The sequence below is a fragment of the Lissotriton helveticus genome, chromosome 3_1, assembly GCF_964261635.1.
Source record: "Lissotriton helveticus chromosome 3_1, aLisHel1.1, whole genome shotgun sequence".
Lineage (NCBI taxonomy): Eukaryota > Metazoa > Chordata > Amphibia > Caudata > Salamandridae > Lissotriton > Lissotriton helveticus.
In genome coordinates this window covers 1,199,629,356-1,199,917,713 of record NC_136061.1, presented here as the reverse complement: position 1 = coordinate 1,199,917,713, position 288,358 = coordinate 1,199,629,356, and the positions used below count along the sequence as shown (strand labels likewise).

The following is a 288,358-nucleotide window of genomic DNA, read 5'->3' as shown; positions in this document are numbered from 1 at the left end:
CGTTTTCAATGGCACCAGGGCACAAGTCCTAAACAAGCATTTACAATGCAACGGTCTCGCCTTTGGAAAAGTAAGAGCTATTGGCATTGTAAATGACAAACTTTTTATTTATGTGTTGGTTTTGAAAACAGATAAATAAATGGCATTGTCATTTACAATCCCAATAGCTTAATCTCTCGCAAATACGAGACCTATTGCATTTGCACCCACACACACACACACACAGAGCCACAGACACAGAGCCACACACACACACAGAGCCACACACACACGCACACACAGAGCCACACACACAGAGCCACACACACAGAGCCACACACACACAGAGCCACACACACACACAGAGCCACACACACACACACACAGAGCCACACACACAGAGCCACACACAGAGCCACACACACAGAGCCACACACACACACAGAGCCACACACACACACAGAGCCACACACACACACAGAGCCACACACACACACAGAGCCACACACACACACAGAGCCACACACACACACAGAGCCCCACACAGAGCCACACACAGAGCCACACACACAGAGCCACACACACAGAGCCACACACATAGAGCCACACACACACACACACACACACAGAGCCACACACACAGAGCCACACGCACACACACACACAATCTAGGTATCCCTGTGGAATGTTCCTTAGTCCCATGATAGCATGCTGCCCTTTACGTTACTCAGTCCCATGAATGTTTGCTGTGAACACTTACGATATAAACAGGAGACCCTTTATTTTCTAGGCCAAAAACTGCTTTATTTTAGCTTTCTTAAAAATACCAATCGTCTCTTTTCAAATATCTGGCATGTGTAACGCCAGTCCCACAACTATTAGAAATGCCAATGTGCCTTCCTCGGTTTTGAAAGTCTGCAGCCGGCGGGGTTGTTGGTACCATGTAAAACTGTTCAACCGTATCCCAAGTCTGTCATCCTTTACAGTCCGCCGCATTCCTCGTAGTGTCCGCCTTCGAGCTCCCTTCTCCCAACCCCACAAGGACTATATGCTGCAGCTGGATGGAGGCTAACCCAGCCCACGTAACCAACACGTCAGCTCTGATGCGACTCTGCGTTGCGAGAAAATACCGGCGGGGCGGGGTATGCGTGCCCTCCTCAGCTCAGAGAACGACGCTTTGCTCACCAGCACAAGCCCAGAGGCTATGGGTTATTTCAGGTTGACGGGTAATAACATCTACACGCTGGCCAAGGAAACAACTGCCGGGAAGTTGTAGTGTCTCCTTTGCCGATGTACTATGAAGCAGAGCCTTCATTTGTAGCGAAAAAGTTATTAACCATTTGGCTCACTAAATACCAATGAATAGAGGATACAACGGAAGCTAACAAAGTGGGATATGCGGGGCACAGGCCTAGCTCTTAACGACAGTGACACACGCCTGAGAGAGAGAGAGGTAGGTGCAAGCTGCCTGCTTCATGTGCTCACGCTAACCGTCTTTGTGACCCAGAGATTCATCTGCCCCGCCTCCCTCCTTCTCCGACGCACCCAGACTAGGCGGTAGTCGCTACTACCTAGTTGGTCCCGTCACTGATTACGGGCAGAGCGGATGGCTGCAAAAGCAGCCCACATAACCAACACGTCAGCTCTGATGCGACTCTGCGTTGAGAGAAAATGCCGGCGGGGTGGGGTCTGCGCGCCCTCCTCAGCTCAGAGAACGACGCTTTGCTCACCAGCACAAGCCCAGAGTAGAAAGAGCACTTGTTAGGTAGGGAATACAAGCGCTCGCCATGTGTGTAAGCCCCGTCCTTTTCGGATTGAGGGGCGTGTTTTTCTTTCTCCCCTCTTCTCTATTGGCTGGAGGAGAGGAGAGAAAGAAACGAAAAAAACAGGCCCCTCAATCCGAAAAGGACGGGGCTTACAGCGAAAAGAGAACGTCACAGAGACCTCTTCTCCAATGGTTGGCCACCGTTTAGGAGGCCAGCCAATGGAGAAGAGGGGCGGGGTTTACCCTCGCTACTCTGAGACATTAAGTCTCGCTGGCGAGACTGCGCATTCGTGCAGCCTACGCCAGTCTCGACCTAAAAAAGAAGTGGGGGGACTAACCTAGTTAATCAGTATGCAAGTGGCATTGCAGTGTGTGGCATCGCAGCGTGTGACTTCATGGCACGTGACATCACAGGAACTGGCATCACAAGAAGTGATATCAGATCTTAAGCCCTCACATATATGTTTAGCAGGTGTATCATGAGTACATTGGAGCACATTTTGAGTATACTTGCTGACTTAGGCAGAAAATTCACACTTTTTTACCCTACACATATAAAACAATGTTACCTTTTGTCAGCGTTAAGCTTTCTATAGCCATAGTGCTTTAAAAGAAATAGTGATATTTAAAATATTACAACGCCTCCTCAAGGGCAATAGGTGTATATAAATGCAATTTAATTTGTGCAAATACTGGGAATGATCAACACATCTGAAGTTCTAACAGTGCATGAAAATCTCCTAAAAAGAGCTTGAACAAAGTAAAAAGCTGCCTCTCCTAAGTATGTGTGAAGTGCTAACAAGGTGCAAGCCTTTGGTTCCCCTCTGCTGCATATGCATCAGGTGTGAGGTTCCTGACTGCTGCCAGCCAGGAGATTCCAACAAAAGGAGACCTGATTACCCCTCAGACTCGGCCTTTGCTAAAGGCCAGCAAGAGTCAGAAATAAGAGATCCCTGTCCCCACCTGAACGTTGTTGTGATCGAAAGCAGACAACAACTTGCAGGCGCTGCTGAATGTGTTCCGGTGTTTGCAAATTACACCTGGATGAATTCAGCATCTTTTTTAGTGGGGCCCAACTTCTTGGCAGGGTGGAAGGCATCCACACTGTGAAAAAAGTGGGTGGAGGCCATCCACCCGCGTGGACCCCCGACTCGTGCCCTGAATGGCACACAGCATTCTCCTAACACGCAGAATGAGTGGTTTGGGCAGGGCCAGGCAGATTGTCCTAGAGACTGTATCATAATTAATTTTAAAAATCCGAATGTGGTGCAGAAGCTTCTATTTGATACTGAATATAGGTCAACAGTCACAAATTTCCCTCTAACCATTGGGTTATTTCTAGAAGCCAAGACTCTCTGCCAACCATGAGCATCTCACACCACTACTATTTCCATCTCAGCTGCCATATGCAGAACCAAATAGCATAATTGCGCCAGATACAATCCATGCTGTCTCAACAAAAACCAGACGTGGAGTGAGGACTACTACACCATACCGACTTACAGCCATTTTGCCTGTTTGGAAGGGGGCGCTTGACCTTTACCATTTGGGCAAGGTCCACAAGACAGTTCACTCATATCTTGTTCAAAATTAAGTGGGTCTCTTATCCCTCGGGGTTGTATGGCTTTGAAAGGGAAAACACTGCCCTGAGGACCAAATCCAGCAGGGCTGACCCTATATGGAATGCCACCAAACATTATACCTACAATGGAGAGGGAAATTGCCGACAGGTATACCCTGACTTGAGAGAACAGCATTTGGGCCAAAATTAGATTCTATCTACTGCCACGGTTGGCAGCAATATTAGAACATACAGCTGAAACCCCACGGGAGGCAGTAATCCCATCCCTTAATCAAACATCACACCAAGAACAGAGGTGGCACTCCGACAGATCATTCAAAAGCAAAAAAGCAGCATAGAGGGGGTTACTATAACCACAACCACAGGACCCCAGACTGATGTTATTTCTTGGAATGTGGCAGGTTTGGCACTAAAACTTGATTGCCCTGAGCGGTGTAAGTTTACTGAACAGTTAGATTTTTGCCTCTGCCAAACAGGCTAGGTTACATTATCAAAGACATTTTAACAAGTGAAAGGATAGCACACCTTTTAATGTTTCATCTGTTTTTTTGTCCATTCTTTTTAAACCACAGTTTTGTTCGGCGTGCACACTGCTTGACATGCCAAGCCCACATTGCATGTGACGAACATAGTATATCAAAATTGTGGGGCTACTTCTTAACCCCACTCCAGTGGCGACAGCCTATTTACTCTGCATTTGCATCAATTTCTTCATTTATTTATATTAATCTTCATTTTTAAACCATCCGCTTTGCTCAATATATATCCTGTTAAATAAACATCCTTCTTAATCCATCCTCAAGCAAGGAGCTGCAAATTATCGAAGTTTCTCATGCTTTGGTGGGCCAAACGAACCTCTCTCCCCAAAACACGCACTGAAGCATGGTTCTTATTTCAGCAATTTATTTCTATCCAATGCATTTCGAACCCTTACATGGGTTCTTCGTCAGGGAAAACTGTAGACAAACAATAAGACACATATTTACAATCATCTTCGTGTCATGTTAATTTCATCAGATACATTCACTTCAATACAATCTGCTTACAATATATGAATGCTTTCTATCCCCCTCATGGTCCGTTTTTCTAGTCGATTTTATTTCATTCAGATGCCCCCTCCACTTTTATCTCAATGCTTTCTGTCCATGTTTTCAAAAACCTTTTCCATTATGTGTAAGTTAAACCTGCTAAGTTCCCCGTTTCAATGGCTGTTACTCTCTCTTCCCACCACAGCGTCTTCCTCTTACTATTCTACCAGATTCCAGCTTCCCTCACTCTCTCTCTTCTCCCAGCCTTTGTGTGCTGCGTTAACTATCCTCTCTTCCCCCTCCCAATCTCCCAACTGTTTTCTCTTTACCTGCTGAAACTGCTTTCTCCCTTTGCTCTCGTGAAACTGGAACCATTTCTTTCAACTCGTGTCCTTGTTATAAAGATGAAAACTCCCCTTCCACGCTCGGTTCTAAAAACCGCCCCTTCAATCAACATTAATAATATCCACCTGGTTTTCTACCGTCTTTTTTCAACCTCTTACACCTCCCAAACTCCTCCTTGTTTACAGACTCCTACAACTCCTACATTCCTCCTTTTTGGCAACCTTAATGCCGTGTTTGTTCTTTCCACAGCCACCTCTAAATCGAACTATTTAAAAACTATTTTCAAACTAATTGACCATTACGAGGAAAAATAAACACAGTGTCAATCATATGTCCAGTGAAATCTTTTTTTGAAAAAACGTTTTCAACTTAACACTTTTGTAAAATAAACACGCTGATTGAACCAGATTTTTTTCATCTTGCTTGGTGTATTTGCCTTCTTCATTAAATAACCATCTTAGGGTGCATTGCTTTTCGCTGGGTGCTTACTCCAAGGGGCTGAAAATTGACGTTTTAACAAGTGAAAGGATAGCACACCTTTTAATGTTTCATCTGTTTTTTTGTCCATTCTTTTTAAACCACAGTTTTGATCGGCGTGCACACTGCTTGACATGCCAAGCCCACATTGCATGTGACGAACATAGTATATCAAAATATGTAAATATGTGTCTTATTGTTTGTCTACAGTTTTCCCTGACGAAGAACCCATGTAAGGGTTCAAAATGCATTGGATAGAAATAAATTGCTGAAATAAGAACCATGCTTCAGTGCGTGTTTAGGGGAGAGAGGTTCGTTTGGCACACCAAAGCATGAGAAACTTCGATAATTTGCAGCTCCTTGCTTGAGGATGGATTAAGAAGGATGTTTATTTAACAGGATAAATATTGCGCAAAGCGGATGGTTTAAAAATGAAGATTAATATAAATAAATGAGGAAATTGATGCAAATGCAGAGTAAATAGGCTGTCGCCACTGGAGTGGGGTTAAGAAGTAGCCCCACAATTTTGATATACATTATCAAAGACAGCCATATGACTCATGGGGAAGGGAAGACCCTCAGGGGGACATACAACCTGGGTAAGGACCACAGTGGAGGGGGTGTTAAGAGAGGTCAAGGTGGACTCCCCAGACTTATTGGTTGTTCGTCTTTTAACCCCTGTGGGCAAAACCTTTTATCTTTATAATATCTACTGTAAGTGTGCCGTGAATAACAACAAACCCATGGCACTGGATTACTTAGATACTCATTCAGCCTCATTGCCCTCAAGTACCAAGAAACTTGTAGGGGGTGACTTTAATTCTCAATTTCATCCCCTGAGTATAGGGTCCTCATGTCTTCTTATAGACGAGGATGAACTGTGGTCTATTCCAGCTTTGGAAACTGAGCTAATTAGGAAAGGGACAAGCACAACAATAAACATGCATGCACTGGTCTTAAACCAGGGCTGCAAGCCTGCAATGGCTGATCTACCTCTGACAGGGCAGGGTTGCACACCTTCAATCACAGCAGATCAACTAACCTAATAGATTCTTTTTTGTTGGATCTTAAATTATGGTCTGTTTGGAAGATATGATGGTTTTACGCCGACAGGACAGTGACCACAATGCCCTGTCTCTCAAGTTAAGATTAAATGTTAAAGGTTCAACCGACATCTCCAGAGAGCTGTTGGGCTGTTGGATAGAAGATGGAGAGTCTCTAGTAACAAGCGAAGGGTCAAATGGAGTAGTGTGGAGAACTCACAGAAGACCTTGTGACAGATCGATGGAGTGGTAGATGATAGGGTGGAGCGAGTGCAGTTGGTACTCCAAACAGGGGACTATGTTTCATCACTAGGGAGAATTACTGAAATTCACCAAGGGACGTTCGAAAAACAAAAAGGTTTGTTTTATATTGAGGCCAGGCAGACGATAGACTCCTGTCCTGGTACAACAAACTGCGGAGTGGCAAAACATAATTTAGTCCTAGCAATAAGCTACCAAGAAAGGGCCCTAATTAAGGCAGCATGGGGTGCCCACAAACAGGCTCTCAACAGAGCCAGGAAAGAGTGGGAACAGGGAAGGTGGGAGAGCCTCTTATCCACTGCCAAGCAAAAGGACCATTCTGCTTTAATGTCCTTTGGTTCTAGTGAGGAACAATGTACTATAGCGACAAATACTGCAGTGAGCAACTGGGTAGCACACTTCTCTGACCTGTACATACAGCTGGGTGAAACCACCATTTACTGAGCCAAATCATTGAACACAAGACTTGCAAAAAAAATACTTGGAAGCCCAGGGGAGGTAGAGGATGATATAGAAATTATGGTAGCCCTTTTTAAATATCTGTAGCGGAAATGTGTACAGTCATTAAGGGCATCTCCACTAATAAAGCACCAGGATTGAATAAAATCCTGGGGGGCCTCTTCCAGGGTGAGGTTTTAATTTGGGGAGCTTATTTTTCACCATTGTTCAATGATTTCCTGCAAGGTGAAGCTCTGCCCCCAATGTGGGCCGGGGCACAAATTGTCCCTATTTATAAAATGTGACCCAGTGAATTTCCAAATAACTACAGACCTATTTGTCTGCACAATAGCTCCCGAAAGTTATTTTCGAGCATCCTACTTGTCAGACTATAGGATAAGTTGACAGATAATAACATCCTGTCCCTGTTGCAGGTGGGGTTTAGGAAGGCCACGAGTACTTTTGATCAGGTGTTCAGACTCATTACATTATTTTGAAAACGGTCACCCTGGGAGGAGGTCACCTGTACATCATAATTATGGACAACCGCTCCGCCTTCGATCTAGTCCCTAGGTCAACTCTATGGCGGGTGTTACAGGAACTAGGGGTGCCAAAACCAAGCATATTCTAATCAATCCAGGTTGCACACCCAGGGTGAATCCGACATTTGCAGGAAAATCTTTGGAGAGAGAACAGACATTCACATATCTGGGCATCACAGTAACGGAGCAGAGTGGGTGACAGGCACACATTATGCAGCGTAGATTAAGACTAGAGCAAGTAGCATATACCACAAAAGGTACAAAGTTCCCCGGGGGAAAGATAAAATGTGTGTGTGTGGAGAAGGAGAGCAATAGCAGGGAACAGGGTGTTCCCTTGTTGGAACTAGAAGACCTCACACACCCAGTAAGCTAGATGTCATGCTTCATCATTGGTCTCCTGCTCCTTGTCAGACTGGCGCTGCAATGTCCGACGGGCGCCAAAAAGGCGCTCTTTGTTGGAGTTCTTTTGTTCCAGCCAATGGTTGAGTGCGTGTGAGGGGTAAGGTGAAAGTGTAGTCGTGAGGGAGTGGTGGTTTAAAAAAGGTGGGTCAGTTCACAAGGACCTTTATTTACGTGGCTGACTCCCTTGATTAAAAGGGTGGGAGGGGAGATAGGGACTGTAAGGGGCACAGCGGACTACCTCAACCCTCTAATTAGGTCGACATGTTTCTTGCCCAACTGGCAATTCTTCAGGACCTCAGGTGCTCAGTACTACATGGTGAAAAAACAACAAAGAAAAAGAAGGCAAAAAATACAACCTCTCTGGGTCAGTAAGGGAGCAGGCCAGAGGGTCCTGCTCTAGCGGGGTGACCTAGAAGAAATGTGTAGAAATAAGCCAGGCATTGACAATGGCGTCATCTCATCAACAATGGATCACCAAAGCTCTCCAAAATACACACACAAGACATAGGAAACACAATCAATGGGCATCTCTAAAGTATATACCCATGATCACATCTATACAATTAGACAATGTAAAAACACACAGAAATATACTAAAATAGGATGAAGATGTCACGAGGTATAGAATGCAAGGGCTAATCCTTACCCAAGGAGTGTCCCTAGTGGGCCCCGCAGTCTGTTCCCGTGGGGCTGCACAATAAGGTCCGATGCCTGTAAAAGAGAGAGACATGCGCACCGGGTGCCAGCTTAAAAATGGGAAGGGGGGAGAGAGAAAAGGAAACACAACGGTGGGAAAGCCACTCAATTGGTGGTGAATGTAAGGATGCCTGAATAATGGGTATCAAGGCATGCTCGTTGTTGTACTCGCCCCCGCTTCCAAGATCGTAGCGAGCCAAACCAAACCACCAGGATCTCCTGATTGATTAGCGTGTAGTGCAACCCATGCAATGCAGATAGGCAGACACTCAGGGCGAGCAGAGAGACTTGTCCAACATAAAACATGGCGAAAACCTTGTCGTTATCGCCCCCCTAGGGTGGTGAGGGGAGATGAGATATGTTGCCAAGCTCCCCCATACCCCCTATGACGCGTCCTACATCATCCATGGGGAGTCACATACACAAACCGTCAATCATAGGACCGGTCTTGAGTGGGCATGCCGATTACTCGAGTAGACCCTTGAAGTACGTGGTTGAATACCACCAACGAGATGCGGAGAAAGCCGGCATGCCACAACTACCCTGCACTTCACACACTGACACACTGCTTACCTCTAGTGCGTGCAGCCAGGGCTCGAAAACCTACCCACACGCGTAGCGCTCCAAAGGTAGCGCGGAACAGCTGGTGCCGGTTTCCCGATACAACCGGGGTTAAAAGTTGTCCGTACTTCCGCATCGAGGACTCTGCTAGTGGGCGTGGTCCCCGGCACTCATGTCTGCGCATGCATAGAATCGGTGTATGCGTGTCGTGGGAGGCTGCTAGTGTCAGTTGAGGAAATGCAGCAGCCATCTTAAGCAGGGGTGGTAGAAAGAACTCAAAAGCCCATATAAACGTGTGAGGGGACACTGCATCCAATGATGCTTAAAGTTGTGTTACCCCAGTGCCTCTGCGAGACGTGTACATGGGTATTGAGAGACAATGTTAACACTAATGATCATAGTTTAGTGGATAAGCCTCAAGAAGGGTGCTGGTCACGGATAGCTAGGATGAACCAACCATGACCCCAACAGGGGATAGAGGACAGAATACTGCTTGTTGTCTAACAGCGGGGTGAAGTAGTGTCTACTGAAGCAGATGGGGATTATCTGGACAGTGATGCCCAAGGGACAGAGTCATTTAGGCCCAGTGTATCTAATTGAAGGCGGTGTACCCATCGCCGTTCAATCCTGAACAGAGCTTGTTGTGTAATTGACGGGTGAGATTTGAGTACTAGCCATTTGATGCTATCCGCCTGGTGGCCATGCTGGATGTTGTGTTCATAAAGTCTTGTGTGTGTTCTAGAGCACCGAATGTTGCTCTTATGCTCCATGATCCTTAACTTAACCTGCCTCATTGTCATGACGATGTAGTTTTTTCCGCAAGGACAGGTCAGCATGTAAATACATCTGGGGCTATTGCAATTCGTGTGTTTGTTCATATGCCAGGTGAATGTATCCGACAATTTAATTTCCTTGCACTTTACTGTCTGTGGGCATAGAGCAAGTAGCAGGAGGCATTACAAAGCTGACCGTAACTCTGAGTTCCAACCAGCAAAGCTGGCACTAAAGGTCTAACGCCATCAAGCCCTGGGAAGGGCTACTTATGGTGCATAACTATGGGACCATCTAGGCGCCTTCTCCCTATAATTGGTGGAAAACCAATTCATGCGAATACCAGTGGGTGTCCCGATAAGTACGCCTTCATTGCCACTAAGACTTGATTTGGGGTTGAGACTTCTTTTGGATAAAGTTGGTCTCCATCCCATTCTCTTTTGGGGGACAATCTGGGCTACCCCAGAGCTCCATCCATACCGAGATTGATTAGAAGAAACATTTAGGCTGGTGGGATCAAGCAATATACCTTTGATTAAGTATATTAAAGTCACCATGGGGGAGAATGGGCTACCATCTCTGTGGAGTGCCCCAAGAGAGGCTAGATCAGTGTCCAAGAATAATATCAAATTAGCATTCTAGCATAAATTGAGTCGATAAAACACTTCAGAACCTTAACACAGATGCCCCAAAAATAGGTGCGAGATCGACCCCTCTGCTTCTGTACGCAGACGATGCAGTCCTAATCTTGAGAACTGCAAATGGACTCCAAAAGCTGATTGAAGTGTTTGATTCATACGTGGATCAGAGGGGCTTAAAATTAAACCTCACCAAAGTGTTTGTGATGACATGTGGTAAAGGTAGGGTCAAGAAAAAGACCCATTATGTCAGGAAACATAAGCTAACTGAAGTTAAAAGAAATTCTTACTTGGGTGTTCTATTCACATCTAATTGCAACTGGACCCCCCATCTAGACCAGACTAGAATCAAATTGATTAGAACTATAGAGGCGGTTTTTAGGTTTTGCAACAAGTTAGGCAGTAAACACATTCGGGATATGTTAAAAATACACAGTGGTTAATGTTTACCTGTAGCTACCTACGGTTCTTTAGTATGGGGTAATGCCAATTGTAATGGACTGGAAACTTGTGAAAACTACTTCCTATGCTGTATGCTGGCTGCCCCAAGATCTACGTCAAAGAATTAGATGCATTGTATGTGACTGATCTAATTCAAGTAAGAGTGCTTTGTGCTTGGCATAACATCTGGTGCAATGAAGGTTTAGAATTTACTAGGGATGTTATCACAGACTGTCTAGCTCTAGACAATACAAACAAGATACCTTGGCTAGCATATATGGACAGCCTACTAAAGAGCATTAACAGAGACTTTTCGGTAAAAAATCCACAGCCATACTACAATTTGGTAAGAATGATGTGAAGAAACTGTATTTGTGAGAGAGTAAGCCAAGTAAGAGCTGGGATTGAGGAAGGAAAAGTTAGTGTATTAAGATATGCTGCTAACAATGAGTCACTTGGCCTCCCAAACTATTTTGTGAAAGTCACAAACACGCAGGATAGATTTTAGTTGACACAAATGATCTAGGTATAGTCCATGAATTGGTTGCTTTCCCTAAACCGAACAAATGGCAAAAAATAGAACATAAATGCCCATGTACAGGAAAAGCCAACCAAACAACATTGCATTTTATGTTGTTTTGTAAGTTTTCAAAAACAGCTGGAGGAGTATCTCCCAGAGGTCTTACAATGCCTCTATCAACAGAGTATTGAGGTGTAGTCAGTGCCACACAACAAGGGACAAATTAGTCCTTCTTTGAAGACCCCTCACTCACCAACCTGGTTGGTGACATGCTTCATCATCGAGGTCCAACCTGGACAGCCGAGAGCCATCCGGGTGTGCTGCGACACCTGACTACAGAGGAGCCGGTTTTTCAGTTTTTTTATATGTACAGTGCTACTGACACCTTGGCCTATTTAGGAAGGCTGGTGGTGTCAGAAAGAGTCATGTAGTGAGTTAAAATATTGGTCTACATGTTTCAACCATGATGTAAGTATAAGGTTTTCGTCCGGACCAGTGCTAGTAGTCTGGGAGGTATACACACGCTAAGGCATACCCTGTCCTCGACTATGTGAAAATTAAAAAAACTCAAAAATTGTGGTTTGATAAAATTGAAGTTCTTCTCCGGGATTCCTAGAAAAAAACCTGTAGATACAAAATAAGGGAAATTGGGGTTGGGGCGACAGACACACAATACATAAACATTATATATATATATAGGCTGTATTTGGGGTGCACCTCATCATTCTCATGCATCCAGGTGGAGCCAATATCGTAAATGGTGAGTAGTGGCTAGGTAATTTTAATGACCTAGAGAACGCCCAAACATTCGAACTGTCAGGCAACAGGCAAAACCTGTATTTGTAATTGGTACAACCCACTAGTTTCTGTGTTATTCAAATTCATAACCCACTCCTTTGGTTCAAACGTAAGTGGGTGATATCACACAGACCGACTATATGTGGGCGTCAAGTTCCTCACAAACATGGTGAGTAAGGTATAGGTATTGGCCAAATACCATGCGTACAAATGTACAGTTTTAAAAGACTTTCGCAAAACCGATAAAGACAGTCAACCGGTGACCGACGTGCTACTGATCGTGGACACACAGAGCAAAATAAATAAAAGTGGGAAAGAAGAAACGCGCTTACTCGAAGCACGCCAACTATCGGCTTCATGGGCTTCCCGGTTGCCGTAAAGGATCTATGCTACAGCCTGAGAAAAAAGGGGGAGAAAAGGGCGGGGTGCCGGGAATAGGTTAGAAGGGTCAGCGGGAATGGAGTTGCCATCGCACTGCGAGTCCCGATGGAAGGTTTCTCCTGTGGTCACTTACTTTGTTCGCCATAAGTTGGCAGGGTATGCTCAGACGTGAGTCCCTTGCTCACTTTGCCACTGGATTCAAGCAAGCCGGGCTGAAGAAGGCTGTAATGCCAGAAACCGGTCCTCGGAAGCTTGTTTCTGGTCCAGGGAAGGCATGGCTTGGCAGTTCGGGCTGGACTGTTCCCATGAGGCACAGGGTCAGACTGATTTGCATATAGCCATGTCTGAACTGGGGTGGCAGAGTGGGCTAAAGAACGGTGATGGATTAAACCCAGATCTTTTGACTGGGTGTGAGTGTTTGATTGGTTCAGATGCTCCATCCATCACCACCCCCTTTTGTACCGCTTTTGGCCTCCATAAGTGTGGCAGGGTATGCTCAGACGTGAGTCCCTTGCTCACTTTACCACTGGATTCAAGCAAGCCGGGCTGAAGAAGGCTGTAATGCCAGAAACCAGTCCTCGGAAGCTTGTTTCCAGTCCAGGGAAGGCATGGCTGGGCAGTTCGGGCTGGACTGTTCCCATGAGGCACAGGGTCAGACTGATTTGCATATAGCCATGTCTGAACTGGGGTGGCAGAGTGGGCTAAAGAACGGTGATGGATTAAACCCAGATCTTTTGACTGGGTGTGAGTGTTTGATTGGTTCAGATGCTCCGTCCATCACCACCCCCTTTTGTACCGCTTTTGGCCGCCATAAGTGTGGCTTGGTATGCTCAGACGTGAGTCCCTTGCTCACTTTGCCACTGGATTCAAGCAAGCCGGGCTGAAGAAGGCTGTAATGCCAGAAACCGGTCCTCGGAAGATTGTTTCCGGTCCAGGGAAGGCATCGCTTGGCAGTTCGGGCTGGACTGTTCCCATGAGGCACAGGGTCAGACTGATTTGCATATAGCCATGTCTGAACTGGGGTGGCAGAGTGGGCTTAAGAACGGTGATGGATTAAACCCAGATCTTTTGACTGGGTGTGAGTGTTTGATTGGTTCAGATGCTCCGTCCATCACCACCCCCTTTTGGACCGCTTTTGGCCGCCATAAGTGTGGCAGGGTATGCTCAGACTTGAATCCCTTGCTTACTTTGTCACTGGATTCAAGCAAGCCGGGCTGAAGAAGGCTGTAATGCCAGAAACCGGTCCTCGGAAGCTTGTTTCTGGTGCAGGTAAGGCATGGCTTGGCAGTTCGGGCTGGCCTGTTCCCATGAGGCACAGGGTCAGACTGATTTGCATATAGCCATGTCTGAACTGGGGTGGCAGAGTGGGCTAAAGAACGGTGATGGATTAAACCCAGATCTTTTGACTGGGTGTGAATGTTTGATTGGTTCAGATGCTCCGTCCATCACCACCCCCTTTTGTACCACATTTGTACAGGCCTATGACGTTTGGTAAACCCCAGGCATTCAATACTGTGGTTGTTTTTTTGCATGCTTCTTTTGGTCTAGTGTTAACCACGCAGTCCTTTATGCTTCTTGCTTTCTTAAACGAGAAGAGTGGCTTGTCCCATTTTAGATTCCCTGTGTTTAGGACTGGCCAATGTTTGTTAATGGATTTAGTGACCAAATTGGATGCTACGCTGTATGTGGTAACACAGGTCAAGGGGATATTATCCTGTTTTTTTAGAACATAAATGCCCATGTGCAGGAAAGTCCAACCAAACAACATTGCATTTTATGTTGTTTTGTAAGTTTTACCAAGATATTAGAAAACTATTTTTACGGCCAATTTTTATCTTACAGAAATTATTTTTCTATAAGGATGCAACGAAATGTATATGTACCCTTGAAAATGAATTAATCTGTAGTGCTGTTGATGGGTTTATAACTCGGGCCGTACAAAGAAGGAAATCCTTAACATCTTTAGACCAATTTGTTTATGAAACTGAATGAAGGATGGCTCTGGGTATAATGCACCACATGATTAAGTGGGATTACTTAATGATGTGGCCTGATGAAGTTCTTAACCAAAGATCATTGCATATTTTTATAAATGTGAATATAATTTTTATGAATTCAACAAATATTCAAATAAAGTTTGAATTGATTGATTGATTGCATACTTGCAGCATCATGCGTCTTTAATACATTCAAATGCACAGCACGGCTCCCTGACTGATGCCTTCGTCTCAATTAAAGGCTCATTCAACAGAGAAGATTTCATGGATGAGATCGAACCCCCACAAGCGAGGCGTCTATTCCTGCTATTTTGCTACCCTGCCACTCCATTCATTTACCACTGAAATGAGTTAAATCTCCTCCCTTCGGATGAGAAGTTGTGCCCAGGTTGTGGGTCCTCCAAGAAGTCTCTAGAACATGTAATGCTATTCTGTTCAGCCTACCTAACTAGTAGGTGTCGTTAGATCCTACCTCTCTGCCGAAATTTGGAGATTAGAGAATATAAGTCTGCCCGAAGGATATTAAAAACGGACTGTCATACACAGTTGGTTTTTGCCCTCTTCTGCTACTTGTATGCTATGTGGATGACAAGGGCCTTAATGGCTAAATGTCAGGTGCAATTTTACTAATGAGCTTACACGTGGAAAAAGTGAATTTTAATGTTTTATTTATTCTGAGTTCTTATTCTCAGTCCAGAAGACAGTTTTTAATATTGATTTTAGCCACATGAACTTCTGGACCATGTATCTACTGCATTATGATTGTCAATGTTTTATCATGCTCATGTAGGTGCTTTTATGGCCTTGAGCTGAAATAAAGCGTGTACGGTGATGACTGGAATGGAGTGGAGTGGGCTGGGATGGACTGGAGTAGGGTGGATTAGAGTGGTGTGGATTGGGTTAGATTGTTGTGGAGTGGAGTGGATTGGAGTTGAGTGGATAGGATTGGGTGCAGTGGATTGGATAGGATGGATTGGGTGGCGTGGATTGGAGTGGGTGGATTGGAGTGGGGTGGATTGGATTGGGGTAGGTAAGATTGGAGTGGGGTGGGTTGGATTGGGGTGGGGTGGATGAGATGGGGTGGACTGGATTGGAGTGGGGTAGATTGGAATGGGGTGGGTGGATTGTGGTGGGGTGGACTGGTGTGGGTTGGAGTGGGGTGGACTGGATTAGAGGGAATTGGATTGGGTTGAGTGAGGTTCATTGGAGTGAAGTTGAGTGGAGTCGATTGGATTGAATTGGAGAGGGCTGGGTGGGGTGGGGTTGATTGAACTGGGGTGGGCTGGATTGGATTGGACAGGGGTGGATTGTTTGGAGTTGGGTGGATTGGATTGGGGTGGGGTGGATTGGGGTGGCTTGGATTTGCTTGGATTGGACTGAGGTGGATTGGATAGGATTGGATTTGAGTGAAGTGGGGTGGAGTTGATTGAGTGTGTGGATTGGAGTGGGGTGGGTTAAGGCGAATTCGAATGGTATGGATTAAGGTGAATTGGAGTGGGCGTTTGATTGGCATGGGGTAAATTGGATTAGCATGAGGTTGAGTCGGTGATTGGAATGGAGTGGGGTGGATTGGATTGAAGTGGGGTAGGGTAGGGTGGATTGGGGAGGGTGCATTGGATTGTTTTGGTTTGTAGTGGGATGGATTGGAGTGGAGTAGATGGATTGAGTTGTAGTGCTTTTGACTGAAGTAGGGTGGATTGGATTGGAGAGAGTGGACTGGAGTGGGGTGGGGTGGGTGGACTGTATTGGATTGTAGTTGGGTGGATTGGGGTGGCTTGGACTGAAGTAGGGTGAATTGGATTGGAGGAAGGTGGGTTGGATTGGAATGGGGTGGGTTGGAGTGGGTGGATTGGACTGGAGTGTTTTAGAATGGAGTGGGGTGCATTGGAGTATGGTGGAATGGACTGGAGTGGAAAGGATTGGAGTAGGGTGAATTGATCTCTGTGGGTTGGTTCGGATTGGAGTGGGGTGGAATGTGGTGGGATAGTTTGGAGTAGGCTTGATTGGGGTAGAGTGGGGTGGAATGGATTGGGGTGAGGTGGGTTGGGTTAGAGGGGGTAGATTAGATTGGGGTTTATTGGATTCAATCAATCAATCAAACATTTGTAGGGCGTGCTACTCACCCATGAGGGTCTCAAGGCGCTGAGAGGGGGTGGGGGGAGCTGCTACTGTTCGAATAACCAGTCTCCTGAAGGTCAGCATATCCTGGGTCTGTCGCAGGTGGATGGGGAGGGTGCTCCATGTCTTGGCGGCGAGGTGGGAGAAGGATCTGCCACCGGTGGTCATTCGGTGGATGCTTCGAACGGTGGCGAGGATGAGGTCAGCGGAGCGAAGCTGGCAGTTGGGGGTGTAGTAGGTGAGTCGCTTGTTGAGGTATACTGGTCCGGCGTCGTGCTGTGCTTTGTGAGTGTGGGTGAGGAGCTTGAAGGTGATCCTCTTGTTGACCAGGAACCAGTGCAAGTCCCTCAGGTGGGCTGTGATGTTGCTGTGGCGAGGGATGTCGAGGATGAGGCGTGCGGAGGCGTTCTGTATGTGTTGAGAGTCTCCTCTGGAGTTTGGCTGTGGTTCCCCCGTAGAGGGGGATTTGCCGTAGTCCCGCCTGCTGGTGACGAGGGAAGGGGTGACTGGTGGGGATCCATCTGTAGATCTTGCAAAGAATACAGAGGGTGTTGAAGCAGGAGGCGGAGACTGCGTTGACTTGCTGGGTCATTGACAGAGATGAGTCCAGGATGAACCCCAGGCGGAGAGGGTGAAGCCAAGGATGAATACCTCCGTCTTGTCAGAGTTCATATTCAGGTGACTGTTCTTCATCCATTCTGCGATGGCCTTCATACCTTTGGTGAGGGAGAGAATCAGCTGGGTGTCGTTGGCGTATGAGATAATGCTGAGGTTGTGTGATCGGACGATGTTGGCGAGCCGTGTCATGTTGACGTTGAAGAGGGTCGGGCTGAGGGATGATCCTTGGGGTCCGCCGCAGGTGATCTTGGTGGCTTCGGATCAGAATGGAGGGAGGCGGACTCTCTGGGTTCTGTCGGTGAGGAAGGAGGTGATCCAGTCTAGGACTTTGTTGTGGATCCCTGCGTTGTAGAGGGGTGTGCATTGGGTGTGGTGGCAGACGGTGTTGAAGGGGGCCGAGAGGTCTAGGAGGATGAGGGCCGAGGTTTTGCCATTGTCCAGCAGGGTCCTGATGTCGTCGGTGGCGGCAATGAGGGCGGTTTTGGTGCTGTGATTGCTGCGGAATACGGATTGGGACGAGTTCAAGGTGTTGTTCTCTTCGAGGAATCGGTTCAGTTGTCTGTTGACGATCTTCTCGATGACTTTAGCCAGGAACGGGAGAAGGGAGATGGGCCGGAAGTTCTTGAGGGCCTTTGGGTCTGCTTTGGGTTTCTTGAGTAGGGCGTTGATCTCTGTGTGTTTCCAGATTTCCTGGAAGGTGGGGGTCTCAAATGAGCTGTTAAAGATCTTTCGGAGTTGGGGTGTGATGATGGAGCTCGCTTTGTTGAAGATGTGGTGGGGGCCAGGGTCTGATGGTGAGCCGGAGTGGCTGGTGTTCATGGTTTTGATGGTGTCTTCGTCGATGACGTGGTTCCAGGAGATCAGGAGGCCGGCGTGACTTGGGGGTGGTGAGTCTAGGGTGTCGGCAGCTGTCGGAGGTCTGGGTGTTGAAGCTGTTGTGGATGTCTATGATCTTGCAGTGGAAGAAGGTGGCTAGAGAGTCACAGAGGTCTTGTGATGGCAGGATGTCGTTGGAGCTGGAGTTTGGGTTGGCAAGTTCCTTCATGATGTTGAAGAGCTCTTTGCTGTTGTGTGCATTGTTTTCGATGTGTTCCTTGAAGGAGGTCCATTTGGCGGTTCAAATGAGTTGATGGGGCCTGCGGCTGGTGTTCTTGAGGGCTGCATGGTTATCTGGTGTTTGCTCGTGGCGACATTTCTTTTCTACACTTCGGCAGGTGTGCTTGGATGCCTGGAGGTTAGCAGTGAACCAGATGGCCCTTCTGTCGGTGTGTCTATTTGAGGGTTTCTTGATTGGGGCAAGAGTGTTGGCGCAGTCATCGATCCATTGCCTGAGGTTGTGTGCGGCCGAGTCGGTGTGGTCTGTTGGTGGGTCTCGGGCAAGGGTGGTGATTAGCTGGTCTTCGGTGACCTTGTTCCAGCTGCGGTGGGGGATTCTTTGCTGGTGGATGTGTGTAGTGATTTTCTCGAAGGAGAAGTTAATGCAGCGGTGGTCGGTCCAATGGAGTTCGGTGATGTGGCTGAAAGTGACGTGGCTGCTGGCGGCGAAAATGGGGTCGAGTGTGTGTCCGATAAAGTGGGTGGGTGTTGTGACGAGCTGTTTGAGGATGAGGTTGGCGAGGTTGTCCAGCAGTGTGGTGGGATTGCTGTAGTCAGTGCTCTCGAGGTGGAAGTTCAGGTCTCTGAGGAGGATGTAGTCTGTGGAAGTGAGGGTGTGGGAGCTGACGACGTCTGTGATGGAGTCGCTGAATTGTGGCAGGGGTCCGGGGGGGTCTGTACATGAATGTTCCTCTGAGGGTGGTGTTGGGATCGATGTGGATCTGGAAGTGCAGGTGTTCAGCGGTGCTGAGGGTGTCTTCAGTGTTGGTCGAGATTCTGAGGGTATTTCGGTGGATGATGGCGATTCCTCCTCCCGGTCTGTTGGTGCGGTCCCTGTGGGTGATCTTGTAGCCATCCGGGATGGCTATGGCAAGGTCGGGTGCTGATGAGGTGTTCATCCAGGTCCCCATCAGGAAAGCGACGTCCGGGTAGGATGAGTCGAGCAGGTCCCAGAGTTCGACGGCGTGTCTGTGGACGGAGCGGTGGTTGAGCAGTATGCATCTGAGATGGCTGTGGCCTGTATTGGTGAGAGGGTCAGAACGTGCTAGGATACACTGTATGGCGTAGCTGCAGTTTCGGAAGGTGAAGGGTCCGTGGGTGCGCCTCGGGGTGGCCTGCAAGCAGGTGGTGTATCTGCCGGTGTTGAGTGCGTGGAGGAAGTTGGCGTCAGAGCAGCGTCTGGTGTCATGAGGCTCGCGGGGGCCAGGGGGTCTGGCACTGGGCGCAGTCCAGGCGCGGATGGGCGCAGATGTGCTTGCCTTAGGTGTGGCTTTGGCGCGCCAGCGGTGCACCCACTGCGCGCAGCTGCCATTAAGAAGGGGAGGTGGGTGGGAGGAGCAGCTGGGAGGCGGGTGGGAGTGCGAATGGGCAAGCGAGGGGGGTGGGCCGCAGGGGACGCAGCAGCAGGGGGCTACAGGGAGAGAAGGGCAGGGAGCACAATTGGAAAACAGCAGGAAAGCTGGCACAGTAGCAAAGAGGACAAAAACAGTGAGAGAAGCAGTGAGAGTGAGAAAGCGCAAAATACTGTGAGAAGAAAAAGGCAGTGAAGCAAAAAGCGAGGAGTGAAGCGAGAGCAGCCACAGGAGGCTCTAAATCACGGCAGCAGCGGGCGGAGGGGCATGGGTACAGACAGGCGGAGCTAGCTGTGCGTCATGGGGAGCAACCTACCAATTGGGGTGGATTGGGGAGTAGGGTAGATTGAGTTGTGTGTGGTGGATTGGATTGATATGCAGTGGATTGGATTGGTGTTAGGTGAGGTGAGGTGGACTGGATTGAGTTGGGTGGATTAGAATGGAGTAGGGTGGATTGGATTGGGATGGTTTGAAGTGGGATGGATTGGATTGGGGCAATGTAGAGTGGGGAGATTAGGTTCAGGTGGATTGGATTGAGGTGGATTGGTTTGGGGTGGACTGGGGGATCAGTGCAGAGTGGATTGGGGAGGCTTGGTGGAGCGGTATGGACTGAATTGGAGTGGGGTGGAGTGGGATGAATTGGAGTTGGGTAGGTTGGTCTGGGGTGGATTGAATTGGTCTGGGGTGGATTTGATTGTTCTGAGGTGGATTTCATTGGTCTGGGGTAGGTTGGATTGGTCAAGAGGAACTGTTTTCCCTTCTTTGAGTTAAGTAGAAGGATGAGTAAAGCAGTGCCATTACCGACACCTTTCATAATAAAAGTGAGGTTGGCACTTGAATATTAAATTATGATAATGCTTAAGTATAACATGTATACCTCTGTAATTTATGTGACTATCAAGACTGTACGAGATCTAAATGGAGTCCTGGAAATTGTTGTATTACAGCAGCCACCTTCTGCATGAAAACAAGTGCAGCCAGCAAGACATAACTTCCCTCAAATAGTTTCTGGCAATTTGTCCCTAGAAAAACATAACCAAATTATGGCCTAACAACACACTTTTTAGAACAATATTTTCAGCATATTGGCTAAAAAGTAAAAAAAAAGTTTAAAAAAAACAAAATATTCCAACACTTTTAATTTCTAGTATGCTATCAGGGAATATTTTCTTCTCCACAGAGGCAAAGTGTGGATGTGCCTAGTGTGGGTGTCAGAGTATGCAAACGAAAACTCAGAGTTAACTTGGTGATGAATTTAAAATATTTTCAAATCCATTCTCAACACTTTTCAGCATATGAAAGTACAAGTGTGTAAGAAATTGGGTTATTGGTTGCCTGGGGTAGGATCCCTGGTCAAGCAACAACCACAATCCTGGTCAAGGCGAAGCAAAGGCCAACCCTAATGTTATGTTATGTTATTTAAATTTATATCTAGGTGCAACAGCTACCCGAAAGGGTTTCCCGGCGCCCATTGAAAGCAACAGCAGATAGGAGAGTGGAACTTACTGATTAAAAAGCCAAGTTTTAAGGGATTTACGAAAGAGTGTGACGTTCATCTGAGTATGAAGTGACAGTGGAAGAGTGTTTCATAGAACAGGACCCAAGTAAGAAAAAGAACGGCCACCCATGCGGAATGTGACCTGTGTACAACCCTCAGGTAGCTTGGCACAGAGCAGTTAGGCTTACTCTGGAGACAATGTTTAAAGTATTTTTGCAGCACCTCAAACAGTAATAGAGTGAAAATACCACACAAAAAGGATCTCACACCTTGTTAGACAAATTGTTATTTTTATAAAAGAGCGCAAGACCAAAGCAACAAAACTCCAATCAGTAGAGCCAGAAATATTCAGGTTTACACTTTTCAGTGGAAATAGTGCCAGAAATACATAAGTGCCAACTGTGGATTACTCGTTGCCGTGGAGCGGGACAAAGTCACAAGTTCTGGCAGACCGCAATGGAGGATGGACCAGCTACAGGGACCCAGTTCAGCCCACTGAACAAAGTACCTTAAATCCTGATTTCGGATCGCTGTGAGGATCCACGTCGAAGAATTATTGTGCAGACGAGGCAATGCGTTGGTTCTGAGGTATGGTGAGACTGTGCTGCGGGGGCCTGTGTTCTCATAGAAGATTCTGGCAACAAGGGCTTGCGAGGCTAAGCCTAGCATCAAGGATGCCTCACACAGCCAAGGCGATGCTTCAGTTCTTAGGGGCTGCGGCGCAAAGTCCGTTGTCGTCGCTGAGGCTGCCGTTGATTAAGGATGCAAGGGCCTGCACCGGGGATGCATTACCCAGTAGCGGTTCTGAGCTGCAAAGGGGATGCAGCTCTTTCTGACGGGTCCAATCCACGCAACAGTTGTGATGCGTCGGTTCTGCTTGGGGTTGCAATACACAGGAGAAGAGATGCATCGGTTCTACTGGATCCACATAGGCTGGCAAAACTCATTAGAACCACTTCCAAGGATCTAAGACTAGGGTGGCACCACTTGGCATGGTAGTTTAGACTCGCAAATAGCAGAGTCGTGCTGCAGGTGCAAGGTTGTTGGAAGCCTGTTGTGTTTCTGAGGTTTCAAATGAGGAGGCCATCCAACTAGCCCTTGGAGTCACTCTGAGGTTATGGGTTCCAGAGATGCAGTTCCAGTACTTCTCACACAGGCAGAAGGGCAGCAGGTCAGGTACAGCAGGTAAACTGTGAAGCAGTCCAGCAGAGTGGCAGTCTTTTAGCAGCACAGCAATCCTTCCTGACAGACTATCTACTGGTCCAGAAGTGTACTGAAAAGTTGGTGTCTGAGGCCTAATAGTGCCTGTGCCTTTGAAGTGGGGAGAAGCTTCTAGAGGTTTCCCTTTGAAGTCCACAGGCATCCTGTCTTCCCTGTCCTGTCTCCTGACTAACTACAGGGGGGTATACAACCCCTTGTCTGGAGGTAGGACGCAGACAATTCAAGTATAAGTAGAGCTGTGCTCAGCACGGCCCATCCATCCTGTCAGGGATGGCCCTCCAGGCACACCTAAGCTCCCTATTACGTGTGGCTGTTTAGGAGGAATACATACAGCCCAACTGCCAACTACACCCGGTCATGTGACCCAGAGACAAGCTATAGGCACTAAATAGCTACGGCATGAAAATGCCAACTTTCTAAAAATTGCATTTTCAGAATTGTAATTTAAAGTCCAACTTCCTCATAAGTTAGGAATTTTCATTATAATTCCAAAGACACCAAGCATGAACTTGTTGCCTGCTCCCATTTGGAAAATATAGCTTATTAAATGTAATAAGGTAACTCCGATGTTATCCTTTGTAAGAGGTGGGCCTTGCAGTAGTGAAAAATAAATGTACAAGTTTTTCACTACCAGGACATGTAAAACTAACAAGTACGTGTCCCACTATTTAAGTACATTGTTCCCTGACCTCTGGGCTGTCCTGGCCTCCCATTGGAGCGACATATGTACTAAAAAGGAAGGTTTGGGACTCGTAAAAGGTTTAGTTGGCCAGGTCAAACTGGCATTTAAAACTGCAGCACGGGCTGCAATGGCAGGCCTGAGACATGTTTAAGGGGCTACTTAAGTGGGTGGCAATATCAGTGCTGCAGGTCTATTAGTAGGATTTAATTTACAGTCCCTGGGCACATATTATGCCATTTTCTTAGGGGCTTACAAGTAATATAAATACAATTCTACCATATTGGGAGGAGAGGGCACAAGCACGTTAGCACTGGTGGTAAAGTGCACAGCGTCCTAAATCTAACAAAAAGGCATTCAGCAAAAAATGGAGGAGTGAAAGCAAAAGGTCTGGGGATGACCTTGCACAAAGAGTCAAGTCCAATATGGCCTCCCTCCAGCCAAAAGCCAAGGTAGACTAATAAGGACCTTGATGGGTGTCTCTGCTTAATCGATAGAACATGGACAAAGTCAGTTCTGTGCCTCTCTGAACTTGTCAGTTCTGTGCCTCTCTGAACTCCACTGTATCCCTCTGCATATGCTCTCCTGAGCCACTAAACTGACCCATGGGTAACCCTTCTCCTCACCTGTGGACCTCATCCGTGAAGCACCTAACCATGACGTGCTCAGAGATGCATACCAGCAGGCAAACAGAACCACCATGGCCAACAAAGTGATGTGGTCCATTCCACACCTTGGATCAGATATCTGTCTCCAATCCAAGGAAAACTCTGCCCATAAGGACAGTAACCAACAGAGGCAACTGACAGCTGTCAGGCCCAGGCCTTTTGCCTTCCCTGGTTCTCTAACCTCTGAGGTTTCTCTGACGGGGTGGAAGCTTTAGGTGTTTTGTACCCTACTTCCACTCTAGCTCCCATCAGTTTAGGGGTGGTGTCCTTATACTGGCCACTCAGCAAAGCATCTGTACCCAGAAGTGGAACAGGGGTGAGTCCGGCTTCACCCTGCCCCTCCATCTGGGCTCCTGTTCCCTCCACTGGGTACTCACAGAAAACTGAACTGTCAAGGCACACTGAATGCAGTCTTTGGGCATCTGGCCCAAAGGATGTCCCTCCACTTAGTCACCTCCCCACCCAACTCCAGGGATACCAGGGCGATAAGGTGAAAGAAGTTCTACCCATGGGCCTGAGTTACTCTACACACCTTTCTGGCGTAATGCTCTGGAGAAACTAGCCTTTGCACTATCATGGCCTGAGCAGCCCCGGTGTCCCTCGGAGAAGTGACAATCAATCAGGAGTTTTTATAGCGTAGCTACTCACCTGTGAGGGTCTCAAGGTGGGGAGGGGTCAGTCGAAGTGCCAAGTCTTGAGGTCCTTCCTTAATTGGGTCAACAACACAAATTGCCCCAGTGGAGGGGCAGGGTGTTCCAGGTCTTGGCAGCGAGGTAGGAGAAGGATCTTCCTCAGGTTCTGGTCTTGTGGATCCGGTTCTGGTCTTGTGGATCAGAGTGAGTTGAGTGGAGCGGAAATGTCTAGCGGGAGTGTGGAATGTGAGGCAGTGGTTCAGATATTCTGGTCCTACGTCATGGAGTGCTTTGTAGGCTTGTGTGAGGAGCTTGAATTGTAGGTTCTGAGAGGAACAGGGGTAGTCTGAATCATTGTGTTTGGCCGGTAAGTAAGGATTGAATCTATTCAAGTGCCCTGTCGTGGATGCCTCTTCTAACAAAAAACAAGAGCGACTGGTATTGCGAACTGGGTATTGTCATTCAAGCAGAAACAGTTTTTATAAGTGTTAGACCTGGGATCCCTGGTTGGCTGAAGTAGGTACCTTAGGCCAAATAGGGATCCGCGTTCCAACGTCAGGGAAAGGAAGGTCACCTTCTTAGATAGCCCCACTCACCCCCTTTGTAGCTTGGCACGAGCAGCCAGGCTTATCTTCAAGGCAAATGTGTAAAGTATTCGCAACCATGCTCACAATAATCCAATGATGAAACCACAAATAGGCTTCAAACGAGTTTTACAAAACGGGTATACATTTTATGTAAAAAGATATATGATAAGACCACATGATATAAAACCAACATATGAGGTTGTGTAATATTTCTCCTGGCCGGTTGTTAGGCCATCCAACCCTTGTATGTTCTGGCGATGCCAATGAGCACCTCTAAGTATTCCCCTGTACTCCTATAACATGTCGTACAGTTCGTAATGCTAGAATCAGATAGTTTTGCAATGTAAAAATACTGTAATGCGCAACATAGCAATCAGACACTCCGCAATTAAAAGAATGCAATGCGTAACACAACAATCAGGCACTTAAGGTAAGGTAAAACAGTGCAATGCATAATACTACCACCAGATACGTCATTCTGCAATAATAAGGCAATGCGTACACACTAAGCAGGTAATTCGTTATGCAGGAATAATGCAATGCGCAATACGCTATTCAGGTAGTTGGTTATGCAGGAACAAGGCAATACGTCATACGACAATCAAGTAGTTTGTTATACAGAAATTATGCAATGTGTAATACGTCAGTCAGGTACTCCGCTCTCACAAATGGAATACTACGTAGTACACTCAGGCCCCAATCACCGGACCTTAGGCGGTATCTCTGCCTCCTCTTCTGACCTTCAGTCAGCCTCTCACAGTTGCCCCCAACACAGTATGATGTAATCCCCAAATTGCAGCTTCGCACTCTGGCCCCTTTACTGCCACTTCCTTTGGCAATACAGGCCGTGATACGAGCCGAAGCAGAGGCTCGCGCTGCCAACACGATAGAGAGGCCGAGAGCGTCTCAGTCCGAGCCCGTGCCCCACCCCAGGAGTCGGCACACGTTACCTGGGGGGGGTGCGAACCCAATCTCTTCTCCTCGTCCAGCGGCTGGGCCTCCAAGCAGCTTTGTGAAATGGCAACGGCGGCTCGGGCAGGCAACTCAGCTCCTAGTGTGTTTATCTAGGGACCTGAATCGATAAGACCTGAATCGATATTTCTATTTTATACCCTTGTCCGGTTATAAATCAATAATATCCATACAACGGCATAAAAACCCTATTCATAATTCAGTCGTAGCACATGCTGTCACATTAAGCAAGGCTACTCCTCCAGCCCCCCAGAAAGCACACCGAGTTCTCTAAACAAAACCAAGCCTCCAGCAACCTGGGAAATCCCCCTTGCCTTTGTTTTGATTTCGTCATAGAACTCCTGTAAAGCACTGTAAGAACGGCCAGTTCTTAGTGACATCTTTATTGACGTCTTATGTCCAACCCCACGTCAAACCCGGCACCTTTCAGGTATAAATATACCAACACTGCCTTAAGCAAACACACGGTGGTGATTCTGGAGCAGCTATCTACTTGCCCGAGAGCCCAGCTGATGCGAGAGCCCACGGACGCTGCCCCTCCCTTTTGACGCGCTGAGAAAGACGCTGTCTTTTCTCCTGCCGAGAAAATCCAGCTCCGGCGTTTCCAGCCTACCCTTGCGGGTGACTGGGATATCGAGTCCTGAGAGAGAGATACAAGACCTCCTGCTTTCTATTTACCCAGGTACTGAACTGACTAAAACCCTAAAGAGAATTCTTGAGTCAGATTCTTGGCAAAACAAACTTAACTTAAACTGCTACTTACTTACTCCTTCCCACGTATTAGGCTTAGGTCAGGTACACCGGGGTAGGCGTATTTAGAAGCACCAGTTGAGTACGATTAGTCAATGTATATATGTATGTATATATTTGATCTATTTTAAAGTATCATATGGCTCAGAAACCATATCAATGCTTTTACAGTATTATTTTATAATCCTCCTTTTACTGTACGCACTTTACTTTACTATGAGTATTGCAATCGTGGCAATTCATTTCTCTTGTATGAGGAAGAGGACTGCTCAATAAATTACACCTTTTATTGAAAACGCCCGTCTCTCTTTTCTCTGCAATCTGGTGAAACTAAGTACGGACATTTGACTGAGTGAAATAGCTGTCTTTTGTTTTCACACGACTCTAGAGATACACTCTTATTCAAGGAGAGCAAAGTTGTCATGTTTTATGGTTGTCAGAAGCTAATCCCTTCTTGTCTATCCAGGGAGGTTAAAATCCTCCTCGCTTATTCGAGAAAGTTTCTAGTGACCTCTGAGCTAGCTGGCAAACCTTAAGTCTAATATAGTCAGTAGACACCTAGTCGACCTCAGTCCTACGTCTATACTGCTGAATATATTATTCCAATGCGCAGAGCCTATTGGGAATATAGGAACTACACTACATCAGGACTGCCGCTACACTTATGAAGATTTCAGGCTGCCGCAAAGCACACGCACACAGCATTGCTGAGTTTCCTTCGCTCCGGGTGCACGATCACTGGGCACTCCACACACAGGTCTCAGGCTGCATGAAGATCACACACACAGCGTCGCTGAGACTCCCTTTACTCCGGTGCACACGAGAACATGGCGAATGCTCACAAAAGTCTCCTGGTGCACATCGCACCCGCGCACAGCGGCGATGAAACTCACTTGGATTCCACTGCACACAATAACAAGGCACATCCTCACGAAAGACCAACAGTGCACACGCTCCCAGCATCAATGAGACTCACTTGGATTAGGGTGCACACGATCACTGGACAATCCTCATAACAGGGTCCAGGCTGCACAAAGCACATGCACACAGTGTCGCTGACCCTTGCTTGGATTCCAAGTGACCCCAATCAACGGCCAATCTTCTTGAAGGTCTCAGTGCTGCACAAAGTACACGAACACCACATCACTGAGATTCACTTGCACACCAGGCGCCCACGATCACAGGCAGTTCTTACGAGGGTCTCAGACTGCAACAGGCACGCTCCCACAGCGCCGCTGAGACTCTACTGGAAACATTTATGTTCCTGTGTTTCCAAACAGGGAGCCTGCTCCCCTCAGACCCTTGGGGATAGTTACTTCAGGACACAGCACACAGCAAAGTCTTTCAAGCAAGGAGACACAGAACACAGCAAAGTCCCTTTAGCCTTTCCTTGGTAAAAACAGCAAACTGCAGGCCAGCCCCAGAACACACAGCAAGTGTCAGTCCTATCCTTCAGTCTCTTCTGTTGTTTCTTCCTTGGCAAAGGTCCTCTTGACCACGAAGTAGCCCCAGTCTTGTTCACACTTGATCAAGCCATTCTCCAAAGTACAGGGGCTTCAGCTCCCATACCCCTCAATGGCTTTGAAGTCTTTTTGCTTCAAAGGGGAACTGACCCCTGTTCAAACCAGCTCTGGGTGCTGCCCTGCCAGTGAAACCTTTCTTCCTTTGATTAGTGGGGGTCTGGATTGTCAATCACTCAGCAGGTGATGAGCCAATTGTTTTATAGCAGCAACCCAGGCCTCTTCACCTCTAGGGGCTTCTCCTCCCCCTACACTCCAGATGCAGGTCAGCCTGTTGCTGTCTCACCTCCTCCCCTGGGGCAAGACAAGCCCCAGATCCTATCACTTTCAAATCCAGACAGTCAATCCACAGCCAGGCAGAGACACACAGAAATGTTAGAGCACAAAACTCAGCCACTTCTAAAAGAGTGGTTTCTGAACACACAATTCGAAAACCACCTTCATAAAAAGATGTGTTATTACATTGTGAGTTCAGGCATACTAAACTTCACCTTTGCATCTTAAGCCTTTGGGAGGATAGTCTGGAAAACATATTACACAGCCTTCCTATTCTATGCTATGGGCAAGATGGCCTTTCAGCAGTGAAAAATGAAAATGGAGATTATTTCACTGTCAGGACATGACACACACCATAGTACATGTCCTACCTTTCACATGCACTACACCCTGTTCAGGGGGTACCCTAGACCTACCATAGGGGTGTCTGATGTACATAGAAAGGGAAGGGTTTAACAAACTGCGCGCAGGCCCTGCAATGGCAGGCTTGAGTTCCCTTTTTAAGGCTACTTGTGTGGGTGGTACAAAGAGTGCTGCAGGCCCAAATGTAGCAGTTGCATTACCAGCCCTGGCACACATAGTGCACTTTACTAGGGACTTTACTTAGTAAGGCAAACATACCAATCATGGACAACAAATTATTGTTACACTTTATACATGGAACACTTGCACTTTGACACTGTTTAGCAGTTTCAAAGTGTCAAAAGCATCAAAGTTGGCAACACCATGTCAGAAAAAAGGTCTAGGGGGAAAGCTAAAAGTTTTGGGACTTTAGCCAAAAAGGGCCAAGTCCTACACAGAGGAACTCATTTAATCTAATTAATAACCTTTTATGCAAGGGGTTTGATTTCTTGCGTGATTTAAACAGAAACAGTATACAATAAAAAATCAATCCAAAAATCGCTTAGGTAGTATCATTTTTGATGACTGACAAAGCATATGCTTCAGGATAAGACACTCCACAGACAACAATAATGTTGCTGTACCCACACCAGCCAAAAGTGAGTGTTATTTATTTTGCATAGACAGTATTATAAAAATAAAAAGATATATAAAAACATTTTGATGTGTATTCACACTATATACATTTTCATATTTGGGCCTGACTTTGTGACCCCAGTGAAGTGACCATAACCAAAACAGTGCAATATTTGTAGTGCTGATAAAGAAGGAAGCGATTGCATCAGTTATCCAAAAGGCTTCCCTTAAATTCCAATAACCAATCATTTCCTAGAAAACCAAAAAGTTCCTAGAAACTTTTCTAGTTTGCTGGGGCTCTCCTTTTGTAGTTGTCAACAACGTTTTGACCCTCTCGTGGTACGGGGTCTATTCAGGATGGGAATTCTGGGGACTGGAAGTAGGACATGTAATTAGTGTGATTTAAAATTAACACCTGTGGGTTGTTAGGGGAAAAGGAGGACTTGCTTACCCAAGGCACTGTGAAAGGTGCCAGATGTGGACTAGGGATCAGTCTTCCTATTGCAGTTCAGTGAAGATTCCTGGTTGTATCCAATGGCTAATTAATTCCTACCAGAAACAGGGGTAAGAGATTATTGGCTGAGAAGGGGAGGAGAGAGATGGATCTGAAGTGACAGGGATCCTATTCACTTTCACCTCATCGAGTGACAGCTCTCACCCTCAGAGATTACAAGCTTACTCTCTGAGTTTATTTCCCAGCCAAGGAAGATCATGGAATGGTCTATGATCTGGCCCTAGGGACTACCTACCCCTATAACCACATAGGTCACCATTATATAGGTGACACTAGTTAGAGGGTTTCTTTGGACAGTCAGAGTACTAGGTAAGAACAAAGCAACAGGGTTGGAAACGGGGCACCCTGGCCAACACCCACCAGAGCCTTGTCTCTATTTCTAAGAAGGGGAATGGGAACCCTTTCCTCCCCCCTTATTCCTCCTGCCTTATTCTTGGGCCTGTCTATATGTTTCCCTTCACCTCCCCCTCACTCTGATAGAGGAACCTGAACCATCCTTTTTGAGTGTCACTCCCAAGTACCTTCTTGTAGGCCATGGTGGAGAGTCAGTGGTCTGTCTCCTTAGAAAGCTCACTGGGATCAATGACCTTACTATGAATCAGGTGTTGGCGCAGATCTGGAAAACAAGGACTGAGCATGCGCTCTCTCACAATCAAACCGTACAGCCCCTGATAATCCTTCACTTTAATGCCGTTCACTCAACCATCCAGTTTCCTGCAAAAGGAATCTGCACAATCCATAGAGGACTGCAGAGGCACCTTCTGGCTGCCCCATAATTTCTGCCTGTACTTTCCAAGGGTAAGCCCATACTTTCTGGCTAGGGATTTCTTCATGGGGGGATACCTTGTCCTGTCAATATTATTAAGGACTATTATCAACTATTGTCCTCTGGGAGACATAAATCATTGAAAATCATTCACTTTCGTTCACCATACACATACAAAGTGAATGAAGTGAATGATTTTCAATGATTGATGTCTCCCAGAGGACAATAGTTGATAATAGTTCTTTTCTGAACCCTAGACCTTTGGGTTTCCAAGGGTTCCTCTTGTTGCTTTATATATTCCATTATTAAGTGCTTCCTGAGGCTAGCCCCCCCAATCCTCTTCAGGGATCCTATGCATCTGCAAAGCTACCTCATATGCTTCAAGCCACATGTCAATGTCAATGTCCTCCCTAAAATAAAGTCAGGCAACAGACTTTTGGGAACATGGACCCTCCTGTCTCCAGAGGGCACTGTAGAATTGCTGACTCCATCACTGTTGGACCCGGCCTATCTGACCTTGTGGTCCAGCTCCTTTAGACTCAGTTCATAAGCCAGCAAAATGGTTCTCTCCACCAAGGCTCTCTCATCCTTCTTTTGTTCTGTCTCCATGGGCAGTTTCTTCTACTGCATCCTGAGTTTGGCCTTCTCTAGCATGAACTCCCTTTCCGCCTTCCTGGCCACTAGCTCCTTTGGGGACGGGTCTTCGGAAGACACACTACTTTCTGCACTACTAGGGAGCTCCAAATCAGGAGTTACCTTCGGGATCAAGTTTGCGCTATATAAAACTTTATAAATAAATAAATAAATCTTTCTCAGCAGACGACTGCCTCTGAGGACTGGCATGAGGACAAGTATATAGTTTTTTGACCTGATTTAGAATTTGATGGTAATTGAAAAGTTTCTAATTTTAGGAGCAACCCATAAATATAGAGTATAATCCATGTCCCTAATTTTATCCACCATTATATATTTATGGTAGGAGAAGCTTAGTGAGTGAATTCTATTACATCTTTAGCATTTCTTCAGACATTGGAGTATTATCATTTACCACCAAACACTAAAGGAGACAAATAACCAAATTAATCATCAGTTATTGAAATCCAACTCTGTACCTTCCTCTCATAAAGAACCCAAAATATATGGTTTACCTTATGTGGATTAAATTCATTGATGGGAAAGACCATACTTATACTTTTATAAATATTTCTAATTGCTAGGCTGAAATTTGTACAATATATATTTTTTTAAATGTAATCCTCTAAAAATGTATATAATAAGAATAACAACCACATGCCAAAGTTTCTTTTTACACACTAGTGAGATCAAAAATGGGCTTTTGTGAAAGATACAGAGAAGTCTAGTTTCCATCTCTAGCAAGGATTGCTGTGTGAGCTGGAACGACTAAGCACTTTGCTTATTTAGTGCACATCAGTATACCGTAGGGTAGTGTTACCCCCTCCCTCACTGGGAGTTTAACTTAGTACGCCATTATACCTCAGCTAATGTGTGTTGAGCTTGAAAGTTTACAAATATTTTGTGGTTGCTGGATTCTCTCGTTTTTAACTATTACGTCAGCCAAAGACAAAAGAAGTTGTGGATGGACCATGGAGTAGTTCAAGAGAATAACATGAGCACCGTTAGCCCAGCCACCACATTTCGCAGGTCTCACCTTGGTACAAGGCCTTTGCTTAATGGTAGAATTGACGTGAGTGCTTGGCGCCATATTTATGAACTGATTGCAGTGCTTTTGCATCATGCAACGGGGTGCATGGGTGATGCAACCCTTAAAGGGGATTTATCAATCCACGCAATCCACTTTTTGTGGCCCTGAGTTCCTTGATAAATCTAGAGTAATGCTACACAGGGCAAATCACTGTGTTGCGTTACTCTGCCAATCCACGGGTGGTGAGTCGGTGTTCCCATGCAAACCAATGGATTTTTACGCAACCTCAGAGTTACCATAAGTGGTGGACCAGGGAATTCACCAAAACGGCTACGCATCCCCAGGGGAGGCGTAACAAGGAGAAAACTGATTATTTCCCCTATTGTGCACCAGCACTCGTAAAAAGCAGATATGTGCTGTATTGTGTAAAATACAGTGCATTCCTTCCCTTTCCCTGTCACGCAACGCAGCAAGGTGGCTTACTGCGCTGCATGACATTTTAGGGCTCGGCCTACGTCACCACTTCGTCAGAAGTGGGGCGGAGCGCCGAGCCGTATTGTTAAGGGGCTCAGAATCTTGAAGTAAAAATTCCTCAGTGCGCGAGAATTTTTCGTGGTGTTGTGTGCCATCTGCATGGTCATTGGTCCTGTGACGGCTGTGTTTTTGTAAGTGTTCACGCAATAGGCCCTAGGAATTTTTCTCTATTCACTTCCTACATTTTCCGTGCTAACACGCGCATTAGAATGCCATAAATTCCCAATTACCAGATGTCAGGGTCCGTTCGCGCATTCACGACTCTGTAGTTTTCTTGAGCTGTGTGTGCGCGCATGCTGTCTCCCCGTCCAGGAGAATGCCATAAATGTTCAATTAGCAGCTGTCAGAGGTGCCGGTAATTGAAGGCTGATGCTTGTTTTTCAATGGTGCTTTATTGCCGTCGCACGTATTTATATATTTATTAACATGCCGGTTCTTAGTAAAGTACATGTCCAAGGCTAAGAAAAGTAGGTTATTGCAGTGAACTATATCAATAATGGCAAATCCTTGTTTTTCAATGATGCTTTATTGCCGTCGCACGTATTTATATATTTATTAACATGCCGGTTCTTAGTAAAGTACTTGTCCAAGGCTAAGAATAGTAGGTTATTGCAGTGAACTATTTCAATAATGGCAAATCCTTGTTTTTCAATGCTGCTTTATTGCTGTCGCACGTATTTATATATTTATTAACATGCCGGTTCTTAGTAAAGTACATGTCCAAGGCTAAGAAAAGTAGGTTATTGCAGTGAACTATTTCAATAATGGCAAACCCTCCGTTACAGGACTTAAGGATTATTATAGTGTGAGTGCAGAGTGGTGAGTGCAGAGTAGTGAGTGCAGAGTAGTGAGTGCAGAGTAGTGAGTGCAGAGTGCAGAGTGCAGAGTAGTGAGTGCAGAGTGCAGAGTGCAGAGTGCTGAGTGCTGAGTGCTGAGTAGTGAGTGCAGAGTGCAGAGTGCAGAGTAGTGAGTGCAGAGTGAGTTTCCAGAGTGCAGAGTAGTGAGTGCAGAGTGCAGAGTATTGAGTGCAGAGTGCAGAGTAGTGAGTGCAGAGTGCAAAGTAGTGAGTGCAGAGTCGTGAGTGCAGAGTAGTGAGTGCAGAGAAGTGAGTAGTGAGAGCAGAGTGAGTGTGCAGAGTACTGAGTAGTGAGTGCAGAGTAGTGAGTGCAGAGTAGTGAGTGCAGAGTAGTGAGTAGTGAGTGCAGAGTAGTGAGTGCAGAGTAGTGAGTGCAGAGTAGTGAGTGCAGAGTGAGTGTGCAGAGTAGTGAGTAGTGAGTGCAGAGTAGTGAGTGCAGAGTAGTGAGTGCAGAGTAGTGAGTGCAGAATAGTAAGTGCAGAATAGTGAGTAGTGAGTGCAGAGTAGTGAGTGCAGAGTAGTGAGTGCAGAGTAGTGGGTAGTGAGTGCAGAGTGAATGTGCAGAGTAGTGAGTAGTGAGTGCAGAGTAGTGAGTACAGAGTAGTGAGTAGTGAGTGCAGAGTAGGGAGTGCAGAGTAGTGAGTGCAGAGTAGTGAGTGCAGAGTAGTGAGTGCAGAATAGTGAGTGCAGAGTAGTGAATAGTGAGTGCAGAGTAGTGAGTGCAGAGTAGTGAGTGCAGAGTAGTGAGTGCAGAGTAGTGAATGCAGAGTAGTGAGTAGTGAGTGCAGAGTGAGTGTGCAGAGTAGTGAGTAGTGAGTGCAGAGTAGTGAGTGCAGAGTAGTGAGTGCAGAGTAGTGAGTAGTGAGTGCAGAGTAGTAAGTGCAGAGTAGTGAGTAGTGAGTGCAGAGTAGTGAGTGCAGAGTAGTGAGTGCAGAGTAGTGAGTGCAGAATAGTGATTGCAGAGTAGTGAGTAGTGAGTGCAGAGTAGTGAGTGCAGAGTAGTGAGTGCAGAGTAGTGAGTAGTGAGTGCAGAGTGAGTGTGCAGAGTAGTGAGTAGTGAGTGCAGAGTAGTGAGTGCAGAGTAGTGAGTGCAGAGTAGTGAGTAGTGAGTGCAGAGTAGTGAGTAGTGAGTGCAGAGTAGTGAGTGCAGAGTAGTGAGTGCAGAGTAGTGAGTGCAGAGTAGTGAGTAGTGAGTGCAGAGTAGTGTGTGTGGAGTAGTGAGTAGTGAGTGCAGAGTGAGTGTGCAGAGTAGTGAGTAGTGAGTGCAGAGTAGTGAGTGCAGAGTAGTGAGTGCAGAGTAGTGAGTGCAGAATAGTAAGTGCAGAATAGTGAGTAGTGAGTGCAGAGTAGTGAGTGCAGAGTAGTGAGTGCAGAGTAGTGAGTAGTGAGTAGTGAGTGCAGAGTGAATGTGCAGAGTAGTGAGTAGTGAGTGCAGAGTAGTGAGTACAGAGTAGTGAGTAGTGAGTGCAGAGTAGGGAGTGCAGAGTAGTGAGTGCAGAGTAGTGAGTGCAGAGTAGTGAGTGCAGAATAGTGAGTGCAGAGTAGTGAATAGTGAGTGCAGAGTAGTGAGTGCAGAGTAGTGAGTGCAGAGTAGTGAGTGCAGAGTAGTGAGTGCAGAGTAGTGAATGCAGAGCAGTGAGTAGTGAGTGCAGAGTAGTGAGTGCAGAGTAGTGAGTAGTGAGTACACAGTGAGTGTGCAGAGTAGTGAGTAGTGAGTGCAGAGTAGTGAGTGCAGAGTAGTGAGTAGTGAGTGCCGGGTAGTGAGGGCAAAGTAGTGAGTGCCGAGTAGTGAGTGCAGAGTAGTGAGTGCAGAGTAGTGAGTAGTGAGTGCAGAGTAGTGAGTGCAGAGTAGTGAGTGCAGAGTAGTGAGTGCAGAGTAGTGAGTGCAGAGAAGTGAGTGCAGAGTAGTGAGTGCAGAGTAGTGAGTGCAGAGTAGTGAGTAGTGAGTGCAGAGTAGTGAGTGCAAAGTAGTGAGTGCAGAGTAGTGAGTGCAGAGTAGTGAGTGCAGAGTAGTGAGTAGTGAGTGCAGAGTAGTGAGTGCAGAGTAGTGAGTGCAGAGTAGTGAGTACAGAGTAGTGAGTGCAGAGAAGTGAGTGCAGAGTAGTGAGTGCAAAGTAGTGATTGCAGAGTAGTGAGTGCAGAGTAAAGAGTGCAGAGTAGTGAGTAGTGAGTGCAGAGTAGTGAGTGCAGAGTAGTGAGTAGTGAGTGCAGAGTGAGTGTGCAGAGTAGTGAGTAGTGAGTGCAGAGTAGTGAGTGCAGAGTAGTGAGTAGTGAGTGCAGAGTAGTGAGTGCAGAGTAGTGAGTGCAGAGTAGTGAGTGCAGAGTAGTGAGTTTAGAGTAGTGAGTGCAGAGTAGTGAGCAGTGAGTGCAGAGTAGTGAGTAGTGAGTGCAGAGTAGTGAGTAGTGAGTGCAGAGTAGTGAGTAGTGAGTGCAGAGTAGTGAGTGCAGAGTAGTGAGTGCAGAGTAGTGAGTAGTGAGTGCAGAGTGGTGAGTGCAGAGTAGTGAGTAGTGAGTGCAGAGTAGTGAGTGCAGAGTAGTGAGTAGTGAGTGCAGAGTGTGTGTGCAGAGTAGTGAGTAGTGAGTGCAGAGTAGTGAGTGCAGGGTAGTGAGTGCAGAGTAGTGAGTGCAGAGTAGTGAGTAGGGAGTGCAGAGTAGTGAGTGCAGAGTAGTGAGAGCAGAGTAGTGAGTAGTGAGTGCAGAGTGAGTGTGCAGAGTAGTGAGTAGTGAGTGCAGAGTGAGTGTGCAGAGTAGTGAGTAGTGAGTGCAGAGTAGTGAGTAGTGAGTGCAGAGTAGTGAGTAGTGAGTGCAGAGTAGTGAGTGCAGAGTAGTGAGTAGTGAGTGCAGAGTAGTGAGTAGTGAGTGCAGAGTAGTGAGTACAGAGTAGTGAGTGCAGAGGAGTGAGTGCAGAGTGAGTGTGCAGAGTGAGTATGCAGAATAATGAGTGCAGAGTGAGTTTCCAGAGTGCAGAGTAGTGAGTGCAGAGTGCAGAGTAGTGAGTGCAGAGTGCAGAGTAGTGAGTGCAGAGTAGTGAGTGCAGAGTAGTGAGTGCAGAGTAGTGAGTGCAGAGTAGTGGGTGCAGAGAAGTGAGTAGTAAGTGCAGAGGGAGTGTGCAGAGTAGTGAGTAGTGAGTGCAGAGTTGTGAGTAGTGAGTGCAGAGTAGTGAGTGCAGAGTAGTGAGTGCAGAGTAGTGAATGCAGAGTAGTGAGTGCAGAGTAGTGAGTGCAGAGAAGTGAGTGCAGAGTAGTGAGTGCAGAGCAGTGAGTGCAGAGTAGTGAGTAGTGAGTGCAGAGTAGTGAGTGCAGAGTAGTGAGTAGTGAGTGCAGAGTGAGTGTGCAGAGTAGTGAGTGCAGAGTAGTGAGTGCATAGTAGTGAAAAGTGAGTACAGAGTAGTGAGTGCAGAGTAGTGAGTGCAGAGTAGTGAGTGCAGAGTAGTGAGTAGTGAGTGCAGAGTGAGTGTGCAGAGTAGTGAGTAATGAGTGCAGAGTAGTGAGTGCAGAGTAGTGAGGGCAGAGTAGTGAGTGCCGAGTAGTGAGTGCAGAGTAGTGAGTGCAGAGTAGTGAGTAGTGAGTGCAGAGTAGTGAGTGCAGAGAAGTGAGTGCAGAGTAGTGAGTGCAGAGCAGTGAGTGCAGAGTAGTGAGTAGTGAGTGCAGAGTAGTGAGTGCAGAGTAGTGAGTGCAGAGTAGTGAGTAGTGAGTGCAGAGTAGTGAGTGCAAAGTAGTGAGTGCAGAGTAGTGAGTGCAGCGTAGTGAGTAGTGAGTGCAGAGTAGTGAGTGCAGAGTAGTGAGTGCAGAGTAGTGAGTGCAGAGTAGTGAGTGCAGAGAAGTGAGTGCAGAGTAGTGAGTGCAGAGTAGTGATTGCAGAGTAGTGAGTGCAGAGTAAAGATTGCAGAGTAGTGAGTAGTGAGTGCAGAGTAGTGAGTGCAGAGTAGTGAGTAGTGAGTGCAGAGTGAGTGTGAAGAGTAGTGAGTAGTGAGTGCAGAGTAGTGAGTGCAGAGTAGTGAGTGCAGAGTAGTGAGTAGTGAGTGCAGAGCAGTGAGTGCAGAGTAGTGAGTAGTAAGTGCAGAGTAGTAAGTGCAGAGTAGTGAGTGCAGAGTAGTGAGTGCAGAGTAGTGAGTGCAGAGTAGTGAGTTTAGAGTAGTGAGTGCAGAGTAGTGAGCAGTGAGTGCAGAGTAGTGAGTGCAGAGTAGTGAGTAGTGAGCGAAGAGTGAGTGTGCAGAGTAGTGAGACGTGAGTGCAGAGTGGCGAGTGTAGAGTAGTGAGTGCAGAGTAGTGAGTGCAGAGTAGTGAGTAGTGAGCGAAGAGTGAGTGTGCAGAGTAGTGAGTAGTGAGTGCAGAGTAGCGAGTGCAGAGTAGTGAGTGCAGAGTAGTGAGTGCAGAGTAGTGAGTAGTGAGTGCAGAGTAGTGAGTGCAGAGTGGTGAGTATAGAGTAGTGAGTAGTGAGTGCAGAGTAGTGAGTGCAGAGTAGTGAGTAGTGAGTGCAGAGTGTGTGTGCAGAGTGGTGAGTGCAGAGTAGTGAGTAGTGAGTGCAGAGTAGTGAGTGCAGAGTAGTGAGTAGTGAGTGCAGAGTGTGTGTGCAGAGTAGTGAGTAGTGAGTGCAGAGTAGTGAGTGCAGAGTGGTGAGTGCAGAGTAGTGAGTAGTGAGTGCAGAGTAGTGAGTGCAGAGTAGTGAGTGCAGAGTGGTGAGTGCAGAGTAGTGAGTAGTGAGTGCAGAGTAGTGAGTGCAGAGTAGTGAGTAGTGAGTGCAGAGTGTGTGTGCAGAGTAGTGAGTAGTGAGTGCAGAGTAGTGAGTGCAGGGTAGTGAGTGCGGAGTAGTGAGTGCAGAGTAGTGAGTTGGGAGTGCAGAGTAGTGAGTGCAGAGTAGTGAGTGCAGAGTAGTGAGTGCAGAGTATTGAGAGCAGAGTAGTGAGTAGTGAGTGCAGAGTGAGTGTGCAGAGTAGTGAGTAGTTAGTGCAGAGTGAGTGTGCAGAGTAGTGAGTAGTGAGTGCAGAGTAGTGAGTGCAGAGTAGTGAGTAGTGAGTGCAGAGTAGTGAGTAGTGAGTGCAGAGTAGTGAGTGCAGAGTAGTGAGTAGTGAGTGCAGAGTAGTGAGTAGTGAGTGCAGAGTAGTGAGTGCAGAGTAGTGTGTGCAGAGTAGTGAGTGCAGAGTGAGTGTGCAGAGTGAGTGTGCAGAGTGAGTATGCAGAATAGTGAGTGCAGAGTGAGTTTCCAGAGTGCAGAGTAGTGAGTGCAGAGTGCAGAGTAGTGAGTGCAGAGTGCAGAGTAGTGAGTGCAGAGTAGTGAGTGCAGAGTAGTGAGTGCAGAGTAGTGGGTGCGGAGAAGTGAGTAGTAAGTGCAGAGTGAGTGTGCAGAGTAGTGAGTAGTGAGTGCAGAGTAGTGAGTAGTGAGTGCAGAGTAGTGAGTGCAGAGTAGTGAGTGCAGAGTAGTGAGTGCAGAGTAGTGAATGCAGAGTAGTGAGTGCAGAGTAGTGAGTGCAGATAAGTGAGTGCAGAGTAGTGAGTGCAGAGCAGTGAGTGCAGAGTAGTGAGTAGTGAGTGCAGAGTAGTGAGTGCAGAGTAGTGAGTAGTGAGTTCAGAGTGAGTGTGCAGAGTAGTGAGTGCAGAGTAGTGAGTGCAGAGTAGTGAGTGCAGAGTAGTGAATGCAGAGTAGTGAGTGCAGAGTAGTGAGTGCAGATAAGTGAGTGCAGAGTAGTGAGTGCAGAGCAGTGAGTGCAGAGTAGTGAGTAGTGAGTGCAGAGTAGTGAGTGCAGAGTAGTGAGTAGTGAGTGCAGAGTGAGTGTGCAGAGTAGTGAGTAATGAGTGCAGAGTAGTGAGTGCAGAGTAGTGAGTAGTGAGTGCAGAGTAGTGAGTGCAGAGTAGTGAGTGCAGAGAAGTGAGTGCAGAGTAGTGAGTGCAGAGCAGTGAGTGCAGAGTAGTGAGTAGTGAGTGCAGAGTAGTGAGTGCAGAGTAGTGAGTGCAGAGTAGTGAGTAGTGAGTGCAGAGTAGTGAGTGCAAAGTAGTGAGTGCAGAGTAGTGAGTGCAGAGTAGTGAGTAGTGAGTGCAGAGTAGTGAGTGCAGAGTAGTGAGTGCAGAGTAGTGAGTGCAGAGTAGTGAGTGCAGAGAAGTGAGTGCAGAGTAGTGAGTGCAGAGTAGTGAGTGCAGAGTAGTGAGTGCAGAGTAGTGAGTTTAGAGTAGTGAGTGCAGAGTAGTGAGCAGTGAGTGCAGAGTAGTGAGTAGTGAGTGCAGAGTAGTGAGTAGTGAGTGCAGAGTAGTGAGTAGTGAGTGCAGAGTAGTGAGTGCAGAGTAGTGAGTGCAGAGTAGTGAGTAGTGAGTGCAGAGTGGTGAGTGCAGAGTAGTGAGTAGTGAGTGCAGAGTAGTGAGTGCAGAGTAGTGAGTAGTGAGTGCAGAGTGTGTGTGCAGAGTAGTGAGTAGTGAGTGCAGAGTAGTGAGTGCAGGGTAGTGAGTGCAGAGTAGTGAGTGCAGAGTAGTGAGTAGGGAGTGCAGAGTAGTGAGTGCAGAGTAGTGAGAGCAGAGTAGTGAGTAGTGAGTGCAGAGTGAGTGTGCAGAGTAGTGAGTAGTGAGTGCAGAGTGAGTGTGCAGAGTAGTGAGTAGTGAGTGCAGAGTAGTGAGTAGTGAGTGCAGAGTAGTGAGTAGTGAGTGCAGAGTAGTGAGTGCAGAGTAGTGAGTAGTGAGTGCAGAGTAGTGAGTAGTGAGTGCAGAGTAGTGAGTGCAGAGTAGTGAGTGCAGAGGAGTGAGCGCAGAGTGAGTGTGCAGAGTGAGTATGCAGAATAATGAGTGCAGAGTGAGTTTCCAGAGTGCAGAGTAGTGAGTGCAGAGTGCAGAGTAGTGAGTGCAGAGTGCAGAGTAGTGAGTGCAGAGTAGTGAGTGCAGAGTAGTGAGTGCAGAGTAGTGGGTGCAGAGAAGTGAGTAGTAAGTGCAGAGTGAGTGTGCAGAGTAGTGAGTAGTGAGTGCAGAGTTGTGAGTAGTGAGTGCAGAGTAGTGAGTGCAGAGTAGTGAGTGCAGAGTAGTGAATGCAGAGTAGTGAGTGCAGAGTAGTGAGTGCAGAGAAGTGAGTGCAGAGTAGTGAGTGCAGAGCAGTGAGTGCAGAGTAGTGAGTAGTGAGTGCAGAGTAGTGAGTGCAGAGTAGTGAGTAGTGAGTGCAGAGTGAGTGTGCAGAGTAGTGAGTGCAGAGTAGTGAGTGCATAGTAGTGAAAAGTGAGTACAGAGTAGTGAGTGCAGAGTAGTGAGTGCAGAGTAGTGAGTGCAGAGTAGTGAGTAGTGAGTGCAGAGTGAGTGTGCAGAGTAGTGAGTAATGAGTGCAGAGTAGTGAGTGCAGAGTAGTGAGGGCAGAGTAGTGAGTGCCGAGTAGTGAGTGCAGAGTAGTGAGTGCAGAGTAGTGAGTAGTGAGTGCAGAGTAGTGAGTTCAGAGAAGTGAGTGCAGAGTAGTGATTGCAGAGCAGTGAGTGCAGAGTAGTGAGTAGTGAGTGCAGAGTAGTGAGTGCAGAGTAGTGAGTGCAGAGTAGTGAGTAGTGAGTGCAGAGTAGTGAGTGCAAAGTAGTGAGTGCAGAGTAGTGAGTAGTGAGTGCAGAGTAGTGAGTGCAGAGTAGTGAGTGCAGAGTAGTGAGTAGTGAGTGCAGAGTAGTGAGTGCAAAGTAGTGAGTGCAGAGTAGTGAGTGCAGCGTAGTGAGTAGTGAGTGCAGAGTAGTGAGTGCAGAGTAGTGAGTGCAGAGTAGTGAGTGCAGAGTAGTGAGTGCAGAGAAGTGAGTGCAGAGTAGTGAGTGCAGAGTAGTGATTGCAGAGTAGTGAGTGCAGAGTAAAGATTGCAGAGTAGTGAGTAGTGAGTGCAGAGTAGTGAGTGCAGAGTAGTGAGTAGTGAGTGCAGAGTGAGTGTGCAGAGTAGTGAGTAGTGAGTGCAGAGTAGTGAGTGCAGAGTAGTGAGTGCAGAGTAGTGAGTAGTGAGTGCAGAGCAGTGAGTGCAGAGTAGTGAGTAGTAAGTGCAGAGTAGTAAGTGCAGAGTAGTGAGTGCAGAGTAGTGAGTGCAGAGTAGTGAGTGCAGAGTAGTGAGTTTAGAGTAGTGAGTGCAGAGTAGTGAGCAGTGAGTGCAGAGTAGTGAGTGCAGAGTAGTGAGTAGTGAGCGAAGAGTGAGTGTGCAGAGTAGTGAGACGTGAGTGCAGAGTGGCGAGTGTAGAGTAGTGAGTGCAGAGTAGTGAGTGCAGAGTAGTGAGTAGTGAGCGAAGAGTGAGTGTGCAGAGTAGTGAGTAGTGAGTGCAGAGTAGCGAGTGCAGAGTAGTGAGTGCAGAGTAGTGAGTGCAGAGTAGTGAGTAGTGAGTGCAGAGTAGTGAGTGCAGAGTGGTGAGTATAGAGTAGTGAGTAGTGAGTGCAGAGTAGTGAGTGCAGAGTAGTGAGTAGTGAGTGCAGAGTGTGTGTGCAGAGTGGTGAGTGCAGAGGAGTGAGCGCAGAGTGAGTGTGCAGAGTGAGTATGCAGAATAATGAGTGCAGAGTGAGTTTCCAGAGTGCAGAGTAGTGAGTGCAGAGTGCAGAGTAGTGAGTGCAGAGTGCAGAGTAGTGAGTGCAGAGTAGTGAGTGCAGAGTAGTGAGTGCAGAGTAGTGGGTGCAGAGAAGTGAGTAGTAAGTGCAGAGTGAGTGTGCAGAGTAGTGAGTAGTGAGTGCAGAGTTGTGAGTAGTGAGTGCAGAGTAGTGAGTGCAGAGTAGTGAGTGCAGAGTAGTGAATGCAGAGTAGTGAGTGCAGAGTAGTGAGTGCAGAGAAGTGAGTGCAGAGTAGTGAGTGCAGAGCAGTGAGTGCAGAGTAGTGAGTAGTGAGTGCAGAGTAGTGAGTGCAGAGTAGTGAGTAGTGAGTGCAGAGTGAGTGTGCAGAGTAGTGAGTGCAGAGTAGTGAGTGCATAGTAGTGAAAAGTGAGTACAGAGTAGTGAGTGCAGAGTAGTGAGTGCAGAGTAGTGAGTGCAGAGTAGTGAGTAGTGAGTGCAGAGTGAGTGTGCAGAGTAGTGAGTAATGAGTGCAGAGTAGTGAGTGCAGAGTAGTGAGGGCAGAGTAGTGAGTGCCGAGTAGTGAGTGCAGAGTAGTGAGTGCAGAGTAGTGAGTAGTGAGTGCAGAGTAGTGAGTGCAGAGAAGTGAGTGCAGAGTAGTGATTGCAGAGCAGTGAGTGCAGAGTAGTGAGTAGTGAGTGCAGAGTAGTGAGTGCAGAGTAGTGAGTGCAGAGTAGTGAGTAGTGAGTGCAGAGTAGTGAGTGCAAAGTAGTGAGTGCAGAGTAGTGAGTAGTGAGTGCAGAGTAGTGAGTGCAGAGTAGTGAGTGCAGAGTAGTGAGTAGTGAGTGCAGAGTAGTGAGTGCAAAGTAGTGAGTGCAGAGTAGTGAGTGCAGCGTAGTGAGTAGTGAGTGCAGAGTAGTGAGTGCAGAGTAGTGAGTGCAGAGTAGTGAGTGCAGAGTAGTGAGTGCAGAGAAGTGAGTGCAGAGTAGTGAGTGCAGAGTAGTGATTGCAGAGTAGTGAGTGCAGAGTAAAGATTGCAGAGTAGTGAGTAGTGAGTGCAGAGTAGTGAGTGCAGAGTAGTGAGTAGTGAGTGCAGAGTGAGTGTGCAGAGTAGTGAGTAGTGAGTGCAGAGTAGTGAGTGCAGAGTAGTGAGTGCAGAGTAGTGAGTAGTGAGTGCAGAGCAGTGAGTGCAGAGTAGTGAGTAGTAAGTGCAGAGTAGTAAGTGCAGAGTAGTGAGTGCAGAGTAGTGAGTGCAGAGTAGTGAGTGCAGAGTAGTGAGTTTAGAGTAGTGAGTGCAGAGTAGTGAGCAGTGAGTGCAGAGTAGTGAGTGTAGAGTAGTGAGTAGTGAGCGAAGAGTGAGTGTGCAGAGTAGTGAGACGTGAGTGCAGAGTGGCGAGTGTAGAGTAGTGAGTGCAGAGTAGTGAGTGCAGAGTAGTGAGTAGTGAGCGAAGAGTGAGTGTGCAGAGTAGTGAGTAGTGAGTGCAGAGTAGCGAGTGCAGAGTAGTGAGTGCAGAGTAGTGAGTGCAGAGTAGTGAGTAGTGAGTGCAGAGTAGTGAGTGCAGAGTGGTGAGTATAGAGTAGTGAGTAGTGAGTGCAGAGTAGTGAGTGCAGAGTAGTGAGTAGTGAGTGCAGAGTGTGTGTGCAGAGTGGTGAGTGCAGAGTAGTGAGTAGTGAGTGCAGAGTAGTGAGTGCAGAGTAGTGAGTAGTGAGTGCAGAGTGTGTGTGCAGAGTAGTGAGTAGTGAGTGCAGAGTAGTGAGTGCAGAGTGGTGAGTGCAGAGTAGTGAGTAGTGAGTGCAGAGTAGTGAGTGCAGAGTAGTGAGTGCAGAGTGGTGAGTGCAGAGTAGTGAGTAGTGAGTGCAGAGTAGTGAGTGCAGAGTAGTGAGTAGTGAGTGCAGAGTGTGTGTGCAGAGTAGTGAGTAGTGAGTGCAGAGTAGTGAGTGCAGGGTAGTGAGTGCGGAGTAGTGAGTGCAGAGTAGTGAGTTGGGAGTGCAGAGTAGTGAGTGCAGAGTAGTGAGTGCAGAGTAGTGAGTGCAGAGTATTGAGAGCAGAGTAGTGAGTAGTGAGTGCAGAGTGAGTGTGCAGAGTAGTGAGTAGTTAGTGCAGAGTGAGTGTGCAGAGTAGTGAGTAGTGAGTGCAGAGTAGTGAGTGCAGAGTAGTGAGTAGTGAGTGCAGAGTAGTGAGTAGTGAGTGCAGAGTAGTGAGTGCAGAGTAGTGAGTAGTGAGTGCAGAGTAGTGAGTAGTGAGTGCAGAGTAGTGAGTGCAGAGTAGTGTGTGCAGAGTAGTGAGTGCAGAGTGAGTGTGCAGAGTGAGTATGCAGAATAGTGAGTGCAGAGTGAGTTTCCAGAGTGCAGAGTAGTGAGTGCAGAGTGCAGAGTAGTGAGTGCAGAGTGCAGAGTAGTGAGTGCAGAGTAGTGAGTGCAGAGTAGTGAGTGCAGAGTAGTGGGTGCGGAGAAGTGAGTAGTAAGTGCAGAGTGAGTGTGCAGAGTAGTGAGTAGTGAGTGCAGAGTAGTGAGTAGTGAGTGCAGAGTAGTGAGTGCAGAGTAGTGAGTGCAGAGTAGTGAGTGCAGAGTAGTGAATGCAGAGTAGTGAGTGCAGAGTAGTGAGTGCAGATAAGTGAGTGCAGAGTAGTGAGTGCAGAGCAGTGAGTGCAGAGTAGTGAGTAGTGAGTGCAGAGTAGTGAGTGCAGAGTAGTGAGTAGTGAGTGCAGAGTGAGTGTGCAGAGTAGTGAGTGCAGAGTAGTGAGTGCAGAGTAGTGAGTGCAGAGTAGTGAATGCAGAGTAGTGAGTGCAGAGTAGTGAGTGCAGATAAGTGAGTGCAGAGTAGTGAGTGCAGAGCAGTGAGTGCAGAGTAGTGAGTAGTGAGTGCAGAGTAGTGAGTGCAGAGTAGTGAGTAGTGAGTGCAGAGTGAGTGTGCAGAGTAGTGAGTGCAGAGTAGTGAGTGCATAGTAGTGAGTAGTGAGTGCAGAGTAGTGAGTGCAGAGTAGTGAGTGCAGAGTAGTGAGTAGTGAGTGCAGAGTGAGTGTGCAGAGTAGTGAGTAATGAGTGCAGAGTAGTGAGTGCAGAGTAGTGAGTAGTGAGTGCAGAGTAGTGAGTGCAGAGTAGTGAGTGCAGAGAAGTGAGTGCAGAGTAGTGAGTGCAGAGCAGTGAGTGCAGAGTAGTGAGTAGTGAGTGCAGAGTAGTGAGTGCAGAGTAGTGAGTAGTGAGTGCAGAGTAGTGAGTGCAAAGTAGTGAGTGCAGAGTAGTGAGTGCAGAGTAGTGAGTAGTGAGTGCAGAGTAGTGAGTGCAGAGTAGTGAGTGCAGAGTAGTGAGTGCAGAGTAGTGAGTGCAGAGAAGTGAGTGCAGAGTAGTGAGTGCAGAGTAGTGATTGCAGAGTAGTGAGTGCAGAGTAAAGATTGCAGAGTAGTGAGTAGTGAGTGCAGAGTAGTGAGTGCAGAGTAGTGAGTAGTGAGTGCAGAGTGAGTGTGCAGAGTAGTGAGTAGTGAGTGCAGAGTAGTGAGTGCAGAGTAGTGAGTGCAGAGTAGTGAGTAGTGAGTGCAGAGCAGTGAGTGCAGAGTAGTGAGTAGTGAGTGCAGAGTAGTAAGTGCAGAGTAGTGAGTGCAGAGTAGTGAGTGCAGAGTAGTGAGTGCAGAGTAGTGAGTTTAGAGTAGTGAGTGCAGAGTAGTGAGCAGTGAGTGCAGAGTAGTGAGTGCAGAGTAGTGAGTAGTGAGCGAAGAGTGAGTGTGCAGAGTAGTGAGACGTGAGTGCAGAGTGGCGAGTGTAGAGTAGTGAGTAGTGAGTGCAGAGTAGTGAGTGCAGAGTAGTGAGTAGTGAGCGAAGAGTGAGTGTGCAGAGTAGTGAGTAGTGAGTGCAGAGTAGCGAGTGCAGAGTAGTGAGTGCAGAGTAGTGAGTGCAGAGTAGTGAGTAGTGAGTGCAGAGTAGTGAGTGCAGAGTGGTGAGTGCAGAGTAGTGAGTAGTGAGTGCAGAGTAGTGAGTGCAGAGTAGTGAGTAGTGAGTGCCGAGTGTGTGTGCAGAGTGGTGAGTGCAGAGTAGTGAGTAGTGAGTGCAGAGTAGTGAGTGCAGAGTAGTGAGTAGTGAGTGCAGAGTGTGTGTGCAGAGTAGTGAGTAGTGAGTGCAGAGTAGTGAGTGCAGAGTGGTGAGTGCAGAGTAGTGAGTAGTGAGTGCAGAGTAGTGAGTGCAGAGTAGTGAGTGCAGAGTGGTGAGTGCAGAGTAGTGAGTAGTGAGTGCAGAGTAGTGAGTGCAGAGTAGTGAGTAGTGAGTGCAGAGTGTGTGTGCAGAGTAGTGAGTAATGAGTGCAGAGTAGTGAGTGCAGGGTAGTGAGTGCGGAGTAGTGAGTGCAGAGTAGTGAGTTGGGAGTGCAGAGTAGTGAGTGCAGAGTAGTGAGTGCAGAGTAGTGAGTGCAGAGTAGTGAGAGCAGAGTAGTGAGTAGTGAGTGCAGAGTGAGTGTGCAGAGTAGTGAGTAGTGAGTGCAGAGTGAGTGTGCAGAGTAGTGAGTGCAGAGTAGTGAGTGCAGAGTAGTGAGTAGTGAGTGCAGAGTAGTGAGTGCAGAGTAGTGAGTAGTGAGTGCAGAGTAGTGAGTAGTGAGTGCAGAGTAGTGAGTGCAGAGTAGTGTGTGCAGAGTAGTGAGTGCAGAGTGAGTGTGCAGAGTGAGTATGCAGAATAGTGAGTGCAGAGTGAGTTTCCAGAGTGCAGAGTAGAGAGTGCAGAGTAGTGAGTGCAGAGTGCAGAGTAGTGAGTGCAGAGTAGTGAGTGCAGAGTAGTGAGTGCAGAGTAGTGAGTGCAGAGTAGTGGGTGCAGAGAAGTGAGTAGTAAGTGCAGAGTGAGTGTGCAGAGTAGTGAGTAGTGAGTGCAGAGTAGTGAGTAGTGAGTGCAAAGTAGTGAGTGCAGAGTAGTGAGTGCAGAGTAGTGAGTGCAGAGTAGTGAATGCAGAGTAGTGAGTGCAGAGTAGTGAGTGCAGAGTAGTGAGTGCAGAGCAGTGAGTGCAGAGTAGTGAGTAGTGAGTGCAGAGTAGTGAGTGCAGAGTAGTGAGTAGTGAGTGCAGAGTGAGTGTGCAGAGTGGTGAGTGCAGAGTAGTGAGTGCATAGTAGTGAGTAGTGAGTGCAGAGTGAGTGTGCAGAGTGGTGAGTGCAGAGTAGTGAGTGCATAGTAGTGAGTAGTGAGTGCAGAGTAGTGAGTGCAGAGTAGTGAGTGCAGAGTAGTGAGTAGTGAGTGCAGAGTGAGTGTGCAGAGTAGTGAGTAATGAGTGCAGAGTAGTGAGTGCAGAGTAGTGAGTAGTGAGTGCAGAGTAGTGAGGGCAGAGTAGTGAGTGCCGAGTAGTGAGTGCAGAGTAGTGAGTGCAGAGTAGTGAGTAGTGAGTGCAGAGTAGTGAGTGCAGAGTAGTGAGTGCAGAGTAGTGAGTGCAGAGAAGTGAGTGCAGAGTAGTGAGTGCAGAGTAGTGAGTACAGAGTAGTGAGTAGTGAGTGCAGAGTAGTGAGTGCAGAGTAGTGAGTGCAGAGTAGTGAGTAGTGAGTGCAGAGTAGTGAGTGCAAAGTAGTGAGTGCAGAGTAGTGAGTGAAGAGTAGTGAGTAGTGAGTAGTGAGTGCAGAGTAGTGAGTGCAGAGTAGTGAGTGCAGAGTAGTGAGTGCAGAGTAGTGAGTGCAGAGAAGTGAGTGCAGAGTAGTGAGTGCAGAGTAGTGATTGCAGAGTAGTGAGTGCAGAGTAAAGATTGCAGAGTAGTGAGTAGTGAGTGCAGAGTAGTGAGTGCAGAGTAGTGAGTAGTGAGTGCAGAGTGAGTGTGCAGAGTAGTGAGTAGTGAGTGCAGAGTAGTGAGTGCAGAGTAGTGAGTGCAGAGTAGTGAGTAGTGAGTGCAGAGCAGTGAGTGCAGAGTAGTGAGTAGTGAGTGCAGAGTAGTACGTGCAGAGTAGTGAGTGCAGAGTAGTGAGTGCAGAGTAGTGAGTGCAGAGTAGTGAGTTTAGAGTAGTGAGTGCAGAGTAGTGAGCAGTGAGTGCAGAGTAGTGAGTAGTGAGTGCAGAGTAGTGAGTAGTGAGTGCAGATTAGTGAGTAGTGAGTGCAGAGTAGTGAGTGCAGAGTAGTGAGTGCAGAGTAGTGAGTGCAGAGTAGTGAGAAGTGAGTGCAGAGTGGTGAGTGCAGAGTAGTGAGTAGTGAGTGCAGAGTAGTGAGTAGTGAGTGAAGAGTGAGTGTGCAGAGTAGTGAGTGCAGAGTAGTGAGTGCAGAGTAGTGAGTGCAGAGTAGTGAGTGCAGAGTAGTGAGTAGTGAGTGCAGAGTAGTGAGTGCAGAGTAGTGAGTGCAGAGTAGTGAGTGCAGAGTAGTGAGAGCAGAGTAGTGAGTAGTGAGTGCAGAGTGAGTGAGTGCAGAGTAGTGAGTGCAGAGTAGTGGGTGCGGAGAAGTGAGTAGTAAGTGCAGAGTGAGTGTGCAGAGTAGTGAGTAGTGAGTGCAGAGTAGTGAGTAGTGAGTGCAGAGTAGTGAGTGCAGAGTAGTGAGTGCAGAGTAGTGAGTGCAGAGTAGTGAATGCAGAGTAGTGAGTGCAGAGTAGTGAGTGCAGAGTAGTGGGTGCGGAGAAGTGAGTAGTAAGTGCAGAGTGAGTGTGCAGAGTAGTGAGTAGTGAGTGCAGAGTAGTGAGTAGTGAGTGCAGAGTAGTGAGTGCAGAGTAGTGAGTGCAGAGTAGTGAGTGCAGAGTAGTGAATGCAGAGTAGTGAGTGCAGAGTAGTGAGTGCAGATAAGTGAGTGCAGAGTAGTGAGTGCAGAGCAGTGAGTGCAGAGTAGTGAGTAGTGAGTGCAGAGTAGTGAGTGCAGAGTAGTGAGTAGTGAGTGCAGAGTGAGTGTGCAGAGTAGTGAGTGCAGAGTAGTGAGTGCAGAGTAGTGAGTGCAGAGTAGTGAATGCAGAGTAGTGAGTGCAGATTAGTGAGTGCAGATAAGTGAGTGCAGAGTAGTGAGTTCAGAGCAGTGAGTGCAGAGTAGTGAGTAGTGAGTGCAGAGTAGTGAGTGCAGAGTAGTGAGTAGTGAGTGCAGAGTGAGTGTGCAGAGTAGTGAGTGCAGAGTAGTGAGTGCATAGTAGTGAGTAGTGAGTGCAGAGTAGTGAGTGCAGAGTAGTGAGTGCAGAGTAGTGAGTGCAGAGCAGTGAGTAGTGAGTGCAGAGTGAGTGTGCAGAGTAGTGAGTAATGAGTGCAGAGTAGTGAGTGCAGAGTAGTGAGTAGTGAGTGCAGAGTAGTGAGTGCAGAGTAGTGAGTGCAGAGAAGTGAGTGCAGAGTAGTGAGTGCAGAGCAGTGAGTGCAGAGTAGTGAGTAGTGAGTGCAGAGTAGTGAGTGCAGAGTAGTGAGTGCAGAGTAGTGAGTAGTGAGTGCAGAGTAGTGAGTGCAAAGTAGTGAGTGCAGAGTAGTGAGTGCAGAGTAGTGAGTAGTGAGTGCAGAGTAGTGAGTGCAGAGTAGTGAGTGCAGAGTAGTGAGTGCAGAGTAGTGAGTGCAGAGAAGTGAGTGCAGAGTAGTGAGTGCAGAGTAGTGATTGCAGAGTAGTGAGTGCAGAGTAAAGATTGCAGAGTAGTGAGTAGTGAGTGCAGAGTAGTGAGTGCAGAGTAGTGAGTAGTGAGTGCAGAGTGAGTGTGCAGAGTAGTGAGTAGTGAGTGCAGAGTAGTGAGTGCAGAGTAGTGAGTGCAGAGTAGTGAGTAGTGAGTGCAGAGCAGTGAGTGCAGAGTAGTGAGTAGTGAGTGCAGAGTAGTAAGTGCAGAGTAGTGAGTGCAGAGTAGTGAGTGCAGAGTAGTGAGTGCAGAGTAGTGAGTTTAGAGTAGTGAGTGCAGAGTAGTGAGCAGTGAGTGCAGAGTAGTGAGTGCAGAGTAGTGAGTAGTGAGCGAAGAGTGAGTGTGCAGAGTAGTGAGACATGAGTGCAGAGTGGCGAGTGTAGAGTAGTGAGTAGTGAGTGCAGAGTAGTGAGTGCAGAGTAGTGAGTAGTGAGCGAAGAGTGAGTGTGCAGAGTAGTGAGTAGTGAGTGCAGAGTAGCGAGTGCAGAGTAGTGAGTGCAGAGTAGTGAGTAGTGAGTGCAGAGTAGTGAGTGCAGAGTGGTGAGTGCAGAGTAGTGAGTAGTGAGTGCAGAGTAGTGAGTGCAGAGTAGTGAGTAGTGAGTGCAGAGTGTGTGTGCAGAGTGGTGAGTGCAGAGTAGTGAGTAGTGAGTGCAGAGTAGTGAGTGCAGAGTAGTGAGTAGTGAGTGCAGAGTGTGTGTGCAGAGTAGTGAGTAGTGAGTGCAGAGTAGTGAGTGCAGAGTGGTGAGTGCAGAGTAGTGAGTAGTGAGTGCAGAGTAGTGAGTGCAGAGTAGTGAGTGCAGAGTGGTGAGTGCAGAGTAGTGAGTAGTGAGTGCAGAGTAGTGAGTGCAGAGTAGTGAGTAGTGAGTGCAGAGTGTGTGTGCAGAGTAGTGAGTAGTGAGTGCAGAGTAGTGAGTGCAGGGTAGTGAGTGCGGAGTAGTGAGTGCAGAGTAGTGAGTTGGGAGTGCAGAGTAGTGAGTGCAGAGTAGTGAGTGCAGAGTAGTGAGTGCAGAGTAGTGAGAGCAGAGTAGTGAGTAGTGAGTGCAGAGTGAGTGTGCAGAGTAGTGAGTAGTGAGTGCAGAGTGAGTGTGCAGAGTAGTGAGTAGTGAGTGCAGAGTAGTGAGTGCAGAGTAGTGAGTAGTGAGTGCAGAGTAGTGAGTGCAGAGTAGTGAGTAGTGAGTGCAGAGTAGTGAGTAGTGAGTGCAGAGTAGTGAGTGCAGAGTAGTGTGTGCAGAGTAGTGAGTGCAGAGTGAGTGTGCAGAGTGAGTATGCAGAATAGTGAGTGCAGAGTGAGTTTCCAGAGTGCAGAGTAGAGAGTGCAGAGTAGTGAGTGCAGAGTGCAGAGTAGTGAGTGCAGAGTAGTGAGTGCAGAGTAGTGAGTGCAGAGTAGTGAGTGCAGAGTAGTGGGTGCAGAGAAGTGAGTAGTAAGTGCAGAGTGAGTGTGCAGAGTAGTGAGTAGTGAGTGCAGAGTAGTGAGTAGTGAGTGCAAAGTAGTGAGTGCAGAGTAGTGAGTGCAGAGTAGTGAGTGCAGAGTAGTGAATGCAGAGTAGTGAGTGCAGAGTAGTGAGTGCAGATAAGTGAGTGCAGAGTAGTGAGTGCAGAGCAGTGAGTGCAGAGTAGTGAGTAGTGAGTGCAGAGTAGTGAGTGCAGAGTAGTGAGTAGTGAGTGCAGAGTGAGTGTGCAGAGTGGTGAGTGCAGAGTAGTGAGTGCATAGTAGTGAGTAGTGAGTGCAGAGTGAGTGTGCAGAGTGGTGAGTGCAGAGTAGTGAGTGCATAGTAGTGAGTAGTGAGTGCAGAGTAGTGAGTGCAGAGTAGTGAGTGCAGAGTAGTGAGTAGTGAGTGCAGAGTGAGTGTGCAGAGTAGTGAGTAATGAGTGCAGAGTAGTGAGTGCAGAGTAGTGAGTAGTGAGTGCAGAGTAGTGAGGGCAGAGTAGTGAGTGCCGAGTAGTGAGTGCAGAGTAGTGAGTGCAGAGTAGTGAGTAGTGAGTGCAGAGTAGTGAGTGCAGAGTAGTGAGTGCAGAGTAGTGAGTGCAGAGAAGTGAGTGCAGAGTAGTGAGTGCAGAGTAGTGAGTACAGAGTAGTGAGTAGTGAGTGCAGAGTAGTGAGTGCAGAGTAGTGAGTGCAGAGTAGTGAGTAGTGAGTGCAGAGTAGTGAGTGCAAAGTAGTGAGTGCAGAGTAGTGAGTGAAGAGTAGTGAGTAGTGAGTAGTGAGTGCAGAGTAGTGAGTGCAGAGTAGTGAGTGCAGAGTAGTGAGTGCAGAGAAGTGAGTGCAGAGTAGTGAGTGCAGAGTAGTGATTGCAGAGTAGTGAGTGCAGAGTAAAGATTGCAGAGTAGTGAGTAGTGAGTGCAGAGTAGTGAGTGCAGAGTAGTGAGTAGTGAGTGCAGAGTGAGTGTGCAGAGTAGTGAGTAGTGAGTGCAGAGTAGTGAGTGCAGAGTAGTGAGTGCAGAGTAGTGAGTAGTGAGTGCAGAGCAGTGAGTGCAGAGTAGTGAGTAGTGAGTGCAGAGTAGTAAGTGCAGAGTAGTGAGTGCAGAGTAGTGAGTGCAGAGTAGTGAGTGCAGAGTAGTGAGTTTAGAGTAGTGAGTGCAGAGTAGTGAGCAGTGAGTGCAGAGTAGTGAGTAGTGAGTGCAGAGTAGTGAGTAGTGAGTGCAGATTAGTGAGTAGTGAGTGCAGAGTAGTGAGTGCAGAGTAGTGAGTGCAGAGTAGTGAGAAGTGAGTGCAGAGTGGTGAGTGCAGAGTAGTGAGTAGTGAGTGCAGAGTAGTGAGTAGTGAGTGAAGAGTGAGTGTGCAGAGTAGTGAGTGCAGAGTAGTGAGTGCAGAGTAGTGAGTGCAGAGTAGTGAGTGCAGAGTAGTGAGTAGTGAGTGCAGAGTAGTGAGTGCAGAGTAGTGAGTGCAGAGTAGTGAGTGCAGAGTAGTGAGAGCAGAGTAGTGAGTAGTGAGTGCAGAGTGAGTGTGCAGAGTAGTAAGTAGTGAGTGCAGAGTGAGTGTGGAGAGTAGTGAGTAGTGAGTGCAGAGTAGTGAGTAGTGAGTGCAGAGTAGTGAGTAGTGAGTGCAGAGTAGTGAGTAGTGAGTGCAGAGTAGTGAGTATTGAGTGCAGAGTAGTGAGTAGTGAGTGCAGAGTAGTGAGTGCAGAGTAGTGAGTGCAGAGTAGTGAGTGCAGAGTGAGTGTGCAGAGTGAGTGTGCAGAGTAGTGAGTGCAGAGTAGTGAGTGCAGAGTAGTGAATAGTGAGTGCAGAGTAGTGAGTAGTGAGTGCGCAGTGAGTAGTGAGTGCAGAGTGTGAGTGCAGAGTAGTGAGTGCAGAGTAGTGAGTGCAGAGTAGTAGTGCAGAGTAGTGAGTGCAGAGTAGTAGTGCACAGTAGTGAGTGCAGAGTAGTGAGTGCAGAGTAGTGAGTGCAGAGTAGTGAGTGCAGAATGAGTATGCAGAGTAGTGAGTAGTGAGTGCAAAGTAGTGAGTAGTGAGTGCAGAGTAGTGAGTGCAGAGTGAGCATGCAGAGTAGTGAGTGCAGAGTGAGTGTGCAGAGTACTGAGTGCAGAGTGAGTGTGCAGAGTAGTGAGTAGTGAGTGCAGAGTAGTGAGTAGTGAGTGCAGAGTAGTGAGTGCAGAGTAGTGAGTAGTGAGTGCAGAGTAGTGAGTATTGAGTGCAGAGTAGTGAGTAGTGAGTGCAGAGTAGTGAGTGCAGAGTAGTGAGTGCAGAGTAGTGAGTGCAGAGTGAGTGTGCAGAGTGAGTGTGCAGAGTAGTGAGTGCAGAGTAGTGAGTGCAGAGTAGTGAGTAGTGAGTGCGTAGTGAGTAGTGAGTGCAGAGTGTGAGTGCAGAGTAGTGAGTGCAGAGTAGTGAGTGCAGAGTAGTAGTGCAGAGTAGTGAGTGCAGAGTAGTAGTGCAGAGTAGTGAGTGCAGAGTAGTGAGTGCAGAGTAGTGAGTGCAGAGTAGTGAGTGCAGAGTGAGTGTGCAGAGTAGTGAGTAGTGAGTGCAAAGTAGTGAGTAGTGAGTGCAGAGTAGTGAGTGCAGAGTGAGCGTGCAGAGTAGTGAGTGCAGAGTGAGTGTGCAGAGTAGTGAGTGCAGAGTGAGTGTGCAGAGTAGTGAGTAGTGAGTGCAGAGTAGTGAGTAGTGAGTGCAGAGTAGTGAGTGCAGAGTAGTGAGTAGTGAGTGCAGAGTAGTGAGTGCAGTAGTGAGTAGTGAGTGCAGAGTAGTGAGTAGTGAGTACAGAGTAGTGAGTGCAGAGTAGTGAGTGCAGAGTAGTGAGTGCAGAGTAGTGAGTGCAGAGTAGTGAGTAGTGAGTGCAGAGTAGTGAGTAGTGAGTGCAGAGTAGTGAGTAGTGAGTGCATAGTAGTGAGTAGTGAGTGCAGAGTAGTGAGTGCAGAGTAGTGAGTGCAGAGTAGTGAGTAGTGAGTGCAGAGTAGTGAGTAGTGAGTGCAGAGTAGTGAGTAGTGAGTGCAGAGTAGTGAGTGCAGAGTAGTGAGTGGAGAGTAGTGAGTGCAGAGTAGTGAGTGCAGAGTAGTGAGTGCAGAGTGAGTGTGCAGAGTGAGTGTGCAGAGTGAGTGTGCAGAGTAGTGAGTGCAGAGTAGTGAGTGCAGAGTAGTAAGTTCAGAGTAGTGAGTAGTGAGTGCAGAGTAGTAAGTAGTGAGTGTGTAGTGAGTAGTGAGTGCAGAGTGTGAGTGCAGAGTAGTGAGTGCAAAGTAGTGAGTGCAGAGTAGTGAGCGTGCAGGGTGAGCAGTGTGTGAGCGTGCAGGGTGAACAGTGTGTGAGCGTGCAGGGTGAACAGTGTGTGAGCGTGCAGGGTGAACAGTGTGCGAGCGTTCAGGGTGAACAGTGTGCGAGCGTGCAGGGTCAACAGTGTGTGAGCGTGCAGGGTGAACAGTGTGCGAGTGTGCAGGGTGGACAATTCCAATCCAAACCACATAATTCTATTACACACCACATGCTTACACTCCATAACACATGGCTAAAAGACATTGCCATTTACAATGCCATTAGCTCTAACTCAAATAAATCCGAGACCTATTGCATTTCTGTTATAATGGCGATCCCAGGGGAGGCAGAAGATGTCTGACTGACCACCTCTAGGTCCACCCCTCCGTCTAGAAGTAGCCGAGCGTTATCGAGAGGCCTCCTGGGTGAGGGTCCTCTCCTAGGATCGTACAGCAGAGTAACCCCACCACCACAAAGGAACACCACACAAGAGGATAAGTTCTTACGCTTAATCAAGAATAAAGGTTGACGGTCTTTATTGATAGGTACAAGCAGATCGAGGGATCTGAAGAGTCTCGTAAATAAGGGACAGGGTAGCGGGACAGTCTCAGTACTGCTGAGGGAAGGGATACCCAGCGCACAGCTCTCAATCCTCGAGCCGGGGGGTTCCGTGAGGTGGAGCCGCGGCAGCGCCAGCAGGGCTTGACAGGTGGTCTTTAACGGAGAGGAGGCCGCAGCAGCGCAAGCAGGCCTCGAGGTGTTTTTGGCGAAGATGGACCGCGGCAGCGCCAGCAGGCTCCAAAGATGGTTCAGCTAAAATGGACCGCGGCAGCGCCAGCAGGCTCCAAAGATGGTTCAGCTAAGAATGACCGCGGCAGCGCCAGCAGGCTCCAAAGATGGTTTCAGGCTTCAGGGTAAAGAGTTCTTCTCGGGTCAGCCGCGACAGCGTCAGCAGGGCTCTTGACTCCAGGATACAACTGGCGTCCTACTCCAGGGCTGGCCCAGATATAGGACTGGAGTCCTTTGATGTCCGGACCCTCGCGCCTGGGGGTCAGAGGGGCCGGGCTGGTGGTGTCCAGACACCCAGCAGGGGGGTGGAGCCAGCGCCCCGGGAGGCCGGAGGGCGATCGATACCAGGCGTCCAGGCACGGCTGGAGGGCCATCGAAACTCCCCTCCTCTTGGCTCCGTTGAGTGGCCACTCTACCACCCGAGGGGACCTTGGTGCCTCGATGTCGGGGCTTCGCTGGGGCCGGGGCCGAGGCCACGTGCTCGGGACGGGATGGCCCCAAGATGGAGTCGGGCGAGGCCACGTGCTCGGGACGTGCTGGGCCCAAGCTGGAGTCGGGCCTGTAGGGGTGGTCCGGAGGGGTAGCCGGACCGGCAGTGTTGGGGCGTGCAGGGTACGCCATGTTCCAGGGGGGAGAGTCGTGGTTTGCCAGGGTGGTTGCTCTCGTCGGTAGTTTGTGTAGGGAAGCGCCAAGGGGGTGATCGAGGCTCGATGGAGGGCCGATGTCGTCCTGGGCCCGCCATGCGGGAGGGTGGGTCCAACATGCATCCCCCCCAGCTGAAGGCAGGGGAGAGTCACCCATCTTCTTGGGGGTTCTCCTCGCCGAGGCGGAAGAACCGGGACAGGCCATCAGCATTGGCGTGGTCGTTACCAGGGCGATGCTCCACAGTGAAGTCCATCCCTTGGAGGGAGATGGACCATCGTAATAGCTTCGGGTTCTCGCCCCGCATCTGCATCAGCCACCGCAGGGGCCGGTGGTCGATCTGTACCCGGAAGTGGGTGCCGAAGAGGTAGGGCCGGAGTTTCTTTAGGGCCCACACGACGGCGAAGGCTTCCCTCTCGATGGTGCTCCATTGTTGTTCTCTAGCCAGCAGGCGCCAACTGATGAAGGCCACGGGAAGGTCGATTCCCTCAGGGTTCACTTGTGATGGGACCGCCCCAATGCCGTGCTCCGAGGCGTCGGTTTGGACCACAAACTCTCGGCTGTAGTCGGGGGCCTGGAGCACCGGGGCGGTGCACATGGCAGTCTTTAGAGTCTCGAAGGCTGCTTGGCACTCGGGGGTCCAGTGCACCTTCTGTGGTAGTCTTTTGGAGGTCAGTTCTGTGAGGGGCCCCACAATGCTCCCATAGTCTTTTATGAAGCGCCGATAATATCCAGTGAGCCCCAGGAAGGCTCGGACGGCTGTCTGGGTGACCGGTGGCGCCCAGGCTTGGATTGCGTCAATCTTTGGCTGGAGGGGAGCCACCTGGCCGCTCCCTACTTGGTGCCCCAGATAGGTCACGGACCCTTGGCCTATCTGCCACTTGCTGGCTTTTATTGTCAGTCCGGCCCGTCGGAGGGCCGTCAGGACCTCCCAGAGGTGTGTCAGGTGTTCGTCCCAGTGGAGGCTGTATACCGCAATATCGTCCAGATACGCGGCACTGAACTCTTCTAGCCCCGCCAGCACTCTATTCACTAGTCTCTGGAAGGTGGCAAGGGGGTTTTTCATGCCAAAGGGCATCACTTTGAAGTGGAAGTGGCCGTCGGGGGTTGAGAAGGCAGATCGCTCTTGGGCACCAGGGGTGAGGCCGATCTGCCAATACCCGGCCGTGAGGTCGAAGGTGCTGAGATACTTGGCGGCCCCCAGGCAATCGATCAGTTCATCTGCCCGGGGAATGGGATGGGCGTCGGTCCTGGTGACGGCATTCAGCCCCCGGTAGTCGACACAGAACCGGAGCTCCGGGGGTGCGCCGGGGGCTGCGGCTTTGGGGACCAGGACAACGGGACTGGCCCAGGGACTGTTGGAGGGTTCGACTACCCCCAGGGCTAGCATCTTGGCAACTTCGGACTGAATGCAGGCCCAAACTCGGTCGGGAACTCGAAAAGCCCGGTGTCGTACAGGCGGGCTGTCCCCGGTGTCGACATCGTGGACACACCACCGGGTGACCCCGGGAGTGAGGGAAAATAGGTCTGCAAATTGCCCCAGCAGTTTCCGGCAGTCTTGGTGCTGTTCGGGGGTCAGGGTAGAGGAGAGCATGACCCCTTCGACGGAGTCGTCCTTCTCGGTGGCGCTCAGGAGGTCTGGTAGGGGCTCGGAGTCGTCTTCAGCTCCGTCATCGGTAGCTAGCAGCAGGCTCAGTTCAGTGCGGGCAAAGTGAGGCTTGAGCCGGTTGGCGTGTAGAACCCGGAGGGGGTTCCGGGGGGACTCCATGTCCACCAAGTAAGTGACGGGGCTCTTGCGCTCCACCACTTTGAAGGGCCCTGTCCATTTGTCCTGGAGGGGAAACAACGTTTACAACGCAACTTTTACAACACACTACCATTACAACGCAACTTTTACACCGCAACATCCATTACAATGCACACTTTTACAACGCAGTCATTACAACGCATGACACTACAACGCATACCACTACAACGCATACCATTACAACGCAGTCATTACAACGCATACCATTACAACGCAAAACTTACCATCCAATACTTACCCTACTGTTGCACCCCCTGGATTTAGAATAGTAATTTTAACCCCTACACTATCCAATATTTTCCCTACTGTTGCACCCCCTGGAGTTAGAATAGTAATTTTAACCCTTATACTATCCAACACTTACCTTAATTGTAATGTAATGTAATGCGTTGTAATGGTATGCGTTGTAAATGTACTATGCTTTGTAGTGGAATGCGTTGTAAAGGTATGTTTTAAGAATTCGTTGTAATGGTATGCGTTGTAAAAGTGTGCGTTGTAATGGATGTTGAGGTGTAAAAAATGCGTTGTAAAGGTATGCGTTGTAAAAGTGTGCGTTGTAACGTCATACATCCGTCCTGGAGGGCACAAGGTTCGACCGGGGACATGACCCAGACCTGCTGGCCCGGCTCGAACTTGATGGACGAGGCGTTCTGGTCATACCAGTGTTTCATCTCCTCCTGACTGGCCTCAAGGTTGGCCTCGGCAAGTTCCCGGAACTTCCGAGTCTGGTTGCGGAGGGTCAGGAGGTACCGGTAGACATCCGGTGGAGCGTCTCGGACAGCCGTCTCCCAGCCTTCTTTGACCAGGCTGAGGGGGCCTCGGACAGGATGCCCATACAACAGTTCGAAAGGGCTGAACCCCAGGGACTTCTGGGGTACCTCTCGATAGGCAAACAGGAGGCAGGGCAGCAGGACGTCCCATCGGCGTCGTAGCGGCTCTTCTAAGCCCTTGATCATCCCCTTCAGTGTTCGGTTAAACCGCTCTACAAGTCCATTTCCTTGGGGGTGATACGGGGTGGTGAACTTATATGTGACCCCGCACTGTTGCCACAGGGACCGCATATATTTAGATATAAAGTTTGTGCCCCGATCACTCATGACTTCTCGGGGGAAGCCGACTCTGGAGAAGATCCCCATGAGCGCTCGGCCCACCACGGGGGCCGTGATGGTTCGGAGGGGGATGGCTTCTGGATAGCGGGTGGCATGGTCCACCAGGACGAGGATGAAGCGGTGTCCCTGAGAGGTGCGGGGGTCCAGGGGCCCCACGATGTCTATCCCCACTCGCTCGAAGGGGGTTTTTACCACGGGAAAAGGTTGGAGCGGGGCCTTGACTTTTCCCCCGTTCTTCCCGCTGGCTTGACAGGTCGGACAGGTCCTGCAGTGGTTGCTCACATCGTTGCGCATTTTCGGCCAGTAAAAATGGGTCACCAGGCGGCTGTAGGTTTTGTCCTGCCCCAGGTGCCCGGTGAGGGGCACGTCGTGTGCCAGGTTCAAGAGGAAGTCTCTGAATAGGAGGGGGACCACCAGTACTCGGCTGGCCCCCAGTTCGGCAATCTTCTGCTCGCTGTAGAGGAGGTCGTGGTCCCAATAGATCCAGTGGGACCCCGAGGGGTCTCCGGCGGCTTGAGTGGCGGCTTGTTGTCGGATTCCCTCGAGGGAGGGACACGTTTTCTGTTCCTGCCGGAACTGTTCGCGGGTGGGGCCACCTTCTTGGCGCCATTGAGCTAGTTCTGGAAGGTGGCCGAGCTCGGAGAGGTCTTCGTGGTTGGGCCCCTGGGGCCCGGGTTCTGGGTCGGCGCCCTCGGGGACGGCGGGCGGCGGAGGTGCGGGCCACTCCGGTTCTTCAGGCGGGGGTCTTCGTTCGGGACGGAGGCCCGGGCGGTCATGGATCGAGTGGTCGCACAGACCCATTCGGGAAGTCCTAGCATCCCCAGATGCTCTCTCCGCTCGACGTGGGCCTAGGGGGAACTTTCCAGGTCGTTCCCGAGGAGGCAGTCCACAGGGGCATCATCCCGGACAGTCACTTTCAGCATGCCCGACACCCCTCCCCATTCGAAGGGGATACATGCCATCTGGCACAAGCTCTCGGAGTTGTCCGCCGACCGTACTGGGCACAGGACGTTGGGTAGGATTTGTTCGGGGGTTACCAAATGGCAGCGGACTGCCGTTACACTGGCTCCAGTGTCACGGAGAGCTTCGGCCCGGTGTCCATTAATGGTGACCCATTGGCGGTACTTCTGTGTGTTGCCGGGGATCGGGCTCGGGGGATCATGTCTCTTTCACCCAGGCATACCAAGGACATAGCGGCGGGCTCCCACTCGGCCTGCTCGGGGTCGTCGTCCTCTTCCTCGCCTCTTTCTTCACCCAGGGCGGCGGCCGCGATCTGGCGGGTTGGAGGTCCGGTGGTGCCAGGTCGTTGGTTCATCGGGCAGAGGGGGTCATTAGCATAGTGACCCGGCCGCTGGCATCTGTGGCAGGTAACGTTTAGCGGGGTCCCGGTCGGGCTGGAGGGGCCCCCCTTCGGCCCAGGGCTGGCGAAGTGGAGGTAGGGGAGGACCCCGTGGGGGCGTCCCGGCCCCTGCTCTGGCCTCCTCCGCCGCCTCGTGGTTGGTGGTGCCCCGGGGATCCCCGGCCGTAGTCTCCCATCGGGCTCCGGGGGACTCAGGTGCTCACCCACCTATCAGCCTCGACAGCGAGTTTTCGGGGCTCTGTCAGTTTGATGTCGAGGAGATGCTGCCGGAGTTCGATGAAGCAGTTGTTGGAAAGATGTTCCCATATAATAAGGTCGACCAACTGCTGGTAGGTGGTGACCTGACTGCCTTTGATCCACCCTTCGAAGGCTCTGCTATAAAAGTTTACGTATTCCACCCAGGTGGTACCGGGGATCTTTTTACAGTCTCGGAATCGCTGACGGTACATTTCGGGGGTGAGTCCGTAGCGAGTGAGGAGGGCGGTTTTCATGTGTTCGTATGAGGTCATCTCGGCATCGGGAAGCTCTAGCAGGGCGTCCCGCCCTTCGTTGACGAACTTCCCCCACAGGCCGGCGCCCCAGTCCTTAAGGGGTACTCGATGGGCGGTCATGGCTACTTCATAGGCTTTGAACCACTGTTGGATGTCGTCGTTCTTATAGTACTCTTTGACGACATCCTTGGGTATGTGCACCTTCGTGTCCACAGGAGAGGGCGAGGTCTTGCCCCCGGAGGCGCTGGCCTCGCTAGTTTCGGCCTTGATTTCTAGTGCCTTTAAGCCACGCTCATGCTCAAACGTGAGTTTCTTTACTTCGAGGTCTCTTTGTCTTCGTTTCTCCTCTAGGTCTCCTTCCAGCCGTAGTTGCTCGAGGGCTATTTTTCTTTCCGCCAGCTGCAGTTCCCCGTCCAGCCGGAGTCGGGCGAGCTCCAATTCGTGGAGCCGGTTCCTTTCTCGTTCCCGGGCGTCTTCGTGGGAGAGGCCCGTGTCTAGGTTTGCGGGTCTTTCCCCCGCTGGGGTCGCGTCGGTCTCCGGGCGTCCGTTCGGGCCCGGGTTATCTTCATTCTGGGGTGGCGTGTCTCCGGCTTCCACCCATGCTTGCAGGGCCGATTTAAAGTCTTCCTTGGTGCTTAGGCCAGTGGTAGCGATGCCCAGGTCTTTGCAGAATTGTTTCAATTCCTTATGACTGTACTCTTCCATTTTCTCTTTTCGGAATTCTGCAGTCGGTCTGGTTTCTTGAGTAGTCATGGTCGTGGTGTGTTTTTATCGGTAGCGGGTGAATCACTCTCTGTACGATCTGTGTTGGCTCGGATCGCACCGCCTGCCGCCAATGTTAGAAAGGCGATCCTGGGGGAGGCAGAAGATGTCTGACTGACCACCCCTAGGTCCACCCCTCCGTCTAGAAGTAGCCGAGCATTATCGAGAGGCCTCCTGGGTGAGGGTCCTCTCCTAGGATCGTACAGCAGAGTAACCCCACCACCAAAAAGGAACACCACACAAGAGGATAAGTTCTTAGGCTTTATCAAGAATAAAGGTTGACGGTCTTTAGTGATAGGTACAAGCAGATTGAGGGATCTGAAGAGTCTCGTAAATAAGGGACAGGGTAGCGGAACAGTCTCAGTACTGGTGAGGGAAGGGATACCCAGCGCACAGCTCTCAATCCTCGAGCCGGGGGGTTCCGTGAGGTGGAGCCGCGGCAGCGCCAGCAGGGCTCGACAGGTGGTCTTTAACGGAGAGGAGGCCGCGGCAGCGCCAGCAGGCCTCGAGGTGTTTTCGGCGAAGATGGACCGCGGCAGCGCCAGCAGGCTCCAAAGATGGTTCAGCTAAGAAGGACCGCGGCAGCGCCAGCAGGCTCCAAAGATGGTTCAGCTAAGATGGACCGCGGCAGCGCCAGCAGGCTCCAAAGATGGTTCAGCTAAGATGGACCGCGGCAGCGCCAGCAGGCTCCAAAGATGGTTCAGCTAAGATGGACCGCGGCAGCGCCAGCAGGCTCCAAAGATGGTTTCAGGCTTCAGGGTAAAGAGTTCTTCTCGGGTCATCCGCGACAGCGTCAGCAGGGCTCTTGACTCCAGGATACAACTGGCGTCCTACTCCAGGGCTGGCCCAGATATAGGACTGGAGTCCTTTGATGTCCGGACCCTCGCGCCTGGGGGTCAGAGGGGCCGGGCTGGTGGTGTCCAGACACCCAGCAGGGGGGTGGAGCCAGCGCCCCGGGAGGCCGGAGGGCGATCAATACCAGGCGTCCAGGGACGGCTGGAGGGCCATCGAAACTCCCCTCCTCTTGGCTCCATTGAGTGGCCACTCTACCACCCGGGGGGACCTTGGTGCCTCGATGTCGGGGCTTCGCTGGGGCCTGGGCCGGGGCCGAGGCCACGTGCTCGGGACGGGATGGCCCCAAGATGGAGTCGGGCGAGGCCACGTGCTCGGGACGTGCTGGTCCCAAGCTGGAGTCGGGCCTGTAGGGGTGGTCTGGAGGGGTAGCCGGACCGGCAGTGTTGGGCGTGCAGGGTACGCCATGTTCCAGGGGGGAGAGCCGTGGTTTGCCAGGGTGGTTGCTCTCGTCGGTAGTTCGTGTAGGGAAGCGCCAAGGGGGCGACCGAGGCTCGATGGAGGGCCGATGTCGTCCTGGGCCCGCCATGCGGGAGGGGTAGGACCACGCCATGAGGCCGGGTCCAACAATTTCCAATGCTTGTTTTCCAATGTATTTATCCTTGTTTCATAGAGCAACATGATCAGCAACATGAATGCACACAGGCACGAAAGCATTAATCATAGCATGCAGTACAGCAATAGTTAGCAGAAAAAGGGAGCATATAGAGCATTGATAGAGAGCGACAGTAGAAGTGTCCAGTCATGGTGGCAGTAACAGTGAGGGATCCCTAGGATTAGGGGCTAGTTAGCCAGTACATGCATACAACAGAAGGTGGGAAAGGGCACAAGGGTACATCCATAGCTGCCAATGTTTCAGATTGCTAGGTGTGACATTTCCATAATTTTAGAGTAATTATGAGTGACATTTCACCGACTATGAATGACACTTTCTCACGAGCAAAATCAAGCAAAGGAGATGAGGGAAACAAATAACTGAAATTACACCCATTAGAGCAACGTGACAGCGCCAGCAAAAGCAACATTTTCATAGCATAGCAAGTCAGTGCAACAGTAGATCTTGACTTGCACTCATCCTGCACGGTGCAACGGAGGTCTGACCTGTGTCACCTTATCACAGTAAGTAACTGCATGTGTTATAATCTGACACACTGTACGACCAGCACCCACTGACTGGCTCGTGCTGTGAGAAAAAGGAATTTACTAATTAACAAACACACTTGGATGGCAAGTGCATTGAGGCCGAATAAACCGAACCACTATATTTAGGCCTTAACAAGAAATATTTGAATATTTCCTGCCACGTAACACCGTGCAACCAGCACTGCGCGACTCACTTTCATTAACTAGGTAATGTATTCCAGGAGCTGTGTGTAGTGCTGATAGAACCGGATAAAGAGGTGCAACTGAACCCAGAGACAGTGCTGATTTGTTAAAAGTCAAGTCCAGGGCAGGCACGTGTGTGAGAGGGAGGGCGGAGAAGACGGCCTGGCAGGTTGCGACTGCAGCAAAAGGGAGTCTGGAGGGCACACAGACGCTTTCTAAATACATTTAATTTGAAGTCAACCTGCTAAACTCAAGAGGCAAAGAGGTTGCTGTGAACTGTTTACTAGGGTGAATGGACGTTCATTTCGAGCTTTGCCGCCCTCCCCTGCATCAACTTTAACCCCTTCCGCGCTGATGACGGAACCGCTCCGTCATCAGCCCGGGTATCGCTGTGCTGATGACGGAGCGGTTCCGTCATGGCCCGCTCGACGTACCTGTGCGGCGCATTCTATTGAGCGGGCGGGGCCATGACGGAACCGCTCCGTCATGAGCACAGCTCAACCGAGGCTGGTGAGGGAGCGTTCTGTCACCAGCATGGGCGCGCCGCGTGTCCCCCCACCCCCTTAGCGCTGCGGCGGAATAGCCGCCGCAGCAAAGGTGTTAACTGACGGATCCTATTCCAACAAGAAAAAAAATAAAACATTTACAGAAACAGAACCCTTCAGGGAGAGCAGTGCAACAGCAGTTTCTGCTTAAAACACCTTGCTAAAACGAAGGTACAGAGAAGACATCTACAAGCCTCGAAGATAATTAACCTGCGTTCCGCTACTTTTCTATATAGCTTAAAGTTACATAAGTATTGGAGCCTTAGGCACACACACTGCAGGCACTTAATTCTTTGCAGCGCTGCGGGAACACGCCTGCTGGTAGTCGGTGCCCACAACTCGGACTCTCCAGGGGGGTCACGCCCACAGCAACACCGGCGCTGCCATGCATGATTTAAACTACGGGCTGCTGGTGTGCTCTGGACAGGCTGAGAAACCGCTGCAGCTGAGGAACTACTCCAGCGGCCAGGTTAACTCAACTGCCGGTGTGGGTTCGTCTATGACTCTGGCATTATTACAGATGCTGGCTGGCTCAGGCCACGAGCGAGCTACCCCAGCGGGGCAATCCACCTTTGTCCGCCCTGCTGCTCGCTGCATCGTGCCGCAGCCGGCTTTCCAGGCTCGGAAATTAATTAATAAAATTCGCCTTCGGGCAACGGCATTATTAATAAGCAATACGCAATTGGCCCACACAGGAGGAATTTGGAAAGCCGTCGAAATCGCGACGTAGTTCGCAGCTGCTCGCACCGTCCCTGCACTCTCCCTCGGCCAGGTAGGCTCGTCATGATTTGCGGCCAGACAGGGCTACATTCAAACTGCCTCTCTCATACTCCCTGCTGTAATTCAACACGACGTAACGCTTCACGGCGCCAAGTCCACAAATTGTGTCACACAATCTGACGTGGGCACGGCTCTCGCGGTAGTAGCTATCGAGCACTACTCTGCAGTGGCACCACACAGGCTGACACTGTCTGCGCCGCCGTATCAATCACAAGAAGATACATTGTAGCACTGCCCTCCAGGCCTTGGCTAACTCATCTGGGAGCGCCCCAGGACTGCAGCAGCGCGCACAGGCAGGTCACAGGCAGCGCACTGCACTGACAGCTGAGACACACAGCTTATAGGTCGCACTAACAGGCAACTCAGCCACTATGCATTATGCGTGACAATGCATTTCAGTGCGGTGATGCGGAGCACCACACTGAAATGCGTTAGTGTCACGACTGATGCGTGATACTAGGCAGGACTGTACATCACATCAGTCGGCTCATCTGATTCCAAGGTAAATAGATAGTCTCTCTGTGGTTGCCATATATCTTTGGGCCTGGAGGTTAGGCGCAGTAGCTGTGCGTAGGTCTCGCTTATTTTCTCACAATGGATCATTTTTTTGCAGCCTGGCAGAATCCATGGGGCATGTACCGCAACCCCAGTGAAATGCCAGACCTCACTGCATGGCTTTATGATAAATAATCCCCTTAGCATTAGCTCCTGGTATGGAGCGAGTAGTAGCGAAGTCTGAACTTTTTGCAAGTGGTCCCTATCATTTTGCTTTACGCCAATACTTTTGAAAGTAAACTGAAGTTACACTGATAGAAAATAAATGCGCTGCATCTGCACCATGCAGGTAATCCCTGAAACACACATTTGAATTTGTACACTTAATTGGCTTTTATTGTGAGATGATGTATTCATTGTATACATTACTCATTTTGCTGCAGATTCCATCTTCTCTAGAACAGCAGATTTATTCTTGCTCCACAAAGGTAGTTCTGAGCAGTATTTCAAACCATTCATTGTGGATAGAAACTCAGACGGACAAGACAAGCGTGTAATGAATCATTAGTAGATATATGTTTGCTGACCTTCTTCAGGGTAGGGCTTTCCAATGTCTTAGTTTATGTGTTCCACTAATGTGTTGAACATTTGGAAATATGTTTCCGTTTAGCAAAAACTCAATTGAATCCATAAATAAACTCACTTAAAATGTTTCCTATCATGCACAACAGAAATGTATGTAAACTTAAAAAATTCACAGATCCTGAACCCAAGGCATTTAGTGATACACCTGTCGGACGGCTCAAGAGGAATATCAGATGGAAACAAAACGATTCTTCACTTTTGATGGACAGATTGTACTTTGATCTAAGCCTGAGTGTAAAAGACAGATTTAGAGGTTTTCGCAAAAATGGCAAGTTTCGCCAAAAAAAAATGTATTTGTCATGCCCTTAATAAAATTCAGGATTTTTTCAAAGTTAGAGTTTTCAAAAACTAGAAGAGTGGGGCAAAAATGTAAACTATTGAAGACTAAAATCTAGTTTATTCTGCTTATAGAGCCGATGTTGTACCAAACAAAACGCAGAATAAGAATCCATGATGTTTACAGAAATTTCAGTGCAGAATGTTTAACCAAATTCGGTCCATTCTGTTGGTGGGCAAAAATGCCTGTCTACAACTACTCAGAATATTAAACATGAATATGTTTATGCTATTTAGCACCAAAATACATGATTTGCATTTTATATGCAAGAAATAATTCCCTACCAGCTAATTAGTTGTAATGGGTTTTTGAGCTTCGGTATCCAGCAAACAAAATCTGCAGTTTCATTGCATCCTTCTATTTCTGTATGGTATCAATCCCCTCAGCATCCTAAGAGCTTGCTCCGAAGGTGCAAAATCCATATAAATTACTTTTACCCTGTTCAGATTAGAAACACAATCTTCTTCGAATTGTCCCAGACCCACGCCAGCCATTGGAGGTATCCAGGCAGTATCGTACCGGCTGTGCCAGGTTTTTTGAAGGGGATGCCCCTTCCTGTCTATTCTTGTAACTTTTCCGACATTGACCCTTACTCTCAAGACCACATTCTTCCCCCTCAAGCTCGAGGGATATCTCTTTGCTTTCTCAAACTGTCTGCTTACATACACCCCCTTCCCCAATGTGCCATCACTTGATCTTTTGAATCCATCTCTGATGATTGATTCAGCAGCCTCCACGGAGGTCCCATGGAACACGATGTAGAGCTTCCCATCAGAGGGCACCACAGCACTTTGCAGGGTGACATCCCCGTAGCCGTCTGAGTTTTCCTCTGCCCAGTAGTCTTCCACTGCATTCGGTAAGTGACTCATTGTGTTCACTGTGAAAGATGATCATAAAGAGATGAACTGTTAGGGCAATCCGGAAACTCCAGAGAGAACTTCCCATCAGAAATTTGCACTAAGACGATGAGTGTGACTGAAATATTGGAAGTAGAAAAAGTCAGGGGCATATTACCAACGATTAGCGATATTTATCGCTAACTAGGCTTAGCAACAAATTTTTTATCGCTAAGCATCGCCGGAAAATATCGCTGAGATAACGTGCTATTAGCAACGTTTATCTCCAAAGCGATACATTTTCCGGCGATAGCGTGAATATCGCTGAGAATACAGCGATATTCACGCATTAGCGGCAAAATGCTCTTAGCCATGTTATCCACCTCCCATTGGATAACATGGCTAAGAACTGGTCTGAGCAGGCGTTAGTTTTTTGAGCTATTCGCGCTTGCGCGAATATTTCCAACGCTACGCCTGCCTTTTTAATAGGCGATAGCGACGTCATCGACTGCTTTCAGTCGCTAACGGGTTGGGTACGCCCACTTTGCATGTCATTAGCGATAAACATCGCTGACATGCAAAGCGGGCCCCAAACCTCTCGCTATCGCCTAGAAGCTGTCGCTAACATCAGTTAGCGACAGCTTGCTAATAGGGCGATAGAATTATCGCCGTTTAGCGGCCAAAAACGGCCGCTAAATCGGCGATAATTGTCTATCGCCCCCCTTGGTAATATGCCCCTCAGTCATCTGCCCCTGTAAAGTTACTTGAATATTTGGAGCAAATGTTTAGTTTTTTATGAATACACATGCAATTCTTCTCTACCACAGTCACATGTGTTATTTTTTCCACATGCAGAGTTGTAAATTGGCTCATAGTTCTGCATGTGAAAAAGCAACACAAATGTATATTTGCACATGACTATTATTTTTTGGTTGGCTTTATCTCTGCAGGGAAGGGGAGGAAGTACTTTTGCCTGTATAGAAGCCTTTCCCCTACACACCCATTATTATTTTTTTTGTAGTAATACTTTATTCGGTTACCATGAATCATTGAAGTATGCACACATGATGCAATCACAATATATAAAATGTTACAATATTTCATAAAACATCGAAAATCCAAGGCAATTTTAAAAACATTGGCTCAACCATAAAATATGGTCTATTCCAGTACAATGCCATTCCTATGTACAATATGTGCAAAATGCAACCCTAAGTGATTTGCAAAATAGAACAACAGCAGTTTCTTCATCGATTTCATAGAAATTAAAAAGGTAAAAAATTTAAATTGTGACTTTTTAAAGAAAGTGTTTAAAAAAAATACCTGAATAGGATGTGTCTGCTCTGCACAATGCTGTCACTGCCTCCTGTAGGGAAGCTGGACCAGGGAGGAAATAACTGGTTTGCACTGAGCTCAGAGACTCTTGAAACAAAAACTGCAAAGAGAAAATGGGGTATAAATATTAGATCAACAAAATAAGTACTTTAAACCACTTCTGGAAACAAGAGGGCCCTGCCAAGAAGAAGAGCTGAAGAGCTGTGTGAGGGGTGCTGCCCTTTTATGAGAGGGAGGGTTGGCCTGCAGTTCCTGCTTCTATCTGTGGGAAGATGAAAAGGACTGACTCTTTTTGCCCTGCTGTGGTATCCTGCTTGACAAGATCTCCAAGGACTTGATGCAGAGCTTATCCCCTGTTGGAAGTCTCAGGGAAATCAAAGACTTCAAAAGATCCTTGCTGGGTCAAAAAGTAAATTGCCTGGAAGGAGAGTTTAAATGCGGGGCCGGCATTGGCCACTCCGAAGGTATGGCGGTCGTGCCGGCCCCCGATGACCATACAGGGGCGAGCCTGTCGCACACAGTGATGACGCGACAGGCGCGCCCTGCCACTAATTGGTCGTAGTCCTGGGCGTGACCCAGAAGTGATTGAAATCACGTCCGGGTCATGCATTTTTGGGCTGATGCTAGACCGGTTAGAACTGGCCTGGCTGGGATCTATCTTGGCAATAAAAGGCTGGGGCGGCGGAGTCTCCCTCTTTGCTCGCCGCTCCCTCAGCCTGCCATTAGTCACCCCAGCCTCGCTAGGAGGCTGTAATTTAATTTCCCCACCCACCATCCCCTAAAAGCAGGGTTTATGGAGGGTATTTGTTAGGAATTTTTATTTTCAGGTTGACATGGTTATGTGTATCATATGTGTGATAATTTTTCTTTCCCATTTTGTTAGGAGGTTTTTCCTTGTACAGGTAATGCTTATTGTCGTATTTTTAGTGCTATTCCTTGGTCAGGTGGTAAGATCATGATTGGTGAGCAGTAAATTTAAGGTCCTTAGAGGGCGGCGCCTTTTTTGAATGGGGTCGCCCAAGGGGGAAGGACAAGTGGTCTCTCATAGAACTCCAGGGGCAGTTACAGCCGGTTGGCTGGATGGGTGCGAGGCAGTGGGAGTTACTCTTTCCAGTAGGCTGCTTGGCCACCCCGCACGTGCACAATGGCACAAGTAAGCGGCGCATAACTGCAAGGGCCCCATTATGGAGATAAGCTACAGGGCGAATGGGGGTGACCTGAGGGGAGAAGTACCCTCATGGGGAATGGGCCCTCTGCGCATGCGCACTCCAGTTGGAGGGCAGGCATACGGGGGTGACCTGGGGGGAAGTACCCTCACCGTGAACGGGCCCCCTGCACCTGCGCACTCCTGTTGGAGGGCGGGCATCAAGAGATAAGGATCTGGCACCACTTATTGACCTTGCTGTAGGCTCAAAATAGGGATACGCAGAAAAATGAAATGTTATTATTAGGGTTATTGAATGTGGTATGTTTAGATTCGGATAGGTATACCTTTGTATTAGAGATATGTTAAGGTTAGCCATCTGACATCTGTACCTATCAACGAAGCAATGTAATGTAATGGTTTTCTGCGTATTGTGTAAATATTGTATATTAATTTTATGTTTGAAATATTTTATGTAAATAAATACGGCCGAGGGTTTACGACCCCCTAATCCAAAAATCCTCTCATGTTATTATCTTGTTATTGATAAAGGGAGGAGGCGGTTTAGGTAGTACCTGGCCATACTGTGTGAGGAATGCTGCCCCTTTGTGTGCGGGGGTAGGTTGGACTGCAGTTGCTGCTTCTATCCTGAGCAGGAGAAGGACTGGACTGTTCTTCATCTTGAAACAAGGAGGGAGCTTGTGGGGAGCACTCTTTTCAGTCAACAAGAGCAAGGTGCTTTGTTTCTGCCTTCAACATCGGATCGGAAAAGTATGAGGCATTGTTCCTAATGCGTAGACAATCTCTCCTATTCTGCCTGGAGCGTGTTGAGGGCAGCAGTGCCTGATTTCCAGTGGTGCTTGAGGAGCATTCTCTGCCCCGTTCTACAGGGCAGGTACTCCTCTTTGTGGGAGCACGGTGTTCTGCTTGGGTGCACTAGATACGACCACGCCAGCTTGCTGCGCAAAGCCAACACCAGTCTTCCCAAAGCATTACCCGATAGCAGGGAAGGGCCTGAAGCAGCTGCACCAGTGGGTGGGGCCACTCCGCCTGACAACAACACACCAGCATGGTTGTCCGGTGGCCTCAAGAGGAGATTAGCCCCCGCCCTGCTCGAAAATTGGCATCTCTGAAAGAAGGTGAGGCAGTCCTGCACTCCTGCACAGGCGGGGCTGTAATTGCAGAGAAGTTGCCTTGCTGATTTCCACCATTGTGCCCCCACTCCTCTTACCTGTGAGCACTTGCTATTGGTCAGTGCACATCATTTGGTTCCCCACTGTAATTCTCGGGTGAGAACTCAACAGAGGCCCTTCGCTTCCTGGCTTAGAAAACTGTGCACACTCCCTGAATATACTGTATTTACAGTAGTGGGCGCACAGTTGCTTCTTGCCCTACCGTCAGTGCATATTCACCCTATTTAGCATAATAAGAGCACAGGTACGCCATGCCCTACCGTTCCCTAACGCTTCAGGTGGTTGTGTTACTGAATGACTGTTACTGTTAGGCTTATGGTAATTTGTAGACTATGGGTCATTTATGGTGATTTATGTGCTTATTCCTAATCTGATGTGCGTTCTCACACCCATTTGATGATTTATGTGTTTCTCTCCCTTCCTAAATGCTGCATTTTATGCCCTGATATTAGGATTTATGATGCTTTTACCTTGCATCGAATATCATGTCAGGACCTGCATATTGTGTACAGTGATGGTGTAGGGTGTTTCCATGAAGTGTGCAACCTATAAGTATTTCCTTTATTGCACTACTGGTGATGTTATGACAATTGTCTAGTTGGCAAAGTGATTTATGATTTATGTGATTGTGGTCTATGTGTGTTACATACAAAATATGAGATATTTGGATATAATCCCATGTAGAGCCTATTTTGTGGTGTATTTATTGTGTCACTGGTGTGTGTGTGTTGCACAAACTCCTTACACATTGGCTCTGGGATGAGCCTGCCTGATTGTGCCAAGCTACCAATGGGGTGAGGAGGGTTTTTCTTAGATATGTAACTCCCTTACCCTGACTAAAGTGTTGGGTCATGCCTGGCCTAGTTACATACCATAGCCAACCAGAACCCCCATTTCTAACACTGGTAGTTAATAATAGAGGCCTCAGGGGGATCTAGGATTAGTAGAATTGGCATTTAGTGTTGTGACATTTAATAGCACCAGCCATGGGCTTCTGAGCAGAGACTTGGCCAGTAGCACTCATTCCAGTGCTCAATTTTTTAAAAAGAAGTCCTGTTGCCCTTGTCAGGAGGCTGCCTCATCTTACACCACCCATTGCCACTGCCAGCGCTGCCAATATCAGTACCAACACAACGAATAACCGCAGTACTTCTCCAAGTGTAATTAGTCACACTATTGCAGTCACCAAAGCTATAACAATGGCTTCAGAGGCACTTAGTAGTCATTTTTAAGATATATTCACTTAACGAACAACCGTTGTTGAACACATCTCTAAATCAGTCAAACAGTGCCACCATGTGGTAGACTGTCATGCATCCTGTAATTCTGGGGAAATCACTTAGGGCCAGAAGTACAATAGCGCGTATTCGCGATTTTCTTACAGCGAATTTTAGCGATTCGCTATTAGGAAATTGCAAACGGCAATGTACAACAGTGTGTTTGACACTGTTAGCAATTAGCAGTGGGTCGAAAATGGACGTGCTTCATCAAAATTTGTGAGGCAGGTCGCAATTTACGAACCCAATGTGAATTTCTACAATCACAGACATGGTGGCCTACTGGGGTAAACAAACCACCATGTCTGTGATTGGTTTTTAGTTAAAGCAATAATGTTTTTGTTGTAATGCAGTACGTTTTCCTCAAAAGAAAATGGGATGGGTTTCAAAAATAAAAAAGAAAAGCAACATTTTCATTTTTAGGTCTCGCCTATGCAGTGCTTGAGCTGCTTAGGAAAAGACCTTTAGCAATTGCTTCAGCTTTGCTGCCATAAACGTGCACACATTGCATTGCTTTGAATGCAACGAGTGCACGTTTGGCGATTCCCTTGCGGGAGCGAGCTTTAAAACCATGTGTGAATTACAAACATATGGTTCCTGCTCGCTCCCGCAAGGGAAATAGGCGCAGGCCCCCTCCTCTCTCCTCTCCCCCTGCTGCCCCCTCCTCTCCTCATCTTTTTTTCCCCCTTCAGCGCGAGGCACGCGCTTGTTTTCTTTGTTATAATGCAATGCTTAATCTTCTAAATCATCATTAGTGAGTGGCATGTGCTTGTCTTGCTGCTCTGTCATTCAACATGTACCCAAAAATGAGACTATGAATGCAAAAGTGGGACGTCTGAGTCACTGTGGAGGAAATGCCTGAAATCCCCGAGTATCACTGACTGTACACAGCTTGATTAATTTCCACTCCTCCCGCAAGTGACTTTTGCAAATGAATGAGGCGTTTGAAGGGTGGAATTCCCTTTGTATAGCACTTTGAAACAGTGCCTGCACGTATTCTTTCGGAAACCCCTGGTTTTGTTTTTGACTTGCAATACTGTGTCCCCAACCAGCCACCCACCGAGATCGTACAAATTACCTTGAGAATTCATGCAGATGCTGAGAGAATTGCGCGTGATCATGTTTTTGTTTGACCCGCTCGTTTTCATTCTGAGCTGAAGATAGAAACGATACAGGATATCTCTCTATTAAGCCACATCGTAAATTTCAAGGCGCATCTCGGAAACTCGGAAGTGGTGACTTTTCACAGGAAGGGGGTGTCTAAACATTAGACTGCTAGTAATATATCTGCATTGCTCCCAGGTCCTTTTATGTGTTTGAGCGCCCACTCACCATAGGGTTAAATCGCTGTACGCAGCTGCTTTTAGTTTGTTCCTTAAGCTGAGAGTCACTTGGGGCTCTGGACCATGCCCTTTTCTGAGTAGGTGACAGGGGACAATGGGCTGACAGTGGGATGCGGTGTCTGTTCAGCAGGAGTCGAAGATATGACCTGTACTCCGAAGGACGTGTGACTCCGTGCAGGTGATGGGACGGGGTGTGAGGGTGATGAGGGTCACTAGGAAGGCCTCACCTTGAGGAAAGGAACACTGCAACAGTTAAGCAGCCCTGGCAGGGCTTTAAGTGGGATGGAAAAGCAGGGGGTCTCTCCAAAGGGGTGTGACCAATTTAATTAGGGCATGCCGCCCGACTTGTATTTTGCTGTTTCTGTCATTGCATCCAGCCATATGATACAAATAACATCATACCTACAACAATTAAGGACTATTGGCTTTGTCAATGGTTGTTAGTTGCATAAGATAAATACGCAGCAACTATGGCTTGTATATAATATTTAAAAAGCTTCCACTTAAAGCCCTGATGACACCATGACAATGTTGCTGCTCCTGAGATTCAAAAAGAGAAGGGAAATCCAGAGAGTAAATGAGTCTCTATAAAGGATTTCCCTCCCCTACAATGCTCACCTTGCATGACGTAACTTCTCCACTAGTGAGAAGTGAACAGTGTGAGCAGTGTACGTCCCTGTGCCTGCTGTCACTGCACTCTCTACAGTGGATTTGAGCAACTGGGCCAAGTACCTAGGGCTTTAAGTGGGATGAAAAAACTGGGGGGGGGGGTCTCTCAAAGGGGCGTGGCCAATGTAATTAAGGGCATGGCTTAAAACACGTAAGCTAAAAACCTGTGCCGCCCGACTTGTATTTTGCTGTTGCTGTCATTGCATCCAGATATATGATACAAGTAATAACACATCTACAAGAAGTCAGGACTATTGGCTTTATCAATGGTTTTTAGATGCATACGATAAATAAGCAGCAACTATGGATTGTTATACATAATATTGAAAAAGCTTCTACTTAAAGCCCTGGTGAATGTTGCTGCTCCTGAGTTTCAAAAAGAGACAGGAAAAACCAGAGAGAAAATGACTCTCTTTAAAGGATTTCCCTTCCCCTACAACACTCCCTTGGCATGACGTCATGCCGTAACTTCTCCACTAGTGAGAAGTGTGAGCACGCGCACATTGATGTGTCTGCTGTCACTGCAGTCCGAAAAAAATGAACCGCCTGTGCAGGGCACATAACAGAGCCCAATAGAGACCCGTTTCGAGTCTTCCTTTAAAATTGCATTTATTATGTAATTGCATTACATACACTCTGGTATATTACTAAAATCTAAATTTTGGAAGCACCATTTTATCGTAAAACTATGTGCACATTTTGTATCAGTCTAACTTATACTGTGTGTAATGCAAGTATAAACAAGCATTGGAATAGCCAATAGGTCTCGCCTTTGGGACCTTATAAGTGTTTAGTTATCCAGCACAATATCCTTGGTGCAACAACATCAAGTGTTGCATGGCTAAACACTTATAAGGTCCCAAAGGTGAGACCTATTGGCTATGCCAATGCTTGTTTAAGAGTAGGCAGTGGTCCCTCTTAAAAATGTTGGCACACTGTTAGAAATGGGGTAGCATGGTGCAGAGCGGACGGGCCAAACTCCAGAGGACATGTGGAAAGCATCCACAAAGTACACACAGGCGACACACAAGGCACACCACAAAAAGAGACCACACCAGATTAGGTGAAAAGAATAACTTTTGTATTGGGTCAAACATGCAATAGTAATCACTGTAGTCACTATACTGTGCCAACTGACGCCAGGGCAATATGTACAAGGGGATTATTTACATGGGAGGGCCAATCGGGCCGCTGCCAGAACCATCGCAAATGACAAAGTGAAAAAAAGGTAAGCCCATCAGCTGTAGTCCTAGGGGAAACATGTTCAGCATCACTGTACAACATTAGCACCACAGTATTGTCGTGAGGCCTGACCTGGGGGCATAAACATAGTAGGCATTAACATGGAATGCAAGACCAGCAGCAGTCAGCCTTACGGGATAAACATTAGTATGAACATAATGCATTGGGCCTAAGATGAATACACCATTGCCTGACATTAATACTAGGCATTAAACACCCTATGTACCACCGTAACCTCAGCAGTGTGCAACATCATGAGCGTTTCACTATGCACCAAATCAAGGCATAAAATCAGGAGCCGGGGTCATCAACCTTAGGGAAAAAAAGTATTAGGCACATCAGTATAGTTGCATCATCATGGGGGCATGACGGCATGAAACATTACCAGGGGTGCACAAACATTAGGCAGAGTCCGCCTGCATAACCACATTAGACTGGGGCATGACCCTCAACCATCAGGGGGATACCGGTGGCCAACATCCCTTTAGGTACCAGTGGGGGCATCAGGCTCATTGTACTTGGCATAACACAGGGCCTAAAACCTTCATTAGCATGAACACCTTTAACATGGGGGCATACTGCAGCCTAAATCACATTGGTAGGGGGGCATAAACCAATAGCATTTACATCACCGCAGTCAGCTTGCATCAAACCCTACAGTCCTGGCCCCCTACAGTGCAGATGAGGTTCTGGCGCACTGCACAGTCACAAAGGGGCTTCTAAACTCATGAAGGCCCAAACACGGTGCAGCTGCCACTGTCAGATGGGGCCTGCTGTGTACTCAGCACCGGGGGCGGGCACTGGCAATATGCCCGACACCCCCCAACCACTAGCAGGCAGAGCCCCACTCACCAGGCTCTAGGGGCAGGCTCCAGACGTCAGCTCCTAAGCCCCCTCCTCTGGGGCATGGAAATACAGGATGCCCCCTACTTTACAATAATGCAGGGCCCTGGCGGCGGCGCTTTAGTATCAATGGCCCGGGTGCAATGTGTGGAAGGCGGCCCCACACGGCAAAGGGAGGAAAGGCAGCTGCCTGGCAAATCTGGTCAATTGCTGTACGGCCTCGTCCTGGCCCCGGGGGCCTCAGGCACCGATACAGTGCCTCGGCCTGCCCCCCACCTTCCAACACCCCAGAGGGAAGCCCCATTCACTGTAGATCTTGCGGAGCGGCTCTGGGTTTCTCTTGCTGTTGGCAGCAGCTCCTCAACACCCGACTTCTCAGCCTGCATGCGGGCCTCTCCCTTCCCCTTGGGAGCCCCGCAAACCACTGGCTGTTTGCCTCCACGGCCGGAGGCGGGGTAGGTTCCCGTCCTCCGAGATCGGTACGGCTCCGGGCTCCTCTGTTCCTGTCTGCCGCGGGCTCTCCTCAGCGTGTGAGAGCCCCGCCCGCGGCAGCGTCTCGCCCGACCTCACCCGACCTCTTTGATACGGGGGCCTGTGAGGCTCCAGACGGCGTCCTTCTGGGGCACGAACCGATGGGGTAGGCTCCCGCTCCAGTTCTAGAATCAGCAGACGCGCAGGCTCCCACCAGCTCATGGGAGCCCAGCCTGACTTCCGGGTCGGCTACTTGTCCTTCCGGGTCCTGAGTTAATCCTGGGTCGCGGCGGTGAATCCTTCTTTGCGGCAAAGTGCGGGGTAGGCTCCCGCCAAATTAACATAAAAACCGCGGAGTAGGCTCCCGCTGGTTTTAAGTCAGCAAAAGCGCAGCAATACACGGGGTAGGCACCTGCTCATTAAATATGCATGAAGCGGGGTAGGCACCCGCTTTTATTTAAATCAGCACGCGGGCGCAATCACGTGGGGTGGGCTCCCACAGCACTTTCAAATATTAGTTCCTCCTGGCCACCCGGCGCTGGCGAATCCCCACTCCTTCTTGGGGTGATTAAAATTAGGCGCTAGCAAGCGGCACAGGTTGGGCAGCCTCACAACATGGAACCTTGGCCCAGAGGTACACAGTCCCACACAGCACGGTACCACCCACGCTCCTCACCTCCTTCTTCTACTCGGGGAGTGTGTTACAGCACTCACCATGCGCTGGAAGGCACAGTCCATGGGGGTATAGCGCTTTCTCAGCCCAGTGCTGCAGAGGACAGACACTCCTCTTCTCCTGGCACATTTAGGTGTAGCGCTCCTTGCTTCTTCAGGGGCCAGGTAGCAGAGCAGCAGGCAGTACTGGGCAAGGTCAGCAGTCAGTGTGCACTCATCAGGACAGGGCGGTAGGTCTTAGCAACCATCCTCCTCTGTAGCATGGCACTCCTCCTGTTACAGCATCCTTTACTCCTGCAGTGGGGCTTTCACTAGCCCTGTGGACAGCAGAGGGGTTTCAGTTGGGTGGAGGGTCCAGCACACAGGCCTATGTGGCGGTATCCCCTGGCAGCACATGGTGGCACAGCCCCCCTACTTATACGCCCCTCACCCCACCTACTAGACAGGGGAAGAAGCTTCTAGAAGCATCTGGGGAAACTGGTTCTAACTGGCTCAGGGGGAGGAGTAGAGCACCCTGGGTGCCAGGCTTTCCCTCCAAAAGCTGGGATGGCTGGGAAGCAAACAACTAGACTGCTAACCCACCACAGTCAGGTGGCACCACATACAGCCATGGCATCCATTTTAAACGCAGCATGTTACCAGGTTACATTCTCATGATGGGGGAATTATAGGTGCGCACACCTTTGCATTACATTTAACATGGCATCTCACACCACACATGGCCTATACATTTCTCAACCATGGGGGAGACATCCTCAAATAGGGGGGTCAAAAAGTGAAACATTTTGGGAAAAGGGGCCAAGTCCAACACACACACATTCCCAAAGGGCAATGGTCCTTTAGGGACCCCTTCCCGTTTGTGAATGGGTTACTGTTAGACGGACCGGGAGGGTCGGCCGAGGATACGGGGAGAGGTCTCCGGGGAGAGCCGTCTCCAGTGAATCGTACAGACAAGTAACTTCCCCCCCACAGACGGACACCACACAATGATAAAGTTCAACGATACTTTATAGACAATTCTTCAAGTACGGTAGAATGGTACAAGGAGGTCTGGACTCAGGGGTCCCCTCTATTCTGGTCTCTGTTTGGGAAAAGGGTAGCGGGACAGTCTTGTTACCAAAACGATGGAAAATAGCTCTCAATCCTCGAGCTCGGTGGTGTAGATGAACGGGCCGCGGCGGAGCCAGCAGGTCCCGAGATGGATAAGGCAGACGACGGTCCGCGGCAGAGCCAGCAGGTCCCGATGAAGGTGGTGGTTACAAACGGTCCGCGGCTACGCCAGCAGGTCCCGACGATGATGAAGGATAGGGTGGTTCCCAAAGCCGCGGCAGCGCCAGCAGGCAAGACGAGGGTGCACAAGACAGAGCTACGGCAGCGCCAGTAGTCCGTCAAGGATGAGTTCTTCTTTGCGTCTCTCGACTCCAAGATACAACTCCCGTCCTGCTCTGGAGCTGCCCCAGTTATAGGGCTGGTGTGCTTTGATGTCCGGACCCTCGCACTTGGAGGTCGGGAGGTCCGGGATGAGGGGGTTCAGACACCCAGCAGGGGGGTGGAGCCAGCGTCCGGGGAGGCGATGGGCGAGCGGCACTTGGCGGGTGAGAGCCATCGACACCTCCTGCTCCCATTGACTGACCAAGTAGCCCGCTCACCTCCTGGGTGGATGTTGGTGCCGGAATGTCTGAGGCCTGGCCAGGCCCAGGGTTGAGGTCGATCGGGGGCCAGGCGGCCTCGTGGTGGAGTGTCCAAGATGGCGCCCAGGATGGGCGCGCAGGCCGGTAGTGGGTCGGCCTACGGGGTCAACAGGTTCGAGTGTAGGGGTCCCTGCGGGGACGGTGGACGTGCAATGGTGGTGTGTGGTACTTGCGTGGCTGGTTCGGGCCTGGTTGGGCCGGGGGAGAGCGGCCCTTCATGTGGCCTGTCCAACATGCGTCCCCCCCAGCTGAAGGCGGGGAGAGTTACCCGTTCTCTTGGGGACTCTTCGCGTCGAGGCGGAAGAACCGGGACAGGCCATCTGCGTTGGCGTGATCGGGCCCAGGCCGATGTTCAACTGTGAAGTCCATCCCTTGTAGGGAGATGGACCAGCGTAGTAACTTCGGGTTTTCCCCCCGCATCTGCATCAGCCACTGCAGGGGTCGGTGGTCGGTCTGTACCCGAAAGGGTGTGCCAAAAAGGTAGGGCCGGAGCTTCTTGAGGGCCCATACCACCGCGAAGGCCTCCCTCTCTATGGTGCTCCAGCGTTGTTCCCGTGGTAGGAGTCGCCGGCTGATGAAGGCCACCGGCTGGTCATGGCCTTCGGTGTTCACTTGGGACAGGACTGCCCCAATGCCATGGTCGGAGGCATCCGTCTGGACGATGAACTCCCGGCTGTAGTCGGGGGCCTGGAGCACAGGGGCGGAGCACATGGCGGCTTTCAATTGTTCAAATGCAGCTTGACACTCTGGGGTCCAGTTGACTTTCTGGGGCTGATTTTTTTGACGTGAGCTCTGTGAGGGGCCTCACGATAGTACCATAGTCTTTCACGAATCTTCGGTAATAGCCCGTGAGGCCCAGGAAGGCTCGTACCTCGGTCTGGGTAGTGGGGGGCTGCCAGGACTGGATGGCGGCAATTTTTAGCTGCAGAGGGGCCACCAGGCCGCTTCCCACCTGGTGCCCGAGGTAGGTTACAGACCCTTGCCCAATTTGACATTTGCTGGCCTTGATCGTGAGGCCAGCTTGCTGAAGGGCGTGCAGTACTGCTCGGAGGTGGTGGAGGTGCTCGGACCACTGGTTGCTGTATACAGCGATGTCGTCTAAGTAGGCGGCGCTGAATCCTTCGAGCCCCGCCAGGACCTGATTGACGAGCCGTTGGAATGTTGCTGGGGCATTCTTCATGCCGAAGGGCATGACTGTGAAATGGTAATGGCCATCGGGCGTGGAAAAGGCAGAACGTTCTTGTGCCCGGGGTGTGAGGCCGATTTGCCAGTAGCCCGCCGTCAGGTCGAAGATACTGAGGTAGCGGGCAGCTCCCATGCGGTCGATTAGTTCATCTGCCCGGGGGATGGGATGTGCGTCTGTCCTGGTGACCGCATTCAAGCCCCGGTAGTCGACGCAGAACCGGAGTTCTGGTGTGGTGCCGGGGGCAGCTGCTTTGGGGACCAGTACTACAGGGCTGGCCCAGGGGCTGTCTGAGGGCTCGATGACCCCGAGCGTGAGCATTTTGGCTACTTCCTCCTGGATGCAGGCCCGTACCCGATCTGGCACGCGGTAGGCCCGGTGGCGGATAGGGGGGCTGTCCCCCGTGTCCACATCGTGCGTACACCAGGAAGTGACCCCTGGGGTGAGGGAGAACAGGCTGGCGAATTGTGATAGGAGAACTTGGCACTCCTGGTGTTGCTCTCGGGTGAGGGCCTCTGAGAGTCGGACCCCATCTACGGAACCGTCTTTCTCCCGCGTTCGTAGGAGGTCCGGGAGGGGCTCGGAGTCCTCTTCAGCCCCATTGTCTGTGGCCATCAGGAGGCTGAGTTCTGTCCGTACAAAGTGCGGTTTCAGTCTGTTAGCGTGGAGGACCCGGAGGGGGTTCCGGGAAGATTCCAAGTCGATGAGATAGGTAGCCGGACCCTTGCGCTCGACCACCTTGAAGGGCCCTGTCCACTTGTCTTGTAGGGCGCAGGGTTCGGTGGGGGACATCACCCATACCTGTTGCCCAGGTTCAAACGCGATGGAGGAGGCATTCCGGTCATACCACTTTTTCATGTCCTCCTGACTGGCCTCTAGGTTGGCTTTTGCTAGTTCTCGGAATCGCCGGGTCTGGTTGCGGAGTGTTAGGAGGTAGCGGAACACATCTGGTGGGTTCTTTAGAGGGGGCATCTCCCAGCCTTCCTTAACTAGGCTGAGCGGCCCGCGCACGGGGTGTCCATACAGCAGTTCAAATGGGCTGAAGCCCAGGGACTTCTGGGGAACCTCTCGATATGCGAAGAGAAGGCACGGCAACAGTACATCCCACTGGCGACGGAGGGGCTCTTCCAACCCCCCGATCATCCCTTTGAGCGTGCGGTTGAACCGCTCAACGAGTCCGTTTCCTTGAGGGTGATAGGGGGTCGTGAACCGGTAGGTAACCCCGCACTGTTGCCAGAGAGATTTCATGTATTTCGAAATAAAGTTCGTGCCTCTGTCACTGACGACCTCCCGGGGGAAGCCCACCCGGGAGAAGATCCCCATCAGAGCCCGGCCGACTACCGGGGCTGTCACAGTCCGCAGGGGAACAGCCTCCGGGTAGCGGGTGGCGTGGTCCACTAGCACCAGGATGAATCGATGGCCTTGTTTTGTGCGCGGGTCCAGGGGCCCTACGATATCGATTCCGACCCTCTCGAACGGGGTGGTGACCACGGGAAAAGGTTGCAGGGGGGCTTTCAGTTTGCGGCCGCTCTTCCCACTGGCTTGGCACGTGGGGCAAGATCGGCAATGCTGGTGTACATTGTCCCTCATTTTGGGCCAGAAGAAGTGGGTCACCAGGCGGCTATAGGTTTTGTCTTGACCCAAGTGTCCTGCCAGGGGGACATCGTGGGCCAGGTTTAGCAGAAAGTCTCTAAAACGGAGGGGTACCACTAGGACTCGGCTGGCCCCCAGCTCCGCGATCCTTTGCTCACTGTACAGCAGATCATTGTCCCAGTAGACCCAGTGAGTTCCGGAGGTATCCCCTGCGCTTTGGGCTAGCGCTTGCTGGCGGAGTCCCTCGAGGGACGGACAGGTCCTTTGTTCTTGGCGAAATTGTTCTTGCGTGGGCCCCCCCTCTTGAGGCCACTGGTCGAGGTTAGCGAGGTCTGGAGGTTGAGCTGGTTCGGGGGGGACGTCACGGTCGGTGGTTTCGGCGGGGGCGACCGGAGGCGGTGGCGCCGGCCATTCGAGTTCCTCTGGGCGGGTGTTGGCACGGCGGTCATGGACCGGGTGGTGACGCACGCCCAGTCCGGGACGCCCAGCATCCCCAGGTGCTCTTTTCGTTCGACTGCTGCCCATGGAGAGCTTTCCAGGTCATTACCCAGGAGGCAGTCTACGGGGGCATCATCTCGGACCGTCACCTTCAACATGCCGGAGACCCCTCCCCATTCGAAGGGGACGCAGGCCATCCGACACAGACTTTCTGAGTTATCGGCTGAACGTACAGGGCAGAGAATGTTTGGTAAGTATTGTTCGGGGGTCACCAGGTGACAGCGGACGGCTGTTACACTGGCCCCAGTGTCACGAAGGGCTTCCGCCCGGCGTCCATTGATGCCCACCCATTGGCTGTACTTCTGGGTATTAGCGGGTAGGGGGACCCGCGGGACCATGTCTCTCCCCCCTAGGCAGGCGAGAGCCATGGCGGCTGGCTCCCATTCTTGGTGTTCCTGTTCATATTCTTCTTGTTCCTCTGAGATCCGTTCCTCCCCCAGAGCAGCAGCGGCTACTTGGCGGGGTCTTGGGCTCTGGTACTGGGGGCAGTTTGGGTCGTTTGCATAGTGTCCGACTCGTTGACATCGATGGCAGGTAACATTGGCTCGAGGTCCCGGTCGCGCTGGGGTGCTGCCCCGGTTGGACGGGGGGGTGGGGCTGATAGTGGGGGTGACCGGAGCGTTGCTTCTTCCGCGTCCTTGGCCTCCACCTCCTCGGGGACGGTGCTGACCATTGTTGTTCCGGTTCTGTTCGGAGGACCCATTTCGACTCACTCTGGTGATCTCCCACCGGTCAGCTTCGGCTGCGAGCTGCCGGGGATCCGTTAACTTGCTGTCGAGGAGGTGCTGGCGAAGTTCAATGAAGCAATTGTTCGACAGATGCTCCCATACCATAAGATTGAACAGTTGTTCGTAGGTTGTGACCTTGCTTCCTTTGATCCAGCCCTCGAAGGCTCGGCTAAAGTAATTGACATAGTCCACCCAAGTTGTACCTGGGATGCGGGTGCAGTCTCGGAACCTCTGACGGTACATCTCGGGTGTGAGGCCATAGCGGGTGAGGAGTGCCGCTTTCATATGGTCATAGGAGGTCATCTGCTGGTCCGGGAGTTGCAGCAGGGCGTCGCGGCCCTCATTGAGGAATCTCCCCCACAGACCGGCCCCCCAATCGCTTCTATCGATCCGGTGTGCAGTCATAGCGATTTCATAGGCCTTAAACCATTGCTGGATGTCGTCCTCCCGGAAGTATTCTCGAACGACATCCTTGGGGATGTGTACCTTCTTCTCTGTTGCCCCTGGAGTGTGGGGTTGCTCGGGCACCCCTGTTTCTTTATTCTGTTTGCGTAGGTCGATTTCAGCTAATTTCCGTTCATGTTCATATGCCAGTTTCTTTTCCTCGAGCTCCCTTTGTCTCTGTTTCTCCTCTCTTTCTTCTCGGAGACGCAGGTGCTCTAAGTTGATTTTCTGTTCGGCCAACTTTAGTTCAACGTCCATTTTGAGCCGGGCCATTTCCAGTTCGTGTAGTCGGGTTCTTTCTCGTTCCTGGATCTCGCCTGGCGAGAGACCCGTTCTTCGCTCTTCAGGGGCCATGGGGGTTTGTGCTGTGATGTCTTGATCGGGGGTTCCGGCAGCCCCGGTTTCTGCCCAAGATTCCAGGGCCTGCTTAAAGTCATCTTTGGTATTTAGTCCGGTGGTAGCGATACCTAATTCGATACAGAACTGTTTAAGTTCACGATGGCTGTACTCGCCCAATTTCTCCATCTGGAATTTCTCCGTTGATCCGCTTTCTTTAGTTGACATCGTGATTCGCCGTGGGGTGAGCTACTCTCTGTACGGTTTATGCGGTGATTCGGATCCCGTCGCTGGCCACCAATGTTAGACGGACCGGGAGGGTCGGCCGAGGATACGGGGAGAGGTCTCCGGGGAGAGCCGTCTCCAGTGAATCGTACAGACAAGTAACTTCCCCCCCACAGACGGACACCACACAATGATAAAGTTCAACGATACTTTATAGACAATTCTTCAAGTACGGTAGAATGGTACAAGGAGGTCTGGACTCAGGGGTCCCCTCTATTCTGGTCTCTGTTTGGGAAAAGGGTAGCGGGACAGTCTTGTTACCAAAACGATGGAAAATAGCTCTCAATCCTCGAGCTCGGTGGTGTAGATGAACGGGCCGCGGCGGAGCCAGCAGGTCCTGAGATGGATAAGGCAGACGACGGTCCGCGGCAGAGCCAGCAGGTCCCGATGAAGGTGGTGGTTACAAACGGTCCGCGGCTACGCCAGCAGGTCCCGACGATGATGAAGGATAGGGTGGTTCCCAAAGCCGCGGCAGCGCCAGCAGGCAAGACGAGGGTGCACAAGACAGAGCTACGGCAGCGCCAGTAGTCCGTCAAGGATGAGTTCTTCTTTGCGTCTCTCGACTCCAAGATACAACTCCCGTCCTGCTCTGGAGCTGCCCCAGTTATAGGGCTGGTGTGCTTTGATGTCCGGACCCTCGCACTTGGAGGTCGGGAGGTCCGGGATGAGGGGGTTCAGACACCCAGCAGGGGGGTGGAGCCAGCGTCCGGGGAGGCGATGGGCGAGCGGCACTTGGCGGGTGAGAGCCATCGACACCTCCTGCTCCCATTGACTGACCAAGTAGCCCGCTCACCTCCTGGGTGGATGTTGGTGCCGGAATGTCTGAGGCCTGGCCAGGCCCAGGGTTGAGGTCGATCGGGGGCCAGGCGGCCTCGTGGTGGAGTGTCCAAGATGGCGCCCAGGATGGGCGCGCAGGCCGGTAGTGGGTCGGCCTACGGGGTCAACAGGTTCGAGTGTAGGGGTCCCTGCGGGGACGGTGGACGTGCAATGGTGGTGTGTGGTACTTGCGTGGCTGGTTCGGGCCTGGTTGGGCCGGGGGAGAGCGGCCCTTCATGTGGCCTGTCCAACAGTTACCATCAGCTTGAAGTTGGTGGCAACTGCAAATGTTTTGAGACCGCATTACCAGTCACAAAAGACTCATGAATGCCAGTGCTCTTCGGTATTAGGAAGGGATGCCCTAAACATGCCCCTCCCTAATGCCGAATCGCAAAAGCAAAATGTGATTCGGTAACAAATTACCAAGTCACATTTTTCCTTCTGTACATGGCAAAATGTGTTTTACTGGTTGCCAATAGTCAGATGGCACGTTTGCGACCGGTAAAATGCTTCGTAAATCTGGCCCCTAATCTTCCCATACCTAACAATATGAATGTGTCCGTTTGTAACGCAACTGGTGCTCATGTAAAGTGTTCAGATACCTTCAGGTCGAGTCGGCGGTATATAAAACTCCACCCTCAAAAAAATGATAGACTCATGACATCACAAATTTAGCACTGGGGCAAGATAAATGACAATAGAGACATACAGAAAAGAGGCATGGGCACGAGGTTGAAATGAGAGCGAATGGTAGGTGTGATAAATGAAAAACGACGCACAGAAAAGCGTGAAGGGAAGGAGGGTGTCAGCGGTTGCATTCACAAGAAGGGAATGTGAAAGAGGTAGAAACAATGATCAGGGAGTCAACAGAGACCTGTAGATACAAAGTTGTCCCTCAGGCAGTTCAATGCAGGCACTGCAAGGGCGGCGGAAAGGTGCACCCCAACAGCCAATATAGCCCTCTCAGACAGAAATACTTTTTTGGGCTGAGGCTAGCGTTCCAAACTATGGGGCATATGTACAAAGAGTTAACGCAGCTGTAGCATCAATTGTTTGCCGTTACGGTGGCTTTTTTGTACTCGTCATATTTACAAGTTGCCGCTAACCGCAGTAAGCAGCAGTTTTCGGGCGTAAATGTCCTTTGTGTTCGGCGCGGACCAGTGGGTGACGGACACAGACGAGCTTGCTTTTGGCGCACCAGTGATACGCCTGTTGCGCATGGCCGCACAGCCGGCGCCATTAAAGTAGTGCTGTGGGGGGACTGGACAGCTGCGAGGTGGGAAACGTGGGAAAGGACACTGGAGGGGGCGGGACACGGGAGAGAAGCGGGGGTTGTAAATTTATATTTTTTAAATTCTGACATTGAGGCCGGGTACCGCGTCTTCTGTGCTCCTACTCTCCTGAGTCTGCTTCCAGGAACAGGAAGCAGGCAGCAAGGCTCCATCCACAAAGGCAATAACAATGCTGCAATGTGGCGTTGTGATTGTTCTTGAGCGCCGTGACAAGGCGTTCAGCCAGTGGCTGGAGGGGTGGGCATGTACTCCGTGCAGGATGTAATGCAGATTGCATTGCAAACAGGGAAGTGCGCATGACTGCTTTGGGCAGCACCACCCATCCTCCCGCCCACAAAGCAAACATAGCATGAGTACATCAGAAAGTTATCTTCATGTTATGTTTCTTCTTCTTGCATTGCTTGAAAGCAGTGGGGCAAAGCTCTTCCGCCATAGCGGATGAGTCCCCACTGGGGGGGGTGTCACACACAGGTGCTAGGCCAGGGCCCGACTCGACACCTGGGCCTCCTCCGCTACGTGTCCCACCTTCTCCCCACTAGGACATTGACACTGTAGTGCAAACCGCTGCACTCTCTCCAAATCTGTCACTCAGCCAGCCGGAGCCTCAGACAGGCGGGATTACATAAGCCTGGGTACAGCAGTCGCCGCCAAGTCCTCTGGGGAACCTCCCGATGCAGGTGATGCAACCTGGCCCCCTTAGGCATGAAGTTGCAATGCTCCTGCTACACAAGTTTGACGCAGCTCACGAGTCTCATTATCCACAGCACCCGGCCAGCGCAACATCCTCCGGCCTGTGATGCAGAGAGGTACAGCCCACCATTGGTATTCTCCACCGTGTACCCCGGTGTAGTGGTGGCGGGTGATATGTGATGCAGACCTCCCAATGTTGGTGTGGAGGAGCGCCTCTACCGTTCACAGCTCCAAGGTGCATCAGGCAGTCTTCTTACACAGGTCAGCAACGTGTCTCCATGCGACCTGGCAGTCTTCACCACCAGGTAAGGGCGATTGCCGACGCCTCAATGTCTCCCGCCATGGTCCAGCAACTCCACAGCACCTCTGCATCCCACACAGGGTCCAAGATGCAGGCACAGCAAGGCCTGTTGGCCCCGGGACTTTCCGCGCTTTCAAGGTTTTAGATGCCATGGTGTTGCAAGGAGTGCGCAATGCATCACTGGTTTTGCCCAGCGATGCGCCACTTTTCATGATTGTAGCCCTGAATTTCCTCTTGCCCTGGGACTCTGGCTGGACATCCTGGCTGCTAGAGAGCTTGGAGGGGGGTTGCTGATTTGTGCTGCACGTGGCCCTGGCCGCTCCATTCTGCATTCCATTGGTTTTGTATCCTATTTTTTATTGGAGGTGGATTTAACAGCTATATTTGCATTTAGAGGCAAAAAAAGTCAGGTTGGGCTGACTAACATGAGTTTTTTTGCTGCTAATGGGCCTTTCATCAGTTTTCGCCTGTTCACATCAGAATTCGTATCGCCTTCATGCAAGTGTTAGCGGCAGTTTTCACTGCAGCTACCTGAAACTATCGGCATGTAGCGACATGTTGAAAATACATCGCTAACAGGGTGATAGATTATGGTGATAGGCTGTGTTAAGAAAACTGCGGCTAACTCGCGTCAGTTTTAGTTAGCGGCAGTTCTTGTACATATACCCCTATATTTGAAATGAATTCCATCCATTTTCAAGTATACCATTTCTGAAGCATTAATGATGTGGAAACAGGCATACTTCAGGTGCTGCAGGCTAGCACACAAGACTTTAAGCCTTCAGTATACTGAAACCAGCTTTTTATATCCACAGAGAAATTTGATGTGAACCCCAGCAGAGTCAGACAAATATGTAGAGTGACTGTGGATTTTTTTATTTGAAGAAATATTTACTTATGTATCTTGCTCCAGCCTTCTCGTACATCTTCATCTTTCTTCTCGCCCTGTTGCATATGTCCAATAAACTCTGGAGGTCTCTTTTCTGTCTCAGTGTTTGTGATAACCTTAACCCCACACAATTTTCAATTTAAGAAAGAGAGGGCCCAGTCAGCACTGTACTACTTTCTCCAATCACAGCAGCAAGAGCTGAAAAGTGTCTGATTCTCCTTTCACTCTTTTGAAGGACAAAATACACTTGTGTATGCTCCAAAAAGGAGCGAATTGCTGTTTGGAGTTTTTTAACCTAAACATACACAATGGCTGTGCCCAACATAGGAGCAAGACGCTGATTGGATTATTTCTTATACATTCAGTCAACAAGAGTACACCTGAAATAAACCAAGGAGGAACATGGAGTAATTGCAATGATGAAAAACTGCAGTTCTTCAGGGATATACATTAATAGGAATAAAAACTATATGCAATTAATGTAACAATTCATCTGCTATAACGATTGTTAGACTGTGATGCAATGTTTAGGCTTTTGCTTTAGTTATCAGACTTAATTAGAGAAAGGTGACAGGGGCTCACTGCTCAAAGATGTTCCAGGCAGTATTATATACAATGAATGAATCTGAGTTTAGAGAGGAGGTATTATTTGACGCACTCAGCATTCAGGATTACCAATAATTTTAAGTATTTATCATGACGTTTTTTTTAAACTGTGTTTGTTGACCCCCAACTTACAATACAAACACAGCAATATAGGTACATGGAATAGATAATAGCAGATATCATACCATCCTGCATTCTCATGTTTTGCAATTAAAATGGTACACAGCAAGTGTGGGTGGGCAGAAGATGCGGGATAGGAAATGCCCCACAATACACATATGGAAAGTGCAAGACAGACACTGGGATTTGGGTTGATTTTTGGGATCTGGGTTGCAGGGATATTTGGGGCTGGGGGTCCTCCAGCACCTAAGGAAACCTACTAATTCCAGACATTTGACTGGAAACTACGCACGCAAGGAAATTGTGTTTTGTTTGGCGTGTGTGAATACCATCATTTTTTCTTATCTAGAATGCCCTACAAATTTCAAACATTGGTTCAAAAAACAGAATTCCACCACATTTCCATTATAGAAATCTCTCTCATTTGTGGGGAACAACAGAAACTCCACCACCCAGTTTACACAATCTTAATGATAAAATCAGTACATCTCCTGTGTTGGTGAGCTTATCGTAAAGAACAGAAACAGGCCAACCCTGTAACTTTGAGAGATCAGTTTTCTGTCAATGTGGCCTTCACATGCACAAAGTGTTGGCTTGTTCTAGTGTATTGTTGTAGAGTGGGGTGGGTTGGATTGGAGTGGAGTGACGTGGGGTGGATTGGATTGGGTGGGGTGAATTGGATTGGAGAGGAGTGGATTCAACTGGGGTGGGGTGGATTGGATTGGATTGGGCTGGGTGGACTAGATTGAATTGGGGTGGGTGTATGGCTTGTAGTGGGTGGATTGGATTGGATTGGAGTGATTGAACTGAGGTGAGTGGTTTGGATTGGAATGGGGTGAAGTTATAAGAAGTGGAGTGGGCTGGCATGGGGAGAATTGTGGTGTATTGGACTGGACTAGAGTGGATTGGATTGAGTTGGATTGGATTGGAGGGAAGTGAATTGGATTGAAGGGGAAGGGAGGAGATTGGATTGGAGGAGATGGGATTGGATTGGGTGGGGTAGGGATTGCATTGGTGTGGATTGGATTGGAGTGGGGTGGATTGGATTGGAGTGGGATAGATTCAGTGGGGTCGGGTGGTTTGAATTGGAGTGGAATGAATTGACCTGGAGTGGGGTGGATTGGATTGGGGTGGGGTGGAATCAGATTGGAGTGGGGCGGATTGGGTTGGGTTGGATTGGGGTGGGATGGATTTGAGTCTGTGCATTGGACTGAGGTTGGGTGGATGGGATAGATTGGATGTCTCACTAGGGAGTGGATTGATTGGAGTGGGGTGGATTGGAGTGGGGTGGTTTGGATTGGGGTGGGGTGGATTAAATGGGGTGGATTGGAGTGGGAAGGTCTGGATTAGAATGGGGTGGGTGGATTGGGGTGGGGTCGATTGGATAGGGTGGATTGAATTGAAGTGGGGTTGACTGAACTGGGGTGGGGTGGACTGGATTGGACAGGAGTGAGTGGATTTTTTGGAGTGGGGTGGATTGGAGTGGGGTGGATTGGATTGGGGTGTGGTAGACTAGGGTGGGCTGGAGTGGCGTGGATTAGACAGAGGTGGATTGGACTGGATTGGATTAGATTGCAGTGAAGTGGGGTGGGTGGAGTTGATTGGAGTGGGGTTGATTGAATTGGAGTGGGGTGGGTTAAGGTGGATTGGAGTGGTGTGGATTAAGGTGAATTGGAGAGGGCAGTTGGGTTGTTGTGGGATGGATTGGATTATTGTGTGGTGGAGTGGGTGATTGGATTACGGTGGGGTGAATTGGATTGAAGTGGGGTAGGGTATTGTGAATTGATATTTTGTCGTTTGGAGTGGGATGGATTGGAGTGGAGTGGAATGGGTGGATTGGGTTGTGGTGTATTCAACTGAAGTAGGGTGGATTGGATTTAAGTATGGTGGAATGAATTGGATTGGAATGACTGGAGTGGGGTGGAGTGTATTGGATTGGAGTGGATTGGATTGGGGTGACCTGGACTGTAGTGGGGTGAATTGAATTGGAGTAGGGTGGGCTGGATTGGAATGGGGATTGGAGTGGGAGGATTGGAGTTGAGTGGATTAAAGTGGAGTGGGGTGGATTGGATTGGAGTGGGTGCATTGGAGTATGGTGGATTGGACTAGAGTGGGAAGGCTCAAAGTGGGGGGATTGTTTTTTGTGGGGGGAATGGTTTGGAATAGGGTGAAGCAGGGTAGAGTGGGGTGGATTGGATTGGGGTGAGGTGTGGTGGATTGGTTTGGAGGGGGTAAATTGGATCGGGGTATATTGGATTGTAGTGGATTGGGAAGTGCCATTGATTGGATTGGCGTGGGGTAGATTTGATTGGTGTGGGGTGAATTGGATTGAGTTGGATGGATTAGAATGGAGAAGGGTGGATTGAAGTGGGTGGAATAGGGTGGAGCGACTTGGAGTACATTGAGGTAGTGGAGTGGATTGGATTGGAGTAGAGTGGGGTGGACTGGATTGGATTAGAGGGGGTTGGATTGGAGCAGAGTGGGATGGATTTGAGCTGGGTAGAGTAGGGTGGTATGGAGTGGGTTCGAGTGGGGTGGTTTGTAATAGAGTGAGGTGGATTGAAGTAGAGTGGGGTGGATGTGGGTGGATTGGAGTGGACTGGAGTGGATTTTAGTGGAGTGTGGTGTGGTGAGTGGAGTGCAGTGGGGTGGATCGGAGTGGGGTGAATTGAATTAGGGTGGAGTGATTTGACCTGGGGTGGGGTGGATTGGGGTGGAATTGGATTGAGGTGGGGGTATTGGGTTGATTTGCGGTGGGATGGATAGGATGGGAGTGGGGAGGGTTGGATTGGGGTGGGGTGGAATAAATGGGGTGGATTTGATTGGAGTGGGGTGGACTGGACTGGAGCAGGGTGGACTGAAATTGGATGGGCAGATTAAGGTGGGGTGGACTGGAGTGGAGTGGGGTAGATTGGGTGGGGTGGGTGAGTTAGATGGGGTAGATTGGATTGAAGTGGGGTTGATTGAATTGGGATGGGGTGGGTTGGATTGGACTGGAGTGGGTGGATTTTTTGGAGTGGGGGATTGAATTGGATTGGGGTGGGGTGGATTGAGGTGGGCTGGAGTGGCGCTGTTTGGACAGAAGTGGATTGGACTGGATTGCACTGGATTAGATTGGAGTGAAGTGGGGTGGAGTTGATTGGAGTGGGGTTGATTGAATTGGAGTGGGTGGAAGAAATTGGAGTGACCGGACTGGGGCAGACTGTATTGGATTGGAGTGGGGTGGATTGGGGGGGCTTGGACTGTGTGGTGAAATGGATTAGAATGGGGCCGATTTGATTGGAATGAAGGGGGGTGGAATAAATGGGGTGGATTTGTTTGGGGTAGGGTGGACTGGACTGGAGTGGGGTGGATTGAAATGGGGTGGGCTGGAGAGGGGAGTGGGGTGGGGTGGGGCATATTGGAGTATGGTGGATTGGGAGGGGTGGATTGGATACAGTGGATTGGATTGAATTGGGGTTGATTGAACTGGGATGGGGAGGGTTGGATTGGACTGGAGTGGGTGGATCTTCTGGAGTGGGGTTGATTAGACCGGGGTGGATTGGATTGGGGTGGATTGAGGTGGGGTGGGGTGGATTGAGGTGGGCTGGATTGGACTGAGGTGGATTGGATTGAAGTGGATTGGACTGGAATAGATTGGAGTGAAGTGGGGTGGGGTGGGGTGGAGTTGATTGGAGTGGGGTGAAGTTGATTGGAGTGGGGTTATTGGATTGGAGTGGTAGGGATTAAGGTGAATTGGAGTGGGGTTGGATTTGCATGGGGTGGATTGGATTAGCATGAGGGGGAGCAGGTGATTGGATTTGTGTGGGGTGGATTGGATTGAAGTGGGGTAGGGTAGGGTGGATTGGGGTGGGTGGATTGAATTGTGGTTTGGAGTTGGATGGATAGGAGTAGAGTGGGTGGATTGAGTTGTGGTGAATTTGACTGGAGTAGGGTGGATTGGATTTAAGTGTGGTGAAATAGATTGGAGTGGAAGGGCTGGAGTGGGGTGGACCGTGTTGGATTGGAGTGGGGTGGATTAGGTTGGCTTGGACTGTAGTGGGGAGAATTGGATTGGAATAGGGTGGGTTGGATTGGAATGGAATGGGGTGGATTGGAGTGGAGTTGATTGCATTGGAGTATGTTGGATTGAACTGAAGTGGGACAGATTGTTTTTGTGGGGTGGAATGGATTGGAGTGGGGAAGAATGTGGTGGAATAGTTTGAAGTAGAGTGAATTGTGGTAGAGTGGGGTGGATTGGGTTGGGGTGAGGTGAGGTGGATTGGTATGGAGGGGCTAGATTGGATTGGGGTATATTGGATTGGAGTCAATTGGGGAGTAGCGTTGATTGGGTTGTGTGTGGTGGATTGGATTGGATTGAGTTGGGTGGATTAGAATGAGTAGGGTGGATTGAAGTGGGATGGATTGCATTGGGGCAGATTGGAGTGGGAAGATTATAATGGAGTGTATTGGTTTGGTTTGAGGTGGATTGGATTGAAGTGGATTGGGACTGATTTGAGGTGGGGTGGAGTGGGATGAATTGGAATGGGGTGGATTGGTATGGGGCAGATTGAATTGGTCTTGGGTGGATTGAAATGTTCTGCTGTGGATTTCATTAGTCTGGGGTAGGTTGGATTGGTCTGGTGTGGATTGGATTGTGGTGGATTGGTGTGGGGTGGACTGAGATCGATTGGAGTGCAGCAGAATGGATGGGGTGGATTGGTGTGGGGTAGATTGGAGTTGGTCAGATTGGATTGGTGTGGTCGGGTTTGGGTAGGATCGATTGGATTGGGGTAAGTGATTTGAATTGAATTAGAGTGGCATGGAGTGTAGGGTGGATTGGATTAGTCTTAGGTATATTGAATTGGTCTGGGGTGGATTGGGGTGGGGCTGATGAGATTGGTGTGGATTTGATTGAGTGTGGTGGAATGGTTTGGGGGTGATTGGTCTGGGGTGAGGTGGAGAGCAGTGGGTGTACTGCACTGGGGTGTACTGCTCGATTATATGTTTCAGCATCATTTCAAAATTACATATAAGAAAGAAACAATGTCTCTTTCCAATATTTAATACAAGATTATTGTCATCTTTTGAGTACAGCGCCCAGGACCAAAAACAAAACAAAACAGGAGTACAAAGTGAGAAAAGAAGATTTAGCAAAATAAAAAAAAGTTATCTATAGAAAATAACACTTAGCAATTTTGTTTGTCCTGCTTTGTACATTTTCACCAGTCACAAGCCTTCTGTTTGCAGTGCACTGGACGAGAAACAGAACAAAATAGTAACACAATTACGTTGGGTTCAGTAGATGGACACTAATAAAGTTGAATTAATCAGTACTCCACAGAATGGAATGGAAAGGATGCTTGACCTGCAGTGATGAATTACGAGGCTGTAAAGAAGAATGCCACATAAGCCTAAAACTTGTTAGCAACGGGCGGGCTCCAAGCCCTTTTTTAGGTCGAGACTAGCGTAGGCTGCGCGCATGCGCAGTCTCGCTTCGAGACTTCATGTCTCAGAGGTAGCGAGGGTAAACCCCGCCCCTCTTCTCCATTGGCTGGCTGCCTAAACGGCGGCCTGCCATTGGAGAAGAGGGTTCTGTGACGTAATTTTTGGTAGCTAAGCCCCGTCCGTTTCAGATTGAGGGGCGTGTTTTTTTTGTTTCTTTCTCTCCTCGAAAAACACGCCCCCCAGTCTGCCAAGGACGGGGCTTAGCTTCCAAAAATGATGTCGCATCCTATCCCCCCACCCCTCTTCTCACCTCTTAACTGGATTGTGCAGCGACTCGGCTTGTTCAATTTCTCACCCGCTTTCTCCCATTCAATGTCACTTCCCGCCACGCTTCACTTTCACTCCTTCCTCTCTCAGGTTGTCCTCTCCACGCTCCATCCTCGCTCGCGCCGCCCCTCCCCTTCAGCGCAAACATGCCAGCCACGCAGCGCGAGGCAGGATGCGTCCATTGTGTGATCCGAGCTTGCGCTGGAAGCAGGCAAGAGGCAGCCCTGGAAATAAAAGAGGGTAGACTCGGACCAGGAGAGATTGGAAAATTCTAGACTCCACCGGCCCGGCTAGTTTTTTTTGTGTGTGTCCACTCCGACCCTATTAGTTTGCACAGCATCTTAGTTTTTAATTTGTCAGTAGAAACTCAGCGGACATTAATTGAGCAAGCACGCTAGAAAACTGGTGTATAATAGTATCCCGAGCCGGGTGTGAATGGAAGATTTGGCGCTGGTACTGTGCGATTCTGTCGCGTCGGTCCTCTTACTAACCATTGTTGGTCCAGCGTGGCACTCATACCGCTAAATAATGGTACATGCTTGCTTTTCTGCCCCCCCTGTCCCCTCATTGTGCTTGCTTTTCTGCCCACGTTCCCTTGTTGTGCTTGCTTTTCTGCCCCCGTTCCCTCGTTGTGCTTGCTTTTCTGCCCCCGTTCCCTCGTTGTGCGTGCTTTTCTGCCCCTGTTCCCTCGTTGTGCGTGCTTTTCTGCCCCCCCTGTTCCCTCGTTGTGCGTGCTTTTCTGCCCCCGTTCCCTCATTGTGCGTGCTTTTCTACCCCCCCGCTCCCTCATGGTGCGTGCTTTTCTGCCCACCGTTCCCTCGTTGTGCTGGCTTTTCTGCCCCCCTTTCCCTCGTTGTGCGTGCTTTTCTGCCCCCCCGCTCCCTCATGGTGCGTGCTTTTCTGCCCACCGTTCCCTCGTTGTGCTGGCTTTTCTGCCCCCCTTTCCCTCGTTGTGCTTGCTTTTCTGCCCCCCCCATTTCCCTCTTTGTGCATGCCTTTCTGCCCCCGTTCCCTCGTTGTGCGTGCTTTTATGCCCCCGTTCCCTCGTTGTGCTTGCTTTTATACCCCCCATTCCCTCGTTGAGTGTGCTTTCCTACCCGCCCCTTCCCTCGTTGTGCTTGCTTTTCTGCCCCCCTGTTCCCTCGTTGTGCTTGCTTTTCTGCCCCCCCCGTTCCATCGTTGTGATCGGTTTTTCTGGCCTCTGTTCCCTGTGTGTGGCTCAGTGTGTGTGTGTGTGTGTCTCTGTGTGTGTGTGACTCTGTGTGTGTGTGTGTGTGAGTGGCTCTGTGTGTGTGTGTTTGGCTGTGTGTGTGTGTGGCTCTGTGTGTGTGGGTGTGGGGCTGTGTGTGTGTGGGGGGGCTCTCTCTGTGTGTGGGGGGCTTTGTGTGTGTGGGGGGCTCTCTGTGTGTGGGGGGGGCTCTCTGTGTGTGTGTGGGGCTCTGTGTGTGTGGGGGGTTCTGTGTGTGTGGGGGGGCTCTGTGTGTGTGTGTGTATGTGTGTGTGGCTCTGTGTGTGTGTGGTGTGTGTGGCTCTGTGTGTGTGTGGGGGGCCCTGTGTGTGTGGGGGGCTCTGTGTGTGTGGGGGGCTCTGTGTGTGTAGGGGGCTCTGTGTGTGGGGGGCTGTGTATGTGGGGGACTCTGTGTGTGTGTGGGGGGCTCTGTGTGTATGGTGGTCTCTGTGTGTGTGGGGGCTCTGTGTGTGTAGGGGCGCTCTGTGTGTGTTTGTGTGTGGCTCTGTGTGTGTGACTGTGTGTGCGAGTCTGTGTGTGTGTGTGTGTGTGGGTGCAAATGCAATAGGTCTCGCATTTGCGAGAGATTAAGCTATTGACATTGTAAATGACAATGACATTTATTTATCTGTTTTCAAAACCAACACATAAAAAATGTTGTCATTTACAATGCCAGTAGCTCTAACGTTGACAATAGTGTCTCGCAAGTGATACACATGCTCTAGCTCATGCTATCACAGGCTCACCCTAAAAAGGTTCCCTGTGCCCCATTCTCCTTTCAAGCTAAACATTTCAAGAGGAGGGGTTTTCCTTCTTTAACACCTTCAATGCTTTAGCAATTCCCCCCTGGTGCTGAACTCTGCAGTTCCCCATTGAGCATGACGAGCTCAGTTCGTCATGAGCACACGAGCAGTGTACTGCATGACGAGCTGAGCTCGTCATGAGCATGGAAGGGGTTAAGTAAAGTAGAAGGATGAGTAAAACAGTGCCTTTACAGAAACCGTTCATAATAAAAGTGAGGTTGGCACTTGAACATTAGATAATGATAATGCTTCAGTGTAACGTGTACACCTCTGTAATTTATTGGACTATCAAGACTGTACGAGATCTAAATGGAGTCCCGGACATTGTTGAATTACAACAGCCACCTTCTGATGAAATAAGTGCAGCCAGAAAGACGTAACCTCCCTCAAATAGTTTCTGGCAATTAGCCGCTAGAAAAGCTTTAAAAAATGACGACCAAACGATTCACTTTATAGAACAATATTTTCAGCATATTGGCTAAAAAGTTGAAAAAAGTTAAAAACCTTATAAAATATTCCAACACTTTAATTTTTGGTACACCATCAAGGAGTATTTTTTTCTCCACAGAGATAAAGCGTGGATATTCCCAGTGCAAAACTGTGTGCAACTCTCCCAGAGCTGATTTGAGGCCTTAGTGTGTAAGCATCCTTCAGCCCTTGTAGCCCTGAAAGCAGTAGACAGTCCCAACAAATCTGTCCCAACTAGGCCAACACAACCACTGGAAATGTACGTGTCTGCGTCATGCATTGAAAAAAGCTGAACTCCCTCCATCGTCTGCATTATTTACACAATATGCATGAAGTCTGAAACAGCTGTGAATGAATCTGATACATGGATGTACAGTCTCCTCACTCAGGCATAGTGTGCACAGTAAGAGGTTTGCACATTAACTTACACGAGTGTGGGTATCAAATGGACACTCAAACTTAACTTGGTGATGAATTTAAAACATTTGCTAAGCCATTCTCAAACTTTTTCAGGATATGAAAGTACAAGTGTGTAAGAAATTGGGTTACTAGTTGGGTGGGGTGGGATCCCTGGTCAAGCATCAACCACTATCCTTGTCAGGGTGAGGCACAAGCCAATCCTAATGTAACCAGTGCTCAACCCTCTGGTAGCTTGGCACAGAGCAGTCAGGCTTAATCTGGAGGCATTGTGCAAAGTATTTGTGCACCACTTCAAACATTAATAGATTGAAAATACCACACAAAAAGGATCCCACACATTATTAGACATATTAAGTTATTTTTAATAAGAAGAACAAGACCAAGCGACAAAACTCCAATTAGTAGAACCAGAGATATTCTGGTTTAAACTTTTCAGTGGAAATAGCGCCAAAAATGAAAAAGTGCCAACTGTGGATTGCTGGTTGCTCCGGAGCGGGACAAAGTCACAAGTTCAGGCTGACCACAATGGAGGACGGGTCTGCCACAGGGTCCCTTTTTGGCACGCTGAACAAAGTACCTTGAATCCTGGTTTACAGATCGCTGATAGGATCCACGCAGAAGAGGTATTTTGCAGCTAATGCAATGCATTGGTTCAGAGTTACGTTGAGGCTGTGATGAGAGGGCCAATGTTCTCATAAAAGATCCCATCAACGAGGGCTTGCGAGGTGAAGTACAGCGTCAAGGATGCGTCGCACAGTCAAGGCAATCCGTCAGTTCTGAGGGGCTGCATCACAGAGTCTGTTTTCATCATTGAGGCCTCCGTTGATGAGAGATGCAAGGGCCTAAACCGGGGATGCATTACACAGTGGCGGTTCTGGGCTGCAAAGAGGATGCAGGTCTTCGTGACGGGTCCAAACCATGCAGCAGCAGTGATGTGTCGGTTCTCCTCTGGGTTGCACTGCACAGAGATGTATCGGTTCCACTAGATTCACAGAGGCTGGCAAAACACCTTAGATCCACTTCCACGGATCTAGAACTGGGGTGACACCACTTGGCATGGCAGGGTAGACTCACAGATGGGAGTGTACAGCTGTGGGTGCAAGGTTATTGGACGTCTATTGTGTCTCTGAGGTTTTGGATGAGGAGATCATCCATCTAGCCCTTGGAGTCACTCTGGGGTTCTGAGATTCAGAGATGCAGGTCCAGACCTTCTCACACAGGCAAGAGGGCAGCAGGTCAGCACAGAAGGAAAGAAGTCATTCAGAGCGGCAGCCCAGAAGAGTAGCAGTCCTTTTCGCAGCACAGCAATCTACTGGTCCAGACTATCCACTGGTCCAGAGGAGTACTGACGAGTTGGTGTCTGAGGCCTAATAGTTAAACCCAGTTGTGCTTTGAATTGGGGGGGGAAATTGTTTGAGTTTTCCTCTTTGACATCCATAATTATCCAGTCTTCCCTGTCCCTGGCTCCTGACTAACTACAGGGAGGTACACAGCCCTTTGTCTGGAGGTAGAACATAGCCACTTCAAGTGTAAGTAGGGTTTTGCCCAGCTCGTTCCCGCATCCTGCAAGTAATGGTCCATCCAGGAACAGCTAAGCTCCGTACTGCATGCGGCTGTCTAGGAGGAATACATAAAGCTCAACTGCCAACTACACCCAGTCATGTGACCCTGGGACAGGCTATAAGCACTAATTGGCTACGGCAGGAAAATGCCTAGTTTCTAAAGTGGCATTTTCAAAATTGTAATTTAAAATCCACCTTCCTTATAAGTTAGGATTTTTCATTACAATTCCAAAGACACCAAACATGAACTCATTTCCTGCTCCCATTTGGAGATTACAGCTTATTAAATGTAATAAGGTAACTACAATGTTATCCTTTGGGAGAGATGGGCCTTGCAGTATTGAAAAAAACAATTTACGAGTTTTTCACTACCAGGACGTAAAACTAAAAAGTACATGTCCCACAATTTAAGTACATTGTACCCTGCCCTCTGGGCTGTCCAGGGCCTCCCATAGGGGTGACATATGTACTGAATAAAGAAGGTTTGGGCCTGGTAAAAGGTTTAGTTGGCCAGGTCGAAATGGCAGTTTAAAACTGCAATACAGGCTGCAATTGCAGGCCTGATACATGTTTAAAGGCTACTTAAGTGGGTGGCACAATAAGTGCTGCAGGCTCATTAGTAGTATTTAATTTAAGGGTCCAGTCCCTGGGCACATGTTATGCTACTTTATTAGGGGTTTACAAGTAACCTAAATATACCAACTGTAAAATCTAACAAAAAGGCATTCAGCAAAAATGGAGGAGTGAAGGCAAAAAGTCTGGGGAGGATCTTGCACAAAGTGCCAAGTCCAACACAACCCCCTCCAGACAAAAGCCAGGGTAGACTAATCAGTACGTTGATGGGCTTCTCTGCTTAAGCAATAGAACATGGACGAAGGCCCTGTTACGCAAGGGCACTTGTCAGTTTTATGTCTCTCTGAACTCATTTGTATCCCTCTGTCTACGCTCTCCTGAGCCCATGAACTGACCAATGGGAAATCCTTCTCCTCACCTGTGGACCCCACCTGTGAAGCACCTAACCATAAAGTGCTCAGAGATGGCTACCAGTAGGCAGACAGTACCACCATGACTAACAAAGTGATGTGGCTCATTCCACCCCTTGGATTAGACATCTGTCTCCAACCCAAGGAAAGTTCTGCCCATAATGACAGTAACCAATAGAGGCCACTGATAGCTGTCAAGCCGAGGCCCTTTGCTTTCCCAGGTTCTCTTTCCTCTGAGGTTTCTCAGCGGGGAGGGGGGTAGACCCAAGTGTTTTGTACCTTACTGCCACTCTAGCTCCCACCAGCTTTGGGGTGGTATCCTGAAGCTGACCACTTAGCACAGGTTCTGTACCCTGAAGCTGAACAGGGGACAGGGGTGAGTCCTACCTCACCCTGCCCCTCCATCTGGGCTCCTGTACCCTCCACTGGGGAGTGGTACCCCCAGAAAACGGAACTGTCTGTGTACCCTGTGTGGCCACCCCTCCCAGTTCTCCTGACACTGGAGGCAACTTATTCCCCAGAATACAGTCTATGGGCATCTGGGCCTTACAATGTCCCCCCCTCTGGGTCAACTCCTCATCCAACTACAGGGATACCAGGGCCAAAAGGTGGAAGAAGTTCTGCCCATGGGCCTGAGTTACACTACACACCTTGCCTGTGTACTGCTCTGGAGAAACTAGCCTTTCAACTATCATGGCGTGGCTAGCCCCAGTGTCCATTGGACCAGTGGCAGGGGTCCCATTCACTTTCACCTGGTGAAAGCAACGACTCTCCCCCTCTGGGATTACAAGCTTACCCTCTGAGGTTATCTTCCAGCTAAGGAAGATCATGGCATGGTGTATGATCTGCCCTGGGGTCTACTTACCCCTATGGCCACATTCGTCACCCCTACAGAGGTCATACCAATGGATCATTTCTTTGGATAGACGGAGTCCTAGCTGAGAACAAAGAAACTGGGTTGGAAATGGGGAGCCCAGGACAACACCCACTGGAGCCTCCTCTCTATTTCCCAGAAGGGGCATGGGAACCCTTACCTCCACCCTTACTCTTGGGCTTGTAATGTGTCTCCCTTCACCTCCCCCTCACTCTTATAGGAGAACCTGAACCATCATTCTTGGGGTCACTCCCAAGTACCTTCTTGTGGGCCATGGTGCTGAGCCAGTGGTTTGCCTCCTTAGCAAGCTTCTTGGGATCACTGACCCTACTAACTATCAGGTGTTGCTGCAGATCTGGAAAACAGGGACTGAGCATGCGCTCTCTCACAATCAAGTTGGACAGCCCCTGATAATCCTTCACTGTATTGCTGTGCACCCAACCATCCAGTGACTTGCAAACGGAATCAACACAATCCCCAGAGGACTAGTGGGACAGCTTCTGGCTTCCCCATTACCTCTGCCCGTACTTCTCAAAGTTAAGGCCATACTTTCTGCTAGGGATTCCTTCATGGCGGGGATACCTCATCCTATCTCTGTTATCTAGGGCCAGTAAGGCATCCCTACAATCACAAGGGATATGCTTCCAGGCACTAGCCCCCCAGTCCTCCTCAGGAATCTTATGCATCTGCAAAGTTACTTCATATGCTTAAAGCTGCTACTCATTGTCATCACCCACAATAAAATCAGGCACCAGACTTTTGGGGAAATGGACCTGCCTGCCTCCTGAGGGCATTATAGAATTGCTGCCACCATCGCTGCTTGACCCTGCCTGCCTAGCCTTGTGGTCCAGCTCATTTAGACTCAGTTCATGAGCCAGACTTTTTTTCTCTCCAACAAGGATCTCTCAGCCTTCTTTTGTTCTGTTTCCATGGCCAGTTTCTTCTACTTCATCCTGAGTTTGGCCATCTCCACCTTGAACTCCTGTTCCCCCTTCCTTGGGGAGACACACTGCCTTCTGCTCTGGTAGGGAACTCCAACTCAGGACATACATCATCTCTCTCAGCAGACTGCTGCCTCTGAGGACTAGCATTCAGATCCTGGTCTCTTTGTGTGAATGTAGCGCATTGGGCTTGGTAGAAAACGAGGCAGTATCTATGAGTACTGCACAAGTAACATGACTACATTTGTCCTTCACTGGGAACCAAACACCCAATTGTAGCGTCTGACTCTCAGAGGGTAGCATTGCAGAGCAGTCTGAGGCTTACTCAAGGGAGGTGGTGTGGGCTAGCAATCGCCATTACATGTGCGCAGCAATAACACTCAATTGATTGTCCAGTCTGTACTTTGCTTTATAAAAGTAAGAGTACATGTATTAAATACACACACACTACTCAATACTATGCACCAATTTACAAATATATAACCTGGAGCGAGATCCCTGCGCACTGGCATCATCCCAGTGGCGACCCACCCCATTACCTCAACAAGCTTTTAAAATAGGCACACCTGCCCTGGTGACACACAACCCTGACTGAGCATTTCCTACTGACCATGAACTATACACCTCTACATCTGAAGAGGCTTAGTTTTCGGCGGGGCCCGGGTGGGCTCCTGGCATTCCGCATGGGCACATTCACGGGGAGCACGCAGCGCTTCTTGACTTTCATCTTTGCGGGGGCACAACAGCACTCCTCGCCTTCAGCAGGGCCCGGTGTTGGGATCTTCACGGGGAGCATGACGGCGCTCCCCGTCTTAGCTTCTGTTGGGGGCAGCCCCTGGGACCTGACCCACCCCGGGGGCACATTCAAGACTGGCGGCGGAGCCCCACGCGCTTCGTCGTCGGTCTTCTTGGAGGTCAAAGGTCGCCTACCTTCTGGGGGCCATTTCTCAACCCCCAGGGTACCGATCTGCACCATGTTTGCCTCCTCTTGCTCCTGGTGGTGCTCCCCAGCCACTAGGAGCACTCTCCTTCCCCCCCTGGGTCTCACTGAGGGTGGATTCAGCAGGGCCTGCACCAGCTTTTCGCCTGGCTCTCCTCCTGGGCCTCTCTTCTCCCTGTGGAGAGGCCCCTACCTCTGGGCACTGGTCCTGGTCTCTTCTCCTGACACTGTTCAGGATCCTGGGAACGTCAGGGGATTCCTCCTTCCAACTGCCCATTGCGCCAGGCTCCAGCACCAGTCTTCCTCAGCAGAGAGAGCATGTCTTCCTGTGCAAAAATGTTTTAAAGTTTGGGGAGGGGGCTGGCAGGAAGTCTCTGTTTGTCCTATCAAGCAGTGACACATCACTTCACTGCCCCTGCTCCCTCCACCCTGCCCAAGCCTCTGGGTTGGTTCAAGATGGTGTCGTCCAGGGGTCTCCTGCCACATGGGCTCTGAAAGCCCCTTCCCCCGTGCTGCCTTTTCCTTTGTTTAGCCTGGTGCCTGGCACCCGGTGACAGCTGCTGATGGATGGGCCTGTTGCTCCACCCATCTTCTCTTCTTTAGAGAGGAGGCCTTTGCTCTTGGAAGGAAGGTCATTAATCCAGCCTGCTGGGGTCAGCCCCCACCCAGGCACTGGCTATGGGCTGACTCAGAGAAATATGACATTTCTGGATGACCCAAAAGCAGTACAAATATGACTTTGGACTCTGCAGAATACTTCTTCTCACACAAGTTACAGTGGACTTTAGTGAGTGTCTGGAATTGGTAGGCCTTAGGAAAGTGAAACTAGCACATGGGCTCCACATCCCCATAGGAGAATAATGAAGTGAAACCAATAAAACCCACTGAATTTCCCTGGCATCTTTCTTCCCACTGTATAAAGCCTATTCCATATGAACAACAGTGCCCCTGCACAAACACAAAACCATATAGTAACAATTTTCGTGTACGATTGTAACACACAAAAATGACATATAGTGCATCAATCTAAACAGGTCGTGTAGATACGTGATTCAATGAAAAGTTCGTCTATTTCGACGGGTAAGTCAGTCAATAGTCTGTATTGGGGGTGTCCATTTTCTGTTTATTGTTCCAATTCAACAAAAGCCAACACGTGTTTCATCGCAAGGAACAAATGCGAATCTTCAGGGCTATATGAAAAATACAAAGTCTGTTGAAACTCCACATGTTTCGGTTATACTTTTCTTAAAAAGACCGGGTGACTCTCGGTGTCACCATGGTGGACAAAGGCATGCGCAAAAGGTGGTAAAGTGACTTAACGTGTGTGTGGGAAAAAGTCATAGCTAGGGTGACATAAGTGGCATGGTGCTGTGTCTGGTGGCAAAAAAAATTCTGTATAGAACAAAGTGACTGATGTGACTTGTAGTACGTCGCTTTGCAAACATCCTGGCCGGTTGTGCAAGTGAAGTGATTAGACAAAGTGGGGTGTGGTATAGAGAGAACGGAGTCCCAAGATTTACTCATGAGTGACATACGTGACCATTGTTTAACACTGCTTGCGATATGACAATGAAATCTCATTACAGTAGGCTATTACTTGGTGCGCATGGGGTATGGTATCCAAGATTGTTAATCTTCTACATTGCGTACTTAGAGTAGTTTTAATTCTGTGAGGATGGACTACCGTATAGAAAAACCAGACATACCTGGAAACAGGCTTTATAGACCTGGTATGCTGGTAAGGAGTGGAAACAAGCAAGGGCGCGAAGAGACCGGTCAGGGCTTGAACTGTGTAGATCATCAGTGTACGGATGTAAACAGCGGGGAGACAAATGGAAGAGAAACAGAGGAAACAATATAAAGTAAAATTATGGAATGCTTGTCTGTATTGTAAGACAAGGAAAAACTAGGGAAAAAAACTCTTACTGGGCGTCTGATTGGAACTATGAAAAGAAGGAGGGTAGAGTCTATTGAAAAGAAATTAAATCAGAAAATTGTGAGGCTTTGGATTGGTGCCATACTTGATTAGGTAAATTCAAGAACTACTGTTCACCCACAAAAATTATCAATACGATGAACTCTAAGGGAGCCAATTGTGATCACAGGCCACTAATTTCGTAAGGGGGCGTTTTATAAGACATGTTTGGACCATTGAAAAAGTACGATGTTAATGATGTTATAAAACTCGGAACTCACCCGGCCAGCCAATTATATTGTCTATTTGGCTAAAAAGTAGGGGAGGTGACTGCCTCGGTAACGGCAAGAGACCTCGTATGGCGTTTATTAGGACTGCAGTATCCGATGTGTGGATAAACACATCTGTAAAGAAAGCAAGATTTGCACCTGATTTATCGAGTTCCGCTTAAGATAAACGGCAATACCACACGGTAAGGCAACACGCATGGTGGTGAAAGTAATCCTACCTTAGTTTGCTGCAGGTCACGTGGAAACCGGGAGGAGCGGGGTAAATGTGGTTACAGGGCGGGTGGGCTCTCAAACCACAATGTGCCTTGTCTTTAGGAAAAATTAATTAAAAAGTCGGGTAAGATGCTCTCCATGATATGGAGAGACCGCAGCCCATAAATATACGAACGTTGGTAATACGGGGGACCCAACAGTTAACGGTCTTGAGGCGCTTACCTGGCGGACGTGTTTCTCCCTCTACGTGTTTCCCGGCGCCGTGTTTCGTGAACGGACACGTGACCGGAAGTGGGGCTCCTTTAAATAGTAGTTGTTTGTCGGTGAATTACAGCGACTAGAACGTCGCCATAGTAATATAATGTCAATATGCATGGCCAAAAAGAGAAGAGTTACTACCCGGAGTTCCAGGGTGGAATGAAAAAATAAATAAAATATGACTCTAAAAAATCATGTAAATATCTGACTAACGCGCATGTACCCCGCGCGGTAATTAGAAGTTGAAAAACATGTTTTTTCACATGTGAGAGAAAGGTATAATTTCTCTTATTACCCTGCTAGTTTTAGTGCAACCAGCGTTATGGCGTTTGACGTGTTGTCAACCAGATTATTTGTACAGTGTCACTCCCCTAGGGGAGGTGATGTGTACAATTGCTGAGAGGCCCAGACTCGGACCTCATTCCAAACCATCCGGCTTGTGATAATATAATACAACTGTTGGACAGAACACCCAGCAAGGTGAATCAATGCCAAGACACGTGTGTGTGTCCTCATGCTGGCATGAATTGAAGATACATGCCAATATTGCCAGAGCGTCCCAGCTACGGGACGTGAGCAAGATACTTGGCATGTTCCTACCCGGGTAGGGGTCAGGTCCTATATAAGGATAGGTTGTGATTGGCGCTCAATTCCATCCCATCGAGGATCAGGAATTGGTTCTGACTACGCAATTGTAGTACGATGGAGCAACCGGTTGCTCCAATAAATAGGTCAATATACATACAGGTTCTGAACGCAAAATGAGAACGACAACAACGTCTAAGTGAGATACAGTGGGAAAAAAACAACACAATGAATATGCACATTACGGTTACTAGAAGTGGAGAGAGGAAATGCAGCGGCATGGATACAGTTGGAGACATGTAGTTAATATTTTAATCGCCCAGGAAAAATTGTAGTTCGGGGTCATAATTTAAACCACATTCAATACTCCGAAGGCGCATAATCCAAGTTGCTTCCTTGCGTCTTAGGAGCAGTTCACGATTACCACCTCTCACATGGATGGGTACGGTTTCTATTCCATAGAAAGAAACCTGAAAATCGTCTACGTTGGGTTGACACTTTGCCACATGGAGAGCCACAGGGTATTTAGGATCATGTTTCAAGATTGCCCTCATATGTTCTGAGATTCTTTCTTTAAGCGCTCGTATTGTGCTCCCAACGTATTTCTTACCACACTGACATTCAATGATGTAGATAACATATTTGGTGGTGCAATTTATGTTGGTTCTGATCTCATATAATTCTCCAGAGGGGCCCGTGTAGTGTTTGGTCTTGTGCTTGGCCCATTTGCACATCGGGCATAACCCACACTTGAAAAAACCATTACCTCGTTGGGTAAGCCATGTAGGATGTCTATCTACTTGTGGCACTGTGGGGCTGAGTCTGTTCCTCAGTGTCCTCCCTTTACGAAATGTGATTTGAGGGGTGGTCGGGATTACTTCCTTTAATGTCGAATCATCTCTTAGCAACTTCCAGTGCTTGGTTAGGCTGGTTCTGATTAAGTTGTGTAGATCATTATATTCGGTGATCATTCTTACTGTGTTCTCTTTCTTCTGCTGCGGGTCTTTGGGTTTCAACGTTTCCTCTCTCTTTATTTTGTTTAGTTTAGATTTCGCTTTTGACAAAATTGCTTTTGGGTAACCACGTTTGGTGAATCTCTGATTCATGTCCTTAATTGTTTTATCTAGTTCATCTTCATCGCTACAGTTCCGTCTAGCACGAAGAAACTCGCCAAAGGGTATAGATCTGATCTGGTGTAAGGGATGAAAACTGTCTGCTCTTAGGATTGCATTACATGATGTGGGTTTCCTGTACAGTTTGCTCTGTAGGGTGTTGTTGATTACATAAAATTCTAAGTCTAGAAATTCAATGTGTGAACTACTTTGTTTCATAGTGAAGCTAATTTCCCAAAGATTATTGTTCAAAAAGTCAAAAAAGCTTTGTAGTAGAGCATCCGTTCCGGTCCATAGTAAGATACAGTCGTCTATGTAGCGACCCCAGAACAGAATGGAATCTGTGAATTGACTACTGGATGTACCCCAAAGATGGTCTGCTTCAAATGCTCCCATAAAGAGATTAGCGAAGGAGGGCGAGAATTTAGACCCCATGGCTACTCCACGTTTTTGTTGGTACCATTTCTTCTGGAACATAAAGAAGTTATTCTCCAAGATCAAACTCATCATTGAGATAAGCATTTGAGTGTGCGACCAGAGAGAAGCGGGCCGTTTGGACAGCACTTTAGTGATTTCTTCGGAACTCGATAAATCAGGTGCAAATCTTGCTTTCTTTACAGATGTGTTTATCCACACATCGGATACTGCAGTCCTAATAAACGCCATACGAGGTCTCTTGCCGTTACCGAGGCAGTCACCTCCCCTACTTTTTAGCCAAATAGACAATATAATTGGCTGGCCGGGTGAGTTCCGAGTTTTATAACATCATTAACATCGTACTTTTTCAATGGTCCAAACATGTCTTATAAAACGCCCCCTTACGAAATTAGTGGCCTGTGATCACAATTGGCTCCCTTAGAGTTCATCGTATTGATAATTTTTGTGGGTGAACAGTAGTTCTTGAATTTACCTAATCAAGTATGGCACCAATCCAAAGCCTCACAATTTTCTGATTTAATTTCTTTTCAATAGACTCTACCCTCCTTCTTTTCATAGTTCCAATCAGACGCCCAGTAAGAGTTTTTTTCCCTAGTTTTTCCTTGTCTTACAATACAGACAAGCATTCCATAATTTTACTTTATATTGTTTCCTCTGTTTCTCTTCCATTTGTCTCCCCGCTGTTTACATCCGTACACTGATGATCTACACAGTTCAAGCCCTGACCGGTCTCTTCGCGCCCTTGCTTGTGTCCACTCCATACCAGGTCTATAAAGCCTGTTTCCAGGTATGTCTGGTTTTTCTATACGGTAGTCCATCCTCACAGAATTAAAACTACTCTAAGTACGCAATGTAGAAGATTAACAATCTTGGATACCATACCCCATGCGCACCAAGTAATAGCCTACTGTAATGAGATTTCATTGTCATATCGCAAGCAGTGTTAAACAACGGTCACGTATGTCACTCATGAGTAAATCTTGGGACTCCGTTCTCTCTATACCACACCCCACTTTGTCTAATCACTTCACTTGCACAACCGGCCAGGATGTTTGCAAAGCGACGTACTACAAGTCACATCAGTCACTTTGTTCTATACAGAATTTTTTTTGCCACCAGACACAGCACCATGCCACTTATGTCACCCTAGCTATGACTTTTTCCCACACACACGTTAAGTCACTTTACCACCTTTTGCGCATGCCTTTGTCCACCATGGTGACACCGAGAGTCACCCGGTCTTTTTAAGAAAAGTATAACCGAAACATGTGGAGTTTCAACAGACTTTGTATTTTTCATATAGCCCTGAAGATTCGCATTTGTTCCTTGCGATGAAACACGTGTTGGCTTTTGTTGAATTGGAACAATAAACAGAAAATGGACACCCCCAATACAGACTATTGACTGACTTACCCGTCGAAATAGACGAACTTTTCATTGAATCACGTATCTACACGACCTGTTTAGATTGATGCACTATATGTCATTTTTGTGTGTTACAATCGTACACGAAAATTGTTACTATATGGTTTTGTGTTTGTGCAGGGGCACTGTTGTTCATATGCATTGCTGACCAGGTTCCTGGTCATCCTGAGTGGTTGTGAGGTATTACCACTCGCCCTATTGCCTACACTATTTTGTACTAGTGCCTGTCATTACTCAGCGGTTTACTAGTTGTGCGCCCAGAACATCTGGTATTTCTAAAAGACCTCAGTAGGTGCTTACAGTCTAAAGCCTATTCCATGTCACCAACCAATTCTTCATAAGTCCTGCCACACCATTCACTTTGTGGATGCTCCTGGGCTGCGCACGCTAGGAATCTCCCCTGCGCAGCCCGTACACATATGCACACGCATGTACACATGTGTAAGCATGTAACCAGCCCAGTGCCCCTTACTCCAGGTGTAGTGCAGCGGCCTAGTCAAGCTAAGGGGACACCAGTAAAATCCACATGCAGTCTCTTTCATTATGAGTTTACTGTGGGTGAGTCCCAATTTATGAGGCTCTCCCACAGTAAAAGCTCAACAAATAGGTGCTCAAAAAGTGAAAAATCCGGGCGGCTCGGAGTATCAGAACCACCTTCTAACAGGGCTGTACTATGTCAGCACTAGAAGACAAGTATATAGATTTTTGACCTCATTTAGAATTTGATGGTAATTGAAATGTTTTTTAATTTCAGGTTCAAACCATAAATATGGAGTAGAATCCATCTCCCTAATTTTATCCACCATAATATCCTTACTGTAGGAGGTGTTTAGCAGGTGAATTCACTTACATCTTTAGCTTTTCTCCAGATATTGGAGGATTATCACTAACCTCCAAACACTAAAGTAGACAAATAGCCTAGTAAATCATCAGTTACTTGAAATCCCTCTCCGTCCCTCCTCGCACAAAGAACCCACAATACGTGGTTTACCTTATGTGGATTAAATCCATTGATGGGAAAGACCTTACTTATACCTATAAAAATACATCTAATTGCTAGGCTGAAACTTGTACAATATGGTCTTGCCACATGCCAGGGTTTTTTTACTCAACAGTAAGATCACAAAATGGGCATTTGTGAAAGATACAGAGAAGACTAGTTTTCATCTCAGGGGAGGATTGCTGTGTCAGCTGGAAAGACTAAGCACTTTGCTTATTTAGTGCAGATTAGTATACCGTAGGTATGAAAGCACCAATCATTGCATGTGGTACAGGAACAGCTAGCAGAAAAAAGAGAGCATATGAAACATTGATAGCACATGACAATAGAAGAGTCCAGGCATGGTGGCAGTAACATTGAGGGATCTGTAGGGGCCATGAGCTCGGTGAGCCAGTACATGCATACAACAGAAGGTGGGAAAGGGCACAACGGTACATCACATCAGTCAGCTCATCTGATTCCAAGGTAAGTAGATATTGTCACTGTGGTTGCCATATATCTTTGGGCTTGGAAGGTTAGAAACTGTCGCTATGCGTAGGTCTGACTTATATTGTCACAATAGATCATGCTTTACAGCCAGGAAGAATCAGTGGGGTGTGTAATGCTGCCCCGGTGAAGTGCCAGACCTTACTGTGTGACTTTTTGATAAATATGCCCTATAGCGTTGACTGATGGTATGCAGCGAGTAGTTGCAAAGTCAGACCATTTTGCAAGCGGTCCCTATCATTTTGCTTTATGCAAACACTTTGAAAAGTAAACTGGAGACACCCTGATGGAAATTAAAATGGCCTACATCTGCACCATGCAAGTAATCCATAAAACACATTTGAATTTGTACTTTTTTTTTAAGTTCAAAAGAATTTTATTTGATAGTAATAAAATGAGAAAATCAGGTGTCAAAACAGAATACAATGGGATACAAATTTAAAGACTTTTAAGCAATAAAAAAGAAATCTGGGTGCAAATTGATAAATGAAGAAGAGATACAGGAAAAATACATGAACATAAAATATGGCAATCATAAAAACGGTGAGAAAATTTGAGAAAATAATACATTGAAGGAGAAATGGAATGCATCGGGCGATTAAGGGGGCTTAGGAACCTCTTGTTGTGGAGGTAGAGGATGAAACAAACGCTTACTGCAAGAGTCCAAATAAAGCGTTACTGGAGTCCATAAGTCCATGCGCTTGACAGCCAAACATGCCGGGAAAACATGAGTGGTATCGAGTCTGTGGTTATGACACACATTAAACCACCATGCTTTGAAAGAAATCTTGGAAAAATCCTTCCAGTTAACTGTTAATTGTTGGAAAGCAGCAGCAAGTAAAAGGTCAACAATTTGGGGTTTCAAGTCAACATCATCCCAGCAAGGGGAAAGGCTACCCATAAAAATATGTGTGTGGGAAAACGGGATAGAAGTGTGGAATATCACATTAATTTGAGCCCAAACCTGCAACCAAAAACTGCGAACGCAAGTACATAAAAATAACATGTGGAGTAAATCAGCTTGTGGAGATGAGCAAGACCAGCATGCGTGAGGAGTATTAGGAAAGCGTTTGTGCAGGTCAGAAGGTGTGAAGAGGAGTCTGTTATAAATAAAAAATAAAGTCTGAGTGAGTGTTGCAGCCCTTGAAGATTTGCGGAGTTTGGTCCAGATTTTGTCCCAGAAGGGAACTGACCAAGAGACAGACAAATCATGCTCCCAGGACTCCTCGATTTTGGATTTAGGTCTTGGAGTCTTGCTGGCATGAAGGTATTTATAAATAGCGGTAGCTCTTGGTGCAGTGCGTAAGAAGAAGTGGAGTGAGGAGGTGAGAGTGGAAGGGGAGAAGAAGGGTTGGGTTGGGTGAGGAGATCGTATTTCAGTAAAACCGTGTCTTTAAGGGATTGATATTGACGCGCAGAGGAGGCGGGCAAGTCATAAAGGATGCGAAGTTCATGAAAGGATAAGAAAGAGGAGTTAGAAAAAAGTTGGGAAATCCACTGCAGACCTCGAGTATGCCAAGATTTCCAGAAAAAGGGTCTGTCCCGGATGAGTAGGGAAGTGTTATGCCATATGGGGGAGGATAGGAAATCAGCAATAGTGGTGGGGGGTGAATGAGAGGAAGAGAGGAGTATTTTTGTGGTAAACTTATGAATCGGAGTAGAAACAGATGTGGGTTTGCGAGAGAAGGAAAGGTATTCGGAAAAAGAGAAGGGAGATAGAAGCAGGCGTTCGAGCTTGGCCCATAATGGACATGGGGTATCAGAATCCTGGAGCCAAAAAGAGGCTTGTCTCAATTGGAACGCCTTGTGATAGGCTGGGAAATCAGGGAAGTTAACCCCACCCTCTGATTTAGGGCGAATTAAGCGTGCCAAGGACATTCGTGGTTTCTTTTTGTTCCAGAGAAAGGAGACTATAATGGAGTTAATCTGTTTAAAGAATTTGGATGGGATGGGGACCGGAATATTAGAGAGCGTGTATAAGACAATGGGAGATAGGATCATTTTTATAGTGTCTAGGCGGCCCCACCAGGAGAGGTAAAGAGGATGCCATTTGGACGTGAGATCTGTCAACTTTTGAATACATTTGGACATGCACAGGGAAACGGTATCCGGGATGGTGGGGGCAACATGCATTCCGAGGTACTTGATGTGGGAAGGTTTCCATGTGAAGTTGGAGGCGGCAAAATCTGGTTTAAATGTAAATTTGGTTAAAGGGAGGATCTCGCATTTATCATTATTAAGTTTATAACCAGAGATTTGGGAGTAAGCATGACCTTCGGTAAGAAAAGCAGGAATGGAGAGAGAGGGGTTGGAGACAAATAACAGAATGTCATCCGCATAGGCCGCTAATTTGATGTGGGAATCTGATAATTGGTAACCCTGAATGGAGGGGTTTTGACGAAGCTTGGAGAGGAAAGGTTCCAAAGCCAAGTTAAAAAGAAAGGGGGATAGGGGACATCCTTGACGAACGCCTCTTTTTAAATCAAAAAATGAAGAAATTTGACCATTGGCGCAAACCGCTGCGCGTGGGTTAGAGTAAAGCAGTGAAATTAAGGAGGTGAAAAGAGGACCAAAACCGAACCATTGGAGGGTATGAAACAAGTAAGTCCACTCAACCCTATCGAACGCTTTTTCAGCGTCCAAAGCAATGGCCGCAAGAGGATGAGGTAAGGGGCGGGATTTGGAGAGAATGTCAAATAGGAGTCTGGTGTTGTCAGTGATAAATCGGCCTTTGACAAAGCCGGACTGTTCTTCACCCAATAAGTCTGGGAGGAGAAGGTCGAGTCGTACTGCAAGAGATTTTGCAAAAATTTTGTAATCGATATTGACCAGGGAAATCGGCCTGTAATTTTTGCAATATTGAGGATCCTTCCCCTCCTTGGGTATGAGGCAGATATGGGCGTCTGAGAAGGAACCCGAGGAAGAACCCAAGGAGAGGAAAGTGCCGATAAGAGAGTGGAGCCTGGGTATAAGAAGCTTTGAAAAGTGGAGAAAAAATTCAACTGTGAAGCCGTCAGGCCCAGGAGCTTTGTCTTTTTGGAGTGTTTGAAGTGCTTTAAGTAATTCTTGTTGGGATATATCGTGTTCTAAGTGAGAAAGGTCAAGTGGAAAGTGTGATGGTTTTTGTATAGTGGAAAAAAATGCGTCCAGTGAGTGGGAAGATGGGTGAGTTTCAGAAGAATATAAGGTCTCATAAAAAGTGGAGAATGTAGTGAGAATGTCTGCGTCTGTGTGTTTAAGGTTCAAGTCAGTATCGTAGATAGATTCAATGTTTAGTTTGTTGTGTTTCACTTTCAGATAATTAGCCAGGATTTTGCCAGCTTTGTTTTTGCCCCCATAAAACTTGGCACTAGACTTCAATAAATACAATGATGCATCATCTGTAGATTTTTTGTTAAATTTCATCTTAGCGTTGATAAGGGCGGTTAGGGTTTGCTGTGAGCGGGAGGTGAAATAAGAATGCTCCAATTTCTTAATATCTAGAAGGATGGTTCTAGTAGCTTCTCGAGCAGCTCTACGTTTTTTAGCAACAAAGCCAATGATAAAGTCCCTCGCTGCCGCTTTAAAAGCATCCCAAATAGTATGCTTGGGAACAGGAGAGTTATCATTTAGGGCAAAGAATTCATGGGAGAAGGAGGTGAAAGCGGTAGTAAATTTGGGGTCCAGGAGAAGAGAATTGTTGAAACGCCAGCGTCGAGGGCCTGTTAATTTGGGCAAAAGGTCCAATTGAACTAATGTAGGGGCATGGTCAGAAAGTAAGATTGGACCTATTTCTGCGTGAGAGAGAGTCTGGGCAATGTTGTGGGTAACAAAAATATAATCGATTCGAGATTGGGAATGATGACATGGGGAGTAGAAGGTAAATTCTTGGAGACTTGGATTACAGAGACGCCAAGCATCAGTGAGTTTATGTTGGGAAATGGTTTGGGAGAAGAGTTTGTGAGGTTTATTAGGAGTGAAATGTGCTTTGGAGTGTCTGTCTAAAAAGGGATCTAAGGGCTGATTGCAGTCTCCCGCTAAAATGAAATTATCATCAATGAATCTGGTGACGTGCTGGGAAAATGAGTGCCAAAAAGTGGGATCGCCAGTGGTAGGGGCATAAACATTTAGAAGAGAAATTGGAACATTCTTAATAGAGAGTTTAACGTAAGTCCATCGGCCTTCAGTATCCGATTCTTGAGCAATCATAGAAGGAGAGAGAGCTTTGTGACATAAAATAGCAACTCCATTGCGTTTGCCATCCCCAGGAGAAAAATAAACATCACCCACCCAGCTTCTTTTCAACTTAACAGATTCTTCAGCTGACAAATGGGTTTCTTGCAAAAAAGCAATGTCCACATTTAAACGCGAAAGATGAGACAAAATTCGTTGTCGTTTGATAGGCGAGTTGATACCCTTAACATTCCAGGTGACTATTTTAAGAGACATTTCATATCAAGAAAGAGGGAAGAAAAAGAAGAAAAGCAGAAGAAGGTAAGAAAAGTCGGAAGGGACCCAGATGAGTAAGAAAAGCATAAAAAGCCAAGAAGAATAAGGGAGTCGGTGAAAATCAGCACAGTATAATAAAGAATGAAAGGATGAGTAAGAAATAAAAAGAGTGAAGGAAAGGAATGTAGAAGCGAGTTGTGTAGTGACAAGGATAAGGTAGTCCAAGAAGTAGTTAGAATGATAGGCGGAGGGCAGTAAGAGAAGAGTATTCGAAAACCAAGAGAGATAGACACCTGTGAAACATAAAAAATCGGAGAACATAGAAGTGAAAAAGATACAAGGAGGGAGGCGAGGAACAGGGAAGATAGGGAAAACATACTTACGGAGGGTAAAGATGGGAGGGTTGAACGCCAGGGGAGGGGTACGCGAGAAGATGAATGAGGGGGGAGCACCATGCAGAGGAGGCAAGCGTCCAGTGCAAACGAACCAACAGGTCGGGGGAATGACGCCATATATATCATAAAACCTGCAAGGAAAAAGGAGAAAAAACAATAATGAATGAGACAAAGGAGAGAAGGGGAGAATACAACAATAAAGAGTGACAAAAAGGTACGTAAGTATACGGCGATGAACTGTATTAACTAACGAACAAGGATAAAGGAAAGCAATGTGAGAGGAAGAGCAAGAGAACATTAGAACAAAAGCTGCCGAAAAACGTGGCAGAGACAAACAAGAATACATTCAACAAGGCACGACAAGCATGCAGAATGAATGAAACTTCAATGCTTCATCACGCCGGAATCATGGCGGAAAGGCTGACGAGGAGCTGGAGAAGTCCATGCCGGAGGCTTGAGTTGCATTCAAAAAGCTCCGTAGGCGAATAGGATCTTCATATGTCGTAGTTTTGTTGTTGTAGGTTACTCTGAAGAGGCAGGGATGGAAAAGACCGTATCTGGCTCCAATGGCACGAAGTTCTGGTCGCATGTCCAAAAAGGCCTTGCGGCGAGTGGCTGTAGCTTTTGCGTAATCCTGCGCAAAGAAAAGATTGGAACCAGACCATTGTAAGCGAGATGAGGCACGAGCTGCTGAAATAACTTTGAGGAGGTCAGTATATTCTAAGAAGTACATGATGACACCCCTTGGTCGTGAAGAAGGAGAGGAAGTAGAAGGAAGGCGACCCAACCGGTGTGCACGCTGGATGTTAAGCGTGGTGTCCTCAGGTAAATGGAGAAGTTTGGGTAGAAACGATTTGAAGAAGGCGATGGGGTCATTCCCCTCAGAATTTTCCGCCAGGCCGTAAAGGCGGAGATTGTTGCGCCTATTACGATTCTCCAACTCCTCAACCTGCTTTTGAAGAGACGAAACTTGAGATTGCATGTGTGTTACTGTGGAGGATGACTCTTGTAAAGCGGTTAAGGAATGTTCTACTGTGGTTACTCTGGCATCCATCTGAGACCAATTGTCAGTTAGAACCTGCAATTTAGAATTAGTTTCCTCCATGAAGGGTCTGAGGGCTCGAATTTCTTCCAATAACAGCTCCATGGAAACAGCCGATGTGGACCCCGTTGGCGATGGAGGATCCTGTTTGAGGCGTTTTGACGTGACCTTCCCTGGAGGTTGGATGGGCCGCTCCGTGTTGGACTGCGACACTTGAGTGAGAAACTCCTGGGAGGCCTCGAGGTGCGCCAACGCTGAGAAGACTTTAGAGTTTTTAATGAAGCCACGTCGTGGAGGCTTGGGGGTACGAGAGAGTGCCTTTTTTTCCATAAGGATGAAGAGCAATATTATCCAGTACAAGACCAGAGGCAATGAAGAAGACGCTTAAAGGCTTCAAAATGAAAAACTGCGTAGGATGCAGGTATGCCCTGAGGTGAGGAGAGTAGGTGAAGCAGCGACCAATTCTTTAATTGAAGGGTTAAGAGAATGATGCCGAGAGCTGAGAGCCACCCTGGTGATGAGATATAAAGAGATGGCACTTTGTGGAACAAAGGAAGTCCGTCAAGGAGAAAACATCATGAGTGCAAGGGGAGCAATTGAAGGAAAGCGAAGAAAAACCTTGCTCAAAGTTGCCTCAAATAGTAAATACTGTTAGAAGTACGGGCAGGAGACAAAGCAGCGCATATGGGCATAAAATGAACGTTGTCTGAATGCACCTGCAGAATATTTGAGGAGATAGAAGTCCATGCACTCAAAATGGCCGCCCATGCAACACAGAAGCGAGTTAAACGCAGTAAAGTTCGTTAATAGGCAGCATATGGCATACGTTTGTAGTGAGGAAGTGCAGGAAATACCTCATTTGGAAGATATATCCTTGTGCAGGGCTCCGTGGCAGAGTCGCAATGTTCAGAAGCGTGGGCGCCGCAGTCCGCGCTGAGAGGAAGGAAAAAAAAAAAAATGGCGGGCGCGACTTTTACTCAGCCGCGTCCGCCGCAAAAACACCAAAAACGGGCATTCCGGCGCTCGAAAGGGTTCCCAAACGGCAGCTCTCCGTCCGCTTCAGTTTCCAGTCATGGGGAAGCCGTCTTGCAAGTGCAGGTAAGATGTCAAAAGTGGCGAAAACCCCAAGCGACCGGGAGCGCTCACATCTGCGCTTCCGACCTCGCCGGGCGCCAAGCCACGCCCCCCTGAATTTGTACTTTTAATCGACTTTTATTGTGAGATAATCTTTTCAATGTATACATGAATAATTTTGCTGCAGATACAATCTTCTCTAGAACAACAGATACATTTTTGGTCCTTGAAGAAAGTTCAGTGCAGTACGCTAAATCAGTCATTGAGGATAGAAACTCAGGGACGGACAAGACAAGGAACTAATGGATCGTTGATAAATATATGTTTGCTGGCCTTCTTCAGGGTAGGTCTTTCCAATGCCTTAGTTTATGTGTTCTGCTAATGTGTTAAACATTTGGAAATATATTTCTGTTTAGCAAAAAACACAAGGGAAGTCATAAATGACCTCACTTAATATCTTTCCCATCATGCGAAATGTATGTAAACTTAAAAAGTTCACAGATCCTAAACCAAAGGCATTTTATGATACTCCTGTCAGACGGCTCAGAAGGAATATCAGATGGCAATAACCAGATTCTTAACTTTGTGTGGACATAGAGGTATTTGCAAAAATGGAAAGTTTCGACAGAAGGGAAATGTATTTGTCATGCCTTTTATAAAATTTGGGAGTTTTCCAAAATTGGAGTTTTCAAAAACTAGAAGAATTGGGCAAAAATGTAAAATATTAAAGTCTAAAATCCAGTTTATACTGCAAATAGTGCAGATGCCTTACAAAACAAAATGGGGAAGCAGAATCCATGGTAGTTGCAGAAATTTCAGTGCAGAATGTTTAACCAAATTCTTCCCATTCTGTTGGTCGGCATAAATGCCAGTCTACACCTACTCAGAATATTAAACATGAATATGTTAATGCTATTTATCAACAAAAGACATAATTTGCATTTTAGATGCAAGAAATAATTCACTGCCAGCTAATTGGATGTAATGGGTTTTTAAACTTCGGTATCCAAAAAACAAAATCTGCAATATTATCGCATCCTTCTATTTCTGTATGGTATCAATCCCTTCAGCCTCCTTAGGATTTCCTCAGAAGATGCATAATCTACATCAATAACTTTGATTCTGTTCGGATTAGAAACACAATCTTCTTCCAAATATCCAAGACCCACGCCAGCCATTGGAGGTATCCATGCAGTATCGTACTGGCTATGCCAGGTTTTTTGAAGGGGATGCCCCTTCCTGTCTATTCTTGTAACTTTTCCGACATTGACCCTTACTCTCAAGACCACATTCTGCCCCCTCAAGCTCGAGGGATAACTCTTTGCTTTCTCAAACTGTCTGCTTACATACACCCCCTTCCCCAATGTGCCATCACTTGATCTTTTGAATCCATCTCTGATGATTGATTCAGCAGCCTCCACGGAGGTCCCATGGAACATCACGTAGAGCTTCCCGTCAGAGGGCACCACAGCACTTTGCAGGGTGACATCCACGTAGCCGTCTGAGTTTTCCTCTGCCCAGTAGTCTTCCACTGCATTCGGTAAGTAACTCATTGTGCTCACTGTGAAAGATGATCATAAAGAGATAAACTGTTAGGACAATCTGCAAACTCCAGAGGGAACTTTCCATCAGAAATGTGCACAAATGACAAAAAACCATGAGTGACTGAAAAATTGGAATTAGAAAAAAGTCAGATATCTGCCCCTGTAAAGTTACTTGTATATTTGGAGCAAATTGAGGATTTTTAAATGAGTACAAATACAATTCTTCTCAACCACAGTTAGGTGTGTATATTTTTCCATATGCAAAATTGTAACTGGGCTCATTATAATACGTATGAAAATGGAACACAAATGTACATTTGCCCGATGACTGTTTTTGCTTTGTTTGCTTCTTCATGGGGTGCGGGGAGTAATATTCCCTGTAGAGAAGTCTTTTCCCTACACACCCATTCATTTTGAGAGTTTCTTTTCTTATTGGCATCTTAAACACACATTTATTCTGTCCTTTAACAGGAGTACATTTGCAATCTGTTTCAGGGTAGAAAATTATCTGCATTTTTTTGTGAAGATTGTCAAACCTACAAAACAACTTATTGTAAGTGAACACATCCAGAAATGTCCACAAACCCTCCTACAGAAGTGGATCCGTTGAAAAGGAAGTAAAATGTTCAGTTTAGTGACTGGTAAGGCTTGGGAGGAAGGGTGGAGATGTCATCTGTTTTAGGATGAATGAGAAAGCTATGCATGAAGATGTGAGGCGGTGGTTTTTATCCTCATCACAGGAATTTAAAAGCTAGTTGGATAGAGTACTCAAAATTGGCTCTTACTCTCACAGTCTGTGCTATCGAGGAACAGGCATTGGCAGGGCTGGTAATAATCAACATACACTGGCAAAGCCAATAGGTCTGTGTTTAATGTACTAATGCATGCAATGTAAGCACAGGAAGGCCACACACATTTTGCAAATGAGAGTCAGTTGAACTTAACTAAACTGCGCTTTTGTTTCTATGTGAAATAAAAATTACATGGCAAGGGATCCCTCATATATTCCTTACTTCAACAAATAATTCACCATCTTGTGGTAAGGCACTAATGATGGAGCAAGGATTCACGAAAACTGAACTTGCTCTGAATCAATTCCTCATTAATAAGTACTAATCTCTAGATGTAGACAAGAAGTGAAAATTATCATGCACATGACATTCACATATGGGGAAGAGAGCTGTTTGCTTGCTTAAATAACAAAGAATAATTTGCAGCGCGATCAAATCCCGCTTTAAACCAAAAATGCTTCTGCGCGTGTGCGCAAACCAGAACCTACGTAAATAACCATGTGATTAACTCGTTTGAGAGGGAAACTGTCACGCATGCGCAATAATTACTAACCTTAGGTCCTGAGGCACTGCGTGCCTAGCATATGCTTGCCTGAACTTAAAAGAAGATGTTGCTGCTAATGCTTTTGTTTAAAGAAAGAGAATTTAACATGGGATAGAGTAGGAGTGGGTGGTGAACAGTGATAATCACATATTCGAGAAATTAACATCTGTTTATTTTTTTTTTAAATATATTTTTATTGCAGACAGTAGAAAAGTTACATGTTCCACATTCTACATTTCCAAACTTGGCGGCTGTACCGCACTCCTCTCCCAGGATCTCATCACACAGCATGTATGCCCACATCCCGGAGGCTGGGCGGCGATAACTATGAGGAATGGAAAATCCTATAGCAGTATATAATCGCAGCCGTCCAGTAGGAAAATCATGAGTCCGCTTTTCTTTTTCTGAACAACCCCTACCAAAGAAGCCCAAATCCCCTCCCCCCCAACATCCCCACCCCTTGAGCAACCACATGATACGATTATGAGCAACTGGGAAAATTAACATCTGTTTATGATTCTTTTATTAATAGTGTACATTTGGGTCGGTATACCTTGACCATGAAAGAAAATGGTGCTGGAAGATAGACTGTATTGCGCATGTCCGGAAAGAGACGGAATGTGACCTAGTGCCCGGAAACTTGAACAAGTGCCAAAGAGCAAGGACAGAGTATGAGAATGTGTGATATTTGTCAACGGAGCTTGAATAAAATGGTATTTCATTAGTTACGAAATGTGTATGGGAAAGAAAGACATTGATGAGCTAAAAGGGAAGGGTTTACCAAACAAAAGAGTCTTAATAAATTGGCTGTGTCAGCATAGTATGATGTGAACTCCTCTGGTCTCAACCAATCATATTTTATATTTACCGAGATTTGCAACTTTTGAGGGTGGGACATGAAGAAGTAAGAGTATAACTAGAGTGACTTAAGTTGAAAGGGTGTGACGTCGATGCTGAGTGAGGTGTGGGCGAGAGCTGCTTCTGCAAAGAAGAACAGACTGGGAAGATTCATTCCTGAAAGACAGCCTGATTAGATTGAAGATTGTGGAAGAATATTGAGGAGGGAAAGAGAGAGTACGAGAGGGTTGAGCTCTGGTGCGTCGGGGTTCTAGAGAAGTTTTAGTAAGTATTATCCTATCCTGATCTGGTCCTAGAGTCTTTGTCTCCTTATTTTTAATCAGGAGACCTCCTCCAGTCCTTTGGCAAGAGGATTGGGTTTCCCGTTTCACCAGTTGGTAATTATTATTCTGTCTTATATTTGCATATGCTTTGCAAATGTGTGCGTTATTATGCCTTTTGTCTCTTTATCTATCCACTTCTTATGCATTGAATTGTTGAATGTGTCTGTGAATCGAATGTATTTGATAGATCAAAATTTTCTCTACCATGAAAGCCGATGGAACTTGCACTGTGAATCGGTACAAATGAGCGTTCATTTTGACAGAGTTATTAGATAAAATGTAATGAATATTATCTAGAGTCTGTGATTATTTTATTGCAAATTGTAATTTATCATTATTTAATTTGTTAATATCACCATCAACTACCATCAACTACTCGAAGGTTGATCTGTGAAGATTAGTTAGGAATTGACTAATCCAGATCAAAGTGAATATAAAACTTGACCCCCAGCAGGACAGCCAGGAAACTTGAATGTGTATATGGGCCCAATTTGAATTTATTGTTGACTCTGAAGTGTTAATCCATGGAGCCACACTTATCATATAGACATTTTAAGTAATAATACAAAGAGAAAAACCCTTGAGGAAAGATATCAATCTATTACAGGGACTATCAAGTCACACAATGATCCAATATGGAGGTTAAAAGGTCATCTTTATTTGAAAATGTTCTTCATATTCCTTAAATGGTTATACCCAAGCATGATTTAACCCTTTGATGTATTCAACGCGTTTCATTCATTAAACACTTTTTCAAGTCTTATTATTTTTTGCTTAGCTGTGTTGCAGGCACAGCGGAGGGAGGATCCTGGACTTGGTGTTTGCAACTAACTGCTTTTGAAAGGAGAACATTATGTGCCAGTAATATTGCATGAATGTTACTTTTTTTCCTGTTAACAAAGCAAAACAATGAACAAATAGGCCCTGAAGAAGTTCTTAATGAAGGAAATGCGTCAGACACAACAAAGGGTTAAATCATGTTTGGATAGAACGATTTAAGAAACATGGAAATTGTGAAAGAAATATGACCTTTTAACCTCCATATTGGATAATTGTGTAACTTCATAGTTCATGTAATAGGTTTATAGTTTTACCTAAGGGTTTTTAGGTTTCGACCTGGCGATCTGCGCAAGCAGTTCGCGCAGGTGAAATCTTTTGTTTACCATATTGGCTATCGGAACGTCCCCCACCTCCCATTAGCTAGCTCCATAAATGGAGGCTAGCCATTGGGAGCCGGATCTGTCCGTCAAGGCCGGACCAGATTCGGGGGCGTTCCCGCGATTTTTTCCCTCTCCGCCTCTGCGATGTCGTCATCGCGGCGGTGGGCGGAGTTTCGTTTTTTTTCCTTCTGTGTTTGTTTTGGTCATTCAATGCGAGGAAGCCCAGGTGAGTGCTTGTTTTTTAGTGGTGGAGCACGTGAATTCAGTGTAAGTGTACGTTGGTTAAAAATACATGATGAAGACACAGGCCACGATCTGGCTGTTCATCAAGTGCATGGGCGCTAAAAGTAGTTTTTGCCCCTTTATTTGTAGTGAGGACTCCGCAGTGGTTTGTCTGATGTGAAATTGCTCGGCTGATCCCCTTTGTTGCAGCATGCATAACTTCATTCTTTCAGTTCGACTTAACAGTCCGTTTTAATAATGTCCTTAAAACTGCGGGTGTCCAGTACCCAAACGGCCTAAATAGACTCGTATGGGCTAAGCATCTCGTGCCCCTCGTGAGACACTTGTAAAACTGCTCATAAGATTTGCAACAGGGAGTTTTTTCATGGTTTGGCATTTTTCGTAATGCATTACAGTTGAATTTATATAGCGCTTCATATCCTAACCGCACTGCAAAGCGCTGAAGAGCATCAGAGGCCATAAAGTACGTGCTGCAAAGGTGATTAACAGCAAATGGGTAGGGAGTGCAGAGTGGATAGGGAGTGCAGAGTGGATAGGGAGTGCAGGGTGGATAGGGAGTGCAGGGTGGATAGGGAGTGCAGGGTGGATAGGGAGTGCAGAGTGGATAGGGAGTGAAGAGTGGATAGGGAGTGGAGAGTGCATAGGGAGTGGAGAGTGCATAGGGAGTGGAGAGTGCATAGGGAGTGGAGAGTGCATAGGGAGTGGAGAGTGCATAGGGAGTGGAGAGTGCATAGGGAGTGCATAGAGAGTGCATAGGGAGTGCAGAGTGCATGGAGAGTGCATAGGGAGTGCAGAGTGCATAGAGAGTGCATAGGGAGTGCAGAGTGCATGGAGAGTGCAGAGTGGAGAGTGCATAGGGAGTGGAGAGTGCATAGGGAGTGGAGAGTGCATAGGGAGTGGAGAGTGCATAGGGAGTGGAGAATGCATAGGGAGTGGAGAGTGCAGAGTGCATAGGGAGTGGAGAGTGCATAGGCAGTGGAGAGTGCAGAGTGCATAGGGAGTGGAGAGTGCATAGGGAGTGGAGAGTGCAGAGTGCATAGGGAGTGGAGAGTGCATAGGGAGTGGAGAGTGCAGAGTGCATAGGGAGTGGAGAGTGCAGAGTGCATAGGGAGTGGAGAGTGCAGAGTGCATAGGGAGTGGAGAGTGCATAGGGAGTGGAGAGTGCATAGGGAGTGGAGCGTGCATAGGGAGTGGAGAGTGCATAGGGACTGCAGAGTGGAGAGTGCATAGGGAGTGGAGAGTGGAGAGTGCATAGGGAGTGGAGAGTGCAGAGTGCATAGGGAGTGGAGAGTGCATAGGGAGTGGAGAGTGCAGAGTGCATAGGGAGTGGAGAGTGGATAGGGAGTGAAGAGTGGAGAGTGCATAGGGAGTGGAGAGTGCATAGGGAGTGGAGAGTGCATAGGGACTGCAGAGTGGAGAGTGCATAGGGAGTGGAGAGTGGAGAGTGCATAGGGAGTGGAGAGTGCATAGGGAGTGGAGAGTGCAGAGTGCATAGGGAGTGGAGAGTGCAGAGTGCATAGGGAGTGAAGAGTGCATAGGGAGTGAAGAGTGCATAGGGAGTGAAGAGTGCATAGGGAGTGAAGAGTGCATAGGGAGTGAAGAGTGCATAGGGAGTGCAGAGTGCATAGGGAGTGGAGAGTGCAGAGTGCATAGGGAGTGGAGAGTGCAGAGTGCATAGGGAGTGGAGAGTGCAGAGTGCATAGGGAGTGGAGAGTGCATAGGGAGTGAAGAGTGCATAGGGAGTGAAGAGTGCATAGGGAGTGAAGAGTGCATAGGGAGTGAAGAGTGCATAGGGAGTGAAGAGTGCATAGGGAGTGCAGAGTGCATAGGGAGTGGAGAGTGCAGAGTGCATAGGGAGTGGAGAGTGCAGAGTGCATAGGGAGTGGAGAGTGCAGAGTGCATAGGGAGTGGAGAGTGCATAGGGAGTGGAGAGTGCATAGGGAGTGGAGAGTGCATAGGGAGTGGAGAGTGCATAGGGAGTGGAGAGTGCATAGGGAGTGGAGAGTGCAGAGTGCATAGGGAGTGGAGAGTGCATAGGGAGTGGAGAGTGCATAGGGAGTGGAGAGTGCATAGGGAGTGGAGAGTGCAGAGTGCATAGGGAGTGGAGAGTGCATAGGGAGTGGAGAGTGCATAGGGAGTGGAGAGTGCAGAGTGCATAGTGAGTGGAGAGTGCATAGGGAGTGGAGAGTGCAGAGTGCATAGGGAGTGGAGAGTGCAGAGTGCATAGGGAGTGGAGAGTGGAGGGTGCATAGGGAGTGGAGAGTGCATAGGGAGTGGAGAGTGCATAGGGAGTGGAGAGTGCATAGGGAGTGGAGAGTGCATAGGGAGTGGAGAGTGGAGAGTGCATAGGGAGTGGAGAGTGCATAGGGAGTGGAGAGTGAATAGGGAGTGGAGAGTGGAGAGTGCATAGGGAGTGGAGAGTGCATAGGGAGTGGAGAGTGCATAGGGAGTGGAGAGTGCATAGGGAGTGGAGAGTGCATAGGGAGCGGAGAGTGCATAAGGAGTGGAGAGTGCAGAGTGCATAGGGAGTGAAGAGTGCAGAGTGCATAGGGAGTGAAGAGTGCATAGGGAGTGAAGAGTGCATAGGGAGTGAAGAGTGCATAGGGAGTGAAGAGTGCATAGGGAGTGAAGAGTGCATAGGGAGTGGAGAGTGCATAGGGAGTGGAGAGTGCATAGGGAGTGGAGAGTGCATGGGGAGTGGAGAGTGCATAGGGAGTGCATAGGGAGTGGAGAGTGCATAGGGAGTGGAGAGTGCATAGGGAGTGGAGAGTGCATAGGGAGTGGGGAGTGCATAGGGAGTGGGGAGTGCATAGGGAGTGGGGAGTGCATAGTGAGTGGGGAGTGCATAGGGAGTGGAGAGTGCATAGGGAGTGGAGAGTGCAGAGTGCATAGGGAGTGGAGAGTGCATAGGGAGTGGAGAGTGCAGAGTGCATAGGGAGTGGAGAGTGGAGAGTGGAGAGTGCATAGGGAGTGGAGAGTGCATAGGGAGTGGAGAGTGCATAGGGAGTGGAGAGTGCATAGGGAGTGGAGAGTGCAGAGTGCATAGGGAGTGGAGAGTGCATAGGGAGTGGAGAGTGCATAGGGAGTGGAGAGTGCATAGGGAGTGGAGAGTGCATAGGGAGTGGAGAGTGCAGAGTGCATAGGGAGTGGAGAGTGCATAGGGAGTGGAGAGTGCAGAGTGAATAGGGAGTGGAGAGTGCAGAGTGCATAGGGAGTGGAGAGTGGAGAGTGCATAGGGAGTGGAGAGTGCATAGGGAGTGGAGAGTGCATAGGGAGTGGAGAGTGGAGAGTGCATAGGGAGTGGAGAGTGCATAGGGAGTGGAGAGTGCATAGGGAGTGGAGAGTGCATAGGGAGTGGAGAGTGCATAGGGAGTGGAGAGTGCAGAGTGCATAGGGAGTGAAGAGTGCAGAGTGCATAGGGAGTGAAGAGTGCAGAGTGCATAGGGAGTGAAGAGTGCATAGGGAGTGAAGAGTGCATAGGGAGTGAAGAGTGCATAGGGAGTGAAGAGTGCATAGGGAGTGAAGAGTGCATAGAGAGTGAAGAGTGCATAGGGAGTGCAGAGTGCATAGGGAGTGGAGAGTGCATAGGGAGTGGGAGTGCATAGGGAGTGGAGAGTGCATAGGGAGTGGAGAGTGCATAGGGAGTGGAGAGTGCATGGGGAGTGGAGAGTGCATAGGGAGTGCATAGGGAGTGGAGAGTGCATAGGGAGTGGAGAGTGCATAGGGAGTGGGGAGTGCAAAGGGAGTGGGGAGTGCATAGGGAGTGGGGAGTGCATAGGGAGTGGAGAGTGCATAGGGAGTGGAGAGTGCAGAGTGCATAGGGAGTGGAGAGTGCAGAGTGCATAGGGAGTAGAGAGTGCAGAGTGCATAGGGAGTGGAGAGTGGAGAGTGCATAGGGAGTGGAGAGTGCATAGGGAGTGGAGAGTGCATAGGGAGTGGAGAGTGCATAGGGAGTGGAGAGTGCAGAGTGCATAGGGACTGGAAAGTGCATAGGGAGTGGAGAGTGCATAGGGAGTGGAGAGTGCTTAGGGAGTGGAGAGTGCATAGGGAGTGGAGAGTGCATAGGGAGTGGAGAGTGCATAGGGAGTGGAGAGTGCATAGGGAGTGGAGAGTGCATAGGGAGTGGATAGTGCAGAGTGCATAGGGAGTGGAGAGTGCATAGGGAGTGGAGAGTGCAGAGTGCATAGGGAGTGGAGAGTGCAGAGTGCATAGGGAGTGGAGAGTGGAGAGTGCATAGGGAGTGGAGAGTGCATAGGGAGTGGAGAGTGCATAGGGAGTGGAGAGTGCATAGGGAGTGGAGAGTGCAGAGTGCATAGGGAGTGGAGAGTGCATAGGGAGTGGAGAGTGCATAGGGAGTGGAGAGTGCATAGGGAGTGGAGAGTGCATAGGGAGTGGAGAGTGCATAGGGAGTGGAGAGTGGAGAGTGGAGAGTGCATAGGGAGTGGAGAGTGCATAGGGAGTGGAGAGTGCATAGGGAGTGGAGAGTGCATAGGGAGTGGAGAGTGCAGAGTGCATAGGGAGTGGAGAGTGCATAGGGAGTGGAGAGTGCATAGGGAGTGGAGAGTGCATAGGGAGTGGAGAGTGCATAGGGAGTGGAGAGTGCAGAGTGCATAGGGAGTGGAGAGTGCATAGGGAGTGGAGAGTGCAGAGTGAATAGGGAGTGGAGAGTGCAGAGTGCATAGGGAGTGGAGAGTGGAGAGTGCATAGGGAGTGGAGAGTGCATAGGGAGTGGAGAGTGCATAGGGAGTGGAGAGTGGAGAGTGCATAGGGAGTGGAGAGTGCATAGGGAGTGGAGAGTGCATAGGGAGTGGAGAGTGCATAGGGAGTGGAGAGTGCATAGGGAGTGGAGAGTGCAGAGTGCATAGGGAGTGAAGAGTGCAGAGTGCATAGGGAATGAAGAGTGCAGAGTGCATAGGGAGTGAAGAGTGCATAGGGAGTGAAGAGTGCATAGGGAGTGAAGAGTGCATAGGGAGTGAAGAGTGCATAGGGAGTGAAGAGTGCATAGAGAGTGAAGAGTGCATAGGGAGTGCAGAGTGCATAGGGAGTGGAGAGTGCATAGGGAGTGGGAGTGCATAGGGAGTGGAGAGTGCATAGGGAGTGGAGAGTGCATAGGGAGTGGAGAGTGCATGGGGAGTGGAGAGTGCATAGGGAGTGCATAGGGAGTGGAGAGTGCATAGGGAGTGGAGAGTGCATAGGGAGTGGGGAGTGCAAAGGGAGTGGGGAGTGCATAGGGAGTGGGGAGTGCATAGGGAGTGGAGAGTGCATAGGGAGTGGAGAGTGCAGAGTGCATAGGGAGTGGAGAGTGCAGAGTGCATAGGGAGTAGAGAGTGCAGAGTGCATAGGGAGTGGAGAGTGGAGAGTGCATAGGGAGTGGAGAGTGCATAGGGAGTGGAGAGTGCATAGGGAGTGGAGAGTGCATAGGGAGTGGAGAGTGCAGAGTGCATAGGGACTGGAAAGTGCATAGGGAGTGGAGAGTGCATAGGGAGTGGAGAGTGCTTAGGGAGTGGAGAGTGCATAGGGAGTGGAGAGTGCATAGGGAGTGGAGAGTGCATAGGGAGTGGAGAGTGCATAGGGAGTGGAGAGTGCATAGGGAGTGGATAGTGCAGAGTGCATAGGGAGTGGAGAGTGCATAGGGAGTGGAGAGTGCAGAGTGCATAGGGAGTGGAGAGTGCAGAGTGCATAGGGAGTGGAGAGTGGAGAGTGCATAGGGAGTGGAGAGTGCATAGGGAGTGGAGAGTGCATAGGGAGTGGAGAGTGCATAGGGAGTGGAGAGTGCAGAGTGCATAGGGAGTGGAGAGTGCATAGGGAGTGGAGAGTGCATAGGGAGTGGAGAGTGCATAGGGAGTGGAGAGTGCATAGGGAGTGGAGAGTGCATAGGGAGTGGAGAGTGCAGAGTGCATAGGGAGTGGAGAGTGCAGAGTGCATAGGGAGTGGAGAGTGCAGAGTGCATAGGGAGTGGAGAGTGCAGAGTGCATAGGGAGTGGAGAGTGGAGAGTGCATAGGGAGTGGAGAGTGCAGAGTGCATAGGGAGTGGAGAGTGCATAGGGAGTGGAGAGTGCATAGGGAGTGGAGAGTGTATAGGGAGTGGAGAGTGCATAGGGAGTGGAGAGTGCAGAGTGCATAGGGAGTGGAGAGTGCAGAGTGCATAGGGAGTGGAGAGTGCAGAGTGCATAGGGAGTGGAGAGTGCATAGGGAGTGGAGAGTGCATAGGGAGTGGAGAGTGCATAGGGAGTGGAGAGTGCATAGGGAGTGGAGAGTGCAGAGTGCATAGGGAGTGAAGAGTGCAGAGTGCATAGGGAGTGAAGAGTGCATAGGGAGTGAAGAGTGCATAGGGAGTGAAGAGTGCATAGGGAGTGAAGAGTGCATAGGGAGTGAAGAGTGCATAGGGAGTGAAGAGTGCATAGGGAGTGAAGAGTGCATAGGGAGTGGAGAGTGCATAGGGAGTGGAGAGTGCATAGGGAGTGGAGAGTGCATAGGGAGTGGAGAGTGCATAGGGAGTGGAGAGTGCATAGGGAGTGGAGAGTGCATAGGGAGTGGAGAGTGCATGGGGAGTGGAGAGTGCATAGAGAGTGCATAGGGAGTGCATAGGGAGTGGAGAGTGCATAGGGAGTGGAGAGTGCATAGGGAGTGGGGAGTGCATAGGGAGTGGGGAGTGCATAGGGAGTGGGGAGTGCATAGGGAGTGGAGAGTGCATAGGGAGTGGAGAGTGCAGAGTGCATAGGGAGTGGAGAGTGCAGAGTGCATAGGGAGTGGAGAGTGCATAGGGAGTGGAGAGTGCATAGGGAGTGGAGTGTGCATGGGGAGTGGAGAGTGCATAGGGAGTGCATAGGGAGTGGAGAGTGCATAGGGAGTGGAGAGTGGAGAGTGCATAGGGAGTGGAGAGTGCATAGGGAGTGCAGAGTGCATAGGGAGTGCAGAGTGGAGAGTGCATAGGGAGTGGAGAGTGGAGAGTGCATAGGGAGTGAAGAGTGCAGAGTGCATAGGGAGTGAAGAGTGCATAGGGAGTGAAGAGTGCATAGGGAGTGAAGAGTGCATAGGGAGTGAAGAGTGCATAGGGAGTGAAGAGTGCATAGGGAGTGAAGAGTGCATAGGGAGTGGAGAGTGCATAGTGAGTGGAGAGTGCAGAGTGCATAGGGAGTGAAGAGTGCAGAGTGCATAGGGAGTGAAGAGTGCATAGGGAGTGAAGAGTGCGTAGGGAGTGAAGAGTGCATAGGGAGTGAAGAGTGCATAGGGAGTGAAGAGTGCATAGGGAGTGAAGAGTGCATAGGGAGTGGAGAGTGCATAGGGAGTGGAGAGTGCATAGGGAGTGGAGAGTGCATAGGGAGTGGAGAGTGCATGGGGAGTGGAGAGTGCATAGGGAGTGCATAGGGAGTGGAGAGTGCATAGGGAGTGGAGAGTGCATAGGGAGTGGGGAGTGCATAGGGAGTGGGGAGTGCATAGTGAGTGGGGAGTGCATAGGGAGTGGAGAGTGCATAGGGAGTGGAGAGTGCAGAGTGCATAGGGAGGGGAGAGTGCAGAGTGCATAGGGAGTGGAGAGTGCAGAGTGCATAGGGAGTGGAGAGTGGAGAGTGGAGAGTGCATAGGGAGTGGAGAGTGCATAGGGAGTGGAGAGTGCATAGGGAGTGGAGAGTGCATAGGGAGTGGAGAGTGCAGAGTGCATAGGGAGTGGAGAGTGCATAGGGAGTGGAGAGTGCATAGGGAGTGGAGAGTGCATAGGGAGTGGAGAGTGCATAGGGAGTCGAGAGTGCAGAGTGCATAGGGAGTGGAGAGTGCATAGGGAGTGGAGAGTGCAGAGTGCATAGGGAGTGGAGAGTGCAGAGTGCATAGGGAGTGGAGAGTGGAGAGTGCATAGGGAGTGGAGAGTGCATAGGGAGTGGAGAGTGCATAGGGAGTGGAGAGTGGAGAGTGCATAGGGAGTGGAGAGTGCATAGGGAGTGGAGAGTGCATAGGGAGTGGAGAGTGCATAGGGAGTGGAGAGTGCATAGGGAGTGGAGAGTGCATAGGGAGTGGAGAGTGCAGAATGCATAGGGAGTGAAGAGTGCAGAGTGCATAGGGAGTGAAGAGTGCAGAGTGCATAGGGAGTGAAGAGTGCATAGGGAGTGAAGAGTGCATAGGGAGTGAAGAGTGCATAGGGAGTGAAGAGTGCATAGGGAGTGAAGAGTGCATAGAGAGTGAAGAGTGCATAGGGAGTGCAGAGTGCATAGGGAGTGGAGAGTGCATAGGGAGTGGGAGTGCATAGGGAGTGGAGAGTGCATAGGGAGTGGAGAGTGCATAGGGAGTGGAGAGTGCATGGGGAGTGGAGAGTGCATAGGGAGTGCATAGGGAGTGGAGAGTGCATAGGGAGTGGAGAGTGCATAGGGAGTGGGGAGTGCATAGGGAGTGGGGAGTGCATAGGGAGTGGAGAGTGCATAGGGAGTGGAGAGTGCATAGGGAGTGGAGAGTGCATAGGGAGTGGAGAGTGCATAGGGAGTGGAGAGTGCATAGGGAGTGGAGAGTGCATAGGGAGTGGAGAGTGCAGAGGGAGTGGAGAGTGCAGAGTGCATAGGGAGTGGAGAGTGGAGAGTGGAGAGTGCATAGGGAGTGGAGAGTGCATAGGGAGTGGAGAGTGCATAGGGAGTGGAGAGTGCATAGGGAGTGGAGAGTGCAGAGTGCATAGGGAGTGGAGAGTGCATAGGGAGTGGAGAGTGCATAGGGAGTGGAGAGTGCAGAGTGCATAGGGAGTTGAGAGTGCATAGGGAGTGGAGAGTGCAGAGTGCATAGGGAGTGGAGAGTGCAGAGTGCATAGGGAGTGGAGAGTGGAGAGTGCATAGGGAGTGGAGAGTGCATAGGGAGTGGAGAGTGCATAGGAAGTGGAGAGTGGAGAGTGCATAGGGAGTGGAGAGTGCATAGGGAGTGGAGAGTGCATAGGGAGTGGAGAGTGCATAGGGAGTGGAGAGTGCATAGGGAGTGGAGAGTGCATAGGCAGTGGAGAGTGCATAGGGAGTGGAGAGTGCAGAGTGCATAGGGAGTGAAGAGTGCAGAGTGCATAGGGAGTGAAGAGTGCAGAGTGCATAGGGAGTGAAGAGTGCATAGGGAGTGAAGAGTGCATAGGGAGTGAAGAGTGCATAGGGAGTGAAGAGTGCATAGGGAGTGGAGAGTGCATAGGGAGTGGAGAGTGCATAGGGAGTGGAGAGTGCATAGGCAGTGGAGAGTGCATAGGGAGTGGAGAGTGCAGAGTGCATAGGGAGTGAAGAGTGCAGAGTGCATAGGGAGTGAAGAGTGCAGAGTGCATAGGGAGTGAAGAGTGCATAGGGAGTGAAGAGTGCATAGGGAGTGAAGAGTGCATAGGGAGTGAAGAGTGCATAGGGAGTGAAGAGTGCATAGGGAGTGAAGAGTGCATAGAGAGTGAAGAGTGCATAGGGAGTGCAGAGTGCATAGGGAGTGGAGAGTGCATAGGGAGTGGGAGTGCATAGGGAGTGGAGAGTGCATAGGGAGTGGAGAGTGCATAGGGAGTGGAGAGTGCATGGGGAGTGGAGAGTGCATAGGGAGTGCATAGGGAGTGGAGAGTGCATAGGGAGTGGAGAGTGCATAGGGAGTGGGGAGTGCATAGGGAGTAGGGAGTGCATAGGGAGTGGGGAGTGCATAGGGAGTGGAGAGTGCATAGGGAGTGGAGAGTGCAGAGTGCATAGGGAGTGGAGAGTGCAGAGTGCATAGGGAGTAGAGAGTGCAGAGTGCATAGGGAGTGGAGAGTGGAGAGTGCATAGGGAGTGGAGAGTGCATAGGGAGTGGAGAGTGCATAGGGAGTGGAGAGTGCAGAGTGCATAGGGAGTGGAGAGTGCATAGGGAGTGGAGAGTGCATAGGGAGTGGAGAGTGCTTAGGGAGTGGAGAGTGCATAGGGAGTGGAGAGTGCATAGGGAGTGGAGAGTGCATAGGGAGTGGATAGTGCAGAGTGCATAGGGAGTGGAGAGTGCATAGGGAGTGGAGAGTGCAGAGTGCATAGGGAGTGGAGAGTGCAGAGTGCATAGGGAGTGGAGAGTGGAGAGTGCATAGGGAGTGGAGAGTGCATAGGGAGTGGAGAGTGCATAGGGAGTGGAGAGTGCATAGGGAGTGGAGAGTGCAGAGTGCATAGGGAGTGGAGAGTGCATAGGGAGTGGAGAGTGCATAGGGAGTGGAGAGTGCATAGGGAGTGGAGAGTGCATAGGGAGTGGAGAGTGCAGAGTGCATAGGGAGTGGAGAGTGCAGAGTGCATAGGGAGTGGAGAGTGCAGAGTGCATAGGGAGTGGAGAGTGCAGAGTGCATAGGGAGTGGAGAGTGGAGAGTGCATAGGGAGTGGAGAGTGCAGAGTGCATAGGGAGTGGAGAGTGCATAGGGAGTGGAGAGTGCATAGGGAGTGGAGAGTGCAGAGTGCATAGGGAGTGGAGAGTGCAGAGTGCATAGGGAGTGGAGAGTGCAGAGTGCATAGGGAGTGGAGAGTGCATAGGGAGTGGAGAGTGCATAGGGAGTGGAGAGTGCATAGGGAGTGGAGAGTGCATAGGGAGTGGAGAGTGCATAGGGAGTGGAGAGTGCAGAGTGCATAGGGAGTGGAGAGTGCAGAGTGCATAGGGAGTGAAGAGTGCAGAGTGCATAGGGAGTGAAGAGTGCATAGGGAGTGAAGAGTGCATAGGGAGTGAAGAGTGCATAGGGAGTGACGAGTGCATAGGGAGTGAAGAGTGCATAGGGAGTGAAGAGTGCATAGGGAGTGAAGAGTGCATAGGGAGTGGAGAGTGCATAGGGAGTGGAGAGTGCATAGGGAGTGGAGAGTGCATGGGGAGTGGAGAGTGCATGGGGAGTGGAGAGTGCATAGAGAGTGCATAGGGAGTGCATAGGGAGTGGAGAGTGCATAGGGAGTGGAGAGTGCATAGGGAGTGGGGAGTGCATAGGGAGTGGGGAGTGCATAGGGAGTGGGGAGTGCATAGGGAGTGGAGAGTGCAGAGTGCATAGGGAGTGGAGAGTGCAGAGTGCATAGGGAGTGGAGAGTGCATAGGGAGTGGAGAGTGCATAGGGAGTGGAGAGTGCATGGGGAGTGGAGAGTGCATAGGGAGTGCATAGGGAGTGGAGAGTGCATAGGGAGTGGAGAGTGCATAGGGAGTGGAGAGTGCATAGGGAGTGCAGAGTGCATAGGGAGTGCAGAGTGGAGAGTGCATAGGGAGTGGAGAGTGGAGAGTGCATAGGGAGTGGAGAGTGCATAGGGAGTGCAGAGAGAGTGGAGAGGGAGTGGAGAGTGGAGAGTGCATAGGGAGTGGAGAGTGCATAGGGAGTGCAGAGAGAGTGGAGAGGGAGTGGAGAGTGGAGAGTGCATAGGGAGTGGAGAGTGCATAGGGAGTGGAGAGTGCATAGGTGTTGGACAGGCCGCATGGTCGGGCTGCCCCCCCTCCCCGCAGTAGGACCTGGACCCTGGCTCTCCCTGCATCCCCAGCCAGAGTCCCTAAACGACCACCCGAAGTACCCTGCAATCCCGGGGGACGCATGTTGGACAGGCCGCATGGTCGGGCTGCCCCCCCTCCCCGCAGTAGGACCTGGACCCTGGCTCTCCCTGCATCCCCAGCCAGAGTCCCTAAACGACCACCCGAAGTACCCTGCAATCCCTCCACTACAAGACACCAGCCCCGGACCCAGCTGGCCCGGGTCACCATCCACACCCCGACATCGAACCGGCCGCCATCTTGGGGCACTGCAGCACGAGGCCGCGTGGCCTCAACTCGACCCTAACCCTGGGCCCGGCCGGCCCCGACATCGGGGCACCAACCTCCCCCCAGGAGGCAGAGCGACCACTTGGCAAATCAATGGGAGAAGGAATCGTCAACGGCTCCCCTCCGCCAGGTGTCGATCACCCCCGGCCGCCCTGGGCGCTGGCTCCACCCCCCTGCTGGGTGTCTGGACTCCCTCATCCCGGACCTCCCGGCCCCCAGGCGCGAGGGTCCGGACATCAAAGGGGACCAGACCTATAACTGGGGCAGTGCCAGACCAGGAAGGCAGTTGTATCCTGGAGTCGAGAGACCCGAGAAGAACTCATCCGTAACTGGCCTGCTGGCGCTGCCGCGGCCCTCTGCCTCGTGAACCCATCTTGGCCTGCTGGCGCTGCCGCGGCCCTCTGCCTCGTGAAACCATCGTCTTGGCCTGCTGGCGCTGCCGCGGCCCTCTGCCTCGTGAAACCATCGTCTTGGCCTGCTGGCGCTGCCGCGGCCCTCTGCCTAGTGAAACCATCTTGGCCTGCTGGCGCTGCCGCGGCCCTCTGCCTCGTGAAACCATCGACTTGGCCTGCTGGCGCTGCCGCGGCCCTCTGCCTTGTGAGACTACCATCTTGGCCTGCTGGCGCTGCCGCGGCCCGATCCACAGACCCTCCAGCTCGAGGATTGTGAGCTCGCCCCTTACCACTACCTGTACCGATCCGGTACCAAGACTGTCCCGCTACCCCCTTTCCCTACAGAGACTAGAAGTGAGAGGACCCCCGGGTCCGAGATATCCTGTATCGCTGATATCCTTGCCTTAGAACCTTATATAAAGCATTGAACTCGACTTGGTGTGGTGCCTGTTTGTGGGGAGGGAGGTAACTTGTCTGTACGATCACCGGAGACGGTCCCCCTCGGGGATCTCTCCCTCAGTATCCGGCCGACCCTCAGGGTCCCCGTCTAACAATAGGGAGTGGAGAGTGCCTAGGGAGTGGAGAGTGCCTAGGGAGTGGAGAGTGCCTAGGGAGTGGAGAGTGCCTAGGGAGTGGAGAGTGCATAGGGAGTGGAGAGTGCATAGGGAGTATAGGGAGTGGAGAGTGCCTAGGGAGTGGAGAGTGCCTAGGGAGTGGAGAGTGCCTAGGGAGTGGAGAGTGCATAGGGAGTGGAGAGTGCATAGGGAGTGGAGAGTGCATAGGGAGTGGAGAGTGCATAGGGAGTGGAGAGTGCATAGGGAGTGGAGAGTGCAGAGTGCATAGGGAGTGGAGAGTGCATAGGGAGTGGAGAGTGCAGAGTGCATAGGGAGTGGAGAGTGCAGAGTGCATAGGGAGTGGAGAGTGCATAGGGAGTGGAGAGTGCATAGGGAGTGGAGAGTGCATAGGGAGTGGAGAGTGCATAGGGAGTGGAGAGTGCATAGGGAGTGGAGAGTGCAGAGTGCATAGGGAGTGGAGAGTGCATAGGGAGTGGAGAGTGCATAGGGAGTGGAGAGTGCATAGGGAGTGGAGAGTGCATAGGGAGTGGAGAGTGCATAGGGAGTGGAGAGTGCAGAGTGCATAGGGAGTGGAGAGTGCAGAGTGCATAGGGAGTGGAGAGTGCAGAGTGCATAGGGAGTGGAGAGTGCATAGGGAGTGGAGAGTGCATAGGTAGTGGAGAGTGCATAGGGAGTGGAGAGTGCATAGGGAGTGGAGAGTGCAGAGTGCATAGGGAGTGAAGAGTGCAGAGTGCATAGGGAGTGAAGAGTGCATAGGGAGTGAAGAGTGCATAGGGAGTGAAGAGTGCATAGGGAGTGAAGAGTGCATAGGGAGTGAAGAGTGCATAGGGAGTGAAGAGTGCATAGGGAGTGAAGAGTGCATAGAGAGTGAAGAGTGCATAGGGAGTGCAGAGTGCATAGGGAGTGGAGAGTGCATAGGGAGTGGAGAGTGCATAGGGAGTGGAGAGTGCATAGGGAGTGGAGAGTGCATGGGGAGTGGAAAGTGCATAGGGAGTGGAGAGTGGAGAGTGCATAGGGAGTGGAGAGTGCATAGGGAGTGCAGAGTGCATAGGGAGTGCAGAGTGGAGAGTGCATAGGGTGTGGAGAGTGGAGAGTGCATAGGGAGTGGAGAGTGCATAGGGAGTGCAGAGAGAGTGGAGAGGGAGTGGAGAGTGCATAGGGAGTGGAGAGTGCATAGGGAGTGTAGAGTGGAGAGTGCATAGGGAGTGCAGAGTGGAGAGTGCATAGGGAGTGGAGAGTGCAGAGTGGAGAGTGCATAGGGAGTGCAGAGTGGAGAGTGCATAGGGAGTGGAGAGTGCATAGGGAGTGCAGAGTGGAGAGTGCATAGGGAGTGGAGAGTGCATAGGGAGTGCAGAGTGAAGAGTGCATAGGGAGTGGAGAGTGCATAGGGAGTGGAGAGTGCATAGGGAGTGGGGAGTGCATAGGGAGTGGGGAGTGCATAGGGAGTGGGGAGTGCATAGGGAGTGGAGAGTGCAGAGTGCATAGGGAGTGGAGAGTGCAGAGTGCATAGGGAGTGGAGAGTGCATAGGGAGTGGAGAGTGCATAGGGAGTGGAGAGTGCATGGGGAGTGGAGAGTGCATAGGGAGTGCATAGGGAGTGGAGAGTGCATAGGGAGTGGAGAGTGGAGAGTGCATAGGGAGTGGAGAGTGCATAGGGAGTGCAGAGTGCATAGGGAGTGCAGAGTGGAGAGTGCATAGGGAGTGGAGAGTGGAGAGTGCATAGGGAGTGGAGAGTGCATAGGGAGTGCAGAGAGAGTGGAGAGGGAGTGGAGAGTGGAGAGTGCATAGGGAGTGGAGAGTGCATAGGGAGTGCAGAGAGAGTGGAGAGGGAGTGGAGAGTGGAGAGTGCATAGGGAGTGGAGAGTGCATAGGGAGTGGAGAGTGCATAGGGAGTGGAGAGTGCCTAGGGAGTGGAGAGTGCCTAGGGAGTGGAGAGTGCCTAGGGAGTGGAGAGTGCCTAGGGAGTGGAGAGTGCATAGGGAGTGGAGAGTGCATAGGGAGTATAGGGAGTGGAGAGTGCCTAGGGAGTGGAGAGTGCCTAGGGAGTGGAGAGTGCCTAGGGAGTGGAGAGTGCATAGGGAGTGGAGAGTGCATAGGGAGTGGAGAGTGCATAGGGAGTGGAGAGTGCAGAGTGCATAGGGAGTGGAGAGTGCATAGGGAGTGGAGAGTGCAGAGTGCATAGGGAGTGGAGAGTGCAGAGTGCATAGGGAGTGGAGAGTGGAGAGTGCATAGGGAGTGGAGAGTGCATAGGGAGTGGAGAGTGCATAGGGAGTGGAGAGTGCATAGGGAGTGGAGAGTGCATAGGGAGTGGAGAGTGCAGAGTGCATAGGGAGTGGAGAGTGCATAGGGAGTGGAGAGTGCATAGGGAGTGGAGAGTGCATAGGGAGTGGAGAGTGCATAGGGAGTGGAGAGTGCATAGGGAGTGGAGAGTGCATAGGGAGTGGAGAGTGCATAGGGAGTGGAGAGTGCAGAGTGCATAGGGAGTGGAGAGTGCAGAGTGCATAGGGAGTGGAGAGTGCAGAGTGCATAGGGAGTGGAGAGTGCATAGGGAGTGGAGAGTGCATAGGTAGTCGAGAGTGCATAGGGAGTGGAGAGTGCATAGGGAGTGGAGAGTGCAGAGTGCATAGGGAGTGAAGAGTGCAGAGTGCATAGGGAGTGAAGAGTGCATAGGGAGTGAAGAGTGCATAGGGAGTGAAGAGTGCATAGGGAGTGAAGAGTGCATAGGGAGTGAAGAGTGCATAGGGAGTGAAGAGTGCATAGGGAGTGAAGAGTGCATAGAGAGTGAAGAGTGCATAGGGAGTGCAGAGTGCATAGGGAGTGGAGAGTGCATAGGGAGTGGAGAGTGCATAGGGAGTGGAGAGTGCATAGGGAGTGGAGAGTGCATGGGGAGTGGAGAGTGCATAGGGAGTGGAGAGTGGAGAGTGCATAGGGAGTGGAGAGTGCATAGGGAGTGCAGAGTGCATAGGGAGTGCAGAGTGGAGAGTGCATAGGGAGTGGAGAGTAAAGAGTGCATAGGGAGTGGAGAGTGCATAGGGAGTGGAGAGTGCATAGGGAGTGCAGAGAGAGTGGAGAGGGAGTGGAGAGTGCATAGGGAGTGGAGAGTGCATAGGGAGTGGAGAGTGCATAGGGAGTGCAGAGTGGAGAGTGCATAGGGAGTGCAGAGTGGAGAGTGCATAGGGAGTGGAGAGTGCATAGGGAGTGCAGAGTGGAGAGTGCATAGGGAGTGGAGAGTGCATAGGGAGTGCAGAGTGGAGAGTGCATAGGGAGTGGAGAGTGCATAGGGAGTGCAGAGTGGAGAGTGCATAGGGAGTGGAGAGTGCATAGGGAGTGGAGAGTGGAGAGTGCATAGGGAGTGCAGAGTGGAGAGTGCATAGGGAGTGGAGAGTGGAGAGTGCATAGGGAGTGGAGAGTGCATAGGGAGTGGAGAGTGCATAGGGAGTGGAGAGTGCATAGGGAGTGGAGAGTGCATAGGGAGTGGAGAGTGGAGAGTGCATAGGGAGTGGAGAGTGGAGAGTGCATAGGGAGTGGAGAGTGGAGAGTGCATAGGGAGTGGAGAGTGGAGAGTGCATAGGGAGTGCAGAGTGCATAGGGAGTGCAGAGTGGAGAGTGCATAGGGAGTAGAGAGTGGAGAGTGCATAGGGAGTGGAGAGTGGAGAGTGCATAGGGAGTAGAGAGTGGAGAGTGCATAGGGAGTGGAGAGTGCATAGGGAGTGGAGAGTGCATAGGGAGTGCAGAGAGAGTGGAGAGGGAGTGGAGAGTGGAGAGTGCATAGGGAGTGGAGAGTGCATAGGGAGTGGAGAGTGCATAGGGAGTGCAGAGAGAGTGGAGAGGGAGTGGAGAGTGCATAGGGAGTGGAGAGTGCATAGGGAGTGGAGAGTGCATAGGGAGTGGAGAGTGCCTAGGGAGTGGGGAGTGCCTAGGGAGTGGAGAGTGCCTAGGGAGTGGAGAGTGCCTAGGGAGTGGAGAGTGCCTAGGGAGTGGAGAGTGCCTAGGGAGTGGAGAGTGCCTAGGGAGTGGAGAGTGCATAGGGAGTGGAGAGTGCATAGGGAGTGGAGAGTGCATAGGGAGTGCAGAGTGGAGAGTGCATAGGGAGTGGAGAGTGGAGAGTGCGTAGGGAGTGGAGAGTGGAGAGTGCGTAGGGAGTGGAGAGTGCGTGGAGAGTGCGTAGGGAGTGGAGAGTGGAGAGTGCGTAGGGAGTGGAGAGTGGAGAGTGCGTAGGGAGTGGAGAGTGGAGAGTGCGTAGGGAGTGGAGAGTGCGTAGGGAGTGGAGAGTGCGTAGGGAGTGGAGAGTGCATAGGGAGTGGATAGTGCATACGGAGTGGAGAGTGGAGAGTGCTTAGGGAGTGGAGAGTGCATAGGGAATGGAGAGTGCATCCTCTCTTCTATGGACACTTGTACTTCTTCTACTTCTCCACCAGCACAGTGTGTGTTTCCACTCGCCCGTGGCACTGGAGACTGAAGCACATCCTTCTTAGGGTCTTGCTGGTCATTATGGACACTCTTTCCAGTTCTGTACTTTTATGTGATCACACTATGCATCATGGGGGGTGTAGTGTTGCTTTGATTCCATTAGAACACAGCTGAAAACAATGATTTGTAGATAAAAACTCTAGTCCCACTAAATCTTGGAAGTGCTTATTCACACACACACATGCATGCACGCACATATGCAAACACACTCTCTCTCCCTCAACAGGTGCACTACCTCCTCACAAGCACGGACACATGTTTGTAAAACAGGTTCTTTAACCCACCATGCCATCCCATAATGCAGTTCGGTTGGCTAGCACACCGTGACTGACTGAAGATGCGCACTAGGATGGCGCCGGCACTTGACAGCCAGGCACAGAGAGGCGCGTGATTGACAATGGGCGACAAGACGAGCGTGACTGAGAGCAGACGCCAACTGAAATGTCCAACCCTTAAAAAGGAAAGATTTAATGACGGTATTTTTTGTGGAACTGGTGGCGAGCTTCCTGTTTCAAGATGAGTGAGTGGACCATGTCCAAAAAGACTGACACTCCAGTAGGGTAGTGTAGTGCTTTCAGCAAGCGTTGCCTTAATGTGCCACCCCAGCACGATTTAACCCCCTCAGCTGTCAATTGGGCATCTGTCACGTGACACCTGCAGACCAGACTCTGAATTTCTTCAGTGAAATCCAGTAGGGTACAATAGGTCTTACATTTGCAAGAGATTAAGCTGTTGGCAATGTAAATGACAATGCCATTTATTTATCTGTTTTCAAAACCAACACATAAAATAAAAATATTGTCATTTACAATGCCAATAGCTCTAACTTTGGCAAAGGCGAAACCGTTGCATTGTAAATGCTTGTTCCCGTTGCTTGGACTTTTGTTCCACACTTTGCCTGGACATCTAATTTAGGGTGTTGAGCATACATTAGAATTCCTACCTTCCTTTCAATAACATAGACAACTTAAGAGCTATATTGAAGACTCTCGTGTCAATGGATCTTCATTTGAGATAGAAACCAAACAAAGAATGTATTGAAGACGAGGAAGCCTTCCATGTCGACAGTCTTTTGTTTCCAAGCAAAACTTAATTTCACAGCCCCAGTGGGTCAAATGAGGAGTCATTAGGAAGGAAGGGAATGCAGGGGTCACGAGAAGAGACACAAAGAAAAGAGAATATAGCAGAGGAAGGGACAAGAGGGTGTTACGGGCAGGAGAAAAAAAGAACAAGACACATGAGAAGATGGGTTCTAGGATAGAAACAGGGGTGTAAGCATGGGAAATAGGAGCACAGAGGAGAAAGAGCAAGGGGCAAGAGGTGGGAATAGCAGGGGGATTTAAGCAAGAGAAATGAATATCGAGACATGAAGAACCAGCATTTGCAATGCAATAGGTCTTGCATTACTTAAAGTTAGAGATCTTGGCGTTAGAAAACGTAACAGAAAATGACCTTTTCTTTTTAAGCGAAGCTTGGTTTCATTAAAGGGAAGGGTGCTGCAATAAAAAAAGTTTACTTAATTTAAATATAATTACAGACATAGTGGTCTGATGACCCTAGTAGGCTACCTTCCAGGGGTGGCTGCTTTTCAGGGGCTGCAGGGCATCACCCTGCCACCTGTGAGTCCAATCGCCTACTTCAAAATGTAATTATTACACCTGTAATTATTTAAATTAGCAGTGTTCAAGCAAACACAATGTTCATCTTTTCATGAACTCTGCAGTGTGTTGATCAGCTCTCTCTGCATCTCCACCGAGCTCCGATGACAGGAGAAGGAGGAGAGGTTAAGGGGGATGAGCGACAATCCAGCTAAAGGGTGTTGTTTAACAGCACAGCACTCTGTACATGGATGTCTGAATTGCACATGTGAGGGGCGTAGTTCAACTACGATCCGCTAACACAGGCACAATCCTTTTTTATTTAGCAAATATACTGAGCTTGCCCCAGGCATCACAATATATCTGCTAAAAAGGAGCTCTCAGGGCACACATTGGTGCATCCCTGAGGCCGAAGAGGAGTCAATCAGAGCAGCAGGGGCATGATCTCCCAGCTTCTGAAAGGAGTGTGCTTCCACTCCTAACAAGAAGCAGGGAGAGGGGTTGAGGTGGGTCTTCCTCTGAAACCTGGCACTGCTGCTCTGTCTCGCTCCTCGTTAGGAATCATGGCCTGCTGGTTCCTATGTCCAACACTGGATTCCTGCTCTGCTGATGCTATGGAACCTTTGAGTTGCCAGGAAAGGAAGAAAGGTAACTAAAACAGTGAGTGATGTTTCTCTATGTATGTGTGAGTGCAAGTGTGTTAGTGGGTGACTGAGATAGAAAGAGATCGAGTATGAGTGTGGTTTGTTTAGTTTAATGAGTTTGAGAGTGTCAATGGGAATGAAAGAAGGAGAATCAATGAGTGAGTGAGAGTCAGTATAAATAAGGGAAAGAGAGTGACTGAGTAAAGAAGTGAGTGAGTTAGAAGTAGTGAGTGAAAGAAAGATTGTGAGAGGGAGTGGAAGTGAGTCAGGGGTGCCTCTATGAATAGTGCAACGGGTGCAGTTACACCAGGGCACAGAGGTCCTGGTGCACCTGACACTGCTGCACTATTAAAGCAGAACTCCTGTACTCCAGGAATTCAAATAAGAGCCCCTGTGCACCAGTAGTTAAGGGTGAAGGTAAGTGATTGTGAAAGTGTGAGTGTGTGTAAGAGTGCTTGTCAGTGAGGAACAGTCAGTGTGTGTGAATGGGTAAATTTGCATTTAAGGGCCGCCAAGGCAAATTTTGAAAACAATGAGGTGAATCTGTGGCAAGTATTATGCCACACCACTTTCAGGGATGACCAGCCGCCACTGCCATCTTCCCAGTGATGACATCCAATTGTAGTGATCGTAATTTGCAACCTGCCTCATGAATTTTGATGTGGTAATTCGGATTGTGACCTACTGCGATTTAGAATGTTGTGAACCAACCTATTTGTATATAGGTTGGTTCTCAAAATAAATTTTTTTGTTCGCAAAAAGTAATTACACATTTTTTTGCAACTACATTTTGTGAATGGAAATTTCATACATCAGGCTGCAAATAGAAGTACAAACAACAAAAAGAATAAAAGAGAAAGTGTTGATAAAAGATTCCACATTGGAAGAGGCCATACAAATTGTGAGGGGATTGGAACACACAGCAGTGTGGCTTAAGGAAATTGATTCACTTAAGGAAATTGTACAGAGGATAATATAGGAAGAAAGGGTAGTAGGAAAAGGAGTATAGGAGGTGAAGCAATATTGGTAAGATAGATTTAACCACATGCGCGCGGCGGGTTTCCCGCTGCGCGCTGAAGTTTTTAAAACCCCGCAGTTCATGACGAGCTCAGCTCGTCATGAGCGCAGGACAGGTAAACCTCATGACGAGCTGAGCTCGTCATGAGCACAGAAGGGGTTAACAAAGAACTGTTGTGAAATTGAGGGTCACACCCGGAAAAATTTACTTAGCCCCATGGGCATTTTGCTATTGCACCAGTTTCGGAGAAACAGAAAACAGACATGGGCAGTTCATTCTCCCCTGTAATGAGTTAGGCTTATCTAGAGATAGGATTCAGACAATCATCCCAGAGAAGCTCTTATCTGCAGAGGTTATCTGTAGTTGCATGGACCCTCACCCTGATCCCTGAAAGCCGTAGACACACAACAGTTGGTATTCATAATGACAGCATATTTGTTATGTATAATCAGCACACAAACCTTGTGCATCAGAATGATGAAAATGATTGTTATCTCAGTAGCTGAGACAAGATTCATTTTAATAAACAAGATGAATTTTAGGAAAACCCCAAAGCATCTTATATTGCACATCCCTACTATCTGTAACAAGTGGTCCAATCTCTACCTAACATTTATATCTATATCATCAGCCTTCTAATTATGGAACTGGCATAATAATTAGCACCTTCCCTCACTACTTTATGCCAAGCCATATATTACCCCAGCATATGTCTAAGAATGTCTCAGGCCTGCAATCAGATATCATCTATCCAGCATTCTCTCCAAGTAAGAAGCATTCATGTCTGCCACTGCCAAATTCCTAGGTCTCCTTATGTCTTTCTCCCGAATGATTCTGTATGGAGAGGGAAGGGATAGTCTCTGTGCAGACCCTTGCCCCTGCATTACTGTGGAACATTGCCTAGTTTATAGACATATACTAAAGGTATGCAATTCTATCAAATCACGGATCTTTCCACATTAGCTCCATGCTAGCCAGATTACCTTGCAATGTTGCTTGCTATACGTAGATCTCAGAATAGAAGTTTTCCTGTTTGGTGCACTTCCCTTACCTTTGTTAGCGCAACAACTGTCAGTCTGTTAAGTTTATGGCGATCTTGCACACTCTGTTGGCTATTATCAGAATAAATATTCATTTTCTAGGCCACAGCTTTCCAACCTTTTCATGTTGGTGACACACCTTTTAGACAATCTTCATCTTGTGACACGGTAATGCGAGCGAGCAAGGTCGAACTACCTAAGGGGAGCTCGGGGGGCTTCTCCCCCCGAGAATTTTTTTTAAAAATAGTAGGCAAATGCTGCATTTTCAAGCAAATTTGAGAAAGCAGGTAGGTTAATAAAGCAATTGTGAATCTGTTCTAACAAAGACAGTGACTGGCAAAACTGGGTGTAAGCAAGGTTAGGTTTCGGCCTGAAACAAGAATATAATCATGCACACATTGACACATGCCCCAGTGATTTACGGCACAAAAACAAAATCGCTACCTCAGTTCAGACCCAGCTATATGACAATGAATATACACTGGAAGAGTAAGCAGTAAACACAGAGCTGGAATCTCAACCAATTTTGAAAGTCATAAATATAAACAAGTTCAAGTTAACTCTAGCCTCATTAACGTGGCGCAGCTGCTATGTGTGTGTGTGTGCATGTTCAAGTTAACTCTCGCCTCATTAACGCGGCACCAAGCACCAGCGTACACGTGCACATCTCATTCATTACATGCAAGCACGTCTTCACAAGCGCGTACACCCGTGCAAATCGCCAAAAGCCCTGCTCGTGCCCATCTCCTGTCCCACTTCCGGGGCCAGCCCACAACAATAAGCCTCGCTGACGACAGCGCTTCGCGCTGCGTACGCCAGGCTCGACCTAAAAAAGTGAGGGGGAGGTTGAAATGAGCGGGAGTGATGGGTGAGACAAAGAAAAGTGAACACGGGGAAAAGAGGGAAGGGGGACGTAAGCAGGTGAGGAAACAAAAAGGCAAAGTGGAAGAGGAAGGAACGAGGATCAGGGAGCCAACACAGAGACCTGTAGATATAAAGTAGTTCCTCCGGCAGTCCAATGCAGGCCCTCCAACAGAGGCGGAGAGGTACACCATAACAGCCAATAGAGTCCGCAGAGACAGATAGTCTTCTCTGGGCTGAGGCGAGGCTTCCATCCTATGTTTGAAATGAATGCCATCCAGCGAGGCTTCCATCCTATGTTTGAAATGAATGCCATCCATTTTCAACAGTTCCATTTCTGAAGCATTAACCCCTTGTATGCTCATGACGAGCTCAGCTCGTCATGAGACCCACCCAGGGGGGAAGCACTGGTGCTCCCTTGTGGGTGTTCGATCTTAACAATTGTTACGGGGAAGGCAAAGGAAGACCTTCCCCTGCCCCCCCCCCTCCTCCGCATCATCAATGACGTCAGCGCGTCATCGATACCATTTGCTTCCTACGCGTCGGTGAATAAAGGTTAGTTTTGGGGCTGGGGAGGGGGGATTAGAACGAAAGAGGCATCGGGGCAAAGGAAAGGGTTTTCCTTTCCCTCGATGCCTCTTTCGTGCAATCCTGCTGCACGATTGTGCGATCGTGAAGCAGGAATGCCCACTAGACGCCAGGGATATATTTTTTTATCTGGCAAGTGTTTGCTGTTTGGGGGAGCGGCCCCTTGGGCAAGGGTCGCTCCCCATTTTGGGGGCATACTAAATCGTTTTGTCTTTCCCCCTGGGGGGGGGCAAGGGTCACTCCCATGAGGGCCATGTTAGGAAGCCCACATTGTTAGATTTTGTCTTGGGGAGCGACCCCTTAGGCAAGGGTCGCTCCCCTTTTGGGGGCATTATAAATCGCTTTGTCTGCCCCCCTGGGGGGAGCAGAATTTTATATATTTTTAAAGAAATTGGCCCTATGGGTCCATGTGCTTGGGAGTGGCCTCTTAGGCAAGGGTCACTCCAATGGGGGCCATTTTATGAAGCACACAATGTTAGATTTAGTCTTGGTGAGCGACCCCTTAGGCTAGGGTCGCTTCCCTTTTGGGGGCATTATAAATCGCTTTGTCTGTCCCCGGGGGGGGGGGGGGGAGGGGGGCGGACTTTTATGTATTTGAAAGTAATCGGCCCACTGGGCCAATGTGCTGGGTGGGGAGTGGCCCCTTGGGCAAGGGTCACTCCCATGGGGGGCCATTTTAGGAAGCCCACGATGTTTGATTCAGTCTTGGGGAGCGACCCCTTAGGCAAGGGTCACTCCCCTTTTGGGGGCCTATATTTTTTCTTTGTTTGCCACAAACGATCTGATGTGAAACGCAGGCGATTCTATAATATTTAACACACGGCGTTCCTCCTTTATTGCCCGATAATGAGGTCAAGTCAAATGAAACCTCCATGGGTTGTATACACGCCTAAGTGACGCCCGCCTCAAATTCTTTCTGACAACAAATAGCCGAGCTACACCTTGGCTCCTGAACATGCGGACAGGAAGCGGATCACCTTTGTGACTGATCATGAAAATCCGTGTTTGCGTTCACTTGGGGAGCACTTGTTTAATGTATCCTGAGCAACTCACATCTTCCCTTCCTACACCCCTCCCTCTTACGTCCGTCAATTTCTGTCTTCCCTCCAATGTACCTTTCCACTCACACCCACGACCACTTCACAGCAGTGGATCAATGGTAAATGCCAGATCACTGCCAGATCACTGAAATTATATCGACCACATAAATATCGAGATACAATAATATCGATGATAAAATATCGAGGGACAAAATATCGACTGGCTATCTTCAAACAGGTAAGTACTAAAATATCGACTCAAAAATATCGAGTTACAAAAATATAGACTGTCAAAATATCTTTTTTTTTAAATGTCTTTAAATTAAGTTAAAACTAATATAATAATAAATATATTTATTATTAACTTAGTTAAAATTATTAAATAAATGTAATATAAATAAATAATTAATGTAAATTAAAAAAAATATAAAAAAATAATACATATATATATATATATATATATATAAAAACATATTATTAAATAAACATATATAATATTTTTACCGTAGCATAGCAAAATGGTTAAAATTTATTGTAACAACTCTAGTGAGTTCAACAGTAGCAAAAGCGTTGGATAGCGTAGGGGTAAAATTTACTATTCCCACTCCAGTGGGTGCAACAGTAGGGAAAGCGTTGGATAGGGTAGGGGTAAAAATTACTATTCCCACTCCAGTGGGTGCAACAGTAGGGAAAGCGCTGGATAGCGTAGGGGTTAAAATTACTATTCCCACTCCAGTGGGTGCAACAGTAGGGAAAGCGCTGGATAGCGTAGGGGTTAAAATTACTATTCCCACTCCAGTGGGTGCAACAGTAGGGAAAGCGCTGGATAGCGTAGGGGTTAAAATTACTATTCCCACTCCAGTGGGTGCAACAGTAGGGAAAGCGCTGGATAGCGTAGGGGTTAAAATTACTATTCCCACTCCAGTGGGTGCAACAGTAGGGAAAGCGCTGGATAGCGTAGGGGTTAAAATTACTATTCCCACTCCAGTGGGTGCAACAGTAGGGAAAGCGCTGGATAGCGTAGGGGTAAAAATTACTATTCCCACTCCAGTGGGTGCAACAGTAGGGAAAGCGTTGGATAGCTTAGGGGTTAAAATTACTATTCCCACTCCAGTGGGTGCAACAGTAGGGAAAGCGTTGGATAGCGTAGGGGTAAAAATTACTATTCCCACTCCAAAGAGTGCAACAGTAGGGAAAGCGCTGGATAGCGTAGGGGTTAAAATTACTATTCCCACTCCAGTGGGTGCAACAGTAGGGAAAGCGTTGGATAGCGTAGGGGTAAAAATTACTATTCCCACTCCAAAGAGTGCAACAGTAGGGAAAGTGCTGGCTAGCGCAGAGTTAAAATTACTATTCCCACTCCAGTGGGTGCCACAGTAGGGAAAGCGCTGGATAGCGTAGGGGTTAAAATTACTATTCCCACTCCAGTGGGTGCAACAGTAGGGAAAGCGTTGGATAGCGTAGAGGTAAAAATTACTATTCCCACTCCAGTGAGTGCAACAGTAGAAAAAGTAAAAACTTCATAAATAAATATAATTAATAGAAATATTATTACCAAGTACATTTAATTTCCTATACCAATTACTTTTATTTACCAATTAAAATTTAATTAATGGACAATTATTAATTAATTAACAATTATTATTAATTTACATAATTAATTAATTATAATTAAATTACTTCCCACCCTATTCCCCTAGAAACCCACAACCCACTACAGAAAATAATTTACTAAAAATTAATTATTTATCAATTAATCAATTATTATTAATTACCAATTATATTTTAATTAATTACCAATTAATTATTATTAAAAAATTATTAATAATTTACATAATTAATTAATTATAATTAAATTACTTCCCACCCTATTCCCCTATAAACCCACAACCCGCTACAGAAAATAATTTACTAAAAATTAATTATTTATCAATTAATCAATTATTAATTACCAATTGTATTTTAATTAATTACCAATTAATAATTAATTAACAATTCTTATTAATTTACATAATTAATTAATTTTATTTAAATTACTTCCCACCCTATTCCCCTATAAACCCGCAACCCGCTACAGAAAATAATTTACTAAAAATTAATTATTTATCAATTAATCAATTATTATTAATTACCAATTATATTTTAATTAATTACCAATTAATAATTAATTAACAATTATTATTAATTTACATAATTAATTTATTATATTTAAATTACTTCCCACCCTATTCCTCTATAAACCCACAACCCGCTACAGATTTATATTACACAATTATTACAAATTATTAAAAACGTACCTTATTTTCGATTTTTTTTTGTCTATATTCTATCTAGTCGATATTATGTCTAGTCTATATTTTTGATTAGATATTTTGGCTATTAATATCGATATAACTCGATATTTTTGTAGTCTATATTATGTCTGGTCGATATTTTGTCTAGTCTATATTTTTAACTCGATATTATGTCCAGTCGATATTTTGGAATCGATATTATCTCTGTTTACCGTAAATGCCAACACGGCGATGCAACAAACGGGGCAAAGGGACCCAAAATGACATGTCCTGCCCTAAATGGTAGGGGCCTCATTTATGAGAAATGATGCATCGCTGCGTGAAAGCAGCAATGCGTCACTTCTCAGTGCGCACTCCTTGCGACATGATTGATGCGTCATATTTACAGTATGACGCATCATGTCCCAAGGAGTTACAGATACGTCAGTATGTCAGACGTATCTGTAAGCGTAAAAGTCACGCATTGCTGGAATGTGTCACAAAATTGACGCAACTCCAGCAATGCGTCCTTTCACATGGGGAAAGCCCCATGTGAAAGGGCTTGCGTCAGTCTTACGCCTGCTGTGAGGCAGGCGCAAGATTTTGACGCAGCAGCGTCCTAAAAGTGACGCAGTGAAATCTCATAGATTTCACTGCGTCATTATTACGAGGCTTTTTGCGGGGGAACGCCCCCTCTGCATACATTATACCTGACGCAGGTATAATGTAGCGCAGGGGTTTACAAAGTGACGCATCTGCTTAGATTTTTTATTTTATTTATTTATTTTGAAAGTTTTATATAGCGCGAACAAGATCTTTGCAGATATCAGAGCGCTTTACAGGTACAAGGGGGTGATAGAGTAGTAGAATGTAATAGTTGAGGTAGTTAGGTACAAGGTGCATAGTTACATAGGTAGGTCAAAATACAAGAGGTAGGTCACAGGTGAGGTACAAGGTGCATAGTCAAACAGTTGCGCCAATAGTATAAAAGTACAAAAATAAGGAGCATATACTTGTTTAAGCGTGCTTAAAATGCTTTTGGAGATAGCATAAAGGCATAGTTGAGGTAGGTGTGTGCAGGGTGTATAGTCACACAGGTGCATCAGTAGTACAAGAGTAGGGATGGTTGAGGTGGTGTAGGTAGAGTGTGCAAAGTCAGACAGGTGCGTCAACAATATAAAAATATACAAAGAGGGAACGTATACAATCAAATAAGTCGATAATACAAGTAATACAAATAGACCAAGGGGTCAGGCAGGTAGTACAGAGCGGATTCATGAGAAATACAGAATAATAGATCATGTGTATTTAGCCATGAGGATCGCTTTTACTTCTTTCTTAAAAAGTTTGTTGGAGGAGATGAGCCTGGTTTCAGGAGGGAGTGAGTTCCAGATCCTGGGTGCCATTCCTGAAAAGGAGCGTTTATAGGTTTTTTCCTTCCGAAATCTTCGAGGCTTCAGCAGAAGATTGTTTGTGCTTCTAGTAGTTCTAGAGCCACCAGAAATTGTCAGCTTTTGAGTGAGGTAGGCGGGTGAGTTCATGTGTACAGCCTTGTGCGTCATGCAGGCGATTTTCAGATGTATTCTGGCTTCAAAAGGTAGCCAGTTCAGGGATTTAAAGTCAGGGGAAATATGCGAGTGTTTTTTTGAGCCAGTGATGAGTCTCGCTGCAGCGTTAAGGGACGCTCTTAGGGGTGCCGTTGTAGTTAGGGGGAGCCCGCAGAGGGCGGTGCTACCGTATTCTATGTGCGGGATGACTATAGATTGTACTGCAGTTTGGAAGTCTTTGGCTGGAAGGAAGGGTTTAAGTTTTCTCAAGGTATTGATTTGGAAGTTCGCTCCTTTGGTTGCCTTGCTGATGTGCTGCTGCATGTTGAGATTGGCGTCAAGTGTTATGCCTAAAGATTTTGCTGAGTCTACTATGGTAGGTTGTACATTTAGAGCCGTTAAGTGCTTAAGCCATGTTTGAGCCGTAGAGATTTTTTCGGGAGGTGAGATCAGGAGGAACTCAGTCATCAGCGCATTGAGTTTGAGGTGATTCTCGGCAAGCCAGGATTGGGTGTTTCTGATCGTGATGTTCAGAAGCATGATGTCCTTGGGAGATTGTATTTTGAGATAAAGTTGGGTGTCGTCGGCATACATGTGAAAGTGAACATTGGATGTTTGTAGCAAAGTAGTGAGAGGTTCCATAACTAGGTTGAACAGTGTTGGGGAGAGGGAGGATCCTTGAGGGACGCCTAGCGATACAGGTACCGGAGAGGACATCAGGTTGTTGCTTTTGAATCTTTGTGAGCGGTTGTGTAGAAAGGAGGTGAACCACTTGAGAACAGTCCCAGATATGCCCATTCTTATGTTTAATAGTTCGAGTAGGTTCTCATGTTTAACTGTGTCGAATGCTGAGGAGAGATTAAGAAGGATGAGGAGGCAGGTATTGTTTTGGTCTAGGATTTGGAGGGCGTCGTCAACTATGTGAGTCATGGCAGTTTCGGTACTGTGCCCTGCTCGGAAGCCTGATTGATGAGCGTTGAGGAGATCAAACTTATCTATGTGTTTAGTCAGTTGTAGCTGTACGCATTTTTCCAACAGTTTAGCGAGAGTGGGAATATTTGTAATAGGGCGGTAATTGTTTAGATCAGTGGGGTCTGCTGTTGGTTTTTTCAGTAGCGGTGTGACTTGTCCGACTTTGAGGGCGTTAGGGATGGATCCTTGTTGAAGAGAGCTATTGATAATCTTAGTCCGGAGTGGGAGGAGCAAAGGGGTAAAGTCTTTTACAGCGTTAGCAGGAAGGGGGTCAGTGAGGTGATTGGATGGTTTCAGAGTGCTGAGCAATCTGCCAATTTCTTCTTCGGAGTAGGTGCCAAAGAATGACCATGTAGCATTGTTCTTTGGTTCAGACGCTGCTGTGTGTTGGGGGTTGGAGTAAAGGATTGCGAAATTGAGGAGATCGCTTCTTATGTTGTCGGTTTTTTGGTTAAAGAAAGCAGAGAAGTCTTCACAAGAAGGTGTAACGTCCAAGGTGCTGAGTGTCTGGGGTTGTTCTTTGGATTGTGTTCTGATTAGCTCAAACAATTTTCTTGGGCGTTTTTTTGCTTGGGCGAGCTGGAGGCTGAAGAAATCTCTTTTTTAGCGTTTTATTTTCCTGAAGTAGGCGTTTCTCTGTTTCTTCAGGGTTTTTAGGTGCAGTGCAGAGGGGGCTGACCTCCAGGTGCGCTCTGCCATTCGCATGGCCCGTCTATCATCATTGAGGCTCCCGTCATACCATAGGTTGGAGATCTTGGACGAAACTCTTTTCAGTTGCATGGGTGCAGCCTCATTGATTATTGTGGACATAGCATTGAGATAGTGGTCAGTCAGGAGTTGAACGTCCGTAGCGCCGGAAGGGGGAAGTAGGAGATTGCAGCTGTTAGGCGGTAAGGAGTTTGGGTTGAGTTTCTTCATGTCTCTTTTCCAAACTTTGGGCTTAGAGGGTTGAACTGGGTTAAATTTAATTTTTTCATTGATAAGGAAGGAGACAATATGATGATCTGACCAGTCGCAAGGTTGAATTGACTCAAGTTGAATAGCGTCCTCTTTGGAGATGATAAGGTCGAGGATAGAACCTTTCTCATGGGTCGGGCTATTGCATATTTGGGTGAGATCAAGGGCGTTGAGGAAGCTTTTGAGGCTATTTACCACTGTGTCACTGCTGTCATTCCAATGGAGATTGTAGTCGCCAAGGAAAATTTGGGTGTTTTGCCGTCCTGAGTTGGTTGAGATTGTGTCCATGAGTTGTTGGAAGAAGGAGAGCTTGTCCCCAGGTGGGTGGTATATGATGTGTAGTGAACATACCGGTTTGCTTTCGCTGATGACATCAAGGCAGAGGTATTCACAGGAAGTAAGAGAGGGGGCGGACGCTTTAATAACTGAGAGGTTGCTTCTGTAGATACAGGCAATTCCACCGCCTGTCTTTTTGGTCCTGTCAAGTCTAATGATACAGTAGTTGGGTGGGACTAGGATATCCATGATAGGTGTAGACGAATCAGATAACCATGTTTCAGTCAGAATGGTTAGATCCGGTTCCAGAGAAATGATGAGATCGGCGACCTCCGCGGAATGTCTTTGGGCCGATCTGCAATTGAGAAGTATGCATTTGAGGCTAGGGGTGCAGAGGGTGGAGGAAGGTTCTATAGTAAGATGCGTCACTTTGTAAATAGTGCGCAACAGGAGGCATGTTTTACGCCGCCGATGCATCACAAAGAGTGACGCATCGGAAGCGCAAAACTGACGCAAGGCCTCATAAATGAGGCCCTAGGTGCCGAGCCGTAACACGCAGGAGTTGGGAGTCAACTGATGCTTGCACGCCGGGCTGGTTTTCTTTGCAGAATGTATCACGCTGATTTTGTAAATTATCGGCCTCTAAAACCATTGCAACAGAGACACCTAGTGGCCAGTCAAATTGTGCAGCATCCAAATGTAAATGATGGCACAATAATGTAAATGGTGTTGGGTTATTATTACAAATAGCTTGTGTCCGTGACCAGTTGAGTTGGTGGGATATGAAAAAGATTTGCTGGAGAAAATTTCGAAAAAGAGGGCCCTCCAGTCGCGCTTGTTTCTTATGTTGCCCCTCACTGTGTCTTACCAGTCACACAGCTTCCATCATATAGATACAGTTTAAGCTACTAATGATACAATTCAGTTGTTAACTATGCAGATGGCAACAGCCTGCACCAGTTTGACCTTATTGTTGGGTGGCTTTGTTTGAAATGTGCCTTTGGATGTATATCTCTACTTGCAAAGGTAGAATTTGACCCTCGTGAGGGTGACAAGTCTAGTCTGTTGCTTGCAAAAGAGTAACTCTCCACGCAGGAGTAATGCTGTGTCTTTTTATTGAGTCTCAACAGCCTTTAATACAGTATTGATTTTTTTTACCACGTAGGAGCGGCTTGTCTCCGCATTAATTATTCCTTAAAGTAGTCAGCTAGTGCTGAGGCACTGTGATGTCATATATAGCAGGTTGGTGCAGAGGAAAGGATATTGTGAACTACTTGGGATTTGGCGTCTGGAGGGATGGGGTCTGAAGTTACTTGCTGCTGCTTTTACCTAACTTCAGAAGAAGGGGTGGGGGCCAGGATCCGCATACTGTGCAGGTTGGACAGGTAACCCTGATAGAAGCCTTTGAATAAATGGCCTCTGATGTCACCTACTTTTCGAGGTACTCGGGTCCTCCCTCCTGCTTGTGCTGAAAGATGGTTACGTTTCTGAAGACCTCAGATATGCTTCGGTGAATTGACCCCCCTTTCTCAGTACGAGTGTCCGGGATGAGAGGGGCAGTGTAAGTATTTCAAATTTCAGTTAAACCGGTTGGATTCCACCAGTTGTGCAGTAGTAGGTAAGTTATTTCCTTGCTTGTTTTAGTTTTTTTAGGGCCCGCGTATTTGACGCTTTTCATCCTTCCAACAACTGTGTGAGCGTGATCAAGAAGAAAGTCAGTTCCTGTCCCAATATGCCAGTGACATGTATTTCTGGTCTTAATCAGTGGTCGAAGTGGGAAAAAAAAGTAGGGGAACTGTGGGTGGAGAATCAGGGGGCGGAAATAACCAAAGATTGAATCAGTGGGCGGGGTCAGGCGTGTGGCTAGAAATAGCAAAACATACCAATTTTTAGTACGTTTAGCATTTCACTGACCAGTTACAGCTTATGACGTTATTTCATTAAAACAATGGATAAACATGTTTATTTGAGGTTTAATTCAGGAAAAAGCAAACACTCATAGGGAATACAGGTTTATGTAAAGCGTGTGAAATATAAGCAGGAACAACATGTTACCTTAATGCTTTTACTCTTGTTGATCAGAAATCCATGATTATTTTTTGTCTCAAACATTGAGGTCATGAATACAGGGCTCCTCCTGTACACATGTGTTAAGCAGGGCTCAGAAGAGAAAGGGACTCTTCAGGAGAATCTAGACTCACGGAAACCCACAAAGGCTCCTTCATATTCATGTCAGCCAGCTAGCTGCTCAATCATAATGTAGCAAAAAGAACAACGGGCGGACAGAATGCAGAACAATATCATACATTCACCCAGGTACAGAGATCTAGGCATAAATCCATTGTTTCTTTGCTCACCATGCCATTCCAGTTTGGAGCCAGCCATATGCAAATCAGCCTTGATCCTGCACCCAATGGGAACAGTCCAGCCCGAACTGCCAGGCCAGGTCCTCCCTGGACTGGAAACAAGCATCCTAGGACCGGTTTCGGGCTTTCAGCCTTCATCAGCCAGGATAGCTTGATTCCAGTGGCATGGAGAGCACAGGACTCATGTCTGAGCATACCTGTCCCATTCGGGGTGACAAATGCAAAAAGAACAATTGATGGACAGAATGCAGAACAATGTCACACATTCACCCCAGTACGGAGATCTAGGCCTAAATCCATTGTTTTTTGGCTCACCATGCAATTCCAGTTTGGACCCAGCCATATGCAAATCAGTCTTGATCCTGCACCCAATGTGAACAGTCCAGCCCAAACTGCCAGGCCATATATATTCAAGTGTCCTTTCATTCGGGAAGTGAACATAAAGCAGTACCCACTGAACTATGCACCTAACATATTGCTCTTTGATATGCATGGTACATGTTCTTGCAGCAGGCATATTACCCCTCTGCACTACCTTAGATGAGTAAAACAGCCACTAGACAAAACATGCTCCCATCTCTCTCCAGCAGGTACATTGATCACCAAAGTTATCTTGGCACTCGTATTGTTAACCGAAACCTGCTGAATATACAAAGAACTTTGCAGTGTTTTTAAAACTCCTGCACTTGTACAAAACCGGTCCCCCCCAAACTAAACTGGCCCCCTGCCCTTCCAGTCGCCCTGGGAAATGCCTGCTCCTGCCCTTTCACTGCTCCTGCTCATGCTCGATCAACACTCCTGCTTCGTCAATCCCCCTGCCCCATCCCCTCTCCTGGCCCGTCACTTCTCCTCGCCCGTCACTTCTCCTGCCCTGTTCACTGCTCCTGCCCCATTCACTGCTCCTGCCCCATTCACTGCTCCTGACCCGTTCACTTCTCCTGCCCCGTTCACTGCTCTTGTCCCGTTCACTGCTCCTGCACCGTTCACCGCTCCTGCCCGGTTACCACTCCTGCTCATGCCTAATCACCGCTCCTGCCCCATTACTTCTACTGCTTCGTCACCTCTCCTGCCCAGTCACCTCTCCTGCCCCATCATCTCTTCTGCCTGTCACTTCTCCTGCCCCGTCACTTCTCTTGCCCCGTCACTTCTCCTACCCGGTCACCTCTCCTGCCCAGTTACCTCTCCTGCCCAGTCACCTCTCCTGCCCAGTCACCTCTCCTTTCCTGTGGCCTCTCTTGCCCCGTCACTGCTCTTGGCCCGTCACTTTTCCTGCCTCGTCACATTTCCTACCCCGTCACTTTTCCTGCCCCGTCACCGCTCCTGCCCGTTCACCGCTCCTGCTGTTCACTGCTCCTTCCCATTCACTGCTCCTGTCCATTCACTGCTCCTGTCCAGTCAGTGCTCCTGCTCGATCAACACTCCTGCTTCGTCAATTCCCCTGCCCCCTGCCTTCTCCTGCCCCATTCACTGCTCCTGCCCCGTTCACTGCTCCTGCCCCGTTCACTGCTCCTGCCCCATTCACTGCTCCTGCCCCATTCACTGCTCCTGCCCCTTTCACTGCTCCTGCCCCTTTCACTGCTCCTGCCCCGTTCACTGCTCCTGCCCGGTTACCACTCCTGCTCATGCCTAATCACCCCTCCTGCCCCAATACTTTTACTGCTTCTCACTTCTCCTGCCCCGTCACCTCTCCTGCCCATTACCTCCCCTGCCCCATCACATCTCCTGTTCCGTCATCTCTCCTGCCCCATCACCTCTCCTGCCCCGTCACCTCTCCTGCCCCGTCACTTCTCCTGCCCCATCACTTCTCCTGCCCGTCACTTCTCCTGCCTGTTACTTCTCCTGCCCGGTCACCTCTCCTGCCCTAGTACCTCTCCTTTCCTGTCGTCTCTTCTGTCCAGTCACTTCTCCTACCCAGTTCACTCTGTGTACAACATTGCCAAATTGAATAAGGGGTCAAGTTCCCCAAAGCACTCTGTTTGGGGAAAGCTCCTCTGTAATCACCAACTCCGATCTCACTGACACTTGATATGCTAAAGGCAGAGGGTGGGCGCATTGTCATTCGAAAGGAGATAATCGACCTCAATCGGAATGACAATGGGCCTGCCCTCAGTCTGTGCGAACTCAGGGAGGGGCTGCTGCAGCCTCTGGAATGCAACAGAGAAGTGCGAGCAGCCCCTGGAAGCTGAATGAAAAAAGTTATCGTTTTAAGTAGGACTATTCTTGGCGTCCCGGGATGCTTTTTTTGAAAGTAAGAAGTAGGGGAACAGACTGAAATTATTTTTAGAAGTAGGGGCACGCCGTGCCCTTCCGTCCCCGCCCACTTCTACCACTGGTTTGCATGAGTCCCATGAAGGCACAACTAATATTGATAGCATGCTATGAAACAATCTTTGATAGCATCCCTTCTTACATAGGCTTTGCTAATGACCACATAAGCGCCAAAATCTTTCCAGAAATAAGACTGTCTGAGAAGCTGTATGGGCTTACCTAATTGCTCGTATTTTTCCAGCCCTGCCCTTAGCCGGGCTGGGTCTCGGCTCTTATGTAGAGTTTTCTGCGAGAAGATAGTAGGCAGAAAGCTCAACTTTAGGAGTGTGTTGCAGATGCTCTTGATGGTATGCCTGTCGCGCCCCACCCTTGAGAGTTGTGCAAATGCAACTTGGATATTTTTTCAAATATTTTTTTTCCTGGAAAAATTAACCATTAACCACTAACTGCACTTTTCTCCCCTGAGGCGGAAGCCGGGGGTTCTCCTGCTATCTCTGTGTCTGTTCTCTGAATCTACAATTGCCGGTAAATAATTGTTTTAAAACTTGTAAATATTTTAAAACGCAATTTTTAGCTTACCTGCATTTCAGGCTCTCGCGTGTGAGATTACTTCACACCGGGGCTTGCATACTTGATTGATGGTCACGGCGCAGCCGAGTAAGGTGCTGACGCCGTGACTCTGACACTACAGCCGCCATTTTTCTGGTAGGAGAGGGTTGCGGTCCAGCTGCTGGACGCCTCCTGCCCTCCCAGATTATTTAAGGAAGCCACTGGATATCGCGCTCACTAACTGCACTTTTCTCCCCTGAGGCGGAAGCCGGGGGTTCTCCTGCTATCTCTGTGTCTGTTCTCTGAATCTACGATTGCCGGTAAATAATTGTTTTAAAACTTGTAAATATTTTAAAACGCAATTTTTAGCTTACCTGCATTTCAGGTTCTCGCGTGTGAGATTACTTCACACCGGGGCTTGCATACTTGATTGATGGTCATGGCGCAGCCGAGTAAGGTGCTGACGCCGTGACTCTGACACTACAGCCGCCATTTTTCTGGTAGGAGAGGGTTGCGGTCCAGCTGCTGGACGCCTCCTGCCCTCCCAGATTATTTAAGGAAGCCACTGGATATCGCGCTCACTAACTGCACTTTTCTCCCCTGAGGCGTAAGCCGGGGGTTCTCCTGCTATCTCTGTGTCTGTTCTCTGAATCTACGATTGCCGGTAAATAATTGTTTTAAAACTTGTAAATATTTTAAAACGCAATTTTTAGCTTACCTGCATTTCAGGCTCTCGCGTGTGAGATTACTTCACACCGGGGCTTGCATACTTGATTGATGGTCACGGCGCAGCCGAGTAAGGTGCTGACGCCGTGACTCTGACACTACAGCCGCCATTTTTCTGGTAGGAGAGGGTTGCAGTCCAGCTGCTGGACGCCTCCCGCCCTCCCAGATTATTTAAGGAAGCCACTGGATATCGCGCTCACTAACTGCACTTTTCTCCCCTGAGGCGGAAGCCGGGGGTTCTCCTGCTATCGCTGTGTCTGTTCTTTGAATCTACGATTGCCGGTAAATAATTGTTTTAAAACTTGTAAATATTTTAAAACGCAATTTTTAGCTTACCTGCATTTCAGGCTCTCACGTGTGAGATTACTTCACACCGGGGCTTGCATACTTGATTGATGGTCACGGCGCAGCCGAGTAAGGTGCTGACGCTGTGACTCTGACACTACAGCCGCCATTTTTCTGGTAGGAGAGGGTTGCGGTCCAGCTGCTGGACGCCTCCCGCCCTCCTCCACCCTGCATAAAGGAGCAAGCCCGTCTGCGCCGGAACCGGGCCGAGGGCCACAACCCCTGGTCCTCACGTTACAGATTGCCATCTCACCTACTCATCCCTAAAGATGACTGATCTTCGCCCTCCGCCTGCAGACAAATGCAACAAGTTTAACTTGGGTTCTAACATAGACATTCCCTTTCTGGAATGTATGCACTGTCTGACCACCATACCTTTAGAAAACAACTCCACTCAGTGTGCTAATCAGAAACACCCCAAAAAACCATATTAGCGCTTACTAATGTCCGGTCTTTGGGAAAGCATCGACAAGAAATATCAGACCTAGTCATAGACAGGAATATTGATATTATGTTTTTGACTGAAACATGGATGGATAAGTCGTCCGATCCAGATCTTGTGATTGCGGTCCCAAGTGGATTTAGAATCAATAGACACGACAGACAGGGTAAAAGAGGAGGTGGGATAGCTATAATTGCTCGAGATATGTATAGCATCCGGACATCACCAATACCCTCGACCACCTGTGAAGCAATGCAATTCGATATTCATCTCTCCCCTACGTATAATTTTAGGGGACTTCTAATATATAGACGGCCAGGAGTACGCTCCGGATTCCTCACTGAAGTCGGCACTATTTTGGAATCTTTAGCAATTGAGAAGTCACTTACAGTACTTGGAGATTTCAACTTCCATTTAGATAGAAATGATGATAATGACACACTATCTCTTCTAGCTGAGATGGAAATCCTGGGGCTCTCTCAATTAGTAGACCGGCCAACTCATGACGCAGGACATACGTTGGACGGAATTTTCTCTAATTTGGAAGACCTCCAACTAATTGGTCTGATCATCACGTAGTTCTCGGCGCACTTACAACTCATGAGGCCTCTAGCTCTAGGATTCCCCCTCCGAGGCGCGAGTCATTTAAGGCCTGGAAAGACATTGATATTCCTAATCTCAAAATATTACTTGACATCACTAAACCCACTCTGTCTAAGGACACGGATATGTCCATTAAACAATTCCAGGACTGGTTAGATCATGCTACTAACGGACTGGTACCGATCAAAATGATAACCAGAAATAGGAAGACCCCCTCGGCCCCTTGGTTTTCTGTGGAACTTAGGAAGCAGAAACAACTCTGCAGAAATAGGGAAAGGTATTGGAGAAAAAATTATGATGAGGAAAGTAAAAAAACTTATAAAGAGCAGTTAACTCAGTACAAATCCATGATTACAGAAGCCAAAAAAAAGTATTTTAGCGAGCAAATAGAAAGGGCAAAAAACTCCAACAAGAAACTATACGATATAACCAAGCAGCTAGTTGGAAGTGCTTCTGATCTTAATCCCCCTCCTTCACAAAGTTTTTGTGATTCTCTAGCATTATTTTTCTTCACAAAAGTGAATGATATTTATTCAGCCTTTTCCTCTAACGCTAATTATACTACTAACGCCATACACGCTGTCCCCTCTAGCAGTGTATTCTCTCAGTTTGTAGATATCTCAGAGATCCAAGCTAGAGATATCATAAGCACTATTAAATCGGGATCATCTTTGGATCCATGTCCTCTGAAAACTCTTGTCCCGATTATGGACTCGCTGATCCCTGTTATTACACAAATCTGTAACCTCATGTTCAGCACAGGAATCTATCCGAGTTCACTGAAAAAAAACCTCCTGAAGCCCCTTTTGAAAAAACCAGGCTTAGATAAAACAGAGTTGAAAAATTACAGACCTATTGCCAATCTGCCATTTTTGGCCAAGGTTGTGGAAAAGGCAATGAACATCCAATTAGCAGCTTATATCGAGGAACACCACTTACTCGATGAGACCCAATATGGGTTCCGTAAGTTTCACGGAACAGAAACTGCTCTGATCAAGGCGGTGGATGACATAAGAGTCATCCGAGACCAAGGAGGCTCAGTACTATTGGTGCTCTTATGTATATGTATGTATGTATGTATGTGTATGTATGTATATGGATCTCTCTGCAGCCTTCAACACGGTCGACCATCAGATTTTGGTCGACCGTGTCGAAAAAATGGGTATTTTGGGGACAGCCAAGAAACTACTGGCTTCTTTCTTGAACAAAAGATCGCAGGCTGTAACGTTGGGACCGTTCCAATCGGCCAATTTGTCGTTGCCGTGTGGGGGTACCTCAAGGTTCATCTCTTAGTCCGACACTATTTAACATCTATGTGTCGGACCTAGCAAAAACCATCAAAGCCCATGGGATGAACCTTACCTCATACGCAGACGATACACAGCTGGTTCTAGCCATCAAAAATGATGGAGACAAAGTGGCAGAGAGTTTTAAAACAGGTATGCTGGCAATCGGACAGTGGATGTCTGCAAACTGTTTAAAACTTAACTCCGAAAAAACGGAGGTGGTAACCTTCGGACACCTATCTCCTAGTTGGTCCCCCGTTTGGTGGCCAACATCTTTTGGTACCCTGCCGAAACCAACTTCCAAGGTGAGAAACCTAGGTGTGATCTTTGATAACGACCTTAATTTTGTAGCCCATGCCAATCAAACTGCTGCAACAGCTCTTTAAAGATTGCGATTGGTGAAAAAAATCCTACCTTTTCCTCCGAAGAGTGCAGGTAAGACCTTGATAAGTTCCCTAGTTTTATCTGCATTGGACTATTGCAAAGGCTTGTTTGTCAATGCTCAGGTTAGGGTCATCAAAAAAATGCAGACGGTACAGAATGCGGCGGACAGACTTCTCTCGGGAACTCCTAGGTATAAACCCATAGCTGATACCATTAGAAGCTATCATTGGCTCACCATTGGAAACCGCATTAAATTTAAGACCTTATGCATAGTCTATAAATCACTGCATCAACAAGCACCTCAATTTCTGACAGACCAGTTAATTCCATACCGCCCCTCGAGACCACTCTGCTCCGCCAATCTTAACGAATTGGTCGAGCCTTGTACAAAGCTGGTCACTTGGAGAGATCGCCGTTTTTTGGTTGCCGCCCCAAAATTATGGAATACTCTCCCCCAGTCTATCAGGACTACCCCCACTCTCATGTCATTCCGGAAAAAACTGAAAACCTGGCTGTTTAATCAGTAATCGCCAGAACCTCAGCCATGGAGAATTCTGCAGTAGTACTAGCGCCGAGACGCCCACGGGCAATTGTTTGCGCTTTATTAAATGTCAAAAATAAAATAAAATAATAAATAAATTATGAAATATACATAAAGCCTTAGGCAGTGATGAGGTGGGCTTGGATGGAAAAATAGGCAAAACATACTACAAGGTTTAAAGCCAGGTTCTTATAAAGACTTCCAATAGATCTCCAAAATCACCCTTCTGCACCCCCACGCTAGCACTCCATTTTTATATTCACTTTGGATTACTGCTTCAACTAGGATGGCTCTTTTATAAAGCAGAGAAAATGCAGATTGTTACTGATGCCATAGTTTCTAAAGAAATCGCTATGTAAAGTAATCAACATGAAGAGGGTCAATGACCCAAAGCGGCACCTTGGTTAATCAATGATCCTTGCGTTACCAGCCCCATGTGCAGCATGTGAGGTGATGACCAAACTGAGGCATTCAAAATAATCTTTGTAAATAAAATGTGTTCAAAACAAATATTTATGTAAAGCGCCCACTATAATTTGTGCTGGTCTGGCTGGAATGATCTTCTCTGGGCAGACATTTCCCCATTGTGGTCCTGCTCCATTTGCCTGCAGCCACTGAAATAGTAAACCTAGCATTTTATTAGAATAGAGAGGGAAGTTTCCCTTCCTGATACCTGTTCACTCAAGTGGTACTTCTCACACTGCTCCCCAAAAGTTTCATTAGGCATATTTACTTTCAGTGTTACTTTGCCCTGAGGAGCACAAAAGAGTCACCAGTGACCAATCCAATTTAATGTTTAATTCTCTGTCCCAAACTATTTCAGTGCAGATGCCATCCAGCTGTATTTTATGGTCTCTAAATATTATGCTGCCTTTCTCATTGAAAAATACCGGTAGTGGAGCGGCAAGGAGTTTGTACTTGAATACAATTTTGTGCAAAACCGGTTGTATTTTTGTTTAACAATGCAATTCAGACTCTGCTTGCTTTAGTAATCATTTATTTTTGTTTTTTACACAGCTCGAATACATTTGAAATTATTTCTTTTGGTACTCCTTGCTTAAAGGTTATATATTAGAGGGGAGAATACGAACCTAAACTGATAAAAAATGGTTCTTTTGTTTGGGGAAATCTCCTCTGTAATTGCCAACTCCGATCTCACTGACACTTGATATGCTAAAGGCAGAGGGCGGGCGCATTGTCATTCGAAAGGGGTTAATCTGCCTCAATCGGAATGACAATGGGCCTGCCCTCAGTCTGTGCGAGCTCAGGGAGGGGCTGCTGCAGCCTCTGGAGTTCACAGAGAAGTGCGAGCAGCCCCTGAAAGCTGAAAGAAAAAAGTTATTGTTTTAAGTAGGACTATTGTTGCCATCCCGGGACGCTTTTTTAAAAAGTAAGAAGTAGGGGAACGGACTGAAATAATTTTTAGAAGTACGGGCACGCCGTGCCCTTCAGTCCCCGCCCACTTCTACCACTGGTCTTAATATGTCTCTCAATGCGCCGATTTCATAAGATTCCCTTTATTAATCAGCCTATTTACCCCCTCTCTCCCTCCGCCAGTGTATTCTCTGACCTAGTTTCAGTGTGCTCCTGTCCAAGTATTAGTGTATTCAGTGTCACTGTGAGTGTTGTGTATCCCTGGCTGAATGTGTTGCCTGTACACACATTCCTCTACAACCAGGGCCTCTGGAATTACGCCACAGATCTGACTAAAATATGCAACAAAAACAGCAAATCGAGCGCGTAATGCAGCACATTTTGTGATGGTATTACTTCATTATTTTGTTATTTGTTCTCAGGTTAACACTGTTTGGGCAAATGTTTTACCTCATCAGTTTCCGTTTAACACCCAAATAAAGCAACACATGTCGCCGCTTTTTGTTGTTGTTGCTTTATTTATGCTTTTATTGCAGAGAACCGAGTCAGCAACATATGAAATAATAAAATTTATCGTAGATCAATGCAACATAGACAAATACTAGATTTGTTTAGCATACCCATTAGAGGCTTCCCTGCCCCCATGTTGCTGCATTTTTAGTAACTTTTGATTTGCTTGATCTAGAGACTTTTTTTGACAAAATCTGCAGATTATTTATGCAGAATATCATGGGCTGTGTGCTAAATTAATAATTTATGCGGAAAACGCACTGAGCACCAAAATCACATTATTTCAGTGGCCCTGTCTATAACCCATATTGGGGCTGGCATGTGGCCAATCAAGTTTTGGAGAAAGGTTTATGCATATCATCTTCATTTATTAAACTGTTGTTATACAAAAACGAAACTTATAAAATTTCATATATTCTGTTTCTAATAGAGCCTGGTATAATTAGGAGTGTTTGTACTACAAAATGCATTAGGCTGTGAAGCACACACCAGCATTTTATGAACAAGCATTTGCAATGTAATTGGTCTCGCATTTGCAAGAGTATAAGCTATTGCCATTGTAAATGACAATGCTTTTAATTTATCTATTTTCAAAACCAACACATAGATTAAAGGTTTGTCATTTACAATGCCAATAGCTCAAACTTTTGCAAATGCAAGACCTATTGCATTGCAAATGCTTGTTTAGGTTTGCAAGGGTTTCTGGGTAACAGAACTTGGGGGAGGCAGTCAAGTCACCCCATCCTAGTTTGCCCTGGCTGTCTAATTTTCAAAAATGTATAGGTTTGCTAGGTTTCCCTAGGTGCCGGCATAGGTAGGGTTAAAAAACTACAGCTAGGCACTTTGCAAAAAAAGGGTCATTTTTCACTGTGAAATTGAGGTGTGACCATGTTGCGTTTTGCACCGTTTCCTGTCGCAGGCACTAGGCCGACCCACACAAGTGAGGTACCATTTTTCTCGGAAGACTTTGGGGAACGCGGGGTGAGTGGAAATTCATGGATCCACATAGATTCCAGAACTTTACACCACAGAAATGTGGGGAAAATGTGTTTTTTTGTCAATTTATTAGGTTTGCAAGGGATTCTGGGTAATAGAACCTGGTGGGAGGCAGTCAAGTCACCCGATCCTGGATTCCCCAGAGTGTCTACTTTTCAAAAATGTATAATTTTGCTGGGTTTCTCTAGGTGCCGGCAGAGCTAGGGTTCAAAAACGACAGCCAAGCACTTTGCCAAAAAAGGGTCATTTTTCACTGCAAAATTGAAGTGTGACCATGTTGCGTTTTGTGCCGTTTCCTGTCGCAGGCACTAGGGAAACCCACACAATTGAGGTACCATTTTTCTCGTAAGACTTTGGGGAACGTGGGGTGGGTGGAAATTTCTGGATCCACACAGATTCCAGAACTTTCCACCACAGAAATGTGGGGAAAATGTGTTTTTTTTGGACAATTCTTTAGGTTTACAAGGGATTCTGGGTTCCAGAACCTGGTTGGAGGCAGTCAAGTCACCCCATCTTGGATTCCCCTGGGTATCTAGTTTTCAAAAATGTATAGGTTTGCTATGTTTCCCTAGGTGCCAGCAGAGCTAGGGTTCAAAAACTACAGCTAGGCACTTTGCCAAAAAAGGGTAATTTTTGACAGCGAAATTGAGGTGTGACCACGTTGCGTTTTGCGCCGATTTCCTGTCCCGGGCACTAGGCCGACCCACACAAGTGAGGTATCGTTTTTCTCATAAGCCTTTGGGAATCGCAGGGTGGGTAGCAATGTGTGGATCCACGCAGATTCCAAAACTTTCCACCACAGAAATGTGGGGAAAATGTGGCTTTTTTGACACTTTTTTAGGTTTGCAAGAGATTCTGGGTAACAGAACCTAGTGGGAGGCAGTCTTGTCATACTATCCTGGATTCCCCTGGGTGTCTAGTTTTTAAAAATGTATAGGTTTGCTAGGTTTCCCTAGGTGCTAGAAGAGCTAGGGTTATAAAATGACAGCTACACACTTCGCAAAAAAGGGGTACATTTTCATTGTGAAAATGTGGTTTGTTCACGTTGGGTTTTGAGCCCTTTCCGGTCATGAACACTATGTCTACCCACACAAGTGAGGTACCATTTTTATCGGGAGACTTAGGGTAATTCAGATTTGTAAAGCAACTGTTATCACCTATTGATGCATTTCCGCCTTCCAAATGAAAGACAGTGTGTAAAAAAAAAGTCATTTTGAAAAATGACCAATAATTCTCATGCTAGTATGAGTGTTCCCAATTTTTAAAATGTGCAAATATGTACTGTTTCTCTCTATAATTTGTACCCATTTCAGAAATACATAGGTGTCTTTCAAACCTACAAGTCCTATATATCCCCACAACCAGGAAGGTCCAGCAGATGTAACGGTATGTTGCTTTCAAAGAGCTGTCATAATTACAAGAAGTTACAGGTAAAAACGTTGACACAAAAGGCTGTTTTTTTCAACTAATTTAAAATGTTTCCAATATTTAACTGTTAGTTTCTATAAATAAACCTTGATAGATCTACACAAATGACCCCTTGATGAATTCAGAATATTGTCTACTTTTATAAAATGTATAGCTTTCCAGGATCCATTATTGCTTTTACACTCATTTTTACCATTAACTGGAAGGAGGTTTAAAGCACAAAAAATAGCAAAAATAGGCTATGTCCCAGAAAAATGCCAAAACTGTGTAAAAAATGTTGATTTTCCGACAAAAGTCTGTCATTCCCATAAAGCTGGGGAAATGGTGATTTCAGCCCCTTTTATGATAACATTTGCAGGGAAAAACGCAGACGCTTTTATTTGTAGCCCGTTTTCCCCATTGTTCCGAAAAAAACAAAATTTTGCTGCATATTGGCTAATTTCTGGGACCCCTCCAAGGGAATCCACAAACCCTGGGTACCTTTAGAATCCCCATGATATTGGAAGAAAAGGACGCAAAATTGTTGTGGATACCTTATGTGGTCAAAAAGTTACAGGGGCCTAAGCGTGCATTACCCCAAATAGCCAAAAAAAGGCTTAGCACAGGGGGGGAAAGGCCTAGCAGCAAAGGGGTTAATGATGTGGTACCAGGCATACTTGAGGTGCACCCAGCTAGCGCACAGACCTTTAGGCTTCAGAATACTGAAACCGATGTGTAGCGTGACTGTACACGTGTTTTTATTTGAAGAAATATTTACTAATGTATCTTGCCCCAGCCTACTCGTGCGTATTCATCTTTCTTCTTGCCCTGTTGCATCTGTCAGCTGATGGTGGGTTCCAATAACCTCTGGAGTTCTCTTTTCTGTCTCAGTGTTTGTGACAACCTTAACCCCAAATAATCTTCAATTTAAGAAAGAGAGGGCACACTAAGTACTATATTGCTTTGTCCATTCACAGCCGCAAGAGCTAAAAAGTGTCTGATTCTCCTTATCATGATAAATTAGTGTTCCCAACAAAGGAGCCAGGAGCTGATTGGATTTTTTCTCATGCATTCAGTCAAACAAGAGTAACCATGAGACAAATCGAGAATGAACCCAGAGTAATTGAAATAATAAAAAACAGTGGTTCTCCAGGGATATACATTAATAGGAATTAAAATGTGATGCAATTAATGTAACAATTCATCTGATATAACAGTTGTTAAAATATAATGTAATTTTTAGGCATTTGTTATAGTTATCAGACTAAAGTGCGGAAAGGTGACAGGGACTCAGTGCTCAAAGGTGATTCACGCAGTATCAGTGGCAGACGGTGACCCTCAATGCTGGAGGGGCATGGGGGGACCAAGAGACAAACCCTGTGAGGGGCTAAGAGATAATTAAAAAAATTAAAACATACTCTCCTTTCTTAATTCTTCTGGGGTCAGCATGACATCAGGAACCTCAATGATACTCGGGCAACTGCCTTCTTCAAATCCTGAGCTGCTCTCATGCTGCAGATGAGAAGCATGAGAGCAGCACCGGCATTGGCTGGAGTGGGCTTCCTTGACGCTACAGCAGGCACAGGAAGCCTGTGCCTGTTCTCCAATGAGCTGTCTAAGACAGCTAGGAGGAGAGGTTTACACTGCGCATGTCAGCCTGACCGTCACAAGACAGAGGGTCAAAGTGTCTTGTGCAATGTAAACTGGTGGAGTGAGTACCACCACCCTGCTGCCAGAGAGCAGCAATGCCCCATCCCTAAACACTGCTCAGGATGTGAGCCGTGAAAAATAAATCTGTAATTCATTTTATTATCGTTTCATTTTTCACTTTTGCTGCACTGGCAACAGGGGGCGATGCTCCTTTGCCCTAATTGGGGGGGGGGGGGGGCACTGCGCAGTATTATATTTATTCAAATGAATCTGAGATTAGGGATAGAGTGTCATTTTAATCACTCCGCATTCTGGGTTTCCCATCATTTAAAGTATTTCTCAGGAAGTTTTTTGAAAAACTGTTTTTGTTGACCCCAACTTATAATATAAACACAAACATGCATGTCAATGCATCCTTAGAATGGTCGAAGTGTTGGTCTGTTTTTGTCCCTAGCAATAGACCCACCCACACATATATTATAACGCTTTTATCTAGTGAAGTGTGGGAAAGTTGGATGGTGTAACTTGTGTTATATGAGACGTTCTCGAGTTTCTATCACAGCAAATGTACCAGAAGCACTGCACCCAGTTAATTGCCTGGGGGCACCTAAAAAAATAACCCATATGTGTAGCATCGCCCACTCATAAAAGACCTAGTAGAACACTGATGGGGGTCAAGCCTTGGCAGAAATATGGTCCTGTGCCAGGAGAGCTAGAGAGAATTACCATGTTGAGGAGAAAGAGGTTGCTAGAACATGACAACTGTCATTTGTGTTCTCCTGGATAATCAGCTAGGCGAGCGAGGATTTGCTTGCAACAATAGATTGCTGAACAGTGCATTATAAACAGTGATTGTGCCGCAATTTAACGAACTGTGCTAATATTGCATTATTGGTTGTACAGACATAATGCCCAAAGAACACCCTCACATGCTGGATACTGCAGGAGTCCAGACCTTCAGGGCAATATTTCCTTGGTTAGTGTTCTGGGATTTATATTTATAATTTTAGAAATGCAACAACATAAAGAGCAAATTTCATAATAAAAGAAAATATTTCCAAAGGTTTCTTTATGTTTTCAGGAAGCAATAAGATATTGATGTAGGGCTTGCATCAATATTTAGCCTGGAATGTGCTGAAAAAGAATCATATAGGGCCAGATGTAGGTAGCCTAATACCGGTCGGTAACGACCGAAAATCGGTAATTTCGGCCGTTACCGACCGGTATTTGGACATTGAGATGTAGGTCGCCTAAAATATACAGAATCGGTAAAAATTCTGATTCGGAAGATTACCGATTTGGAAATATTACCGAACCGGTAAAATTACCGAATCGGAAATTTTACCGAATCGGAAAATATACCGAGTCGGTAAATGTACCGATTCGGTAAAATTTCCGATTCGGTAATTATACCGAGTCGGTAAATGTACCGAATCGGTAAAATTACCGATTCGGAAATTAAGAAATGGAAAAAACAACACCATCGAGATGTAGGTCACCCATGAATTACCGAATTTACTGAAAATTCGGTATTTAAGAATCGGTATTTAACATGGATTGAAAGCAGGTGGTAACCAGGTGCAGCCTATAAAAAAGGGCCCCAAAATGCAACACTGGAACCACTATGGCGGCTTTCTATGTAATAGCAAGACGTCTACGGCTACAGGCAGCAGGTGAGAGGGAATGGAGAAGGGAGGAGCAGGTGTACCGGCAGAGGTTAACACTCTTCCAATTGACAGAGCCAGAGATACTGCAAAGATACAGACTGCACCCCCAGACCATCATGGACCTGATCAGGGACCTGCACCCACTCCTGGACCACCAAAGACCAAGGGCCCACGCCACCCCACCCCATGTTCAGGTGCTCTGTAGCATACACCTCCTTGCTTCTGGGAGCTACCAGAGTGTTGTGGCTGCGGTAGCGGGGGTGTCCCAGAGCTGCCTGTCGCGTTTTTTCAGAAAGTTCCTGGATGCCATGATGGAAAGAATGGAGTATTACATCCACTTCCCAGACACTGATGCGGACTTGCTCAGGACCAAGACTGACTTTTACCTCATGGCAAATTTCCCACACGTGATTGGCTGCATTGATGGGACCCACATCCCCATTTGCCCCCCAGCTGCCACTGAGCACATATACAGGAACAGGAAGTCATCACACACAATTAATGTACAAGCAATCTGTGATGCCAAGTACATTACCACAGATATAGTGGCCAGGTACCCAGGAAGCACCCACGACTACTACATATTCCAAAACAGTGGGATCTATACCCGCCTGACAGCGGGTGAATTCGGGGAAGGATACCTGCTAGGTAAATAAATGGGTGACACTCCCTTGATAGATGAAGCAGACGTATGTCAATGTGTGCCTGTGAGTAATGCATTTTTTTTTTCACATTAGGGGATTGTGCATATGCACTCCCATCCTTCGTCCTGACACCCTACCTCAACCCCACAACCCCCAGCCAGAGACGTTACAATGTGGCACATAAATCCACCCGGAACATCATTGAGCGCACCTTTGGGCTCCTGAAGAGCCGGTTCCGCTGCCTCCACAAAAGTGGGGGGGCACGGCAGTACTCACCTGTAACATGCTGTAAGATCATTGCAACCTGTGCAATGTTGCACAACCTCGCAACTAAGAAGGGCACAGAGGTGGAATTGGAGGACTATGAAGACCATGACGATGAGCAGGCACTACCAGCAGCCAACACAGTAGGAGTACCAACACCCACAGACGGAAGACAGAGACGGGCAGAAATCACACACAACTACTTTTGAGTAAGTATAGAGACAAAGCACGTGTTGTACTTCAATGCACGTAGTTTATTTGGCACTACGTTTAAATGACAGAAGACACAAATTACATATACTAGTTTGCCTAGCACTACTGGGTGGACGGGGGTTATCTCACCCTCACAGGTCCAACTGAATATGGCAGACTCACTGCTTGCGCCCATGAACAGCCCCGCGTGATGCCTGAGGTTGGCTTAGTTCCAAGTCTACTGTGCCAGCGCCGGCACTCTGGCGTCTGCTGCTCCTCCTTATTTCAGGGACAGGGGTGCTGCACCTGCTACTAGTGGTATCTGTGTCCCCTACACCTTCTGCTCCTGTGGTGGCTGACTGGTTTGTCAGCAGCACTTTCATTGCTGTAGTGACTCTCCCCATCCCCCTTGTGAGATCAGTACAGCAGTGCACCAGCCCCTCCTGCATCGCAACTGAACGGCAACACAGCAGTGAAGTCTCAGTTGCAAGATGGTGCATGCCCCTTGTCTGCTGGTGCATGCGATGGCTCTCCCTGCGCCTTTGTGCACGGTCCTCATGTAGTTCCTCACAGAGTGTCATCACACACTGTGACATGTCCCTGACTCCATCGGCCATGTCCCTCATGCTGTCTGCCATTGATGCAATTCCCTTGTTCATGTCTGTGAAATTTGTGTTCAAATGGCGCATTTGTCTGTGCACTGCACTAACAGCTTTTGCCTGCAGGCGCTGCACCTTGACCATTGTGGTCTCAAGGCCACAGAAGACACCCTCATCACGGCCACTGGCGCTTGCCTCCCGGACCCTACAACGTCTTGTTCCTCCGGATCGGCTGACAGGAGTGGATGTAAGACCTGGTGCATTTCCTGCCATTGACTCTATTGACTCCTCACACTCCCTTTCCTCATCGGAGGATGTTTGTAGGATCCTTTGTGGGGGATTGTCATGCCTCCTGGGCCTGCAGTAGTCTGACACCTCTGTGTCTGCTGGTGTGTCTGGTCGTCGTGACTCATGTTGTGGTGAGTCAAGGAGCACAGGAGATGCTTCAAGTTGCATGGTGTCTGCCTCTGGTGTGGCAGCTGCTTGTGTGCAGGGTGCTCTAGGTGTTGCAGTGCTGGGCCCTGCATCCCTGCCTTCTTGCTCACTCCTATCCCTTTGGGGATGTGTCTGAACCCTCTCCTGCAGTGACTTGCGTGATGTCTCCCCTGTGGACAGATATGGCCAGTGTCTTAGTGGTGCTTTCACTGTGTAATTCACTATTAAATCTCATTATAATATCACTATTTCCTGCTCCTCCCATGTCTCTGATTGTATTGTGTGGCATGCCTGACATCATTTCATGTTGACAGCTCTGATGGGTATTCTTATGACTACCACTCCCATAATGCATTGCAGGTGAGTACTGAAGTCTGTACTGGATTTCCTCAACACATAGCCACATTGGGGGAGGGACACAGGCAGGGGGTGAGGGATGATGGACATGTCCCTTACCTTTCTTAGCTGCAGCTCGGGCTGAGCTGTCTGCATCACCAATCCCCACAACGCACTCTGGCTCCAGTGTGGACTCCACAAGCTCTTCCAGGTCCGTGAGAGCAGGTGTCCTGTTCTTCCCTCCACCTGTAGCATTGGCCTCCTTACTTCTTGCTGCCAATTTTTTCTTAGTAATGATCCTTAGATCGTACCATCTCTTCTTGAGATCGTCCACTTCCCTGGTGGTCACTCCTATTGCGTTTACTTTGGTCTGGATCCCCAGCCAGGTGATCCTCTTGACAGCCTCTGGTACCTGCAGGGACTGCTTTCCAAAGATTTTTGGGTAGTGCTTGACGACCTCCTCCACCAGCACCTGAAGTTCACCAGTGCTGAACTTAATCTTCCTCTTCCTCTCTGCACCTTCCTGTTGAAAATTAGTACGTTTTGGTGAACATTATCTGCGCCATCTTGCCTCTTCCCCTGATGCCACACTTTTGTCGTGCGCGCCCGCCATTTTAAGATGCCCCGATCAGAACGAACCCTTTTGCATGCCGCTGGCCCCTGACATAGCCCTTTGCCTTCGCTAAGCCTGCACGCTGACCACCCCCTGCTTGCACCTGCCTTGAGTCATAAACCCCTCTTCGGCGCTGCTCTGCCCCAGGCCTTCATCCTGTTCCCAGCGCGACACCTCCCTGCTTCCCTTTCATGATCTCCGGCCCTTAGATGCAAACCCCCTTTTTCCCCGTGTGCCCGTTTTGTCTTCCCCGTTCCCAGGCCGACACCCAGCTCTGCCGATACCATCTTTGCCCCTCCCCGTACGATAGAAAGCTTCCCCCATCAAAGAATCCCCGGGTTGATCAAAGCCCCCACCCCATGAGATCCGATCAAACCCCCCACATTCCGTGAATCGGCGGATTATCCAGCTGCGCGATGCTCATCACCTGTTGTGACTAGGGTGGGGACTTCAACTGTAAATGTGTGTGGGAACGGGCCCAAAGGGGAGTTCCGAGAATGTCTTTTCCGTACATCAAAGCTTTAACATGTATGTGTAATCTACAATAAAGTCATAAATGTGTGTATAAGAGGCCAGGCCTCAGGAATACAGTTAGAGCACCTCAGAACGATACCTTCTGTCCGTTTCGTTGTGTTCTCCTCCGGAGAGAATAAAAAAACCTTGTTTCCTGCTTTCCAGTCTCCAGCGCCTGCCTCTTCATTGATTTAAATAACTAGAGGGTCACAGAGGCAATACCGCCGGGCAAATATCGATTGTCCCCGACCCGATTGAACTTTTTACAATTGGCGTCCCAAGCGTGGGGCCCATCAGCGACTCGTGGATCCAGTGGGAGAGGTCCCGACGACAGAGTGAACGACTGCAACGATCGGGAGAGCTCTTGCCCAATAGACCCTCGTCTGGCAGCCGATCATCCGAACTTCACTAGTTCCGAACAGACCTCTCTCGAGTGATCTACGGTCCTGACTGGGAACCATCAGGAGTGCCGTGAGATATACGAGAAAAAGAGGACGATCGGGCGCTGGATTCGGAAGACAAGAAACTGTCCACATGGTCCGGGTAAGGTCGTGTTGCCACGACAAGTTGCGAAAAAATTTGTTTGATTGCTTGATTGTTCAAAAATACTAGTATTGCTCTGTTTATTTTTATTTGGAGATTCACTGTCTGCAAACGGAGAAACAACAGGCTCTCTCTCTCTTTGCAAACAGTGGAGGATAGGTAGGGTAGCAGCCGTGCTTATTTTTTTTCTCCCCCACTCAATAATTGCTTGAAACTGAACTGTTGTTCGCAAACTATTGTTTCCTGGAGATTCCCTGTCTGCAAGCAGGGAAGAGACCACCCTTTTTGCAGATAGTGAAAAGGGTAGGTAACGCAGATCTTTGCGGACCTACTCATTCTCCCCATTGTTATTTATTGGTCGTTTGGTTTTATATTTTTTTTTTTGATCCATGAGGTATTCACTGCCTGCAAACAACGTAGAATAGAAATATTCTGTCTAGTCTTTGCACCTAGTGATAAGATAGGCAGTGCTGACTTTTTTTAGTCCCTCGTTACGAGCCGTCATGTCTGTCTTCTCCCCACTGATAAATAGCCTGTTTAGCCCGGACCGGGTGTTAGAGGTGGACCATATAGCTCCACTAGAAGGCACCCCTAATAAGGACATGTTCATAAACTATGGGTTAGTCACCATAGCTTATAATAAATTATGGCACAGGTATACCGAAGAGAGTCAAGACAAACAGTGGCCACTGGTAGGATCCTTTGACCTTGATAAAATAGAAACGTTAGAAATAGCCCTTCGAAATAATAAGACAACGCCAATTATGCTCGACAGTCTCGGTATGTGGCGCAGAGAGGCTACGAAACGACAGAGAAAAGACGAGGATAAACCAAGTAGGGAAATATACCGACAGGACAACCCCAGGACACCGCTACCCACAACTTATCCCCCGACACTATGCAAAGGACGACCAGACTTAGGGTCAGACCAATGCGCTTTTTGTAGGTATGTCGGACACTGGAAAGCCCAATGCCCGGCTCTACTGAGCGTGAGTAAAGGCAAAGGGCCGACAAGAACGACAGACCGACAGTACGAGAAAAGGCGCGAGACAAAGAAGAACCCGACTTACATAGACAGACCAGACAGAACCACCACGTTTGATTATGCCCGATGGCACAGATTTCGCCAGGAAAATCTCAGCGGCATGCTCACGTTCTCCTAGGTCGGGCAATGTCAAGACGGGAACCCAGCCTCGTTTAAAATTCACAGACGGAAAGAGATAATTATGACCAATAACTGTTTTTATATTTGTCTTGGGTCTTTGTATGTCGTACTTGTACTGTCCCCCGTCTGAGTTTGTGTGTATGTAATGTGCAAATCTGCGTCATCCCTCTACACGTGTTTCCGTGTTACTCGACCTCTGTTAGCAGAAACTTAGCATAAAAGCAACCTGGAAAGAAAGAAATGGTAAAACAAAATCCGTAGACCATTAATGAACTTGAACTTTTAATTTAACACAACAAACAAGGAATAATAACGATAAACTGTAGAAAATGAAAGTCAAACAGAACATTCGCCCCCCCCCCCCATTCTGGAACCTTCCAAAGTAGGGCAGGGTTACGGCTACGCCCAACCAACGGCAACCCATATAAGGCGAGCCCGGCCGCCAACTCTTGGTCAGGAAATCTTAACGTATGGGGGAGCCGGAGGAGAGGCAGGAGCCCGCAGCCTGGGCATTTGCAGGTAGTCCCGCCACATGTCTCCTTGGCCGGCCGCAACGGGCCTGGAAAGACTAAGGTAGTCCCGCCACATGTCAAGAGGAGAACGAGGCACCTCTTCCTTTTCTCTTCCGTCACAGCCGCAGCAGTCCTGGACGGCGGGATGTCCTGCACGTACCTCCACAACAATTTGTCCAAGTTGGGCTGGGAGGGAGAGGCGACGCGGACGAGCCTCTCCCACCTCCACCGGTAGGAGGTTTCCCAGCCCCCAGCCCGACGCCGAACACCCCCAGTCAGGCGATGGTGCCAATACTTCCACAGCACCGAACGTACAATGGTGGCACCCCAGTACTTGCGCAGCACCGAACGTACAATGGTGGCACTTGGGGAACACCGGATGTGGAGAGGCCTTCATGCGGGGCGATGAAAAGGAGCGGCATGGAGTACACCGGGAGAAGGAGACGAGGCGAACGAGTCTCCCTTGCCCCCAGGTGGGGGCATCACAGCCGCACCCCTGCCGAACGTCCCGCTTTCACAAAACAGGGACCTCTTCCTTTCACTCCGAAGGGTCTCTTCCACTCTTGCAAACTCGACGAGAGTGGCCCCGGTAGGGCCTCAAAATGGCGTCTGGGTCCGCTGGAAGGTGGGCCCCGGCCACTAGAGTAACTTTGACCAGCAATATAACTCGAACATTTGCCCTCTGGAGCACGAGCCCCCATCTCCGACAGCATCTCCGCAGCCTTGAAGATCCTACAAGGGTCCCCGGCGGAGCCTTCGGCCTTTGCAGGTTTCCGGTAAGGGACGGCTGCCTTGATCGCCAACGAAACAAACATGACATTGCCACACCTTCTGTTAGCGTGAATTCTAGAACTGCCGAAAAGGACTCTGGTCCAAACTGCCAGTAATGGAAACATTTCCCCCTGATGCTGCTTCCGGACTGAGCCGGCCCCGCCCAAAATGGCGCTGGTATCAATCGGAACTTACGAACACCTCGTGGTGTTCCTTCGCACTAATATAAACTTGATGTTCTGAGATTTTATATGATCCTTTGTACACTTGGCTAGAAAAGACAAGAAGAACTTACTCGACGAACAGTATGAAAAGATCCCCGTTACAAATGTTGATTACGAATGTACAATGTATTATATTTTTATAACTGATGTAAACCCCATTTACGACGCACACGTACGGTATGCATATAGGAAATCTGATTACAACTGTTATGATTATGCTTCTAAATTATGAAAATATATGCCCCCGAACCCCCAGCCAATTAATAGACGTTTTAGTCTCTTACAAATGAATGAGTAAAACTTTCCGATGTTTTTATTGCTGCAAACGACACCCCCCACTGTACGCACTTTAGCCATTGCCACGACCGGCCAAATACGACCGCACCCTCATAATCCATATGCTGAAATGATTTTGCAAAATAAAGTCTTTGAAACTATGGACGGGTATTGCATGCTTTATTTTAAAAAAAATATGGGATGGGTGGGAAAGTTCTTTTCTGTGCACCCTACTCTGCTCTCTCTTTAAGGTTAAAAGAAGATGGTTGCCCAGCCCTGGAGGACGGATCGGATCAACAACACGACACTCCGCCTTCAAGGTACGCGTCTGACTCATGAACTCTCGCGTAGAGGAAGACCTTGACTTCCAAGGATGGGTAAAACGAATGGTGTAAATGAGGGAATGTAAAAGGAGGGTGAAATGAAATAATGTAAATATTATAAAGTACAACGTTCCAAAGTAGCAGGGACCCAAGAACCGAAGAACCTTAGAACGCCACAGCGTTGAAAGAGGTTTAAGGACCCCGATAGTGAGATACATCCTTTGACTAGATACCTCGCACTAGGCACCTCTGGTTTCCTTTTTTTATGTTTCCCCGCACACGCCCTACATGAACACACTACCCCCCCCGACTCCAGAAACCATATCCCCGGGGACCCTGCCCCAAGGAGGAAAGACGAGTAAGAGGTAAGTTAAGGACTTATGAATCCATGTATTTGAATGCGCGCGAATGCTGTCTCCCCCACCCCCCTTTTTTCTCCCTCTGCAGGTTACATCAGAAATTACAGCCGAGGTGTGGCGAAGATCTGAAGTCTTGCCATGTCTAATACACGAAGCGGACTAGCGCCGCAAGGTGGTGTTTAAGCACGCCTGCAAACTGCTCACGTACCGAACAAACCCGAAAAATTAGCACAACCTGATAAAAAAAAAAAGTGATCACCCTTAAACCAGACCGGACGAATGAACCCATGTCACGTATGATGCGAAACTATGAGGGAATGTGTGTGTGTGACTGAGATGTTGACCCAACTGGTCGAAGGACCGAGAATGCGAGAAAGTGCGACAAAATGGTACCTCCTTTCTTCTTTCCTTTTTCTCAAGGCATGTCCCCTCTACCCTGTTTAATGCTCAAACTGCATGATTACAAGATTCTAACCCAGACCCGTGAATGCCCTTTGCTGTGTAATGCACTAAATAGCCTTTCTTGAATACACTGCCATTCTCTCTGTTGCACGTGTACTATTTAGCCTGCCGTTACGCTCTCTCTCTCTCTCTCTCTCTCTCTCTCTCTCTCTCTCTCTCTCTCTCTCTCTCTCTCTCTCTCTCTCTCTCTCTCTCTCTCTCTCTCCTCTATTTTTGCGCTCCCACTCTTCCGAGTGATTAACCCCGAAATTGGCAGACTGCCACCCCTAGCACCCCACCTAATTGGCTTCAAATACCGTCAGTATTTGCACAAAAACTTGTCTTTAATACAATCACCCTGAGACCGCGTCGTTACCTCTCCTTTTCCGCTAGAAGTCAATGAACCCAGGTTGGGCCGTAAGGGAAAGGACAGGTAAAACGACAGAGGTTCCCTAATCTGACCCGAAAATAAGGGAACTACATGTCAACGGCTCCTATAGTATAAGACAAGGACCTCAGAATACGCGACCCTCCCCTCCCCGAAATGTCGCAATACCCAAACCGGAAAAATGACCACCCCCGTTACCTCCCCTGTATATGTCCCTGGTTGTTTCCCATAAAACCCCTGTCCTTCCTAATTAAGTAATCGGGCTGTAAAAGGTTACGTAGGACCCAGAATGATGCTTTACAAGGTTAACAGACTAGTTCAAGGTAAAGAAATCATCGAAATGAACCCCGCAGTAGTTGCAAAACAGGATGCACCGATAGAAAGGAAATGTTTAGCCATGTTCGTCTCTCAGCAAAATACCTGTGTAGTACCATGTTGACGACTCACTGCACCCTTTTGTAAATGTAAAACTCTAGAGAACGGCATATCTTCGCCAGATTTGTCTCACAAGGGTGGGTTACCATCAGATGAACTGCCATGCCTGTAATAAATAATTATGAAGGAAAGTCATAGTAAATCCAACAGAACCCGTCACCGGTCATTCATATGCCAGTTGTGAACACTAAAATAACGGGCATTTTTCATTCTTTGCCTGGAGCTGGGAGAGAAATAGACTTTTTGATTATCTTCATCTGCAAATTTTCTAAAGACTGTCTTTTCAAACTTGTTTAAGGGTACCGCTGTTGGAGGAGAAAAGGACCGGATGTGGGAGCACGAGGCCCGACTGCAGACTAAGGAACACCTGCGACATTAGCCAAGGCGAGACCACGACTGAAAAGAGCTGCAGGACGAGGCACTGTTTTCGACAACATGAGAAGAAAGGGTCGACCTGATGCCCCTGCTCGATGTCCAATGCCTGTCGACAAGTCCCCGCTCTCTGAATTCGGTCACACGCCCGCCTATTTGAAGTCTCTCGTTCCCCTAGTTTGTTCCTAATTTGGCCTTGCTCCATCCCCCTTTCCCTCTGACCTACCCTATGGACTGTTTTGTACGCTCTTCTTCCATCCGAACTTTCTGACAATCACCTCAAAGGACACAGGGCGAAAAGGACCTTTCCGACCAGAAACGCGAGGAAAGGGTCGTGCCCTGCAACGCAGAACTTAGAACAGAGCTGGACTTGTAGCTCCACCGCCGGTGCTCAACAGCGCCAACGAAAGACCACAAAGAACAATGAGAACTCGTAAAACTTCGAACATTTGACATCCTCAATCACCGTTTTTTTCTATGCCTCATTTCTCTCCCAGCCGCCATTGTATTGATCCTGCTCCAAGCCGAATCTGAAATATGTATTAACCTGCCAGTTCACGTTATGATATGTACTTGCTGCTCACTACAGAACCATTTTTTGTATTACATTCCTATGACTTTCCTGCTGAACAAGTGTATCAAAGTTTATCAAATAGGCCCACCTCCTAAAAACTAGAAATGTTAAAATGTATTGTTTACAACTTTTTCATCTAGGGTTCCTACCGTTTTTTTTCTCCCATGCCCACCACAGTAGAACCAAGTAGAAAATGAACCAGCAAGATGTCTTGAATATGTTAAAGGGAGGACTGTTGAAAATTAGTACGTTTTGGTGAACATTATCTGCGCCATCTTGCCTCTTCCCCTGATGCCACACTTTTGTCGTGCGCGCCCGCCATTTTAAGATGCCCCGATCAGAACGAACCCTTTTGCATGCCGCTGGCCCCTGACATAGCCCTTTGCCTTCGCTAAGCCTGCACGCTGACCACCCCCTGCTTGCACCTGCCTTGAGTCATAAACCCCTCTTCGGCGCTGCTCTGCCCCAGGCCTTCATCCTGTTCCCAGCGCGACACCTCCCTGCTTCCCTTTCATGATCTCCGGCCCTTAGATGCAAACCCCCTTTTTCCCCGTGTGCCCGTTTTGTCTTCCCCGTTCCCAGGCCGACACCCAGCTCTGCCGATACCATCTTTGCCCCTCCCCGTACGATAGAAAGCTTCCCCCATCAAAGAATCCCCGGGTTGATCAAAGCCCCCACCCCATGAGATCCGATCAAACCCCCCACATTCCGTGAATCGGCGGATTATCCAGCTGCGCGATGCTCATCACCTGTTGTGACTAGGGTGGGGACTTCAACTGTAAATGTGTGTGGGAACGGGCCCAAAGGGGAGTTCCGAGAATGTCTTTTCCGTACATCAAAGCTTTAACATGTATGTGTAATCTACAATAAAGTCATAAATGTGTGTATAAGAGGCCAGGCCTCAGGAATACAGTTAGAGCACCTCAGAACGATACCTTCTGTCCGTTTCGTTGTGTTCTCCTCCGGAGAGAATAAAAAAACCTTGTTTCCTGCTTTCCAGTCTCCAGCGCCTGCCTCTTCATTGATTTAAATAACTAGAGGGTCACAGAGGCAATACCGCCGGGCAAATATCGATTGTCCCCGACCCGATTGAACTTTTTACATTCCCTCTGGGAGTCTTGGGGATCCATTTGTTTGTCCTGCAGGGCTCTGCTTCACAACAGCCTGTCTCTGTGTAACTGCTCTCCTGTGTGATCAGGTACCCTGCACCTGCATGGGTGTGGCCACTTCCTGGTTGTGGGGTGGGGTGGATGCACAGGATTGGTGTATTGCTCTGTTGGTTGGCTGAGGGGCGGGGTGGAGGCACGTGATTGGTTGATACTTCACTGCCTGATATTTTGTATTCCCGACTCGGTATTTACCGAATCGGTAAATACCGAATCGGTAGATTCATGCATTCCTATGGGCATCCTGGCCCATAGGTTTGCATGTGAATTACCGATTCGGTATTTGCCGTATCGGTAAATACCGATTCGGTAAATACCGGCTCTGGGTTTCCGAATTTTACCGAATCGGTATTTTTTACCGATTTTTGACCTACATCTCATTTCCCTTTTCTAAAATACCGATTCGGTAAAAATCTGTATTTTAGAGTCTGTAAAAATGAGTTACCTACATCTGGCCCATAGTGTTCATGAGTGCATAAAGAGACCGAACAGGTACGTGCTTTCAATCAAATTAATACCAATATTTGAAAAAGGGTACAAAGGTGTGCAAACCCTTCAGCAAGGAAAAGGTTACATTTTCTGCTCGCTGTTCAGCAAATAAGCTACATCTAGTATAATGGGGTGACCCAGTGCCCCTCAGAACCTAGGTGTACAAGAATGTGGTTCTGTTGGGTACAGAGCTGCTTCCTGGTATACTGAATAATAACCAATAAAACAACAATACTCAAACCATTTTAGCAGTAATCAATAAAACAAAAAGACCAAATGAGTCCCAAAATGAAAAACACACCAAAAACTTCTCATTTCAAGAGCTGTGCTGGAGAGCTACAGTACTGTGCTGTGCCATTGATGAGATCCACAACCATCAAGGACCTCACTTCAGACATTGGTTGGAATCCAACCAAACGGTGGACCATACCCTGCAAATCTCTTTTGATTTGGGCTGTCCCTTGGTTCGTCTAGTCCTGAGGAAGACCCTCTGTGCCTACCAGTCAATCACACACGTTTCCCGGTCGAAACGTCTACGCACTTGTGATAATCCTGACCCTACTCTCTCCACCCCACGCGAAATGGAAAGTTAAAATCCCAAGTGGAGCTTCATGTATCTAGCGATGGATGTCCTCTGAATGACTAATTTCAACAATTTTTATTGCACTGTATATATCTCATTCACATTTAGTACTTTTTTTTCACTTTTTGCGCCGTTGGAACAAATTGTATGTTCATGAACATTGAAAGCCTTCTAATGTCAGCTTGACACCATAAAATGTAAAAAATGTATGGTTTTATCCTTAAATGCAAACTTTGTTTGATTTATTTTTGGTGTGTTTTTCGTTTTGTGACTCATTTGGTCTTTTCGTTTTATTGATTATTGCTGAAATGTTTTCAGTATTGTTTTATTGGTTATTGTTAGAAATGGGGGTCTCTAGTTGGCAGAGGTAGGTACCACTGTCCAAATAGGGACCTTTGCTTCTAGTCCGGGTAAGGGGGAAACCCTCTGAGATAACCCCTGCTTACCCTCTAGGTAGCTTGGCACGAGCAGTCAAGGCTAATCAGAAGGCAATGTGTAAAGTATTTGTACTAACACTCACAGTAACACAGTGAAAACACCACAAACTGACTCCACACAGTTTAGAAAAATAAAGGTATTTAATCTAAACTACACAAGACCAAAACGACAAAAGTCCAACATACACAGTTCAAGAATATGGTTTCAAAAGAGTTCTTAAGGTTGCGATAAAGTTATTTAGGTTGCAATAAAAATAATCCACAGTTGCGTGAAAAGTTCACAGTTGCGTCACGTTTAGCTCACAGTACCTTTAGTTGCGACAAAGTTCCAAAAGCAGAAGCTGGTGCGGTGGAAAACAAGCAATGCATTGCTCCTGAGACCCTGGGGAGGCGTTTGCGACAGCCTCGCTGCAGCAGCGAGCGTCTTGCGACGAATCCGGTCTGTATGGAGAGGAAGGCCACTTGTATAGATTCCGGTGCGTAGGTTCCGTAGGAAGTTTGTTCTCGCAAAGGTACGATGCGACGATCTTTGGAGTTGCGACGATCTCCGGGGCGATGATGCGCGGACCAGCGGTGATCTTCTCTCTCGCAGCTCCTCGATACGATGGCTTCGGCGATGACTCTTGCAGCGACGTGATGCGGTCCGCAAGCAGGCGGTGCGGCGATCTCATCCAGCGACGACAGGCTCTGCGACGACACTCGCAGCGATGTTAGACTTCCCACACCGATCGGGTGCGTCCCGCAAACGAAGGATGCGACGGCTCTGACAGCGGCAACAGGCGCTGCGACGATCTCGACCTTCGTAGCGGTGGGATTCTCCTCGCACTGTCAGAGATGCGCGCCGCAGCGAGCGATGCAATAACTTTTCTGTAGCAAAGTCTCTCAAGCTTAGTTTCCAGCTTCCCAACACAGGTACAACTTCCAGAGGCACCACACATGGACAAAGCACTCCAGGAAGGACAGAACTCTCTCGGTAGAGCTCAGGGGAAGCTGGGGGTGAAGTCGTTTTGTTCCTGGGACTTCAGAACAGGGAGCCAGCTCTTCTCAGGCCCTTGGAGATTCCTTCAAGCAAGGGGACACAGCACAAAGCAAAGTCCTTCCCTTCTCCTTGCCAGCAAAGCAACAGCAGGGCAATCCAGCAGAGCAACAGCTGGACAATCTTCCTTCTTCAGTTTCAGCTTTCTCCTTGGCAGAGGTTCCTTCTTGATTCCAGGATGATCTAATTTTCTGTTGTCAGGGGTCCTGTACTTGTATGTATGTATGTATGTATGTATTTATTTACTTGATTAAGCGCAACTTATACCCCTAAAAGTCTTTGTTCTCTTTGTGCAAGTGGGCCCTGAGCCCGGTCTGAACCAGTTCTGGGTGTTTCTTGAGCACTTTGTTTTCCTGGCTTCTCCTTTCCTTTCAGAGTGAGGGGCATGGTCGTCAGCCGCCCAGCAGGAGGTGGAGTCAGCATTGTGGAAGGCAGGCACAGCTCTATTCAGGCCCAGTTGCTATCTCCTCCCACCACTCAAGTTGCAAATGCGGTTATTCAGCCTAGGGCTGACTCAGCCAGCCTCCTGGGGAATCCCCAGCCCCTGTCACTCTCAAACCAGACAGTCACTACACAAACAGGCCAATGCACACAGGAAGGTCAGACAAGAGAACAGCAACTTTCTAAAAGTGTTGTTCTCAAACACAGGATTCAAAAACAACCTTTCCTAAAAGATGTGTTATTAAATTCTGACTTCAGGGATACTAGTCTCTTATGTCCTATCTTGTTCCTATGGGACGAAATGCTGGTAGCCACTGTAGCCAGCATCCCCCATGTTAACCTATAGAGCAAGATAGCCTTAAAATAGTGAAAAACGAAAATGGCTGTAATTCACTACCAGAGCATGTCACCTGCACCAGTACATGCTCTACCTTTCATATACACTGCACCCTGCCCAGGGGGGTACCTTGGACCTTCCATAGGGGTGACCAATGTGCACAAAAAGGGAAGGGTTAGGCCTGGTCAGTGAGGACACTGACCAGGAGGACATGGCAGTTCACAGACTGCACACAGGCACTGCGGTGGCAGGCCTGAGACACCATTTTAGGGCTACTCATGTGGGTGGCACAATCAGTGCTGCAGGCCCACTAGTAGCATTTGTCATCACCAGCCCTGGCACACCCAGTGCACTTTACTAGGGACTTCATGGTGATGCAAATATGCCAATCATGTATATCCAATCACAATAACAATTTACACAGAGAGCATATGCACTTTAGCACTGATCAGCAGTGGTAAAGTGCGCAGAGTCCTATTGCCAACAGCCACGGGTCAGGAAAAATAGGGGAGGGAGAAGCAAAAAGTTTGGGGATGACCCTGCAAGAAGGGCCAGTTCCAACACAACCCCCTTCCAGCCTAAAGCCAGGGTAGACCAAACGATACCTCGATGGGATTCCCTGCTTTAGGCGATAGAACACGGAAACTGGCCCAAACAGCAGGGCACAATTCCTGTTCTACGCCGACCTGAACCTAGTTGGATCACTCTATCCATACTCTCAGGGTCCACCATGCCAATCCATGTGGAACCCTTCTCCTTACCTGTGGACACCACCTGTGCAGCACCTAACCTTACTTTACTCACAGTTGTGTCCCAACAGACAGACAGCAAGCCACAGTGACCACCAACAGTGATCAGGGATAAGACCCAGGCCTTATGCCTCTCAGGGCTCTCATACCCCTGTGGCGTCAGAGGGTGGGGGGCAGTAGCCCCAGGTGCTTGGTACCCTTTGTCCACTCCCTCTCTTGTCAGGTTAGGTCTGACACTCTGGCACTGACCCACCAGTCCTGGACCTGTATCTGGCGGCTGGACAGGAGGCTGGGGTGGGCTTCCCCACACCCGGCCCTCCTCTTCCTTGGGGCTCTGTACCCTACAACCTGGAGCGGTACCTCCTTCTAGAATAGTCAGGGCACCTGTGGCAGGTGTACTGCACCATTCACTGACCAGTTCAGGGGTTCTATCCTGCAACTGGTATTCCAGGTCAGGGGGGACACCCCGGACCTGGCCCTCAAACCTGGGCTCCAAACCTCCAGGACAGACAACACCTGAACCTGACTTCCTCACCCAGGGACCAACCCCTGCGGTGGAACACTTGCCTGGTGCACCAGGACTTCACTCACTGATGTGCCCACACTGGAAGACAGTACCCACCTGGCCAATACAACGGTGTGGCCCAGTCTACCCCCAGGGTGAGACTCCTGCCCCCCTTCCTGGGGCAACCCTGTCCACCAAGACAACCAAGAACACTACTCTCCTACAAGTTCAGGACCTCCCTCCAGCAACTGGTCTCCCAACCTAGAGTTTAAGCCCTCAGGTTGCACCGGGGTCAGAGGTGAGGACGCCCTCCCTCTGCACCCGCTTCCAGAGCGCTGCACCCTCCCTACTGGAGGGGTACCCCTGGGAACCATATTGGTCAGGACACTGGTTACAGATGTCCTTCCTTCCAGGTCAGGCAAATCCTGAACCTGGTCTCCCAACCCAAGGGCCAATACCTGCAGTTGTGCACTTGCCTGGCATGCCAGGACTTCTGGGGGCTTACATAGTACCCCCTTGAGGGTGACACACAACTCATGTGTCCTGTAACAGTCTGCCTGGCACAGATCTCCCGACCCCTGTCCACCTAAGAGTGCGTGAAGATCCCCCAGGACAGAAGTGGTGTCACCATGGTCACTCCTGGGAGACTCAGCCCTTCTGGCTGGCCCCTGACCCACTGGTTCTTCCACTGGGGGGATTCCTTCCACCTCTCACCCCTCAGTCTGGACTTCTGCACCCTCCCAACTGGAGTGGCACTGCCAGACACCAGAACTGATGGAGGCCTGGTTACAGGCCCTCTCCGTTCAACTGACACTAGGAGATCCTCCTCCAATGGCCTACTAGCACCTTCTAGGCCCCCAACCTAGTGCTCCCTTAAGGAACCCTCCAGGCTCTGAGACTGTGTTACAGGCACCGTAAGACACACCGTCCCATACTCACTCCTTCCCCACTGAGACCGGACATGAGCCCCTACACCCCTCCCACTACACTGGGACCCAACCAGGCTACACTGAACCTCTTCCACCTCACAGGTCTGGAAGATATCTGAGCCACTCCTTTTGGGATCACTTCCCAATGCCTCCTCAGACTCTCTGGAATCCACCAAGAGGTCTGTCTCCAACGCAAGCCCCCTGGAATCAGAGGACTCGCACTCCACCGGGTGTTGGCATAGCTCTGGAAAACAGGGACTTAAAATATGCTCTCCAACAAATGAATCACACAGCCCCCACAGTTGTTAACCAAGCTACCCTTTGCCTCACCCTCCAGTGCCTCACACAAGTACCCCACACTACTCTCCTGAGACTGGCAAGACAGTATCTGACTGTCTCTGTCACACAACCCACATTCTTCTGGCTGGTCTCCACACACACACACACCAAGGTTTCTACCATGGGGGAACCCCTCTCCCTGTACCTCTCTTCTAGAGTCAGTAGAGTGTCCCTCTCACCACTAGGAATATGGTCCCCTGTGCCAGTCCCCCAATCTACTTCAGGGACACTGCACTCCACTGGAACTACATCATAAACCTGAACCCCCTGGTGTATGTCGACACTCTCCCTCAAGTCAGGCGCCACATCTCTGGGTGTTTGTACCTTTCTCTCAGCACTAGATATCATAATCATGCTGCCACCATCTGAGCTGGACTCCACCTCCAACTCAGCAAAGCTCACTTCTTGAGCTACACGTTTTTCTTCTTTCTGGACTAAGGCCCACCGGATCTCACCCTCCTTGCTTGCCCGGTCTAATTCTCTGCACCTTCGCACAGCAGCAAGGAGCCACTCATCTTTCTCTCCCTCACTGTCAGAGAAGTCCTCCTCCTCAGAATCATCTGTCAGTGTTGCTTCCCAAATTCTGACCTCATGGAAATACAGGCATGCCTTGTGGAACCTCTCTCCACGGGCAGCCCCCTCTCTTTGCAAAAGGCTTTTAACTCCACTGTGTAGATATACAGGTGGAAAAAGTTGACTTCCATTTTGGCAGGACTTCACAGGTGCAACACTAGCCAGAGTCTCAGTATCCCCAAAAAAATACTTGCAGGAGGACACCAGGAAAAACAAACAGTATGTGGTTGCATAGTGGTCTGCACTCACTAGTGATGTACACCATTCACTGTGGGTCTAGTACAAATACAACTTCAAATCCCCATCGCTGACCAACAATGTTAGAAATGGGGGTCTCTAGTTGGCAGAGGTAGGTACCACTGTCCAAATAGGGACCCTTGCTTCTAGTCAGGGTAAGGGGGAAACCCTCTGAGATAACCCCTGCTCACCCTCTAGGTAGCTTGGCACGAGCAGTCAAGGCTAATCAGAAGGCAATGTGTAAAGAATTTGTACTAACACTCACAGTAACACAGTGAAAACAGTAACACAGTGAAAACACAAACTGACTCCACAACAGTTTAGAAAAATAAAGGTATTTAATCAAAACTACACAAGACCAAAACGACAAAAATCCAACAAACACAGTTCAAGAATATGGTTTCAAAAGAATTCTTAAGGTTGCGATAAAGTTCTTTAGGTTGCGATAGAAATAATCCACAGTTGCGTGAAAAGTTCACAGTTGCGTCACGTTTAGCTCACAGTACCTTTAGTTGCGACAAAGTTCCAAAAGCAGAAGTTGGTGCGGTGGAAAACAAGCGATGCGTTGCTCCTGAGACCCTGGGGAGGCGCTTGCGACAGCCCCGCTGCAGCAGCGGGCGTCTTGCGACGAACCCGGTCTGTATGGGGAGGAAGGCCACTTGTATGGATTCTGGTGCGTAGGTTCCGTAGGAAGTTTGCTCTCGCAAAGTTACGATGCGACGATCTTTGGAGTTGCGACGATCTCCGGGGCGACGATGCGCGGACCAGCGGTGATCTTCTCTCTCGCAGCTCCTCGATACGATGGCTTCAGCGATGACTCTCGCAGCGACGTGATGCGGTCCACAAGCAGGCGGTGGTCCGATCTCATCCAGCGACGACAGGCTCTGCGACGCCACTCGCAGCGATGTTAGACTTCCTGCATCGATCGGGTGCGTCCCGCAAACGAAGGATGCGACGGCTCTGACAGCAGCAACAGGCGCTTCGACGATCTGGACCTTCGTAGCGGTGGGAATCTCCTCGCACTATCGGGGATGCGCTCCACAGCGAGCGATGCGATAACTTTTCTGTAGCAAAGTCTCTCAAGCTTAGTTTCCAGCTTCCCAACACAGGTACAACTTCCAGAGGCACCACACATGGACCAAGCACTCCAGGAAGGACAGAACTCTCTCATTAGAGCTCAGGGTAAGCTGGGGGTGAATTCATTTTGTTCCTGGGACTTCAGAACAGGGATCCAGCTCTTCTCAGGCCCTTGGAGATTTCTTCAAGCAAGGGGACACAGCACAAAGCAAAGTCCTTCCCCTCTCCTTGGCAGCAAAGCAACAGCTGGGCAATCCAGCAGAGCAACAGCTGGACAATCTTCCTTCTTCAGTTTCAGCTTTCTCCTTGGCAGAGGTTCCTTCTTGATTCCAGGATGATCTAATTTTCTGTTGTCAGGGGTCCTGTACTTATACCCCTAAAAGTCTTTGTTCTCTTTGTGCAAGTGGGCCCTGAGCCCGGTCTGAACCAGTTCTGGGTGTTTCTTGAGCACTTTGTTTTCCTGGCTTCTCCTTTCCTTTCAGAGTGAGGGGCATGGTCGTCAGCCGCCCAGCAGGAGGTGGAGTCAGCATTGTGGAAGGCAGGCACAGCTCTATTCAGGCCCAGTTGCTATCTCCTCCCACCACTCAAGTTGCAAATGCGGTTATTCAGCCTAGGGCTGACTCAGCCAGCCTCCTGGGGAATCCCCAGCCCCTGTCACTCTCAAACCAGACAGTCACTACACAAACAGGCCAATGCACACAGGAAGGTCAGACAAGAGAACAGCAACTTTCTAAAAGTGTTGTTCTCAAACACAGGATTCAAAAACAACCTTTCCTAAAAGATGTGTTATTAAATTCTGACTTCAGGGATACTAGTCTCTTATGTCCTATCTTGTTCCTATGGGAAGAAATGCTGGTAGCCACTGTAGCCAGCATCCCCCATGTTAACCTATAGAGCAAGATAGCCTTAAAATAGTGAAAAACGAAAATGGCTGTAATTCACTACCAGAGCATGTCACCTGCACCAGTACATGCTCTACCTTTCATATACACTGCACCCTGCCCAGGGGGGTACCTTGGACCTTCCATAGGGGTGACCAATGTGCACAAAAAGGGAAGGGTTAGGCCTGGTCAGTGAGGACACTGACCAGGAGGACATGGCAGTTCACAGACTGCACACAGGCACTGGGGTGGCAGGCCTGAGACACCATTTTAGGGCTACTCATGTGGGTGGCACAATCAGTGCTGCAGGCCCACTAGTAGCATTTGTCATCACCAGCCCTGGCACACCCAGTGCACTTTACTAGGGACTTCATGGTGATGCAAATATGCCAATCATGTATATCCAATCACAATAACAATTTACACAGAGAGCATATGCACTTTAGCACTGATCAGCAGTGGTAAAGTGCGCAGAGTCCTATTGCCAACAGCCACGGGTGAGGAAAAATAGGGGAGGGAGAAGCAACAAGTTTGGGGATGACCCTGCAAGAAAGGCCAGTTCCAACAGTTATTATTCAGTAAACCTGGAATCAACCCTGTACTCGACACAACCACATTCTCCACATTTCAGCAAATCAGCTTGCCCATTTGGGAAAGCTTTCTTTATTTTCTTTCTGGTCACTCAACTCAAACCAGTTTCCACGTCCCTTCTGCTACACCGCATGACCAGTCTAAGTATTCTATTTTAGCAGCAGGAGATATTTTTGGTGACAAAGCACTTAATAATATTATACCTAGCTTAGCAGAACCCTAAGAGAGGGTGAAGCATGGAATCTCAAGAAGGGAAAAGTTGTGTCTCAACAACAAACTGCAGTTTACCATTGAATTGTATTGCAATTACAGTTATATACATGTCCTACTCCTGACAAGGAATTAAATCGCTACATGACATATCGCACGCTACTCTGGAATCCAAAGTTAGTGGTTAGACCGGGGCTTTTTGAATTTTTGGGTTAGTTTTCAGCGTCTTGAGACCCTAACGGGTTAGTAGTTGTGCTTTAAAAGAAACCTGATTGATTGGTTGAGTTTGGGGTTCAATGACTCAATTGTCAAAGGTCTTCTGTTTGGTCAAGATAAAAGGCAGAAAAAAATGATCTTACTTACAGAGGAGACGGAGTATGTCTTGGTGACCTGGTGCTGCAAGTAGTGCTGAGTTGTAGAGATTGATTTGTCAAACTAAGAAAGAATGAGACACATTAGACCACGGCAAGTTTAGCCTACAAACTCAGACACTTCAGTAACCATGGATCTACCACCTTAGCAGTGGGGGTGCAAACTTTGGTGATTTTAGGGTGGAAAAAATTAACCTGACATTAAAAGGGCAGAAGGTTTCCTGCTTACCAGGAGTTTCTCAAATCATATAACCCTCCCCCTTCAATAGTAACATCTCGGATTGCTGCTGAATTACAACAAACTGTTCCCACCAAAGTAATATAAAAAAGGCATAACATGTTAAATGTGTGTTACACTTTATTAGCAGCACAGCTTTATTCTCTGCAGCCTGGGAGGTGTTAAGGGAGGAAGGAGAAAAAGCAGATGGAGGAAGAGTGGAGGCAGACAGGCCATCCTGGGCAAAAGGGCAGTAGACGGAGGGGCAATGCAGGGGTAAAGATGAGATTGACAGAGATGCAGAGGAATGGCCAGTGGTGAGGGCAGCTGAACCAGGTAAAAGGACAGAGAGGAGGAAGGAAACAGAAGGAAGAGGGTAGATGCTACATGATTTCGGTAATAGAGAGCAGAAACTGCCACAAAGTGTGCATACATAAATCTTCGTTTTACTTTGCATTCTGGTATATGTGGCTTTGTAGACTAAATTATAAATATGCTAAGTACCAACGCGAAGCAGACTTTGGCAGAGCCAGTAGGTATGGCATTGGCTTTTTTGGACTTTTGGCTTTGTCAATGCCTGTTTTTTAGGTCGAGCCTGAGCGAGTGAACAATCGCTTCTCTGGCGATCTGTTGTAGGTAGAGTATAGAGGATAATCCCCGCCCACATTTTTCATTGGCTTGTGTCTTTTCCCTTCTTAAATGCTGGTGTCTGATTCCTTAGGAGGCTTGTTAGTACCTCCTTAGTACGCCCATATCGTCATTCGTATCCTCCCATGGCTACTGGCCTCTTTACTTTGTTGTTACACAGTACGTGTACTATTTTTTACATTTTATTGTTGTGATTTACTTTGTTTCCGCCCCCCTCCCGTCGTCCTTGTTCTCCATCCTCCCGCCGTCCATGTTCTCCATGCTCTCACCCTCTTACAGTTGTCAGCATTTCCTTTGTTTTTTACTGTACCTATAATTACTTATGTAACAATGTCTTCATCATGCTTTGCTTCACAGTGCCTTCGCCAATAAATGTAGCTAAGTACGGGGGAGGTGTTTTCTGCTTAGTTCCTCTTTTAGCACTAAAATGTCCAGAGCATTAGATACTGGTTCCACCAATCGATACGAGCCAATGCCGGAATCGAAGCATGTGATAGGTAGAAACCGTGACATGTCTAGATTGGTGGGTACAAGTAAAGCAAATCAAATTAGAGATTGACACACAATGGGCAAAGGGTGGGCGGAGAAGAGGGCGGAAATGGAAACCTCCAAGTCTTATAGTCTTATGTGGCTTATGACTGCCATAGATTTCCCGCAACAGTGGGATCACTTTGTGCTCGTTGGTAAGTACCGTTTTTAAATTCTGTTTTAAATGTTTATCTTGGTAATAAGAAGCTGTCATTATATTACAAATGATAATCTAAGTTTGAATTTCTAGGGAATGCCACTTGATGACTATGTTGGTGATGATTGCTAAAAGCTACAGGTGCTTGCTACTAGAGAGTAAGGAACTTTCTTGGAAAGATAATTAACTTATGGCCAGGTATGAGTATATGTGGGAGTGTATGTGGGGTTGCACTGAACTACAAAAAGCGGTGACCGCAGTGGATACAGGAAGCCTCCCCAACATTGGGACATATCCTCCAGGAGGTTTTATCGACTCCTCCTATCTGGCTGCTGCTTAATTTCAGCTTCCCGGTGGAGTTACAGAAGAAGTTTGTGCCCTGGCTGACTCTGAACATCTGCTGGCCCTCGGGCAGGGACAAGATGTGACACATCGAGGTCTGCATGAAGATTAACATATAAAGCAGACACTAAGACAATGTCCATGGTTTATGGGGGGATAGAAATGAAGGTACAATGCAATACAACTGAATTAATTTGAGTTTCCTTGCCCACAACTACAGCTTCCTTTCAATGCACCAGTTGCTTGCGTAACATACACTTGTGATATTCACTGGTGCTAGCTATCCAGCTGTGGTACAAAAGGGGGTGGTGATGGACGGAGCATCTGAATCAATCAAACACTCGCACCCAGTCAAAAGATCTGGGTTTAATCCATCACCGTGCTTTAGCCCACTCTGCCACCCCAATTCAGACATGGCTAAATGCAAATCAGTCTGACCCTGTGCCTCATGGGAACAGTCCAGCCCGAACTGCCAAGCCATGCCTTCCCTGGACCGGAAACAAGCTTCCGAGGACCGGTTTCTGGCATTCCCGTTCTTTAGCCCACTCTGCCACCCCAGTTCAAACATGGCTATATGCAAATCAGTCTGACCCTGTGCCTCATGGGAACAATCCCACCCGAACTGCCAAGCCATGCCTTCCCTGGACCGGAAACAAGCTTCCGAGGACCGGTTTCTGGCAGAGTTTCTTTATATGGAGACTTATGTCTGTAGAGGGTCACGATGGTGCCCGCACATGGTGTGAAATTTGAGTAGTGCGAGACACAACAGTGCCCCCAAATTGCACTAGGAGCTTGCGTCTGAGCTGACCATGTTGAACATATCTGGCTGTTCACTGTATCTAGCCTTGATATCCCAGAGTGCTTCTGCTGCTCTCATGGCATGATGCGGTGCAAACTAGTGTATAATATTGATGCAGTGATGCTTTTGTAACATAAAGTGCATCATGCATTCTATTAGTTGACGTTGTATTTTTGTAGTCCTACGGTGTCAAAGACTATTGAGGACGTATCCCGAAGAGATGCGTTAACAGTACAATGCAGAGATGGGCTGACCACAAATGTGAATAACACAAAACAGACCAGTGGATAAAGAGGGCTAACTGAAAACCCCTGCAAATAAGTACACACTACATACAATTGTATAATAATATAAAAGACTTGGCTAACATTAGATGTAAAAAGCAGGAGTAGAAGAGCTTATTTACCTAACATGGGACTATTTAAAATATCTGACGGAAGAGGGTTGGAAGGAGGGAGGCGGAGTGTGTGTGGGAGGGGGAGGGGGAGAAAGGAAGGAAGAGAAAGGGAGAGAAAGAAAAAAATGAGAGCGAGAGAGGGCGGAATGGAGAGATGGCTAGAAAGAAATGGAAGGGAGATGAAATGCCATAAAAAGAGAATGGAAGTGAAGCAGAGAGAAATGGTGAGACAATGAAGGGAGACAAGGAAAAGGAAGCAAGGAGGTGGGGCCAATAAAGAAAGGATGTGATGTGCTGAAGGGGCAAATGAAAAGTGCTGGAGGACATAGAGATTTCAGGAAACAAGGGGAGAAAGGTTGAGGCAGTTAGCCGGGGGGGAGCGATGTGAAGTTTTACAAGTATCAGATGTGAGGAACTTATACAGTCCAGGTTTTTCTTTTATACATTCTAAGTTTTGTTGTTTCACATTGGAAATTAGAAATGCAGAATGGCATGCGCCAGAATGCAAAAAGAGAAAAACAGGAATGAATGAAGAACCTGTAGTTGCCATGGAACAACTAGACACCCCGAGGGAAGGAGAGAGAGAGAGAGATTAATTAGGAGGACAAGATGACGATGGAAGGATTTAAAGAAGACAAAAACAGAGGAATGAGAGGGAGAGAGAGAAGGGATAGGATGGGAGGTGATAAAAATTACTTTGACTAAGAGAGGTAAAAGTAGACAGGCAAGAGAGGAAAATGAAGTGAAGGTGAAAAGGGGGGTGCAGAGAGGAGACAGGGCAGGTTCATTCGACTTCCTACCTCACATTTGTACTAAAGCCCTAATTCCTACCTCCATATGTGCCTCACCCTAAAAGTACCAGTTGCCCAGTACAAGCAAGGGAGCATTCAACCTGGACCCAATGCCAGTCCAGGATTACCTGCATCGATTCACCTTCCAGTATCCCAGCACTGAATATGGCACATTACAACGCAATGTAATACATCCCGTGCCATTACAACGCAGTCTTTAAAACGACCGCGTTGTCAGTTCGCGATGTATTACATCGCAAGTCTTTACAACGACTTCCGGTATAGGGCGCGCTGGATTTAGAAATAGAATTATATACTATTCCTACTCCAGTTTGCGTAACCGTAGGGAGGGTGTTGAATAATTTCCAATACCTGAGCGCCCTCTACTGGAAGTCGTTGTAATAACTTGCGATGTCATTACATCGTGTACTAACAATGCAGTTGTTGGTAATGACCGCTTTGTAATAGCAGGCGATGTAATGACAGCGTTGTAAATGCTGTTTCCCCTCCAGGAATATGGCACATAACAACGCGATGTAATACATCGCATGCCATTACACCGCTGTTGTTACAACGACCGCGTTGTCAGTACACAATGTATTACATCGCAAGTCTTTACAACGACTTCCGGTAGGGGTCGTGCTGGATTTAGGAATAGTATTATATACTATTCCTACTCCAGTCTGTGCAACAGTAGGGAAGGTGTTGGAAATCATTTCCAATACCTGGTCGTCCTCTACTGGAAGTCGTTGTAATGACTTGGGATGTCATTACATTGTGTACTAACCACGCGGTCGCTGTAACAACAGCATTGTAATAGCACGCGATGTAATGACAGCGTTGTAAACGCTGTTTCCCCTCCAGGAATATGGCACATTACAATGCGATGTAATACATCACGAGCCATTACAACGCGGTTGTTACAATGACGGCGTTGTCAGTACGCAATGTATTAAATTGCAAGTCTTTACGACTTCCAGGAGGGGGCACACTGGACTTAGAAATAGTATTATAAACTATTCCTACTCCAGTTTGCGCAACAGTAGGGAAGGTGTTGGAAATCGTTTCCAATACCTGAGCTCCCTCTACTAGAAGTCATTGTAATGATTTGCCATGTCATTAGATCGCGCATGAACAACGCAGTCGTTGTAACGCACTGTTGTAATAGCACGCGATGTAATGACAGCGTTGTAAATGCTGTTTCCCCTGCAGGAATATGGCACATTACAACGCGATATAATACACTGCATGCTATTACATCGCGGTAGTTACAACAACCTCGTTGTCAGTACGCAATGTATTACATCGCAAGTCTTTACAATGACTTCCGGTGGGGGGGGGGTGCTGGACTAAGGAATAGTATTATATGCTATTACTACTCCAGTTTGCGCGACAGTAGGGAAGGTGTTGGAAATCATTTCCAATACCTGAGCGCCCTCTACTGGAAGTCGTTGTAATGACTTGCGATGTCATTACATTGCATACTAACAACACAGTCGTTGTAACAACCGCGTTGTAATAGCACGCAATGTAATGAGAGGTGGAGAAGTGTGGCTCAATGGTTAGAGCGGCAGACCTTGATGCAGAACGCTGGCCAGGGACCAGGGTTCGATTCCCGCCTCGGCGGGATCGGGCTTAAATTCCTCTGACCGGAAATTCTCGCCTCAGTGCCGAATCTAAGCATGGGCCCCACGCTGCAACTCTGGGCAATAGCTTGCTTAGTCTCCACAACGGCCCCCGATGCACAAGGGATGCCTGGTTTCACCATGGGATGCCCAGGAGTGGACACCTCACAAGGAAAAGCCAGGAGGGGTTCCCTTGTGGTAGGAGTACAAGCGCCGGGATGCCTCCGGGTTACTGTTCGCGCTATACAAATACAACACATTTACATTTACATTTACAATGACAGCATTGTAAACCCTGTTTCCACTCTTGGACCAGCCTCAGACTCCAGTCCTCCAGTCTTAGTCCTATATTACCAACCTCCTCACTTCATAGCCTCACCCAGTGCCCCGTGCCAGCTGCATCCTTCCTTCCAGACTCCATGAACAGCCGCTCTCTGCTGCATTCCCAACAGCAGTCTGTGTATCTGAGCAGGCCTATCTGAGCTCTCCCTAGAGGGGGACTCTAGGGCTGCGAGCTGATCGCTTACCCTGACCTCGTTTTTAGAATTCACTAACTGCTTTTAAAACTGATTCTTGCGGAGCACTTGGAGTGCGATTTTACTTGGGGGGCTTTTAGTGTAGCTTAAGGGGAATTGTTTTTTAGTCAGGTACACTGACACCCTACCCACCTGATTCTTCTCTTCTGCCCAGCCGCCTTGGAACCGTTATCGGCGGCGGTGGGCGCCATCTTGGGTGAGGCAGGGGGAGCGCTCTAGTCGCGCCTTCCTCCCGCCCTCCCAGGGTATTTAGGCACAAGGAGAACTGCGCCCGGTGCCTATCTGAGCTCTCCCTAGAGGGGGATTCTAGGGCTGCGAGCTGATCGCTTACCCTGACCTCGTTTTTAGAATTCACTAACTGCTTTTAAAACTGATTCTTGCGGAGCACTTGGAGTGCGATTTTACTTGGGGGGCTTTTAGTGTAGCTTAAGGGGAATTGTTTTTTAGTCAGGTACACTGACACCCTACCCACCTGATTCTTCTCTTCTGCCCAGCCGCCTTGGAACCGCTATCGGCGGCGGTGGGCGCCATCTTGGGTGAGGCAGGGGGAGCGCTCTAGTCGCGCCTTCCTCCAGCCCTCCTCCCATCTATATAATGTGTGTAGGGACCAGACGGCGCAGCGGGCTGGCGCAGCGGGCGCGCCGGATGCGCGCCAAAGCCAAGCCCGTCTGCGGCCGACCGGGGCCAGGGGCTACGACCCTTGCCCCTCCTGAGGGCCATTCGTATTCCTATACTAGGAACAGACTGCTGGAACTCTGTCCTCCCCTACACACTGCCTGTAGGCACTCGATGGATGTGTTGGACATACGCCCGTGTCCACACTGCCCATTTAAAGGTAGGACTATGCTGGTGAGTGACTCTGACAGGGTTACAGTAAAAGGTGGGCTATTAAATTGCAGATCTTTAAGCAAACACTGTCTCCAGCTGTGGGATCTCCTACTTGATGAGGATTTGAACTTACTATTCCTAACGGAAACTTGGCTGGGTGAGCACTCTGATCGTAGATATACTGAATGCAGTCCCTCCAGGATTTACCCGCCATAGACTTGACAGAGAAAAGGGAAGGGGTGGGGGTATTGCCATTATTGTCAAGCACCCCATTGAGTGCGCCCTGAGACCGGTAAAAATTGACAATAGCGAAGCTGGCGAATTCAACATTAAACTGAGTCAGCAGGAATCTATCTCGGGAATTTTAATCTATAGGCCTCCGGGGTCCTTGGGAAATTTTCGAAGTAGCTTAATGGAAGGGATTACTCAGACTGCTATTAAACACAGTAAAGTACTGGTGCTGGGGGATTTGAATTTACACTTGGAGGATCCTCTACAGAAGGAGGCAGCAGACGTTCGATTAGTCCTAAAAGAGCTGCAGCTTGACTTGTTAAGTGTGGCCGCTACCCATGAGCGGGGTCATTGTCTGGACCCTCTGTTCGCCAGCTGGGATATGATAAAGCCACTTACTCCCCTACAGCTCCCTTGGTCTGGCCATTTTTTGGTCCCATTCCTTCTCTCGTATCAGTTACATAAGTCTACTAGGTCTGGGCCTAGCAATTTCCCCCGTCGTAAATGGAGACTTTATTCTCAAGAGGCTTTTGTTCTGGCCGTTCAGAGAGCGAAGCCACCGCTGGCCACTAACAGTGACTTGGCCAATAAGGAATTTAATCAGCTTGTGGCGACCACCTTGGATGAGCTCGCTCCTTTGAGTAAAGGCAAGGCCAAGGAGGGTAGACAACGCACTGCCCCTTGGTTCACACAGGAACTCCAGCACATTAAATCAAATTGTAAAAAACTTGAAAGGAGCTGGAGACGGAATCCGAGTGAACAGGGCAAAAGCAGCTATAGCATAGCACATAGAAGCTATCAGTATGCAGTACGAAGAGCGAAAGCTAAATATTACCAGTCTCGTATTGAAGAAGCCGAGAGCTCCTCATGGGAACTGTTTAAAATCTACAAGGAGATATCCTTGATCTCCAGCTCTAACGCCCCTGCATACAGACTTCCTTCTCCTCCCAGCGGGTTCCAGATGAGTGGAAGAAGGCAATAGTATTACCTATTAAGAAAAAGCCAAGTGTAAGCATAGAAGTGCTGGAGAACCTAAGGCCCATTTCACTATTGCCTTACCTGGCGAAAGTGGCTGAGAAGGTGGTCAATGTTCAACTTACCGAGCACCTGGAGAGAGGGAATAGTTTTCATCCCTCCCAATCCGGATTCAGAGCAGGCTTCTCGACAGAGACAGCTCTATTACGGGCCACGGAGACCCTAAGAGCTGGAGCGGACGCAGGGCACACGATGACCTTGATCATGCTCGACCTCAGCGCAGCGTTTGACACTGTAGCTCATTCCATCTTGCTACAGTGTCTTAGCGAGGCTGGGGTCGGAGGTGCCGCTTTGTACTGGCTGCAGTCGTTCCTGACAGGACGATGCTTCCAAGTACAACAAGGGGCCTGTCGATCTGTAGAGATGCCACTAGACCAGGGAGTGCCTCAGGGCTCAGCCTTGAGCCCCACTCTTTTTAATCTGTATATGGCCTCCCTGGCTAAAGTGGTTCAGGCATTTGGGGTGGAATTGGTATCCTATGCCGACGACACCCAGCTGCTGATCTCTTTATCGCAGAATCCAGCCACTGCTTCCTCCAACTTTAAGGCCTGTATGCAGGCCTTAGCTGGCTGGATGGACTCCCACTGCCTTAAGCTCAACGGTTCAAAAACAGAGGTTCTGGTAGTGGGGGGGAAGACCGACAGCTGGTCGGCAGAGTGGTGGCCTCCTTGTCTGGGTCCCACCCCCATACCTTGTGAGGAAGCTAAGAACCTGGGAGTATGGGTTAACCCCACTCTCTCCTTTGAGGGCCACATAAGGCGCCTTGTGGGTAAGTGTTTCGGGGTACTGAAGACCCTTAATAAAACACTAGATCTGTTACCTCTAGAGGCTAGAAGGACGATGACGCAGGCGCTGGTGACCTCTCGGTTGGACTATGGGAACATTTTGTTCCTTGGGTCCACCGAGGGATGCTTAGGTCGCCTGCAAGTCATCCAAAATGCCGCCGCCAGGAGACCGAGGAGAGCAAACTCGCAGAAGGCGTTGGATGCCCTTCACTGGTTGCCAGTGAGGAAACGCGTGTTGTTCAAATGCCTTCTGTTCGTTCACCGTATTGTCTGGGGCAGGTCTCCCGCTTATCTCCGGGACTTAGTCAGCCGGTATGAGCCGTCAAGGGCCCTCCGTTCAGAGGGCATTGGGCTGCTGACAGTTCCGAGGGTAAGGAAGGCCAGAATGGGCGGGCGATCTTTCTCGCTTCAAGCCGCTCAGCAATGGAACAAACTTCCTCCTGCTATGAGACTGGAAAGCAGTGAGTCGGCGTTTCGGTCTAGGCTCAAAACCCTTCTGTACATTTTGTAGGGACGGGGGTCATGAATGAGGTCTGGGTGTGCTATTAGCTCCACCAGCGCGGGGACACGCCGTGATGGCGTTACTGTGCGCTTTATAAGCTCTTTATTATTATTATTATTATTATTATTATCTCCTCCACAACAGCACTTTAAGCCTTCATGCAATGCCACCTACTGCAGCACCAGCCCCACTTTCTCCACGTTCACCCCTGTGTGCCCCAGAATCCGCCCCAATCCCAGTCTGTGTGACCCCCCATCTACTGCACCAAGCCTTTACCCACAAACCCAGGTCTGTCTGTTCAGAGCCTTTCTCACATTGACACGTCACATAAAACCAACTCGTGTGATGTCACTTCCCTTCATATCATTCCTGCACCATCACTTCCTGTGAGATCACACATCAAAGGCAACGCCTTCAGTGTGAGCTCTCAGCCGCAGGAGATAATGGAATTGACATCTCTGTACACACTATGTGCTCTATACTGCATTTGATGATAGCTTCCGATCTACATACACCAATCAGTAGATGGCTTTGTAAATAGCGCTTAATTTTACATTCCCAGCGATTTCTGCACAAGCTAGTGATGAGGCAAACCAGTCTCTAGGGTATTATTATTAAGATTGTTTTACCAGTGTTCAGATTTTTTCTTTAAGTTGTTGTTGTAACAAGCTTTATTTCGATATAGTTGATATCTTAAAAAGCAATACAAACACATAGACATTTAAAAAAGACAGTACATGAAGATAAGTATAGAGTTCATGATATAATGTCATATACATAAAAACAGTCTTTAAAATGGATTTTAAGCAATGTACAAGAACCTCCTAGATCTAATGCGCCATGCCCATCCCAGATACTTTGCCAGGCCATAAGCAAACAGGGGCCTAGGATCTGATTTTAAAATTCGTAGGGCCTCCTTATGTGATCTAGTGCCGAGCTCTCTGCAAAGTGGCTTCAGCCATCTGCGACGTGGGGCTGCATATGCCGAGCATTTGAAAAGTAAATGGGAGACTGACTCTATTCTGTTAGTACAAAAGGGGCAGAATGGTGTTGACTGCGCCGGAACCTTCCAGTTAGCAGTTCATTGACCCACTGGAAGTAGGCCTACCCTGAACTTAAAGTAAAGGGCCCTGTCCCAGGAATTTAGGATAGTATCCAAGTAAGGCTCACAAAAATGCACTTCCTTCACCATAAGGAATTCAACTGTGGACTTACACAAGTTGGCCCTGCTATTTCTGCCATCAGAGACCCAACCCCAATATAACCTCTTCAAAACAATCTTGGGCGGAGCAGATCTACTGATCCAAGCATCTTCAAGGCCCAAGTCAGTGAGGAGGCGCTTAACTTCCCTCAGCCAACGGATCTTAGACCAACCAGGTAGTGAGAGAACTTCCTTTAGGCCCTCTGCAAAACCAGACAGTTCTGGCACTCTCCAAATGCGTGACCACAAGAGAAGAGGGCGCAGCCTTGCCTGGTCGCTGATGGGCCGAGTGCCCATATCCAGAAGAAGTGGGAGAGTTGGAGTACTATAAGGGAGGCCCATAAGATCTTTGTGGAACTTATTTTCTGCGCGAGACAAATGGTCCACATTCTGCACACCCCATAGTTCAGCCCCATACAAAGCTGCGCTAACCCCTCTTGCCCTGTAGATGTCAAGTACTGGTGCGATGGGTTTGAGGGGTGAAGCACGTTGTACCTTGAGAAGAGCCCTCACCACTCTCTTATGGATCAGCAGCATCTTCTGTAGATGGCATTGCCAACTCATAGAGTCACAAAGGTGAATACCTAGGTAATCGAATTCCCTAACCCTTTCAAGTGGAACTGATTCCGGGATAGGGGGTGGACAGTCTTCTTTGGGGGATTTAGAACCAGGAACTTAGTTTTCCCTGCATTAATGACTAGCCCCCTTAGATCGCAAAAGGTCTTAAAACTCGTTAAGAGACTCTGCAGGCCTGCTGGGGTTTTGGAGATCAGGAGGGTATCGTCTGCAAATAGGAGGGTGGGAATTTTTCTGCCCGCCAGGGAAGGTGCATCTGCTGGATGTTGTAGCAAATGCTCCACCACTCCGTTAACATACAATGAGAGCAGAGTGGGGGCTAATACACATCCCTGGCGGACACCTCTATTTACAGGAATACGCTGGGTTTTCTGTCCCTGGTTACCCCACCTGATCTGCGCAAAATTGTCTTCGTGCAGTTTTATCAGCAAGTTAAGGAGGTGAGGGGGAATACCCAGTGCATCAAGTACACTCCAGAGTTGGTTACGTGGGACCAGGTCAAAGGCAGTCCGGAGATCTATAAAAGCAAGGTACAGACTGCCTTTGCCCAGTACAACCACTTTCCAGAATAGCATCATAAGTCGGAAAGATTGTTCAACAGTCCCCATACCAGTTCTAAAGCCGGCCTGGAAGTCTGAGAGAATTTGCTTCTCCTCTACCCACTGTAAGATTCTTCCAAGGGTCAGTTTGCCTGCCACCTTCTGCGTGGAATTGAGGAGGCTTATAGGGCGGTAATTAGCAGGGTCATCCCGACTTCCCTTCTTAAAAATCGGGACGACCTCTGCGCCCTTCCATGAGTCCGGGAAAGTCCCCCCAGCCATGCCCGAGTTCAATAGGGAAGCAATCAATTTCCCCCATTCATCTGGGTTAGCCCGAAGCAGGTCCCCCGGGAGGCCGTCAGGACCCGCTGCCTTGTTTAAAACAAGGCACTTGACCATCCCCGCTACTTCCTTAGGTGTAAAAGGTATTACCACATTGGGTTCTGTGCATACTATGGGGGGCTGTTCCAATGGGGTAGCGGCAGGATCCACAGATAATGTATAAAGCTTGGAGAAGTGGTCAAACCACACTCCCCCAGCTATATTACATGTGATCAGAGAATCTACGGGTTTATCCCTAGCTCTTAGCAGGTCCCAGAATGCCTTCGAATCCTTCCTGGAACTAGCCACCTTTAGATCGTTCCAGAACTGATTTTCATGTTCGACCCTTGCTTTAGATAGAACCTTCCTGTAGTTCCTCCTGGCAAGACTAATCAAAATGCCCTCCTTGGTTTTCACGGCTTGGATTAATTCCCTTTTGGCAGCACGGCAGGCAGGGGAGAACCAGCCGGTGTTACCCATCGGTCCCCCTCTTGCATTGCCCCTTGCACCCACAGATCGAACCACGAACAATTCACCTAGCATTTTGGTAGTCTCAGAAAACAAAATTGGGACATCAGACTGGTTGAGACCAGGGGAATCTAGGCGCAACATAGTGTTAAACATTATGGAATTTGCTTCCAGGATCTTTCCCTCATTGGCTGCAACTTTATTCCATTTCAAGCGCCTGCCACAATTGGAGGGGCGGACTTCATGTGATGCTTTCCAAGTATGTGGGGATGGAACCGGAATCACACCCATCCAGGAGGTAGACAAGGTCAGAGCTAGGGGGTTGTGGTCGCTATCAATAGATGGTAGGACCACCATGTCAATCAAGTGGGCCCAAATCCTATAATTCAAAAGAATATAATCAACACGTGAGGAGTGGCCCACTCTATTAAATGTATGCGCCCCAGAGGAGTCTGATTTTGATCTACCATTGGCTGCTCTAAGGCCGTGTTCCAGGCAGAGGGCATTAAGATCAATGGCTCTTTGGGTCCAGCTTTTAATGGGCGATAAAGTGAGGGGGGGGATGCCTCTCCTAACATCATCTTCCCTGGAACCAAGGATGTCATCACTAGTAAGGGGTTCAAATGTACAATTGAAATCCCCAGCTAGGATGACAAGTGAATCAGGACTACAAGAACCTAGTTCCTCCTCAATGCCTGTGAGATGGAGCATAGATGTACCGGCCCTTGATCCTCTAACATAGATATTGAAAATTTCGAGCTTCCGTCCCCCTGCTGTCCCTCTCATAAGTAATCTCTGCAGGTCAGGTGATTTAGTCGGTAAGGACTTGATGGTCAATCCCAGTGAAACCCTAGCCCAGATTAACAGGCCGCCAGACGGGCGGCCTTTCCCTCCTGGAGGTTGGGACGCCGGTACAAAGTAGGTGGTATAACCCACCTTGTAGCGTGGTTCCAAACACCAGGTTTCCTGAAATAAACATATCTCGAAGGATTCAACAAAGGAATTCCATTCGGGTATGTCGATATTCCGTGCGAGGCCCGCTATGTTCCAACTAATCATCTTCAGGACAGAGCCTCCAGGTCTATCCGGCCGTGGAATAGAATCAGTCACTGGAGGGTCAAGGGTAGAACTAGGAACTCTGGGCATGGGCATGGATATATGTTCTGCCTCGGAAAAATCCGGCGAGCGCCGAGCTAATTCCACCCCCGCAGTTGGTATTGATAGTGTATTGAAACCACTACCAGAAATCCCTTCAATACAACTTTCTACAACCAATGGAAGTGACGCCAGAGGAGATGGCTCAACAAGGGGCAAAATGTGTGGCTCGTGCACAACCATTAGTGGGGGAGAACACATCACACCCCGTTCAATCATTAATGTCAGGCCCTTCTTGGCGCTGGTGAACTTCAGGGATGGATCGGGATCTAGGGAGCTGGATTCCCGCCCCCCTGCACTCAATTCTACAGTTAGAGGTGGGTTGCTCACTCCCACAATACACGATGTTGATGTGGGTACAGTGCCAATTGTAGGAGGTGAACTTCCACAACGAGCTTTCCTCGGGGTGAGTCAATCCACTTCTTCAAGGCAACCAAACCTATTAAAGGTTGGCGCCCCGTTCCACCAATTTTGGCTACCCTGCCAAGGATCTACAACCCCCCCCCCCGGGCATGATGTCTAGGCAATGACCAATTTCCCCTCTGATTGGGACGTGGCCGTGGAGGGTAAAAGAAAGTGAGGGGTCTGACTACAATAGTCGAATACCCACCATAACTATTCCATGAACATATATGGTGTGACGTTTTCGGGTCATCAAAGGAGACAACAATACAATCGCCTGGAATGGATTTGTGAGAAGGGCCTATCCAAGGTACCCTTCGCACCATTAAGATTTTGCTTCTAAGGTGATTGGGTAGCGGCCTATTTTCATTTAGCCAGTGGGTAGGTAACCTTATTCCTTAATGACCAAAAGTTTTCTTGGTGATAATTACCAGTTTCAGGTACTCTGGCTAGCACTACAACATATGGCCCTGCATCAGGAGGAAGATCTATGAAACCCTTGCGATGATTCTCTGTGGGACGAGGCACCTGTAGATTTGGCTGATGGACCTTAGCTTCTTTTGCCCTCGGAGGAGCAACTTCTTTAAGGGGTGGTAAAGATTGTATGGTCAGTTGTTTGGATGCCTTCGTTAGAGGTTTGGTTGCATTAGGAGTGAAAGTCTTAGAGCGAGGTTTGGGTATTGGTTTGGCTAAGGTTAGTGTTGGTGGAGTAGGAATAGGTGCCGGTGCAATAATATCAGCACTGGATGGAGTATTGGGGTTGATTACTTCTAGCCTAAGACTTGCCAATGCTAAAATGCTATTTTTTACCTCGAGCAGGTGATTTTCAATTTGCGCTAACCTAATTTCTAGAGGGGTTAAAAGCTTTTTTAGCGTTTCCCATACAATCTTCAAGAATTCCTCATCACTACCCTCTACCTCACATACTGGTACCCCACCCATTGTAGCGCTAATTTGTGAGACGTGCACTCCTACTGTAACAACTGGTGTAACCTCATCCACATTCGAGTTAGTTTTTGTGTCGCTACAATGTGCCTGAGCTGGTACTTCAACCCCACTTCCTACAGGGGGCTTCCTGCCATTAAAATATTGGGCATTTGCAACTTTGGCCTTCTTCCTGGAGTAGGCAGATGTCGTGTTGCGCTTCCGTTTCAGGACAGTTCCCTCTTTAATAGCACACAATTTACCCCCAGACGCCATACTTGTTTTAGGGCTAAGCTCAGTAGGTGCCCCTATTTCTAAATCAGTTACATTTAGGGGTGAGCTCAGGTTAGTTGGTGGGTGGGCTGGACCTGATATACTAGGTGGCGTGGGTGTAATGGTGTCTGTTGTACGATGGATGTCTGCCTGCGTGATGATAGCTACTGGGGCAGTCAAACGCTCTGGAGTTTTAGCCGTTGCAATGTGGCCTAGAGATGATTTTCTAGACAAGGCTAGGTCCTGGGACATTCTTCTAGCTGCCTCCAGCTCTATGGAAACTCTATGTTGGATTTTAGAAATTTCCAAGTCTATGACAGTGTTAGTCCTGGTTATAAAATCATCAAGAGTACCATTCAAAAGCTTCCCTCCTTTGGCTGTCCTGCTTCGGCTTTCTCTCGTGCACATTGTAATTAAGGTCTCCCCACAAGCTGGTAAAAACAAAAGTCAATAACTGGTGGCCAGTCGCATAACCAAGGGGGGAGGCCCGGTCCGGTCTTACTCGGTCTCTAACGGCCTCAAACGGCCCCGCCCTTTGCCCGGGCTTCGCTCCGTGCTTTGTACCGCGCGCGTCCCGCGTGCGCGGGTTTGCGTCGGTTTATGAACGTGTTTGTTGGGGGCGTGGCTACCGGGGAGAGCGGGCCAGGTGTGTCCAATTGGCCTTGCAGGGACTCCTGGTCAATGGGGTCCCTGCCCTTAACGCTCGGAGCCCCGTTGAGCCAACACAGCCCACGCTCGCTTTCTCCGTGAAGCGGGACCCGCGGAGCGGGTCCGGCGAACTGTGACAGGAGGTAGGAGGTTGCGCAGAGCAGAAAGGCAGAGTCAGTGCAAATCAGGAATGCCTCTGTCCCAGCACACGGAACAGAGAGCAAGCAGGTCCCACAGTTGTGCAGAGAAACGCTGCTAATCACGGGTCCGGTTCGTTGGGGGCGTGGCTACCGGGGAGAGCGGGCCAGGTGTGTCCAATTGGCCTTGCAGGGACTCCTGGTCAATGGAGTCCCTGCCCTTAATGCTCGCAGCCCCGTTGAGCCAACACAGCCCACGCTCGCTTTCTCCGTGAAGCGGGACCCGCGGAGCGGGTCCGGCGAACTGTGACAGGAGGTAGGAGGTTGCGCAGAGCAGAAAGGCAGAGTCGGTGCAAATCAGGAATGCCTCTGTCCCAGCACACGGAACAGAGAGCAAGCAGGTTCCCTTTAAGTCATTGGCATGGTGCTCGTATGGGTCAAAATAAATAGCCTTCAATCTTACGTTTCACGCAAAATTTCCATACGATAAAACCATGCAAACCAGTCGTAAATTAGATTGAAATAAATATCTCGAAAATGTATACCTCTGATTATATTAAGAACAATAAATAAAGTCAGATTGAAAGGGAACCTCTCCCAGATCAAACACATGGTCGGAAAGATGCTCGATCCAGGTTATCTATGGCAACCCAGTGCGTTCCTGTGGGTTGATCCTCTGCTGCTCAACCCCAGACAAGAACCATTGCTAAGTCTTGCCCTGTTTGGGATGGTAGGTGAGTCTACGTGCACTGGTGCTGTCACTCGCACTCCCTTAGTCTGCTCCAGGTATAAGCAGAGTTACACAAGCACAGTGACACCGAAACACCTTCTAAATGGACTTGTCTCGTATCCACAACCTTTGACCCAAGCACACCAGAACAGTATTGTAAAGTGCACGCGCTCTACGCCTCACGCATCTTCCCTCCATTACCCACTTGGGCGCGCGACCTACGCCAGGATAAGATCAGCGCACTGGTCGAGCACACACAGCACCAACATGCTTCTCACATAAACTGCACTATAATTGAACAATCTTACAACCAACTACACTCGCAAGACATAGCGTACCCCTCTGCCGCGCTTCGACTGGGGTACGAAGCACTATGTAACCATAGTACAATGCAGTGCTATAAATGTGTACGTAGTGTCCTGTACTGATCACCTGCTGTACCTCTCTTTGTGAGTGCAATGATTTTAATGGGAGAGTCCCTGCACTTTTTCAGCAGTAAACATGTACTCTAAATTGTGAGTCCCTGCACATCTATATTTCTATTTAAAGCCATGGTACAATGCAATCAAGCACCCATGGGTCACCGTGGTTTGTCGTTGTTCTTTAACACGGGCTTGTTCTTTCCTGTTCAAAATGCAGCTCTAAATGGAGGCGAGAGACAGATTACACTGAGGTTGATGCGAAATGTTTTAAGTGTAATAGAGCATTTTATAAAGAAAACCACTTACCAAAGGGAGGGATGCGCAGATGGTGCTTCAGAGGCGGGCAGCGTACTGTGCCCTTCCAGACGGGGGATACTTTTATCTTCGTTTCCCCAGTCAGCTCCTCCCAGTGTTGATAGTTTCGTTTCTTTTCTTGGGCGTTATTACGAGGAATGCCAAGTTTCAGTATAATGTTTGTTGTGTAGGTAGGTAGATTTGGGGGTAGGGAGAGAGAGAGCGACGGCAAGAGTGTGCCTGTGTGTGGGGAGGTGGTTAGGAGAGAGAGAGAGAGTGAGTGCGTGCATGTGTGTGGGTGTGTATGTGTGTGTGAGAAAGGGGTGTAGCTGAGTAAAAACTCGTGTCCTCCCATTTGTGGTGAGCAGCATGGACCTAATAGCTTAAGACTTCTTAACAATGGGACTTGGGAGATTGCCTTCCCACAAGCATTTTTTTTATCTATATGTAAATCACACCTTAAACGCAGTTTGTGTGTAGTTGAAGCGAGTATGGATTTGCCCCTCACTTAGGGAAGGAGGACCTGACACTGACCTTTCCCAAAGACAACAAGCATTGGCAAAGCCAATAGGTCTCACCTATGCAAGAGCTATTGGCTTTGGCAATGTGTTTTAGCCATAGTGTGGCTGCTGTTCAGCATGGCTAAAAGTTAGTGCAGTTGAGGGTCGTAGAGTGGAGTTTTGGGAGGTGTGTGTTGTAGAGTGGAGTAGGGGCTTTATAGTGTCGTAGAGTTTAGTGGAGGGGAGTAGAGTTCTGTTATTCTGTGGAGTGCAGTGGCGTTGAGTGGGGGGAATAGGGTGGAGTGGGTTGGAGTGCATTGAGGTAGTGCGGTGGATTGGGTTGAAGTAGAGTGGGTTGGATTTGAGTTGAGTGGGGTGGATTTGAGTTGGGTAGAGTAGGTGGGTTAGAGTGGTGTAGAGTGGGGTGAATTGTAGAAGAGTGGGGTGAATTAGATTATAGTGGAGTGGTGTGGATGTGATTGGATTGGAGTGAACTGGACTGGAGTGGATTTGAGTGGAGTGTGGTGGCGTGTTGGGGGTGTATTGGGTGGGATGGATTGGATTGAATGGGGGAATTCAACTGGGGTGGGGTGGATTGGGGTGGGTGGATTAGATTGAATTGGGGTGGGTGTATTGTATTGGAGTGGATGGATTGTCTTGGATTGATTGAACTGAGGTGGGTGAATTGGATTGGAATGGGATTGGGCGGTGTGAATTAGAGAGGGGTGGTGTGGGGTGGGGTGGAGTGGGGAGAACTGATGTGGATTGGACTGGACTAGAGTGGATTGGATTGGAGTGAAGTGAATTGGAATGAAGGGGAAGGGAGGGGATTGGAAGGGCGAGGAGGGGGTTTAATTGGAGGGGATGGGATTGGATTGGGTGGGGTGTGGATTGAATTTGTGTGGATTGGATTGGAGTGGGGTGGATTGGACTGGGGTGGATTGGAGTGGGGCAGATTGGAGTGAAGTGGATTGGATTGGGGTGGGGTGTGTTAGATTGAATTGCCGTGGAGTGGTTTGACCTGGGGTGAGGTGGATTGGACTGGGGTGGAATCAGAATGGGGTGGATTGGGTTGCTTTGGGGTGGGTGGATTGGACTAAGGGTGGATTGGAGTGGGGTGGATGGGGTGGGGTGGATTGTGGTGGAATGGAGTGGAGTGGGTGTAATGGACTGGAGTAGGATGGATTAGAGTGGTGTGGATTGGATTGGAGTAGGGCGGGGTGGACTGGATTGGAGTCAAGTGGATTGGATTGAGTGGGGTGGATTGGATGACGTGGACTGGAGTGGGTTGATTGGAGTGGCTTGGATTGGGCCAGATAGGATTGGAGTGGGTCGGTTGGATTGGTTGGGGTTGGGTGATTTGGAAGGGGTGGATTGGATTGGAGTGTGGTGGACTGGATTGGAGTGGGGTGTATTTGAATGGGGTGGGTGGATTGGGGTGGGGTGGATTGGATTGGGGTGGATAGGACTGGAGTGGGGTGGACTGGATTGGAGGTGATTGGAATGTGTGGAGTGAGGTGGATTGGATTTGAGTGAAGTAGAGTGGAGTTAATTGAATTGAAGTGGAGAGGGGTGGGGTGGAGTAGGGTGGGGCATATTGGAATAGGGTGGATTGGATTGACGTGGAGTTGATTGAGCTGGGGTGAGGTGGATTGAATTGGACTGGAGTGGGCGGATATTTTGGAGTGGGATGGATTGACTGGGGGGGATTGGATTGGTGTGGGCTGGATTGAGTGGGCTGGAGTGATGTGGATTAGACTGAGGTGCATTGGATTGGACTCAGTGCGGCTCCGCCGCTAAGGCAAAGGACTGTCGCCCCACTGCTCACTGAGTGAGCAATTAAAATCAGAAAAATAAAACTATATTAACTTAACTTTATAATAATTTAATTTAAATGAACTGGTTCTGTTGTTTGTGGGCGGGGCTGGGCGGGCAGGGCTATTTAGAGGCCAGGGGAGGAGTGGTGACACCCTCCTAAGTGCACATGAATGTTTGGCTGGCCCTCTGGGGCTGGCCAAACATTCATGCACACTTTACACTTTACTTGTTCTATACCCCGGCTGCATTACAGCCTGGGTGAAGAACATGCCCTGGCCCCATTCCCTGTCTGAGTGCCGACCATGGTGCTCCGACCAATCACAATGCTGCAGCATAGTGATTGGCTCAGAGGAGCCTGGGTGATCACCAGTCACCAGTCACAATGCTGCATTGCAGCTTTGTGATTGGCCACAGAAGCCAGGAAGAGGATGAGAGGATGGAGAAAAGGTGGCAGCCGGCCACATCCAAGTAAGTGGGTTTTTTAAAATGTATTTTTAATTCCCTTCCTCTCTCCCCTCCCCCTCCAACCACTCCCATTCGGTAGCAGCCGCTACTGATCGGATTGGATTGGAGTGAAGTGGGGTGGTGTTGATTGGAGTGGGTTTGATTGGATTGGAGTGGGGTGGGTTAAGGTGGATTGGAGTGGTGTGGATTAAGGTAAATTGGAGTGGGGGTTGGATTGGCTTTGGGTGGATTGGTTTAGCGTGAGGTGGAATGGATGATTGGATTGGAGTGGTGTGGATTGGATTGAAGTGGGGTAGGGTAGGGTGGATTGGGGAGAGTGAATTAGTTTGTTGTGGTTTGCAGTGGGATGGATTGGAGTGGTGTAGGTGGATTGGGTTGTGATGCATTTGACTGGAGTAGAGTGGATTGGAATGGAGAGGGGTGGAATAGATTGGTGTGGATGGACTGGAGTGTGGTGGGCTGGACTGTATTGGATTGGAATTGGGTGGATTGGGGTGGCTTGGACTGGAGTGGGGCGAATTGGATTGGAGGAGGGTGGGTTGGATTGGAATGGGGTGGGGCGGGTTGGAGTGGGCAGATTGGAGTGGAGTGTTTTAGATTGGAGTTGGGTAGATTGCATTGGAGTGGGGTGCATTGAAGTATGGTTGAATTGGACTGGAGTGGGAAGGATTGGAGTGGGGCTGATGGATTTTTTGTTGGGCGGAATGTATTGGAGTGGTGTGGAATGTGCTGGAAGGATTCGAAGTAGGGTGGATTGGGGTCGAGTGGGGTGGATTGGATTGGGTTGAGGTGGATTGGATTGGAGGGGGGTAGATTGGATTGGGGTATTTTGGATTGGGTTGGATTGGGGAGTGCATGGATTGGGTTGTGTGTGGTGGATGGGTGAACGATGTATTGGATTGGTGAGCAGTGGATTGGATTGAGTTGAGCTGCGTGGATTAGGAATGGAGTAGGGATGATGGATTGGGGTGGATTGAAGTCGGATGGATTGGATTGAGGTGGATTTGAGTGGGAAGATTCAATTAGGGTGGATTGGTTTGAGGTGGATTGGATTGGAGTGGGTTGGGAGGATCAGTGTGAGATGGATTGGGGTGAGTGGTTTAGACTGAATTGTATTGGGGTAGAGTGGAATGAGATTTACTGGAGTGGGGGTGGATAGGTCTAGGGTGGATTGAATTGGTCTGGGGTGGGTAGGATTGTTCTGGGGTGGATTGCATTGGTCTGGGATAGATTGCATTGACCTGGGGTGGATTGGTGTGGGTGGGGTGGATTGGGATTGATATGAGTGTAGCGGACTGGATGGGGTGGAATGGTGTTGGGTGGATTGGAGTCGGGCAGATTGGATTATTGCGGGCGGGTTGGGGTGGGATAGATTGGATTGGGGTAATTGGTTTGGATTGAATTAGAGTGGGGTGGAGTGTGGGATGGATTGGATTAGTCTGGGGTAGATTGGATTGGTCTGGGATGGATTGGATTGTGTTGGGGCTGATTTGATTGGGGTAGAGTTGATTGAGTGTGGTGGATTGGTTTGGGGTAGATTGGTTTGGTATGAGGTAGAATGCAGTGGGGCGGATTGGGTTGTACTGCAGGATTATATGTTACAGCATAATTTCGAGATTACACATAAGAAAGAAACAATGTCTCTTTCCAATATTTAGAACAAGATTAATGTCATCTTTTGAGAACAGAGCCCATGTGCAAAACCTAAACAAAACATGAGTGCAAAGTGAGAAAAGAAGACTTAGCAAAATAGAAGAAAGTTAACTATAGAAAATAAAACGTTGCAATTTTCTTTGTGCTGCTTTGCACGTTTTCACCAGTCAGTTGCTTTCTGTTTGCAGGGCACTGAACTTTAAAAGAACAAAATAGTAACTCAATCACGTCGGGAGCAGCAGACGGACAGTAATAAAGTTGAATCAATCAGTACTCCACAAAATGGAATGGAAATGATGCTTGACCTGCAGTGATGAATTACGAGGCTGTAAAGAAGAATTCCACACAAGAATACAAATTGTAAGCAACAGGCGGGCTCCAAGCCCTTTTTGCTGACAATAGTGTCTCGTAAGTGATACACATGTGCTAGCTCATGCTATCACAGGTTCGACCCTAAAAACGTTCCCTCTGCCCCATTCTCCTTTCAAGCTAAACATTTCAAGAGGAGCTGTTTTTCCTTCTTTAAGTACAGTAGAAGGATGAGTAAAGCAGTGCATTTACAGAGACATTTCATAATAAAAGTGAGGTTGACCCTTGAACATTAGATAATGATAATGCTTAAGTGTAACTTGAACACCTCTGTAATTTATGGGACAATCAAGACCATACGAGATCTAAATGGAATCCTGGACATTGTTGAATTAGAACAGCCATGTTTTGCATGAAATGTGAGAAACATGGCGGCAGCTAGTTGAGCGGCCGCTGCACTCCGGTTCGGGCTCCCGTAATGTCCTCCTGCTCCCTGGTGTGATGCCGAGATTCGCTGCTATTTGAGCGTTTTTGGACTGCTGGTGGTGTGGTGTGCTCGGCGGGCGGTTTTTCTTTTTGGCTCGGAGAGTGACGATTTTTTTGGGGCGTTTGTTGCTGCCCGCTGTATTTTTCGCTCAGCTCCTGGCAATAATAGAGGAAATACTTCTACCTTTTTGTGCGGCGAAGTTAAGGCAAAACAGGCAAAAACACGTAAGCATGTTAAGGCTGCTTTAGTTTTTAGCACAAAAGTAACGCCTTCATTAAGGTCATACTTTAAAGTTTTGCCGCAAGTCTTGGACCTGGCAAAAGAGGGGGGGTCCTGTAGAGCAGTGCCTGGGTGGGTCTCCCCTCCATCCGGTGTCTCCGAAATGGAAGAGCTGGCAGGGGCCTCATCAGCTCATCAGTGGCTGATAACCCCCACAACAACAGTGGGTTCTCAGATGCCATCTTGGGAAGGCCGAATCAGATATTATTAGTCTCAAAAAAGAAGATCTTGTCCTCTCTGAGAGATTAGAAATATTGGGAAATAACGCACAACGTAATAATCTCCGTATTCTTAATGTTCCCGAGGGGAGCGAGGGGGCTGACATTAGGCAGTATGTGATCGCGCTCCTAAAAGAAGTTTTGGGAATTGACCAGTCAACAGAAGATCTGGGAACAGATATTCAAAGAATAAGTAGGGACCCCTTAAGGAGGAACCCACAGGGATCCAAACCTAGGAAGATCTTGGTTAATTTCCTTACCTACTCTCTGAAAGAACAGATTCTTAATCAAGCTTTAAAACAGAAGACCCTGAGCGCTAAAGGCTTCCCATTCCAAATAAGATCGGACCTGTCCAGGGCAGCCTTGGACAGGCAGTGAGAGCTGGGCAGGAGGTTGGAGGCCTTCAGGAAACTTGGGGCGGTTGCACAACTTAAGTTTCTGGCTGCTTTAAAGATAATGCATAATAACAAAATGTACAATGTTAGATCTGTACAGGCAGCCGATGAATTGTTGCTGGACTTGGGCAGAGAGGAAGGTCCGTTGGGATAGATTCATGACACAGGTTCAGCTCCTAGAAGCCCTATTACTTCATTTCCCAGGTACACTCCACCTTGGTCCATTCAGTTTTCATGCTTAGTCAACACTTAGCACAGTGGTACAATCTTAAAAGTCTTGAAATGGTTTCCCCCTCTTCTTACTTATTAATAATTTTTTTATATAGTCGGGGGCTTCAGTGTAGATATGAAATTGGATATTTAGAAAATCTCAATCTCCTTTGTCATTTTTTTAATGAAGTAATCTATGTTGCAAATATGGCTGGATTAGACAGGCATAGGCGGATCTTGGGTCCAAAATGGGTACAACGCAAGGAAGGCTACTTTATCTATGAATAGTCTACAGATCCTCTCCTGGAACATCAATGGTCTGCGCACCAGACCTAGAAGGGACAAGATCCTGCAATATCTCCGGGACTCAGGTGCGCAGGTTATTGTGCTCCAGGAGACTCATCTATGAGAATCAGAAATGCTTCTACTTGCTCAGAAAAATAAATGGATAGATTTACATGTTTCCACAACTCAAACTATGAATATCAGGGGGTTTCGATACTTTTTAAGAGATCAGCAAAGGCTCGCCTCATTTAACAATTAGTAGACCCAGGTGGCAGATGGGTCATAGCAACTGTTAATATTTCGGGGGCGCAGATCTCTATTGTCGGATATTATGGCCCGAACCATGATGACCCTTCAGTTCTTAAGTCTATTTTTTCTCACTTATTATTGTTTCCAGAACCAACTATCTTGGCGGGCGATTTTAACATTGTTTTGGACCCTCATCTTGATAAGTCACCAAATAGTTGTGCCTCAGTCCCTTCTAAAACTAGGACTTTCTTACTTGTGATAGAGCGCGCGAGGTCACCCAGCCAATAATTTCTCCGTTTCCGGCTTCGGGCCCATATACTTTCAATTCACCATATACATTGACCAGGCGACTTCACGGGCTGCTACCAATTTGTGTGAATTCCCTACTGTTATTACTCAGCGTACCCGACTTACCATCCACCGACACGGGTACCTATGACCACAACGGATCAGGGAGCTAGCTGTAAAAGGAAAGGCAGCAAATATATACCAACTCAAATTGACATTCAAATACTGTTGTAAATGACCACGGACAACTGGAAGTTTTAAAATCTTTATCTAAAGTTCATTTTCTTCTAACATGGGATTTACAAGAATAAGGCAATCAATAACCAAGATAATGAAAAGTACATAACTATAGAGAAATAAAGTCAGGGTAATCATGGAAATGCTAATATGAGATGCAAAGGGGAGATGCTATGCATTTAGGGCAACAGTTCTTTAGACAGTTTAAGTAAGGCCGTTCTAGACCATATCAGAAAATGACAAACTGCAATGCAAAATATGATTTCTAAAAGGTAGGGTAACATGGGAACATATTAAGCAAATATGCAAATGACTTTACGTTTCAATAATTGCGGCAAAAGCATGGAAAATCAACATATGCAAAGGTGTGTCTTTATTGAAGCAAAAGACAGAAAAATAGAAAGGTGCAAGTTCCACCAGTCAAGGTTGTCAGTTCCCCAGACGGAGGAGCATGCGTAGAAAGGCCCTCCAAGATGGCATTCGGCTCAGTCAGACCCCCATTCCCCGCGGTACATGAAAAGTAAGCGAGAACAAATTAATACATAGAAATAACATTATGAAAACACATCACAGGGTTTGTATTTCAACTTATCACTATAAAATATACTTATGCAGTCTAAATGTTAGCTACATGTACACGTACACAAGAGCAGTGGCACGAGCAGTACCACGTTACTGGCAAAGCTATGCTATGCATTACGCATGCGCAACTATTTCCCTCCAAACCCGCGAACACATCAGGACACGTGAGTGTGACTGACGCATGCGCAGACACTCATTTCAAAGCAGCGGCCATATTAAAAGACTCGGATTATTCGTTTTAGAAACACATAGGCAAGCTTCTTGGACCTTGCGCAAACATAAAATAAACGTTAGTAAGACGTATAAATTATTACCTTGTTACACATAAACGAGGTTCATGAATTCGACAAGTCGCAAAATATGCGAAGCTTTGCTTCATCACTTGATGCCATGAAACAATACGCCTACTCTGATATCTGGAGGCTAAGGTCAGGGCAACACTCAGGATTTTCATTCCTTAATTATAAATACCGGCATCAATCGAGGATTGATTTTATCTTGGTTAGTCAGGCTTTGAAGGGTATAGTTAAGAACATCTTATATCTTCCTTCTCATTTGTCTGATCACTCCGCAGTCTGGCTGGAATTGGAGGGCATAGTCCCTGTTTCCCCGAAATCGTGGTCATTTGATCGTTCATTACTCCTGGACGATGAGGAGATTTCTTCTCTGACTATGGAGACAGAGTGGTTCATGAAAATGAACATAGGTTTGGCCTCAATAGGGTGTGTATGGGATGCTTATAAAGCCTTTTTAAGGGGCCAAATAACCAGCAGGGCTACCTTTAGGAAAAAAATACATAGAGAGGAGGTCGCCACTATTGAGGCCGAAATTGAAAGGCTGCAAGTAGAAATAGATCAATCCACTAGCACCTCTGTCGAAACTCCACAGGAGCTACAAAATAAGCTGACATGGCTAAAGTGGAGTGGTGTGGCTCACTGGTTAGAGGCGGCAGACCCGGAAGCAGAGAACGGCTCGGGACCAGGGTTCAATTCCCGACGCGGCAGGGTAATGGACCAGGGTCAGCGGACTCGATATTTCTCGCCTCGGAGCCTACTCTAACCAGGGATCACACTCGGCAACTCTGGGCATTAGCTTGCCTCATCTCTACAACGGCCCCCCACATTCGCCGGGGATGCCTGGTTTCACCTTGGAGATACCCAGTAGGGACTATCTCACAGGGATAGAAAGGACTGGTTCCCCAGCGGTCTACAGCGCCACAACGCCTCAGGGCAGCAGTGCGCTTTATCAAGACACATACATAAAGGGACAGCTGGAAACGGTGTTGAATACATGTTTACTTCGCAGGTGGGAGGCGAGCAAAATTTCTCATTTTGAGTATGGTGAAGGTGCAGGCAGGCTCCTTGCCTGGAAAGCTAAGACTGACCAAGTTAGAAATAATATCGGGTCAATCACTCAAGGCAGCCTAACATTTACATCTAATGAAGATATTCAGAGGGTTTTTTCAATCTTTTTTCCAAGACATCTATAAAGAGGACAAATGTATTGATCCTTCCTATATTGAGGCTTGGCTGAACGAGGTTTCATTGCCTTCCTTGACCATAGAACAACAGGGCCACCTCGATCAAGTGATCTCGCAGGAAGAGGTTATGCAGCCATTATGAGCTGCAAAAAGGGGAAGGCGGCAGGCCCCGGTGGCCTCCCCTCCGAAATGTACAGGGTCTTGGGCAAGAAAATTGTTCCTATCTTGACTGCCCTCTTTAATCAGATACTTCAGGAGGGGGTATCACCCCCAGCCTCGTGGGATATGCATCCATAACCCTGATCTTAAAACCCGGCAAAGCTGCATCTAACTGTGGGTCCTACAGGCCAATATCTATTCTCAATGCTGATTATAACATTTTTACCTCTATTATGGCCAAAAGACTGGGGCTGGTTGTTGGTGACATCTTCCATCAGGACCAGAGGGGTTTTGTCAAGGGTTGACAGCTTTCCGATTAGATCGACGACTTGATCGGTGCTATTGATATCGCATCTACCGAATCTCTTCCTCTGGCTATTCCGTGGCTCGACGCTACTAAGGCCTTCAACGGGGTTCATTGGCTATACCTGTCGGGGGTCTTGGGTAAGTTTAATATCGGGGAGAAATTTTGTCGAGCTGTGAGGTTGTTATACCAGAATCCCTCTGCATGTCTTTTGGTGAATGGAACTCTTTCAGACCCCTTTAAGATCACAAGAGGCACGCATCAGGGCTGCCCCCTCTCCCCTCTCCTGTTCAATTTATATATTGAACCTTTTGCCCAACTGCTGAGGGATGACCTTAACATCAAGCCCTTCAGGTATGGGAGTGGGAGAGGAAGGTGGCCCTGTATGCGGATGACATCTTGATTTTTTCTTCTGAGTTGCATACAGCTCTCCCCTTGGTTGTTAAATTAGCCCAGGACTTTGGAGCGGTCTCTGGGTATGAGATTAACGCCTCCAAAACGGAGATTATGGCCTGGAATATGGGAGAGATCCAGTCAGGGCTGCAGCTTAGCTCTAAAATGAGGTACCTTGGAATCAGCATCCTTCAGGATGTCACTAAAATAGTTGAAACCAATCTTTCGGATGTGGCGAAGGAGTGTCGGAAACTCATGCGGGCATGGTCTTTATTACCCTTGTCTGTTTTGGGAAGGGTAAACTTAATAAAAATGTCAATTTTGCCCAGAATTACATTTCTTTTCAATACTATTCCCTTTCATTTTGAGGCTGCCTCCGTACTTAAGCTGCAGAGTGATATTAAATCATTTATTAGGGCTTACCACACGCCTAGGATCGCCTGGAAAAAACTAAGGCGACAAAGAGAAAAGGGAGGACTAGCCGTTCTGGACCTTCAGTTGTATGCATGGGCATTTCAACTTTCCCATTCCTGCATGCTACTGAAAATGCCTACTAACACTGGGGCGGGCTGCATGTTCCGGGCCATGCTTAGAGGGGCCATGCTACCGTATGAGGGTTTATTGTTTAAATTTGGAGATTCCAAATTCTTTAAACAAATTAAGTTAAAGGTTTTACAGGGCCTAGCTAGAACATGGGCTAAGTTGAGAAGCTCGGTAGCACTAGGATATTTTTCCAGTATGGCTCCCTTGTGGGACACACCGGGGGGCTCGAGATGGCTCAAAGATAGACTGGTCTTACCTTTGAGAGAAGCTGGTGTGGAGGTTTGGGGAGATTTGTTTGTGGAAGAGACCCTCATCTCGTGGGAATCTCTCAGGGATATGGTTGGTTCTGGCCTCTCTAGGTTTAAATATAGCGCTATGACACCTCCTGGTGATATATGCGCTCTACAAATACCAAATACAAATACTTACAGATGGCTAGCTGGGCCCAGTCGCAGACAGCCACCCAGCTCAAATACCCAGTTGGAGGAGGTAACTGTTGTACTCAAAGAGAAGATGGATACTTCATGTAAGATAGATCAAGTTACTTTATTTAAGTTAGTTAGTTAAGATATAAAGGAAAACCCCATCAGGAGCAGCTGTCCTGCTGCTCAGCCCTCACTCAACTGACATTCACAGCACATCAACATTCCAATCATCTAACATTCCACACATCATACATACAAGCTGAGCAGCAGGGAAACACAAGTTACAACATATCTCCCTTCGTTATGGGTACAATTGCATAAAGCAATAAAACGGTTGTCAATAAGATGCACTCTAGTACACAAAGTCAAAGATATTAAAACAATGTACCAAAGTATAAATTAACAACACATACAATACATTTTAACACATCCCGCAGCGCATTGCTTCCTGACATTAACAACTATCTTCATCCTACATCCTTATGCCACTAATTATACAAGCTGGCCAGACCAGTATAAGAAGCAAGGCACAAAGGAACAAACTTAATGCAAAAATACCAGGAAACAACGCGCACACCATAAGTAACAGTACTCGTATGACACATCCATACTACGGGAAAACATACACTCACAACAAGCACACCTCAGCACTACACGTGCACACAGAAAACACATGGGTAGCCGGGAAACCAGGTGCACACAACGAACCCACAGTCACACACAACACCAATTGTAGTGTAACAACTCTTTGGTGAAACAATCATTGACACCAAAACAAAATAACCAATGAGTGACCATATACAGCATAGCCCTCAAATTACCGATGAGTGACCATATACAGCATAGCCCTCAAATAACCAAAGAGTGACCATATGCAGCATGGCCCACAAATAACCAATGAGTGACCATATACAGCATAGCCCTCAAATAACCAATGAGTGACCATATACAGCATAGCCCTCAAACAACCAATGAGTGACCATATACAGCATAGCCCTCAAATAACCAAGTGACCACATACCACATAGCCACTACAAACATGAGTTAATGAGTCGAGACACACTCACACACAACATAAGCTGTGTAACAACTCTTGCCAAATAAACTTCAACACCCAAACAACACAACCAAGGGGTGACCATATACCACATAGCCCCCACAAACATGAGTAATGAGTTGCCTAACATCTAGAGACACTCACACACAACCCCAGTTGTGTAACAACTCTTGGTGAAACAGTCACCAACACAAAACAAAATGACCAATGAGTGACCATATACAGCATAGCCCTCAAATAACCAATGAGTGACTATATACCACATAGCCACAACCAACATGAGTTAATGAGTCGCCTGACATCTAAACACGACCCACACACAATACTAGTTGTGTAACAACTCCTAAAGAAACAATCACTAACACCAACATAGCCCTCACACAGGAAGCAAAATATGAGACATTCCCTAGATCTCCACTCATACACAGTAGCAAGTTACACCCATCCTCAAGCATCCTTAGCATTGCACTGTTCGTCTAATTCAGTGAGAATTGTTCCATCAGAGTGTCCGCAGCGTAGATCGTCTTTCATCACTAGGGCATCCCCCAGTTCCAGCCACCGATTGCAGCAACACCATGTCAACGACACCAGGCAGTATTATGGCATAATTGTTTCCCTTCGCTGTTACTACTCTTATAGTCTCGTTTAGTTTAAGTCTACAGGTTGCAGTGCCTTTTGTAAACTGAAACATCGATGACCTTCGCCTTCCACAGACACCCCTACTATTTTCCCTTGTCAGAATTACTTAAATGGCACTCACTACCTTCGGGAATGACGGATTTAAAGTGACACTATGAATCACAAAGTTCACTGTCCCGCTCCATCTCCGTGACGTGTTATTTTCCCAGGCGCGTTGCCTTTCTCTCAGACGTGTTGCCTAGTAACACTATGTTACTCCAAGATGGCCGCTACGTGACGTGATTGCATCACTACTACTTGTGACGTTTGAGGTTTCTCCAGCTTCCTCAGCGCTACCGTCTCTTTAAGAAAGATGTCGCTGTGCAGAAAATCCGAACGGTGAGTGAGAAGTCAGCTCGTGCCTCTCCGCGCGAGTCACTGCTGTTTCAAATTTCGAAAGACGCCTCCGCTCTCTGAAACCCCACTCTATACGCTGCTGTTGAACGGTCACAAATCGCCTCAAACGCCGATCACATTTTGTTATTAAAGTCTGACAAAATCACTGTACCATGGGTCATTTTGCGCTACAGTTTCCAAACACAAAGCGGCAATAACCTCTGCTTTTCAACCGTTGCTCTCTTCACAGTCACTGCGCAAATTCTGCCTCCTTTTAACAGAAACAGAGCACTTCCTTTTTAAAGTCACAGCGCTAGTTCTGCCTCTGTCTTATCAAAGTTTTTTTGTCTGACTGTCCCAGCGCTAATCTCTTCTGCCTTGACAAAATTTCATTCTCTTTCAACATTGACAGTGTTAATCTCACAGCGCTGCTTATCTCTTGTGCCTTGTCAAAGTTTAATTTTCTTTTTGAACAGTCACAGAGGTAATGTCATTTGCCTTATCAAGATGACAAATACTGATCTTCAGGTAGAGTACAGTGATACTCCACACTTCCGCTGGTAAATTAAACAAATCCAATCTGGCAAACCTTAGTTTCAGGGCGACCGATGTCAGGGTCACTGATGGGGTTTGTTTGCCAGTCACACACGCACTTTTCATCAAAACTTAAATTTTCTTTTTTTACCTTTAGTCTTCTTTCTCCCTCTTCACCGGTACCTTATCTCTTCTTTCCTTGGCAAGAATTAAGTTTTCATATAGTCTTTTTCCTTTGCACGCGTTGATTCTTTTCAGAAAAGTCCCCAAATGTCGCCAAAATGTTGTACTCAAAGAGAAGATGGATACTTCATGTAAGATAGATCAAGTTACTTTATTTAAGTTAGTTAGTTAAGATATAAAGGAAAACCCCATCAGGAGCAGCTGTCCTGCTGCTCAGCCCTCACTCAACTGACATTCACAGCACATCAACATTCCAATCATCTAACATTTCACACATCATACATACAAGCTGAGCAGCAGGGAAACACAAGTTACAACAGTAACCATCTAGAGTTCCAGCTCGTTAATAAAGCCCTGGTAAAAAAGGAAGTATCTTTCTGGTACCACGCAATATTAGACAAGGTAGATGGTGAATTTCAACTGGCTAATAAGCTTTGGGGCAGCTCCCTTCTAGACCAGGACAATGAACATCTGTGTTTAAACTCCTGTAAGACACTGTGGGAGGTAGCCAAACCAGCATGGCTCCGAAGGAATCACCTCTTCACCCTGCATAGGGCTTATTATTCACCTCAGAGACTTTCAAAATTCTCAATGGGCCCTCCAGTAACATGCATGAGGTGTGGGACAATAGCTGCTTCCAACATTCATGTGTTTTTTGATTATCCGGCCCTTTCCTCTTTCTGGGATTCCATAGGCAAACTACTGACAACATCTCTTGGCTGCCCCATTATAATCAATCTTTCGCTGGTCATATTCGGCTTGTTGGAGGGCGTGACAGGTCCTGCAAAACAACTTATTTTTTACGCTATCCTGTTGGCCAGAAGAGAAATCTGCAAAAAATGGAAGGAATCTTCATCGCCTTCTTTTCTGGACTGGCAGGCATCATTATTACAGGTTTCCAGACTGGACCTTATGTGATCAGGCAATCAAAATAAGTGAGCCTTTTGGAATCTTTTGAAATGGGGGGAGTATTGAAATGACGGACATGTTTTTTTTTCTTCTCCCCCTGTCCTATGATTACGCTGCACTGCTACTTTGCAGATACATCCGGAGACATTAGGTTGCGCCCTGATGTGGATGGGTTGGTTAAGCCCGGTAAAGTGGCTCCCCATAGGGCTTCATAAAAACCTTTTGAGTATCCGATAACACTGGTAGGTGAAGGTTAAAAACCTCCAGATGCCTACATATCCAGTATGCTGAGGCAGTGTGTGGATATCTCTAGGGTAGAATGGAGCTAGTTGGGTATGAGAATGAGGACAAATTTTTTTTTTTTAAATAAAAAAAATGTTCTGCATGAAACAAGTGCAGCCAGCAAGATGTAACCTCCCTCAAATAGTTTCTGGCATTTTATCCCTACAAAAACTTTAAAAATGAGGACCGAACGATGCACTTCATAGAGAAATATTTTCTGCATATTGGCTAAAAAGTTCAAAAAAGTAAAAAACCTTATAAAATATTCCAACACTTTAATTTCTGGAACACTATCAAGAAGCATTTTCTTCTCCACAGAGACAAAGCGTGGATGTGCCCAGTGCAAAACTGTGTGCAACTCTCCCAGAGCGGATTTCAGGCCTTAGTGGGTAAGAATCATTCAGCCCTGAAAGCAGTAGACTGTCCCAACAAATCTGTCCCAATTAGCCAACCCAACCACCAGAAATGTACGTGTCTGAGTCATGCATTGCAAAAAGCTTAACTCCCTCCATCACCTGCATAATTTACATTATATTCATGAAGTGTGAAACAAAAGTGAATGAATGTGATACTTGGATGTTCAGTCTCCTCACCCAGGCATAGTGTGCACAGTTAGGGTTTCACATTAACTTACCCCAGTGTGGGTGTCAGAGTATGCAAACGAACAGTCAGACTTAACTTGGTAATGTAAGTAAATGTTTATTGTTTAGTTAATTAAAACCATAACAATTTAGAACAAGAAAGTAGCAAAAGATAGAAAGACCAATGTTATAAAAAGCAGGTTAAAAAAAGAATTAAACAATACATTCATTTCCTCTCTTCATAAAGCTTCTAAAATTCATTATTAATAAAAGTTCAGTGCAGTGGGTTTGTCCTTTTTCCTCATTTGCAAGTTTCCGACCCTTTTAACAGAGCTTTGTAAAATGCTTTGAGGAATTTATTCAGTCTACCATTCAATGGTGGGTCTGAAGGGTTTAGACACAGCATTATTGTAGCTCTACAGGACCTAATGTGTCTTTCATTAAAGCTTGATTTTAGGAGGATAACTCGTTCATTATGCAGTTTCTTGCTTATGCAAATTACGTGGATAAAATCTTTTTTGTGGAAGTTGCACAGCCGACATGATTTAGGGCCTGTATGCACCCAAGCAGGCTGGTCAGCCAAGGATGGTTGGGTCCCAAAGCGTAATGCCATAAGTTGCTTTTTTATGTTAATTGAGAATGATTCGCTCAAATATGACGCCGGTGCAAGGGGCTTATAGTTGTTTATCACCATCCAAGCGTGCGACCTTGAATTAAAAATATTTTTGTCCAATTGAGATGATTTCAGATGAAGCTACATTTTGTTTCAAGTGATACCAAGTTTTCACTGTAGCGTACATTCTGCCTATGTCTTCATTTATTAGGCCAAATTCAAGGCAAACCTGGGCTGGGGAGGCCGACTTTTGTGTCTGAAATACTTTTTTATAGATGGAAACTATTAATTGATTTAAGACCACTCCATCTTCGCCATGGAAGGCAGCGCTGGCATATGTTAGTGTTGGCAGGATTTTTGCCTTCATTACAGCGAGCAGGGGTTTATATGAAGGGCCCTTCAACTTTTTAGCCAGTAAGCTGAAGGCAAGTACGAGGGCACTTGTTCTCTGAGTCATATACCTTTTTTGCTCCGTGAGGTTTCTTGAGTTATCAATATAGAGTCCTAGGTACTTGTATTTTTTTACCTCCTCTAGGGCTAGATGTAAGTAATTCCGATTTACCTACTCTTAAATACCGAATTTTACCGATTCGGTATTTAAGAGTAGGTAAATAGGAAGGAGGCAGATGTAGGTAATTTTAAATTCTGAATTACCGAATCTGTAAAATTCGGTATTTACAGATTCTGTAAATACAGAATCGGTATTTCCCATTGATTCCTATGGGCTTTGAAGCCCATAGGAATCAATGGGAAATACCGATTCTGTATTTACAGAATCAGTAAATACCGAATCCTGCAAGGGTGCAGGGGGTGTCACTTTGACACCCTCTAGCACCCCAAGTACAGGCTTGTGTGACATGTGGCACACATACATGCCCTAAGGGCATGTCTGTGTGTCACATTGCACAGGTGTGCATGCACAGATGTGCATGCACACCTGAATTCGGTATTTTACCACACAATAGGATTGTGTGGTAAAATACCGACTCTTAAGGGCCTGTGGCACTCCTAGAGGTGCCACCTACATCTGGATTTACAGAATCTGTAAATTTACCGATTCTGTATTTTACCGATTCGGTAAATTTACAGAATCAGTAAATTTACAGATTCTGTAAGTCTCAAGCCCCCTACATGCCAAACACCAAATACCGGTCGGTAACGGCCGAAATCGTCCGTTACCGACCGGTTTTTGCTCTCCTACATCTGGCCCCTAGTTGGTTACCATTAAGCCAGATTGTCTGGTTACTTCTCTGTTGGTTCCCAATCACCATTGTTTTAGTCTTGGATATGTTTATTTCAAGTTTGTTTTCTGAGATATAAGCTGACATTTCGTTCAGACTTCTTTGGAGACTGATCTTTGTTTGGCTCATTAACACCACATCATCGGCGTATGAAAGATGAGAAACTCTCAATTTACCAAGTTTCGGTGGATGGGAGTTAGTACCGTCCAGCCTTTGAGAGAGGTCATACAAAAACAAATTAAAAAGGTGAGGGGCCAGAACACACCCTTGTTTGAGGCCTCTGGTAGTTGTCAGCTTCCTTGATAGTCTGGACCCATCGCCTATCTTGATTCTTAACCACGTGTTCGAATAAAATAGCAATCTGCCTTTTAATAGCTTTTTTAGGAATGTCCCATGCGCGCAGCTTTTTCCACAGGAGGTGACGATCAACACTATCAAAAGCTGCTTTTAGATCTATAAAACAGAGGTAAAGATGTAGTTTCCTCTGCTTACACTTGTTTGCAATTAGTGATAGACCTAAAATATTCGTTGTCATCCCTAAACCTTGCCTGAAGCCTGTCTGGTTGGCCGGGATAAGATTGAGATTATGAGACCATGCCTTAAGCTCTTCTAGCACCAGAGTGGCATAGTATTTGGCCTCTACGTCCAGCAGGGCTATCAGCCTGTAGTGTGCTGGATTTGATATTTCTCCTCCTTTAAATATAGGGGTCAGAATCGAACCTTGCCAATTTACTGGTATATTATTTAGGCGCTCTATTTCTTGGAATAGATTAAAAAGGTGATTACCCCAGAAAGAAGTGTTGTGTTTAAAGATTGCTTAAGTGATTCCGTTGGGACCGGGTGCACCGTCATTTCTGCCTTTCTTGATTATGCGTCTAACTCCTTCACTTGAGAGGGACGAATAGCTTGTCGCTGATATCGGGGGGCATTTTCCTCCGTTAGATTTGTCCCAACGTCCGGTTGCTCTTTCTTATGAAGAGTTATGGCGTCTTCTGGGCTGGTTGTTTCAGTGACCCCTTTGGGCTTGCCTTTTCCCTCAGCTGGAGCTTGGGTGTTTCCTAGAGATGTTTCTTTAGTAGATGTTTCTATAAACCTCGTGGTTAAAAATTCCACCCATTCAGATTCTTGTATGTTGGACGATAATACGTTCGCTGGCCTGTACAATTTATTCATGATTACCCAAAACAGTTTTGAATTGGATTTCTTAGAGCTACTAAGAAATTCGGGCCAGAATTTGTCATTGCTCTTTCTTTTGTCTTCCCAGAGCTCTTTTTTATAGCGTTTCCTTAGCTGCCTTACCCTATCCCAAGCCGCTGTGTCAAGTACTGTTCTTTTTAGCCTCCTTATAGATTTTTTGAGTTTGCATTTCAAGACTCGCAGCCCTGCCGTTGTTGTTTTACCCGAGTCTTTCATTTGGCCATAATTGTTTTTCTGCTTTTGTCCAGACGACATTACTGTAGTTAAGTCCGCCGTGAAGTTTTCCCAAGCTTGAATTTTAGTCTGGGCCCCAGCTTTGCTTGCGGTTACCTTCTTTTTTATTTTAGACTGTAGTATTTCAATTGTATCATTTGACCATTTTAGGCGTTTAAGGTCAACCGTATGTATGTTTCCGTCAACTGTTACATTTGCCTGATGTTTCATGATTTTTAACCTGAAATGTATCAGCTGATATGAGTGGTCACTCCTGGTTGTGAACTCTATCGAGAAGTGGAAGAGGAATTGCATCAATGATGCTGAGATGGCTGTATAGTCCAGTCTTGATCTTGTCTTTCCCGCATGAAATGTGTGTTTAGATGGGAAATCGTCTGGAGTTCTGCCATTTATTACTCTTAACTCAAGAAACTCTAGGGCATTTACTAAACCTTGGCCTACGTGATCCATTTTTGGCCTCGTTGGCTGGTATTGTTGTGGGACCCTCCAAAATATGTTGTCCGATACTACAGATTCGTCCTCATCTGGGGTATGGATTAAGTTGGAATTAAAGTCCCCTGTGAGTATCAAATCCCATAAGGGAAAGGAACTCCTGATATTTGTAATGATTGCAATTAGTTGTTTGTTGTGAGCCAATTTTTCCCTGGCCAAGGGATGTGCGTATGTGTTTACCAGCAGGACGGTTTTTGTTCTACTCGCAGACCCAGATGTTAATTTGATCAATTGGATGTTAGGTCCTGCTGAGGTCATCTGTTCGGTATCAATTTTTAACTCTGTAGATATGTAAACTGCCATGCCCCCTTTTGGCCGACCAAAAGTTTTGGTTTTGGTGGCTAGAACTGTGTAGTGTATATAGTTTGTCAAGGGGAGATCTTCTAGTGCCCAAGTTTCCTGCAATGCTATTATGTCATAATTTTCCCATTTGTTTGGATGGGACCCGTTCTCCAGCCCGGCGATGTTTCATGAGAGCATTTGTATGTTGCTCAAGTCTTGAACTGCTAGTTTCTTTTCCATTGGTCAATGTCATGAGTTTAGCACTCCTGGCAGCCAGCCCCAGTTGTCCTTAGCCCCATCCATTCCGTATGCCTGCTCATTCTGTGGCTCTCTTTTCTGTGCTATTGGATGGCTGCTACCTATTGCACCTTTGAGGAGTGTTTGAATGTTCGGCGTGATTTCTGTTTGCCTTTGTCCGTTGCTATTGCTGGGGTTAAGATTGCTATTTAAAGGGCCAGGATAGCGTGGTGTGGGTGGCTTTAGCAGTTTAATTCCCCAAGCTTCAAATTGAACCTTAGAATTCATAATATGCTGAGCGTCTACTTCAGGCAGCCAGGTTGTCAATGTTTGCTCCTTATTTTTTTGGCATTCCATTCCTATGAATTCTACTGCCAGTAACTTGGTAATGAACTTAAAACATTTGCAAAGCCATTCTCATTATTTTCAGCACATGAAAGTACACATGTGTAAGAAATTGGGTTACTGTTTGACTGGGGTAGGATCAACCACAATCCTTGTTAGGGTGAGGCACAAGCCAATCCTAATGTAACCAGTGCTCAACCATCTGGTAGCTTGGCACAGAGCAGTCAGGCTTAATCTGGAGGCAATGTGTAAATTATTTGTTCAACACTTCAAACAGTGATAGAGTGAAAATACCACACACAAGGGACCCCACACCTTGGTAGACAAATTAAGTTATTTTTAGTTAAGAGAAAAAGACCAAAGCAACAAATCGTCAATTAGTAGAAAGAGACATATTCTGGTTTAGACTTTTCAGTGGAAATAGCGCCAAAAATCTTAAAGTGCCAGCTGCAGAATTATTGGTTGCCCCGGAGCAGGACAAAGTCAGACGTTCCAGTGGGACGCAATCGAGGATGGGCTGGCTAAAGGGACCAAGTTCGGCCCGCTGAACAAAATATATTAAATCCTGGTTAACAGATCACAGTGAGGATCCACGTAGAAGACGAATTGTGCAGCCAAAGTAATGCATTGATTCTGAGGTACGGTAAGGCTGTGATGCGAGAGTCTGTGGTCTCATCGAAGATCCTACCAGCGAGGGATTGCTAGTTGAAGTCCAGCGTCAAGGATGCGTCATGCAGTGAAGGCAATACGTCAGTTCTTAGGAGCTGCATCGCAGAGTCCCTTGTCGTCGCCGAGGGTGCCATTGATGAAGGATGCAAGGTCCTGCACCAGGGATACGTTATAAAGTGGCGGTTCCTGGCTATGTGGGGGATGCAGGTCTTCGTGACGGGTTCAATCCATGCAACAGCGGTGATGCGTCTGTATTTCTTGGGGTTGCACAGTGTAGCAGAAGAGATGCATCAGTTTCACTGGATCCACAGAGGCTGGCAAAACATCTTAGACCCACTTCCAAGGATTTGGGAATGGGGTGGCACCACTTGGCATGGCAGGGTAGACTCACAGATGGCAGAGTCCAGCTGCAGGTGAAAGGTTGTTGGAAGCCTGATGTGTCTCTGCGGTTTCAGATGAGGAAACCATCCATCTAGCCCTTGGAGTCACTCTGAGGTTCTGGGTTCCAGAGAAGCAGGCCCAATTCTTCTAAAACAGGTAAGAGGTCAGCACAGCAGGGAACCAGTCATTCAGAGCAGCAATCCAGCAGAGTGGCAGTCCTTTTAGCAGCACAGCAATCCCTCCTGGGAGACTATCCACTGATCCAGAAGTGTACTGAAGAGTTTGTGTCTGAGGCCTAATAGTTATACGCTCGTGCTGCGTGGAAAAAAGTGGATTTTGTTTTTGGCCGTCCTGGGGGCAATATCTACCGCGGAGCCTCTTGACTGACATTTCCAGGGACCTGGGAGCATCTCGGCTCGGTCACCTCGGCTGGGGGAGTGCCTAGAACGCCATCTGCACAGGGAGCGGGACTGCGAGGTCCAGCAGTGCTTGCGCCATCAATCGCGCGCACCTGGTTCCTCTTCCCGCCCCCTTCTCCCTCCGACCTCCTTGGCCTTTGCTGGAAGATTTAAAACTCCTCGCGGCCCCCGCTGGCGCGGGAGCCGCTCGTGCTGCGTGGAAAAAAGTGGATTTTGTTTTTGGCCGTCCTGGGGGCAATATCTACCGCGGAGCCTCTTGACTGACATTTCCAGGGACCTGGGAGCATCTCGGCTCGGTCACCTCGGCTGGGGGAGTGCCTAGAACGCCATCTGCACAGGGAGCGGGACTGCGAGGTCCAGCAGTGCTTGCGCCGTCAATCGCGCGCACCTGGTTCCTCTTCCCGCCCCCTTCTCCCTCCGACCTCCTTGGCCTTTGCTGGAAGATTTAAAACTCCTCGCGGCCCCCGCTGGCGCGGGAGCCGCTCGTGCTGCGTGGAAAAAAGTGGATTTTGTTTTTGGCCGTCCTGGGGGCAATATCTACCGCGGAGCCTCTTGACTGACATTTCCAGGGACCTGGGAGCATCTCGGCTCGGTCACCTCGGCTGGGGGAGTGCCTAGAACGCCATCTGCACAGGGAGCGGGACTGCGAGGTCCAGCAGTGCTTGCGCCGTCAATCGCGCGCACCTGGTTCCTCTTCCCGCCCCCTTCTCTCCTCCTCTATTTCAACCCCGCCTCGAACGCGCATGTGGGACGCGCGCGGACGAGGAAGCGGGCGAAGACCGGGCAAAGAGCGGGCCGTTGTGTGGCCGTTAGGTGGCTGGTGAGGCTGGGCTGGGCCCCGTCCCTTTGTTTTATTTGTGCAACCTACACCCGGTCTATCCACTGCATTTACTGTTTTGTGTATCCTCTTTATGTGCTCTCTTGTGGCCCTGACCTACCATCCTGTGTTGGTAAAGCTCCCTCATTAGTGCTGGCTAGGTTACTTTAGGATAGCTACCCCGGTATAACCATCACAGTTCTGATTCGCCTTCCATATGGACATGGCCTCTCCTGGGATAGTGGGGGCTAACCCAAATAAGGGTACCTTAGATAATTATTTTAAGAAGTCCACCTCAGAAAGTGAAAAAGAAGATGCTCTAGCGGAGAGGAGGGTGGAACGTCGACGCTCCATCGAGGGTTATAAGGCAAGACCCCCATGGCTACGTCCTTACATACCGTAATACCCAGTACAGAGGTGACTCTTATTAATGAGGACCCCTTTACATCTCAGGGAATCCCAGAACTTCTCAGGGATATTACCTCTACACCACCTCCTTCTGGGGACCTACCAAACTCGCTCACTGTCGCTTCCCCACCTCCCTGCACTCCTGATGTAGCCCAGAAACTTATCCCAGCTCCCATCCCTACGGGTAAAATTACCGCCAAAATCCAGCTGAGGAAAACTGAGGCCCAGATAATCCATGGTCCCCCGCCCAACAAGAGAATGAGGAAGGGGGGTACAACACAAAAGGATAAAATCAGCCATTCTGAGTTTGGTAAGGGGAAAGGGGGAGGAGCAGCCTCTATTTCTAAACCTGCTGCAGGCACCAAACTCACTAATACTACAGTGACTGCTAGATTAACATCATCCCCTACTCTAGTTAGTACCCCTCCAACTGCAATCTCGGAGGAGACTCTCCCAGTTGCACTTACTTTGGAGGTCCTTGGGCAAATGCTCAGGACGCTTACGTCCCCTATCGTAGATAGATTATTGGCCATTGAACAACGGCTAGAGAACTTGGAACAGGCTATTTTAAACAGACCAGTCAACCAGAAGGTCCCCTTAACATCTAGTACAGCTCTTATTGCGGATAGCCCGCCTAATTGCTCAAAACCTTCTACTTCCAAGACGCTCCACTCAACATCTATCAACCCAGCCGAGGCAGCTCAAACTAATTCCACCACCATCTCATCAGCCTCATTTCCCATGCCCAACCTTCCTACTAAAACAGTGCACCTTATCCCCCTAGGCACTACAACCTCCGCCACTTCTTCTAGAGTGTCTACTAATCAGAATGGTACCAACCCGAAGGGAGGAAATAGTACAGCCACAAGACCAAGCCACCCGGTAGGAGAGAGGGTACCCCCTAGCAACACACATAAACGCAGGATCCCCCAGGTTGAACTTCCCCCAGAATCATTACCTTATGTAGTGGTGCTTACGGGTGTGCCTACCCTGGACCCTGATAAGCGAGAAGGTCCAGAGCAACTCAAAAACAAAACCATCTACTGGTTGTCTAAAAATAGACCACTCCCAGCCAATGTTGATGGGGATATAGTGCATGTGCGTCGACTCTCCTGGTTAGGGGGGCGCGAGAAAGACATAGATGGTGATTTGATCGTGATTAATTTCAGGGACCCAAAAGTTGTTAGGCATATTCTGAGCTGGATGCCGGGGAACCTAGGCAAATCAATAATGCCGTGCGATCTCACCTATTTCTACCCAAGAGCCCTAGTAGCTCCCTTGTCTTGCCCATGGCAGCCCATGCCCCCGGTAGGAATTAACGGCCCAAAACAGACTAACCACTATCTCCCTTCACATCTAGGTCCCATAATTCCAAAGAATGCTCATGGGTGGGAATCTGTACCACAAAGGGGCTATGGCACTAATCATAGGAGTACGGACCACTTCTCCCAATCAGGGGGGATGGACCATTTGCTTCCTTTTACACCTCTGGAAGTAAATAACAGATTTGGAGTCCTCTCTGGTCTGGACTCCTGTGATTGACGCCTGGGGTCCTCTCCTGGTTATCCCTCTGCAGGGCCGAATGGAAATTCTTACGTTCCCGGTGCCAACTCCCCTCGCCAGTTGCCAGGAGAGCCTTGTGGCATGATCCCATCCCCTCCAGTTATACTTAATTATAGCCCACCCTCCCCTCCAGGGGTCTCCATCTCATATGTGCGTAGCGGTAGCTATACCTCAGGGGGGAATGGTCCCAATCTGCACACTCCTTCTAGAGTTTTGAGGGTACTATCTTGGAATGTTGCAGGTATTTTTAACAAAATACATACGGAAGAATGGGACTCCTTAATAATAGATAATGATATTTGCCTCTTTCAAGAGACATGGGCGAGGGAGCCGGTCCTTAAAACTGGCTACGCCATATTTGAAATCAATGCTACCTGGAATGGCAAGGGGAGGCCCTCGGGCGGTTTGGCAGTGTGGATAGCCTCTCATATTGGCTGCAAAGCGGAAACCATAGCTACGTCTTCTCAAGATATCCAGTGCGTTTTATTAAACTGGAAGGGTGCCCCTAAGTTAGCTATAATAAATGTTTATTCCCGCCCAGTCGGACCAACGGCGGAGTCCACCACATTAGAAGATCTTGCGTCCTTTTTGGGCCAGTTGCCGACAGACATCAAGGTGATAATGGGCGGTGATTTTAACTGCCACTTCGAGCCCCTAGAGGGCTTGAGGGAAGGGGCCCTTACCACAGAAGACGACTTTTGGGGTATACCAGTGTGTCACTCGCCCCATCCTAGATCCTGGTCCCCACTTGCGGTCCAAATCATGTCACTAACTCTTAATTTTGCGTTAAGAGCCTGCAATGGACGCACCCCTTCAGATACCCCCTCCAAGTGTACATTCAATAGACCCAATCACGAGTCACGACTGGACTATATTTTTGTCGATACCAGTTTATGGCCGAAGGTGGAGGATTTTAGTATTATTCCCCGTACTGATAGCGACCACAACGCACTCTTACTTTCTATTGCCTATCTCCCCGAACCTGTAGGACCCCCCCCCCCAGAGGAAAGAGATGAACGGGGAAATCTGGTACTAACCTCAAACAGGCGTAGGGTGAGATGGCAAAAATTTTCCAAATCGGAAGAAAACATTGGGAAAATTTACCATCTGGTGCTGCCCAAATTTGAGGCGTTGGAAGAACTAATTAGTCTATCAAGCACCCAGGCTTTGCAGCAAACCCTCCCTTCCATTCACGAAGAGTTAGTGGGAGCTCTGGGAGAGATTCTCTATCCAGTGGTGCCTAAGCCCAAGTACAATACTAGAACATCTACTTGGTATAACTCTGATTGTAGAAAGGCCAAAGCGGACCTTATATACGCAATTAAAGAGGGCCTACCCCGGACCAGTGTATCCACTTTGCGGCGACAGTACAAAAATATAATGGCTCGCGCGAGGTCAGATTGGGACTGGGACAGATGGCAGGACCTCTCAGCAGCCTTAACAACTAGGGACTCAAAAAGATTTTGGTCCTTAGTCACAACTGGCTCAGGGGAACCCAAAGCTGCAGTCGAACCTAATATAGCAGCACAAATATGGGAAGACCATTTTGGGAAACTCTATGCAGATGTTGTTGAGAATACGCACGCCTCTGTTGCAACAATCCTCTCCCTCCCCGGAGATATCTTGGAATTCACGCTAGGGGAAGTGGCAAGTGCAATAGACGGCCTAGCGATGGGTAAGGCCCCCGGCCTTGACAAATTACCTGGTGACCTTTTTAGGTCCCACCCAGAGATCTGGGCGCCCTACCTTTACATCGTTTTTAACTCACTTGCACGTGGTATGGCGATCCCCCGGACTTGGCTGGGGGCAGAGATAGTCCCCATCTTCAAGAAGGGCTGTTCTCTGCTCCCATCCAACTACAGGCCGATCAGCCTGATAGATGTTCCCCAGAAGATCTATTCGCGACTCCTATTGGACCAACTGATGGACTGGATGGAGGAAAATGAAATTCTAAGTCCTCTCCAGGCTGGCTTTAGGAAAAATACGTCCACAATGGACCAAATCTTCCGCCTAGTTCTCCTCTTCTGGAAAACAGTGACCATCGAGGGCGGGAGATTGTATATGGTCTTTGTGGACCTAAAGTCAGCATTCGATCTGGTGCCGCGAGGAAAGCTCTGGGAGGTCCTGAAGGAGTTGGGAGTGCCAATCAATCTACTCCAGGCTATAATTAGACTGCACCAGGGTAACTACGCCCAGGTACGCTGTGGGCGGGGTGGCGCACTGACAAATAGGTTTCCTGTTTCCCGGGGTGTTAGGCAGGGCTGCGTTCTTGCCCCTACTCTTTTCTGCCTATATGTGAACAGCGTCATCTCACACTTAGCTAATGTTGGGGACAATGACGCCCCAGTCTTGGCAGGCAGGAGGGTGCCAGCAATCATGTTTGCTGATGACACCCTCCTGCTTTCCAAAACACCCATGGGAATCCAGAGAATCCTTGATGGCTTCGACCTATTCTGCAGGCAGCATGGCCTCGAGATAAACGCAGGGAAGACCAAATATATGATTTTTAACCCTTCCTCTACAACCAGACCTAATCCATCACTAAATTCTACGGTCTTAGAGAGGGTTAAAACATTTCAGTATTTGGGTGTAACCCTCCAAGAGAACCTCTTATGGGGCCCTCAGATCGCTGGCTCGCGATTAAGGCTCTCTCAACTCTCCGGGGCTATCCTAAAGGTTACTAACACCTCAACATATAAACCCATAGCCCCTGCAGTTGAGATGTACAAAGTGCAAGTGAAACCTGCTGCACTTTATGGTAGCGAGCTATGGGGGCACCAAGCGGCAACTGAGTTGGTAAGTGCCGAAAATAGTTTTTTGAGGCGTCTTTTGGCCCTCCCCACTGCAACTCCCCTGTTCCCCTTACGTCTTGACCTGGGCTTACCTTCTATTAGGGAGGACCTCAAATCCAAACCTATAAGATTCTGGCATAGACTCTGGACAACAAAGGAGCTTAGTCACTATAGGCAAGATCTTGTTCACGTTATGAACTTAAACCACAACGACAAGATCCCCTGGCTAGCCTTTGTTAAAAAAGAATTGTATAGGCTTGGCTTTAATGAGCTGTGGGTGACCCCAGAAATTGGTTGTAACAAGGTCTCCAGGAAAAGACTAGTGGAAGTTTACAAGGAACAAAATCTTGCATCCCACATGACTGCACCCAACACTGGCACCCTAACTAACTGTTTTATCCAATCCAAAAACATTTATAAATGTGAAACTTTTTTTGGATTTTATCTATCCGATTATGGCAAGGAAGCTGTTCATACAGTGGCGCTTTGGCTCTCTACCTATTAAATCCTTCACTAGCAAATGGACCAACGGAGGGGATAAATTATGCCCTGGATGCAATCTGTGTGATGAGGAGGAAATCCATGTCCTGTTTTTTTGTCCCACCTATAAATCCCCAAGGAAATATTGGTTGGTGCCTCTATGCAGGAACATGGCTATTAGGAACTGCTTGACATCCTACAGAATATTGAAATCTGACCCCTCCCCCCACATTGTTTTTGTAGTTTCAAAATTTCTCCTTGCCATGTGGCATATTAGGTCCAAGCTGCTTAAGGTTAAACCAATGTAGAATGAATGTCCATGCCTTAGCCCCACTGCAACTTATGGCTTCTGCTGGTCAATGCTTTTTATTATACTGTTATTTTATCATTGAAATGAGCTTGTTGTTCCCTGTTTATGTATTTTAACTATGTGCTCCTTTTATTTATGGCTGTATATATCTGCATGTTTCTTTTATGGCCTCAACGGCCGAAATAAAGATTATTGGATTGGATTGGATTGGTTATACCCAGTTGTGCCTTTGAAGTGGGAAGAAACATTTAGAGGTTTCCCTTTAAAGTCCACAGGCATTGTGTCTTCCCTGTCCTGCCTCCTGACTAACTACAGGGGGGTATGCAGCCCTTTGTATGGAGGTAGGACACAGCATATTCAAGTGTAAGTAGCTGTGGCCAACTCAGGCCACCCATCTTGCCAATGATGGCCCATCCAGGGAAACTTAAGCTCCCTATTGTGTGTGGCTGTCTAGGAAAAATACATAAAGCCCAACTGCCAACTACACCCAGTCATGTTACCCAGAGACAGGCTATAAGCACTAAGGGCCAGATGTAGGTAAAAAATATTTACCGATTCTTAATTACCGAATTTTACCGATTCGGTAATTAAGAATCAGTAAATATGAAGGGTGGACATGTAGGTCCATCCAGATGTGTTTTTTACCGATTCGGTAAATATCTGTATTTACCGAATCGGTAAATACCGACCGGTAATGCTCCATTCATTCCTATGGGCTTTGAAGCCCATAGGAATGAATGGGGCATTACCGGTCGGTATTTACCGAATCGGTAAATACCGAATTTGACAAGGGTGCAGGGGGTGTCACTTTGACACCCTCTAGCACCCCCAAAAAAGGTTCGGGGGCCATGTGGCAGGCATACCTGCCCTAAGGGCAGGTCTGCCTGTCATATGGCACAGGTGTGCGTGCACACATGTGCATGCACACCTGAATCGGTATTTTACCATCAAATTGTATTTGATGGTAAAATACCGATTTTGTAGGGCTTGTGGGACTCAGAAGAGTCCCACCTACATCTCGATTTTACCGATTCTGTAAAAATACCGGTCGGTAAATTTACCGACCGGTATATTTACAGAATCGGTAAAATTACCGAAATGGCCTGTTTTCTGGCACCTACATCTCAAAAGCCAAATACCGGTCGGTAACGGCCGAATTCGGCCGTTACCGACCGGTATTTGGCTACCTACATCTGGCCCTAAATGGCTGAGGCAGGAAAATGCCACTTTTCTAAAAGTAATCCAGAAGACACGTGCCTTACGCGCCAATCAGGCTGGGCACGTATTCACGAGTGGGATGGAGTAGTGTTCTTTTTCATGGTGTGCATATTTATACCAAGAGGTTGTATAACATATTCCTTGAAGGTCCCCAGTTTGAATCGGGACTGGGTCACGGGGTCAGGGTTATACCTCCTTGATTGGTGCAAAACAGATGTTATTCATGTGGGAGAGTTTAGATCTTGTATGTGAAGACAAGGGACCACGCATCTACGGCAGTTGGAGAGAGCATGGAGGAGGCGATTAGGCTGCCTGCCATGGCTTTTAAGGTAGTTTTGCAGGCTCACATTATGTTACCTGAAAAGGGTTGCTAAATAGCAGGTATTAGGTTTGGAAAGTGGATGATGGTGTTTTTTTTCAGTATCGCATTCACTAAGGGTATCTTGTGCATTAAATGGAAGGGGCTTTTACATTAGTTCAGATCAATTGTTTTACTAATGTTTTGGTTTCTGGAGCACTCATTTCAGGTTGAGGATTTTGTGTGGTAGGCAAGTGGTACCATCATTATGTTTACACTAGCATGGTTTCATAAGGGTGCAGGGTGGGATTGATTAAGGGCTAACTACAGGGGGTATTATTATTATGTATATGCAGATGTTAAAGACAGCTTGCTTTGAGCAGATGGGTTAGATATCTTTTTATTATTTCCGTTACCCCTGACGAAGGGCTATACAGCCCGAAATGCATTGGGTGGAATTACATGAGCTACTCAACATGAATTGTTTACCCCCACATGTCGCTGTTGAAGCACTGATGGGCACGCAGAAGGCATTTGAAAATATAAAATAAAGAACTACTGTGGAATCATGCTGTCTTCGTTGTGCTTGTGAACTAATGGATTAACTTGGGAACAAGCTTTTGCCAAAAATATTATTATACATTTTGTATCAAACATGGAGTACTATATGCATATTTATTTATCGTGAGGATTAATTCTTGCACAACGCAGCGCGACTGATTGTCGCGTAAGGCACGTGTCTTTTGGATTTTTCATTACAATTTCAAAGTCACCAAACAGAAACTCCTCTCCTGCTCCCATTTGGAAATGTCAGCTTATTAAATGTTATAAGGTAACACCAATGTGATCCTTTGGGAGAGGTGGGACATGTAAAACTAAAAAGTACATGACCCAATATTTAAGTACATTGTACCTTGCCCTCTGGGCTATCCAGTGCCTCCCATAGGGGTGACATATGTTCTAAAAAGGAAGGTTTGGGCCTGATAAAAGGTTCAGTTGGCTATATCGAAATGGCAGTTTAAAACAATGGCAGGCCTGAGACATGTTTAAAGGGCTACTTAGGTGGGTGGCACAATCAGTGCTGAAAGCACATTAGCAGCATTTAATTTACAGTCAAGTCCCTGGGCCCATGTTATGCCACTTTATTGGGGACTTACAACTAATTTAAATAAACCAACTAGGTATAAGCCAATTCTACCATGTTTTGAGGAGAGAGCGCAGGCACTTTAACACTTGCTATCAGTGGTAAAGTGTACAGAGTCCTAAATCTAACAAAAAGACATTCAACAAAAATGGAGGAGTGAGGCAAAAAGTCTGGGAATGACCTTGCACAAAGTGCCAAGTCCAGCACGACCCCTCTCCAGCCAAAAGCCAGGTAACACTAATGAGTACCTTGATGGGCTTCTCTGCTTAAGCAATAGAACATGGACAAATGCCCTGTTATGCAAAAGCACTTGTCAGTTCTATGCCTCTATAAACACAGTTGTATCCCTCTGTCTATAATCTCCAGAGCCACTGAACTGACCAATGGGACACCCTTGTCGTCACCTGTGGACCCCATATGTGAAGCATCTAACCATAACGTGCTCAGAGATGCATACCAGTAGGTAGACAGTACCACCATGTCCAACAAAGTGATGTACCCCATTTCACCCCTTGGATCAAACATCTGTCTCCAACCCAAGGAAAACTCTGCCCATAAGGACAGTAACCAACAGAGGCCACTGACAGCTGCCAGGCCCAGGCTATTTGCCCTCCCGGGTTCTCTAACCTCTGACTTTTTTCAGAGGGGGGGAGGTGGTAGCCCCATGTGTTGTGTACCCTACTTCCACTCTAGTTCCAACCAGTTTAGGGGATGTGTCCTGAGGCTGGCCACTCACCATAGGATCTGTGACCTGAAGCTGAACAGAAGACAGCGATTAGTTCTACCTCACCGTACCCCTCTATCTGGGCTCCTGTACCCTCTGCTGGGGAGTGGTACCACAAAAAAATTAAACTGTCAAGCTACCTTGTGTGGCCACCCCTCCCAGATCTCCTGACACTGGAGGCAACTAATTTCCCAGAATGCAGTCTATGGGCATCTGGGCATAACTATGCTCCTCCTCTGTGCCACCTCCCCACACAACTCCAGGGATAGCAGGGCCATAAGGTGGAAGAAGTTCTCCCATAGGCCTGAGATACCATACACACCTTGCTGGTGTACTGCTCTGGAGAAACTAGCCTTTCCACTATCATGGCCTGGCTAGCCCTGGTGTCCCTCGGAGCAATGACAGAGATCTCATTCACTTTCACCTGATGGAAGCAATGACTCCTACCCTCAGGGATTACAAGCTTATCATCTGAGTTTATCTCCCAGCTAAGCAAGATCATGGCATGGTCTATGATCTGCCCTTGGGGACTACTTATCCCTACGGCAACATTGGTCACCCCTGTAGAGGTCACACCAGCGGATGGTGTTTTTGGAGACACAGAGTCCTAGCTGAGAACAAAGCAACAGGGTTGGAAATATGGCACCTTGGCCACCACCCACCAGAGCCTCCTCTCTATTTCCTAGAAGGGGCATGGGAACCCTTTCCTCCTCCCTTATTTTTGGGCCTGTCTATATGTCTCCCTTCACCTCGCCTTCACTCTGATAGGGGAACCAGAACAATACGTCTTCCGGTCACTCCCAACTACCTTCTTATGGGCCATGGTGCTGAGCCAGTGGTCAGCCTCCTTAGCAAGCTCCCTGGGATCACTGACCTTACTAACAATCAGGTGTTGGTGCAGATCTGGAAAACAAGGACTGAGCATGCACTCTCTCACAATCAAATTGTATGGCCCCTGATAATCCTTCACTTTATTGCTATTAATCAAACCATCCAGTGCCTTGCAAAATGAATCCACGTAATCCACAGTGAACTGCTGGGGCAGCTTCTGGCTGCCCCATAACTTCTGCCTTGCCTTCTCAAGGGTAAAGCTAGACTTTCTGACTAGGGATTCCTTCATGGAGGGATACCTCAGCCTTTCTCTATTATCAACGACCAGTTTCTTATACTCCATCCTGAGTTTGGCCTTCTCCAGCATGAACTCTCTTTCCGCCTTCCTGGCCGTTAGCTCCTTTAGGTACAGGCCTTGGGCAGACACACTGCTTTCTGCTCTGGTAGGGAGCTCCATCTCAGGAGGTACATCTCTCTCAGCAGACGTCTGCCGCGGAGGACTGGCATCCAGAACCTCATCTCCTTCTATGGCTGTAGCTCATTGGGCTGGACTATGTCAGCACTAGAGGACAAGTATATAGATGTTTGACCTGATTTAGAATTTGATGGTCATTGAAAAGTTTCTAATTTTAGGAGCAAACCATAAATGTGGAGTAGGAACATTCAGCCAGATTCATCAATGCAACATTCTGCGAATTTTAAATTGCGATATTTACCGAATCACAAGTTAGAATTCGCAGAATGGCATTCATGAAGAAATACGCGCAAAAAATGTGACTCGCAATCGGCCGCAATTGCCGATTGCGATTTAGCCCCAATCGCATTCGCATTAAAATCGCAGATTCGTCCGTTTTCTTGGTAGAAATTGCGATTTCGCAATTACCGAAATTGCCATTTGCGATCTTGCTAATTGCGAGATCGCAAAAACGGGAAGTCGCATTTCGAGCCCAATGATGACATCACAACCAGGAAGTAGGCTGTTCCCTCCCTCATTCAGACCACTGAGCCTGAAAGTGGAAGCAGGACTGGGAAGAGCTCCACAACAGTGAAATTTCAGCAGCACAGCAGGACATCCACAACCTCCAAAATATCACAGGAAGCAGCAGGGAGCAGTGGCCATGAGAGGAAGAGGAAAATTAAGTTCTCTGAGCAAGAACTTGAGTTCCTAATTGAGGGCGTCTGTAAGGACCATGCACGCCTGTTTGGCAAGGACTCCAGGAGGGTGCCAGAGGCTGACAAGCGCCGCATCTGGCTGCGCATCCGCGCCAAGGTAAATTCGGTCGGGGTGACCCAGCGGTCAATCGACGATTTGAAAAAGAGGTGGTACGACCTCAGAGGGCGTGCCAAAGAGCGAATTGCGGAGAGGCTGGGGGAGAGACTTGCCACCGGTGGAGGAGACCCCACTGCCACACCCAACACCCCACTGGAGGACCTCGTGGAGGACACCCTGACTCCTGAAGTCTGCGCGGGGGTCACCCAGCTGGACTCGTCCCGACTCACCCAACAATCCAAAGGTAAGTGCCATGCAACTGTGAGCCCGTCCCCTAACAATGCCCATGACCCCTGAGCTAGCAATTTGACAACCCCAGTAATGCAGGCCATGCACAGCTGAAATGCCCTATTGCATTGTGGGAGTTGTAGTGTAATAAACATTCCCAGATAGCCCAACACAGGCAGACCTGTCAATTCAAAGTAATTCCAAAAGCCAGTCAGGGAAAGCAGGCCTGCATGCATGTAGCAACATCTCATTTGCAAGCTACATATCATTAATCATGCACCCATTTACATCACAGGTGCAGCAGAACTAGGCATGGGCGAAATCAGCGAAATCGCGGTCCGCGAAATCATGCGAAAGTGAATTCGCGATCCACATAATTCGCGAATTCCTGCGAAAGTGTGAATTTTTGTTTTTTTGCGTGTTCGCGGGCATTTTTGCGTGTTCGCGGGGCTTTTTGCATGTTCGCGAGCCGCTTGCATGGCGAAGTTACCCATGCGGTTGTGTATATGGGCACAGCACCCTCTGGTTTACACTGCCACCTTCTGGTTCACCACTGACACCCTCTGGTTCACCACTGCCACCCTCTGGTTCATCCCTGCCACCCTCAGGTTCAGCACTCAGTACTGCCACCCTCTGGTTCATCACAGCACCCTCTGGTTCACCCCTGCTGCCACCCTCTGGTTCAGCACTCACCACTGCCACCCTCTGGTTCATCACAGCACCCTCTGGTTCACCAGTGCCACCCTCTGGTTCATCCCTGCCACCCTCTGGGTCATCCCTGCCACCCTCTGGTTCATCACTACCACCCTCTGGTTCAGCACTGCCACCCTCTGGTTCATCACAGCATCCTCTGGTTCTTCACAGCACCTGTGGTTCACCCCTGCCACCCTCTGGTACAGCACTGTCACCCTATGCTTCATCCCTACCACCCTCTGGTTCATCCCTGCCACCCTCTGGTTCATCACTGCCACCCTCTGGTTCAGCACTACCACCCTCTGGTTCATCCCTGCCACCCTCTGGTACAGCACTGTCACCCTCTGCTTCCTCCCTGCCACCCTCTGGTTCATCCCTGTCACCCTCTAGTTCATCCCTGCCACCCTCTGGTTCATCCCTGCCACCCTCTGGTTCATCACTACCACCCTCTGGTTCAGCACTGCCACCCTCTGGTTCATCACAGCACCCTCTGGTTCATAACAGCACCTCTGGTTCACCCCTGCCACCCTCTGGTACAGCACTATCACCCTCTGGTTCATCCCTGCCACCCTCTGGTTCATCCCTGTCACCCTCTGGTTCATCCCTGCCACCCTCTGGTTCATCCCTCCCACCCTCTGGTTCATCACTGCCACCCTCTGGTTCATCACAGCACCCTCTGGTTCATCACTGCCACCCTCTGGTTCATCCCTGCCACCCTCTGGTACAGCACTGTCACCCTCTGCTTCATCCCTGCCACCCTCTGGTTCATCCCTGCCACCCTCTGGTTCATCCCTGCCACCCTCTGGTTCATCACTGCCACCCTCTGGTTCAGCACTGCCACCCTCTGGTTCATCATGGCACCCTCTGGTTCACCACAGCACCTCTGGTTCACCCCTGCCACCCTCTGGTACAGCACTTTCACCCTCTGGTTCATCCCTGCCAACCTCTGGTTCATCCCTGCCACCCTCTGGTTCATCCCTGCCACCCTCTGGTTCATCACTGCCACCCTCTGGTTCATCACAGCACCCTCTGATTCATCACTGCCACCCTCTGGTTCATCCCTGCCACCCTCTGGTACAGCACTGTCACCCTCTGCTTCATCCCAGCCCCCCCTCTGGTTCATCCCTGCCACCCTCTGGTTCATCCCTGCCACCCTCTGGTTCATCCCCGCCACCCTCTGGTTCATCATTACCACCCTCTGGTTCAGCACTGCCACCCTCTGGTTCATCACAGTACCCTCTGGTTCATCACAGCACCTCTGGTTCACCCCTGTCACCCTCTGGTACAGCACTGCCACCCTCTGGTACAGCACTGTCCCCCTCTGATTCATCCCTGCCACCCTCTGGTTCATCCCTGCCACCCTCTGGTTCATCCCTGCCACCCTCTGGTTCATCACTGCCACCCTCTGGTTCATCACAGCACCCTCTGGTTCATCACAGCACCTCTGGATCACCGCTGCCACCCTCTGGTTCACCCCTGCCACCCTCTGGTTCAGCTCTGCCACTCTCTGGTTCAGCACTCTCACCCTCTGGTTTACCCCTGCCACTCTCTGGTTCATCACTGTCACCCTCTGGTTCATCACTGCCACCCTCTACCTAGACCTTTTGTGACGCAGCGGCAGCACAAAAGATGTGCCATGGTGCTGGGTATTAACAACGTGATGCATCTCTCTGTGAGATGCGTCACGTTGTAAAGCCCTGCGCCATCCGGAGGCGTTCCGACTTAGCCTCCTAAAAGTGGCTCAGTCACTTTTAGGCCAATGCTGCGTCAAAACCCTGCGCCTGCTTGAAGCAGGCGCAAAGCTTGATGCAGCATTGGGGAGATAGGGCCCCCCCCAGAGCATTGCTGGAGCTGCGTCGCAAGCGCGACGCAGCTCCAGCAATGCGCTGCTTTTACGGCACAGATGCGTGACGCATCTGTGCTGTTTTTGCCACATGGTGTGCCGCATTGTAAATGCGGCGCACCATGGGTGGCGGAGCTGCGGCGCACAATAACTGACGCATCCCTAGGGATGCGCCAGTTATTGTAAATCTGCCCCTTTACATTTAGCCAACGAGGGAGCACTTACTGATTAGACAATAGAAAGTACTCCAGTTGAGTAGAGGTATTGCACAAAAAGGTTGCTTCTTCGTGGACAAACATGCAGGGCGGGATTCATTCTGCCCCTTGTTAGACTCGTTTTTTGTGCCCTTCTGCCCTCTGTTAGACTCATTTTTCCCTTGTTTTTCTGCCCTTCTGCCCTCTGTTATACTCTTTTTTTGTGCCATTCTGCCCTCTGTTATTCCCTTGTTTTTCTGCCCTTCTGCCCTCTGTTAGACTCGTTTTTTGTGCCCTTCTGCCCTCTGTTAGACTCGTTTTTGTGCCTTTCTGCCCCGTTAGACTCGTTTTTTTTGCCCTTCTGCCCTCTGTTAGACTCGTTTTCCCTTGTTTTTCTGCCCTTCTGTCCTCTGTTAGACTGTTTTTTTGTGCCCTTCTGCCCTCTGTTAGACTTGTTTTCCCCTTGTTTTTCTGCCCTTCTGCCCTTTGTTAGACTGCTTTTTGTGCCTTTCTGCCCTCTGCATCACCACATCATCACTCAGCGCTACCCCAGCATCACTCAGCTCCACCACAGCACCACTCAGCACCACCACAGCATCACTCAGCACCCCCACAGCATCACTCAACACCACCACAGCACCACTCAGCACCACCCCAGCATCACTCAGCACCATCCCAGTATCACTCAGCACCACCACAGCACCACTCAGCATCACCACAGCACCACTCAGCACCACCACAGCACCACTCAGCGCCACCCCAGCATCAATCTGCGCAACCATTCAACAACAACTGGTTCAAATATGTTCTCTCAATGTTTCAAACTTTATTACAAATGTCACAAAAAGATGTCAATATTTCACTTCTTTTCGTCACAATAAAATACACTGAACATAATCTTCACAAAAGTTATTTACAAAAGTTTAAGCTATTGCCATTATAAATTAAAATCACTTTTATTTAAGTATTAATTATTTAAAAAAATTAAAAGCCATTGTAATTTGTAATAACAATACAGCTAAGTCACGTAAAAACAAAACATGCAAGACCTATTGCATTGCAAATGCTTGTTTGTACTTTGTCATCTACGAGATCTTTGCAATGTTTCAAAAGAGAGAAAGAGAAAGAGATAGAGAGAGAGAGGGAGGGAGAGAGAGAGTGAAAGAAAGAACAAAAGAACAAAAGAACAAAAGAAAGAAAAAAAGAAAAAAGAAAGAAAGAAAGAAAGAGAGAGAGAAAGAAAGAAAGAGAGAGACAGACAGAGAAAGAGCAAGAAAGTGAAAGTGAAAGGGAGAGAAAGGGAAAGAGAGGGAGAGAAAGAGAAAGAGAGAGTAAGAGAGAGAGGGGAGAGAAAGAAAGAAAGAAACAAACAAATAGGGAGAGAGAATGAGAGAGAAAGAAAGAGAGAGACAGCGAAAGAGCAAGAAAGTGAAAGAGAGAAAGAGAGGGAGAAAGGGAGAGAGAGAGAGGGAGAGAGAAGAGGAGAGAGGGATCGAGAGAGAGAAAGAGAGGGAGAGAGAAAGAGAGAACGAGAGAAAGAAAGAAAGAGACAGAGAAAGAGCAATAAAGTAAAAGAGAGAGAGAAAGAGAGAGAGAGACATAGAAAGAGAAAGAGAGAAAGACACACAGAAAGGGAGAGAGAGAGAGAGGATGAGACAGAGAAAGAGAAAGAGAGAGAGAAAGAGGGAGAGTGAGAGAAAGAAAGAGAGAGAAAGAGAGAGAGAGGGAGAAAGAGAGGATGTGAGAGAGAGAAAGAAAGAGAGGGAGAAAGAGAGAGAGAACAACGGAGAAAGAAAGAGATAAGCAGAGAAAGAGGAAGAACTTGAAAGAGAGAGAGAAAGATATAAATAGAGCAAGAAAGGAGAGAGAGAGATAGATAGAGAGAAAGAGAGAGAAAGAGAGGGAGAGAGAGAACAAGAGAAAGAAAGAGAGGCCGGATCTCTGAAGGGCCAGATTCCTGAGTTGCCCCTACAGAACATACAGCTTTTTATTTTTAGCAAAATGCATATGGAAATTGTGCTGTAAAGGTCTCTTTTAGCCGCATGCGCGCTAGCGGGTTTTCCCGCTGTGCGCTGATTTTTGAAAATCGCACGGTTCGTGACAAAGCCAGCTCGTCATCCGCGTAGCGCAGGTAACGCCCATGACGAGCTGGCTTTGTCATTAGCGTCGAAGAGGTTAGTTTAACCCCTCCTGACAACTCAAAATGGGTGTATTTGCCATACTCTCCCTTCTTCCTGTTTTTTATATCTGTAAGTGCTTCCTGATGAGGTTTAATTCCTGGGACAGGTGCCTCGTTGCCTACTTGTAATTATTCTCTGCCCCTGCTTCAAGGGTCAGAGCAGGGTCAGAGAATAGTTGCAAGTAGGCAACGAGGCGCCAGGAAGCACTTAGCAGCAGGTGCCCAAGTTGAAGGTAATTTCTTTGTAACCCTTTTGTGAAAAGGTTACAAAGAAATTAGGTTCAACATTTGAACCTGCTGCTGTAACCCTTGCTTGGCTGAAAATTCGTCCCCGCTGATTAGCGGATTTTACCGCGATTTCGCGAGATTCGCGGATCGCGAAATCGCGGAAAATTCACAAATTCGCCCGCGAAACGGATTTTACGCCCACAGCGAGGCCCTACATATCAATGAGTACCCAGAGGACACCGAGGGTGAGGGCCAACCTGAACCAGGACCCTCTCAGCCACATGCAGCAGTACCACCACCACCCCCCCATGTGGGCAGGGCCATCCCTGCAGCCACAGGTGCCCAGCAACCACCCCAACCAACACCCACGGCAGGGGTACAGGCCACACCACTAGCAGCCAGGAGGCAAACGAGGCGCACAGCCGCAGTCAGGTCGCAGTCCAGCGGACTACTGCGCCAGCTGCGTGACACCTCAACACATGCGGGCAGGGCTGTCCATGCACGGGATCCTGGCCTGGCAAATGAACGCCGCATGCTTGCGGTACACTTGACGCAGGCGCGTCACCTGGCTGCCATACATCTGCAGCTCACTAATACAGCGCAGCATGTTGGACAGCTGACAGCAGCTGTGCGGGAGAACAACCAGATCCTGGTCTCGCAGCAGGACATCACCCGCCGCCGCCACCGCCAGCTGCTGACCCGCCTGTCAGCCTACACCAGGTCCAATCATATCATTGGCAATGCAACATCTCAGCTTTCCCGCCGGTCCCTTGCAATGCAGGTTCAAATGGTCCAGTGTTGCCAGGACGTTGCAAGGGCACTTGATCAGGTGACAGCAGCTGTGCTCAGTATGCAGCCAACTGCCCATGGTGAACCAGGGGGTGGTGATGATGTCAGCGAGGGCACGTCAAGCCACAGCAGCATGTCCGTGCCGCCGGTGACTGAACGCCGCCGCAGCAGCAGGCCCGCTGCAGCATCACGGGCCAACACTGCAATTGAGGACAGTGCGAGGCGACTGGGTGCGTCTGGACGGAGGCGCCATTGAGACTTTTCACTCTGCCTGCAGGGCCATGCAGAATCTGCAAGCAAGCCCTCTACCCCAGCATGGGGACGTATGACGCAATACTGTTCCCATGTGCAATCATGGACAAAAAGAAGCCACATTATTGTGAATGAACAATAAGAATTTATGGTTTAACGTAAATCCGACTCATGTCATTATTACATTTGTCATGCATGAGTGCAGTGTTGTGTGAGGGGAATGTGTGCACTAGAAACAGTTAATAGTGATGTGGTTGCGGCGCCAGTGTCCTTCTGCAGGATTCTCCCCGCGTGCATGACGCACATGTGCAGGTGGGCGGTTGTCCCCTTCCGACTCACTGCCAGAGATCTTGACAGGTATCCTGTGCTTGGTAGCAATGTTGTGGAGTATTGCACACACGGCCACGATGCGGCAGCAGACCTCAGGCTCGTATTTGATGGCCCCACCAGTCTTGTGAAGTATGCGGAATCTGCTCTTCAAAAGGCCAAATGTCCTCTCAATGCAATTTCTTGTGCGTATGTGTGCAGCATTGCATCACCGTTGCTGTGGTGTTGCAGGGTTGAGGTATGGGGTGAGGAGGTACTCACGGAGACCGTAGGCACTGTCACCTAAATGAAAGGAGCAGAGGGTGAGTGCCTGTTCTGCGCAGCTACATGATCACAGTGTACTATATGGGGGCATGTGTACTTACCTAGTAGGTGTCCTTCGCCAAAGTCTCCCCTGGCCAGTCGTGTCTGAATGCCGCTGTGCCGGAAAATGAAGGAGTCATGTGTGCTCCCCGGATATTGTGCCACTATGTCCGTGATGTAAGTCTTTGTGTTGCACACCATCTGGATATTGAGGGAGTGGTAGTTTTTGCGGTTGCGGTACATGTACTCCGTTTGTGCTGGTGGGCAGATGTGGATGTGGGTACAGTCAATGCATCCGATTACATGTGGGAATTGGGCAACGTTGTAGAAATGTAGCTTGGTCTCATTCAAGTCCTGTTGGGTGGTCGGGAATGAGATGTAGTGGTGAAGCCGGCTCAGCATTGCCTCCAGGAAACTCTTTAGGCAGCGGGACATGGTGCTCTGGGATATCCCCCCTGCAACAGCGACTATCCCCTGGAAGCTTCCGGAGGCCAGTAGGTGCAGGCAGCACAAGACCTGGACATGTGTGGGCACGGCATTGGTCCTCCTTGCAGGGGGTCTAGGTCCCGGATCAGCTTTAGGATCATTGGCCCATTCAGGCGGTACTTTGAGTAAATTTGCTCCGCTGTTTGGCCCAGCAGGGTGACCGGCAAGCGGAATATTCTCTCCTGGATCCTGCGTCTGTTCCGTGCTGCAGCCTGGAGCCTGCACCGCCTGACCACCATGTAGAGTCCTGGCATTGTGAGAGTTCTCATGCTACTACTGTGTTTCCTTAAGTGTGTTTGTTCAGGACTGCACCTGTGGCTCGTTAGTTAAAATGTATTTCCTTACCTTAATGGTTACCACCTGCTTCTGGTTCTCCTTAAATTGCGCCTCGCAAATAGCGATTTTCAGCTTTTTCGCTAATTGCGAGTTTTCATGAATAGCGTTTGCGATTATATAGCGAATTCGCAAAACAAATCGCAGAATCCATGGATTCTCCATGATTCTGATTCGCTATAGGGGTTCGTGCTAGATTCTGCGTTCTTTTGCGAATTCGCAATTTTTATTTTGCAATTTCGCAAAATCTGTGTTTTTGACATGATGAATTGCTTTTCTGTAAATTGCGATCGCAATAGCAAATTCGCAGCTATTGCGATCGCAATTTTGCTTCATGAATCTGGCTGCATGTCCCTAATTTTATTCACCATGATATCTTTCTGGTAGGAGAGGCTTAGCGGGTGAATTCTCTTACATCTTTAGTATTTCTCCAGAAATTGGAGTATTATCATTTACCACCAAACACTAAAGGAGAAAAATAACCAAAGTAATCATCAGTTATTGAAATCCGTCTCTGTACCTTCCTCTCATAAAGAACCCAAAATATGTGGTTGACCTTATGTGGATTAAATCCATTGATGGGAAAGACCTTACTTATGCTTTTATAAATACTTCTAATTGCTATGCTGTAATGTATACAATATATGTTTATGTAATGTAATCCTCTAAAAATGTAAATAATAAGAACAACAACCACATGCCAGGGTTTTTTTTACTCCACAGTGACATAAAAATGGGATTTTGTGGAAGATAACAGAGAGGTCTAGTTTCCATCTCAAGCAAGGATTGTTGTGTCAGCGGGAATAACTAAGCATTTTGCTTATTTAGTGCACATCAGTATACCGTAGTGTAGTGTTGGCCCCTGCCTCACTTAGCACGCGATTATACCTCAGCTAATGTGTGTGTAGAGGTTGAAAGTTTACAAATAATTTGTGGTTGCTGGATTCTCTCGCCTTTAACTATAAAGTCAGTCAAAGACAAAAGAAGTTGTGGATGGATCATGGGGTAGTTCAAGAGAATAACATGAGCACCATTAGCCCACCCTCCACATTTCGCAGGTCTCACCTTGGTACAAGGCATTTGCTTAATGGTAGAATTGACGTGAGCACTTGGGGCCATATTTATGAACTTGTTGCATTGCTTTTGCATCACGCAACGGGTTACATGCATGATGCAACCCTTAAAAGGGATTTATCAGGCCACGCAAGCCCACTTTGTGTAGCCCTGGGTGGCTTGATAAATCCAGACTAACGCAACACAGAGCAAATCACTGCACTGCCTTACTCTGCCCGAAGGACGCATTCCACGGGTGGTGAAAGGGTGTTCCCCTGCAGAACCAATGGATTTTGACGCATCCTCAGAGTTACCATAAGTGGTGGACCAGGGAATTCACCAAAACGGCTACGCATCACCAGGGGAGGCGTAACAAGGAGAAAACTGTTTATTTCTTCTATTGTGTGCAAGCACTCGTAAAAAGCAGAAATGTGCCATATTGAGTAAAATATGGTGCATTCCTGCCCTTTCCCTGCTGCGCAGCGCAGCGCAGCAAGGTGGCTTACTACGCTGCGTCACTTTTTTTGTATTTATTAGTGTTTCATAGAGCAACATGAGCAGCAGCATAAATGCCCACAGGTACGAAAGCACTAATCATTGCATGCGGTACAGCAACAGTTAGCAGAACAAGCATTTGCAATGCAATAGGTCTCGCATTAGGAAAGTTTGAGCCATTGGTATTGCGAATTACATTTTTTTTATTTATGTGTTGGTTGTGAAAATAGCTAAAGTAATAGCTTTGTCATTTACAATGCCAATAGTTTTAACTTTCACAAATGTGACACCTATAGCATTTGCAATGCAATATGTGTTGTATTTTCACGAAAATCCAAGAACAGAAGTGAAATATTAACATTTTCATTCATTCAGGGGTATGCCTTAGGGTCTCGGGACACCCAATGACTCCTCCACATCTGTGTTGTAGGGAAGTACTTGGCAACATTGGATGGCATGTATCCCATATTGACCAATTTGCTGGGTCAGATGGAAAGTGGGCCTCCTTCACTCTCCCAGGTAGCCCAGTTGAGCAGCCCAGACCTACCACTGGGGTGTGGTCTGAAGATTGACTTAGATGCAGTAGAACACAGTAAATATGACTGCTCTGCCCGGGTGATAGCTTAAAAGAAAGAACATTTAAAATGCGAAAGAATTTAGTACAGTAAAAATTGGAAGGAAAAGTGCTAGTCTATAACTGATGAAGATATATATAAAAAATGTACTTCTAGAGTAGGACCCTCTGAAGTTTTTGGGACATTTCTCTTAATCTTCAGCAGTTTTAAAATGTCAAAGGATTAGTGCAACAAGTGAACCTGGCTGCCTTCCTGTTAGAGACACTAGGATTGTGTAGCTCTGCCCCTGAAGGTGCTAATCACATCGAGTCAACAATCCTGGTTTCTGGAATATGGTGTGTTTTTGGAGTGGCTCCAGCTCAAACAACATTTTGTAATACTGACCAAGCTAGACCTAGAGTTCACATAGTGGGACTAGTTCTCGGACTTCATGGGATCTAGGTAAGTGGTGGAGGTGGTGGCTGTTTGATATTTGCACAGGAACGCAGGGTCATGCAGTCTTCTAATGATGGCTCGAAGGGTGCATTTTCAGGACCAAGGCTGGTAGCGATCTTTGCTTGCGCTTGACGGAGGCTAGTGACTCATGGGGTTGATGAAGAAAGAGGGTACCCTACTTAAACAAAAGATCTCTACGAAGCTGGATTTTGAGCGCGCCTACAGAGACTCCCATTCTATGTGCAAGCTCACCTGGATTTTATTATTTTTACTGTTCTTGAGCGTCTCTGGAAGCCTTCCAGCTCTCTCTGTGGCTCATGTTGCCTTTGTTTGTTTAGTTGGCTTGCAGGGCAGTTTGCGGGGGGGGGGTTCTCCTCTCAGGCAGTACTTCCAGCAGTCATCAGCAGGGTCACATGAGGAGCTTAAGGTTGAGACAAAGTCTGGGTAAACATGCAGAATGCACCTGCAGTCCAGAAAGCACCAAAAGTCTGTTTTGGTCCAGTTCAGTGTAGTTCTTCAAATTACTGAATTGGAGCTTGAATTTCAGTTTGGGCATCATTCGACTACCTGTCAGGGTGTTTGTAATGCTCAATGATATTCAGTGTGTATTCCAAACCAAAGCCATTTAGTAAAACATGGCCTATCTGAGTTGGCCCCCAATTGTGTTGCTTAGGTAGGGCGGGGACTCTGTGTGCCCTCAACCCCTAGAGAGGAGCACCGGAATAACGAATGAGAGTTAGCATAAGGCGAGGGTACCTGAGCCAAAGGAATAGGAACTATGTATATGTGCACTATCTTCTCTGTGACATGCTTGAAGCGACACTCGCTATCTCCCACATATCGGGTGAATGGAGATGGCTCATTGCAGGAGTTTGAGAACTTTTGCTGTGGTAAAGTAAAGTAAAGTCCGCGCTATATAAAAATGCATAAATACATGAATAAATACATGAATAAATAAATACCGCCTTCGGGTAAAGTCCGCGCTATATAAAAATGCATAAATATATGAATAAATAAATACCGCCTTCGGGTAAAGTCCGCGCTATATAAAAATGCATAAATACATACATAAATAAATACCGCCTTCGGGTAAAGTCTGCGCTATATAAAAATGCATAATTAAATAAATAAATAAATACCGCAAAACATCCTCGTTACTCTGCCGGCCTGCGACCAGGAAGTCAGGCAGGCCGGCGCGACAACAGGAAACAGGAAGTAGGAGGGCGGGAGCCTACCCCGCCTCCCACGGAAGAGCCGCAATTGGAGCCGTGCACCGGAGCAGGCAGGAGCCTACCCTGCGCCCCGGTGCCTAACGAGGGAAGACGAGTCCTGCTGCCGGGCCCTGCAGCTGAGGAGAGCCGGTGAGTGCGTTGCTGAGCTGCGGGCGGGCGGGGGGGGGGGGGAAGCATGTACGCGCGCGCGCGTGGGGGGGGCGGCCTGTGTATGTATGTGTGTGTGTGCGTACGTGCGTGTGTGTGTGTGTGTGCGTGCGTGCGTGTGTGTGTATGTGTCTTGGAGTGCGTGTGTGTGACTGTGGGGGAGGGGGTGTGTGTGTGTGAGCGAGTGTCTGTCTGCGATGTGTACGGCGCGGGACGTGGACGCGACGTGCGCGTTCGCGCACACGAATCCAGGAGAGAAAAAGCGCGGGCACCCTCTGGTCCGTCATTCCTCCCACAGTGATCGCTACTGGTCTCCAGCTGGAAGCATCCTTACGGATGCTTTTTCAGCGAGACCCAAAAAAAGGAGCATATAAAGCATTGATAGAGCGCGACAAGAGAAGAGTCCAGGCATGGTGGCAGTAACAGCGAGGGATTTGTAAAGGACAGGGGCTAGAGGAACTAGTACATGCATGTAACAGAAGGTGGAAAAGGGCACCACGGCACATCACATCAGTCGGCTCATCTGATTGCATTGAAAGTAGATAGCCTCGCTGTGGTTTCCATATATCTTTGGACCTGGAGGTTAAGCGCAGTAGCTGTGCGTATGTCTGCCGTATTTTCTCACAATAGATCATTTTTTGCAGCCTGGCAGAATCCATGGGACATGTACCTCTACCCCAGTGAAATGCCAGACCTCACTGCATAGCTTTATGATAAATAAGCCCCTTAGCATTAGCTCCTGGTATGCAGCGAGTAGTAGCGAAGTCAGAACTTTTTGCAAGTGCGTCCTATCATTTTGCTTTAAGCCAACACTTTTGAAAGTAAACTGAAGTTACACTGATAGAAAATAAATGCGCTGCATCTGCACCACGCAGGTAATCCTTGAAACACACATTTGAATTTGTACACTTAATTGGCTTTTATTGTGAGATAATGTATTCATTGTATACATTACTCATTTTGCTGCAGATTCCATCTTCTCTAGAACAGCAGATTCATTCTTGTTCCACAAAGGAAGTTCTGAGCAGTATTTCAAACCATTCATTGCGGATAGACACTCAGACGGACAAGACAAGCGTGTAATGGATCATTAGTAGATATATGTTTGCTGACCTTCTTCAGGGTAAGTATTTCCAATATCTTAGTTTATGTGCTCCAATAATGTGATAAACATTTGGAAATATGTTTTTGTTTAGCAAAAACTCAAGTGAAGTCATAAATTACCTCACTTAAGATTTTTCCCATCATGCACAACATAAATTTATAGAAACTTAAAAGGTTCACAGATCCTAAATCCAGGGTATTGTGTGATACTCCTATCGGGCGGCTCAGGAGGAATATCAGATGTAAATAACCCGATTTTTCTCTATTGGTGGACAGATTGTCCTTTGGGCTAGGCCGAAGTTTAAAAGACAGTTAGCGGTATCGGCAAAATGGCAAGTTTTCAGCTGAAGAGAAATGTATTTGTCATGCCTTTTATAACATTCTGGACTCTTCCACAATTGGAGCTTTCAAAAAGTAGAAGACTTGGGTAAAAAATGTAAAACATTGAAGACTAAAATCCAGTTTATTCTTCATATAGTGCAGATGTCCTACAAAACAAAATGCGGAACCAGAATACATGATGTTTGCTGAAATTTCAGTGCAGAATGTTTTTACCAAATTCTGCCCATTCTGTTGGTGGACGAAAATGCCAGTCTACACCTACTCAGAATATTAAACATGAATATGTTTATGATATTTATTTAGCAACAAAAGAAATGATTTGTATTTTATATGCAATAAATAATTCACTACCAGCTAATTAGCTGTAGTGGATTTTTGATCTTCGGTATCCAATAAACAAAGTCTGCAATATTATTGCATCCTTTTATTTCTGTATGGTGTCAAGCCCCTCCGCTTCCTAAGAATTTGCTTCGAAGGTGCAAAATCTACATCAATAACTTCGATTCTGTTCAGATTAGAAATATAATCTTCTTCCAATTGTCCCATACCCACGCACTTCCTAGGAGGTTTCCAGGCAGTATTGTACTGGCCGTGCCAGGTTATCGGAAGGGGATGCCCCTTCCTGTCTATTCCTTTAACTTTTCTGACATTGACCATAACTCTCAAGACCACATTCTGCCCCCTCAAGCTTGGGGATAATTCTTTGCTTTCTGACACTTTCTGCTTACATACACCACCTTTCCCATTGTGCCATCACTTGATCTTTTGAATCCATCTCTGATGATTGATTCAGCAGCCTCCACTGAGGTCCCATGAAACATCACGTAGAGCTTCCCATCAGAGGGCACCACAGCACTTTGCAAGATGTCATCCACATAGCCTTCTGAGTTTCCCTCTGCCCAGTAGTCTTCCACTGCATTTGGTAAGTGACCCATTCTGCTCACTGTGAAAGAAGATCATAAAGAGACAAACTGTTAGGACAATCTGGAAACTCCAGAGGGAACTTTCCATCAAAAATGTGCACAAACGACAAAGACCATGAGCGTGACTGAAAAGTTGTTAGTAGAAAAAAGTCAGACATCTGTCCCTGTAAAGTTCCTTGTATATTTGGTGCAAATTGAGGATTTTTTATAAATATAAATACCTTTCTTCTCTACCACAATTAGGTGTGCGTAATTTTCCAAATGCAAAATTGTAACTGGGAGTGTAATTTGACATAAGAAAATGTAACATAAATGTACATTTGCACGCTGACTGTTTTTGCTTTGTTCAAAAAAAACAATTGATGGACGGAATGCTGGACAATGCAAACATTCACCTCCAGTCACAGGGATCTGGGTTAAATCCATCAATCTTTTGCTCACCATACCACCCCAGTTTGGACCCAGCTATATGCAAATCAGTCTTCACCCTGTTCCTTGTGGCAACAGTCCAACTGCCAAGCCATGTCCTCCCTGGACCGGAAACACGCATCCTGGAAACGGTTTCAGGGCATCACACTTCATCAGCCAGGCTGGCTTGAATCCAGTGGTGTAATGAGCACGGGACCCACGTCTCGGCATACCCTTCCCACTTAGGGCGACAAATGCAACATGAACAATTGATGGACGGAATGCTGGACAATGCAAACATTCAACCCAGTCACAGGGATCTGGGTTAAATCCATCATTCTTTTGCTCATTACACCACCCCAGTTTGGACCCAGCTATATGCAAATCAGTTTTGACCCTGTTCCCCGTGGGAACAGTCCAGCCCTAACTGCCAAGTCAGGTCCTCCCTGGCCCGGAAACAAGCATCCTGGGACCGGTTTCAGGGTATCACCCTTCATCAGCCAGGCTAGCTTGAATTCATTAGTGTAATTTGCACAGCACCCACCTCTGGGCATACCCTTCCCACTTAGGGCGACATATGCAAAAGAAACAATTCTCCATTCCACTGGAGTAAAGCTATCCTGGCTAATGAGGGCTGAAAGCCCGAAACCGGTCCTAGGATGCTTGTTTCGAGTCCAGGGAGGACCTGGCAGTTCGGGCTGGACTGTTTTTTTTCATTGGACGCAGGGTCAAGACTGATTTGCATATGGCTGGGTCCAAACTGGAATGGCATGGTGAGCAAAAAAACGATGGATTTAGGCCCAGATCTCTGTACTGGGGTGAATGTATGACATTGTTCTGTATTCTGTCCATCTATTGTTTTTTTGCATTTGTTTTTGCTTTGTTTGCCTATTCATGGGGTGGGGGTAGTGTTATTCTCTGTAGAGAAGCCTTTCCCCTACACACCCATTCATTGTGAGAGTTTCTTTCCTTATTGCATTTTAAAACACATTTATTCTGTCAGGAGTAAATATGCAAGCCGTTTCAGGGTAGGAAATTATCTGCATTTGTTGTGAAGATCGTCAAACCTACAAGTTTGTGGTTGTTTACCAACTTAATGTAAGAAAACCCATCCAGACGTCCACAAACCCTCCTATATACATGGATGTGTTAAAAATTGATGTGAAATGTTCATCTGAGTGACTGGTGAGGCTTGGGAGGGGTGATTTCATCTGTTTTAGTGTGAATGGGAAAGATGTGCATGAAAATCTGAGGGGGTGGTTTTCATCCTCATCACAGGAATTTAAAAGCCGTCTGGATAGAGAGAGTACTCAAAATCGGGTGTTACTCTCGCAGTCTGTGCTATTAAACAACAGGCATGGCCAGGGCTAGAAATTATCAACACGCACAGGAATAGCCAGTAGATTTGGCCTAAAGGCACTAATGCATGCAGCGTAAGCACAGGAAAGCCAGAACCATTTTGGAAACGAAAGTCAGTTGAACTTAACTAAAGCCACGTTTATCTTTCTAAGGGAAATAACAATTCCATGTCAAGGGATCCTTCATATACTCCTTCATTCAACAAATAATTCACAGTCGGGTGGTAAGGCACTAACATATAGCCACACTTATCATATAGACATTTTAAGAAATAATATAACTGTGAATAATTCTTTATAGTGCCGAGGATCTACAACTACCATCCCCTAAATATAGAAAAGCAAAAAATGTCTCTAGCAAAATTATTTCAATTCAATTCAAAGTGCTTTATTCGAGTGTTACTCATAAAAGCAGACATACAAACACGTATTAAAAAACAATTAAATTACAAAAGTCATATTTGACGTAAGCACATATCACATTAAAAAGCAGATATAATTCAGCAGGATTTACATAATCGCAGGTGTAAAGTTCATTACTGGTTAAAAATACAGTTAAAACAAATACAATTTCAATGCTAAAAATCAATAAGATTTCAATCCGAAATGACACATAAAATGTACCAATACAGAGAATAGATAAACTAGCAGTCCCTGAACATACTAGACAGAGAGTAGTTACCCTACTAGCAATCTCTGCCTAATTACCCACGCCCACCCCAAGTACTTTGCAGTCGCAATTGCAATCCAAGTCAAAGAAGTAGATCTAACAATGCGCAAAGCTACCATACTGCTTTTACTACCCAAATTCCTACACATAGGTGCCAACCAGACTCGCCTTGGAACAGAATATACATGGCAGGAGAACAAAAAGTGACCAAGTGTTTCGTTTCCTTCCCCACAGACTGGGCAAGTAGCTGGTCCTCCTTCTCTCCACTTAGATGTTAAATTACGGAGAGGGAGAGAGCCAGCCCTTAGTTGGAAAAACAGTTTCCTATCCATAGGTTTCGAAATATAATCCCAATACATTTCATATATAGGGAACAGTTTAGCCTCAAGAAAACTGGTAGTCATGGACCCGCTATTAATGCTGAGCAAACTCCTATTTGCAACCCTTTCCCAGAATATGTTTTTTAGGATTGACTTAGTGGGAAATGATGACCCAACTGGATCAGACCATAATGCATTTAGTCCTAGTTCAAATAGGGCAAGTTTTAATGATTTGAACCATCTAATTTTGTTAAAACGATCTGTTTTAATGACATCAATGAACCCATCCGCATAGTGGGAGAGCTCAGGCGTAGTCCAAAGCCTGCGCCAATATAAAATCGGACGTAGTTTACCCATTTCCGAGATTTCTCTCCTGCCAAGCTCATATCTCAGAGGCAGTAGCGGGCTACTCTGTGGGGTGCCTGTAAGTTTCCTAAGTAATTTATTCTCAGATGTTTGGAGCTCCTGCAGGTTTTCATGCCCCCACAACTCAGCCCCATACAATGCTGACCCAATTGCTTTTGCCTCATATATGATCAAGGGTGGTTTAATCGGTTTGGTCAGCGATTTCCTATGCTCCTTTATAATGGTACCAGCTAATTGCTTGTGCCTTAATGTTGCAATGTTTAGGTGTTGGTTCCATCTATTATCATTGGAGATAAGAATCCCCAAGTATGTAAAGGATTTTACAACTTCAAGGATGCGTCCACTCATGGTAATTTTGGATTTAAAATTTCTATGTGGATTAAAAACCATGAGTTTTGTCTTAGATGCGTTCACCTCCAGGCCGTGATCATCACAGAACTTATCAAATATTGCCAATGCTTTTTGCAAACCACTTGGGGTTTTAGATAAAATTAACGTATCATCGGCAAACATTAAAATAGGAACTTTAACACCTGCGAGAGAGGGAGCATCCACTACCTGTGCCTGCATGCCTGTGCCTGCATGTGGGAGACAATGCCATTAATAAAAAGGGTAAACAGTGTTGGTGCCATTGAGCATCCTTGCCGAACCCCGCGCTCAACAGAAAATTCGGCAGTGTCATTACCGTACCCACCCCATTGAATTTTGGCATAAGTACCCTCATGTAATCTCATGATCAAGGTCAACAGGACCCCAGGGACCCCCAGATCCGCAAGCACTGCCCACAGTTTAGCCCGTGGTACCAGGTCGAATGCAGCCCGCAGATCAACAAATGCTGCATAAAGACTGGCTCCACCTAGCACCACGGTCCTCCACTGGATCAGTTGAAAGCGAAAGACTTGATCCACAGTGCTCTTTGCCCTGCGGAACCCAGCCTGAAAAGGAGATAGAATATTGTAGTCCTCCGCCCAGTCGAGCAATCTATTTATAATCACTCGCCCCACGATTTTTTGGACAGTATCAATTACACTGATTGGGCAGTAGTTGCAAGGTTGGGCGCGATCTCCCTTTTTATATACAGGGATGATTACAGCACCCCGCCATGATACCGGGATTTCTGCACCCTTGGCAATGTGGTTTATTAGCAGGTAAATATATTTACTCCACCTTCCAGTGTCGTTTAGAAAAACATCCGCTGGGACCCCATCAATACCAGGAGCTCTGCCACTATGTACAGTTTTTAGGGCAGACAATACTTCACTCTGAGCGAAGACATTGTCTTCTGCAAACAAATAAGTAGGGCGAATGCTATTTACAGACTGATCCCTGGTAGCGTACTGTTCACTGAAGAATTTGACCCATGCGTCCTGTGGGACATTGTTGTTACTTGCTTCTTCAGACCTTTCTTGACCCCATTTTACAATGTGCCAAAACGATCACTTGCACATTTCAACTTGTTCCAATGGGCTTCATCCCAATCTCTTTTTGCCTTAGCAATATAGTTTTTATAATGCTTCCTAGCAGATCGAGTCTCCCCCAAATTATTACTCTTGATCGCTGCTCCCAGAGAGGTTCGTGCCACCTTACAATCATGATTATACCACTTAGCAGGTTTATAAGCACATACCCTCTTTCTGTTTACAGGTTTTAAAAAATAACATTTAATTTCATTAAAAAGAGTCACATGTACTTTTGTAGTATCGTCATGGCCCAGAGAAATCCCTGCCACGCAATCCAAGGCCTCAATAGCCTTATCAGTCGCAGCTCCTATTTTTTCTAAGACCTGCTGATCTGTCCTAACGCCTGACCACCTCAACCTGCGCATGTCATTAGTTGGTACAATCATCGGTGGTAGAAGTTCGACACGGGGGATAGATACGTTGTCTTCAGACAACCACCAATTGTGAGTAACGCATAAAGGGTTATGGTCGCTCTCTAGCCTTTCTGTTACTACCATGTCACTAACAGTTGACCAAAGGGACATGCTACAGATGACATAATCAATGCGGCTTTTATTTCTCCCATTATTGAAGGTCATGGCTGGTACTCTATCTGACTTAGTTCGACCATTCAGGGCTCTTAGCCCTTGTTCAAGGCACATTGCATTTAAACCTAAAATATCCTCGGTCCAGCGAGTTACTGGAGTAGTATCTAATGTGGGAATGTCCCATAGTTTATCTTCCTCTACACCCAGGAAAGCCTCACCAGTGACCAGAGGTTCAAACGTACGATTTAAGTCGCCTGCAATTATCATGTTCATCCTTGTTGAATATTTCTCTAGAAGATCATACAGGGACAAGAGAACCTCAGATTTTCCTGCATTTCCTCCTCTAACATATATGTTATAGATGTCGATGGGGATGGATGAATCACTCATGTGTCTAAAGAGCTGTATATCTTTTTGATCAAGCTCCACACTTTTTACTACAACCTTTAGGGACTGCCTGACCCATATAGTAAGGCCCCCCATCGGGCGCCCTTTTGGACCCTTGATGGCTGGAACGTAAAAATGTAGGTACCCCAAAGCAAAAACAGGATCACAGGCCCATGTCTCTTGGAAAATGCAAATATCATATTTGCTTACAAACCCAAACCAGTCTGCGCAATCCAACTTGGAACATAGCCCAGCCACATTCCAGGACAATAGATTCCCTGTGTTAATTTCCATATCAGGTTTAGGACTTGAAACAAACCCATTCAACACCGTATCAACAATACTGTTGCAGTTTACATTTTCATTGATTGGACCTGCTGTAGCCTCAGAGTTGACATTCTTAGTTCGAGCTTCTACTGGGTGACCAATCGCCCCAGTAGTACTTGCATCACTGGTATTTTGCAACATAGAATTAGGGTTAAATGGTTGTCAGTCACAGGCATCCAGGTTTGAAAGAGCAGAGAATCTATTTTCCAAACCTAATCCACACTCAGTAAAACCAACGTCCTTCCTGCCCCTTTTGGTCACAATGTTCCATTTTGTTCTTAGAATACTAGAATTCGGACCACTTCCTTTCCGAGGGTAGAAAAAGTCTAAAGTCAGTGGAACTATTGAAGTAGATCTTCGCTGTGGTGGTAAGATGTTGGGCAAGATGTTTGACATGACCCCAGGATCTGAAAAGTGGAGGACAGCACACTCCCCCTTAAACTTTTTGACCCTATTACCAATCCACTCGACCCTTCTGGCATTTACAAGTTCTTCAGATAATTGCTGCTTTCCCCAGGGTGAAATTACCATGTTATTAGTGAGCCACGATAAGGATTTGTTTATTAAGGATGATGTTGATTCATTCTCTCCTGGTGCTAGTGGGGGAACATTTGCAAGGACGAGAACTAGTGGAGAAGCTTCTACTACAAGCTCAGATGACCCTTTCCCAATATTAGAATCACCAATGATGGGAACGGGAGGTACAGCATCTGAGGCACCACCAGAGGAGTCAATCTGTAAAACCGTTGGAGGGTTTGGCGCAGGAATAGGAATAAGTCCACTTTTTTCGGCAGAGGCTGTTTTACTCACTAATGGCTCTATCCTAGACAAAACGGCTTCCGGGAGATTTCCTACCTCCACCAGAGTTTTTTTTAGTAAACCTTCCAGTCGACTAACCTCAGCGGTTAGTTTGTCTATTTTACTGACCAGAGGTTTAACTAAACCGGTAAATTTTTTATCCATCATATTCCATAATTTATTGAATTGGGCATTAGAGAGGGTAACATAGGCTTCGCTAGTCAAATCATCCTCCTCGTCCTCAAGTGATTTCCTTGGTGGGGTTGCAACTCTATTTTTAGCTGACCTTAGACCCTCCCGTTTTGACACAACCTTTATTTTATCCCCTGTGATCCTCGGGGCTGGAACAGGGGCTGGAATGTGGATTGGAGACTCATTATTAGTGGATATCACAGTCACAACTTCACTATCACTATCATCTTCAGTGCTAGCAACTATGCCACTAGGCTGGATGGTAATTGTATCGTGGAGAGAATCGTGTGCCACCCCAAATGGACTACTATTTTGTGGCGCAAAAGGATCCTCTATCTCTTTATCGTCCAAAGGAGATTGGTTAGATAAGTCTAATTCCAATGAGGATCTCCTGTCGCTGTTTATTTTAGCCACGACTTGAAAAAGATAATTATCTATGGTGTTATTGACTGGGATTTGCTTTTTCGCAGGCATCTTTCAGATGGACAGTAATCTCAAAACAAGAATATTTCTCACAGGACACAACAGTTGTTTTAACTACCCTGGGCACAATGGTTCAAGATGGACTGTATCCAGCATGCGGTCGACAGGATTATCGGACAGAGTCCCTGGCCCAACCCAACCTAGACCAACCTCGGACGGCCTCAGACGGCCCGCCCTTTGCCCGGGCTTCGCCCCGGGCGTCCCGCGAGGGAGTGGCAGCGTTGTTTAAATGCGCCTCCTGGCGCTTGCAGATGACGCTATACCCCAGAAGGGCTGCTGGGAAACGTAGCGCAGCCCCTCGCCGGTCTCTTCTCGGCGGCTCCCGCTTTAGTTGTCAAAAAAGCGGCTGAGCAGCGGGAGACTGGCGGGCGGGTTAGAGCAGGCACAGAGAGGTCCAGAAAGGGCTCCAGAGGCAAAGACAGGAACACTGGCGGCAACCTCAGCGCGGACAGGCAAACAGGAGCAACCCACTTACTATAGTGGCAGCGTTGTTTAAATGCGCCTCCTGGCGCTTGCAGATGACGCTATACCCCAGAAGGGCTGCTGGGAAACGTAGTGCAGCCCCTCGCCGGTCTCCTCTCGGCGGCTCCCGCTTTAGTTGTCAAAAAAGCGGCTGAGCAGCGGGAGACTGGCAGGCGGGTTAGAGCAGGCACAGAGAGGTCCAGAAAGGGCTCCAGAGGCAAAGACAGGAACACTGGCGGCAACCTCAGCGCGGACAGGCAAACAGGAGCAACCCACTTACTATAGTGGCAGCGTTGTTTAAATGCGCCTCCTGGCGCTTGCAGATGACGCTATACCCCAGAAGGGCTGCTGGGAAACGTAGTGCAGCCCCTCGCCGGTCTCCTCTCGGCGGCTCCCGCTTTAGTTGTCAAAAAAGCGGCTGAGCAGCGGGAGACTGGCGGGCGGGTTAGAGCAGGCACAGAGAGGTCCAGAAAGGGCTCCAGAGGCAAAGACAGGAACACTGGCGGCAACCTCAGCGCGGACAGGCAAACAGGAGCAACCCACTTACTATTGTGGCAGCGTTGTTTAAATGCGCCTCCTGGCGCTTGCAGATGACGCTATACCCCAGAAGGGCTGCTGGGAAACGTAGTGCAGCCCCTCGCCGGTCTCCTCTCGGCGGCTCCCGCTTTAGTTGTCAAAAAAGCGGCTGAGCAGCGGGAGACTGGCGGGCGGGTTAGAGCAGGCACAGAGAGGTCCAGAAAGGGCTCCAGAGGCAAAGACAGGAACACTGGCGGCAACCTCAGCGCGGACAGGCAAACAGGAGCAAAATTATTAAAGTGTGACTCAGCACCCTACAGTAGATGTCCAGGCAAGGTCTGAAACAAAAGTCCAACCAAAGAGAAAAGCCCTTAGAGAAAGATATAAATCTAGTACAGGAACTATTTAGTCACACAGTGATTCAATATGGAGGTTAAAAGGTAATCTTTATTTCACAACTGTCTTCATATTCCTTAAATGGTTATAGCCAACCATGTTTTAACACTCTGATGTAGTCAATGCGTTTTGTTCATTAAAACCTTTTCAGGGCTTATTGTTCATTGTTTTGCTGTGTTGCGGGCACAGCAGAGGGAGGATCCTGGAGTTGGTGTTTCCATGAAACTGCTTTTGAAAGGAGAACATTATGTGCCAGTAATATTGCATGAATGTTACTTTTTTCCTGTTAACATAACAAAACAATGGACAACTAAGCCTTGAAGAAGTTCTTAATGATCTAAATGCATCAGTTACAGAAAAGGATTAAATCATGTTTGTATAGAATGATTTAATGAATATGAAGAAAGATGGGAATAAAGATGACTTTTTAACCTCCATATTGGATCATCGTGTGACTTCACAGTTCCTGTGATGGACTTATATGTTTACCGAAGGGTTTTGCCCGTCGCTTGGACCCGTGTTCCAGACTTTGCCTGGACATCTACTTTAGGGTGCTGAGCACACATTAGAGTTCCTTCCTTCCTTTCAATAACATAGAAAAATAAAGGGGCATATTACAAAGGGCCATTATCGCTGCATTAGCGGGACTTTTTCCCACTAATGCGGCGATAATTTTATCGCCCCATTACCAAGCTGTCGCTAACACCAGTTAGCGACAGCTTGTAAGCGATAGCGGGCATTTAGGGTCCCACTTTGCACGTCAGCGATAATTATCGCTAATGACATGCAAAGTGGGCGTGCCAAGATGTTAGCGACTGAAAACAGTCGCTAACATCGTTATCTCCTATGATCAACACAGGCGTTGTTTTGGAAATATTCGCGCTAAGCGTGAATATCTCCAAAAGCTAACGCCTGCCCTGACCAGTTCTTAGCCATATTATCCAATGAGAGGTGGATAACATGGCTTAGAGCATTGTCACGGTAATGCCTGAATATCGCTGTATTGACAGCGATATTCACGCATTTCGCCTGTTTTTTTATCGCTCCTGAGATAAACCTTGCTAATAGCAAGGTATCTCAGCGATAAAAACAGGTGAAGGGTGGCGATAGTAATATTGCCGCTAAGCCAACACAGCGATAATTATCGCTAGTTGTTGGTAATATGCCCCAAAGAGCTATAATAAAGGCTTTCTTGTCACTGGATCTTCATTTGACATAGAACCAAACGAGGAATGCATTGAAGACGAGGAAGGAAGCCTTCTATGTAAAGAGACTTTTGTTTCCAAGCAAAACATAAAACCACAGCCCCAGTGGGTCAAATGAGGAGTCACTAGGAAGGAAGGGCATGTAGGGGTCACGAGAAGAGACACAAAGGGAAGAGAATGAGGCCGAGGAAGGAACAGAGGGTGGTACGGGCAGGAGAAAAAAAGAACAAGACACATAAGAAGATGGGTTCTAGGAACGAAACAGGGGTGCGAGCATAGGAAAGAGGAGCACAGAGGAGAAAGAGCAAGGGGCAAGAGGTGGGAATAGCAGGGGGATTTGAGCAAGAGAAATGAAGATCGGGACATAAAAAAAGTGAGGGGGAGGTTGAAATGAGAGGGTGTGATGGGTGAGACAAAGAAAAGTGAACACTGGGAAAAGAGGGAAGGAGGAAGTCGTCAGCGGGTGAGGACACAAGAAGGCAAAGTGGAAGAGGAAGAAACGAGGATCAGAAAGCCAACAGACCTGTAGATATAAAGAAGTCCCTTGGGCAGCACAATGCAGGAACTCCAACAGAGGCAGAGTGGTACACCCCAACAACCAATAGAGTCCGATGAGACAGAAATGCTTCTTTGGGCTGAGGCTAGAGTTTCAAACTATATTTAAAATAAATACCATCCATTTTTAACTGTTCCATTTCTGAAGCATTAATGATGTGGAACCAGGCATACTTCACGTACAGATGGCTGGCACACAGACCTTTAGGCTTCAGTGTACTGAAACCAACCTGTAGCGTGACTGTGCATGTGTTTTTATTTGAAGAAATATTTACTAATGTATATTGCCTCAGTCTTCTCGTGCGTCTTTATCTTCCTTCTTTCCCTGCTGCATCTGTCCAATAAACCCTGGAGTTCTCTTTTCTGTCTTAGCGTTTGTGATAAAAGGGAGTTAGAGACGGAGGCGGATGGAAGAGAGCAAAAAGATCATCACAGGAGAAGGCAACAAGGAGTTAGAGAATGAGGCGGGATGGAAGTGAAGAGCAGATCAGCACAGTAGAAGAGAACAGGAAGTTAGAGCAGGGGGTGGGTGGAAGAGAGCAGCAGATCAGCATGGGAGAACAGAACAGGGAGTTAAAGAAGGAGGCAGGTGGAAGAGAGTAGCAGATCAGCACAGGAGAAGAGAATAAACCCTGGAGTTCTCTTTTCTCACTTAGCGTTTGTGATAACCTTAACACAACACAATTCAATTCAAGAAAGAGTGGGGCACTCAGAATTGTACTGCTTTGTCCACTCACAGCAGCAAAGCTGAAAAGTTCTGAATCTTCTTCTCGCTATTATGAAGGACAACATACAGTCATCTATGCTGCAGAAAAGAGCCAGAGTTTTAAACGCCTAACAAAGAAATCCTTGTCTGTTACCAGCATAGGAGCCAGACGCTGATTGAATTTTTCTTATACATTCGGTCAACAAGAGTAAACCTGAAACAAACCGAAAAGGAACCTGGAGTAATTAAAATAATAAACAAGCATTGGCATAAGCAATAGGTCTCGCCTTTGGGACCTTATGTGTTTAGCCATGCAACACTTGATGTTGTTGCACCAAGGATATTGTGCTGGATTGCATGAATGCTCTTTGGTATGATATTCATGAAATGGAGGGGGGAACTATTCTTCCACTCCACCGTGATATTTCTTCTAGCCAGGAGTTACACCAAGTCTAAGAACTTGGTTACTGCTTTATCAATTTTAGACTTCTGAAAAACACCCAGCACACACACCTTAATTTTCATTCGGTCTGCCCTTCCTTTAACCTTTAAGAGGACTTCTGTTACCTTGATCCAGTATTTCACTATGACAGGGGAATTGCACAAGATGTGAATAAAGTCTGCATTATATTTCTAACACTTCGAGCTAGAAGGGGGGGAGGTTGATAGTGGGGGGGATATGGGGAGCTTAATTCGAGCCGGTGGTTGCCAGAGGGGGCCACTGTCACTCATTTGTGGGGACCAACACTTATTTTACCACCGCAGACATTTACAGAGAGCAACAAAGGGAAAAACACAGAAAGCAGAAAGACAGAGGAAGATAAAGAAAGAAAAAACATCAAAAGGGAGAAAGCAGGAACCTGCAAGAGTGAGATAAAGAGGCATGGGTTGTTTAGTAGTGGATTAAAGAGGTGTGAGGTGAGAGCAACCTTTTGCTCTCACCGTAGACATCTGAGCAGAGCTTTCCGCATCTGCACTCATTCTTTTACAAATTAAGTACTGGATCTGGATGTATCTTATTAATCATAACTGGGGTGAAGTATGCCCTGGGCAAAATATAGAATGAAATCTTGCATTATGAGGAAATTTGCTAATGAAAATCCTGACATAGTTTATGTTTTAATTGAGTAATCAAATTAAACCTTCTGATACAGCAAAAAGCCTTTGACTTCCTGCAAACCTTTGTCAATGTTGGTGTAAAACAGACTTACCAGCAAGTACTGACAGTGGTGCCTTGCTATGGAGCATGTGAGCAGGCTAATCCATGGCAGGACACTATAGCCAGCCGCAGTCTGTGATCAGGTCTGGGTCAGCTCTCTTTGCAGATAGAGGAAGGTCTGAGTGTAAGGACTGTGGCAGTGTCAAGTCCCTGTTGTGAATGAATAAATGAATGAATTTACAAAATACCTGTATGCATAAACATCATGGTGGTAGGACTGGTACTGGAAAACGATTCACCAGCATTTAACAGAACACGTGAGATTTAAGAGCCACACAAAATGAACATTGATTAGAAATTGTGCAAAATGTCAATGTTAGCCTACTCTCAAGTGAGGGTCCAGAACAAAAACCCTCCCTCCTACTCCGGTCACCTGCAACAGGAGGTGCCTAAGTGAAAAATTATAGATAATGCGCTGTTCCGCTAGATGCCAGTGGCGAAGGCGATGGGCACTGGAAAGGTGATCGAATTTGCAGAAATCAAAGATAAACCCGACCGCCATCTTTGGACTACTTGTGCAGCGACTTGTGCATTTCAGGTCTGTTGTCTTTCTTATGGGACACGGGTGTGCAGTGGTAACTCAGCAAAGGAGTACAATGTTCATTTCACCTGTAATGTGACACTAAAGATGTATGCGCCTCAGGGCCGTTTCTAGGTGTTTTGCCGCCCTAGGCGAGAATTGAAAAATACCGCCCCTCCCTTTTACTAGCATCACTCTTTCCCCCTGTCATCCAGGTGTTGGTGAATAGAGGCCAGCTTTGGTGCCTCTCTATCTAGTCTGGACTGTCAAATCCGTATTAAAGTAAGCCATCTGTGTCAATTGTTGCAGCTATGTAAGTATTATTGCCCTGTTCTGGGGGTATTAACTCAGTTATGCTATCATGGACTTGAGTTGAGAGAACAGTAGGGGTACTAGCCTCTACCACCTCCAATCACACCCAACACAGGCAGATACACAGACCCATGCAGAATCTAACCAACCCATAGTAAGCTGCTTTATGGGGCGAGATAGACAAGATATCAAGCAATGCCAGGATAATCTTTTTCAGGGCCACTTATGGATTCAGGCATGCAAATACTTCTGCCTGTTTGATAAGCATCAACTGAGGGTGTTGTGTGAGAAGTGCTTATCAATGTGCACTCTTCAGTCTTCCCCCAACATAACTTAAGTTTGAGTTTGAGTTTAAAATTATTTATTAAGCGCACGGTCACCAGCGGTTTCATGGCGCTATAACTGGCAAAATAACAGGGTAGGAATAGTAAATACTAAGCTAAAGGAATTAGAACTACAGAAGGACTAATTAAAAACTTTGGTGAACAAATGAGCTTTAAGCTGTTTCCTGAATTGCGGATAAAGAGTCGAGGCTCTGAGTTCTGGAGGCAGGGAGTTCCAAAGAAGTGGAGCAAGGGTCGCAAATTTCGATCCTCCCCATTTCTTCCTCCGAAACCACGGGACTGTAAGAAGGGATTTGGTGGATGAACGTAGCTCCCTGGTAGGAGCATAGGGTATAATCTCAGATGAGATAAAAACCGGTGCCGTGCCCAGTCGAGCTTGGAAGGTGAGGGAAGCGAGCTTGAACTGGACACGCTCACGGACTGGGAGCCAATGCAGAGATTTGAGGAGGGGGGTGACATGGTGAAACTTGGGCAATTTGAACACCAAGCGCGCCGCCTGGTTCTGGATCTGCTGCAACCGCCTTAGACTATATGCAGGTATACTAGCATATAGGGCGTTGCCGTAATCCAGGCGGGAGATGACCATTGCCAAGGTAATCAGTTTCAAAGCGTCAAAAGAAAAGAAACGGGACACCTTGCGTATAGTGCGCAGTGACAGAAAGGAAGAGGACACCACAGAACTAACCTGGGAGTGAAGAGTGAGCTGGGGATTGAGTTTAATGCCTAATGTTTTTACTGAGGTGGAGGGAACAGGTGGGGGACCTAGGGAATGGGGCCAAAACAGAGAGGACCAGGGACTGGATGAACCACCCGTCAACACCAGCTCAGTCTTGTCTGGGTTGAGTTTCAGATGGTTGTGGTTCATCCAGTCTCGGATGTGAATCATAATAGATTGAAAGTTAGAGACAGAAGAAGGGGAAGAAGACAGGTTAAAGACAAGTTGGAGGTCATCCGCGTAATTATACACGGAGACCTCCATGTGCTGTAATGAAAAAATAAGAGGGGCGATGTAAAGGTTAAACAGAAGGGGTGAAAGGGAGGAACCTTGGGGGACCCCGCACTGAACTTTCCGGAAGTCCGCAGTAAAATCACCCAGGCGAACCGCCTGGGTGCGGTCCCTCAGGAAGGAGGATAACCATACCAGGGCGGTACCCCCGATCCCCGCCGCCCTGACACGGGAAAGTAAGATGGTGTGATCAACCGTGTCAAAGGCGGCTGAGAGGTCGAGGAGGACCAGGGCCTGAGTCTGATTGGTATCCATTCCCTCCCTGAGGTTGTCAAGGACCGAAAGTACTACGGACTCCGTAGAGTGTGCGGGGCGGAAACCGGCCTGACGGGGAGCTAAGACCCCATGCATCTCCACAAAAGAGCTCTAAGTGCAGGTGACATGGCGCTCGAGTACTTTTGCCAAGAATGGCAAGAGGGAGATGGGGCGATAGTTGACGGGGACCGAGGGATCCGCGCCCGGTTTCTTCAGGATAGGGACAATGATTGCTGTTTTCAATGAGGCGGGTACAACGCCCTTAGAGAGAGAGCTGTTGAGAAGATGAAGGGGGGGATTAGGGCAGGAGGAAAAAATGTGACGGAGAATGTGGGAAGGACAAGGGTCTGGGGGGAACCAGATTTAACTAAAGGGATAATTGAAGTCAGGGATTCCTTGGTCAAAAGAGGAAGGGCACCAAGTTGTCCCTTGGGGGGGGCACTGAGGGTCCACAAAAATAGAGAAAGGAAGAGGAATGTTGGCTTTGATGATAGCGATTTTCTGGATAAAGAAGTTGTTAAGGGAGTGACATAGTTCCAGAGAGGGGGTGGGCTTCAAAGTGGTTCTGTCGGAGATTGCCAGGTTGTGCACGATCGAGAAAATTTCCCTCGATTGGTTCTCCGCGGCGAGGACTTTTGAGGAGAAATAGGTTGTCTTTGCCGCCAAGATGGCCTGTTTATATTGGGTCAAGATGTTAGTGAACTCCGATCGGAGTAAGGGGCAGTACTTTCTCCTCCAGGCACGCTCCGCTCTGCGTACCGTTAATTTGATGGTCTTAAGGTCCTCATTAAACCACAGGTTTGCATCCTTCTCCCGCTTTGAAGTGACCCGCTTCAGGGGAGCGATAAGATCGCAGCCTGAGGTGAGCCACTGATCGATGGACGTGACCTGGGCGAGAGTGGACAGACCTTGTAGGGGGGGGTAGGAAGCGGTGAGTAGGGCAGATAAATAGTCGGGGGTCTACTCGCCCCCAAACCCGAACCCAGACATTTTTAGGAAGTGGGGGCTTGACCGGGGGATGGGTAGGAAGGGTGAATGAGATCAGGTGATGGTCCGACCACGTGCAAGGTGAGATGGATATGGACTTTACAGGGCAATTCAAGGACCAGATCTGGTCTAAGATATGTCCTTTAACATGGGTAGGGGAGTGAATATGGGATGTGAAATTAAGAGATTGGAGGGTTTCTGAAAATTCCTTTGAGGAAGGGCATTCTGCGGGGTCAGAGGGCCAGAAATTGAAGTCACCCAAAAGCAGAATGGAGGAATTATTAATCGTAATCGTAGCTAATACTTCCAGAAAGCTAGGGAGAAACAATAAGGGCGATTGGGGAGGGCGATAGATGAGTACACAGGTGAGAGGAGGGGTAGTAGAGGTGGTACGGATAGCCAGGTACTCCGTGGTGGCAATACCCGGCAAAGAGAGAATTTGGAAAGGAACGTCGGCTCGAGCGATGACCGCAACACCTCCCCCAGCCCTACCATTAGGGCGATCTAAGTGTAAAGCATAGTATGGGGCTGGTAAAGTGGCCAAAAGGACGGGGAGGGAGTCGTCGCAAAACCAGGTTTCTGTAAGAAACAGAATATCTGGTGAGTGGAGGTCCAGTAGCACCGACAGTTCATGCGAGTGGGCTACAGCGGACCGGGTGTTCAAATAATAAGCCGAAAGGGTTTTAGTGGGTCCAGGATTGACAGCACCCCCAGAGGAGTTAGGGGGAATGTGATGAGGGGAAGGAATGGCGTGAGCAGGAGACAGACCAAGGGAGGAGATATGGGAACATGTGGTGGCAGCTAGAGGCCATGAGCCCTGGAGACTAAGCAGTTTCGCCGGGGAATAGATGATACATTGGGCAGAATGGCGTGCCCCTCGCCCCGGCCGGCCGCGGACGGGCGCAGACGGGCTTGACTTGTGCGCGACTTCGGCGCGAAGTCGGCGCTCCCGCTGCGCTCGTCCGCTGCGCTCGTCCGCTGCGCTTGCTCCAGGTCGTCATTTATGTCTGGTTGCCGTGAACCACTAGACCGCTGACCTGCACGGTGGGGAGGCAGGGCGGAAGTGGTGCAGGACCAGGCAGGAAGTGTCGCTCATAGGCTGACCCTCCGCTCAAACGGCACACAGCCGGGGCGGAACGGGGTCGAGAGCGAAGATAATCAAGGTAAGTTGCCAATAATCTAAATCAAAATGCAGGCACGATACTTGTAGTCAGCATAGAACAATTTTTAAAAAACACACAGAGAGCGCGATGTTTGTAGTCAACATAGCACAATTTTAAAACATACAGAATGCGCAACTCAGCTATCAATCAGATGGGTTGTGCAATTTTTAAAAGTAAGTATATTCAATGTGAGAGCGCGCCAAAAGCCTGCCCTCCGCTGTAGTCTGCCGTAGTTATCTCAACTTAGATGCCCTCTTCATCACTGAAACCTAGAGCACGCCCTCCCACCTTCACAAACATCCTGGACATCCTCATCCCAGATAGTTATAGAATCTAACATATAGATAACACACTCAAAACAGGAGGGGGGGTTGCAGTCATACATAGAAATCTGGCACTGTTCACAGCTCGACAACACTTACGTATTTCAAGCTCTTCTCCTGCTGCTTTTCTCTCTCAAAACCCGAAAAAGCACTCTTACCTGACGTCTAATCTTTAAAATCTGTTTACTCTCTGAAATAACTGTGCAGATTTAAGAATCTGAGGGGTATGGGCTTATTGGCAATCATGGGGTGTGAGGAGCATTTCTGAGAAGAAGGATAAACTAATGGTAAATTTCTAATGAACTGTTATGTAATCACTGGTCCCTTGGAGTGGGAATATTCCTGATCTACTACGTGTTTGGGATGATGGCTACAATTGTAGTGTTTTTTTTGCACTGTACTGTCGGAATTGCTAAAAGAAATACAATCTTTAAAAAAAAACTGTGCAGACTGAAAAGTTGCATTAATCTGAGAATAATATGATAAGTAAATGCAAAGTCGCACATGCCTGTGTTTAGCACAATACAAAGTGTTACCATAAAAAAAGACAGAACATACCTCATTCACAGGCCCACTCGGCCTGCCTTTCACGAAGGTTTGTTCCAGATCTCTCCAACAAGAAGTCTAAATCATGTCTCTTTTAGCGGGCCTGGGGCTGGAAAGATTTCTTCCCAAACGCGCATCCGTGTTTTTTTATTATCATATTTTTACAGATACCTCTTTGTAGATCTCAATATATTTGGCCGGATTATGAAAGTATAACAATTATGAAAAAAACGGCGAGAAGCGCTAAATGCGTTCTGCCGATGGTAGCCATCACAGTTCACACTAATAACAGTCTCTACGGGCGTACGCTGTATTCTGACAAGTACAGCACAAATAACAAGGGGTATGTTTATTTAACAAATGTTCATGCACGCTTGTTTTTTGCCGCCCTCCTCCTTCTGCCGCCCTAGGCAGCCGCCTAGTCCTGCCTAATGGTAGAAACGGCCCTGATGCGCCTCATATGCAAGATTAAGACAGCAGCTACTTGAGCTTATGTCTGCATCCTTGCAGACTTATTACCAAGTTTAGAAGAAGGATTTGTGCTTCTGCGCCTCAGTGGGTATTGGCAGAGATTTGCTTACTATTTTACGATTTCCAGTTAACACATACAGCGCCAGGAAGTCATTTCAGGGCACTAGAGCTGCCAGTGTAGTCCTCAACACTTAAGGCGATAATTGAAGGAATGTTGACGAGCCGAAATGCCATCTTCCTGGCCTCTATAAGGAATATTTGAACTGCCACCACTCTCCCTATTAACCGAAAATTGAGACACATCACACGCAATCCCAGAACAGTTCAAATAAACTCTGAAGTTTGAGCGAGAAGCAGCAAAGGCTATTTTGCACTAGACCCTGTAAAGCCATGTTTCCTCCACTGAGAGAAGAACTTGAGTTCTGCATCCCGTAAAGTTTCTGGGAGGGGGCACGTGATCCGGGCTGAATACTAATTGGCCGCGAGTTGTTACGGGAGACTGTGTAACAAGAATTTGCAATGCAATAGGTCTCGCATTAGGAAAGTTTGAGCTATTGGTCTTGTAAATGACAAATTTTGTATTTATGTGTTGGTTTTGAAAATAGCGATATTATTAGCTTTGTCATTTACAATGCCAATACTTTAAAATTTTGCAAATGTGACACTAATAGCATTTGTAATGCAACATGTTTTGTAGTTTTGTATTTACGTGACTTACATGTATTGATATTACAAATAACAATGGCTTTTAATTTAAAAAAATAATTAATACTTAAATAAAAGTTATTGTAATTTATAATGGCAATAGCTTAAACTTTTGTAAATAACTTTTGTGAAGATTATGTTCAGTGTATTTTATTGTGATGAAAACCCAAGAACAGAAGTGAAATATTAAAAATTTTTTGTGACATTTGTAATGAAGCTTGAAACATTGAGAGAACATATTTGAACCAGTTGTTGTTGAATGGTTGCATAGATTGATACTGTGGTGGCGCTGAGTGATGTTGTGGTGGTGGCGACGAGTGATGCTGTGGCGTTCAGTGATGCTGTGGTAGCGCATAGTGATGTTGTGGTACCCCTGAGTGATGCTGTGGTGGTGCGATAGATAGATAGAGTGAGGGCGATAGATAGCTAGAGAGAGGGCAAAATATAGAGTGAGGGCGACAGATAGATAGAGTGATGGCAATAGATAGATAGACAGAGGGCGACAGATAGATAGATAGATAGAGTGAGGGCGATAGATAGCTAGAGAGAGGGCGAAAGATAGATAGAGTGAAGGCGATAGATAGATAGAGTGAGGGCGATAGATAGATAGAGTGAGGGCGATAGATAGATAGATTGAGTGAAGGCGACAGATAGATAGAGTGAGGGCTGTGTGTGTGGTTGTGTGTGTATGTGGTTGTGGGTGGTTGCATGTGTGTGCGGTTGTGTGTGGTTGTGTGTGGTTGTGTGTGTGGTTGTGCGTGGTTGTGTGTGGTTGGGTGTGGTTGTGTGTGTATGGTTGTGTGTGGTTGTATATGTGGCTGTGTGTGTGGTTGTGGTTGTGTGTGTGGTAGGGTGTGGTTGTGTGTGTGGTTGGGTGTGTGGTTGTGGTTGTGTTTATGGTTGTGTGTATTGTTGTGTGGGTGGTTGTGTGTGTGGTTGTGGTTGTGTGTGTGTGACTGTGGTTGTGTGTGTGTGTGTGGTTGTGTGTGTGGGTGGTTGTGTGTGGTTGTGTGTGGTTGTGTTTGTGGTTGTGTGTGTGGTTGTGTGTGTGGTTGTGTGTGTGGTAGTGTGTGTGGTAGTGTGTGTGTGTTGATGTGTGTGTTTGTGTGAGGGGTTGTGTGTGGGGTTGTGAGTGGTTGTGTGTGTGGTTGTGTGTGTGGTTGTGTGTGTTTTTGGGTGTGTGTGGTTGTGTGTGTGTGTGTGTTTCTGTGTGTGTGGTTGTGTATGAGATTGTGTGGGTGGTGTGGTTGTGTGTGTTTGTGTGGTTGTGTGTGTGTGCTTGTGTGTGTGTGTGTGTGTGTGCGCATGGATGTATGTATGTGTGTGTGCAGTTAGAGAAGAATGTATGTGGAAGAGAGCAGCAGATCAGCACAGCAGAAGAGAACAGGGAGTTAAAGAAGGAGGCGGGTGGAAGAGAGCAGCAGATCAGCACAGGAGAAGCGAACAGGGAGTTAGAGAAGGAGGCGGTGGAAGGGAACAGCAGATCAGCACGGGAGAAGAGAACAGGGATTGGAGAAGGGGGCGGGGTGGAAGAAAGCAGCAGATCAGCAGGTGAGAATAGAACAGGGAGTTAAAGAAGGAGGCGGGTGGAAGAGAGCATCAGATCAGCACAGGAAAAGAGAAGAGAACAGGGAGTTAAAAAAGGATGTGGCGTGGAAGAGAGCAGCAGATCAGCACAGCAAAAGAGAACAGGGAGTTAAAGAAGGAGGCGGTTGGAAGAGAGCAGCAGTTCAGCACAGGAGAAGAGAACAGGGAGTTAAAGAAGGAGGCGGCGTGGAAGAGAGCAGAAGATCAGCACAGGAGAAGAGAAGAGAAGAGGGAGTTAGAGAAGGAGGTGAGTGGAAGAGAGCAGAGTATTAGCACAGCACGGGAGAAGAGAACAGGGAGGTAGAGAAAGAGGTGGGGTGGAAGAGAACAGCAGATCATCACGAGAGAAGAGAACAGGGAGTTAAAGAAGGAGGCGGGGTGGAAGAGAGCAGCAGTTCAGCACAGGAGAAGAGAACAGGGAGTTAAAGAAGGAGGCGGGTGGAAGAGAGCAGCAGATCAGCAAAGGATAAGAGAACAGGGAGTTAAAGACGGAGGCGAGTGGAAGAGAACAGCAGATCGGCACAGGAGAAGAGAACAGGGAGTTAAAGAAGGAGGTGGGGTGGAAGAGAGCAGCAGATCAGCACAGGAGAAGAGAAGAGAACAGGGAGTTAGAGAAGGAGGCAGGGTGGAAGAGAGCAGCAGATCAGCATGAGAGAAGAGAAGAGAACAGGCAGTTAGAGAAGGAGGTGGGTGGAAGAGAGGAACAGATCAGCACAGCAGAAGAGAACAGGAAGTTAAAGAAGGAGGTGGGGTGGAAGAAAGCAGCAGATCAGCACAGGAGAAGAGAAGAGAACAGGGAGTTAGAGAAGGAGGTGAGTGGAAGAGAGCAGCAGATCAGCCGACGTTAACAGGGAGTTAAAGAAGGAGGCAGGGTGGAAGAGAGCAGCAGATCAGCACAGGAGACAAGAAGAGAACAGGGAGTTAGATAAAGAGGTGAGGTGGAAGAGAGCAGCAGATTAGCACAGCAGAAGAGAACAGGGAGTTAAAGAAGGAGGTGGGGTGGAATAGAGCGGCAGATTAGCACAGCAAGAGAGAAGAAAACAAGGAGGTAGAGAAGGAGGTGGGGTGGAAGAGAACAGCAGATCAGCACGAGAGAAGAGAACAGAGAGATAAAGAAGGAGGTGGGTGGATGAGAACAGCAGATCAGCACAGGAGAAGAGAACCGGGAGTTACAGAAGGAGGCGGTGGTAAAGAACAGCAGATCAGAACAGGAGAAGAAAACAGGGAGTTAGAGAAGGAGGCGGGGTGAAAGAGAACAGCAGATCAGCACCGCCGAAGAGAAAAGGGAGTTAGAGACGGAGGCGGATGGAAGAGAGCAAAAAGATCATCACAGGAGAAGGCAACAAGGAGTTAGAGAATGAGGCGGGATGGAAGAGAAGAGCAGATCAGCACAGTAGAAGAGAACAGGAAGTTAGAGCAGGGGGTGGGTGGAAGAGAGCAGCAGATCAGCATGGGAGAACAAAACAGGGAGTTAAAGAAGGAGGCAGGTGGAAGAGAGTAGCAGATCAGCACAGGAGAAGAGAAGAGGACAGGGATTTAAAGAAGGAGGTGGGTGGAAGAGAGCAGCAGATCAGCACAGGAGAAAAGAAAATGGAGTTAAAGAAGGAGGCAGGTGGAAGAGCACAGCAGATCAGCACAGGAGAAAAGAACAGAGTTAAAGAAGGAGGTGGGTGGAAGAGAGCAGCAGATCACCACAGGTGAAGAGACCATGGAGTTAAAGAAGGAGATGGGGTGGGAGTGAGCAGCAGATCAGCACAGGAGAAGAGACCAGGTAGTTCAGGAAGGAAGCGGGTGGAAGAGAACAGCAGATCACCACAGGAGAAGAGAACAGGGAGTTAGGGAATGAGGCGGGAGGAAGAGAACAGCAGATCAGCATGGCAGAAGAGAACAGGGAGTTAAAGAAGAAGGTGGTGTAAGGTAACAGCAGATCAGCACAGGAGAAAAAGAAGGAGGTGGGGTGGAAGAGAGCAGCAGATCAGCACAGGTGAAGAGAACATGGAGTTAAAGAAGGAGGTGGAGTGGAAGAGAGGAGCAGATCAGCACAGGAGAAGAGAACAGGGAGTTAAGGAAGGAAGCTGGTGGAAGAGAACAACATATTAGCACAGGAGAAGAGAACATGGAGTTAGAGAAGGAGGAGGGGTGAAAGAGAACAGCAGATCAGCACAGGAGAAGAGAAGCGAACAGCGAGTTAAAGAAGGAGTTGGGGTGGACGAGAGCGGCAGATTAGCACAGCAAGAGAGAAGAAAACAAGGAGGTAGAGAAGGAGGTGGGGTGGAAGAGAACAGCAGATCAGCACGAGAGAAGAGAACAGAGAGATAAAGAAGGAGGTGGGTGGATGAGAACAGCAGATCAGCACAGGAGAAGAGAACCGGGAGTTACAGAAGGAGACGGGTGGAAAAGAGCAGCAGATTAGCACAGGAGAAGATAACAGGGAGTTAAAGAAGGAGGCGGCGTGAAAGAGAGCAGCAGATCAGCACAGCAAAAGAGAACAGGGAGTTAAAGAAGGAGGCGGGTGGAAGAGAGCAGCAGATCAGCACAGGAGAAGAGAAGAGAACAGGGAGTTAGAGAAGGAGGCGGGTGGAAGAGAGCAGCAGATCGGCACAGGAGAAGAGAACAGGGAGTTAAAGAAGGAGGTGGGGTGGAAGAGAGCAGCAGATCAGTACAGGAGAAAAGAACAGAGTTAAAGAAGGAGGCGGTTGGAAGAGAGCAGCAGATCACCACAGGTGAAGAGACCATGGAGTTAAAGAAGGAGATGGGGTGGAAGAGAGCAGCAGATCAGCACAGGAGAAGAGAAGAGAACAGGGAGTTAGAGAAGGAGGCAGGGTGGAAGAGAGCAGCAGATCAGCATGAGAGAAGAGAAGAGAACAGGCAGTTAGAGAAGAAGGTGGGTGGAAGAGAGGAACAGATCAGCACAGCAGAAGAGAACAGGAAGTTAAAGAAGGAGGTGGGGTGGAAGAAAGCAGCAGATCAGCACAGGAGAAGAGAATAGAACAGGGAGTTAGAGAAGGAGGTGAGTGGAAGAGAGCAGCAGATCAGCCGACGTTAACAGGGAGTTAAAGAAGGAGGCAGGGTGGAAGAGAGCAGCAGGTCAGCACAGGAGACGAGAAGAGAACAGGAAGTTAGATAAAGAGGTGAGGTGGAAGAGAGCAGCAGATTAGCACAGCAGAAGAGAATAGGGAGTTAAAGAAGGAGGTGGGGTGGAAGAGAGCAGCAGATTAGCACAGCAAGAGAGAAGAAAACAAGGAGGTAGAGAAGGAGGTGGGGTGGAAGAGAACAGCAGATCAGCACGAGAGAAGAGAACAGAGAGATAAAGAAGGAGGTGGGTGGAAGAGAACAGCAGATTAGCAGAGGAGAAGAGAACCGGGAGTTACAGAAGGAGGCGGTGGTAAAGAACAGCAGATCAGAACAGGAGAAGAAAACAGGGAGTTAGAGAAGGAGGCGGGGTGAAAGAGAACAGCAGATCAGCACCGCCGAAGAGAAAAGGGAGTTAGAGACGGAGGCGGATGGAAGAGAGCAAAAAGATCATCACAGGAGAAGGCAACAAGGAGTTAGAGAATGAGGCGGGATGGAAGAGAAGAGCAGATCAGCACAGTAGAAGAGAACAGGAAGTTAGAGCAGGGGGTGGGTGGAAGAGAGCAGCAGATCAGCATGGGAGAACAGAACAGGGAGTTAAAGAAGGAGGCAGGTGGAAGAGAGCAGCAGATCACCACAGGTGAAGAGAACATGGAGTTAAAGAAGGAGATGGGGTGGAAGAGAGCAGCAGATCAGCACAGGAGAAGAGAAGAGGACAGGGATTTAAAGAAGAAGGTGGGTGGAAGAGAGCAGCAGATCAGCACAGGAGAAGAGAACATGGAGTTAAAGAAGAAGGCAGGTGGAAGAGCAAAGCAGATCAGCACAGGAGAAAAGAACAGAGTTAAAGAAGGAGGCGGGGTGGAAGAGAGCAGCAGATCACCACAGGTGAAGAGAACATGGAGTTAAAGAAGGAGATGGGGTGGAAGAGAGCAGCAGATCAGCACAGGAGAAGAGAACAGGTAGTTAAGGAAGGAAGCGGGTGGAAGAGAACAGCAGATCACCACAGGAGAAGAGAACAGGGAGTTAGGGAATGAGGCGGGAGGAAGAGAACAGAAGATCAGCATGGCAGAAGAGAACAGGGAGTTAAAGAAGAAGGTGGTGTAAGGGAACAGCAGATCAGCACAGGAGAAAAAAACAGAGTTAAAGAAGGAGGCGGGTGGAAGAGAGCAGTAGATCAGAACAGGTAAAGAGAACATGGAGTTAAAGAAGGAGGTGGGTGGAAGAGAGCAGCAGATCACCACAGGTGAAGAGACCATGGAGTTAAAGAAGGAGATGGGGTGGGAGTGAGCAGCAGATCAGCACAGGAGAAGAGACCAGGTAGTTCAGGAAGGAAGCGGGTGGAAGAGAACAGCAGATCACCACAGGAGAAGAGAACAGGGAGTTAGGGAATGAGGCGGGAGGAAGAGAACAGCAGATCAGCATGGCAGAAGAGAACAGGGAGTTAAAGAAGAAGGTGGTGTAAGGTAACAGCAGATCAGCACAGGAGAAAAAAACAGAGTAAAAGAAGGAGGTGGGGTTGAAGAGAGCAGCAGATCAGCACAGGTGAAGAGAACATGGAGTTAAAGAAGGAGGTGGGGTGGAAGAGAGGAGCAGATCAGCACAGGAGAAGAGAACAGGGAGTTAAGGAAGGAAGCAGAGGGAAGAGAACAACATATTAGCACAGGAGAAGAGAACATGGAGTTAGAGAAGGAGGAGGGGTGAAAGAGAACAGCAGATCAGCACAGGAGAAGAGAAGCGAACAGCGAGTTAAAGAAGGAGTTGGGGTGGACGAGAACAGCAGATCAGCACAGGAGAAGAGAACAGGGATTTAAAGAAGGAGACGGGTGGAAAAGAGCAGCAGATTAGCACAGGAGAAGATAACAGGGAGTTAAAGAAGGAGGCGGCGTGAAAGAGAGCAGCAGATCAGCACAGCAAAAGAGAACAGGGAGTTAAAGAAGGAGGCGGGTGGAAGAGAGCAGCAGATCAGCACAGGAGAAGAGAAGAGAACAGGGAGTTAGAGAAGGAGGCGGTGGAAGAGAGCAGCAGATCAGCACAGGAGAAGAGAACAGGGAGTTAAAGACGGAGGCGGGTGGAAGAGAACAGCAGATCGGCACAGGAGAAGAGAACAGGGAGTTAAAGAAGGAGGTGGGGTGGAAGAGAGCAGCAGATCAGTACAGGAGAAAAGAACAGAGTTAAAGAAGGAGGCGGTTGGAAGAGAGCAGCAGATCACCACAGGTGAAGAGACCATGGAGTTAAAGAAGGAGATGGGTGGAAGAGAGCAGCAGATCAGCACAGGAGAAGAGAAGAGAACAGGGAGTTAGAGAAGGAGGCAGGGTGGAAGAGAGCAGCATATCAGCATGAGAGAAGAGAAGAGAACAGGCAGTTAGAGAAGAAGGTGGGTGGAAGAGAGGAACAGATCAGCACAGCAGAAGAGAACAGGAAGTTAAAGAAGGAGGTGGGGTGGAAGAAAGCAGCAGATCAGCACAGGAGAAGAGAATAGAACAGGGAGTTAGAGAAGGAGGTGAGTGGAAGAGAGCAGCAGATCAGCCGACGTTAACAGGGAGTTAAAGAAGGAGGCAGGGTGGAAGAGAGCAGCAGGTCAGCACAGGAGACGAGAAGAGAACAGGAAGTTAGATAAAGAGGTGAGGTGGAAGAGAGCAGCAGATTAGCACAGCAGAAGAGAACAGGGAGTTAAAGAAGGAGGTGGGGTGGAAGAGAGCAGCAGATTAGCACAGCAAGAGAGAAGAAAACAAGGAGGTAGAGAAGGAGGTGGGGTGGAAGAGAACAGCAGATCAGCACGAGAGAAGAGAACAGAGAGATAAAGAAGGAGATGGGTGGAAGAGAACAGCAGATTAGCAGAGGAGAAGAGAACCGGGAGCTACAGAAGGAGGCGGTGGTAAAGAACAGCAGATCAGAACAGGAGAAGAAAACAGGGAGTTAGAGAAGGAGGCGGGGTGAAAGAGAACAGCAGATCAGCACCGCCGAAGAGAAAAGGGAGTTAGAGACGGAGGCGGATGGAAGAGAGCAAAAAGATCATCACAGGAGAAGGCAACAAGGAGTTAGAGAATGAGGCGGGATGGAAGAGAAGAGCAGATCAGCACAGTAGAAGAGAACAGGAAGTTAGAGCAGGGGGTGGGTGGAAGAGAGCAGCAGATCAGCATGGGAGAACAGAACAGGGAGTTAAAGAAGGAGGCAGGTGGAAGAGAGCAGCAGATCACCACAGGTGAAGAGAACATGGAGTTAAAGAAGGAGATGGGGTGGAAGAGAGCAGCAGATCAGCACAGGAGAAGAGAAGAGGACAGGGATTTAAAGAAGAAGGTGGGTGGAAGAGAGCAGCAGATCAGCACAGGAGAAGAGAACATGGAGTTAAAGAAGAAGGCAGGTGGAAGAGCAAAGCAGATCAGCACAGGAGAAAAGAACAGAGTTAAAGAAGGAGGCGGGGTGGAAGAGAGCAGCAGATCACCACAGGTGAAGAGAACATGGAGTTAAAGAAGGAGATGGGGTGGAAGAGAGCAGCAGATCAGCACAGGAGAAGAGAACAGGTAGTTAAGGAAGGAAGCGGGTGGAAGAGAACAGCAGATCACCACAGGAGAAGAGAACAGGGAGTTAGGGAATGAGGCGGGAGGAAGAGAACAGAAGATCAGCATGGCAGAAGAGAACAGGGAGTTAAAGAAGAAGGTGGTGTAAGGGAACAGCAGATCAGCACAGGAGAAAAAAACAGAGTTAAAGAAGGAGGCGGGTGGAAGAGAGCAGCAGATCAGAACAGGTAAAGAGAACATGGAGTTAAAGAAGGAGGTGGGGTGGAAGAGAGGAGAAGATCAGCACAGGAGAAGAGAACAGGGAGTTAAGGAAGGAAGCAGGTGGAAGAGAACAACATATTAGCACAGGAGAAGAGAACATGGAGTTGGAGAAGGAGGAGGGGTGAAAGAGAACAGCAGATCAGCACAGGAGAAGAGAAGCGAACAGGGAGTTAAAGAAGGAGTTGTGGTGGACGAGAGCAGCAGATCACCACAGAAGAAGAGAACAGGGAGTTAAAGAAGGAGGCGGGTGGAAGAGAGCAGCATATTAGCACAGGAGAAGATAACAGGGAGTTAAATAAGGAGGCGGCGTGGAAGAGAGCAGCAGATCAGCACAGCAAAAGAGAACAGGGAGTTAAATAAGGAGGCGGTAGAAGAGAGCAGCAGATCAGCACAGGAGAAGAGAAGAGAACAGGGAGCTAGAGAAGAAGGCGGGTGGAGGAGAGCAGCAGATCAGCTCGGGAGAAGAGAACAGGGAGTTAGAGAAGGAGGCGGGTGGAAGATAGCAGCAGATCAGCACAGGAGAAGAGAGGAGAATAGGGAGTTAGAGAAGGAGGTGAGGTGGAAGAGAGCAGCAGATTAGCACAGCAGAAGAGAACAGGGAATTAAAGAAGGAGGTGGGGTGGGAGAGAGCACCAGATTATCACGGGAGAAGAGAACAGGGAGGTAGAGAAGGAGGTGGGGTGGAAGAGAACAGCAGATCAGCATGAGAGAAGAGAACAGGGAGTTAAAGAAGGAGGTGGGTGGATGAGAGCAGCAGATCAGCACAGGAGAAGAGAACCGGGAGTTACAGAAGGAGGTGGTGGTAAAGAACAGAAGATCAGTACAGGAGAAGAGAACAGGGAGTTAGAGAAGGAGGCGGGGTGAGGGAGAACAGCTGATCAGCACTGGAGAAGAGAAAAGAGTGTTAGAGAAGGAGGCGGATGGAAGAGAGCAAAAAGATCATCACAGGAGAAGGCAACGAGTAGTTAGAGAATGAGGCGGGGTGGAATAGAAGAGCAGATCAGCACAGGAGAAGAGAACAGGGAGTTAGAGAAGGGGGCGGGTGGAAGAGAGCAGCAGATCAGCACGGGAGAAAAGAACAGGGAGTTAAAGAAGGGGGCGGGTGGAAGAGAACAGCAGATCAGCACAGGAGAAAAGAACAGAGTTAAAGAAGGAGGCGGGTGGAAGAGAGCATCAGATCAGCACAGGAGAAGAGAATAGAACAGGGAGTTAGAGAAGGAGGTGAGGTGGAAGAGAGCAGCAGATCAGCAGAAGTTAACAGGGAGTTAAAGAAGGAGGCACGGTGGAAGAGAGCAACAGATCAGCACAGGAGAAGAGAAGAGAACAAGGGAGTTAGAGAAGGAGGCTGGTGAAAGAGAGCAGCAGATCAGCACAGGAGAAGAGAAGTGATCAGGGCGTTAGAGAAGGAGGTGAGGTGGAAGAGAGCAGCAGATTATCACAGCAGAAGAGAACAGGGAGTTAAAGAAGGAGGTGGGGTGAAACAGAGCAGCAGATTAGCACAGCACGGGAGAAGAGAACAGGGAGGTAGAGAAGGAGGTGGGGTGGAAGAGAACAGCAGATCAGCACGAGAGAAGAGAACAGGGAGTTAAAGAAGGAGGTGGGTGGATGAGAGCCACACTGATACAGTTTAGAAACAAATTAGCCTCAAAAAAGGAATTACAATCAGAAGTACTCATGAAAGGTATTGTCCTTTATTTTGCAATACCAAATTTCACTTATGAAAAGGCAAACATATGTACATTTAACAATGTGCCCCATAAGGGTAGGAAAGGGAAGGGATGTGCTCAGGGCGGTGTAAGATCACAGAAGGATAAACACAGTCAAAAGAGAATGAATAAGAACAGTCTTAACTCAAATTTGGAACAAATCAAAAGCAAAGCCTAAAACAGTTATGGCTTCAATTAGAAACTGTTAAGCTAAGAACCTTCCGCGGCCATATACATAGTTCAGAATAATCAGGGGCATGTGCCGGAGGTCCTAAATGAGGGAAGAGCCGTCGACGTTTCGACCCCTAGCCGTAGGTTGCGTTAGATCCTTTGAACGGGTCGTGTCCTGATGAAGACCCCGTTCAAAGGATCTAACGCAACCTACGGCTAGGGGTCGAAACGTCGACGGCTCTTCCCTCATATAGGACCTCCGGCACATGCCCCTGATTATTCTGAACTATGTATGTGGCCGCGGAAGGTTCTTAGCTTAACAGTTTCTAATTGAAGCCATAACTGTTTTAGGCTTTGCTTTTGATTTGTTCCAAATTTGAGTTAAGACTGTTATTATTCATTCTCTTTTGACTGTGTTTATCCTTCTGTGATCTTACACCGCCCTGAGCACATCACTTCCCTTTCCTACCCTTATGGGGCACATTGTTAAATGTACATATGTTTGCCTTTTCATAAGTGAACTTTGGTATTGCAAAATAAAGGACAATACCTTTCATGAGTACTTCTGATTGTAATTCCTTTTTTGAGGCTAATTTGTTTCTAAACTGTATCAGTGTGTGTAGTACACAACACGGTCTCCTTGCGGGGACCTTTCTTTTTGCATAACACATAGCGCCCAGGTCCCCGCGACTGCATGGGTTCAACCCCTTCCCTTGTAACGGGTGGATGAGAGCAGCAGATCAGAACAGGAGAAGAAAACAGGGAGTTAGAGAAGGAGGCGGGGCGAAAGAGAACAGCAGATCAGCACCGCAGAAGAGAAAAGGGAGTTAGAGACGGAGGCGGATGGAAGAGAGCAAAACGATCATCACAGGAGAAAGCAACAAGGAGTTAGAGAATGAGGCGGGATGGAAGAGAAGAGCAGATCAGCACAGTAGAAGAGAACAGGGAGTTAGAGAAGGGGGCGGGGTGGAAGAGAGCAGCAGATCAGCATGGGAGAACAGAACAAGGAGGTAAAGAAGGAGGCGGGTGGAAGAAAGTAGCAGATCAGCACAGGAGAAGAGGACAGGGATTTAAAGAAGGAGGTGGGTGGAAGAGAGCAGCAGATCAGCACAGGAGAAGAGAACAGGGAGTTAAAGAAGGAGGCGGTGGAAGAGAACAGCAGATCAGCATAGGAGAAAAGAACAGAATTAAAGAAGGAGGCGGGGTGGAAGAGAGCAGCATATCAGCACAGGTGAAGAGAACATGGAGTAGAAAGAAGGAGGTGGGGTGGAAGAGAGCAGCAGATCAGCACAGGAGAAGAGAACAGGGAGTTAAGGAAGGAAGCGGGTGGAAGAGAACAGCATATTAGCACAGGAGAAGAGAACAGGGAGTTAGAAAAGGAGGCGTGGTGATAGAGAACAGCAGATCAGCACAGGAGAAGAGAACAGGGAGTTAGAGAAGGAGGCGGATGGAAGATAGCAGACAGATCATCACAGGAGAAGAGAACAGGGAGTTAGGGAATGAGGCGGGAGGAAGAGAACAGCAGATCAGCATGGCAGAAGAGAACAGGGAGTTAGAGAAGAAGGTGGTGTAAGGGAACATCAAAGCAGCACAGGACAAGAGACCAGGGAGTTAAAGAAGGAGGCGGTGGAAGAGAGCAGCAGATTAGCACAGGAGAAGAGAACAGGGAGTTAAAGAAGGAGGCGGCGTGGAAGAGAGCAGCAGATCATCACAGCAAAAGAGAACAGGGAGTTAAAGAAGGAGGTGGGTGGAAGAGAGCAGCAGATCAGCACAGGAGAAGAGAAGAGAACAGGGAGTTAGAGAAGGAGGTGAGGTGGAAGAGAGCAGCAGATCATCACAGGAGAAGAGAACAGGGAGTTAGGGAATGAGGCGGGAGGAAGAGAACAGCAGATCATCGCAGGAGAAGAGAACAGGGAGTTAGGGAATGAGGCGGGAGGAAGAGAACAGCAGATCAGCATGGCAGAAGAGAACAGGGAGTTAGAGAAGAAGGTGGTGTAAGGGAACTTCAGATCAGCACAGGACAAGAGACCAGGGAGTTAAAGAAGGAGGCGGGTGGAAGAGAGCAGCAGATTAGCACAGGAGAAGAGAACAGTGAGTTAAAGAAGGAGGCGGGGTGGAAGAGAGCAGCAGATCAGCACAGCAAAAGAGAACAGGGAGTTAAAGAAGGAGGTGGGTGGAAGAGAGCAGCAGTTCAGCACAGGAGAAGAGAACAGGGAGTTAAAGAAGGAGGCGGCGTGGAAGAGAGCAGCAGATCAGCACAGCAAAAGAGAACAGGGAGTTAAAGAAGGAGGTGGGTGGAAGAGAGCAGCAGATCAGCACAGGAGAAGAGAAGAGAACAGGGAGCTAGAGAAGAAGGCGGGTGGAAGAGAGCAGCAGATCAGCTCGGGGGAAGAGAACAGGGAGTTAAAGAAGGAGGCGGCGTGGAAGAGAGCAGAAGA

The 288,358-nt window shown here is 47.9% G+C and overlaps 2 long non-coding RNA genes across 2 annotated transcripts; both read right to left on the bottom strand.

Annotated features, from left to right (window-relative positions):
* Window positions 1-66,996: 66,996 nt before the first annotated feature.
* On the bottom strand, window positions 66,997-115,656 carry LOC144823375 (uncharacterized). Its single transcript, XR_013608779.1, has 3 exons — window positions 115,549-115,656; window positions 68,705-68,816; window positions 66,997-67,422 (listed from the first exon to the last, which is right to left on the bottom strand). It is a non-coding gene; the product is annotated as an uncharacterized LOC144823375 (long non-coding RNA).
* Window positions 115,657-117,794: 2,138 nt separating this feature from the next.
* LOC144823369 (uncharacterized) lies at window positions 117,795-191,220 on the bottom strand. Its single transcript, XR_013608772.1, has 2 exons — window positions 191,131-191,220; window positions 117,795-119,297 (listed from the first exon to the last, which is right to left on the bottom strand). It is a non-coding gene; the product is annotated as an uncharacterized LOC144823369 (long non-coding RNA).
* Window positions 191,221-288,358: the final 97,138 nt, after the last annotated feature.